This window comes from Arvicola amphibius, chromosome 1 (genome assembly GCF_903992535.2).
Source record: "Arvicola amphibius chromosome 1, mArvAmp1.2, whole genome shotgun sequence".
Classification (NCBI taxonomy): Eukaryota; Metazoa; Chordata; class Mammalia; order Rodentia; family Cricetidae; genus Arvicola; species Arvicola amphibius.
In genome coordinates, this window is record NC_052047.1 from 4831298 (window position 1) to 5119655 (window position 288358).

Genomic DNA, 288358 nt, shown 5'->3' on the forward strand with positions numbered 1-288358 from the left:
AATTAAGATATAAAAGGAGCATCACTGAGAGGTTTGGAAGAAGGACGAGAAAGAAGTTTCTGGATGTTTCTCTTATGTGAACACCGATGGAGAAAGTAGAACTCAACACTCTGCTCTGAGTTAGCAATAGGGTCAGAATTAGCCACTTAGGACATCCCCAGGAAGGAGACACGTAGTGAAAGGCTGTTTTGTTAAGGACAGAAACACCAGTCACTGCTGCTGACTCTGAGCCACAGCAGTCTGCTTGCAGGGACGGTCATGGTTCCTAGAACAGTGGGTAAAGCCTGGAGGACTGCTCAGCTTTGTTTGACTTCCCAACTTGAAATAAGAGTCATCTGGAAAGAGGAAAGATCAGCTGAGAAAATGACTCCCTTAGACTGGCTTGTAGGCAAGTCGGGGGCGGGGGGGCGGTGTTTTCTTGATTTAGTGACTGATATGGGAGGGCCTAGCTGACTCTGGGGGCCATGCTAGAGTGGTATTGAAGCAAATTGTGTAGACAACGGGGGGAGCAGGTAGTAAGCAGTGTTCCTCCAGGGTCTCTGCTTCAGTTCCTGCCTTGGCTTTCCTCAGTGATAGAGTGTGACCTGGGTACATGTAAGCCAAATAAGCCCTTTCCCCAAGTTGCTTTTGGTCATGGTCTTTTTCATGGCAATAGAAAACAAATGACCCTTCAAAAGTGTGACTAAGCCGGGTGGTGGTGGCTCACACCTCTAATCCCAGCATTTGTGAGGCAGAGGCCGGAGAATCTCTGTGAGTTCAAAGCCAGTCTTGTCTACAAAGTGAGTTCCAGGACAGTCACAGAAAAACTCTGTCTCAAAACAAACAACAAACAAAAAAACCAAAAACCAAAAGAAAAAAAAAGCTTAACGAAACGCATTGCATTTATAGTTGATGCAGTGAATTACAAGCTATTAAAAGCTGGCCCTCGCACGACTCTCTTCAGAAGTGGGGCCAATGGGCTGCTGTTGCACAGCGTGGATGTGTTATACTGCATGGATGAGGTACTGCATGGTCCAGGCAGCGGGTGGGAAGAACATGGCTTTCCCAGCAGTGGTGGTTTCCCATGCTGATGAAGGATACTGTGAGCCGGGATTTCCAGGTCATGGAAGCAGTTATGGTAATTATAAAGCTGCTGGCATTCCTGAGCTATAGAGACAATCCTAGAGAAGGCCTATGAGAGCCTGTTGGAGATTCTGGAAAGGCAGCTCATCTCCCCATACCTGCTTGACCTCTATCAGCCGAGGTCATTCTCTTTGACCAACCAAGCAGGCAGCTTCCAAAGGGACATAGATGGAGCAGCAAGGGAGGAAGGGGACATGCGTCTAGTCAGTTAAATCACCCATGGTTTTTATATGAACCCCCACAGCTTTTATATGAACATAAACTAGGGGAGCAGGTAACAACAGGCTTCTTTAACATTCTGTTGCCTAGGTAACTGTATGACTCAAGTCACATCCACTTGGTCACATAGGCAGAAACACCTCCTCTCCAGGTGACCTCATAGTTAACAATGGATGGCGCAGAATCACATTAGCAAATCCTGACTGCCTGTCAGGATGGCACCTAATTTACCCAACTTTGAGAGCCAGGCAACCACCTCCTGTGTGGAAGGTGCAAATTGTACTTGTTAGTCTCTCAGATTCTCTGACTGACAGTCAGTGTAGGAAAATGGGCCTGCATTTCTCAGCCCCCCACACCTCGCTCAGTTCTAGATCCATCCATTTGCCCACGAATTTCAAGTTTTTCCTGCTGTGTAGTACTCGATTGTGTAAATGTACCGTATCTTTTTTATCCATTCTTTGATCAAGAGGCATTTAGTTTGTTTCCAGGTTCTGGCTATGACAAATAATGTTGCTCTAAACATAGTTGAGCTTCTGGAGGTTGCTCTGCAATCCTGGAGGTTATTCAGGCCTGCTACCATTGAAGTTACTTGTTTGGGCCTGCTCCCACAAAGGTCACTGGTTTGGGCCTGCTCCTGTGGTGGTTGCTGCCTCAGATCTCGTCCCACAAACATGGCTGGCTCAGGACTGCTCCCATGGAGGTTGCTGGCTCAGGCCTGCTTTGATTGAGGTCGCTGGCTTGGGCCTACTCCGGCAGAGGTCACTCATTCAGACCTGCTCCCTCAGAGATTGCTGGACTGGACCTGGTCCCATGGAGGTTGCTAGCTTGCTGGCTCAGGCCTGCTCTTGTGGAAGTTGCTGTCTCGAGCCTGGTCCCATGGAGGATGCTGGCTCAGGCTTGCTCTGGTGGAGGTCACTGGCTCAGGCGTTCTCTGGCAGAGGTAGCTGGCTTGAGTCTGCTCCTGCAGCTGTCCCTGTCACTGGCCTGGGCCTGCTCCCAAAGAGGATGCCGGCTCAGACTGGTAACACATTTTCTTTATCCGTTCTTTGGTTGATAGACATCTAGGTTGTTTCCTGTAGGCAGAGTTTGGCCAACTCCCAAATAACCACATGGAGACTTCTTATTAATTATAAATGCTCAAACGTAGCTTAGGTTTGATACTAGCTAGCTCTTATAACTTAAATTACCCATTTTTATTCATCTGTGCTGTCCCAAGGCTTGCTTACCTCACGTCCTGCTCACTCTGCATCTCATGGCGTCTCCTCAGACTCCTCAGACTTTGCCGTTTTTCTTCTCAGTGTTGTCCTACTACTCTGGCTCTCCCGCTGGTCAGAAAGAGACATAAAGCAAACAAAAGCCAGCCTACAATTCATAATCCCACTAAACCTAGACAATAACGAGGACACGAAGAGAGACATGCATGGTTCTTAACTACATGGGAAGTAAAAAAAGTTGAAGTCTCCTGAGTAAATTGGGAGCGTGAGGACCTTGGGAGAGGGTTCAAGGGGAGGAAGGGAGGGGAGCAGAAAATATATATAGCTCAATAAAAACAATTTTAAAGGGGAAAAAAGAAAGACATTTAAAAAATGTGTTACCTTTATACAATGGAGTATTACTTATTTGTTAAAAACAATTATCATAATAAAATTTGCCAGCAAATGGTTAGAAGTAGAAAAGATCATTCTGAGTGCAGTAACCCAGACCCAGAAAAACAAATACAGTATGTATTCTCTTGTACATGGATATTAACCATAAAGTAAAGGATAACTATGCTACAATCTGCAGATCCAAAGAAGCTAAGTAACAAGGAGGGCTCAAGGGAGCACATGAGAGGAAATATAATAGATATCATAAGTAAATGGGGGAGAGGGGTTGGGCATGGGACAGGAGTGATCAGGTAATGGGGGATGGAGGGAGAGAGTCCGGGAAAAACAAGTGGAATAGGGGCTTCTCTCGGATGAGCTAGAAACCTACTGTAGTGGAATCTCCCAGAAATCTATGAGGGTGAGCCTGGCTAAGACTCCAACAATGGGGAATAGGGAACCTGAACCAGCCTGTACTTGGAATTTTCTTAGGGCTGCCAACCAGCTCCCAAATAAAGACCCAGAGACTTATTATTACGAATGCTCAACTTTAGCTTAGGCTTGTCCCACTAGCTCTTTTAACTCAATTTAACCTGTTTCTATTCATCTACATTTTGTCTGATGTCTTTTTATCTTTCTTTCATTCTGTATGTTCTACTTTCCTACTTCCTCTGTGCCTGCCTGTCTGGCCCCTGGCATCTCCCTGATGTCTCTTTTTCTTTCTTCCTTCTTCCTTGAGCCTAAATTCCTCCTCCTCCTTACTCTCCATGCCCAGAAGCCCTGTCTATACCTCCCTCGCTATTGGCCATTCAGGTTTTTTTTCTATATGGTTTATTTATTTTATTTTTTTTGGTTTTTCGAGACAGGGTTTCTCTGTGGCTTTGGAGCCTGTCCTGGAACTAGCTCTTGTAAAGACCAGGCTGGTCTCGAACTCACAGAGATCCGCCTGCCTCTGCCTCCTGAGTGCTGGGATTAAAGGCGTGCGCCACCACCGCCCGGCATGGTTTATTTTTTTATATTTAAAAATTTCCATCTCTTCCCCTCTTCCTCCCCTTCCCTCCTCTCCTTGGCCATTCAGGTTTTTATTAGATCAGTCAGGTACCTCAAGCAGGCAAGGTAAAACAGCAACACACCTTTACATAGTTAAACATATTCTGTACCACTGGTCATCTCCTGCAACAGGCAAGACCTCCAGTGGGGTGACCCCAACCAAGCCCAGTAACCTCTGATGTACAGTTTGCCCTGCCTACAAGATAAGCTGGGACAAAGGTGGCACAGAAATTATGGGAGTGGCTAACCAATGACTGGTCCAGCTTGAGACCCATGCTATGAGAGGGGAACCCACCCTCGACCATGCCTTGAGTGTCAGGACCCAGAGGCTGGACAGCCCAGAGACCTAGGATAGAACCAAACACGATGGCAAAAAAGGAAAACGTCATTGAAATGATTTCTAATGATATTTTGCTATACTCAAGGGTCATTGCCTAGTCCAATGGTCATCAGAGAGGCTCCACCTGGCAACTGATGGAAACAAATCCTGAGACAGACCCACAGCCAAATTTTAGGTTGACCTTGGGAAATCCCATGGAAGAGGAAGAGTGATGGGGAACCTCCTTCAGCCAACGGCCTTTAAGAGTCTGGACCAGGTTGTGGCATGACTTAGGGTACCAAAAAGCCACGGTCCCGCCCAGCTCTCTCTCTTCTTCCCCCGTTTCTGTTTCCTTAGTTTTCTCTTTTAATAAAGAAAAACCTTAGAATACTCTATTCAGAGTTAGTTTGGGATTATTTGACTTGCATTCCCCCCCCCCCCCCCCATTTGATGTGTTCAGCATCAGAAGAGGAAGAGGAAGAATTATGGGAGCCAGAGAGGCGGAAGACGCCACAGAAAACCACACAGAGTCAACTGACCTGGGCTCACAGGGGCTCACGAAGACTTAAGCACCGACCAGAGAACTTGCATGGGACTGACCTGGGCCCTCTGCACATGTTGCTGTTGTGTGGCTTGGTCTTCTTGTGGGACTCCTGGCAGAAGTAGCAGTGCTGTTTCTAACTCTGGTGCCTGCTCTTGGGACCCTTTCTTCCTGCTGAGTTGCCTCTTCTAGCCTTAATAGAGGAAGTGAGTATCTTGCTGTAACATGATCTCCTATGGCTGGCTGATATCTGTGGAAGCCTGCATTTTTCTGAAGGGAAAGGAGAGAAAGTAGATGGAAAGAAAGGGGAAGATTGTAGGGAGGGACTTGGAGGAGAGGAGGCAAGGGAACCCGACTGGGCCGGGAAAAATTAATAAAAAAGAGGGTGGAAGCAAACAAATACACACATATAAAAAGAAGGTACCTTGAATATTTCTGAATTAAGAAAACCATGAACATTTTCTCCCATAGCCAAGCATCTGCGATTGGAGCAGCTGCTGCAAGCTGCTCTTCAAGTTTCTTGGCTTTGCACCACCACATTCTAATAACCAGTCATCTCTTAACCAAAAGACGGGGCAGCCTCTCTGCAAACAAAGCCGAAAAATGCCTTCCCCCAATGTCCACTTCTCCCTAACTTATCATGAGAATTTAGAAATATCTCTACTGGGCACAGCTACCAAAGTTAGATGCAGGCTAACTTGTCTTTTGAGACAGGTTTCAGCTAGCTGCCTTGGAACTATGTAGCCTAGTTTGGCTTTGAACCCAGGGCAATCTTTACTTGGTGCTGGGATTACGGACATTGAGCCCCCATGGCTGGTTCTAAATCGATGTTTCTCATTCTGCAGTGCTCATGACTGTATACAGTGTGATTCTGTTAAATGAACACATTAACCATACACACCACTGGAATCCACAATGGTGTTTGCACACGTGTGACAAGCATTGGTCATACCTAGGCATTCCTCTCCCACCCTTACCAGTGTCCCCCCAAACTCCTCCCTATTCACTCCACCCCTCCCCTCCCCCTCAGTGAGTACCTACCAATGAGTATCTTTTGAGTTTTTCCTTTATAGTTCCACGTATAAGGGAGAACTTGTTTTTGTGGTTTTGCGTACCATGGTATCTCTTCCTGATTTGTGGCAGATTCCAGTCCTCTGGATAGCTGAATCCACCATGTATCTGCACACAGGCACTGGGACTGGCTCTGCAGCAGTTATTACGGATATCAAGAACTATAGTAAACACTAACAGGCATTTCTTTTTGCCTGTGGAGACTGGTACAGCTGGACCACAAGTGAGCTCAAGTTCTAGGTTTTTGAGGAAGCGCCCTACTTCCTCATAATGGCCACACTATTTCTACTCCTCCCACAGAGTCTTTTGTTTTCTCCACGAGTTCCATCCTCTTTAGCATTTATCTTTAAACATAATCTAGTTCAGTTCATTAGAAACTTTCATTGTCACGGGGCCTCCCCTCTATAGCAGAGTTGTCTCAGGGAGCAGGCTGCCTTGCATGCAAGCTGTCCTCTGTCCTGTTCTTACTGACGGACCACGTGGCAGTGACGTGACGCATGGCCCACGCATGACTGGATACCTTCATCTACTACACACGTGGCCATCGGTACCCTTCTGTTTCTGAGGACGACCTGGAGAGCTACCTGTGGCCACAGTGCAGCCATCAACCTGGGTTCTTAGAAGAGGGAAAACAGAGAGGGGCAGGGAGACAGAGACTGCTGGGCTGGTGGCCTCCCAGAACTATTAGTAAAGCAGAATCAATCATTGTTTGAGCCACTGTATGCTTTGGCTGATGTTCCCAGCACACTGCATGTACAGGTCTGTCTTTAGTCACGGATTTAACATCTGGGATCCCCAACACGTCCGCTGGCACTGCGGCCTTCTTTACCCGGCACTTCCACCGTAGTGGCTCTGTCATCTCATGGGGTGGAACTGAGACCCAGATGAGGGCAGACACAGTTATAATCAGTCTTCCACTCAGACACCAGAAACCTCAACCTGCTTTCCAGTTTCCCTTTCTCAGCTAGTCTTTCCAGAAACTCTCCTCCAATGCTGTCCTCACCCAGCTATGCTGGCTTCAGATGGCAGCCAGTGACCCCCAGCTATGCTGGCTTCAGATGGCAGCCAGTGACCCCCAGCTATGCTGGCTTCAGATGGCAGCCAGAGACCCCCAGATGTGCTGGCTTCAGACAGCAGCCAGTGACCCCCAGCTGGGCTAGCTCCTAGCCCTGTGGCCTGGCAGCCTGTGATAACAATAGAATTCCCTTTCCTCTCTCCCTTTCCTCTCTCCTTCCCCCAACCACAATGACAGTGTTGGTTATAACTTAACCTGTGAACACACTTCTGATTAGGGCAGCAAAGTTGAGGTGGGAGAGGGAGGGGCCTGCCAATGCAGAGACAGGATGCATATGCAAACCTGTTACCCGGGAGGAAGTCAAAGGTGCCACCACGCCCCCGGAGCCTCCTCAACTTAGGTGGGCGTAGCAGCAACTGCTGTACTTAGCAAAAACCAGAAGGCTCAGAAGTAGAACATGCTGGGAGAAGTGGGGAGACCTGTGTGCTAGAATGGGGGTGACAGTCAGGATTTGGTGAAGTAAACCAGGATGGTGCTCAGAGAAGCCCTGGGTACCTTCTTGGAGCATGAGTCCAGTCCTTCCTGCTAGGCAAAACCAAGCACAAGCCCCGCCCCCCAGGGGAGCTGTTGGTATTATTTTAAGGTGTGTGACTTTTGTCCATACTGCAGTTGTTCAACTCTGCGAAGCTGTGTTACTGTGCCTGTCTAAAACACCTGATGGTTCTAATTAAGACACGAATGGCCAATAGTGAGGCAGGAGCAAGGATAGGTGGGGCTGGCAGGCAGAGTATAAATAGAAGAGCTGAGGAAGAGGAGTAAGGAGCAAAAGAGAGAACAAGGGGAGGAGGACACCAGGGGCCAGCCACCCAGCCACCCAGCTATACAGCAAGCCGGGAAGAAGGAAGTAAAGAAAGGTATGCAGGAATAGAGAAAGATAAAAGTCCAGAGGTAAAATGTAGTTGGGTTAATTTAGGTTAAGAAAAACTGGTAAAACCTACAACTCACAATCCTAGAGAACCAAGACAACAATGAAGACACTAAGAAAGACATACAAGGATCTAATCTACATGCGAAGTAGAAAAAGACAAGATCTCCTGAGTAAATTGGGAGCATGGGGACCATGAGAGGGTAGAAGGGTGATGTGGGACTCCCCTCTGTATGCTGTGAATACCACTGGTTAATAAAGAACTGTCTAGGGCCTGCACAGGGCAGAACAGAGGTAGGTGGGGGTGGGGTGGGGTGGGGTGGGGGAAGAAACTAAACTGAATGCTGGGAGGAAGGCAGTCAGGAGAAGCCATGTAGCCCCGGAACTTTATGGTAGGCCACAGCCTCGTGGCAATACACAGATTAATAGAGATGGGTTAGTTTAGATATGAGGTAGCCAGAAATACGCTTAAGCTATTGGCCAAACAGTACTGCATATAATATGGTTTCTGTGTGATTATTTCGGTTCTGGAGAGTTGGGAACAAACAAGTGGCCCTCCTACAACAGAAGGGGAAGGGAGAGAAAGGAAGAGGAATGGAGAAAAATATATAGCTCAATAAAAATAATTTATTTTGGTAAGAAACAAGCCAAGCTAAGGCCAGGAACTCATAACGAAGAATAAGCTTCCATATATAATTTATTTGGGATAAATCTGGGGTGGTGGGCCCCTCAAAAACAGAGAGTCACACAATAGGGAGTTGATTGCTCCTCTCACTACGCCTTGGTCAGCTGTGTATTCTGAACATTACTGTAGTGGAGACTTTACAGCTTCTGTCTTAGCGCTCAGAGAGGCAGAGAGGCTGGGAGTGTGGCGTGGTGTCGCTCAAAGGCAGGGAAGAGCAAGCAAAATCATGGCCCTTACGCCAGCAGGGCTTTTGACATACCTCATGCCTGGTGGCTGGTGTGACTGGACCCACAGGGAAAAGGCTGAGTTAGGGTGCGGATGTCCCCAGCTCCCAGAGGCCTGCATATTGTTAAGGACACGGAAGACGCCTGAACTGGCTGTCCAAGTTTAAAGTGTAGTTTTATTTACAAAGTGAGAGGACGCATTAGGAACAGATGACACAGGGACAGATGGGTATCTGAGAACCCTATCTTCATGAAAAGTATATAAATATATTACAGGACACTATATATAGTAAACATTAGAAACCGATACAGTAAACATTGCTAGTTTCTTCTCTATGCCAATATTACTGTCATTAAAAGCTTAAATACTGGCTTCAAGTATCCTCTATAAAATAAATCTACTTTATTAAAATACTGGAAAAATTTCCTATAAACAAGATTTGATACATTAAAAATAAACTCATTGTCTTTGTAACAAAGTCCACTATGATCAAATGCTGCCTCCAGCTGAAGACCTGCCGTGTTAAATGAGTTTTGATAACCATCAGAGGTTAAAGTGGCTGTAAAACACCACATCCCTTGGCTTTCTGGCAGAAGCACCCTCCTCTAAGGGTGAGGACTGTGAATGCTTGGCCTGGCTGCTCTTGTCTGAGTGGAGCAGGAGTCAGGTGGAGGCAAGGAGGGAGGGAGGCTGCTCTCGGTCACTGTGGGAGCCATGGCTGTGCCTTCTGCTCCTCAGCCTGCAGGTGAGTCAGGACGTGGAGGATGACTTGATAGCAGAAAACGTACTGACCCTGTGGGGGTGGGAAAGGCGGAGACGAGGAGGCTTCATTTGCACAAGTTTATACACACTAAGGTTTGAGAAGGTTGGAAACAGGAACTTTGTTTAAACACGAGTGTAAGAGTCAGGGCACAGAACTGTATAGTACCACAAAGATTACAAACAACAAACTGATAAAAAAGAGAAGGGAGGGTGGGTGCCAATGGGCTATGTGCAGAATGATCCTGCATCGCATAACTATCCTAAGAAGTCCTGCCCTCTGTGATTTTGTCTCATTGCTTGGTGCTGGGGACCAAAGCCAAGGCTGGGCTCGCTAGGCAAGTGCTCCTCTACTGAGCTATCTCCCCAACCTCTAAAACCTAGATTTTCTAGGTCTACTGAACTCATGTTCTTGCTTTAAAATGCCAATAAATTAGTAGCCAAGACTCTATTAAAACAAACTTCTTTAAATATTTCAGAGCAAAAATATAGAAATAAAATTTATTTAGTTTTTTTTTTTTTTGAGACATGGTTTTCTCTATGTAGCTCTGACTGTCTGCTCAGTAGACCAGGCTGAACTCAAACTCAGAGATCTGCCTGCCTCCCAAGTGCCACCACCACTTGGTTTAATTTTTAGAAGTAAAAATTAAAATATAGTATAATTTTAATACATAATAAAATAACACAATATTTAAGTAATAAATATAAAATAATTTTTCTTTCAATATTTTTGGTCAAAAGAGTAAAGAAATCGATGAGCTTTGATAAATGAGTCCTTATGGTGAAATTAATGCCTAAGCTGATGATACTGATATCTGAGGTTTTCTTGTTATCTGGCAAAGAATTAATGACAGAAAATAAATGGAAAGGAATCACAATGAACTGGAAAGATGACCAGCAATTCAGAGCACTGCTGCTCTGCAGAGGAGTTTGGCTCCCCACATCCCTGGACGGCTCACAGCTGCCCGCAACTACAGACCTAGCAGAGCTGAAGATAAAGTCTTAGCAAATAAAACAAAGCCCACAGCATATTAAATGGAGAGCAATAAAACAATAACCACAGCGGGAGCTCAGCTGTAACTTGCCCACATGTGAACAAGAATTCTACGCAGACCTGAGACATCAGAACTTAGCAGAGAGGGAGCGTTAGCCATCTTCAGCCTCCCTGATTTTCACCTGCGTTCTAGCTTCTGTGTGCTCACTCCCATGCTCACTGTGACTCCTCATTGTGGCCATCACCAAGTCCCTGTCACACAAGTCTTTCTGGCCACAGAATACTTTGTAGCCAATTGTCTTGCTCACCTTGTAACTGATTCTCTAGCCCTGTCCCTGCCCCGCACAGCTCATGTTCTAATGCAGGGCTCCAGCCGTCACTCACTATGAGCCCAGTCACTCCAGGAGACAGGCCTGTGGCAGCTTGCCTATCCGGCTGGACAGGCGCCTTCGTGAACGCACAGACCCACTCCCTGCAAGCAGGACACTGCCCGAGAACTCACCAGCTCTTGGCTTAAATGTTCTCTCTCTCTCTCTCTCTCTCTCTCTCTCTCTCTCTTATAACTTTACTAGATTTGTTCTTTTACAAATTCAACATGCATATAACACATTCTAATTCTTTCTCTCTGGAATAACACCACCTTTTTATTCATTCTCTACCATGGTTACCACCCTCCCTGCTTGCTACAGGTCCCTTTTCCTCATTCGTTTGTTTTTTTAATTTGTGATCAGGGTCATCTATACGATCATGAGTTTGGGGGGTCTATCGACTTTAATCAGAGTCATCTATATGATCATAAGTTTGGGGTGTCTATCAACTTTAACCAGGGTCATCTATACGATCACGAGTTTGGGGTGTCTATCCACTGGAACCCACAGGGCTCATGTAGGCAAACAACTGAAGGAGGGGTTACTTTTTAAAATTTTGGACAGGGTCTCACCATGTAGCTTTGGTTGGCCTGGAACTCACTATATAGAGCAAGCTGTTCTCAAAGTCAGAGGCATGGGGCACCAAGCTTGGAGGGTGCTACTTTCTTAATGATGTCACTCTGTTTAAAATTGTGTCCCCAGACACAGTCTTGGCTAAAGTGCTTGTCACTTTCAGAGCTATGTGATGGCCCGCCACACTCACCACCCACCCCACGCATTGTCTCTGGTCCTGTAGCAGCCTGTGTCTGACTCAACAATAGGCTCTGGGAGACGCTGCTGGTGCACAGATCTCAACAGCCTGGAGTGAACGAACACGTAGGCAAAAGAACACTGCTCATGCCAATCAGTGTGTTCTCCTGAGCTCCGACGGCAGGGCTAGAAATCAGTTGTTGAGCCTCAGTCTGAGTCAAAACTGTCTACAACTAGAAAGGTGCGCAAGCTAAGGACAGCAGTGCCTGTGCTTTTAAGAGGCAGACAAATGTGACTCTGTGGACATGTTAAGAACCATTTCTGTGTTTTAAATCTACCACACAGTCTCCATATAGAAGAAAGGGAGGGTGGAGAGATTGAGCAATGTTAAGCTCAAGGTTAGAAGAGTGTACTTTCTGTACCAGGTGGGATCAGTTGGGAGTCACTGGGTGATTCCATCCACAGTCAGTTTCAGGTAGGGAAAAACAACACAACACTAACAGCCTGAGGGAGCCGCCTGGCCAGCACCCTGCACAGAAGATGGCAGAGCCATCTTCACAGTGCTGCTGTGGCAGCTCTGCCCGTCCACTCCCTCATGGCAGAGCAGAGGGCAGCAGCCTTTGTCTTTTAAAGCCCGGGGGTGGGGAAGGATGCCCTCAATACGTCTCTAGCACATCCACTCTCTGTGACCACTGCATTTCTTCTTCCTCCCTCTCCTTCCTTCCTCTCTTGTCTGCGTGTGTGTGTGTGTGTGTGTGTATGTATATGCTGTGTGTGTGTGTGTGTGTATGTATATGCTGTGTGTGTGTGTGTGTATGTATATGCTGTGTGTGTGTGTATGTATATGCTGTGTGTGTGTGTGCTGTGTGTGCACATGTGTGAGGCCAGAGCTCACAGATCTAGCCAACCTGGCTGCCTACTGAACCCCAGGAATGTTCCACCTTCCCAGATGTTTTGTGGTTTTTGAGGATCAAACCCAGGACCTCACACTTCACTGAAGAGGCTATTGCTCCTGCTCCCTTTCTCCATTTTTTTTAAATTAAAAATAATATCTAAAAAGATAATCTAAAATACTTAATTATTTTCTGAATTAATACTCATGCTGAAAGAAAAAGCTCTTTATGACAAGAGATGTTTGTTTACACTGCAATATGGAAGGAAATCTTAAAAAGATCACTGGGCAAAGCGTCAGACCTTTCCTGATCTTCCAGCTGCCTGAGAAGCTGCGGCAGGAAGAGTGAGCCCTACAGTTCCAGGTCAGCCTAGACAACACAGCAAGACCATCCCCCAAAGAAAACTATAACAGAGAACAAACGTTTAAGAGCACTTTTAAAACATGAGAGTCTTAAAAATGGATCTTCATTAGCATATGGGGACTCACCTCTGTCTGCACCATGCCATGTCTTTGTAGTCTCATGCAGCGCACTAAATCAGAGATGTCGAACTGTGGGGACACAGAGCAGCGTGTTAGACACAGAGCCCGGAAGATGCTCAGCTGACCCAATGTAGAATTCTTTTTTTTTTCTTTTAAATAAATCATCCCAGCAACAGTTTCCCCTTCTTCCCACAATCCTTTCTCCTCCACCCCCGTTTTGGTTTAAGAAAGGGCAGGTCTCCCATGATTATCAACAAAACATGGCATATCAAGTTGCAGTAAGACTAAGCACCTCCTCATGTGTTAAGGCCGGGCAAGGTGACCCAGTATGAGGAGCAGAGTTCCGAAAGCCAGTAAAAGAGTCAGAGACAGCCCCTGCTCCCACTGTTAGGGGTCCCACAAGAGGACCAATCTACACAACTGTCAGTTAGGGGTCCCACAAGAGGACCAATCTACACAACTGTCACACAAGAAGACCAAGCTATACAACTGTCACATATGTCCAGAGAGCCTAGGTCAGTCCCATGCAGGCTCCCTGGTTGTTGGCTCAGTCTCTGTGAGCCCCTAAGAGCCCAGATAGTTGATTCTGTGCATTTTCTTGTGGTGTCCATGACCCCTCGGGATCCTACAATCCTTTCTCCCCCTCTTCCACAGGATTCCTCAAAGCTCAGTGTTATGTTTGGCTGTGGCTCTGCATCTGTTCCCATAAGTTGCTAGATGAAGCCTCTCTGTTGACAACGGGCTAGGCACCAATCTGGTGCCCTCCTTACCACTGTCTGAACTCTTCTGCATGTAATGACCTAATGAACTGACTTCTTATGATATCATTTATGGTGTTTCTAAGTGTTGGGAGCAGTGAGACCCCAGATCCTGAATTTCTTGTAATCCCCTGATCTGAGTGCCTACAGCTGCTCTGAGCACGAGACCTTCAGGAGTTCCTGATGGTAGGAGAGTGGTTTCTGGTGGGTTTGGCTGGAGCATGGCTATCTCTATATAATCTGCCCCTGAACAAAATAAAGGGGGCATTCTTGGGGAATTCAAGGATGACCCGTGTCTTTGTCTCTCCTGCCCTTGCCCGAATCTCGCGAACTGGGTAAAAGCGCACTGAACGCAGACAAGGGGGCGCGGTGCGTGGCAATTGGTGGTCCCAGCAGAGATATCGGGAACTAGGGAACGCTGAGAGGTCGCCCTCAGAAGGTGAGGGTAGATTGGGGTATATGTGTTAATCCTGACGTCCTTCGCTCGGTTTGACAGCAAGCGGAAGTCAACCGAGAAAGAGGGGTAAACGAACAGGGTTGTCCCCGGCCAGAGGGGACGTATGTATTGAGAAAAGATAGAAAGAATGTATATAGCTTAAAAAGATAAATGTGTACAGATGTATGATATGTTGACTGTGTTGTCTTTTGTGTTCTGGACTGGAGAAAGACATTTGATTCTAGGAACTGCTAAGAAAGGTATCTTTCTTAAAATATGGGTTTAAGAATTTGATGTTTTGGAAAGGAGGTTCTGTTTTTGTCTCCACAGATGATGAGAGTCTAAGGATTTATTCGATATTCATGTGGCTTGAATCCCCGAGACCTCCTGAAATGTTGGCAGTGGAGTGTGAGCGGCGGTGGCTCCAGGAGGTGGGCGCTGAGGGCTGCGACATGCAAACCCCGGGACCTGCCTCGAGGATCGAAGAAGCAAGAACGCTAGGCCCACTCCAGCGCGGGCCTCAGGGCGCAGAAGCGCAGCACAACCTCTACCCGTGTCTGAACGCTACTGGAAAATGGCAGTAAATTGCAGTAAATATCCCTAAAAATGCAGCGTCCCCACTCAGCAGGAAGTAGCCAGACAGATTGACAACGCCCAAATTCCCTAAGTGGGGCCCCTTCAGTGGTTGCAGAGCAGCCTGCTTCCCTGAGTTCCACTCCACTCCATTCACCAGTTTGGACCCAGAAGGAATGCAGCTGGGGCTAGAAGGCAGCTGGAGCAGAGCTTTGCTAAGTGGCTGTGGTGGAAGGCACATTGCCTCAGCCCAGTCGGTGCCTAGCCTGGCGGATGCCACAGCAGCGCCTGAAGTACATGTTACCTGAAGATACTGACCCCTCATCCCCCCGAATACTTAAGATCAGGCACTGTTTTATAAAAAACTTAGGGGGGAGATGTTGGGAGCAGTGAGACCCCAGATCCTGAATTTCTTGTAATCCCCTGATCTGAGTGCCTACAGCTGTTCTGAGCACGAGCCCTTCAGGAGTTCCTGATGGCAGGAGAGTGGTTTCTGGTGGGTTTGGCTGGAGCATGGCTATCTCTATATAATCTGCCCCTGAACAAAATAAAGGGGGCATTCTTGGGGAATTCAAGGATGGCCCGTGTCGCTGTCTGTCTATGTGTGTTTGTGTATTTTAACCTCCTGCCCCTTGCCCGAATCTCGGTAACAGGGTGCCAGCGCATCAAACGCTGTTTGAAAACCTTCAACAAAAGTTCCTTCCTCTGAAATTTAGTTCATTTCTTAAACTGTAAGTGCTGGGCAGTAGCGGTGCACGACTTTAATTCCAGAACTTGGGAGGCAGAGGCAGGTGGATCTCTTGTGAGTTTGAAGCTGGCCTGGTCTACAGAGCGAGTTCCAGGACAGACTCCAGAGATACACAGAGAAACCCTGTCTCAAAAAACAAAACAAAAACATAAGCAATATTTCTCACATACTGCTGTTTTGAGTAAAATTCCAAATCTTTTAAATTTAGCTGACACTGAGCAGTCTGAAGCAAGGGCAGGTGGACTTCTGGGTTCGCCTCAGCTTCAGTTATCATGGTTTATAATGGAATCAAGCACGAGACAGAACAGCTCCATCCAAAATCCTTTAGGAGACATGGTTTTAATCAGAGTATATATATAGTTAAATACAAGGTAGATTTTGACAAGTAGGTTTTATACTAACTTATGATCCAGAAGTACAATCATATTGTTATTTGCTATAAAATGTGTGTGTGTGTGCATTGTTTTGAGACAAGGTTTCTCTGTGTTGCTCCAGCTGTCCTGGAATGTGCTCTGTAGCCCAGCCTGGCCTCCAAGTCAGAGATCCACCCACCTTTGCCACCCAAGTCCTGGGATTAAAGGCATACACTGCCACTGCCTAGCTTTTACTTTTTAAAAATAAGAATAACTATTTTTAAATATATTTAAAAATATATTAACATTAATTAATAGAGCAATAGATTAACATTAATTTTCAGACAAAAACATTATTTACAGGTAACAACAATAACAAAACCCAGTATTTTCCTCTTCAAAGTGGACTGTCTTTTGGACTTGGGTATTTCCTGTAAGCATGGCAACACTGACGTTATCTTACAGAGAAACTGAAGGGACTGCAAGGGGTAAGGAAGGACAGCGCCCACAGAGCTTATACGCTTTTAAATACCCACAGTATTAAATGGTAGATTCAACAATATCTTTACTCACGTCAAGATCTTGGCTGATTAGTCCGAGGACCACGTCTATGCATATGAGGGTTCCTGAACGTCCAATGCCAGCGCTGCAGTGTGTGATGACTGGACCTGACCTGTGGACGTGTCTCATGTAGGAGATGAACGTGAGCAGGTCGTCTGGCTGGGACGGTGTGTCGTGGTCGGGCCAGGCAGTGAAATTCAGATGAGAAATATGGCGCACCTCTCCTGTCTGAAAGTGTGAACAGAGTGAGCTGGTTAGGATGTCACACCGTTCCTAAGCCAGGGCCTCAATGTTAGTGTCACACTGTTCCTAAGCCAGGGCCTCACTGTTACAGTCACACCGTTCCTAAGCCAGGGCCTCACTGTTACAGTGTCACACCGTTCCTAAGCCAGGGCCTCACTGTTACAGTCACACCGTTCCTAAGCCAGGGCCTCACTGTTACAGTCACACTGTTCCTAAGCCAGGGCCTCACTGTTACAGTGTCACACCGTTCCTAAGCCAGGGCCTCACTGTTACAGTGTCACACTGTTCCTAAGCCAGTGCCTCACTGTATTGCTCTTTCAAATCTTTTCAAACATACAAAGAGTATATTGATCAGAGCGATAGGAAAACTGGAAGGAATGAAAAGGCTTCATAAATACATAAAGCTGGGCATGATAAAATATACCTAATTTCCAGGGTTCAGACTAAGAGAGAAGGGCCACTTAGAGATACATAACAAGATGTCACCGTGACCCAAAACAGAACCGACTGAAAGGAAATGCACAGAAAACCTTATCAAGAGGGCTTCTAGTTTTACACCACCACATAGTCCTAGAAGGCTGGGATGGTATTCAGGCTCTTGTATAGACTAGGCAAAAGCCATACCTAGTTATTGTGGGCTCATTTAAATTAATACACTGATAATATTCAACATTAGAACTGTTCTTTTTTTTTTTTATTTTCCAGTTAGGCCCCCCTTCCCCAGGATCCTCTGTGGCCGGATTATTTCCTTCAGTTTTCCTCAACTGCCACCTCAGCCCCCACTGACCCACCACTGCACCTACAACCCACATCTCACTGTGTGTCAATTGTTTTTTTCCCTGCTTGATTTTCCCACAGCGCTATACCGCCATCTTCTCCTACTCAGGAACCGAGCTTCATGAGGTATGGAATAGCTTTTGACTGTTAAAACTGCTGAACCCCTGGGATTCACTTTGGGGTGTGAGTTCTATAACCACATGTATAATATATGGTCAAATCACTTGAGGAATAACGGACAGCTAAAGTCATCTGAGCAAGGGTGACAGGTTTATCAACCTGAGCAAGGCTAACAGGTTTATTAAAACATCTCAGTGTACCTAAGAGAATGTGCACTTTTTATATGCCAATTAAAAATGTCTAGGTTTCATAAAAGAGTAAAACCTTGACCACTTTGCTAAATAATAAAACAACGGAAATTCTCACATAACATTGACATGCCAATAGAAGAGAATCAACATACCTTCTTCTTTTCCCTAGAAAATAAGAAAGGGACAGCTCAGTTTGTCACACAGGCACAGGAACCTGAGTTTGGATCCTAGCACCCACAGAAAGTGATGGGCATGGCTATGTCCCTTCAATCCCAGTGCTGGGGAGACACAGGATCTCTGGGGCTGACTGGCAGCAGCCGGCTAGCCAGTGCAGCTCAATCTGTGGGCTCACATTTAGTGAGTCCCTTTCTCAAGACGGAAGGTGGAGAGCCATAGAGGCAGATTTGAACATCAACCTCCAGCCTCCTCATGTGCTTGCACATAAGTGTACTTATACACATCTATGCACACTCACAGGCACAATATACATAAAGAAAGAAAGAAAACGGCAAACATGGCGGCACAAAACTCCTATTTCTGGGAAAGGTAGGACCAGCAAGGGGTGCAGTGCTGAAGGAACGAACAGGGTGGCTTTGTATGAGAGACGGACACTTAGCTAACCTGCACTAACTTCATCCTCCGTGTTTGTATGAGGGACAGTCACTTAGCTAACCTGCACTAAATTCATCTTCCGTGTTTGACAACTGTAGCTGGAAGCATCTAAATGACAGTCATTATGGCACAACTGTCCAGACTAAATACGGTGGCTGCTTTCACAAGGCATGATTGAGAATCAGAGTTTTAAAAACAGTTTGGATTAGTCTACTTAGATACTAGACCTTAGGGGAAGAAAAAAAAAAAGCAAGTTTCTATGTATGTTACTGCTTCTGAACCAATACGCACCATTTATTCCTAAGCAAGGAATCCACTGAATTCCTTTCACCCCAGCAGCCAGGAGGTAGAAGCTGGAGGATCAGAACTTTCGGGCTGTCTGTAGCTCTATAGTGATTCTGAGGCCAGCCTAGGCTATGTGAGATTGTCTCAAAAACAAAATCACAGCAGATGACCTGCTTCCATGGCAACAATCCCAGTAAACGTGCAGGCCTTTCTGAGGAGGCAAGGACTAGGAAAAGCAAAGATGACTCACCTGAATATCCTCCAGGGTTATCACCCTGACAACGAACCCCTTCAGCTGCTGCATCCTCAGGAGGGCCAGGCGCAGCCTCTCATTGGCCATGGTGGTCGTGCCGAGGATGTTCGGCCAGTAGCGCTGGCATTTGACCTTTTCTCCTTCCACCTCTTGTGTCATCATTGCTATCACGGTGGAGCTCTGCTCCCAAACCATCTGCCAGAAATCCCCCACGGTAGTGGGCAAAGGCCCCTGGCAGGCGATGTAGACGAATTCCTGTGTCCCCACTGGGATCCTGATGAAACTGGCGTTGATGTAGCCACCTTCATCTCCAAGAGGCACTCTTGTGGTGTCATCTGTGAATGTCCACAGCGAAAGGTCCATGTCATGATCATGCACGGGCACCGTGAGTTTCACAAATAAGCAGTCCAAGGCCACGATAGCTCCTGGAGCCCTCTATGGACTTGCCGCCACACGAAAACACACAGCAGCGGCCCACGTTACATTTATGTTTTTGTTTCATGTATCTAAGATGTTAGCTTGGTGGCGTTCTATGAACCCTGGGATTTGCTAACATACATTTTACATTATATATAATAGAGTAAAAATGTATACTTAATGTGATAACATATGCAACTGAAATTAAACTTAACACATATAAGTAGAACGTCATAGTAAGGAATCAGAGAAGCAAACACAAACATCTTTGCTACTTCCTTGTCAGTATCTCCATGCCAATGATCATAGACTCAAATGATGGGACAAACGCTTTCACGGAATAAAGTTAGCATAGAAATGATACTATCCAAGCGTGACTGACATATCCGACTCCCACGCAGACCTGAGACACACTTTTTATTTTGTCATTTTGTATTACGTGTGTGTGTGTTTTGGGGGGAAGCATGTCACACAGCACATGTGTGGAGGTCAGAAGACAACATGACAAGGTTCTCTTCCCTTTCACCATGTGGTCACCAGGGTTGGTATCCTTCCCTGTTGCGCTGGCCTCATTTTTATTTTAAATATTTATAAATTTAACAAGTAATTTGGTGGCAATCAAGGTAAAAACCTCTAAAAATAGATTTCAAATTTATTGCTTGCCCTTCATCTCTCAGTTCACAATTTACTTCCTAACAATAAATTAATTACTTTTGTACTTATAGTTTGTCACATTCTGACTTCAAAATACAAATCTGAATGTATCTTCGTCTCATAGCGACAGCAACAGCTAAGTACCTAATGCTCCATTTATTAAACTGTCTTAGAGTCTTTAAAGACAGGGCCTCTCTGTGTAGCCCTGGCTGTACTGGAACTCACTATGCAGATCACCTTGAATCTAGAGATCAACCTGCCTCTGCCTCTTGGGTGCCAGGATTAAAGGCATGTACTACCATGCCAGTCTCAGTTTTCACAGAGAGCTTTCAGAATGAATTTTATGTTTTCCATCTTGACTGAAAAACTCAGTTGCATATTCTATACGACAAGATTGCCATTTCTGGGCTGCAGGGATGAAAGGATCAGTGTCACACCCTACAACACAAAGTGCTAATATGGAAGAAGATGTCAAGTTAAAATTTGGGGACACACACACACACACGCACTGAAAAGAAAATCACATAGTTGGCTAAAACGATGGGTTGAAAGCATTCCTTTTATTTCCTTCTAGACTCCAAAACAAATGAAAGGTTCACACAGCATGGCAGGTCATCAGACACACGCATGCACATGGCTGCTCTTTACATGTCTGTCAACTTAAAGTAGAATAAGCTAATGGTGAGGATACACATAAATCCAAGGATGATCATTAGGAAGCAATTAATATGTATTTAAACATGAATAATATACACACACTTTGTGTGTAAGAATAGATATACATGTGTTTACATGCACATGTGTGTGCAGAGCCAACTTCAAGTGTCATTCCTCAGGAGCCTTTACCATCTTCCTGAGACAGGGCGGCTTGCTGGGACCCGAGTCTTGCTGATTAGGTCGAGCAGGCTGGAGAGCAAGCTTCAAGTAGCTGTTTGTCTCCACTTCTAAAACGCTCTACCAACTGAACTCTCTCACGCTTGCCAATCAACTTTGGAATTACTGATTATGCATCACCAACTGACTTTTTAAAAAAATATTTATTTATTATGTATACAATAATCTGTCTGTGTGTATGTCTGCAGACCAGAAGAAGGTACCAGACCTCATTACAGATGGTTGTGAACTACCATGTGGTTGCTGGGAATTGAACTCAGGACCTTTGGAAGAACAGGCAATGCTCATAACCACTGAGCCATCTCTTCAGCCCCACCAACTGACTTCTAATTAAGAAATGGTTTTGAAAACGTCAGGAGTACCGCAACGAATGTCCAAGATGGCCACGCTGAGCTCCAGAGTCTCAGAGCACGGGAAAGGGCATTTGCTCTGTAATCTACAGACTTGTTACCAGTGAAACGCTCTGCCTCTGTGTGCACGCATGTACTTATGTGTGAGGTACAACGGGTCAGGCTAGCAGACTAACAGTTCACACTGCACATACACTCAATAAGAGTCACACAGGAACTCACAGGGAACACACACTCAGAGCCACACTGGAACTCACAGGGAAGGATATTTTTGTATCTGTTCTTCCTTCGGTTTTCCTTGGTCTGTCCAATCAGGCACTGATCCAATGGTTTTAATTCTTGAAGATTCTACAATTAACAAAATGGACATAAGGTTAAATTTGTGACTAACGCCATAATTTGTGTCTGTCATACTGATCAGGGCTAACTGTGAGTGCCCGAGACTTCAGGGTGGATTTGGTGAGCTGCTGCTGAGCCTATTAACTGCACTACCTTGACCGGACAGAGGAACTTTGGGTGACTGTCTAGGCAGCGAGTTGTCTCTGTCATTTCTAGAGTTTTATAAGTTACTTATTTCTTGTTTACTTAGGTAGCATTATATCCTTCTGGAGTCTTTGATGGAGTTGAAGAATAAATAGATAGTTATAGATTTCCTTAGTTATGATAAAAGATAAAATAGATTTAAATATTGTAACTGTAATACTTGCTTGATAACTGTTTTGTTATATGTAATTTTGCTATGTTAAAGTTGAAGCCTTTCTTTTTTGTTTAAACAGAAAAAGGGGAAATGATGGAGGAGAGTTATCTGTCTATGTTTCTTTCATTGGTTAATTAATAAAGAAAACTGCCTTGGCCCTTTAAGAGACAGAAAATTAGGTAGGTGGAGTAGACAGAACAGAATTGTGGGAACAAGGAAGTAGAGTTGGGGAGACGCTTCAGGCAGTCTCCATAGGGAGTCTCCATGCTGCTCCTCTCCGAGATGGACGCAGGTTAAGATCTCTCCTGGTAAGCCACACCTTGTGGTGCTACCCAGATTACTAAATATGGGTTAAAGGAAGATGTGAGAATTAACCAATAAGAGGCTGAAACTATGGGCCAGGCAGTGTTTTAAAAGAATACAGTTTCCGTGTAATTATTTCGGGTGTAAAGCTAGCCGGTGGCCGGGTGGCAGGACGCAGCCCTGCCGCTTCACACTACAGATTCCAGCTCACTTAACGGACAGCATTTTTGATGCTAAGTTTTAACTTCAGTTTAAAAATGTCTGTATATACATTTAAAAAAACCCTACAGAAGCACGTTTCTCTTAAGCCAATATCTGGAGTATCATCTGTCACAGGGTCACAGGACACGGTGCGTAGTATTGCTGTAGACAGAGTAATCTGTAGGGTCACTGGCCATGGTGTGTGGCATTGCTGTTGTCAGACAGTCCACTGTGCAATGGTCAGTTCTTCCTCATTTTCATCTATCTTCTCACTCAAAAAAGACATGATGACTGCCTCTTCTGTAGACATGCAAGGCTCTGTGACAAGTAAAGGGACAGCTATAGCTCTCAGGGAACTTACAGCTCCAAGGGCAAAATGGAAATAGCAAGTGTGGCGACATGCCTGTTAGAAGTCAGCAAGGTGCTGGGGAGGGGAACAAAGCTCTTTGTTAGAGAGGATGTGCTGGAGCTTCTGTGACAGTGTTCAACCCCAGCCTTAAAGAAGACAATCTCATCTCTACAAGATGAGATTAGAGAGAAGGAATATACACCCTAGCTCCCAAGTGGTCCCGAGGGGTACACCCTAGCTCCCGAGTGGTCCCGGGGGGTACACCCTAGCTCCTGAGTGGTCCCGGGGGGTACACCCTAGCTCCCGAGTGGTCCAGGGGGGTACACCCAGCTCCCGAGTGGTCCCGGGGGGTACACCCGAGCAGGCTCATACACAGCAGCAGCTCTCGGTCCAGTGCCTCCTTCCAGGGACAAGAAGGGGTGAGCCATGAAACCAATGGTTTGAGGGACAGGGACAAGGTTACCACAAACCACAGTGGGGTTGCATTTTTCCTGCCGTAAGATTGCAGGAGCAAGGGCTGCAAACTGGCATGCATACCCCAGAGGGGCCATGTCTAGCTGCAGCAACTCCTTGTACCAACACACCCCCTGCAGAAACCAGGATGACTTTGAACTCCTGAACCTTCTGCCTTCAACTAGCAAGAGCTGAGAACACAGGCATATGTTATCATAACCAGATTGTTTTTATTAAAAAGACTTTATATTTGAGGAATGGAGGGTATCATTAGAAAAATCTATCTAGTCACGAGCAGTTAATATGATCCTGCTTAGTCATCATTAGATATGAAAAGGTGATGTGTCTAGAGGTGGAAGTCAGCCGTACAGGGTAGTGCTGGAAAGCGATCGGTATTTCCAAAGACATGGAAGTTTTTCCAACCCTTGGGCTAGCAAGGACACATTCTCCATCAAATAAATGTACATGCCACTTACCTGTAGCTCCTGAGCGGGGATCCCTTGATCAAGCAAGCCTTGAAGTGTGCGGATGGTGGCCTGCAACTGAGTGCCGGTGTACTTGCCCGACGGAGGGACTCTGACCACTGGCAGGGCAGCCAGCTCCTCATTTGTCAGAAAGGGGCGATCTACCAGAGAGGACCAGAGGACTCTTCAGTTCTCCCCAGAGCAGGCTCAAGGAATAGGAGAGCTCCCTGTGCCTGTTCTCATTCGCCATCGTCCCACACAAAGGGCGTCTCTATAAAGCAGCGTGGCTGACTGGCGGACGACCACAGTCCACCCAGTCTCTGTGACCACACCAGCTGCTTTACCCAGCACTGAAGAGCTACGGCGTCCCTGCTCACAAGCCTGCGAGGCTTGCGACTCCCAGCTATTCATATTTTTTGGAAGGAGCACATGTTCTTTTCTGCTTGACTTTAATGGCACTATTTATATTAGGAAAACTGTCAGGATCGTTTATCATGAGCTACAGTGGGAGCATGACGCAATTACAGCTCATAGCAACTGATAATGCGGATGTCAACCCACCCGAGAAATTATTCTCAGATGGAGGAGCCCTGCCTGGCAAAGCCAGCAGTACCACTGACTCCAAAAACTGTTGCTTTCATCTGTAATTTTGCTTGTGCAATAAGAGCTATGGTATCTCCCTGTTACTGTGTATTTTCATGTAATATGAACATGTATCTCATGATTACATCTCAGTCTTACGGGCACACATATTGTGGATGGTCAAAAGGATGACGTTCTCTCTATACTATGTTCTCCACATTAGGGTAGGAAACTTAGAAGCATGTTCTCTATCATTAGCCTTACTGATGGAGCAAGTGATCCAGACATGCGTCCTTGTGGACGGGTCACAAATGGAACTTTCACAAATTTTACTTATGAAATTGCAGGTGTCTGGCCTTGTAGGACCTAAGCCCTTCAGAGGATTTATGATGAATTAGAATGGTGTTACAGGCGTCTGTCCTTGTTCTATCTTAGCCCTTCAAGAGATCAACAGCACTTAGCTGACTAAGCATGTCCAGATATTATTAATCACACTTAAGAAATGTAAAATAAGGGCTGGAGAGATGGCTCAGAGGTTAAGAGCATTGCCTGCTCTTCCAAAGGTTCTGAGTTCAATTCCCAGCAACCACATGGTGGCTCACAACCATCTGTAATGGGGTCTGGTGCCCTCTTCTGGCCTGCAGGCATACACACAGACAGGATATTGTATACAAAAAAAAAAAAAATTTAAAAAAAAAAAAAAAAAAAAAAAAAAAGAAATGTAAAATAATACATGTATTTTGTCTTTTCCTTAGATCTCTATGGTTTAGTTTTCTCCCTGTAAACTGTAAGCAGCCCTCTTAAAAGACGGCTGGGGACCCCTCACAGCCGCAGCCGTGGTTCGCTACAAACTAGCAGTGAGCATTGCTACTATCTTCAGAGAATGCCTGTGTCCCGAGAATTTCAGTGAACATTGCTACTATCTTCAGAGAATGCCTGTGTCCCGAGAATTTTCCTTGTAGTTTTTTTTTTATTATTACTAACCAGTTGCTAATGAATAGATGTATTTATGCTTGGGAATTTAAAACAGCAGAAGTAGAATAAGAATGTAGAGATAGAAATAAGAATGTAGAAGAAATAAGACAGAGAAGTAGAAGAAAAAGGAAACAATGTAAAATAATTAGAACAAGAATGAACTGGAACAGAGTATTGTAACAGAGAACTGGAATTAGAATTGAGACAGAGAAGTCCCTGTCTTTGCTCTAATTAGAGCAACAAAATTATAGACAATTAAGACAGAAGAAATAGGGTAGAGGCAGCAGAATAAAGAGAGTAACGGCACAAGAATAGAAAGAATGTGTGAGAGAAGAATTTTTTCCTACAGCCACCAGACTTTTTAGTTCCTACACTTATTCGGCTTCTTTTTTTGAACCCTGAGTAAAAACCTTTAAGGCAGGCCCTTGAAGGTTTCCGATAGAAACCCCACCTAGTTCCCGTTACTTCTCTTTAGAATCTAGGCTGGGGAAGAAGGAGACTGCTCAGAATACAGGCTTCCTTCTCAACCCACTCTTGGCATTCAGGGCTGAAGCCCTGGCCTGTGGCGCTCTCCTCCCTGCAGAAGAGTACTTTTCTTGGGCTATTCAGGGGCTGAATTAAACAAAGACCCTGGCAGAGACTGGCCCGAGTGAGCCTGCCGTATGGACTATTCATAACAGCAGTCAAACTACTATCCCAGGCAGAGGAAGACTCCACAACTCACTGACTGGTCAGGACGCAGACATAGTGCAGCTACTGTGCAGGTTGCAGAGGTGCTGAGCACCACAGGGAACACAGGGCTGGGCAGGACCCCAAAGCTCAGCTTCTAGCTGGGGCATGGTTAGCGGTAATGCGCTCTCTATAACCGGGTGTGAATACAACTGGGGCGGAGCAGCTCGGTGAACGAGCATGGGTTGCCGGAGCCCGTGGGAGCACTGTGCACAAGTCTACCTAAGCAGAAAAAGGGTTCAAGCCACGAATTCCTTCTAAAACATTAAGAAGTCATTTAATCCAGCATGCAAAAAGCAGAGGCGAGCTGATCTCTGTGAGTTCAAAGTCAGCTTGGTTAATGTTACAAATTCCAGGTTAGGCAGGGGAATGTAGTGAGACTGTTTCAAAAATCAAAAGCAAACCAAACCAAACCAACAAAAATACCAGGACTCTGTGCTTGGTGTTTGCTGCCGTTTGTCTTTTTCAACTTGACACAAGTCAGAGTTATCTGGGAAGAGGGAAATTCAGCTGAGAAAACGCCTCCATCAGACAGACATGTAGGCAAGTCTGCGTGTGTGTAGCATGTTTTCTTGATTGACACACGAGGGCTCAGCTTACTGTGGGCAGTGCTGCTGCCGGGCAGGTGCTCCTGGGTTCTCTAAGAAAGCAGGGTGAGGAAGCCTTGGGGAGAAGGCTGTAAGCAGCTCCTCTGTGGCCTCTGCTTGGGATCCTTCCTGGAATTCCTGCACTGACCCCCTCAGTGATGGACCGTGATCAGAATGTCTAAGGCAGATAAACCATTCTCAAGTTGCTTTTGGTCAAGGTGTTTTATTACAGTAATAGAAACTAAGTAGAATAGACTTCAAATAATAGAACTCCACCCTTCATGACAGCAATATAGCATGAAGAGAGAAGTGAAGCCCTGGTGTCTCTCCACTGGTCCCGAGAGGACAGAGCACTGGCACCCGGAGAGGCTGACCATCAAGGGTAACTGGAGTGCCTGCACGTCATATATTCCTCCAGTTTTACTGCAAATAAGATGAGCCCTTTGGTTTCTCAATATACTTTGTGATTTACCCTTAGCCACTGAAGCTTTAGGATCCAACTATGCAAACAACTTGGTTCTGATAACCACAGTTGATGTCTATGTGATTTAGTTTCACGTGATTTGGTTTCATAAAACCAAAGAGCACATACATATGACCAAATAACATTCGTATATTGTGGAAAGCATCTTTTAATAAGTTTCCCTACCTACTGTTTTTAATGAAAAAAAAAGGTAATGAAATTCTTGCCTTTGCTGGAGTCTCCATGGTCTGCTGTCTCTGTTGGGAATTCGCTGCTTCCTCGTGCTACTCCGTCTTCAGCAGACGTCCCCTCCTCTGATGCCTCAGGTAAGCTATGCCAACAAACACATTTGAAATATTTTTGTCTCCAAGATAATTTTAAATGTCACGATTCAAGTCACTTATTTTCTTTATAACAGCTACAATACTGCGACACTTCCTGAGCTCGTGAGATGGCTCAGTGGGCCATCGGGCCTGGTGACCCAGGTTTGCCCCTGGGACCCACATGGAAGGACGCGAGCTGTGGGATGTGCGCAGCACACACACGGGCACACACACGATAAACAGATACATATAAAAATTAAACTTTCTGATTTAAAAAAAAAATCCAGACTGGGTATGGTAGTACTCTCTGTGCCATCAGCTCCTCTGGGGGCTGAGGCAGGAGGATCACTTGAACCTTGTAGTTAGAGATCAGCCTGAACAACAAAGCAAGACCTTGTCTAAAATACAAACAAAATTAAACATGAGAACCTCTAACTAAATAAGGTCCTCCAGTGCACAATGTTTGAGACATATGGTAGATATGGAATTAAACATGAGAACCTCTAACTAAATAAGGTCCTCCAGTGCACAATGTTTGAGACATATGGTAGATATGGAATTAAACATGAGAACCTCTAACTAAATAAGGTCCTCCAGTGCACAATGTTTGAGACATATGGTAGATATGGAATTAAACATGAGACCCTCTAACTAAGTAAGGTCCTCCAGTGCACAGTGTTTGAGACATATGGTAGATATGGAATTAAACATGAGACCCTCTAACTAAGTAAGGTCCTCCAGTGCACAGTGTTTGAGACATATGGTAGATATGGAATTAAACATGAGACCCTCTAACTAAGTAAGGTCCTCCAGTGCACAATGTTTGAGACATATGGTAGATATGGAATTAAACATGAGACCCTCTAACTAAGTAAGGTCCTCCAGTGCACAGTGTTTGAGACATATGGTAGATATGGAATGAGCTGAAGTGCACCTGTAGTTTTAGTTGCAGACAGACTCCAGGTCTCTTGACTCAGGCAAGGAGTCCCTTTGGGGATGGTTTCATTTGTGTCAACATGGATGGCATTATTTTTATCAACATGTGACTCCTCTTTCATACGTGTGCATACATGTGCGAGGGTAAGCACGTACTTCGTGTGTAGGAGCAGAAGTCTAGCCTTGGGCATTGCTTCTCAGGTATAGTACACCTGGCAGGATATTTCAAGTGCTTGAACCTTGCCAGCCAGCCAGCTCTAGATCTGCCTGTTCCTACTTCCCCAGGGCTTAACTACAGCAGACAGCACCACACTCAGTGAGGTCTAAGGCTCAAACTCAGGCTCTCAAACAAAGCACCTTACTGACTGGGCCATCTCTCCAGCCCTCCTTCTCACGACTGCATCATGTGGGTGTGTCTGAGGTTATTTAAAGGATCTCTGTGAAGGAAACATGATCCTTAGCTGCGGCTATGGGTGAAGACGGTCTTGGCTTCACTCAATGTGATGAAACTCAGCACAAGTTCTCATTATTCTGGGGGTACACAGACAATGCCGTCTTCTATTATTCCCATGGGCTGAAGACCTGGTTCACAGCTAACAGTATATGGGGAGCCACTCGGCCTTCAAGAGACAGGAGGACCTAAGTGGGGCTTCTGGAACGTGCTCCTGAGGGGGCTCTGGAGTAGCAGCTCCCCGTCTCTTCCCGTCACAGATCCGGAGCAACAGGACCAAGCAGTATCAATTGAACCCTATGAAATGGAGGCTCCAGGGAACCTTTCTTCCCGCAGTGTGGTTTACTCCAGGTGACTCTGTCGCGGCTATGGAAAGCTAGCTCCCAGATCATCCTTGGTGAGGTGATCAGAGAAAGGAAACCAGGCAGAAAATTAGTGTTTGGGTGTAGGTAGGGTAAAATCTCAGGGTTTTCACTTTCTGATGGTCAGGAGAAGTAAGTGGGGGTCTCTGTCTGAGAATACCAGTACATACCATTAAAGCAGGGCATAGACGGATCTCCCAAAAGGTCAAATGGAAGCAGCAATTATCCTGTTGGGTTTTTTCTGATTTATTTATGTGTATGACGCATGTGCCTGCTGCTCCTGGAGGTCAGAGGATGGCAGCAGCTAACGCAGAAAGGGAATCACAGGTGGTTGTGACCTGACGTGGGTGCCAAACTCCAGTCTACAGCTGCACCAATATTCTATTTTTTTTTTTCTGCTCCAACTCATTGTGGGCTGCACTTCGCACTTATCTGAGAGTTCTGCACCCATGGGGTTAATGTATTTTCATGTGTCTCGTGCGTCTGTCTACCCTGGTGCTGCGAACTGAACTGGGCCTTCTGGAAGAACAGTGTAGTCTTAACTGCTGAGCCACTTTGATTCCAGGGCGTACGCCTTGTCTACAAGGACATATTTAAGTCAGCTCCTCATAAGGCATTTTTTTCTTTTCTTATTCTTTTGACCACCTGCGTGGAATCACAGTCCCCTCCCCCAGTTTATCATATTTTAAATGGTGTTTTCTACATAAACAAGGCCACCATTATTTGTCATCATGAGAATATTGTCTTAAAGGAATTGGAATAAATTTTTTAAAATCAAATTGCTAGCTTATAGTGTACTATATTTCTTCACGGTTTCAGTAACATAAAATAACAAAAAGTAAATTTAAGAATCAGTAATGTGAAAAAGACCTATATTTTAATGGTATTTTTTAATTGTCTTCCCATGAGAACAAACTAATTTGCTATCCTTTCTTCCTTATTGTCCTATTAAGAGTACTCTACTTTTTGGACGTCTGCCGATGATTAGGTACAAAGCTGTTTCATTATTTTTTTTAAGAAGATTGTGTGCATCCTAGGAGGCAGGAAGAGAGGGTTGCAAACACACATTAACTCCGAATCTGGAGTTACAGCAGTTGAGCGCTGATGGAAATGGTTGTTAAGAACCACGTTCAGGCTCTCTGGGAAAGCCCAAGTGCTCTTGACTGCTGAGCCATCCCTCTAACCCCTCATGATTTATCAATAATTATCTTCCTTCTTTACCAACTTAGTCAAAATTTTAATGTCATCCTGTATTTCTAGAAAAATGCACATACCATCATTGTCTGATTATTGTCAAATATAAAACAGAATTTGTTTAATCATTCTGTTATTAGATTATATGTATACACACATATAAAATATTTCTTTTTGAAAAATATTTCTTAGACATACAATATTACAAAAAATTTATTTATGTTAGAAACTATTTTCAAAGAGAGAATTTTTGTGGGATTCAACGTACTAGAATGTCTTAGATCCAGTGTGGTGGCGAGTGCCTTTCATCCCAACACTTGGGAAGCAGAGAAAGGCAGATCTCCATGAGTTTAAGTCCAGTCTGGCCTACACAGCTGGAACAGGCCCGCTGGGGCAACACAGTGAGACCCTTCTCTCAAGAACAAGACAAAAAATAAAAAAGAATTACCTAACATCCTTGGTTTCACATTATTTGAAATATTTTTATTATATTTTATTTAATATTAATGTGTGTTTGCACACATGCCACAGGGCACAGTGGGGGCCATCTTAGGGAGTTGGCTCTCTCCTTCTAACATGTGGGTCCCAGGGACTGAAGTCAGGTCACCAGCTTTGTAGCAAGCACCTTTAGCTGCTGAGCCATCTTGCTGACCCTGGTTTCATTTTCTCATTAATGAAAACTTAAAAATTTCAAAGTACAGAAAAACAGACAAAAATTAAAAAAATAAATCACCCATAATCTTAGCAGGAGTCAACATTTCTGGCATGTTTTCTTTTGAACCCCCCTTTTAAAAAAAACAAAACACCATGGTTAAGAGTATATTACTCTTTTTTCTTTTTTTGAGCAATAGGTAGACATTTTCTTAAATCAAGAAAGTCTACTTGTAACAAATCTTGAAGAGTAATATTCATGCTGGATGTGGTGGTGCCTGTCTTTAATTCCAGCACTCAGGTGGATCTCTGTAGGTGTGAGGCCAGCCTGGTCTACAGAGTTCCAATCAGAATTGTGTTAAAATCTTGTCTCAAAAAAAAAAAGGAGACATATGTATATTTAACCATGGCTCCATAATTTAATCAACATTTTTATTGGAAAACAAAAAAATTCATTTCACTGAAATAAAAGAACGAAGAACTTCACACACTGAAAATATTACCTTTCACTGCTTGGGTTTCCTCTGCGCTCTTCACAGCCATTCAGCAACTACAGTGGAGAGAGATAAAAGTCAGACTAGTTCCCTGTAACAAAACCAATCTCATAATGCTTGCTGTGGGACATTGGTCTGTATCTTGTCAATTATATCTTAAATAAACGCTGACTGGCCAGTAGCCAGGCAGGAAGTATAGGCGGGACAACCAGACAGGAAGTAGAGGCAGGTCAATGAGAACAGGAGAATTCTGGGAAGAAGGAAGCCCATTCCTCTGCAGTCCTGGCCCAGCCACAGAGCAAGCAAGATGTGACTGCTCGCTGAAAAAGGTACTGAGCCATGTGGCTAACATAGACAAGAATAACTAACTAATATAAGTTATAAGAGTTAATAAGAAGCCTGAGCTAATGGGCCAATCAGTTTAAAGTTAATGTAGACCTCTGTGATTTCTTTGAGACTTAACAACTGTGGGAACAGGGCAGGACAGAAACCTCAGTCAACAAACGCTTAATAATTTTTCTTCAGATTTATTCACTTTATGCTACATGTGAGTGTTTTGCTTGTGGTGTGTGTATGTCTGATGCCCTTGAGGCCAGATCCCCTGGATCTGGAGTTACAGATGGTCATGAGCCTCCCAGCTTGTGGGTGCTGGGAATCAGACTGAGCCGTCTCGCAGTGGTTAACTTTATGCCGTTAGCGTTGTTCTTCTCCTATCACAAAGACACACACCACTCTCAGAAGCAACCGAGGCATTGCCAGTGCCCATACAGTTCTGTTGGTTAATAGTGATTACTTTCTTTGCTCAAGAAATTCTTTTTAAGACAAGATTTACTTTAATTATGTGTGTGCATGCTGAGTGCAGGTACTCCCGGGGGCCAGAAGAAGATGTCAGAATCCCTGGAACTAGAGTAACAGAGGCTGAGAGTTTCCCCCAATAGGTTCTGAGGACGGAGTTTGGGTCTTAACCTCTGAGCCATCTTGTAGCTTAGGCTGAAAATGATTCCAAAGTACACTTACACAGGAAGTGCTAATTTATTACTACAGACAGTCTGGCCCCACGTATCTGGTTTTAAGCATTATGTATTTGTGTGTGTGCATTGCATCCTGGTGTTTGTGTGGGTGTGTGAATGTGTGCAAATCTGTGGATTGTATGTGGGTATATGTAAGTGGGTGAATGTGTAATGTACATAAGTGTTTGTATGAATGTGTGCACATGTGTACATTGTGTGGTGGTATATGTGTGGGTGGCTGAATGTACATTTTATGTAAGTGTTTGTATGTGTGCACATGTGTGCATTATATGTGGGTATATGTGTGAGTGGGTGAATGTGCACTGTGTGTAGGTGTGTGTGAGCATGCATGTGGAAGCTAGAGGCTGATGCCCAGTGTCTTCCATGGTCGCTTTCCATTTCGTGTTTTGAGACAGGGGTTCACAGAATCTGGAGTTCATAAATTCAGCTAGGCTGGCAGTCCACTGAGCTCCAGGGATATGGTGATGAGCCCCTATAGAGTTTGGGCTCTCTCTGTCCCCAGCACTGGGCTACAGGTGTGTGCTGTGTACTCTGGTGCTTATGCAGGTACTGGGGGTCTGAACGCAGGCTCTTGCACATGCTTTATAGACACTACAGGAACATCTCCCCAGCCCTGAGCATCATTCTCAGAGTACAACTCCCAGGATTCACCGGCACTTTGGGAAAATGATTACAAAACATTTTTGTGATAATTAGTAGAAATATTCTCCTCCTATGAATGTTAATTTTTTGACTCGTCCCTGATAATTTCACATGCCCATTTCCTGGATCATTATAATCATTTTTATCAGATACCTTCTCTCCCATTAAAAACAGTTAAAAACTTAATTTATGGATGATTCTGGAGAGAATTTTAATTTTAGAGTTTGCTATTAGAGAGCAAGAAATGAACTTTCCATGCCCTTTGTGTAGTTTCAGTGTATATAATACAGGTCCTGGACATGTCTGCCTAGACACCCACCTGGCTGAATCCGCAGATGGTGCCTTAAAGAGATAATTAATTATGGTAGGGTCACAGGTGTGATAAGGCCGCAGGTGTAAGGCCAGACGTGGTAAGGTCACGGGTGTGGTAAGGTCACGGGTGTGGTAAGGTCACGGGTGTGGTAAGGTCACAGGCGTGGTAAGGTCACAGGCATGGTAAGTTCACAGGTACGGTAAGGTCACAGGTGTGGTAAGGTCACAGGTGTGGTAAGGTCACAGTTGTGGTAAGGTCACAGGTGTGGTAAGGTCACAGGTGTGGTAAGGTCACAGGTATGGTAAGGTCACAGTTGTGGTAAGGTCACAGGTACGGTAAGGTCACAGGTGTGGTAAGGTCACAGGTGTGGTAAGGTCACAGGCATGAGCCTGCAGATCAATAAACTGTCATTTTACAAGAGGAAGAACAGATGCTAGACAAGAGCTGAAACAGAGGGAAGGATGCAGCTAAGAATGTTGTTCATTTGCAAGTCAAAGGGAGGCTTAGTGAGAACCCTTCAGACTGTGAGAAAACAGATAACAGACAGGCCACAACTCAAGCGCCTGCTCCTGGGAAATGCTTAGGTAGCGAGCACACAAGGAAAATGGTGGGACTTGTGATGTGGTCACACCAGATGAACAATCTGAATTTTAAAAATTGTCTTAGCTGGGCAGTGGTGGCACATGTCCTTAATCCCAGCATTTGGGAGGCAGAGGCAGGAGGATCTCTGTGAGTTCAAGACCAGCCTGGTCTACGAGAGCTAGTTTCAGGATAGGCTCCAAAGCTACAGAGAAACCTTGTCGTGATTAAAAAAAAAAAAAAAAGGAAAAACAAAACAAAACAAAACCAAAACCAAACAAACAAACAGAAACACTGCCCTATGAGAGTTATGATTTCATAGTACAGACATGGGAACCTTTGCTACACTGTTACTCAACAAACACAACTTCCAGGAAGATAGCTGACTTAATCCATATAATAGAACACAGAATATTAGAAGGAATGAGGAAAATGTGTGTGCACTCATGTGGAAGAGGGCATCAGCAACTGTTAAATGAAAATGTGGTTTCTGACAATGTGATGAGACATGATGTGTGTCATAATAAAACGACAGATGGCCTGTTCCAGCCACCGTGCGATCAGGATGAAAGATTAGGTAGAAATCCAAGTTTTATTAATAACTGGTAGTTCAAATGAGATGTCCCCACAATCTTGGATGGTTAGATACCTGGTAACCAGTTGGGGTGCTGTTTGGGGAGACGTAGGAGGCGTGGCCTTGCCGGAGAAAGTGTGTCACTGGAGGTGGCTTCCAGAGTTTAAAGATTGTCATTTTTAGCTTGTTCTACTTCTGCTTGAGGCTTAAAATGGGCGCCCTCAAGCTTCGCGCTCCAGGTACCCTGCCTGCTGCCAGGCACCAGGATCCCCCCCTCCACGACTTCGCTGACCTCCGGCGCGGAGCCCACACGAACCCTCTGTAAGTTGCCTTGGCCATGGTCATGGTGCTCTTTTCACAGCAGTGGACTATGTCAAAACTTCTTTATCCTGTATATCGATGACGCACTTTACATCATCGGTACCACAGCCGAGAATAGAACTCTAAATCTTGGGCAGAGCAGTCGGAGCTCTTAACCTCTGAGCCATTCTATCTGGCTGTTAAAGTTTTTTTTTTCCCCATATTAGGCTACAAGAGGGCGCCAGACCTCAGGACAGAAGGCTGAAAGCCACTGTTTCGCAGCCGGGAATCGAACTCAGGACCTCTGGACACGCAGGCACTGCTCTTAGTCGCTGAGCCATCTCTCAGCTTGGTTTTCACAGCAGTGGAAAAGATGAGTATGGAGAGGAGGTTAGGAGGGAGTTTTACACTAATGAACTGTCACATTTAAAGTAATTTTTACAATGAAAATATATCCTAAAAATCCATATAATAAAGTTTTCTAACATAAACATTTGTTATTATAGGTCATTATAATGAAAAATATAAATAATATACTTTTTCTCCTTTTTAAGAGAAAAGAAATTTTAGATTACAATTTTTAAATGGCAGGAAAAACTTTATTTCTTAATTTTTATTTCTTAACTTTATTTCTTAAGAAAAAAATTTATTCTTATGTAAAAGAGAAGTCAGTTTTAAAATATTGAAGTAGAAATTTAATTACATTGTTATGACTTATAAGTGTCATGAAACCTTTCAAAAAGCCTATAGTATAACTTTATATAATATTATGATAGTATAAAACTTAAATAAACCCAACTTAAATAAACCCTCTAGAGAATAGAATATTGAGACAGTCAATGTTTATATGATTTTTATGCATTAAGAAATACCCAGAAGCCACAAGCTTCTTGGTATTTGTACAGATTTTTAAGTCAATAGTGAACGCACCCTTGTGTGTTTGACTGGCATGTGTAACATGAGCGGGGCCTGCTTGTTGGGGTTTTCTGCCCTGCCAGGTACCTCACAGCTGGCAAGTCCCAAAGAAAATCACACAGAGATCTCCATAAGTAATAAAACTGATTGGTTCATTAGCTCAGGCTACTTATTAGCTCTTGTAGCTCATATTAACCCATTGTTCTTATCTATGCTAGCCACATGGCTCAGTACCTTTCTCAGCTGGGTAGTTTACATGTTGCTCCTTCGGTGGTCTGGGCTGGACTGAATGGGCTTCCTCCTTCCTAGCATTCTCCTGTTCTTATTGCCCCGCCTCTACTTCCTGTCTGGTTGACTCACCTATACTTCCTGCCTGGCCAATCAGTGTTTATTCAAAATATGATTGACAGAATACAGACAATTCTCCCGCACCAGGCGTGTAAGCATACAGACGGATGGTTGACAGCTCTAAGAGGCTAAGCCAGCACAGTTCTGACTCCCTCTCCTCCCCTTTCCTATTCCTTCCTTCTTCCAATTGAGAAATGATTCTGAGTTTGCTGGGTACAGATGACAGGGCGATGTAATAAATTAATGCTACCTTCCTCCACCTCCAAGCAATAACCTGTCAGTAACAGAAGTGACATCGCCATCGTTTGTCCTCTGGGCTAAAACAAGGTTCCAGTAAGTGCAGGACCCTCGGCTATTCCCGTAGGTACAACTCTCACCTCAGGGCCGTCCTCAGGTAATGGAGAACCATCACAGTCTGTATCTGTGCTTCCTTCTCCTGGTGCCTCCCCATTTGTCCTCAATGGATCTGGGGGAGAAACATTCAGGCCAAGAGAAACTAAGAGATATACTGAGGCAGCAGAAAACTTTATTTCCTCAAAAAGAAGGCAGTAAGTAGACCACAGCAACGGCCCAACAGGGAAAGCAAAGAGGAAGTGATACGATACACAGTGTAGAATATTAGTGAAGTTTAGCTATGAAGTGGCCATGCTTTACACTGACTTACTGACAATTGGAGGGGAAATGTGTATAAGACTAATATGCTTATAAATAGAAGCTATGGCATACATGATAGAGTCTCATGTATCCAGGCTGGCCTTGAACTTGCCATGTAGCTGAGGTGATAATGAACTTCCAATGCCCCTGCCTCCACACCCCACGTGCTGGGACTGTAAGTGTGCATCACCATGCATGGTTTATATGGTGCTGGGCACTGAACCTGGGCTTCATGCATCCTGGGCAAGCACTCTACCTCCAGCTACATGGACTAACGCTAATGATGAATTCGACAGCTCATTAGTGAGCTAACTCACCCACAACATGGGAAAGACAATTTTATTTTATTTCTGAAAACAATGTCTAAAAACTGATGATGGTATTGCTAATATATTTCAGTTTTACTGAATAACTTTCTCGCACGCATGTGCTTGAATTCCTGGGTTCACTGACCTGGAGAATAGGCCCTTCTGGTGGCCTTAGTCTGGTTTAAGAGGTTCTGGGCTTCTTCATCCACAACGTCCAGCAAGGACTGGATAACCTCAGCTTCTTGTGGATCATCATAGATGTCACCGTCCTGCGAGTCAGGGTCTTGAAAAACAGAGATTTATTTTTAAAGGACTGGGAAAGGGACAGTCTCAGTGCTAAGATGCCAGATACTCTGCAGTTTTAAGAGTCTCCTTTGAAGGACAGATATGGTGACCTAGCCCTGCCAGCTATGTGTGCTGGCTGCTGTCACCAACAAGCACACAGATGCAGCTTAGAAACAAATAATGAAAATCAATACTGGATATACCTTTTCATGAAATATTAACAATCTGATGCTTATTTCATAAAACTAACATCAAATTATTCACTAACAAAAAATAAAGATGTTATCTTCTAAAGCTTAAGGATATAACAGGCCCAATAAAATATCCTCAATACAAAATCTGTAACTATAAAGCACCTGGTAGTCTATGCAGGCTGCTTTATAGCACGCAGGAAACATCAAAGGCATGAATTATCTTCTGAAGCTCCTAAGTCACGTTAGCCTTAGAGATGAGGGAGGATACTGGACATCTGCACACTACGTAATCAACAAACTTCCCTTTGGAAGCTGTGCTAGCATGGGAGGTAACAGGAGGGAAAACTGGCCTGCTTTTGTTACTGAACTTTTAGATCCTTTACAGTAACAGGAGGGCTAATTTGAAAACTACCTTTGGTTTCAGTCTGGTCTGTTGACTCCACCACCTGAGAAGATGAGCCTTTTCCTCCGGAGTATACAGCTTCAACTACTTCTTCTCCATTAACCTGAAGTGCAAGACCACAGCACACACCAGGTTACTATTTAGTGAACTTCTGGGGTTGGAGAAGGTCCGAGCATGGCTTCTCCCCGCTTCCTGTTCAGTACATTCACAGCTTTGCCCTGTGTATCTGTGTCAGCAAGAAACATCACTAGAGGGAGCGAGCAAAGCGCATGGGGTTCCTGTCACCCAACACATTGGGAACTGTGCTACTTCTTAAATTCGTTAGATCATACAAGGATCTACTTGAGACGTATTTTATGAGATTTTTCTTCTAAAGAACATTTTAGAAAAGTTAAACAGGATTACAATAGCCTAGAAGTTGAGAGAAAGGAATAAAATCTTTTGGTTCCTCCCTTTCTTTCTTCTTCCTTCCCTTTTCTCTTTTCCTTCCTTCCTTCCTTCCTTCCTTCCTTCCTTCCTTCTTTCCTTCCTCCCTCCCTCCCTCCCTCCCATCCTCCCACCCTCTTGCCCTCCTAGCTAGGGTCTTGCTACACAGCACAGGAAGGCTTAAAACTCATGTTCCTATTGCTTCAGCCTTTTTAACGCTGGGATTATATGGATGCACTACTATTCTCAGACAAAAGACAAATCAACATTTTAATGACTTATGAGTGTGTTACATGGATGCATGCTCCAATTTAGTGGCTTGATCATCTGTTAGGTGCAAATATTTTGCAGTGTAGGTTAACTGTCTTGTGAGTTTAAGGATATAACAATGTGTTGTAACTATGTATCTACTGAAATGATACCACTCCAGTGCGGCTGACCAGAAGCACAGCCTAGCAGGACAATGTAGCAGTCATGCAGTTCAGTACTGGATCACTTTTGCATATCTGGGTTCAATCCCCAGCACAATTAAAAAAAAAAAAAAGACATTGCTTCTGGGTTAGGGATGGGGCAGAAGTGTTGACTTCTCTCATGCTGGGACCATGTACATGACCAGAGTCTCTGTGAGTTTATGTGTGTCGGTCCTGCTGTGGTTTAGAGGACTTGTTTCCTTAGTGACATCCCCCCTCCTCCCGGGCTCTTAGAATCTTTCCACCTCCTCTTCATGGGACTCCCTGAGCCCTGAGGGGAAGGATTTGATAGAGACTTAGGACTGAATGTTCTCAGGGTTCTCATTTTCCTCACACGGTCCAGCTGTGGGTCTCTGTTCTCATCTGCTGCAGGAGAAGGTTTCTCTGAGGATCTATGAGTACTACAGAATGATGCCAGGAGTTACTGCATGGTGATGTTCCTTTAGCAGAATAATGTGGTTGTCCCCTAAGCCCCTGGCTTATCTGAGGTTCACTCTGACAGCTTCTCACTCAAGGCCAGGCTCAATGCCTGGAAGTAGATGCCAACACAAAAGGAAATCGATGGCATCGCTGGAGGATCCTTGTATCATAAGGTTGGGACAGGGCTTTTTAAATCTTTCTTTTTTGATCTTACGGGTCCTTTTTGTATACATTATGGCTTCTAGCTTCATGTCTGTAAAGGATTCCTATGTGTGCCAACATGTTTCTCTGCATGTACACGTGCATAGGTGCTTTTTCTTTGGCTCTGTCTTTGGTTTGTTTGTTTTGTCCTAGTTTGGCTTGGTTTTGCTTTATATTATTTTATTGTTATTCATTAGATGCCTGTTTGGTTTCCAGTGAGAGATGGTTAGATTCTGATAGGAGAGAAGGTGGTGTTAATCTCTATTTGGGGGAGAGGAACTATGAACAGAATATACTGTATAGAAAATAATCTTTGTTCAATAAAAGGAAGAAAAATTAAAAATTAAAAAAGACAGAAAATTAAAAAAGGTAGGTTTGGATAAACTATAGAATTAACTGACTAAATCACAGTGTGCACTGTGGCTAACTCAGGAGGCCTAACTCTTCTTGCGAGGGGTTAGACATGTCAGAACTACATCTCATAAACTGGCCATGTAGCGCCCTCAACATCACTAGCTGCGAAATCCCATTTTCCATTAGAAATCATGGTCTATCTGGGCATTAGTGCCACATTACAGAATGTTGTCAAGGAGATTTCTGGACGATTTGAATTCCGACAGAAATGTTGGCTCCCAGAATAATGAAAGCCCTGAGTTTCTAGGGTTTGATGTTAATTCAAGAGAACTGCTATTCTTGTTTCTTTCAACATGCTGATACTCGAAAGAAAGCAAACACTACCCAGCATGAGTAGCAGTAGAAACCCGAGAAAATTCAGCTGCTCCAGCTTTGTGAGTCAAAGATGGGGACCAGCAGGAAAGCAAGCACTACTACAGGGCAAGGCATGCAAGGCCGGGACACAGACAGCACTACTTCTGTGTTACGGTTGTTTCTGCCTTGACGTGGCTCCTGCTGCTGCGTGGCTCAGGCCTCAGTATGAAAACGGTACATGGCATGATGATGTGGTATCGAAAGGAATAGAACGGGCTTCTGTTCACTATGACATTTTCTCCTCTAAAACCCAGATCCTGTCCAGGATTACATTGAGATGGCATTTTTTTTTCTTTCAGATTACTAAAGAGAAGAGTGTTTTAAATGGGAAGACATGTCTTTTCTACCACACAGCCGACACTGAATGGTGCGGTGTGACTCACGGGGTGTGAGTGTGGTTTAAAACAGTCCATTCCATAAACAACCCAGCTGCGAACCTTTCAGAAATCACCTAACATGGACCGAGGGCAACAGTAAGAAAAAAGGTTACCCAAACTAACGCGTAAACGAGTGCACTCAGAGAGCACAAAGTGGAGCCCACACAGAGTTTAAAGCACGCCAGGTGACTCCATTCCCTGTGCTGACCCTAAGTGCTTCAGGCTCTCAGTTTATGATGTGGAAAACACTACTCAAGCCTTGTCAAGAAGCAGGTCTACGTCTTTGGCTAGTACTGCTGCTACTTACCAGGGCCATGGGGTTAGCCTTCTCAGGCCACTGGCGGTCAACAATATGGAAAGGACAGGCAACTTTGCTGTTAATTATACACTTTTCTTCCTATAATCTAAGAGACAATGGAAGGACTGTGCACATTATTCACACATCCTGATGCTAATAATTACAGAGTTAAACCATTAGCCATGAAAGCCCATGTACCACAGGGCACAGGTCTGAAGGTGCTGTGTTGTGTGTAGATCATCACAACAGATGCTTACTGTTAGCATATTAAGAACATTTAATTACAAAATCAATTTGCTATGGAATATATGTAAATTAAAAGCAAATACGACATGAAAAAAGTCTTTTGTCTTGCCTTGGAGATCGAGTTCTTAGGCGTGAGGGCAGGCTGACCACACGGCTCCGTGCTGGTGTGGCCTGGAAGAAACAGCGGAGTGGTAAGTGAGACAACTTCAATTCCAAGAGAGACATAGCCACTGCTCAAGACACATAAAGGAGGAACTCAATTAAAAACACTGGCGCAGGAGTCAGGAAGATGGACCAAAGGGTAAGTGCTAGTCACCAAGAATGATAACATCTGGGCTGATGAGATCCGACCCGTTCATGTGCTGTGGCATGGGAGGGTGTGTGCGCAGACACTATACACAATAAATAAATGCGAAAAAAACTTAGAAGAATTTTGATCTGTATTAAAATAAAGAAACCCTATATTTCAAAGGATGTTATTTTGAACTGTATATGGAAAGAAGTCAGAATATGTGTGATATAAACCAAGTAAGTAGAATAAAATATAGGATGGTTTAACTTAAAATAAAATCAAACAAACAAAAAAAAAACCCCACATTCTTTTTATGTTTTGAGACAGGGTTTCACATGGCACAGGCTGGCCTCCAACTTCGTACATACTGGAATGCCCCTGAGTTCTTCATCCTCTTGGCTCCATCTCCTAAGTACTGGACTTACAGGTGTGTATACCACACCAAGGGTAGGGGAACCAAAACCTTAAGAGAAAATAGCATATATAAAAGCTGACTTAGGAGGCAGGTATATTACTTGTATCTGCAATTCTAGTGCTTGGGAAGCAGAGGCAGGAGGATTGTAACAAATTTGAAACCAGTCTGGGCTACAGAGGGAGACCCTGCACCAACTCCCACAAAACAAAACAAGCTGTTTGGGACTAATTCAAGTAGGAGACACGGAATGGAAATTATCCCACCAGAATGGGAGCAACGTCACAGCGTCCCAGTGTGGGAAAGGACGCTTGCTTGGTTCATTTCACAAATGCTTTAGCACAGGTACCTCATGTGGGTGTAAAGTACTTTCCGTGTATTTCTAGATCAACGGCTGACCTAGAGATAATGCTGGTAGGAGGGTGACGCTGGGGTGGAATTCTGTGAAGACACTTCTCTAACTCTGGGCCTGGGGTTGTGCAGACCCCGGGAACTGTCCTACAACTCCAGGAAAAGTCACTTTAGTAGCCTATCAGTAACAAGTGCTAGATCTGCAAGTCCTGCCGGTATACGTAAAACATCACAGCAAGTCATTACAGCCTCCCCTCTTGGTCCCACAGAAGTTAAGTTCCACGAGTCAAGCCAGACAGCAGACAGAGGTGCTTTCCACAGGGTACGGGCCTGGTCAGACAGAGAGGCCCTGGATAGACAAACAGGCCAGGACAGACAGGCAGGCAGGAAGTGTTTTGTGAGCTCATCTGCTTGAAATAAATTGATGGAGAACAGGGAACAAACCTTTGGCTCTAGGAGACAAAATACTATGTCATGGTTTCAGGTAGCTGCCACTGGCATTCAGATGTTACTCTCTGAACGGGAACGGCTCTGTACAAAGTACACCATGCATAGTTCACTCCTGTTCCTCTGTGCCTAGTATCTCTCTTAGCATTAGCAATGAAAGCTACAGTTGTAGGTTCTGATTATATAACTAACTGGTGATGTGGATGCCCCTCTGTATGCTATGAATACCATTGGTTAATAAAGAACTGCTTTGGGCCTATTGCAGTGCAGAACAGGGCAAGGCAGGAATTCCAGGCAGATAGAGGAGGAAAGAAGGCAGAGTCAGGAGAAGCCATGGAACCGCTGGAGGAGACAGATGTGTTGTGGAACCTTGCCGGTAGGTTAATAGAGATAGGTGAATATAAGATGTAAGAGCTAGCTAGAAATATGCATAAGCTAATAAGGCCAAGCAGTGTTTTAATTAATACAGTCTGTGTCATTATTTCGGGTCTGGGTGGCTGGGAACGAACAGGCAGTCTCCCTCAACAAAGTGAGAATCAGATTTTTCTGAGTTTAAATTTTGAACTTTTCATTAACTTTGTGTGTATGGTGGTTTGAAAGAAAACGGCCCCCAAAGGGAGTGGCACCGTTAGGAGGTGTGGCCTTGCTGGAGGAAGTGTGTCATTGTGGAGGCGGGTTTTGAAGTCTCATATATGTTCAAGACACCACCCAGTGTCTCAGACCACTTCCTGTTGCCTGCAGATGTTAAAGACTCTCACCTACTGTTCCAGCACCATGTCTGCTTGCACACTGTCATGTTCCACCATGGTGACATTGGACTGAACCTCTGAAATGTAAGCAAGCCACCCCAACTAAATGTTTTCCTTTATAACAGTTGCTATGGTCATGGTGTCTCTTCACAGCAGTAGAAATCTTAAGACAGCGGGCTTAGGCAAAGTTGTGAAGCTTCTCAGTTCCTCTTTCACTGTGCATTGCTATGAAGGATGCTCAGTCTAAATGAGCGCTAAGGTAACTGCCGCCACAGTGCTCCCCGTGCTCCTGTCCCTGTGCTGCCATGTGAGAGAGGTACTTGCCTGCACACTGAGAAACTCGCAATGCCCCATGGGTCCCCAGCCCAGAGGAGACTCTCTGTTGATGTCTGCATAAATCACCTAGTGGTTTACATGCCTCATTAGAACCTCAGTAGGCCGACACTAGTAACGCTTTACTGATAGGAAAGGGAGGCTTATAGAAGCATCAGGGGGCTTTCTGAGGACACACGGGCTTACACCTTCAAGTCCACTGGATATATATTTATGCTCTGCTATTTTCTAATACAGATTGAGTTTCAGAGATGTTATCATTTAAATAGAATATTTTCACTTAGATCCTGCAAAACATTCTAGGAAGTTAAGAAAAAGTTTAGTGACAGTATCCAACTTGCTGTCCAGGGACAAAGCCACCTCTCCATAAGCTCTGTCAAAGTAAATGTGTCATACCATTGGTTTTGGTGACTCTGGATGCTGAGATGGCAGATCTTGTTGAATTAGGCACTACCGGACAACCATCTCTGTAGGACACACAAAGAAAGAACAATTACAAAGGTTTTGAACAGCTTAAACACCCTTTGGACCACTGTTAGTCATTTCAGAAGCTTCACTTTAGGGGCTTAGTCCAGGCACCCCCAAAGTGTTGACAGGATTTAATGGAATTCTTCAAGTGTGTCTATAACTCTAGTGCTCCCACAGTGGGATAGAAGTCAGATAAAGGACAATCCAACCATCCTGGAAACTTGCAGGCCAGCCTAAAACATGGAATAATGGACAAGAAGCCCTCTTTCAAACAAAGAGTGAGATCTACGCCATGTGTCTTAGGGTTTCTACTGCTGTGACCACCCCATGACCATGACAACTCTTATAGGGAAAACATTTAATTGGGGCTGGCCAACAGTTTCAGAGGCTCAGTCCATTATCTCCACGGTGGGACATGGCAGTGTGGTGCTGGAGAGGTACCTGAGAGTTCTATATCTTGCAGGCAACAGGAAATAGCCTGTCTCACTTCAAGTGTCTTGAGCATAGGAAACCTCAAAGCCCACTCCCACAATGAGACACTTCCTGCAACAAGACCACACCTTCTAATAGTGGCACTCCCTTTGGGGGCCATTTACCTTTAAACCACCACACCATGTACCCACACCTCCCTCACCCTGTCCTCCTAAAGGTTAAAACATATAGGGGAAAAATGAAGGATGGCCTTTTATTTTTCTTCTCCTTTCTCCATTTTCTTCTCACTTAGTCCAGGCTGGCCTCAAGCTTGCTCTATAGTGAGGGTATGTGAACTACAGATCTTCTGGCTTCTGGTTCCCAAGTACAGGGATCATAGGCATGTACATAGTACCATGCTCAGCAGGTACTGCTGTCCTTATTATTACTATTGTTATTGACAGAGCTGAATAATAAGTACTGCTGTCATTATTACTACTATTGCTATTGACTAGAGACTGAACTAAAAGCCTCAACCACTGAACTGTATCTCCACTGAGAATTAGCTTTTATGCATAATCTTTCTGCAGGTTTCAGTTCAGCCATTCATCCTTGTGTTCATCCCACTTAGGAACATGGTAACAGAGATGACTGGACTCCATCCGCGTGCTCATCCCTCTTAGGAACATGGTAACAGATGACTGGACTCCATCTGCGTGCTCATCCCTCTTAGGAACATGGTAACAGAGATGACTGGACTCCATCAATGTGCTCATCCCTCTTAGGAACATGGTAACAGAGATGACTGGACTCCATCCGCGTGCTCATCCAACTTAGGAACATGGTAACATAGATGAATGGACTCCATCCGCGTGTTCATCCCACTTAGGAACATGGTAACAGAGATGGCTGGACAACTTAACTCAGAGGTGCTTGCTGTGCCATTAGCAATAAAAGTCCTTTTATTTCTTGAAATACATCTTATTCTGAAACCCATGAAGTAGTACCAGGCTAAAGTCACTAGCTTGCAGCTAACAGGGGTAAATTCTACCCCAAGTGTAGCTTCTGACATATACACAGTCACTGTGTCCTTTCATTGCTGTTTCTGTAGTTTATCATGGACTACAAAGAGGGCGAGGGTGGAGAGAATTGATGGAAGAAAATGGAGGACACGACATCTACAGAGACAGCAGCTAAGACAGTGGAGGGGACAGAACGTCACTCCAGGACTGATGAAGAGTCCGCTCCCGATTGTGACATGAAATTCCACAAAATGTTTTCTTTTTCCCATTGATTCCCCTTCACCAAGGAAAACAACTGTGTATCAATCCAACTTTTAGACACACAGAGAGTCAGGTCAGGGACTAGGGAAACGGCCACAGTCTAAAAAGATGCCTGTACTCTGAGGACCGTGCTGTAGTGGACATGACCAGAACAGTCACCCGACCACCAGAGAAAACGGGTACAAGCGGGGTAATAGGGAAGAGCAAAAGGGAGCCCGATGACGACCTTATTACTTTGGAAATTATGCAAAACAATAAATTCCCTTTCTTGGTCAAACAGAATTGAGCTATATTTCTGTTACTTGCAACTGAAGACACTCTGGTATGTGCTAATTGTCTGTTAACTGGAATCATGCTGCAACTCTTATATGCTTGGATTTTAGACTCTATCTACAGGAACGCTGTTCTAATGTTACTTTTTTAATATTTATTTAGTATACAATATTCTGTATGTGTGTATGCCTGCAGGCCAGAAGAGGGCACCAGACCCCAATACAGATGGTTGTGAGTCACCATGTGGTTGCTGGGAATTGAACTCAGGACCTTTGGAAGAGCAGGCAATGCTCTTAATCTCTGAGCCATCTCTCCAGCCCCTTTAATGTTACTCTTTTGATGGCTGTGAATTAGGAACTCTGGAAAGCCCAGTACCTTGTTGCTTTTAGCACCACAGAAGGAAGGGACAGGTCCAGTGCTCTGTTGGCTTCTTCCAAGGTCATCCCTTGTGTGCTGACTCCGTTCACATAGTGGATGATATCCAATAGCTGCAGACCTCCTTCAGCAGCTGCAACCGACTGCGGGTTGATATCACTGATATATACCACTTCATGTGCACTGCCGTGACCTCCAGACAGAGAAAATCCTTCAGAGAACAGAAAACCATTATTTCTCAGTCACAGGATGCCAAGAAAACCATACTGAACAAAGCCTGCGCTCTTCCTACCTAACTCCTCTCCGTGGCATGTTATTGTAATATCAGGCAGCAGATGGGGCAACACTGGCATCCTGGGTAACTCTAGAATCCGCCCAAGGACTAATCTGACTGTCTTGGGTGCAGCTCGCAGCAGATTCACGGCATCAGTGTGGGTCATGTTTGTGACGTCTGTATCATTAACCTACAAACGAGACAGAGGCAAACCAGTGCTGATTTTCAGAATGGGAAATCTGATGAAAACCTGTATTAGCCAGTAAGAGATGTAAGGTGACATAGTCTCTATCAGAATCCACTTCCCTGCAGAAATCAAAGGGACAAAGATCAAGCCATTATAAACAACATAAAGTCGCTAACAAATGAACGCATACCTTGCTGTTTTGTTAATATAGGAATCTTATCCTCCAGAATTTAAGAAACTTGCTGTCTCATGGACTTAAGAGACCCTGAAGAGATTAAAAGTACTTGCAGTTGAAGCAATTCCCAAACAGCTATGTATAAAGGCTGTCATGGAGAATGATCTTCCCATCTCTCTGCCTCTACATTCTAAGGGCTATGATTACAGGTTTGTGCCACCGAGCTGGGTTTAGGTAGTGCTGGGGCTTGAACTCAAGGCTTCATGCAAGCTACACATGCATGCTACCAACTGGGCTACCCCAGTTCTGTCTGCCCTCCCCACCCCTACTTTTTTGGAGACAGGGTCTCATGTTAACCTCATTATGCAGTCAAGAGTGACCTTGAATTATTTCCTGGTCCTAATGTTTTTCCTTCCCAAGAGCTGGGATTACAGGCGTATGGCACTCTGCCTTGTGGAAGCTTCTCACGTTTAAAGTGGTGGGCAATGAAAACATATACCAGAGAAACCATCATATTAACTCAGCTTCCTTCCTTCTCCAGTGCCAACTTGCTTTCGGTCACTGATGGTCTGTATGTGGCTCAGATTTGTTCCCCTAAGAATTCATATTAGTTAGGACACTGGTCTTCAGTGGTGGGACCTGTTAGTGGTGAAATCTGTTCAGAGGGTCAGAGGGTGTGCCTGTAGAAAGCAAGGGGACCCCAGTAAAAAGCACTGGGACACCAGATACTCAGGCATCCTTTTGATATGTGGTCTCTTTTCTCACACAGGTAAGTGGCCCCCAAAAGCTCACGGGGAGGATTACTATTAGGAGGTGTGGCCTTGTTGGACAAAGCATGTCACGGTAAGGTTGGGCTTTGAGGCCTCCTTTACTCAAGCTATGCCTAGTTCAGTTCATATCCTGTGGCCTTGGGATCAAAATGCACAATTCTCAACTCCTTTTCCACCACCATTTTTGCCTGCCTGCCACCATGTCACCTGCATGGCGACAATGGACTGAACTTTTAAACTGGAAAAGTTTTTCTTTCTAAGAGTTGCACAACTCTGGTCATGGTGGTGTCTCTTCCCAGCAATAGAAACCCTAAATAAGGCAGGTCTGATGCCTTCACTGGGGCTGAGAGGCTGGCGCCATGTCCTTAAAGTTCCCACAGTGTAAGCTAACTAAACATCTTTTCTTTTAAAAGTGTGCTTGTGTAGGAAATTTCATAGTAGTAACAGAAACTGGATTAAGGCAGCCATATTTGTACACATATGTCCATTTACTTTAAATGTCTCATTTAAAAATGTATTTTATTTTATGCATGAGTGTTTTGCTTGCATCTATGTCTGGACTACTTGGTGCCTGCCGCCTGCAGAGGCCACAAGAGGGCACTGAGGTTCCTGGAAGTGGAATTACAGAAAGCTGTAAACCAACATGCTGGTGCTGGGAATCAAACCCAGGTACTCTAGAAGAGCACCCTGTGCTCCTACCCCACTGAGTGGTCCCTCCACACTCAATGTCTCACCTTTATAAGGCGGTCTCCAGGCTTCAGCCTGCCATCACCTTTGGCTGGATCCTGTATGACGTCATGGACATAACAACCAATACTCTGGTTGCCTTTGGTTACTGTAAAACCCAGACTTCCTTTTTCTGATTTAATTAGGGTGATGGGAAGCTCGACTTCCTAGAGAAAGAACAGATTGATTTAAGGGGTCTACTTTGTCCTATAGACACGAATACTGTTGTCCTTGGTTAAGAGAGGAGAAACCCAAATTTTATGTTTACTTAATTTAGCCACGAGAAGTCTCCATTCTAGATAGAATGCTCCTCTTTCCAAGCATGTAACATTTTTAAGTATGAAGATGTGTGTTTGTCTCAAGACTCTTTCCCTCCCTCCTTCCTATTCTTCTTCAGCTTTTATTTTTTTTTCTATCACGAGGAGCTAGGATTGAATCCAGAGCCTTACACATGCCAGGCAAGGCTTTCCCCAGAGCTGCACCTCAGCCCTGCCTTTGTTCTTGTATGTACAAGATACACAAGGAGCCAAGCGAAAGTACTGGTAATCAAGACTAGGTTTTAGAGGGGATCCACATTTTTAACAACAAAGACAGAAGGCAGGAGACACCAAAGGAAGCTGTTGTTTGCTGTTGTTTTTGTTGAAGTATCTGGATGATTGTGTGCTGCAGCTGCTTTGAACAAAGACGCACAGCAAACTCAAAGATTTTAGCTGGGAGGGGAGGATGCTTATATGGCCAATGACAGACTTTATTACTAAGAATGAAACCGAAATATTGATATACACTCACCCATCCTCCCTGTGACACACAGACAGACAGATACACACATACACACACACCCTACCACACAATTATATGAAAATGACAATTATGGAAAGACTATTTTGATTTAAAATCTTTATGGTTTGAAGATGGTGAGATTATATGTGCCTTTCCTCTTCTTTTTACTTATTTTATGATGTTTTTACATAAACATCTATTTTTGGACTAATAAATAGTGGGAAAAGTCTGACTTTAAATTCATGTGAAAGAATTATCATTCTTGGAAATTTTTTCTAATCTTGATTTGCAGGCTTAGAAACTCATGTTTTAAGTGGGGGTGGGGGTAAGAACTGGGGAAAGGGAAAGGGGGGGTGAGGCTGAAGAGGGTTAACCAACACTGAGAATGTTGAAAAAGTCATATGGAAATCCAGTTTTATAAGGTTCCTATGTCCATGCTATGCTTTTCATAAGAAAGTTTAGTTGGAATTGCTGAGGATAATATCTCTTCCAGAATCCATAAGCTGTCAAATAAAAAGCTCAGTGCCAAGTGTGGGGTACTTCCCCAGAAGCTGTTTGCAGGTCACAGACACCCCCAAAACAACGTGAGCTATTGCCATGGCTCTGGGTTATTCAGCAGAAACTGATGGTAAGATCCAGATGTTGGAGACACCACACATCTCAGTCCCCAGACACGGAAACATCAAGCTGGTACTGAAACGGAAGCTTCCTGCCTGATGGCTAGCTGGTGCTGGAAGGTGCTGTGCAGGCTCTAGGGTGGAAAGTCACCAACAGTCTTACTAGCAGAGAATGTGTAAGCTTCATAACTATTATTGGTGACTAGCAAGGCAAGATAAGCCCTGGTACAATGGTGGTACAAACAGGGTAACCAAATGCTCTCTGACTGGATTTAATGGGAGATACACACTGTGGGATTCAAAAGAAAATAGCCCCCAAAGGGAGTGGCACTATTAGGAGGTATGGCCTTGTTGGGGGGAAGTGTGTCACCGTGGGGGTGGGCTTTGAGGTCTCATTTGCTCAAGCCTCCCTCAGTGTGACAGTCAGTCAACTTCCTGTTGCTTGCAAGATGTAACACTCTCAGCTCCAGCACCACATCTGCCTGCATTCTGCCATGCTCCCCGCCATGATGAAAATGGACTGAACCTCTGAACTGTAAGCCAGCCCCGAATTAAATGTTTTCCTTGTGAGAGTCGCCCAGATTGCCATGTCTTTTCACAGCAATAGAAACCCTAATGAAGACACATACCCAGCAGTGCAAATCGTGACAAGAACACGTGGTTGGAGTGTTTACAGGCTCCAGGTACCAATATGACTATCATTTTGGTGAACAGACAATCTTCCCTCTAGTCTGTCAATTCTATGCCTAAACATCTGTGCATCTCACTCCTTATCAAGAAATTTCTTTGTACAGTGAGAAAGTTAACACAGCTACAACTGGCCAGAGCTCAGGGACTATGTGTATGGAGTGTTCAGACATAAATGGGGCACCGATATTATATCACTTTCCTACGTTCAGGAACACTGTGGAAGGAAGAGTGGGGTGGGAGGACTTTAAGAGCCAAAGGTCAGGAAGGACTGGAGGGAAACTGTTTTCTGGATGTGACACCATGGTACTCGTGAATTCATGGTAGCTGTGGTTGCCTGCCCACCACCTGCACAAGACTAAGCCAGTCAGCACACAGCAGCATAGAAGAGAGAGGGACCCACGAGCCCCCACCCCCAGCTGAGGAGCCATTGACAAGTTGATGGGATAGGAGAGACTGTTTTCTTTAAGAGTGTGGCCACTGGTAGGTCAACCATGCTCCAGTCCATTGCCCCACATCCAGGAGTATATGGCCAGCACAAACTGGATTTGGTGGGCTATTTAAAAAAAACAAAAAAAGAGGGGGACCTGAGCTTGGGTGGAGATGAGGGATGGGACTGGATCTAGGAGGAGTGCGTGGGAAAGAATAGGGGGTGGGGAATGTGATCAACACACATTTTATCCATGTATGAAAATCTCAAAGTGAATCCATATCTATCTCTATCTATCTCTCTCTATGTAAAGTTTTAAGGCTACACTACAGTGTAAAGACTCCACTCATACACACAAAAATTTAAAGACAAATTATATTCAAGGACTAGAATCTCACTAACTCACGAAGCGGAGAGTTTAGTCAGTAAAGTGTTTGCTACATAGCAAGAGGGCCTGAGATGGTCCACATAAAAGCTGGCTGTGGTGGCAAGCACCTGTAGTCTCAGTACTGAGGAGAGCTCTGGGGCTGACTGGCTGGCCAGACTAACCCAATTTGTGAGTTCTGGGACAGTGGAGAACCTATTTCAAAGGAAGTGAACAGCACTTATGAGTAACAGCACTCAAGGCTGCCCTCTGCTTTTCACATGCATGTGTCTACACATATGTGAACCCTCCATACGTAAATATGTTTGTGTACATGCATGAACAGGCACGCATGTGTACACACACTCAGTAGGTATAAGTCAGGTATGATGGTGTATGCTTATAAATTCCAGCTTTAAAGAAGCAGCGACAAGCAGATCCCTGGAGCCCTCTGGCCAACTTGCTTAGCCCATTTGCTGAGCTCCAGACAAATGGGAGATTCGGTCTCACAAAAATCAAAATGGATGACTCCAGAGAAACAGTATCCGAGGTTGCCCTCTGGTCTCCACATGCACGAGCACACGCATACACCCATGTAAACACACATCCACATGTATGTGCACACAAACAGGCGCGCGTGCGCGCGCGCACACACACACACACACACACACACACAGTCAGTAGGTAATTCACAGAGATTCAGGAATAGAAGCAGTGATGAGCACCTGTCCATAGCAGGGTCTGAATGAATGCTAGGAGTCTTACATGCAGTATCTCATTCCGTCGTTTCCAGCCCTCTGAAGTCAGAAGACTGCAGAGCCAAAGCTGCTGGACTCTGGAGTTAGGGGACTGGTCTGCAGGTGTCTGCCAAGATGGCAGCAAGGCCGTGAGAAAGGCAGGGACAATATACAGCATTCTCATCCTCCCCTAATTTCTCACCAGGGAAATGTCAGAAAGGGCTGTTATTCATTTGTAAACATAATATGAGCTACTCTACAACACAGTTTTTTTCTACAGCTAACAGAAAATGCATGCATCTATACCTTCATTGAGAAAAATGACAACTGTTTTCGTGCTTGTAACAGAGAAGGATGCTCACCAGCTCAGAGTCCTCAAGGTGGTTTCCCAAGTCATTTTTCCAAGTTGTCAAGTTTTCTGGTTTGTTCAGCTCAGAAGCGAGATGTGTATAGTATTTCCCAACCGAGTCAGAAGCACCAAATTCTGACTGGGGCTGACAGGTCTGTTCAGGACTGACATCCAGCGGTGGAGGAGGAGGATGGCTGCGGAGATAAAGGAAGCAGTGCTGTCTGTGGGCACATTTCAGAGCCAAATTTCAGTTGGATGTTTCTGCCTGGATCTGAGTGAGAGCCTCACGAGCTTTTAGACTATGGGTTTATTCAATGTCTACTACATGTTGGTATTACCATTCACTGATTCTCAGTGCAGGTTCAACTTCGAATAAGCTCTTTAAGCTGCAAAATGACAGTAGGACAAGCTAGATAAGTATACCTTCTATTCCTCGTTGTCATTCAAGATGGAAGCTAATGTTATCAGGGGTCTAATTTGGATTTCAACTCAGTAAGAAAAAGAGAAATAAGAACAGCTTACTCTTGTGGTCATTTACCCGTTTACTGAAATATTTATTTTCCAAAAGCAGGGATTCAACTTAGAGTTTTATTCATGCTAAATAAGCATTCTGTTCTTATCTCCTACTCTTTACAATTTTTTTTTTTTTAATTTGAGGGAAGGCCTTACAGGTTGTCTGTGCTGGCCTTTAAATCTTCCCCCCCACCCCTGAGTCTTCCAAGTACCTGGGATGATACACCTGGCTCCTGTGGTCACTTTGGAACAAGTGCAGGAACAAAGGCAGTAGGGACAAGATGGGAGGAGGGAGGGGAAATGTAGGCAACTGTGGTTGGACATAAACACACAGACACCAACAGCTAAGGTGGCTGCATCTTTATCCTGCAGGCTCTTATGCTTTCAAACATGTCCTTTTCCCGTCTCCTGATCTTGTCATCTGCAAATCTTCCTTGCCTCCCTCTGTAATTCTAACCTCTCTTAGTACCACTACCTAAATACATCTCTTTTCTTTCTGCTTAAATTGTATTGGGGAACCACTTTCTTAATTACTAACAAATATGCTCAAGAGGGAAGCAAGGATCACACTGGCTGTCTGGAGAACTTACATCTGCTGGCTCTTGAGAGCTAACTAAAACTGTTAGACACATCAACAAGACCTCTAATAAGCCACCGCTTGCTAACCATGCTGAATCCACAGGCATTCCATCTGCTAAAAAACCTGTGTTTATCATGTTACACGTATGTGCGTGGGTATGAGGCTGCCCTATCCCCTGGAGCTGGAATTCTGTGAGGCTATGAGCTGCCTGGTATGGGTGCTGGGAACTGAGCCACATCTCCAGCCCACCAGATGTCACGTTCTTGGAACAATTCGTATGGCTGCTGTCGTTGCTACACCACCGGGTGGTCTGGACACCATGCATCCCTGGCAATACCTGTTCTCAAATTCTGGTTTGCTGGGCACTTTCCGAGGGAGGTAAAACATGGCACATGTGGGTTCTTCCTGCTGACTGTGCTCCTGGGACACCTTGTTATTCAGAGTTTGAGTCAGCGCTGAAGACAAGGTGACATGTGGTCTCTTGGCTGGAGCGCTCGCAGAGCAGTCCTCTCCACTCATGCTGCTGTCACTGGAGCTCTCTCTCCTGGAGGGACACTTCCCAGACAGCTCGTTCTCGTCCGAGCTGGCACCCGGCTCCACGGAGAAGGGCGACGGCTGAGAAGCCTCTTTACTATTGTTGAGAAACGCTTGTGCTGGAGAGTGGAGCGCGGTCTGAGAGGGACACATGGAAGGACATCAGAGCGTGACAATATACATTACCTTGAGAAACGGTCCATTGACGATGGACCTGCTAAGCAGCGGTCCTTTCTACAAACTGTGAGTATTCTGACAGTGCGCACAGCTCATGCTCTTCAAGAAGAGCACTCTAAGATGACAACTGCTGGAGCTGGACGACTACTGCGCACAGCTGTGCAGTGCAGAGATGCCACAGTACGGAGTGAAGGTCAGAGCACAGCTGGGGATCGGTTCTCTCTTCACCCCAAGAGAGGTTCCAAAGTCCTTGGGCTTGGCAGCAAGTGCCCTTTCCTGCTGAGCCATCTCACCAGTCTGATTTATATTTTATTTTCAAAATTTAGTTATTTCCTTTGTGTGTGGGGTATGTGTGTGTGCGGTGTGGGTACCATGACAAGTGTGTGTGCATGTGTGCCCACACTACGGCATGTGTCCTTGTGCATGTGTATATGTGTGTGACCATGCCATGGTATGTATGTGTTTGCATGTGTGTGTCCGTGTTGTGGTATTTGTATGTGTGCATGTGTGTATGTGTGTGCCTGTGCCATAGCATGTGTGTGGAGTGGAGAGGAAAGTTCTATAAACTCAGGTCTCTCTTTCCACCTTCACATGAAATCCAGGGATCCCACTGATGACAGGCTATTAGAGCAAGTACCTTTCCTCTCTGAGCCATCTTGCCAACCTTGACTTATATTTTAAAATTAGAATTATATGTTGTACTTTGCATCCCATTTTCAAAATTTAGGATTCTATCATGAATATTTTCTATGTTAAAAAAATTTGGTATGTTCTTTGACGCTTTATGACTTTATATGTGCCTGAGTGCATGCATTGTGCATGCACCACATGCATGCAGGTCCCAGAGGCCAGAAGACGGCAAAGGGTCCTCTGGAAATGGAGTTACCGCAAGTTGTGAGCTGCCTGATGTGGGTGCTAGGAGTTAAACCTGGGTCTTAGGATCTGAACTGGCATCCTCTGGACGAACAGCAAATGTTTTAAACTATTAAGCCTTCTCTCCTGCTCTGTTCTGAAGTTTTAAAACGTGCTTTGGAAGCACCATGAGTTTATCATAGTTTTATGGAGGGCTGCATTTATTTCAGCCTCCATTCCTGGATATACAGTTGTTTGCACTATCAGAAATCTCGGCGAGCCTCTTTGCATGCATGAAAACTCCCCCGTGACTTGCCTTCTCCACAGCTGTCTAGGTTGTCGTGCATAGGATGTTTTCAAAGGCCTTTTAAAATATTTCTAAATTGGTTTCTAGAAATACTTGATCACTTGATGTACTCAAGTGTACTATATTCAACCCATCCTATCTGATGCTTCAAATCAATGTAGTCTTTGTTGAGTGTGTCTAAGTGTGTGTGTGCATATGTGTGCGTGTATGCACCTGTCTGGGGAGTACAGAGATGGCGTGTGGTCCCCTGGCGTTGGGAGTTTCAGGCAGCTGGCAGCAGACTCTGCAAGAGTGGTCTGTGCCCTTTCCAGTCCCTTCAGTGTGGCTCCTTCAAATGCTACTTCTAATGGAAAGCTCCAGAAACACTGCTGTTATGGCCTCTTCACAGGCCTCATCCCTGGCTCAGTCTCCTCTTCCTCCAGACCCAGAACACACCACTGGGAGCAGAGCCCCCTTTAAGCTGACAGACCAAAGGCAGATTTTCTTGTAAAATGCCATCAGAACACATTTTTAGATTCTTTTTTTTTTTTTTTTTTTTTTTGGTTTTTCGAGACAGGGTTTCTCTGCAGCTTTTTTTTTAGAGCCTCTCCTGGAACTAGCTCTTGTAGACCAGGCTGGCCTCGAACTCACAGAGATCCGCCTGCCTCTGCCTCCCGAGTGCTGGGATTAAAGGCGTGCGCCACCACCGCCCGGCACATTTTTAGATTCTTAAATTACTGTGACATAGAAGAAATAAATATAGCCCTTTTTCTAGCTTCTGAGTCTTTTTAAGGGACACAAATATTCTCATTGACTTCTTTAATGAGCTTTTCTCAGTTCTATCCGATTCCCATCTCTCATTCCCCCTCCCCTGCTTGAACCCTTTTCTCAACAAGTCCCCTTTTTAGTTTGGTGCCATCTTTGTGTGTGTGTGACCCATGGAGTTTAAATAGTTTCTTGTCCAAGTACGAGTGGGAAGTCACTCACTGGGGCATGGATGACTTTTCCAGGGCTGGCTACACCACTGAAGAAACAACACCCACCAAACAACCAGTCCCTCAGGGAGGGCTGGAACCTCATAAGTCCCTCCCATCTATGACTGACTGTTGGCTGGTCCAGTCTTGTGCACCGTTTCCCAGCCATGGCTTCCCCACTGTTTCCTGAGCTGCAGAGGGGATATAGAGAAGGCCGTTCAGGGCCAAATCCTCTACCACTACTCGGTCTACACTGTGACAAGCCACGGCTTCGGCACTAAGGGAGGCTCATAGCAGCAAGGTTCCTGAGAAACCTGGGCAGGGCACAAACCTCAGGTGCTGCTCAACTCTCATTTTTACCCACGTCCAAATGAGAAGGACTGTTCTCTGTTTAACTCAGTGAACGACGGACACAACACTTTGTAACTCACTGTCTGCAAGTCCGCTACACTTAGAAAGCAAATCCCTGAAACTCCAGCTCTCTAGAAGTTCAGAACTGAAGAGTGGAGAGAGGAGGGATGACATGGCAAAGACGGAGTGTGCAGGGAGAGTCTGACCGCGATGGCAGCTCCTCGTTCAGTATGGGGGTGTGAAACCCAGTGCACCAACCCATGAGGAAACGACGGCAGCAGCTAGCAAATGCTGCTTAGCACACCACTCGACCCATAATCTGCAACAGAAGCTAGTATCCCACAGCCTTACCGAAAACACAGTATCGATTTCAGGTAGCACGCCGGGCGGGGGTCTGCAGAGGAGCAAGGACACCTCAGGAGCCGTTCCCCTGAGAGCAGATATGACCTCCTGGAGGGTGTGAGGAAAGATGGCAAAGGAAGGTGGAGATAAACAGGCAGGAAGTAGACAGCTCACCCACTGGCCCATCCTCAGAGCACTGAAATACCTGCTCCCGTCCAAGACCACGGCTCACCTGCTGAGACAGTCCCTTCAACGGGGCTCCGTTCACTTTCAATATAACATCCCCAACATCAATTTTTCCACTTTCTGCAGCTGGCTGTCCAGGGAAGAGCTTTTTAACTCTCACTATGCTGGCGTTGATTTGTTTTGGTATAAGATTATCTTCTCGAGAAAAACTGAATCCTAGGCCCGAGCTGTTTTTCAATAGTTTGACCTCAAATGTATTATCTAGGGAAGAAAGTTAAACATTAATAAGTGTGTGTACATATAGACAGAAAAACATCATCGGAAAAACTTTCATCGGAACTTTCTGCACAGTCATACACTCTTCCTATCATTAGGAAACCTTTTTAATTTGTTGGTATGTGTGCAATGTGTGCATGTGTGTGCATTGTGTGTGTGAATGGATGCATATGTGTGATCTGTGTGTGATGCGTGCATGTGTGTGGAGTGTGGGTGTGTATGGATGCATGTGTGTGACGCATGCATGTATGTGATCTGTGTGTAATGTGTGCATGTGTGTGGAGTGTGGGTGAGAATGCATGCATGTGTGTGATCTGGCGTGATGTGTGCATGCGTGTGGAGTGTGGGTGAGAATGCATGCATGTGTGTGATCTGGCGTGATGTGTGCATGCGTGTGGAGTGTGGGTGTGAATGCATGTACGAAAGCAAGAGGTGGGCGCCGAGTGCTCTTCTCTGCCGCTCTCTACCTGCTGTTTCGTTTCTTGAGACAGGGTCTTTCACTGGCCCTGGAGTTCACGGATATGGTACTGGTGCCAGTTAATATTACAGATATATCCACCATGCCCAGTTTTCACATGTGGTGCTGGTGTGGTGTGATCTAACAAATGAAGCTTGCCTGGATATCAGAGTATGGAACGAGGCACTAGTTAGCCATAGAGCCAGGCAGTGGCAGTGCACACCTTTAATCCCAGCACTTGGGAGGCAGAGGCAGGCGGATCTCTGTGAATTCAAGGTTACTCTGGGCTATGTGAAATTGATCCAGTCTAAAGAGAAACAGAGCCAGGCGGTGGTGGCTCACACCTTTCATTCCCATATTTGGGATCCCATGCCTTTAATCCCAGCACTAGGGAGGTGAAGACAGGAAGGGATATGGTTGGGCGGAGAGAGGAATATAAGGTGGGAGAGACAGGAGCTCAAGCATTGAGTCTGAGCATTCATGGAGCCAGGATCTGGCCCCTCGTTCTAAGGATCCAGTAGAGGTGAGACGTCTAACGCTGGCTGCTCCTTTACTTCTCTCATCTTTCAGCGTTCACCCTGATATCTGACTCCGGGTTTTTATTATTAAGACCAATTAGAATTCGTGCTACAAACTCAGAATTTCATGCTTGCTTTGTAGACAATGACAGACTGAGCAGTTTCCCCAACCCATTCATAAAACTCGAATTGACTGTTTAAATGGGAAGCGTTTGTAAACCAAGGTTCTCTAAGTGGAGTGGTATTTCAATGTCATGTGTTTCAAGAGGGTACACTAAGCTAAAAAAGGGGAGGGGGGATCACAAGAAATTCAGGTATGAAGAGAGACATTAAGAATACTAAAACAGTTGGGCATAGTGGCGCATGCCTTTAATCCCAGGATTTAGGAGGCAGGGGCAGGTGGATCTCTGTGAATGTGAGGTCAGCCTGGTCCACAGAGTGAGTTCTAGGACAGCCAAGATACACAGAGAAACCTCATCTTGAAAAACAAAAAATAAACAACAACAATAACAACAACAACAAAAAGAACACCAGAACAAATGCCAGCTTGGGGTGAGGAGAGTAAGCTGACGCCGCCATGCTTCTGTGGAGCCTATATTAACCTGAATACGTTATAATGACATTCCAGAAAACCCTCACACGTAAGATACATGAACAGAGTTCAAAGCAGAAGAAAACGACCCAGAGGGGGTGAGAGTGTTGTGACGCGGGGACAGCACCTCCGGCTCAGGTCAGACAGATCTGGGCTGCCCTAGGCTTCACACTCATTCAGGGTCTAAGAGAAGACATTTCTGCATATGACCACCACCAATTCTAGAGTAAGAATGCATGAATCGCTTGAAGGATTTCAGAGCAGAGGGCACACCAGCCTCATGAAAACTCATTAGGCATCAGCCTTCTTTTCTTGGCATATTACTAATTATTATTATGGCTATAAAGGCTGGCACACTGTTAAGAAGAACAGCAATTGGAAGATCTAAACAGATTCCTGTGCAGGGTAACCCTAAAGAGAAACATAAAAAAATTAAAGGTAGGTGTGGTGGCATACGCCTGTAACCCTCACACTTGGGAAATGAGGCCGACATGGGTTATCCATGAACAAGGCCAACTTGAGTTATGGAGTGAGATCCTCTCTCAAAATCAAAACCTGAAACAAACAAACAAAACCTTAAGGTGCAGTTGGGTTTGAAGTCATTCTCATCAATTATTAATACTTAATTTTTCCTTACTGAATTTCATTTAAAATTTGACAACTATATATACACATCCTGCTCTCTGCAGTGAGAAGGCTGCTCTTTTATGAATGAGACATGAATCATGCCTCAACAAACCAGATGAACATTTCAGGATAGATTACTGCTGTGTGTAACAATACTGACAGCTATTTAAGGTATTATTAGTGACCACATTCAGGCATGACTTCATCGCCCTAAACACTCAAGTGTGTTTTGGTCAGGCTGGTGCTGCCTGAGCTCTACAAGTCTGACAAGAACAGAGACTCAAGTATGCACTAGGCAGACTGAGAGCTGCAGTCACAGGACCGGAACGGCGAGGCCTGACCTTCAGTCATGAAGCTGTAGTCTTTGCCAGGAGCTGTTTTCTGCACGGTCTTCTCTGGGCATTGGCCTGGGGCATCCTGGTCGGGAGAGACGCACTGTGGGTTTGTAGGATCATGTTCTTTAGATGTCGATATCTGCCCCTTTTCTAACAATAGATGGACCACCTGAGAAAACGGAACAGGGCACTGTCACCTGAGAAGACCAGTAAGCTGGACTAAGTTCCAGCACTTTGTGTAGTTGGAGATTATAATAAAGGAACCAACTGTACACCAAAATACAGGCCCAGACAAAAAAGCATAGTAACAGAAAAAAGGAACTGAAAGTCTCAAAATAAAGATTATTTTCTGCATGAGAATAAGAGGAAAAACTATTATAAAACATGTCAAATATACACATATATGTTATATGCACGTGTATATATACTATAATATATAATAATATGTGTGTGTGTATTATAGATAATTTGGGTACTAGGCCAAAGTCACTGGGCAGTAATTATAAATACCATTATAAATAATTTGCTCAACTCCTGATTGAAAAGATATTTAAACACAATGAAACCAGCTTTTAGGTTGAAAAATGATTATAGACACTTGTAGATGTTTGTGAAAGATCTGAAAATACAGTCTCCACACCTTCCCACCAGCTACTGGCTAAAGCAGCAGTAAACACTGCCCAGAATCGGCTTCTTGGTGGAGACGCTCATGGGAATCTGTGCTTCCCAACTGGTGGGACAACAGCAAGAGCAACACAGTGGTGCGCTGCCTGCCTTGGTTTCCTGACAGGTCTCAACGAGATTGATATTATCTCCACACTGCTGTGGGCTGTTCTCTTAGTAGGTAGCTACAATGATCTCTTACCTGCCCTGTGTTTCGTAGTGTTTCCACAGCCTGCTTGTGGGTGGCTCCTTCTAGACTGACTCCATTAACGGCGAGCACACGATCACCTGTAAGTTAGGAAGTTGTTTCAAAAGAAGTGAATTGTTAAAAAAAAAATCTATAGGGTTTTTAATATCCAGTGTTTCTTCACTGGGAGAAATGTAGTGGCATTTCAATTGTATTTTAATAAAGCTTGCCTGAAGATCTGAGAGTAAAACAGCCCCACTGGTCAGCCTTACAGACCAGGTAATGGTAACACACACCTTTAATCCCAGTAGCCACACTAGTTTGTCATAGAAAACAGGCAGTGCATGCCTTTAATCCAAGCCCTAGAGAGGATTAGGGAACGGGAGGAACAGCTCTCAAACAGTCTCATTCTGAGATTCCTGGAGGCAGGACCACCATTTCGGACTGAGGTCGAGGTAAGAACCAGTGGCTGGTTGTTTTGCTTTTTGGATCTTTAGACTGAACCCCAATTTCTGTCTCTGAGTTTTTATAAGTCATGCTTCAGAGAGACTCAGACAAATGTGGAGAGAACCGTACATTGTTAAGTACTCCTGATAATGGGAAAGAACGTGGGAAGGAACCGCTATGACAGTGCGGCCTGCTCCGTCCAGGCTGGCCATATCGTGTGACGACCCCTGCTGCAGCTTCCCAAGTGCAGGACTGTAGGTATGCATCACTGCCTGGCTAGAATAACGCAGATTTATAGCAGCGCCCTTAAGTCATGAAGAAAGAAGTGGAAGTATAAGCGCACAGACAAGAAGCGCGTTTCCAGCAGGCCCTTCGAGACAGTCACATACATGCCACACTTGCTGTCAGCCGTCCTGTCTGCATTGTGCTGCCGAGGGGGAAGAAGTCATGGCTGCCGCTGCGGAGCAGGCTGGAGGATGACCTGCTGCTGCGGCACCAGGCGCTTTCTAAACGTCTGTACGCGAGCCCAGGTTCTCATCACTGTAATGTCATCTTTCTTCCTTCCTGGCTGTTTTGGAGACAGGGTCTCTCTATGCAGCCCTGGATGACCTGAAATTCACTATGCAGAGGGCTGAAAACTCAGAGATCTGCCTGCTCCTGCCTCCCAAGTGCTGGGATTAAAAGTGTGCAGCACCACCTTGGCCTTAATTTCTATTTATTGTTATACTTGTGCTGCAATTCCTGTGTCCATATAAACATCATACCTTTGTGAATTCTGCCATCTGACTCTGCTGCTCCTTTAGGAATAATGGCTTTCACGTAAATACCACCATGGCGGACACTGGTATTCACACCTCCCTACACGGAAAAGACAAAGGAGCACGTGTTAACATGAAAACATGTGCATGCTTTCACAGGTGAGCCCTAGAAAGGGTTCCAGTCATCAGAGAAAGCTGTAACATTGTATCACTATGTTCAGTTATTCAAATACCCAGCAACACTGTTAGCTAAAGTGCTCCAATAGCAAAGTCTGTTTGTTCCTTTGTTCTCTTTCTCCTCCCCAATTCCCAACTCTTTACTGAATTCAGAAAGTGTGAATATGCTACATATTGACTAGGTAAGGATCTGTCCCTCCTTTCTAAGTCACGCATTATGAGCAAGCAGAAAACAAAGTCCATCTATGGAAGATCAGTGTAAAAACAAAATTATCAAGAAATGCCCAGTGTATATTGTATTTGTGAATCTGAGAGCAAACCCCTTGAGATAAGGAAAAAGAGGCTTTTCTTTTATCTTAAAGGAGGCTGGGAGTGGTGGTGCACACCTTAATCCCAGACAGACGCAGGTGTATTTCTGTGAGTTCCAGGCCAGCCTAGTCTTCACTGTTGAGTTACAGATCAGGCAAGGCCACATGACAGATTCTGTCTCAAATAAACAAAACAAAACAAAAAAAACCTAAAGCAAACAAACAGAAAAGGCTTTCTTAGAAAAGATTATGTGTGCGCACACATGAGTGTGTGTGCATGTGTGCAAGCACACACACACACGCGTTGTGTGTGTGTGTGTGTGTGCATGTTAGGCTAGAGGTGTCTTTATTAACTGCTTTCTCTAATTTTTGAGGTAGGGTCCCTCTCTGGAACCCACTGCCTGGATGGATAGATAGATAGATCAGTAAGCCCTGGATTCCACCTCTTGTTCCCAGTGCTAGGCTATAGTTGGGAGCCAGTTTTTCTTGTTGTTTTGTCTTTTGAGACAGGGTTTCTCTGTGTATTTGACTGTCCTGGAACTCACTCTTAGATGAGACTGATAGATGACCTCACAGAGCTCCGTCTGCCTCTGTCTCCTGAGTGCTGGGATGAAAGGTGAGCACCACCACCACCTGGCTAAGTAATTTGTGTTGTTGTTTTGTACTCTATGTGTGTAAGTGTTCTGGCTCGTGTACGGTGCCCAAGGAGGCCAGAAGAGGGTGCTGGATCTTCTGGAACTGGAGTTAGAGATGGTTGTGAGCTACTATGAAGGTGCTAGGGTCAGCCTGCGTCCTCTGGAAGAACAGCCAGTAGTCTGGGCCACTGGGCCACATCTCCAGATCCTGAGACGCTTTTTAAAAATGCTACAAGTAAAGTCTAGTAGATTGTTTTCTACTTTTCATGAAAACATATTATTCTTTCATCATAAAACAATGATGTAATTCATAAAGAACGCAGAGGGGAGAGGGAAGCTCTGGAGTCTAAATGCAGGAACTAGGCTTTGCTCTGAGGAGGTCACAATCCTGATTAGAATGTGATTAATGATAAAGCTGCAATTCAGGAATAACATAGAATTCCAAAGTAATTTTATCAAATAGCTTATGTACATAGTTCCATTATATTAAAGATATATTCACAGTTCTGAACCCTCTCATTTTCAGGTTTTCAATGTGTTGATGAAAGTTTTAAATAAGGCAGTATGTGTTTTGGAGAGAATTATCATATAAATATCCTGATCTTTAGTCATTCATGGGATAAAGAGACAGCAGCTCCCAATTTCACACTCACGCAGCAGCTGTGAGTAGCACAAGAAACATGCTCAAGTATGAGACGAATGGAGAATAGGTGACTGCAGGTGTTTTCAACCACGAGGATAGAAAACAGTGCACAAATTTTATAAAAAGCTTTAAGACAGTCAATTTTTCAATTTTGGAAACATTTGACAAATGTCCTATCTGAAGCAAAATAATTCAACTTTCAAGTTGGGCTACAACAGACTTCTGGAAGTGAAGAAGAGAAAATGTGAAAACCTTGGCAAACAGTACCGTGACACTTATTCCCAAGCTGTTATCATTTTTAGCCAGTTCAACCTCAAAGATTTCTCCAGGCTTAGGAGGTAACGCAGAGCAGGTTCTAAAGCTCATTTTGTTGGATGTATTCATGGAGGAGGTAGGTTCCTTAACAAAGAAACACAAAAGAAGATTTCTAATTAGAGCCAAAATGAACTCTAAGTGGAAACAAATATTTTCGGGGGAAATTTTTCTTTTAAAGCAAAGCACTAAGGAACAGAATGTATCAAACATATCAAACAGAGCCCAAGAATCTTTCTGGACACTACCAGTTCAGGGCAGTCTGATTCTATTCTTCAGAGAACTCACACCCGAAAGTGGAGCTCGACAAGGCAGAGGGGCACCTAAAACCACACAGCTGTGTACCTGGCCTCTTCTGTTCCTGAGTTTGTGAAGCACACCCATGCTCCTTAAAGTCGGTACTGACCAGTGGACTAAACCTACCTTACTTTGTTATGTCTGAAGATTCAGTCCAGACAAGGGAGCATTGGCTCAGCTTGATTTCTGAGGGCAGGAGGCTCGTGAGGGTACTGTATTTCTGTGAAACAAAGCTGACTTCCCCTCTGAGCCTTCCTGTAATGTGAGTTTATATTTCTATCATTCCTAGAATGAGCTGTTTCCTCTGCTGTTACTGTCACCTTAGAACTTCAGAAGAACTTAGTCTCCACGGCAACCCACCTGCCCATCCCATGAACTAGTCACAAGCAGTTTTTAGGAGTTCCCTATTGACATGTGTTAAATACGTAAGCGATGACTAATTTATAGGAGTTGCATCCTAATCTGAGCAGAACTCTTTCAGGGTTAGTGTTCAAAGCCTCTGCTTCTCTGCAGGTTAGCATCAAGGCAGCAGTGAAGCCAAGCTCACACTGACAGCAATCCACTCATGGGGGTGAAGCTGCATGGTCTTAACACCCCATTGTAAATTGCTCCTCCTTTCCAGAGTCACTCAAACATTTAGTAGGTTATATGACTCTCTAATACATTTACCACTTTTCTGCACTGTTAAATGAAAAAAGTGACCCCACCCAGCATTAACGTCAAACCATGCCTTTTTCGGTGTTTGATGATCCTGGTTGCTGGAGTAAGTGGCATCGTCTATGTCAGAATCTCCATGGTCAGAGAGCTCAGTTGTGTCAGAAAGGCCTGGCCTTTTAGCTTTGCTCCGGTTACTGTCGGAGAAAATCTTCTCTGCAACCTTGGACATTACGGACGGGGATGGGCTGCCGTGCTGTGACTCCTGCCAGCCTCGGTCACCTAAGTGGCTAGCCAAGAAGCCATTGACGTGGCTCTGGGACAAGCTGGCACTTTCGGTCCTAGAGTCCTGGGAGCTGAGGCTTCCTTCCCGCAGGCCCCCGGAGAGCCCAAAAGGACTCTCTGTGATGTGCCTGAGGGTGCCTCGTGGCCAGGGCTGGTCCTCTGCAGGGTCCGCAGCACTGTCCAGAACATAGAAAGGTTTCTTCATGTAGTTTTTCATCCCATTGGCAAAATGCACAGGAGTAGAAGGCACTAAAAGTTAAGATCCAACAATAAGAAGACACAATAATTCAAGTGACACAATTCTCATATACAGACAAACACACAAGCACAAAAATTCACACATGCACATAACCATGCATACACATACACACATGGCTTATGGGCATACACACATGCATGTACACACACACGCACACACACACACACATTTCTTTGAGACAGTGTCTCACTATGTTTACCAGGCCTGGTATTTGCTATGTTGGCCAGGTTGGCGCCAAACTCAAGAGATATTTTTCCTGCTTCTGCCTACTGAGTGTTGAAATTAAAGGCATAGGCCCCAATGCCCAGAAAATAAAATGAATTGTTATATTTCTTAAAATATAAAATATAATGTCACATTGGAAGATGGATACATTCATGAAGTTCAAAATTGATAAATTTTCTGCAAGGTAAATCTGTAACACCTGTCAAAACCTGAATGCATGTACGAATATGCAAGAGACAGAATCATGGACTAGTGTTAGAATGCTTTGTTTCTAGCGAGAATGCTTCTGTGTGTCTTCTACAGACATCTATGAACCACACGAACACCAATAGCAGAGAAGACAGCATATACATCAGACAGTCTCCTTTAGGAAATGGAGTGGAGTTTTAGTACAAATTTTGTGTTTTACACAAGTTAAGCTCAGTTTAATATGTCACTTTAAAGAAATTGGCAGAGAACTGCAATAACACAAATGTGCCCATGAGGTGCACATGTTTTACATTAATTAAGCTCATAGTAACAGGTCACTTTAAAGAACTTGGCAGAGAGGGAGAGAGAACCACAATAACACGGATGTGCACTTGCATGCATGTGCTGGAGACTGGGGCAGTTTACGGTGGGGTGATAAGACCATGTGGCTCCACCCCCACGAGTGGGTTACTGCCACTGTGAGCATGGCTTCCCGGCGACTCCAACATCTCTGTGCGAAAGCTCTACCATGAGATCACTTAGCAAGCTGTTCCCGCTCCCATGCAGGGCCTTGGGCTTCAGCTTCCAGTGTCCACAGACGTTGGAAACAGATATGTGCCCAGCATGGTGGTACCTGCCTTTAATGCCAGAATCTGGGGGTGAGGGCAGGATGATGCTGTTTTAGGACAGCCTGTTACATACTCAATTCCAGGCAAACCTGAGCTACAAAGTGAGACTGTCTTACAAAACTATCCCCACAGAAATACCTGGGCGAGGGTACTTATTATAGCAGCACCAAACGGACCGAGACAAAACCCTCTCTTTGGTGACATAACTGGGACAGACAGCCTGGAGGACACACTGGTAAGCGTCTGGCCTGTTTAAGGTTCGTCTTGGTGGAAGTGACACTAGTGGCACCATGTCACAGTGACACACCATGATAAAATTAATGTAGCTGCCTAGAGACAAACGCTACATAGTCACTCTTCAATTTGAATAAAACAAACAAACAAGCAAGCAAGCAAACAGAAAAGTCTTCTTTGGCTTCCACACTAGGTAAGGCTCCCGTCAAGTGCTGTTTTATCAACTTGACTTCCTGAAGCACAGATAAACATCTGTCCATCTGGGTACTCATCTGCCTGATAAAAGTTTAATTTCCACGAAGGCAGGGTTTGTACCTTGGACTTTCTACACACTCAATAAATATCTGAACAAACGAACACCTTTCCTATAAAGCATCTGTTATAAGAAAATTAAACTCCTGTGGAGGTGGAGTTAGGGGAGAGGATGTACTCTGAGTTCACACATTCCCTCGTCTAAAGCGTTGGAGAAAGATGGGACTCAAAGCTCTGCTTTGGGAAGATCTTGGCTGTTTTCTCTATCAGTTTCCATCTGCAGCTGCTCCGTCATGTACAACAAGGCGGCTTAGGAGTAGCGGTTCTTGCCTATGCTATGTTGGAGTGTGCAGTATTTACAGTATACAAATGCTTATATAATGTTTACAAATGCGCATGACATATATATCCACACATATGTAACAGTTACTGAATACAAGAGGAAACCGCAGACCGAGCTACACTTTTGTACGCAGTGGCTCAGCACACGACAGTTTCGTTTTCCATTTTTCAGCCCAGTGTCTAAATTATACCTAGCATTTACCTGAACTATTTTCAATTCTTTTTTCTTTCCAGTTTGTTGGGATAGGGTCTTGCAATGAAGCCCAAGCTGGCCACAAACCTGTGGCAATCTCCTGCCTCAGCTTCACAAGTGCTGGGTTCACGGGCACGTGCCACAATACCAGGCTAATTTTAAATTCTTTAACATATTCGTAAGGCATCTCAAGGACGAAGGTAACTTATACCTAGCATTTTGCTATTTTTGAAAAATATAATTAATAATAACAGTCAAAACAGACATTTACGTTCTTAATATGTACCTGAAATGTACTAATTTTCACCATTTGCTCTCTGTTCAGGGCATTTGGTCAAAGGGAAAATCTGGACAGCAGAGATTGTGGACTGGCTGGCTATTGCCCATGGCACTGTTTACCACACACAGGCTGAGAGCTTCACGATGTGCCGGCCTCACCAACCTTCTTAGCAATTCTGTGTGATGAAGGGAGCATGGGGGGGCAGGCAGGTCGAGGGGAGCAGGATGAGGGGCACTATTGTGTAGTCTTTAAGCGGCAGCAAGAATATGGTCTTTTTGTTTTTACCAAATGTCTGGCTTATCATTTTCCTTTTCATTTTCAAGTTGACGTTTGCACAGGACTTTATAGGAAAGTATTAGGTAACTACAACAATCACATAATGACAGCAAGGCTCATTCTCACGGGACTAAGAGGAGAGGAACACACCAAGATACGGGAATGGAAGTGGCAATTTTACATGATTGAATTCAGTTTTGTTCATATTACTGAAGATGAGTGATACAGAAAAAAATTCAAAAAGAAAAAATGATACAGGTGTATGCATTACAACAATTAGACAAGCATGTGTCAAACTGCCAGAAGGGAAATAAACGGCTTAGATCCAGCTAACTGGGCCAAGGCATTGAGGAACTTAGAACGGACTGCCACGGTATTACCTTTGGTTGGCTTTTCTTTCGGCTGGGAGATGACGAGAGTCACATCTTCAGGTGCATTCTGCAGAATGTCAACTGCAGCATGGTGACTGACACCTTCCAGGCTCACACTGTTCACAGATATCAAGCGATCCCCTGGAAAACGTACAGTCACGTATGTTCAACCACAAAACAAGACTCACAGCAAACCTTAGAACTCCATCCTTTCTTATCCAAATTCATGTATTAGAAAGAGCACAGGAAATATCAAAATATGAAGTACCAGGCTTTAAGCATCCATCCAAGTCAGCTGGTCCTCCAGGGGTAACTGAACTGATGAACACACCTAGGTCCAGCCTTCCCATCTTTTCCCCTCCAATAATTTGAAATCCTGTAAAACAGAACAGTAAGAAAAAGTGTTTTTATGATATTGGTTCTTTTAATGACTCATTATTTGTCCATTTGAAATAAATGTAGATACTTAGATAAAATGATAAAGTGAAGTATTTGATGCACATTATCTTTGGCATTTGATGACCAGGGGTGGAGGATGGTGGATGGAAGTGGGCAGGCAGCATCTTGGTGATGCCCAGGAGTCAGAGAGAGAGTCTTCGTGTGTGAGTGTGTGTGTCTGTAGGTTAAGGGCTGGGAAGGGGCAAGAATGAACACATTATAATGGTCCATGTTTGAAAACATCACAATGATACCCACTTGTTTGTGTGCTAACCAGGAAGTAAATAAACAAAAACAAGAAAAGGTGCCAGAGCTGCTCCCTTCTCTCCCCGGATGCTCATGGTGGCTCACCTAAGCCATGCTTTGAATCTTTCTTCAGGTTCACCAGTGTGATCTCCCGTTCTGGTGAAGATACGACACTCCATCTTTTGTGCAGTGTATCTATTAAGGGTTTGCAATTTACAAAGAAAATAAACACAATAAACAGAGGCATTAATATCTTCGGCTTGTTCTAATTTAAAAAGTAACAAATATTAATAGATTTCCTTGGTCACTTAAAAATAAAACTTCAGGTCATTGTAGTCACTAGCATTTTACTGTGATTCATCACTTATAAGCACATTGCATAACATCTATTCCTTCTAATCCGCTCCTCTTTAAACAGTGTGTCCCAGTTACAAGCGAGTCTGTGACTCAGGGGATAGAGGCTTTGAGTAGAGCTGACCGTCAGCCACTGCTGCAAAGGCACAGAACCAGCCATGTTAGCTTTTCTGAGTCATCTGTCTACTGCACCACAGTAGACTCTTTGACAATTATCGAATTAAAATTTTCTCTCAGGGCTTGAGGAGTTGAAACAGCAAAAAGCAAATGTTGTTCTTCCAGAGGACCTGGGTTTGGCTCCTCCCACCCATGTGGTAGCTGCTGGGGGCACTGCATACATGTACTGTACTGACATACATGCAGGTGAAATACTCATATGAACAAAAAAAATGAAATCTGTAAAAAATAAAAATTTCAGGAGGCAGAGGCAGGCCAATCTCTGTGAGTTCGAGGCCTAGTCTATAGAGTGAGTTCTAGGACAGCCAGGGCTACACAGAAAAACCCTGTCTCAAAACAAAAAACAAAAAACAAAAAAACAAAAAAAATTCCCTTCAATATGCTGACATATTATTTATAAATTAGTGAGCTACTATTAGTGAGCAGAGGAATAAAACAGTAATAAAAAGGAACTGGATCTAGTTTTAAAAACCCATTTCCTGTGGGGGTTTTATATAAAATAACAACTCGTCTATCATATCTACACTCAAAAGATTTCCGACAGCGTTCGCAGATCAGGGATAAACAGCTAACTTTATCTTCTAGCTGGTGTCACACCCAGAATAATGACTTAGTATGTACACAAGCTTTCGTTAACTCTGTTATCTACATGAACTTCAACATCGCAACTGCAATTTGCCGCTTCTAATTTCTTCTTACTTTTTTCTTATCATTCGCAAACATCTTAATTAAATCACTAAATACAACACTTTAATTGCCATATTAGCCAAGTATATTAAAAAATTCAAGCACATAGACAAACACACAAACACACATGCATGCACACAGTGAGCTTCTAATGCTGACTGCAGAGTGAACTGGCCTGGCTACTAAGGTGGTCATGGTGCTGGGCGTTAACACAGAGAAAATAGTTTTATTAGCTGAATTTTAAAATTTAAGCCTACATTGTTCTTAAGCATACTGATGCTTTTTTGTAAAAACCAAAACCAAAACACAGAGATTACGTCTCCACTGAGAGATAAACCAGAGATTCCTTACAGCTCTACACACATTTTCCTAATGACTGAAACCACTCACAGTGCGGATCTTCTTTGCTGTATGTTCCAACATTTAAGGCCAGGAATGAATTTAAATTAGTGTTAATAGTATAGGAATTAACATGCAATAGGTATTGATGCCTAAGTAATAAAAAGCGGTACTTCAAAGTCAAGAAATAAATCCTTTACTCCAAGGAAACCTGAACCATCATTCCTGTCAGCAGGGACTTGAGCCTCGTGTCTTAAGGGCCACCTTAACACATCTGATCTGTCTGTAGCTCGCATGCCCCTTCAGAACGAGAACCTATTGGTGATCAGTAATCACGGTAGCAGTGTACTATTTCTGGTGACTTTCTGATGGAATTACACAGAACATCCCTGAATGCTGCTGCAGGGAGCCATCCCCACCAGACAGTGCCGAGAAAAGCTCACCAGCGGTCTCTCGAGCAGCTTCTGCAACACCCTCTGACCCCCTCAACAAGCTTTAGTTCTCAGTTGTAACAAGCATAAAATGATATAGAGCAAGAACAAAAACACAAAATAAAGCAAACAAGAGTAAGGCCACCGTGATAACTGAAATAAAAAGTACTTAAATGAAGAATTTAGAAAAAAACCCAGACATAATCAAAGTATACTGCAAAGCAACTAGACGGTAACAGTTGCTCTGAATTTTGCATCCCCCTCTTTATGCCCCCCCCCCATCCAATTTTCAGATTTAAACTCTTGGTGCATAGGAATTTGGAGATTTAGAAGCTGGTGAATTAATTATTGTATGGTACTTGTTAAGTCCAAATGCATGTGCTTAGTAGAAAAGCAAACTCCCTGGCAGGTAGACAGGAGAAAACAAAGACTGGGCGAGGGAGAAATGACAGCTTCCAGGTTACTCTCCTGCTACTGTAGCTAAGGACAGGAAGGCATGCGGCCCTGCTAGGTTTTAGATGGCAACTTTACTCACAGCTGTGAAGAAAAGTCCGCCTGGCTTACACAGAGGATCCCTGCCTTGTGTCAGTTTCATGAATGGCCTTAGGGTGAGTCTGTGAGCATCGCTAAGTGCTCTTTCAAAGAGGGGCAGTTTCCTCACTTCTGCCTCTAACAGGTCGTTACAGGATTAGTTATTCATAAGGCTCATCTGTTTAATAGTATATGTGTGTGTACATGACTGCACGCATGTGTGCAAGCATGTCTGTGTTTGCGCGTGTGTGTGCACATGCACATGTGCATGCCTAATTACAAGCAACAGAGCTTGCTTATTCAAAGATTCTTGACTGTGACTTCAGCACGTATTCATTTATTTTGGTTATTCTACTAGCCTTCAAATATTTCCTGAGAAACTTTCCTATCAGTATCTATCACTAGGCATCGTGGGGAAATAAAGCAAGGGTATGAAACCTGCGAGTCAGAAGAGCAAGTGTGACGAGGCCAAGCTTGAGCTTCAGCATGAAACAGACTGCTAATAGTAATGTCAGAAAAAACCCACATTTAAAATAAAAGGGGAAATAATGCCAATCAAATGGCTGCATTTCAGAAGCAGGGGTCAGGCCTACAGAGTGGTCCTGGGGAGTGCAGCAGCAGTGACAGCCTTGGCACCTCCTCCCTGCTGGGTATAAAGGAGGTGACATCAAGGAAGCAGGGTATGATGTTCCTGAGTAGCATCCACATGACATCTGCCCCAAGCCAGAGGTTCACAGAGACAGGGAGCAGAGTTCAGACTGGTGCAGCAGGAGTCAAAGGAACACCTGAATAGAAACGGAGGGAACTCCGCTACCCTCCCCCTTCGCAGGCTCTCTGCTCAGCCATGTGGTGTCTGCAGGGACAGATCAGTAGGACTGCAGGATCACCTGTGCAGGTGTGGACACTTCAGCAGACACTTAAGCTGAGTGTGGTTTCCTTTGGTTCTCTGTACACAGAAGACACTGACAATACCTTTTCATTTTTGTTTCTCCTTATCCGGGAGGAGTTTCTGAGGGTGTCTACAAAAGCAAAGTTATTGGCCTACAGGTCTATGCAACGAACAGGGCTGGCGAGTCTCTAGGAGGAAGAGATTTCTGGGTTTTAACTATATGAAAACAAGCATGAATGAATGCATGAATATAAGGAGGACCTATGAAGGCCTCAAAATAATTCTCTTTTCCTACTAACATGTATTACAAATACAGCATTTTTCAACTATTTGAAAGTAAAGAATCCTAACTTGAAATTTCCCGTTCTTTAGGTGAAACATGCCTGTGCTCTACCCAGTGACGTCTCCGAGAAACAGTAATGGGACTGTGTGTGAGCCCTGGCACTAGGGCCTGCCCATCTCTCAGTTCCTGGGAACCTACCTAGTCTTCAGTTAGAATAGCACAGCCACGAGCTTGGTTACTAGGAAGAGCATGACTTTCTTTTGACAAAGCTAAACGCTATGCTGGGATTAAATCTTCAAGAAACAATAGGACTTAGTAAGGGGAATGGTGTTTCAACTACGTTTTTTTTTTTTTGTTTGTTTGTTTTGTTTTTGTTTTTGTTTTTTTTTTCCCCGAGACAGGGTTTCTCTGTAGCTTTGGAGCCTGTCCTGGAACTAGCTCTTGTAGACCAGGCTGGCCTCGAACTCACAGAGATCCGCCTGCCTCTGCCTCCCAAGTGCTGGGATTAAAGGCATGCGCCACCACTGCCCGGCCTTCAACTACGTTTTAAGCACGGAAAACAGTGTCTCTGAGTTACAGACTATGCCCTGCCCACATCAGGCAGCCTCAGGAAGAGTCAAGGAGAAGACACTTTGGGTAATGCCTCTCCAAGAAGAGACATATTTTAAATCTTGGGGCTAATGGGCCAGTGGCACCATATTGGTATAAAAACAGGTTCTTTTCATTCTGCTGTTTTTGTTTGTTTTGAGACAGGGTCTTATTATGTAGCCCTGGTTGGACTGGAACTAGATCCGTCTGCTTTTGCCTCCCAAGTACTGGGCTTGGTGCGTAACACTACTGCTCAGCTGAAAACTTAACTCTCAACACAGTTCCAGTCCCATTCAGTTGGGCATGTTCAAAAGGAATCCTAAAAAAACAAAACCAAAGACTGACTGGCTCCCCCTGCAGGCAGGCTACTGGCTTTTCTGCTCAGGCTAGCTGGTGAGATGAGGCTTCTGAAAATTTAAAGAGAAAAAAATTCTTAAGTCTGTATATGCTCATGGATAGTTGGTACAGATTCATATTCTTGTCTATCAGAATTTAAATCAAAACATGTGTGTGCTATCATCACAGAGCAATTGTTAGCTATCACCTTCCTGAAGCTTAGCAGGGAGGTGTTTATTACTAACAGGCGGTGTGCCAAGAGAGGTCTGCAGAGTGGATTGGACCTTGGTCCCTGGAAACAAACCTTCTGCATTCAGATCAGGACTCACTGTTCTCCAGCTCTGCAGAGCGGATCTCTGGCTTCTCATTTGTGGAGAGGAAGCAACATTAGCACCCGCCAGATAGGGAGGGGTATTGTGGGGACTAAATGAGAGGTAATATAAGGTCTTAGTAACCGTTAATGCACATTATTACCACCACAGTCAGGTTAATAGCACAGCATGTGAGCTATGCAGGTCCACGTAAGAAGTCTGTGCCCTCATCCTGATGGCGGAGGCCTGTGTACATGGTCACTGAGTTTGACTCCTATGTCACTCTTTCAGCTTTTCTGAGAATTTCTAATGGAGATGAAAAAAAAAATCCCTCACCCTTTCTTCATTTCCTCTGAGTATTTAGGACAGCATATAGATTTATAATTTTTGAAACAATTTTACCACCAACACAAACTCATTCTCTTGAATAACTGGTACGCCTATTTCTATTGGAGAATGAGTCCTTAACATGTTGGTACATGAAGTTTTGGCCTACAAAACGCTTTGACCTTATTTCAGGATTCACTTTTTTGTCGTTACTATCAGGAAAATTAGAACTAAACTTAGAGGCATCAAATTTAGCTGCTTCATTATTTATTATTTGAAGTTATGTGCATGTGTGCCTATCTGCCTGTGGTATTTGTGTGGGAGTGCAGTTGCCCGAGGAGACCTGGAGTTGGAGTTACAGGCCTTTGTGAGCCGCGGTGTGGGTGCTGGGCAGCAAACCCAGGTCCTCTGCAAGACCAAGTCTAACGGATGAGCTGTCTCTCCAGCCTCAACGACATCATTAATTTTCATTGCAAACACGCTTGTTTCTCACAGGTTTTTAATAATTCAGCTTTCAGGATTTAAGGGTAAGAGTTGGTGCCAAGTAATACATACATACATACATACATACATACACACATACATATACATATATAGCAGATAAGAATGGAATATTGTTTCCCACGCATAAACCTGTTAGAAAGATCAAATAAGATACAAACATTTTCACAATAAATCATAAAAAGTTTGAATACAGACTTGAGTCACTGCCCACACGGGTCATACTCCTACAGCTTTCTTAGTGGCCAAGCAGGGAAGGTTCACATCTAAAGTCTTCAGTTCTGCTTCTAATACTCAGGAAGAGACTCAGAACTGGTCCCACTTAACGCTGACCTCACGTGTTTCTTTACCAACACCCCTGCTATTGTTTTTGAATGTTTCCATGCCTCTAATCAGACTGTGCCCTTGATCTGAAATGCTTATCTCCACTCCTGTGAGGTCTGGAGAACAGGCCAGCCCTCAGTATTTAAAAAACCATGACAGAAGGACTGCACTCAAGCATCCCCTTCAAGTCACCTCAAAACCACCTCTGCCCTGGGCCACGGTCTTAGCCTCCCAAGCAGTGACCTTTCCTAGTGCCCTTTCCCCCATCCCTTCCCTTTACAGCCAAAACCACTGCCCACCACTGCCCCGGTGCTGGGGGCACCGCCCTTCTTCAGTTGTGACAAAGGGCTAAATTGTTGGCATGGAATAAGGAGTCTCCACACTTGTGTCCAGATCACGATGTAAGGTACAAGAAAGAAAAAGAATACAATAAAATTAGGGAAAACATTTGCAAACCTACCATTGTCTTTATAGGGTACTTGGGATGAAGAGTTTCCAGAACTAGGCAAAGTCATTCCTGTGGTATAAATTAAATTATTAGACATTTTATAAAATGGCCAGAACCTGTAGAAGTAAATTTTTTCCTGAAAACTTCACACACAGACACACACACACACACACACACACGCACGCACACACACGCACACACACACACACACACACACACACACGCGCGCGCGCACACACAGATCAATGAAGCATTAAGGCAGCAATGTTTTCTGTGATTTACACTGAGAGAAATGTCTTATCCACAAAGGGCATACTTACTATTTCTAAATAATAATAAGTATATTTACTTGTTTGGGACCACATATTTAACTCAAATGTGTTGTTTCTGACATGATAGTTAGATATATCAAATGTGAAATACTTATAATGCAATGAGTTTAAAAAACACTTGTCCAAATATTAAAAGAAAATGTAATATTCAATGAGAATGGATAAAATAAAAAATTCAGAAAACAAATAGATCTTAATAGGTTTGTTTTCTTTCTGACCCTGTATCGCCTAAGCTAGCCCCACACTTGCTACAATGGGTGGAGGTGGTTTTAAGTTGTAAACCCTCTGGCTTCGCCTTATAGGTGCCGGGTGTGTGTGTGCCGCACCCTACAGCAGCCTAGTCAGGCTTGAAGGTGGGCAGCTATGGCCCTGTTGATATGGGGATGATCTTACAGCTCGTGAGATCTCATCATATGTAAACATACTTTACATATCATTTCCTAAGGTGCTCACTCGGTCTCTCTTCCCTAATTTTACTACAGGTTCACCCTATAGGATGACATCCTGCCTTTCGCCCGCTCGTCTTTCCACTGGCTCAACTTCAATTGATGGTGGCATGATCTCTGAAAGACACGATGCCGCCACACACACAGCCATGCTGCTTGCCAGGAATATCTATCAACTACAATGTAGAGTTCTCCGGTGATTTCATTTATTTTACATGTCCCCAATCCAATTACAAAATGAAAAACTAAGTTTTCACGTTAGGTGATTAGGAATAAACTCAGGGTCCAAGGGAGAAATACACAGACTCTGAGGGCTGACAGGAGGGGATCCTGCTCTCCAGTCGCTCACATTCTGAGCAGCAGCCTAGCTTTCTGTGCTCCAACAGCTGCTCTTCTTCACTGGATTTCCTGTGTAAGATGCGCAAGGTAAAGAACTCTTGAACATACGGTGATGTTCAGGTATACACACACACGTTCAGGTATATACACACATGTTCAGGTATACGTACACACATGTTCAGGTATACGTGCACATATGGTCAGGCATGCACCCATGTTCAGGCATACACACATGTTCAGGTACACACACATGGGTGCAGGTACACTTTCATGCACCCCTTTAATGGGGACTGGGTCCTGCTATGTTGGTCCTGAACTCACAGTCTTAGGACCTTAGTCTCTTCCACGCTGGGATACAGGCGTACACCACGACACCCAGAGCCACTCAATTTCAAGACCTAGGTAATTAACAGGCCCCAAGAAACAAGCTGGTAAAAATCTGAAAAAAAAAAATTAACTAATAATTGCCATTTACCAATCATAGTGGTTTTCATAAAGTAATCTAAGGCTCTGGAGGCTATTCTAATCCCTTCTAAACTAAAAGAAACGTAAGTTTATCCTTCAAAGAGCAAGCACAGCACTGAGAGCCAGCTAGCACAGGCTTGCAGGAAGAAGGCATGGAGGCAATGCAGAGCTGTGTGCCAGGCCCAGGTGCTCTCTAGGACGCCCAGGGCCACGTGACCAAGAGGGAGAAAAGCAGTACTGGCGTGAAGCAGTACCACGTTGGATCAGGGACTGACTTTTACTTGAGGCATTTTAATCTTCGCAGTCTGAGAACTAGAATCCACAGCAACAGGCTGGCAACGAGCAAGGTTCTGTTCAGTTCCCTACGGGAGAAAGCAGGAGAGCTTGGTAGTGCTGACCTATGACATACGCTTGGCCAGGGTCTTCACTGGATGATTCTGATTCCTGTTTCCTCCTCTCGGGGCTTCTATTTAAACTGGCAACAGACTTTGAACTAAAGAGGGAAGAGGAAGGCAGGAGGGGAAGTGTCAGTGTGAAAAGAATACGGTGAAAATGACAAAAGTCTAAACAAAAACAAAGGCACAGACGTGGGACTCCCAGTCTCGGCTGTGGGTTAGTCAAGCATGCTCTTACTTATTAAGCTTTGTGACTCCTGCCAGGGACTCTGTGTCAGGTCTCGCCATCGGGTACAGTGGTTTTCCCACCAGCTCCACAAAGGCTGGCGGTAGGGACTCCACATTAACAGCCTGTTTCCGATGAGGATAGAGAGAGGCCTGACTGAGGTCATGGTAGGATTTACTCATCCCTCTAGGCTTTTCCTCCCATGAAGATCTGCCATTCTTCTCTTTGGAACTGTTCTGCAGTGGCTGGTAAAGCGACAGCTCTGAGCAGGAGAGCCTCTTCAGAATCTCAGCTTGAACTGACAGGGGTCGGACGGCAAGCTTGTTGAGGGTGCTGCTGGCCAGACTGCCAGTGCTGATTGCGCGGCACATATTAAATCCTCTAACAGATTCTGCTTGCAGGCTCAGGCTCCTAAACGAAGCTCTCTCTACAAGGAAATAGGATTGCTTTACACGATGGAAACACTGCAGTCAGTACCTTTATGAGAAGAGTCGATTTAACAGGCAACATAGGGTGTGCACGTTTTAATCATCTCGACTGCCAGCACTAGCTGGGCACTTTCAAAGTTGGCAACTGAGGGTTTTAAAAAGGAGTTAGAGGGTCCTGGCTTCCGTACAACACTCCATCCTTTTTGCTTTCACCAGTCTTGGACTAAGCATTTCTTATCTCACCTACCAACTCTCTTTCATCCTGTGATGTTCGTGACTTAGGCCGGTACACCCCAGACTCCTTGTGGCTTTTCACGCTGAAAACAAATTTCTAACCCTCATAGAGTTTCTGCTGAAATACCAGCAAACTATGAATGGGAGAAGGGCTGATGGAAGCAGGATGGATTGTGAGTCTGACAAAGCAGCTCTGCAGAGAGCTTTGCCTAGAGAAGGAATCCTTGATTATAATTTCATTTTTACGAAACAGACTGCAGATGGAGAAGATGGCATTCCACTCTGGATACACAAAACCCAGTGAGATGAACAACCACAACTGAAAGCTACACACACTGTAGCTCGGCAGTGCTGTGATAAGCCAGACGCCCTCAGGGCGGGTTTTCATGCTCTTACACCACTGTGCCAACCCCACCTTCCCATCTCCACTTCACGATGAAGGAGGCACCGGAGCCAGGGACAGTCAACAGCCCTGGTCTTCTTCCCTCTGTGTCTATAAGCATGGGACTGTCCAGGCTGAGATTTTGTTTGCTAATAAATGAAGGCCAAAAGCCTGCTTTTAGAAGCTAAATTTAGAAATACTTCAGGTCAAGCCCTTGGTTATTCTACATCACTTCAGTATTCTGACATTTGAAGCTATTAGCAAAACTACTGCTTTACACGCAAACAAGACCTAGGAACAAAGCTTTAAATGATGTTGTTGTTTGTGAGTTAGGCAAACCGTATCATAAACCACGCTCTGGGTCCCGCTCTACCTGGCATATCAGGGTATACTCTATCCGTATTAAAGAGTGACAAGCATGTCAAATAGCTGGGAAAATGTTGTGATTCACTTATTTCAATTTCCAAGATAATATTCATGCATCAGAATGAAACTTGAATTAACACACCTCATTATCACCAGGGAACAGTAGTTGCTTTCTATGATGGAAGTGGAATTCAAGATCTTTGTGTGTACCGAGGAATTCCAAGAATCATCTTAATCTATGGGGTTTTTATTGGAGTGGGTAACAGTATTTCTATTCTCTTTCATCTAAAAAGGAAACACCAACTCAATGGTAGCAAACACCTCCACACCCAAAACTGGCACAATAATGGCGATCAGTTCCTAGGTTCTGTCTGCTGAGCATGTCAAGGACTGGTCCTTTCAATCCACCCACAGCTCACTGCCTCACGGAGCCATGGGCCATGAGTATAACCATGGCTGATCTCATCAGTACCACTGCCTTTACTGGAACACACTCCAGCATGCACCAACAGCTACAGAAAGACAGCAGGAGCTGCCTTTACTAGAACACACTCCAGCATGCACCAACAGCTACGGAAAGACAACGGAGCTGTAGTCTAACACCACTGCTGTGTTTCCGATGGAAGTTTACAGCCTTGCTGGCTTCACACACAGCCTGTGGGAGGACCTTCTAAACGGCTTCTGCTCCTGCTCATTCTCCTCAGCATTCTGTACTTCCTCATGCTGTTGACTTTCCCGTAGGCTCTTTGGGAGATAGACTTCATATATTGTTATCCTTAGTACTTACTGTTTAACGTAAGAGCTAAGTTTGTGATTTATTTCTTCGTTCTATGAAAGAAAGCTATATGTAAACTCTTGCTAGGGGCAAGGAGACCAATACTGCACCCACAGTGGGTTCTCACCATCATCTAATTAGGAAAGACACTCTCTACTCTCCAACCATTTCCTTCTTTGGAAAATCGGGACTTAATGACCTCTAGGGATTTCTATAGAACCAGCATTCTCTAGTATGAATGTCCACCGATCTCCTGTGGATTACGGCAGGAATTTCCACTTGTTTAGTCCAGACAGGTAAATAAGAACATGGCTACTTCTAACACAACTCAAAGTGGAGCATAATTCCTCTGAAGGTTTTATAAGATATGGGAATGCATACAGACAATACCACCCTGGAGTGTTTTCTCCACGAGTATTTTGCTATTTGAAATCTGGAACTGAGTTTGTGAAATATTCAGAGTGCTCGCTCTTATGGAGAAAGAAAATGAGACTCTGAAAACTCAGTTCTTTCCTAAGGTCATACACACACGACCACACTACTGCTGCATGGTACATGGCATGTGGTCCAGAAGCACACAGCAGAGCAGCAGTGTAGTGCCTGCTGCTACTGACACTGCCAGTCTCACTATACATACCAGCGGCATCACTGCTGCTGAGTAGTGGGAGAGAGAACTGACCCAGGCCTCGTGTATGCTAGGCAAGCACATTCCCACTCAACTCCATGTCCTCAACCCTGTCTTTCCGGACACCTTAATCCATACAGGTATGGACTCATCTGTACTTTGCAATGACCTTTTGATATAGATGATGGCTGTGACAATAACATTACAGATGGAGGAACTGAGCCAGATTTTGTAGTGTGCCTGAGCCTTCCGAGTCTGTAGCAGTCTGGTTTGAGCATCAGCTGCTTTACTCGAGGTGAGAATCATGCGTGACTAAGGCTCAACCATTCCCTTAATGTGAAAACCCAAAATCCAAAATGCTCTAAGAGCTGAGACTGCGTGTGCACAGACATTTCAGGAAGAGACTCGGTGCTCGGCTTCATTTGATGTCTCAGTCAGAACACTGAGAAGCATAAAATCACCTGCGGGTCCACGTGTGTGAGGACAAGACATAAGAGGCCCTGCTTAAAGTTAGGTTCCGTCCCTCGCAGGCGTCTCCTTATGTGTTTGCAGATATTCCACACTCTTAAAGCTTCAAAATTAGAAACGTTTCTGGTGCCCCAAAAATTTGGATGTGGGATTTCACGTGAGACACCAAGGAAAGGACCAGCTTCACGCTCTCGTCTTCTGATTCCCCCTGCTCTGTCACATATAAAAAGATATGCTCTCTCACTGTTCAATTCCAGTTTGTATGGAACATTGATCCAGTGCTGATAATAAACATTGATAATGCTGATACCTTTAATCAGTGGTACTTGTTGTACTTTAAAAAAATATAAAAGCATATACAAGTTCTAGCAAAGCAAAGTAGAAAATAAAAGGTAATGTGATAATAGCCATGGCTGTCATATTTTAAAACTTATATATGAGGAAATTCAATGAAAATGCAGATTCAGGGATCCAATTTCCAAAGACTGTGATTCTGCAGGTTCACATCAGCTCCTAGAACCTTACGTAAGGGGAACACATGGTTTCCCCTTTGATCCTGAGAGGCGAGAAACATTTACCTAGAGCTGGCATCCCACTCTATGCTATAGGAAAACTTTTATAAGATTTCAGAATAAAAGCTCCAGAAGAATTCAGAAACATGAGTTACCAGTGTGTGCTATTAACCCTTCACTCAGACACTTCAGAGCGATCCACTTAAGCCTGTAGAGGTTTACCAGAAAGAAGTGATTTCAAATCACCTTAACTGCAACATGTGGTTATGCAGGGTTAGCGTCCAGTATTTCAGCTCTGATAGATTTCTGTACAGAGCTGGATTGTGTTTGCAGCTGGTTGCTATGGTTATTTATCAACGCCACCAGATAGGGATGATCTCAAATATGACAAGCAGGTACTAGATCTGCCGTTCAAATGCCTGACTTCACTGCAGGGCGGCCACTTCACCTGCCTGTATCCTGCTCCTTGTTCTTTCCCACACGGACCTCCAAACCCAAGTCAGCTATCACCCACCTCTCCAGAGCTCAGAGCTGAGACCTTCCTCATGTAGATGTGTATCCTAGAGCCCACATGGTATACCCTGTTCAGATCTTAGCGATAGCTCAGCAGTTAGGAGCATTAGCTGCCCTTCCATGAGACCCAGTTTGAGTCTCAGCACACAGTATGGTTTAAAACCATCTGTAACTACAGTTCCAGAGAACCCGATACCCTCTCTGGGCTTCTGTGGGCCCTGAACACAGGAGGTATACAGATATACATTCAGGAAAAACACAAATATATATGAAATAAAAAAGTTAAAAAACCTCGTGTATAATCATTTCATAGTTATAAACTAAGACACGTTTACATCTTTTATACAGTTTTTTAAAGTCTATGCTCATCTGCAGTGTTGTCTTCCAAGTGCACAGACAGCTGATCTGACAACAGACTTAATTTAGACATTTAACAAAGAGGTACCCTTGCGTTTTCACACTAAACAGTTTCTGAGTTTGTTTTAGAAATTGTGGCAAAAATCATGCCTGTATCCTGGAGTCACATGATGCAGCCCACTCTACTTACCAATGTCTTGGGCATCTTGGTTGCTCTGCCGCGCCCGCATCTGCAGCTGGAACTTGTGCTGGGAAGAGCAGAGGTGCAGCAGGTACTGGCAAGCCTTACTGCTGTCCGTTTGGAACGCATGCTTGATTCCATCTGATGTGTTCTGTAGGGTGATTTTCTTTTTCTGTAAGATTAATCAGAGGTCTCTGTAACCAGGAAGCTTTCCTGGGACTTTACATGACCAAATATTCTAACCTACAAACAATAAGTAGAGACATTTATATTTTCAATTATTATGTGTAATAATGTAATTATGTGCTTTAACTGATACCACATACAAATACAAATATAGGAACTATAATTCTATATCCAAACAAATTTTAGTAACCATCAGTTTCAGCAACTGTAGCTTCTATGTGTTCCATTCATCATCAAAGGAAATTTTAAAAATTACTTGGGAGTGGGAGCTGGAGAAGGCTGCTCTCCCAGAGGCCCAGGTTTTACCACCTAGTACTCAGCTATAGCCCACATTAGAGGATCTGATGCCTCCGCTGGTGCCAGGCACTGCACAGGCTAGCAGTCGCTCATGCAGGCCAACACTCACACACAACAGAAGTGAACAGCTAGTGGTCGTGCAGGCCAACACTCACACACACAACAGAAGTGAACAGCTAGCGGTCGCTCATGCAGGCCAACACTCACACACACAACAGAAGTGAACACATCTTTTTAAAAAAAAAGTATTCAGGGTTATATAAGACAGTATTCAGGGAGGTATATATTTGAACATGTTCCTCCCAGATTGAAATAACTTTTAAAGATAACAATGTTTATATCTGACTTGATAGGAATGTTTACAAATGTCAATAAAAACGGTAAGAAAGGAAGAAGACGTTTTCAGATGAACAGTAATGGTGAGAGCTACGACTCAGTTAAGGAGAATCTGGGTGATATGAAGGCCAGGATGGTGGATATGGGAAGTTAAGGAAAATGTAGGGGTGGTAGCCCCTGTATGCCCAAGTACAGGGTGTGATGCAGCAAGAGATGACCTGAGTCTAGAAACTCAAGACCAGTCTTGGCAGTGTGACCACACAGTATTTCAGACAAAGAGCCAGAAGGGGATTGGAAAAAAAGCAAGTATGTGAACAGAGACTAGACGGCAGAACCTGAGACACCAAGTTCTTTAGCACTTAGAGATGATAGTTTTGCAAAAGTCAAGAAAAGTAGGAAAATTAAAAAAAAAAATCAATTTCATCTGGTTGCTGTTTACTGAAAGATATATCTTACAGAAGAGAGCTTCCCAGAACCCATGGCCTGTGCTGAGGCTTGCAGACAATCCCTGAGGCATCATCAGGCCAGAGGTCATGGCAAATGACAGGTCTTATATGCCATTAGATTGCACTCTATTACCCATCATGCAAATTGCCTCTTTTAGCTTTACTTCAAAACGTAGAAATAGGCACAGACAAGTCAAACTTAATAAATAGGAGCCCAAAGTTATAAGAGTGTCACATAGATTTATATTAAAGACCTGTATAATGAAAAAACAATGTACAAATACTGTAAATAGAATGCTGCAATAGAAATAAATTAGAATAAATGCGATAAAACAGAGAAACCTTCTTAAATTTGAGGTAGAAACAGCTACTAATGAGCCTCTGGGACTGAACCCAATTTCACTCTGTTAAAAAGGAAACCCCTCAAGTTTTAGAATGGGCTAAAAGAATAGTACCATCAAGCCAGAATCTTGACTATGGGCACACCGAGGAACTGTTCAGGGAGTTGGATGCTTTTCCCCTAACAAACGCACCACGCAACCACTGTCCAGTAGTTCTGAAAGTGCACAGCCGCAAATCTACTGCTCAGACGATCCTGAAAGAGCTGCAGGATCAATAGCCAAAGGCAAAGAGGAGAGAGGACACAGAAGGCTGCTCGAGGTGAGTTACAGGTCCAGAGTGATTAGGAAAAAGGATATTATAGACAGCGTGCTGGCTTGAGAATGCCTATCTTGAAAAACAACAACAATAAAAACAGAGCAAAAATTACTTTTCTAATTTCATCACCATGGAGTAGATATTAAACTCTAAAGCTGCAGGAAGCCATGGGCTGAGCTCGTAAAATTCAGAGGTGTCTGAACGTCTGCAACTCGTGTAAGAGGCGCGATGAGAGATCACTCTTGAGTGTGACATGGTTTATTAGAAGGAAGATCATTAACCTGAAAACATTAGGGGGATGGCTCCAGGTGAGGGATATGGCTGTAGAGTGAGTTTTCATGAGCAGAAAGTTCACCTTGGTTGCAATTTAACTCAAGTTAAGTGAGCATATAACTAGTTAGGAATGCATCCTATGCTTTGGGAAAAACAGAAACAAATAAAACCTCAGGAAGACAACCTATAACTAAAAAGAAAAAAGAGCTTTAAGTCGTACTAAAGTTTACTAAGGAAAATTAGTAACTATGTCATAATTGAAATTGACTACACTAACTGAAAATATAAGGGAGGAAGTTAAAATGGACATACTGAAAAGGAAATCTTCTTTGTTTCTCTCCATGGGAAGCGAAGAACCAAGGTACGCACTCCATTGTGGACTTCAAACACGAGCACACCTTTGGAACAGACTCCAAGCAGGATTCCTGTCTGTGACTTCTTCTCAGGGTGCACTCGGTGGAGGTGAACTCCGTACTCTATCAGCCTTTGGCAGACCTGTTGGAACACACAGACAGTACGTCCATACACAGTGCTATACGGGGAGGAGGTCAATTGCTCAGCAGGACCCACATTTCAAAAGAATATTCGCAATACTAACTTTACTACGTGGTGTGTGAAAACAAGCCCACAATACAGCACTGGCTAAATACAGGGATGCAGTGCTAACACCTGAAAAGCTTTGTGAGCTTAGGTCAGGCCGAGGGTACTTAGATGGGCCATGAGAAACATTACAAGAACCAGCAAGCAACAGTAAGTCATGGCAGGAACTACTGAAAACATGGTCACGAGAAGTCAATGGCAAGGTGGAAAGACAAATCCAACTGAGAAGTAAGTATATGTAAGGCATGCATTCAACAAAGGATCGGTACCTGTAATACGTAATGAAAACATATTCTGTTGACAGTCAGGTGTGAACGAGGTTGAAAAGATTTATGAATACACAACAAAAAAGTTGTATGAATGGAAAATAAAACATGAGAAAATGGTCAGTAAAAAACATAATTAGGAAAGAAAAATTAAAATTATAATGCTGGGGCTGGAAAGACGTCAGTGGTTAAGATCACACACTGTCTTGCAGAAGACTGGAGTTTGGTTCCCAGCACCCATGGGTGACTCATGATGGCTTTTACTCCAGCTCCAGAGGTTCTGACATCTGCTGTTTCTATGGACACCTGCACTCATGCAAGTATGCACACACATGCATGAATGTACACACAGAAAATAGTAAAAATAAATAGTCTAACAGCATCTTTAAAGAGCCCAGTGCGGCACCATTTCTCACCTATCCTAAGGGATACGGAGACACGGGCAGAGAAGAACAAGTGGTGAGATGGAGCAAGATGTGCGCTGCCGCGGGAGCTGGAAAAGCCATATCCCTCTTCCTTTAAAGATGCATGCTGCTATTTATATTTAGCTCTTGCAAGTACTGAACACAATGGCTACAAAAAATTGAGCTCACGGCTTGACTTTAAATGAGACTCAAACAAAACAACCCGTTCTGGCCTTCTTACCATACATCTGTGTTAAGGATGCTATAAATCAGTGGATCAAGTTTCTTCCTGGGTCTCCGTGGAGCTGAGGTGCATGGCTCTCTGCACCACGGACCAGCGAACAGGTGCATTCTTCCTGAGCTGCTGCACTGGGGCATGTTCTCAAAGCTTCTTTCAATAGAGATGTTTCCTACTCTGGAACTTAGCGCTATCATTTCTACCACAAATCACTTCACATGCAGGCTCGCAAGGAGCTGATGACAAGCTCAAACTGAGAGCCAATGTTTCTGCACCTCTGTGCCTACATTAATGAGCTTTCATTTAGAACAAGAACTAATTCACACCTTAAAAACAAGAGCAAGGAGTTCCAGAATGAGCGTGAACTCAATCTCACAACTACTCAGTAACCAAAGTCAGTCTTCCTTCTTTATGATGCCAGCTTGATTCTTGAGTGTGGACTAGGATAAAGATGTGGAATTAACAGCCAGATAGATACGGGTTCAGGTGAGAGTTCTGTCCCTCACAGTGCTACTGCCCTTGGAACACCAGGTTTTCTTTGAGCCCCATCTTCTCCCTCAGAGAACGACACTGCCACAGCTTTAGGAAGGAATCAGCCAGGGGCTACAAAGGGTCAGATATTGCACCCTAACTTTTAGATGTGTCCTCCAACTCTTGCTCATTTTGACCATGTGGTGATGTGGGATTGCCCTCTGCATGCCGTGAATTGTTTTATTACTATTGGTTAATAAAGGAGCTCCTTCGGCCTACAGTAGGGCAGAATAGAGGTAGGTGGGAAAAACTAAACTGAATGCTGGGAGAAAGAAGAGTCAAAGAGACACCATGTAGCTGGCAAGGGAGAAGGACGCTGAACTCTTGGCAGTAGGTCACAGCCTCATGGAGATACACAAATTAATAGAAATGGGTTGTTTTAATACAGAAGAGTTAGCTAGAAATACGCCTGACATCGGCCAAACAGTGTTGTAATTGATATGGTTTCTGTGTGATTATTCAGGTCTGGGTGGCCAGGAACGAAAGCACAGTCTCTGTTTACAATGTGGCACTGCTTAGAACTGCTCACCTCGCATGCTTACCTTTAAGAACTCTAGCTCTGTCTCCTTTTCGGAGGCTCCTGCATAGGTGTTATGCAGTTTGGGCAACTCTTCTTTGATGTAGGATACATCAAGCTTCTCCATCACTCTGGCAGGCAAATAGTGCTCCAGGCGAAAGTAGGACATGCCGTGAACCTAGGAGGAAGAACGCCATGGTGAGCAGCTCCATTTGCCTATCTTTGCGTGAAGCCTCTTCCTCCTGCCTCTGCCAAGAGACAAGATTCTTCTACTTCTCCCTGCAGACCACATCCCTCTCTTCCTCGGTGAGACAGAACAGCTGCACTGATGGGCAAGTTTGGGGAGACGGTCAAGGGTCTTTTTTCAAGGCGGCTAAGGGGTAGTGTGGTGATGAAGGGCACTGCTAAGTTGGCCAGTCTCTCGTTTCCTGATTTCTCTTAGGTCTCTTTCATTTAAGAACATGAAACTTTGAATAGAGTTTTTCATAGTGACCTCTGCTAGGTTCCCAGCCTGTCACTGTGTAGATCTGTGTGGCAGGCGGAGTCCTCCAGCCTGTTTGGCCAATATCTCCTCTATTCAGTCTCTTTCTTTATTGCCAAGAACACAGGAGGCAGAGGGCTTGAAGCTAGACAGCCCTGAACTCCAACACAAGACAATTTTAAACATAAAAACAAACCTCACACTATGTGATCCCACTGAGTCAACATATGCAGTGGGTGTGTGTAGTGAGCCAGTGCACTTTGAGGAACGAAATGACTTTTAAAAAAATCATGACATCAACCATGATTTTGCAAAAAATAAGAGGAAGAAAACAAAAGCTGCAGATGTGACTTGGTGGGAAATGCTTGTCTAGTATGCTCTGGCTTTGATTCCCAACAACAAAGCAAAACAAAACAAGATATAGAGAAAAGAAACAAATCTACCAACACAACATCTATCTCAGAAGAGAAAACCACTCCCACCTCTGGCTGGTAATCTCCATATTCCGCCTGCAGCGCCAGGGAAGCAAGCAGCAGGGCCGCCTCATCGTCACAGTGCACCCTCTCCTCCAGGAGGTCTCTCCGCAGCTGCAGGTAATACTGATGGCAGGTGAGGCTGTGTCTGTGGAAACACGGGTGCACAGACACACCTTGTCATGTTGAACCCTGGGATGATCTTGATTACAGACACAGTTTCCAATGGTTCTAATTAATATTGTCATTAAGCTTTTCTAAGGCATTCAAGGAACTATGAGATAAACCTGTGCCTTGCTTGTCTATCATCGGAGAAGCTTCTTCTCAGAGTAGATGGGAACTAACATGGAGACCCACAGATGGACAACCTGTAAGGAGTGAAAGACTCTGGAGCACTCAGTCCTAAATGGAATGTTTAGAGCAAACCCTCCCCTCGGGGCTCAGGGAGCTATGTGGAAAGGGGGTGGAAAGATCCTAAGATGGATGATTCCAAGGAAAGTGTCAAACATACACAACAGGACGAGTGTACACGTGAGCCCACAGACACTGGAGCATGTACTAGGTCTATACACACACAACAGGACTGGTGTACATGTGAACCTACAGACACTGGAGCATGTACAAGACTTGCACAGGTTCAAACCAGGTAGCATCCAAGAGCTGAGAGGGGGGAATAGACACAGGTTCCCACCTCTAGCTAAGGAGCTATGTGCAATTGATACCAGCCTGCACAGGATAAACCGGCTTTCTTCAATGGAGTCTCACTGGGTACAGCAAGCATACTTTTGGTTAATTTTAAGTCAGGATCAGAGTAGGCCCTACCCCAGAGTAGATGGCCATCACAAAACCAACTCAATGGTATTTTTGTAGCTTTTTGTTCTCATTCTGCTTCGTTTGGGCTTTTTTTCTTACTGATTATTTGCTTGTATACTTTGTATTCTGTTTTCATGGATCTGTGTGTTTTTTTCGTTTGCTTCCATTTTTAAAGAGAGAAAGGGTGTGGAGTTGAGTTGCTGGGGAAGGGAAAAGTGTGATTGGAATTTATCATTATGTTTTTTCAATAAAAAATAGAAAAGAAAGAATTTAAGGACAATAATGACATCACCTTTCATTTGTAGAGAATACATTCCATAAGCTGTATTGAGGTCAGAAGTCATGAAAAGTACCAAACCCCATACACTGTATTTTCCTTAGTGTATATACATACAGGATAAAGGCTAATTTACAATTAGATGCAGTAAGAGAATAATCACAGATGACAGAGAATTTAACAGTATGTTTTGTTTCCTTATAAAGTCAAGAACTTTTACCTGCTCACTTAAAAGAAGCACTGTACAACTCCCTTGGTCTGCCAGGGCTGCCAGTCCCCACTCCTGAGCCCCTTGGCCTGCCAGGGCTGCCAGGGCAGCCATTCCCCACTCCTGAGCCCCTTGGCCTGCCAGGGCTGCAGTCCCCACTCTTATGCTTCGAAATCAACAGTAAGTAGTGGTTACACGAACACAAGCACGGCTATTCCACCACAGCGGATCTGCTAACATGATGCCGTTGACCAACTAATAGGCAGAAGGTGTACATGACATGGGTACACAGGACGAAGGGACAACTCGTGCCCTAGGCAGGTGTAAAAGGGTGACTCAAGATTTCATCACAACACTCAAAACTGCACATAACCTATAATGAATGGAAACGGATGAAATTTTCCACAGAGTGTTTTCTGATCATGAAGGAACACTAGTAACTGAAACAGTAGCAGCAAAATCATGGATAAAGAGGGGCTAGTGTGTTTCTTTTAAACGAAGAAGAAACTGTCGTGAATCCATATCAAGCGGTTCAATGCCAGCAGGTCAAAGAGGTCAACAGGGTGGGGGCAGAAAGAGAATAAAGAAAAGCTTGTGCACTCACTGTATCAAACTAACATCATCCATGAAAAATTTAATTCGGAAAAACAAAGTAAAATCAACAGCGGCTTTGCCCTTTTTCTTTGGTTCTTCTTTCCATCCCTCCGGGGCCACTTTGGTTAATTTTAAGTCAGGATCAACAAAGAAATATTCATTCTCTGAAACAGAATGAGAAAGGCATTCAGAAAGCATCAATTTTCTTTCCTTTGATGTCCTTTTCTGTTTAATTTTCTGTCAGAAGCACAGTGGGTCTCTGAGTGCTGTGTATGGCTGGATTCAGTGAGCATCGGTCTTTTCAAAACCAGACAGGTTTGGACTTCACTCCTGGCCACGTCAGTCACTGCCTGTGTGAAATGGTGGGTCCTGCACTATGGGTCTGTAGTAAAAATCTAATGACAAAATGGATCTGGAACAGACTGGAAGGCAAGAATTAAAGCCCAGTGTGCCTATAAATATTAGGTATGGTTTACTAATAGAATGGTTATTCCACAAATCTCATTTGTACACAATGTTTAAGAAATAAATAGAAACTCTGTCTCAAAAATATCTTTTGGTAGACAATATTACCTAGGTAGTTCAGCAGAAGGGCAAGCAAGTCCGAGGACTCAGGGCAGCTCTTTCCACCCACTGGGTCACCCTGCTTAATTATGAGCCAGGATCAAAAAAGTACTTAATGGGTGACTCTACAGAATGAGTTGTCTAATTTATTTATTTGTTTGCTTGCTTATTTATTTATTTATTTAGGCTTTTCAAGATAGGGATTCTCTGTGTAACAGTCCTGCTGTCCTGGAAGAACTGCTCATTTTTAAAGTACAAGCATTAAAAGCAATCTCCACAGACACAGGAGTAGCCGCACAAACACAATGAAGGAACTTGGGGACGTTCCTAACTCCCTTCTGCTTCTCAGTGCTGACCTGCCTATTTAATTACTCTTTCCCCAAATGATGCCCAGCACAACAAGGTGCAGGAGGTCATCTTGATGCCAGCTTTCCACTCTGAGCTCTGAGTCAGACAGGCAGCTACCTTTGAGGGTAGCCAGAGCAAACAAATGGTGCTCCACTAAGCCAATGTGAGCCACCACCATGTCGAAGACATCTTTGCATATGGTCTTGGTGTCACAGGTGAGCTCAAGTCTCTGCCCACTCAGAAGCATTATGTTCACTTTCCTCCGGTGCTCCTCATTCTTCCCCTTCTTGTTCTACCATTGGGAAAAAAGACGATATTTGTTAAAAAGAAGCATTGTAACATTTATACTTGCTTTTAGAGAACCAGTCAACTTATTTTCTAAGAGGGAAAGAAGTGGCTTAATACTTACAAGGATAGACCGTGGCAAATCCAAAGAAATAAATGGCTCAATTGTCATCTTCACAAACTCAGGGCCAAAGAAATTCTGCAAGTCACATAAATAGAACAAATTATTTTTTCTATTTATCCTAGGTCTTATTTTAAGAGGACAATAGTACAAGGATGAAGAAAATCGTACATCAGAATGAGGCGCTCCACGAAAATGTAGAAACGTTCAGTGAAGCACACTGTACTTTGCTTACAACAGAAATAGAGCACGCGTTACACATTTTTCTGTGCACAGCTGTGTGTGTACATACTCATGTGGGTGTGCAAGACTATAAAGAGAACCACAAGAGGGCTGGAGAGACGGGCCAGCAGTTGCAAGTTCAGGCTGCTCTTTGAGAGGATTGCAGCTCAGCGCCCTGCACCAACACAGCAGCTCGTGGCCTCTGTAACTCCAGTTCCAGGGAATCAGTGTGCTATTTTTGTCCTCTACTGGCACCCAGCTCCATGCAGTGAACAGGCACACAGGCAAGCAAAACACCCATATATAAGATGATGATAATGATAACAGAATTTTACAGAGAGAGAGAGAGAGAGAGAGAGAGAGAGAGAGAGAGAGAGAGAGAGAGAGAGAGAGAGAGAATCAGTGTCAACAGTCTGAGAACAACTGCACAGAGAGATGCAATGTACTCAGAAACATTCCTGCACTTTTGAACTAACCTTGAACTCTGTAACTCATCTCTTAATTTATGGGTTAATGAATTTCTTACTATTAAAAAGTAACTACCCGTTATATTGAATAAAGTCAGTTATTCTCAAGGATCATGCATATGTTATTCATGTTTTTGTTTTTTAAAAATATTTCTCCTGAGATGGGTTTGCTATGCTACCCAGACTGGATTTAAACTGCTAGACAATGAGCTTCTTCAGCCTCCTAAGTAGCTGAGACTATAAGGACACTATACCATGCCTGGCAATACATGTACATTTTATATGATCTTGTTATGTAGACCAGGCTGACCATGGAATTGCTATGTCATTCAAGCAAACCTCAAAGTCATGATCCTTCTGTCTCTTAAGTGTAGAGATTATAGGCATGTACCACCATGTGTAGGTATACATATAAGTCATAAAGTACAGTTAAGACTCTCTAAATCTACCTGGTGAAATAATGTAAGCAGCTAAATATTGATTCTAATATTAAACAAGATGCTTGATCTCAATGAGAACTAGTGTGGAATCTCAATTTCATCTACAGGCATCTTTAGGGTATCCACCACAACTTACTATTAGCATATACTAATGATAAACAACAATGGGTTTCATCATGACATCTCTATATATGTATATAATGTAGTTTGGCCCAAAAGCACACCTTATTACCCTCTTTTGTCCCCCTTCCCCAAACCCTTTCTTCTTCCCAACTAGTGTTCTTTCTATTTTCAGATCTTTTATGAAAATCTGTTCTTTGTGACCTACTGAGTCTAGCTAGTGTTTTACACAGGCGCACTCACTGAGTCTAGCTAGGATGCACACAGGAGCACTCACTGAGTCTAGCTAGGACTGCACACAGGAGCACTCACTGAGTCTAGCTAGGATTGTACACAGGAGCACTCACTGAGTCTAGCTAGGACTGCACACAGGAGCACTCACTGGGTCTAGCTAGGACTGCACACAGGAGCACTCACTGGGTCTAGCTAGGACTGCACACAGGAGCACTCACTGAGTCTAGCTAGGATTGTACACAGGAGCACCCATTGAGTCTAGCTAGGACTGCACACAGGAGTACTCACTGGGTCTAGCTAGGACTGCACACAGGAGAACCCACTGAGTCTAGCTAGTGTTTCACACAGGAGCACCCATTGGGTCTAGCTAAGATTGTACACAGGAGCACCCACTGAGTCTAGCTACAACTATACACAGGAGCACCCACTGAGTCTAGCTATGACTGTACACAGGAGCACCCACTGAGTCTAGCTAGGATGCATAAAGGAGCACCCACTGAGTCTAGCTAGGATTGTAACAGGAGCACCAAGTCTAGCTATGGTTTTGCACAGGAGCACATGTGAGAGGTTATTTACATCACAGACATCTTACCTGCAGCTACACCACTGAAGAAAACCTACTGCCTGTTATCTAGGTGTTCTGGCTAATAGTCCACAAAGAGCAAGTCTGAACACTGGCCTGAGAACAGCCTTACCCTCAATTTTCTCTGGGTCATGGCTGTCTCCAGGGCAATTTCTCTTAGTGGATCTCTGGAGATGTCAAGCATGGAAGCTTTGATCGTGTCCCCTGGATACAGGCTCAACCGAGACTGCCGGAGAGCCATCCTGGCTTGCAGCTGCATCATTTCTTCTTCTTGCCGCTTCAGCATCATCTCTTGATTGATTAAGCTGCCTTCAAGGGATGCTTCGTACTGTCTAATACAGAGAAAAGAGACGGGCAGTACAGGCTGTTAGGAAAATGTGGTTCAAGGCTAATATGGAAAACTTCATATCAAGTAAGGTATTAAGAATGTAAACATTTACTTATTTTTAAAGACTTATTATTAATTAATGTATATATTTGTATGCCTGTGTGAGTTTATGTACACGTGTGCAAATGCCTGCGGGGACCAAGAGTTCTATCTGTCCTGGAACTGGAATTACAGGTACTTATGAACTACCTAATGTGTGTGAGTATGTGTGCGCATCCAGTTCCTAATAAAATTATTATAATTTTTGTAATTTCCTGAAAGAGTGATCAGATAGTCTTTGTTCTAATGTTTGGTCTTTGAATGTGCTTCCTGTTACATCTCCTTAAAAAGAAAACAAGTAAGCACTTAAGATTTCTGGGCTGAGTCTCTTGCTCCTGACATAGCGCTCTTAAATTCCTTGGCATCTTCTGGAAAACACGGTACTCTACTGTAGCAAAGAAAGGTTGGTGGTTTCTAGGGGAGGTAGTTTCTAGTGGGGGTAGTTCTAGCAGAGGCTGACCCAGAAAGAGAAGCCCATCTTACAACGTTCACCCTACACTTGACTGGAGACAGTTAGTAATCAGTCACCCTCATGGAATGACGCTTCCATTAAAGCCCTAATCCACTTAACACACTGCTCAACTATGTTCATTGCAGCATTGTTTGTCATAGCCAGAACCTGGAAACAACCTAAATGCCCCTTGACCAAAGAATGGATTAGGAAAATGTGGCACATTTATACAATGGAGTATTACACAGCAGAAAATGACATTGTAAAATTTACAGGCAAATGGATGGATCTAGAAAACATCATATTGAGTGAGGTAACCCAGACCCAGAAAGACAATTATCACATGTACTCATAAGTGAGTTTTAGACATAAAGCAAAGAAAACCAGCCTTAATTCACAACCCTAGAGAACCTAGACAATCAAGAGAGATATGCATAGATCTAATCTACATGGGAAGTAGAAAAAGACAAGATCTCTTGAGTAAATTGGGAGCATAGGAACTATAGGAGGGTTGAAGGGGAGGGGAGAGGACGAGAGGGGAGCAGAAGAAAATATGTAGTTCAATAAAAACAATTTTAAAAAATAGTAGCATCCTAGTCTACATCCTGTTCTGTTGTATTTTCATGTACTGCTCTAATGTGTCCCACAGGGTGGACCGGTACCTGACCATTCTGGGGATATTCCAGCATCCTCTGATGATCTGCTTTCCCTGTAGTTCCCTCAAACAGGGGCTGTGTTATTCCTATGGACTTATACCTTGAAGGTCAATGAAATTCTGCGTAGTTCTTATGTGAGCACATGTGAAGACCGAAGGTCAACCTCGGGTATCATTCCTTAGATGCTGCCTATTTAGGTGGGGATAAAGCTGGCCTGAAGATCAGAGTGCAGAGCTAACCACTAGTTAGCCATAGAGCCAGGCAGTGGTGACACACACCTTTAATCCCAGCACTAGGGAGGTGGAGACAGGAAGAGATACGGCTGGGCGGAGAGAGGAATCTAAGGCAGGAGACAGGAGCTCAACACATTCAGTCTGAGAACTTGTAGAGACAAGATACCCCACTCGGTCTGAGGCTTTCATAGATGGAAGAACTAATGGCTTGCTGCTCTGTTCTCTGATCTTTCAGCTTTCACCCCCTAACATCTGACTCAGGGTTTTTATGCTTAAGACCAATTAGATTTGTGCTACACCTATCTTGTTTTTTGAGACAAGGTCTCTCAACAGGACCTAGGCTTGGCTGATCTATCAAGGCTGGCTGACCAGTGAGTCCTATGGATCTACCTGTACATGCCTCCCCAGAGCTGAGAGCCAACTATGTACCACACCAGGCTTTAGTCAGAGGTTCTTGGCATCAAACTTAGGCCCCTGTGTTTGCACCGTGGATGCCTTGCTCACTGATTAATCGCTTAAACCCCTCTGCTTAATTCAGCTTCAGCTTCCAGACCTACTGACTCCTTGGCGAACCCCAGCTCCCTTTCAGTTCAGGCCGTGGAGTAACGCCTGCTAGTGTGCTTTATTGTAGGCGTGTACCGTTCTGTGGGCTGCTTCCCTCCATCAAAGACGTAAGCGTCTCACCTCGTTTCTTCTTGGAACTGTTCTTGTCACTGTTCATGGTTATGGTCCGTGTACTTGGGAGTCTTCTGACACTCTGAGCCCTCTCTTTGCTGCCAGAACTCACTGCCTCTGTTCTCCTCTATTTATCTACCCTGATTCTGCCGACCGTGCTCTCATCTCCTTGGTCAGTCAACCCACTGACTCTGCTACCGGCTCCAGCACTGTCATTTCTGTCATTCTGTCCTCTTGCCCTGCCTGGCTTGGAATCTGAGGTCCATCCACCAGTGTGATTACTCCTTTGCATATGACCTCATCACCCATGAGACTGCAGCCACTGCTGTGGGGACCCTCCTTCTGCACTGCCTCTCTTGTCTTTTTAAAAGCTCCAATACGCTCTCCTCCTCCTCTCCATGGGGGACTTTCCCTTACTTTTGTCACTGAAACAGAAAGCAATGCAAGTGCCCTCCCTGGATATTAATGCATACCTTTACCTTGGCTTTCTAAACCAAAACCATTTTACTTCCTTCCCGTGTCTGATCTTGAACCGCTTGTTCAGGAGACAGCCTAGGAGTTGGTCTTATTTTTTCTTCCTTACTAACTGCGAATCTAATTACACATCAAGTGCTGAAGGCACCTGCAGACAGTCACATCCGACTTTCCCCCGACACTAGCCTTCAAGCCTGCACTGTCTGCATCATCTGCTTTCTGAACAGGTCATTGTTATGTTAAATTTCATCTTGACTTTTTATGCTTCTAGTCATACATGGCTTCCCTTATAGCTAAAGTCCTTACCTTAGCATCTGTGACCTCACCCAGTTGGGGCCCTGACTACCTGGTTACCACTCCTAGTGCACAACATTCTTCACTCATTCTGTTGTGGCCATACTGCTCTTTACTATTACAGTAAATGTGACAATGTCTCCCAGTCATAGTTAGGGCTAGGACTGCTGTGCTGACACTATGACCAAAGGCAAGCCGGGGAACAAAGGGTCTGCTTGACTGACACTTTTACATCATAGTCCATTGATGAAGGAAGGTCAGGACGGGAACTCACACAGGGCAAGAACCTGGAGCTAATGCATGCAAGGGGTCCTGGCTTGGCTTGCTCACTCTTTGTTACAGAACAAGGACTACAAGTCCAGGGATGGCATCACCCACAATTGGTTGGGCCCTTCTCTATCAATCACTAACTAAGAAAATGCCTTGCAGGCTTGGCTGCAGCCCAATCTTAAAGAGACATTTTCCTTTCCTTTCCTTTTCTGAAACAGGGTTTCTCTGTATAACACAGCCGTGGTTGTCCTAGAACTTGCTTTGCAGACTAGACTGGCCTTGAACTCACAGAGATCCACCTGCATCTCCCTCCTGAGTACCGGGATTAAAGACATGTACCACCATTCCCCAGCTGGAGGCGTTAGGTTCCCGCCTCTCAGACGACTTTGGTTTGTGCCAAGTTGACACAGAACTACACCTGCTCAGATCACACTGCCCACAAGAGGCAGGACTGAGAAACCACATTCTGACCCGCCTGCTGCATCAGCCTGCTGTAGTGTGCTTCAGAGCACAACTACCTAGCAGTGTGTTGCTTCCCTTCTTTCTTGGTCTGCTGGCTAGATCTCATCGCTAGGTAATCTGTGTGTGCTCTTCACAGTAACTGAAAGGATCTAGTGTGTGGTGAGTGCCCAGCAGGCACTGAGCGAGTAGGATCCTAAGGCTTACCTTCACCTGGTGTCTAAAGTAGTAAGGACTTGAGTCTATGCACTTCAACTCCACATGAAGTCTCATTAACTAGAACTAATCTTAGCAGCAAGGAAGACATCAGCTTATCTCTTTCAATACACATGTAAAACATTTCACTAAGAACTGAAGCATGTCAGATGTAAAAAGAACAAAGAGAGGTTCCAAATCTAGAAAAACCCTGTGTTGCTGGAGAGGAGCATATGCGCTGCCCGCGAGTGTACTCGGGGAAACTGTCACAGACGCAGAAAGAGAGGCTGCCAGCGCAGAGAGGCCCAGAAGCAGTGTGAGGACACCGTTTGCATCGTCACTTCAAAAGCCAGCGCATGAAAAGGCTAGGAGACACTCTTCGGCACAGCTCTGAACGTCTTTTTTAGTCATTAAAAGGCACTTTGATAGCCCAGAATCCAGAAATTGCTCATTCTGCTACGGCTGACTCACTGTTTCCTGTCAGTGTCTCCCCCCACCCTGGAGCAGAAACCAACAGTGCTCTGGGTTTGTTTCTCCGTTTCATTCTCGCTGAAAGGAATGGAAACTTTCTTGTGAGGAAGCATGCAACATGCATAAATGCAGTGCTGCCTCAGGAACAGAGCAGGCGCTCCCCATCTCATGCAGACGCAGGGAGGGTGTTGGCAGAAACTCTGGCCCACACCCAGGAAGCCCGTGCATCAGAGGAATTCTGACAGGGTTTAGTCAGTGTGTGCTCCCGTGGGCAGGAAAGGATGGAAGAAGTGAAAAGGAAGTGAAGAGAAGAGAAGTTCAGCGGTGTCCATGCGACATCACACGCACACGGCGCACTCAATGCGCCCTGCACTTCGCTCTCGCATTTTTCCATCAGACTCAGTTGCTGTGAACTCTACAGAGCCCTTGTGCTCCCAAAGACACTTTACCCTTGAAGCACGGACTGGCAGGTTTAGGTGGCCTTAATGCTAACCTTTCCTTACTGAACCTAGAGGGTCAGAATTAAGTCTCTCCTAACTCATGCTTTGGAGATTCCTTATTAAGAAAACTGATAAAGTTCCCAAGATGCCTTAGTTCTTTTGAAGAAATGCATCCTTAAGTAACATACAGAAATCACTGTTAACAGACAACCCCAATGGTTTTCTAGTTATTTCTATTTCTTCTTTCACTGAGGCTAAAAAGGGATATGAACCATTCATAATTTGTCTCACTCAGACACATAGAGGAGGAAACCCTAAAATAAAAATTCTCCCTCAATTCAACACTGATTTCTTACTGTTCAACCCCAAAGTTTTAGCTTCATTGAGAAAGCAGGAGTCGCTGGGTACAGAGCTAACTGTGAGAAAGCAGGGGTCGCTGGGTACAGAGGTAACTGTGAGAAAGAAGGGGATGCTGAGTACAGAGCTAACTGTGAGAAAGCAGGGGACGCTGGGTACAGAGCTAACTGTGAGAAAGCAGGGGATGCTGGGTACAGAGCTAACTGTGAGAAAGCAGGAGATGCTGGGTACAGAGCTAGCTTTGCCTTCTACTTGTTTCAAAATAATCAAAAAGTTTACATCATAAGAAAGTAGTAATTAAAATGCCATTATGTTAACTAGAAAATTATTTTTATAAAGAAAAAATTATAAGAAGTGAAGGAAAAAACTCGGGACATTATTTAAGGAGTAATTTTTTAGTACATGAGTTTAATTACCTGAAGTCTAAACCATGAATAACTTTTAATCACACAGCTAGAATTACATGGTCTATTAATAGTTTACAGGTGAGCACGTTGTCGGGCATATCCACTAGCTAAGGGCAAATGTCTGAAATTTTCCAGATGGCCTTCTCAGCACCATATGAAGTGAGCAATGAGTCTGTGGAGTCTTCATGCTTTGGAAATACGCTTTCAATGCAACCTTGACCCTCAAGTGCCGTACTACAGCCTTGAAGTTATCATTCTGTGTCCATGCAAGGCAAGTGTGTGCATACGACAGTGATACACACCAACACACTAACTACTTGTCTGAAGAGTCTTTCAGTTTAATCAAAGCAAAAAGTATACACAACTATAACACAATTGCCCCAGACCCGACACACATAAACACTAACAACACATGACAAATTTGCTAAGTATTTCAGTATGAAGCTGACACCACACAGCCTCAAACTGGCCTTAGAAATATGCCAGGGAACCTCTTTAAGCCAACCAGTGAGTAAATAATTAACTTTTTACATAATAGCTTACATAGTGGTAATCTAATTACCCATTCAACCAATTCACACTGAATACCTGAGCTGCCCCAGTCTTTCAGAGTACAGATAACTGCTATTTACATTTTACAAATAAAGGTTCACTATGTTTTCAGACCTTTAATGCCATGCCTTAACCTTCGTGATTGTTGTATATATTTGTACTGGCAATTTAAAAGTCAGGTGCCAACTGTAATTAAAGAGAACCAAACCAAACCGAACCACAACCTGTGACTGGAAATGAGAGCTTCCCAGTGCCATACCGTGGTCTCTGTGACGGGCCCTGGCCAGCTTCTTCTACTCCAGGAAGACCGCTGCTAGACTCCAACCTCTTCGAAGCTTCACTTCTTCTCACTACTCGTAAATAAAAGAGAATGGTGGATGTGATAAAAATAGGAAAGCAATCTTGTCTAAAAGTCAAGCACTTAGCAGAAATAAGGTGATGTGTGTGACTCACAATCATGCAATCAGGGACAGGCTATGAATTCTGCTGAGGTTAAGTCATGCCAGTCTTGTCATTGTTCGTTTTCCTGTCTCTCTGTGTAACAGCCCTGGATGTCCTGGAACTCGCTCTGTTGATCAGACTGGCCTTGAACTCACAGAGAACCACCAGCTTCTGCCTCCCAAGTGTTGACATTAAAGGTGTTTGTCACCATGCCTGGCTAAGTTTTAAAGACAATGACTTCTGATGTGGGATTCCCCTCTGTATGCTGTGACTATGTTTTATTACTACTGGTTAATAAAGAAGCTGCTTTGCCCTATGGCAGGGCAGAATATATGTAGGTAAGAAAACTAAACTGAATGCAGAGAGAAAGAAGGCAGAGTCAGAGATGCCATGTAGCTGCCAAAGAGAAAGATGCCGGAACCTTACTGGTAGGCCATAGCCTGTGGTGATACATAGATTGATAGAAATGGGTTAATTTAAGATGTAAGAGCTAGCTAGGAATACACCTGAGCTGTTGGCCAAGCAGTGCTGTAACTGATATGGTTTCTGTGTGATTATTCGGGTCTGGTGGCCAGGAAATGTAAGCACAGCCTCTGGTTACAGACTTCCTTCTTTTCTGATGAGATGATTATGTCACTGCTTGGTGAAACTGCTACTATTTGATAAACAATTTTTAAAAGTAAACATCTTACAATCTTAACCTTTTGACAAGTTTTGTTTAAAAAATATTAAAAAAATAGTGACAGTTGCTTTTTAGAAAAGATACTTTGCTTGGTTTAGGTGACGCTTACCTTGTCTGAAATCTGACTCCGAGGAGATAATAGACGGGCTTTCACTGGAGGTACTAAAGAGATCACTGTGGTAAGGTTTGTATCTTGGAGCTGGTTCTAAAAAAATTTTTAAAATTTAGAAAGTTTATAGCAATGCCACACAAATTTTAAAAAAAGAACACACTCAATCTTGATTAGAAAATTTTATACATCACTTTAAAATTGAAAAATTAGGCTCTATTGTAGGGATACTTTGCACACAGGCTGAAAGTGTGGATTCTGGAAACAGACTGCTTGGATTTTGCTATTGTTGCTGTTTGCCAAAAAAGGGGTTATAGTAACTGCACATCTCATAAGGCTGCTGATAGAATCAAAAGCTCTTAGGACAGTATGGATGTTATAGAAGCAACATTCATTATCAGTTTTAGGATGCTATGTGTAGTTTTCTGTCAGGTACTTACTACAAGGGATCAAACCCCCAAGAGCACAATCCAAGAGACTTCACAACATGGAAGGTAAGTACACCAACACACAATGCAAGAGAGGACATTCAGTTCTACCAGAATGGGAAGGGCGGAGTCAGGAAGGGCTCGGGTAGAGATCTGCTCAGACAGTGCCTTCTGCAAGGGGCTAAAGCAGGGACAGGCATGGACTATAACAGAAATACCATGCAAAAAGTATTTGTATCTTTTAAAGTTTATTTTATGTGCTGGAGGCTCTGTCCATCCATGTTTTGACCCCCCTTCTCCATCCCCATGGTCCTGTGGGGCTCTGTCCATCCATGTTCTGAACCCCCTCTTCTCCATCCCCACGGTCCTGTGGGGCTCTGTCCATCCATGTTCTGACCTCCCTCTTCTCCATCCCCATAGTCCTGTAGGGCTCTGTCCATTCATGTTCTGACCCACCCCCTCTTCTCCATCCCCACGGTCCTGTGGGGCTCTGTCCATCCATGTTCTGACCCCACCGTCTCCATCCCCATGGTCCCCGTGGGGCACTCTCCATCCATATCTGGATTCTCTATTCTCTCTAGCTTCCTTTCTGTAGTCTTGCTCTCCATATAACCCAGCATATAGAAAGTGGGCTTGCCAGATTGGAAATCTGGGCACAGCACTGTAGTTTTCAAATGCTTTTGAACCAGAGTCCTTCGGAGGACAATTTATAAACTCCTTAGGTTGCTATTCAAGGACTGTCATCCTCAGGTCCACATTAAGATTTGTAACATATTTTGAAAGCTGCAGATTCAGTGGTGAGAATCTGCTCGAAAGCACAAAACTTTACTCACAGCCCAAGTTTATCATACAAATATTTAAATAAAAATTTAAAAACTAAATTCATGTAGAAGTCTCATCACTGTGTTTTTCCTCAAACAAATTCTCCCCCTGCATCAGCACCCCGCTGGTGACCAGCACAGCAGCTCTTAGTTACTCCCTGGAAACGCGTGCTGAGGACCGCCATCGTTTCTCTCGTCTATATAACTCTGTAAGGTAAGCACTGAACTGGACATCTCTTCTCGTACTTCCCATTCCTTACGCTTCACTAGCTGCTGCCTCTCTCGCTAAATGATGAAGTCTTTCACAGGAAGATGAGCTGCTTCTCACATCCGGCACATGCCCAGTGTGCAGCAAGTACACGGTTCCTGCGTCAGTGGATGGAATCAAGGGTTACACGAGGGGACTTCAGGTGACCTTGCAGAGAATGACTTTCACAGAACCAGCAGAACACAACGGTCAAAGGAGGGCAGGTGGGAAGAACTGGGGAGATGCACACGCGCTATTGTTTGTTTCTGTTAGCTGGCGGTTTGGAGGGGAGAGCTATTGGCCCAGGGAACAGACTGCTCGTGTTTTCTGGTGGTTGACAAAAAGCCTGTTTTTGAAGTTGCAGATGATAGTCGGAAAAACTGATGGAAAATGTGCTGATGGAAATGGAGATGGAAAAACACGAGGGAGGCTTCACCAAGAGGAGAAACAGCAGGCAAGAAAGAAGGTCAAAACAAAGATTTGAAATCTCAACACAGCAACGTCAGAAGGTCATTTGGCAATAATGGCTGAGGCACGGTGAGGGAGCCCTGTGGCTAGAACCCCGACACCAGGAGAGACAGCACCCTGGGAAACTATGAGGAGGGTCAGCGAAACCCACAGGAATCCATCATGTGGGCCTCGGGCTAAGGATGCATGAATTTTAGTGACTTATCCAAACTGTTTTGTGGCTTTTTGTGGATTTTTGGAGAGAGCAGCCCATGGGAAATGCCCTGAAGTGAGGTGGAGATGCCAGATGTCAGGTCACTGGAAGAAGTGAAGAATGTTTCTGTTCCCAAGCAGTCTGCAGATTCAAGGCTAGGAACATCACACAACCAAGTGTTGGTGCTAGGTGTCAACAGAGACTGTACAAGAGGACAAAGCTAACGAATAACAAAGAGGTTAGTTAAATGGCATCACAAGAGCCAGGTCGGTGGAGCCAGGAACTATGTGCTGGGAGAATCCTGGCAGAGGCAGGAGTCTTGCTGAGAAAGAGACTTTAAACAAACGCGAGCCAAGTAAATGCCTGGCCATGAACTCATGGGAAGGAAGTTTCTATGATAACATTCATCTGAAGAACAAGGCATACTGTTGCTGATGAGCAGACCGCCCAGCCTGTGTGTAGTCAACACAAGTATACTTTCATCAATGAGAAAGGTTTCAGAATTGAGAAGTATTTCCTAGTCCTCTGTGAATGACCGTGTCCTACCACAGAGAAATCTCGTGGTGAGCAGGTCTCACGTCCACTGGCGAATGTGTGATCGAAAGGGCCGTGGAAGACGCAGAGCAACAGGCAGCCCCGTAGTGTCCGTGAGAATAGTAACGTTACCGAATGCTGCTTCATTGCTAAGAACACAATAATTATGCACACATTAAAAAGTTACTTAGGAAGAACTGTTTCAACTGAAGGCACCAAAGCACTTTGGTTTTTTTGTTGCCAACCTCTCCTGCAAATACCATGTGGGATTTTCCAGGGAACCAGCACCAAATCACAAATCCAGAACTGCAAGTTTCAGGACAGCTAGACCAGCAAGACCCGGGAGAGGACCTGGCCGTAGACACAACACGCTCTGCTGATTCACTAAGCTAAGTATGAAGGAGCAGTGAACCGGCTCTATAAACCGACCAGAGAGTTTTCCTGCGCTCGGATGCTGGGCCTCAGGAAGAAAGCACAAAGAACCAGCGAGGAGCAGTCTTATGCTGAAGTGAACCGTGAAACTGGGGACTGGAGAGACAGCTCAGCAGTGCAGAGCACAGCTCTGGCAGAGACAATGCGTGCAGCTCACGGCCACCTGCAACCTCAGGTGCAAGAGACCCAACAGCCTCCTGACCTCAGCAGGCACTGCGCACACGTGGTACACATACATACTGCTGGGAAACACTCAAACGTAAAATAAAGATTAATAAATCTTTTAAAAAGTGCTTTATTTCTGTTTTATGTGTTCTACCCGCATGTGTGTCTGTGCACCATGTGCATTCATATCCGCCAAGTCTACAAGACAAAGTTGGATCCCCTGGAACTGGAGGTGCATTTGTACATCACCATGTGGGGTCTGGAACTGAACCTCAGTCCTCTGGAGGAGCAAGTGCTTGTACCTACTGAGCCATCTTTGTAGCCCCTCCCCCCTTTTAAAAAGTAAAATTAAGAGGAAAGAATAAAAGAGACATCAAATTCTAAAACTGGTTTTTAACATAGAGAACTCTTGTGCCTTCTGCCCAGCTTTCTATAGAGAATTATCTGAACACTAAATTGTCAACTTCAACAGTATAGTAATAATTTAGAATTTTTAAGCTTTAACTATCACTTCTTTCATAGGATCTTTGTTGATTCTTTCTCATTCTGTTCCCAGGGAGGTTGGAATACTCACTGCCACTGCTGTGATTTCTAGCTGCAGGACGAGCCCCAGTGGCCCCCAGTGGTGGCGTCTCATTGGAATACCATCCCAGTAAAGCTGCTGTCTTAACCTAGCACAGTCTCTCCCAATGCTATCCTGCTTCATTAGATCAAAATTATGTAACTTTGGTAAGGAGAAATTGGGGCTTGTTAGGTGGTGAGTTCAATGTCCAAGTTCCCAGGCAGAAACACCCACCAGTGTTATCTGGTCTCTTCTGAAATCTGGATGGCCAACAGAAAAACCATAGCACAGAGTTCAAAGCACAGGCTGATCGGGAAAAATGGATCATGGACCTCTTTTGACAAATCAGTTTACTTTTCTGAGCCTTGGGCAAAGAGACCCGGATTCTTTCATGCAAACTCGTGACCTTCAGGTATGTTCTCCATAGGGCTGGCTGGGTGGCTGACGTCAGGTGGGTGAGACAGGGGTGGCTAAGGGAAAGGCTCCTTTCAAGAGGACAGGTCTGTTCCAGAGAAACGCTGCGTTTGAAGGAGACTACTGTGTTCACTGTCAGTGCAACGATCCTCTTTGCACATCCAAAAACACAAATGAAATGTGGCAATTTCATTTTTTAGTTGTTTTAAATACTGAAACAAATTGCTTTTCCTTTTGGGGTGCTGGGGATCAAACGTGAGGTTGGTGTGGTATGCCACTGAGTTAAATCCCAGCACTGAACATTTTTTTTAAAAGTAAAGTAACAACAGGAACTCTCCAGCTGCAACTGTGAAAATCCATGATGGAAATGACCATCCTCTGATTGACAGAAACTCAACCTTCAACCAGTTCAGGGATAGTGAGTATGCTATTAAAGTCCAAGGCAGTGTTTGGATAAAGATGTACTCGAAGACGTCATCTAATCCTAAAATTACGGAAACCCATTAACAGTTATCAGGATCAAGATCACAGAAGACTGTAGAGCACTTCAAAGTATGAATATTTGGAAAAAATATATAAATATGAATGGTGTGTACATTAGGAGGTGGACTGTTCTGCTTGGTTTATCACACATAAAGACCTCGATTTCCATGAGAATTCAAGGAGACAAATAGCATTTATTTTCTATTCTCGTCTTTCTCTGTGTACAAGTTAAGACCTTTGCTGCGCTTGTTTGCACAGCTTGTGTAAATTACACGCGCAGAGATACAACACAGTTGAAAACCAGTCTGCCCCAAACTAAAAATCACACTGGAATTGATGTTTCTGAATTCCATACCTCAACTGCCCCCACAGATAATGTGCTATGTAATGATGCTAGGAAGGCAAGCGTAAGTTAGTGCTACTGACAAATATAATAATGGAGGCTTATTTAAGGTGATGTAAGTATTTGCACAATAAATCTATATTTTCAGGTTTTGTCTATTAGGTTTTAAAACACCTAAAAAAATACAGTCAGGTTTTATTGATAGCAAATGCTTTTGATTCACACTAAAAAGATTCAGAACAGAAAATGTCTGGTTATTAAATAGTTCAAAGCAAACTATTTTTTAAAAGCTTTTCATTTGTGTATATATCCTTTAACAAACATAAAATTTCAAAATCTGGAAATATTGTGTTATCATAACTACTTAAGTGAACAAATAAACTTAGAACTATTACGTGTTATCTTTACAGAGAAACTTGTGTGGGCTCACACTGGGTAGTGAACACACTGACTGCCTTGTGAGATACACGGACTACATGCTAAATGTATTTTGTTAGGACTACATGCTAAATGTATTTTGTTACAGGCAGTCCAATGAAAAGTTACTTATTTAAACAAAATACATTAAACTGACAATCATAGAACAATTTACAGATTTTCATTCCACTAATATCTGATCTCCGTAACGCAAACCTAGGCTCCACTATAAAAATTCAGTTTTACTAAGCCATACTAATAACTTTAAAAACACTAAGGCAAAGAGTCTTTTGTAGCCAATACATAGGAATGCCAGACAATGCTAATTTCTTTTTTTTGTGTGTGTGTGTGTGTGTGTGTGTAGTGTGTGCAGAGCATGCATGGATGTATGTGAGGGTGTGCGCCTGCATGTGTGTACATGCGGGTCAAAAGATAACAGGTACTCCAGCTGTTACCTTATGTAAGGCAGCGTCTCTGACCACAGGGAACTTGCTGTTTTAGCGACACTAGCTGGCCAGCATGCTCCCGGGACCTGCAGGATTCTGCACTCCCACAGTGCGGTTACAGGCACGCAAGTCCACGCCCAGACCCACACAGTGCTTGGGTTCTTATGAGATCTGGTCACTACGTCGACAGAGTAAAGGTTCCTACACAATGAGCCATCTCTTCAGATCCATGGCTTTACTGTTTAGTATCATCATCTTGATTGAGTCTCTCACTAGGTAGCTCTGGCTGGCCTGGACCTTACTAAGTAGACCAGGCTGGCCTCAAACTCACAGAGATCCGCCTGCCTCTGCCTCCCGCGGGCTGGGACTGAAAATGTGAGTCATCATGACCAGTTCTATGGTTTATTCACATGAAGAAAAAAAAGATATTGTTCATTCTAAATGTCAGAAATACTCATCTCGTTTGCACGTATCTCCATTATTCAAAGATTAACTATAATGTTTTTTCTATTTGATCCACAGACATTATTCAGAGGTTAACTATAACAGTTTTTCCCATCTGATCCACAGACAGCTGTCTTTTCCCACAATGGAAATATTTCTTTATGCGTGTCTTCAAGAGCACACAGTCTTAGGTGCAGACAAACTACAGTTTACATGTAAGCTGCCGCTGGCTAACACTGAGGGCGACCTGACTTCACAAGTGCAGTCCTTTCTCTTCAGCTACGGGAAGGGCCTGCTGCTGCCCTCACAAAGGCTAAAACTGATACAGAGAATAAACTTGTAATTTTATTTCCCATCTTACAAAGATTCAAAACCATTTTATTTCAAGAATACATAGTAACAGGCCTGGAGAGATGGCCCGGCAGGTAAGAGCAATTGCTGGTCTTACAGAGGACCTGGGTTCAGTTCCATGTAACAGCATGATGGTTCACAATTATCAGTAACTCCAGTTCCAGGGGATCCATGTCCTCTTCTGGCCTTCACAAACACTAGCCACATACACACTGCACAAACATACATGAAGCACTCACACAAACATGTAAAGAACATATTGAATTACTTCAAAAGACACTAATACTTTATAAGATGTATATTATATACAAACCCACAATATCAATTAAATACCCATTATTTCCTCCATAATTCTCGATTCTTTAATCATTTGTAATCCACGTTGAAGGAAACACTGCAATATGTCTTTTACTAGGACAGAACAGGCTTAGCAGAAGGAAGGACATCTATGGACAGACTAAACAACCACCTAAGATGGTTATGGGCTTAGGGCTGGGGGTATGTGAACAGTTCTTTGCTGTGCACACAGGAGGACCTGATTTTGATCTAACCCACATAAAAGCCAGGCTTGGTGAGGAGACTTGTAGTTGTAGCTCTGTGGTGACTAGGGCTAGGGGAGGGGCAGTGGTGTGAGGTGAGGTGGGGATAAGCAGATTCCTGGGGCTTGCTCTTTAGTCAGAGTTTTGGGTCCAATGGAAGCCCTGTCTCAGAAAACAAGGTGGTGGTTGGAGAGATGCCTCAGCAGCTAATGGTACATACTTCTTACAGGTTAGGTTCTGAGCCACTACGTAATGGCTCCTAACTCTAGGGGATCTGATGTCTTTGTCTGGCCTCAGAGTACTGTATTCAAATTCACAACATCATACTCCGCATCAATACACACAGTTAAAAATAAAAATAATAAAAAAAAGGTGGATGGCTCCTGAGGAACAACACCCAAGATTGATCCCTGGCTCCAGACACACACAGAGGCACATGTAACCGCACACATACGAACAAGCATTTCCTGCACACACATGAAGGCCAATCTCTGGCCTCCAGATAAACACAGAGGCACATGCGTCTGCACACATATGAACAAGCATTTCCTGGACACACATGAAGGCCAATCTCTGGCCTCCAGATAAACACAGAGGCACATGCGTCTTTATACACATGAACAAGCATTCTTTGCACACACAAAAGACAGCATTTCCTCAATTCTGTTACTCTTTACTCTAAATAGAAAGCATTATAAAGTTCTTTTCAAATAGCTATGACAAAGGACAATACAATTATAACAAAGAAATGGGAAATTATAAAGCTTTCATCCTAAAATAGTTCAGGATTTGGCTAGTTTGGTCTACACATAAGTTCCAAGGAAGCTGCATCCATGTCCATATGTGTGATTTAGCTAAAAATCCATTTTTCCTCTTGCATGCATTTATGCTAAAATAGTTACTATCCTTATGTTGCAAACATAACTTTATTCAATTTCAATGTTTTGATTTTTTTTTCTGTGCGTGACTCAGATATTTTGGAGACAGCTTAAACTCAGAATAAGAATTTACCACGTGCTGGGTATAGTGCGCACCTTTAATGCCAGCACTGGTGAGACAGTTCAAGGCTAACCAATATGACACAGTAAGAGCATGCTATATATAACCTATAAAGTTGATTTTATGCTTTTCAAATTAAAAATGTAATAAGTGCTTGTTTAATCACTTCACACTCATTATCTGATTCATCTATTTTTTCTAGGTCCATTTTATAGATGGCATAACTCAGACTAGGGACGATGTCTCAACTCACAGACACAAAATGGTGACTTTAAATCTGTACACCTACATACCATACTTTTAGAAATGCAGATCTCAACTATTTCAAACCAACGATGCCTGTCATGTACTCTGAAACCTGTTTTGGAAGCTGGTGGTCTGAGTTCACCTGGTACCAAGCAAGGTTACCTCCCTGAGCTTGGTGTGACCCACTGCTTCTGAGACCCACGAGCCAGCCATTCCCTGAGGCCTCCACTGAGACAGCACACATCACCTAACACTGCCTGACCCTGAGGGTTAGAGTTAATACATGCACTGTGGAGTGCTCGTGTGGGGGGTACTTGGGCGTGCTGTAGGGAGGAGGATTGGGCATGCTGTAGGGAGGACTTGGGCGTGCTGTAGGGAGGAGGATTGGGCATGCTGCAGGGAGGACTTAGGTGTGCTGCAGGGAAGACTTGAGCATGCTTTAGGGAGGACTTAGGTGTGCTGCAGGGAGGACTTAGGCGTGTTATAGGGAGGACATAGACGTGCTGTAGGGAGGACTTAGGCGTGCTGCAGGGACGACCTAGGCATGCTGCAGGGAGGACATAGACGTGCTGTAGGGAGGACTTAGGTGTGCTGCAGGGAGGACTTAGGCGTGCTATAAGGAGGACATAGGCATGCTGTAGGGAGGATCTAGGCGTGCTGCAGGGAGGATTTTGCAGCACACTCCTATTAGAGTTTTGATAGAAGACTGAACAGAAACTGACAGAGGAGCTAATGTGGCCTAGATGCAAACGCTTTGCAGTGGAAATCAGACTTGTAGAACGGTTTAATAGCCCTTCTTTATTTTAAGACACAACCTTAGGTATTTTAATTCATTTATTCTCTCAGACACACACAGATTTACTAACCTTCCACATTCATGGCTTCTCTCAGAACCTGAAGCTTCTTTTGTCTCTCTCGAATTCGGTCCAAGGCACTTGATACTGCAGAGGAGGTTGGTGTGTCTCGAGTGTGATATGCTGGCTCCGCTCTCTGAGGCCCAAAGACATCCAAGGCAATGCTTCCATCAGAGTACCTGGCCTCCTTCTTTCTAGGAGTGCTTGAAGTCCGTCCTGTTACCGCCTCAGGGTCACAGTGCTGGGACCTGCCAGTCTCTCCAGAAAAGTCCCTGTCAGCCGTACAAAGCAAGTCCATGGACGAAGCCCAGACCTTTTTCTTAGAGAATGTGTCGACTCCAGGGAAAGCCCTTTTTTGTGGACTGCTAGTTTTGAACTGGTAAGGGGAACAGACAGTCTCAGAATCTTGATGCCTGGAATTATTATCAGATGGGATATCCTTGAAATAATCTTCCTCATCTTGTGTGTCTCTGATGGACAGAAATCCCATAGACTTACTAAGCCCTTTGTTAAGAAAAGTCTGATGAGAGAATGGAGCCTTGTGTATGTCTAGTACATCAGAAGTGGAGCTTCTTCCTGGAATGATAAGAATCTATCATGTATGCGCAGAATCTTTAGAAAGTCAGCAAGAATGTAACCCACCACTGATAAAGCACAGCAGTTCCCTAAATTATCCACGTGGAGGATCAGAGATGAAATGACGATGGTAATCGTGAGTGTGGAACACGTGGAAACAGAGTGTATAAATCATTGAGGCCAATGTCTCTTTGCTCTGCTTTGGCATGATGGGGCCCTTGTGCATGCAAGAACTGCACCACTGAGGGATGACTGCCTCACAAGGCCTCTCAGGGAACAAGAACTGCACCACTGAGCGATGCCGGCATCACAAGGCCTCTCAGGGAACAAGAACTGCACCACTGAGGGATGACTGCCTCACAAGGCCTCTCAGGGAACAAGAACTGCACCACTGAGTGATGCCTGTCTCATAATGCCTTTTAGGGAACAACATAAATAGCTTATTGAACCTATGCTTCCAAGTAGTACTATTTCCATCAGCAGAAGAAAACTATTTGGCTTACAAACAAAGATAAAAGCTGTTAATAACATCTACTTTTGTAGAACAGTAATTGTCCATGAAATTATGGGGATAATATAACGCATAACATACTCTTTTAACTTGTAAAAATATAACTTAAAATATGTTTCAGGTAAAAAGTCCTGGTATTTCTGATCCTTTAAATAAATGTTTGATTGACGAATATAGAATTCTTTCTATTCTGCATAGGAAGAAAACTGCAATACATGGAATTATCAAGTTCAAGAAAACTTTACCATATCTGAAACTAAGATAACTTCCATCTAAATTGTTAAAGTCATCCAATTTGTCATGACAGACTAGAGACTGAAGTTCCTCCCTTAGAATGGAAAGCACACTATTTGCTAGCTGCAGCACCAGTGCTAGCTTTGTCTCTAGGGGTCAATAGAGTTAAAACCAGGTATATATCCTGTGGGTTATAAAGGTCAATGGAGACATACCAGAAATATCCATTCAGCTACATTAATTCTATGAATCAACAGACTCAACAACCAAAATGGCCGGTTGTGGTGGCGCACGCCGGTAGGATTTGCTGAAGGAGGCAGAGGCAGGAGGATCACGAGTTCGAGGCCAGCCTGGGCTACTCGTTTTGCCGGGCGATGGTGGCGCACGCCTTTAATCCCAGCACTTGGGAGGCAGAGGCAGGCGGATCTCTGTGAGTTCGAGACCAGCCTGGTCTACAAGAGCTAGTTCCAGGACAGGCTCTAAAGCCACAGAGAAACCCTGTCTCGAAAAACCAAAAAAAAAAAAAAAAAACAACCAAAATGGTATTTGTCCAGTATTGAAAAAAAAAGTGGAAATATTTTGAGGTTACTACCTCAATAGCCCTAAATACTGACAACTTTCTCTGATATATTCGGTGATTTCTCCTTGAAAATAAACATGCTGTATAATATGACTAGATCCTTCTTAGTAACAAGGAATGGCTTTCGAATTCATTTGAATCTACCAGTTGTCACTTCAAAGGAATAACTATAAGCTTTAATTCCTTGATAACAAATGTACCTTAAAAATATGAGGAAAAGTATATTTAAATCAGTTGATGCAATAAGTAACAATACAAATGCTATGTTGTTTGTATTTCATATCCCTGTAAACATGGATCTAATTCTGCATAACTACAGACGGCTTCCATACTTGAGGTACTGGATCTCGTGGACACTAGAAAACACACTCCCCGCACCCAGGCAGATTACTACAAAACCTCTCTTCTAGCTGAGACATGGCAGAGCCACAGTCCTTCAGGGTAAGTAACATTGTTACACAAACTACATTTGGAAGCTAGCAAATTTAAAACTGTATGGACTTCAAAGCATACTCTTGTAAGCTGACAGAATACATAAGCTAAAAAGTAAAAGAACTGAGGATTCGAGGGTCAAGAGCCACACGCAAATGCAGCATCCTCAGTGGCCGAAGTTGGAAAACTCAAGCGGGGTAGCTGACACACCACAAGCTCACCCACAGCCACTGTTACCTTGATAGGGTGTCACTGTGAGTGCACTCTCCATTCCCGCTTCTCCTCATTCTCCAGATCCCCCACCTTCACTGGCATCCAGCCTTCTCGCCTTCCCTGGCTCATGCCACCCACCCCAGGGTCTCTGCTATGGGCCCTTACAGCGCCAGTGTTTCTCCCTTTACATTGAGCTGTTCCATTAGTACACAAATGCCATCTTTCTCAAAAGACAGACAAAACCAAGACAAACTCCTCCCGTTCCCTCACCCCCTGCAGCTGCTGTCTCTCCAGTCCCTCGCTCTTTATTCACTAGGTCCCTACTGGTCAGGCCTCTGCTACTCTGCATCTGGGTGGCCCATCACACACCACTGGTGGCCTCCACATTGCCTAGCTCAGCTGCTCCAGGTGAAGGCCTTTTTCTTTCCAGCCTGGCTCCCCTGCTGAGGCTGCTTGTCCCTCTCCAAATCCTTTAATGTATATTCAAATGTTGGGTTTCCTCAAGTATCAGGTTCAGAACTCCTTTATATTTTTTGTCTTTTCCTTATAAAATTTTATTAATATTAATAAAAATAAAAAATGTGGCCTGGATTTGAAAAACTCCCACGTTTTCTTTCTTAATATGGATCTTTTTGGGGGAAGCTCCAGTCTTACACAACTGGAGCTCCTGTTACCGTGTCTGAGGAGTACCTCAAACTGTCCAAGGTTCCAACTCGTCTTGTTTTCTGCTTCCAGTCTTTCCTAACATTGGTTACTCAAAACGGAAACACGGGCACTCTCCTTAAATGACTCATCCTCCTTAGCTTCCTCAGCAATTCTGTTCAGAATTTTCAAAGACACCTTACTTCATGTGTTAATTTCCAATTCCATCATATCAAACCCAATTAATGATGCTGAGTGGCAAGTTCACTGTTGTGCCCTTAGATTAGCTGCTTCTATGAACTCCATCCAACCACCAGAATTATCTTTTGCCAATGTCAATTCCACCACGTCACTGACCTGCTCAACAAATCAGACAGCCTATCACTCACGAAATGGAGACCTCCCAGCCTGCACTGGGTATCTCCGTCCTCACTTTAGCCAAGCTGCGGGCTCTCTGTTGACCTCTTATAAATAAAATATACTTTTCTGCCTTTTCTTTTCCAGATGTTTCTCGTGTCCAGTTTCTTTGCATTTAATTGTTTTATTTTAATCTTTTCAAAAAAGCTGATTAACTTACTTATCTTTATGTGTATGGGTGCTTTGCCTGTATGTATTTAAGTGTATGATATGTGTGCAGTGCCTCCAGAAGCCAGAGGAGGGTGTTGGATCACCTGAGACTTGAGTTACAAAAGGTTGTAAGCCACTTTGGGATGCTAGGAACTTAAATCAGGTCCTCTGGAAGAAGCCAGTACTTGTAACTGCTGAGCCATCTCTCCGGGCTCCCCACAGTTTTATTTTAAATGGGACTTCCTAAAAGCAGCCAACCCTAACGTCACTGTAATATAAACAAAATACTTACCGAATAGATTGCAAGTCTCTTCGACTTGTAAGAGCTAAGAACATGTCTGCGTTAGACTGTTAGTGTTTACTAACAATATATTAGTTGGTCATGGTTTCTCCAGGAAGCATGTCTTCTCCCTGGCCACACAGGCCTAAAGGAGATGCTGACTACACACCTTTCAGGAGACAGGGTCCTATGGTTGTGACGAAAATAAATCAGATACAGAAATATTTCAGTATATATCTATTGAAAGTCCAAATGGCTAAGGCCAACATGGGTTATATATTAAGACCCTATCTCAAAGAAATCCAAAGTGGGGCTGGGGAGACGGCTTAATGGTTAAGAGCACTTGCTGCTCTTACGGAGGACCTGGGTTCAGTTTGCAGTCACTACATGGTGGCTCACACTGTCACTCAGTTCCTGGAACCCTCTTCTGGCCTCTGTAGGCACTATAAACATGTGGTATACATATAAGGAGAACATTCACACACATAAGAGGAGAACAGTAGAAGAAATGAGCTATAAGGGTGGCAACGAGAAGGTGGCATTGACTGGGGATGGAGGGGATGACTGACAGAAAAGAGGAAAGGAAAGATAAAAATATTATGAGGATTTTAAAAAACACAGAAAGGGGCTGGAGAGATGGCTCAGTGGTTAAAAGCACTGCTTGCTCTTCCAAAGGTCCTGAGTTTAATTCCCAGCAACCACATGGTGGCTCACAACCATCTGTAATGGGGTCTGGTGCCCTCTTCTGGCCTGCAGGCATACACACAGACAGAATATTGTATACATAATAAATAAATAAATATTTTTAAAAACACACAGAAAAACATACTGTAAAGGCTACTTAAATGTGTGTACATGCATACATTTGTGTATACACATACACACATACATACATTTTTAATAGAGTTATGTCACATGGTGCCCCCTCCCAAGAGCTATGTAACATCTAACAAAAATTCCAGCATCAGGCATGGGAACCCCCATACCTCCTGAATTGCTATTTGAGGGAATACATGAATCTCCCAAAACAATACAGGCTATTGACACTTCCCTCTGTTACCTTCCCCAGAAACTTAAAAGACCCTCCTACTGAGGACACCACACACTTCAGACACAGGACTGGGAGAAATAAAGCTGAATCTGACCCAGGAAGTCCTTCTGATGACTGGCTTTTTCAGCATGGGAAGGCACTATGAAGCTTGCCTAGTTCAAGGAGCAAAACCTTCAAACAAAAGGCTAGTGTGAACTCTATGAACCACAATGACTGGCCCATCGGTTTATCTCCAAAGGTGCAACAGTGATTATTTCACTGGGGGCAGCCAACAGGGAGGGATTCATGCCCGGTGCTATAGACACAGCCAACCACAGGTGACTGGAGAGCTCAGAAACCCTAGAGGAAAGCTTGCTACTGCCATCTCCCTAAGCGTATGTAATTGCAAACTACACTTATTCTCACGTTCAAAGATAAGCATAGTAGCCCTAATCCCTCACCAGAGGAGCTTCTTTTTATCACAAACTGAGACCACTACAGGGATCCCCAGCTGGTCAAATGTAGAGATTGTGTCTTCGAGGTACCTAACCCTAAGAGAGCTGTCGGCAATACAACCCTTGAGCCTAAACCAAAGGCTCAGGGAACATCACAGAAGAGGGGCAGAAATGTTGTAAGAGCTGGGGAATAGGATGCCTACTGCTAGCCTAGATAGTATCCACTAGACATCATAAGAAAATGCATGTGTGAACTCCCAACTATATACTTGCTTGAACAATAATGGCATAATGGCATCGCCAGGTGACACGCCAACACAGACAGTAGAAATTTCACAAATCCTGTCCCTAGATGAAATATAAGTGTCATCAATAGCTGATGACAGGGGGGAAATCAATTTCCTCCAGAGACAGGATCCAATCATAAGTGGTCTGTTCTGGAAACATTTGAAATGGTCAATGCTACCGGCACTCAACAGATTGTATGTGAGCACATACGCACACAGCTGTATATATGTAACAATAATTAGAAGTGGTCATAAATTTGGGAGGGAAAGACAGGAGTGAAATAAATGCAATATTCATGCATAAAGTTCTCAAATTAAATTAAAAACACATTCATACAAATAAAACAAAAATAAATCCAAAAATAACAAGAAAATACATAGTGAAAATAAAACAATCTACTTAAAAGTTTCCCACAACTTTGTTTTGATCCTCCAAATATGTCAACTATAACTATGGTGGAATTTGTTGTTGAAGTTTTCAAATCATATCTGTTAACATTATAATCACAAACCTAAGGTTTTATGACAATTACTTATAAAAGCTTGAATGATAATCGAAGCCTATTTTGGTGGCCAAAGAGACCACAAAAAAGATGGTGAAACAGAAAGATCTGAAACAACGAAAGATGGGAGGAGGAAATGAGCAAAAAATGGCAGTGTGAGACAAGTTTAAAGCCAGAGGAGTGCACACTTGTCATGAAGGATCCAATGGAAAGTATGAGCGTCGTAAAGTTATAAGTCACAAAAAATGTTAAAGAACACTGTGGGTAAGAGAAGAATAACAAACACTAATGGCGCCTTCACTTCAGCTGTACAACCAGACACATAGCTGCTGACTTACACATTGTAGGATGAAAAACTGTGTTTTATAAAAGAGGGTTGTTTATGTACAATAAAATATACAGTATAAAATAATAGTAAGAATTCTGAAAATCACAAATCTTACGAAATAAAGTAAGGGTACACTATAGTAGTGTAGTTACTTTATGTTGCTAAGGCACTAAGGAACATTCACCAATCCAGTAACTTAAAATACGAGTTCAAATACAGAACCTCTCCATATTGGTGAGAAGAAACACTGTGCCCTAGGCTAGGCTGACTGATGCCCAAGTCTGCAGACAAAAGAGCACGTGCTGATGACAGCACTGCCATTCAATCATTTGTACTGGAGACAAAGCAAAGTGTACACCACTGCTTTCCCTACAGCTCTAAACATGTGTGCAAGCCACTTGTGCAGTAAATACCATTGCAATCATTGGTAAAGCACAGCAGCTGCAGCCACTGCCAGGCAGTGAGGTCAACACCTGTGGTGACAGCATCGCCACTGGGGCTGCTCGAGCTTTTGAAGAGGAAGAAACAATGAAAGTTCCTCATCCTGACACACTAACTCCTTCTGCTATATGACCCTGACACACTTACCCCTTCTGCTGTATTACTCACCCTGACACACTTACTCCTTCCACTGTACAACCCTGACACACTTACCCCTTCTGCTGTACTATTCATCCTGACACACTTACCCCTTCCGCTGTACTACTCATCCTGACACACTCCTTCCACTGTACAACCCTGACACACTTACCCCTTCCGCTGTACTACCCACCCTGACACAATTACTCCTTCCGCTGTATGACCATGACACACTTACCCCTTCCGCTGTACTGCTCATCCTGACACACTCCTTCCACTGTACAACCCTGACACACTTACCCCTTCCGCTGTACTACCCACCCTGACACAATTACTCCTTCCGCTGTATGACCATGACACACTTACCCCTTCCGCTGCACTGCTCATCCTGACACACTTACCCCTTCCGCTGTACTGCTCATCCTGACACACTTATCCCTTCTGCTGCACTAGCAGAGCACACTGGACTGACTGGTCTACTGTGAAACTCATATATGACTTTATTATTTAATCACTTCCATTAGCTTTCTATACCCTTTCCCCAAGCAGAACAGTAAGAGATTCGGCCTCACTTGTTTTACAGCTATGATGTCTTACAACACAGCTTCCAAGAGAATGATGGTTGAGTGACTTGATTATAAAACTTTTAAAAACCAGTTTAGGCAGCATCATTTAGCAGAAAGACTCTTATCAAGAGACTGTGGTTTTAATGTTTTCTTCCCAATCAACCCACAAGCTTGTGCAAGCCGGTCAATCTCCATGTTTCTCATTTCCTCCAACTACAGCATGTGGGATGATTTAACGTTCCCTCTTTTTGAGATGAGAGAAGTGAGATAACCCACCTGAACTATTCTGAGTTCTTCGGAACAAAGGAATATATATCAAATTTTGTCTCTTTTCTATCTAATTTGTTTTTCTAGGCATATAATTATCTACCAAGAGGGGATTTACAAGTTCTTTTGAGGGAAAATAATGAAACCAGAGATCAGAAGGTTTCCATAAGTCTTCGATCTGTTGTTGAATAGAGGAGGACATGTTCCACCAAGGATAAAGAAGTCTTTGCTATCTCTTAGGAGGATCTAAGCTCAATTTACAGACACAGATTACCACCAATTATAAGCATCCAACTTTAAAATGAAGCCATAAACAATCTCCTGGAGAGGGTATATTTTGCTAAAATCCAAAAAGGGAGCAATAAATAGAGCGAACAGTTACAAACAGAAGATTTAAGAAAATTGGGACAAAGTGGCACACACATTTAACCCAGCACTTGAGAGCCAGAGGCAGGTGGAGCTCTGATTTTGGAGCCAGCCTGGCCTACAAAGTGACTTCCAGGGCAGATACGGCTATACAGAGAAAACTTGTCTTGGAAAAGAAACAAACAAAAATAGATGTAAGACTATAAAAAGTCTTCATGGAGTATATTCCCAACTGTTTCAATTCAACTTGTATCCTATCATCCCCTCTTCCCTCTTACGCAGAGACTCAAGAAGTCAGAGCATCTCTGGGAAGGGAACTTCAGTATTAAAGGAGACTGCTGAGTTCCCCGCTGTCCTTAAAAATGAGCTGAAATTCACAGAAAACAGAAGCCAATCGTCTACATACTCCTGGGGTTCTGAAGCCATCACCACTTATTTGACAGTGGTGTGGGTTTCCCCTAACACTTGGCAGGAAATGCCTGTGTTTTGTGTGTGCGGCTATTGAAGCCATACTATCAGGACCAGCAGTGGTAAGTAACAAAGGACGGGCAGACAGCCCACAAGTTTAGGACTTGACTCTTGTGACAGATTTCAGAAGCAAGATTCAAGGTCATTCACTCACACACAAAGTAGTTAAGCGGTATTAAATTAGCAATCAAACAACAGATACAGATTATCCATGAACTGACTTGCTTCTTTCAACCAGATTCTGTATCTCACTGCCCAGCCTACTGCTTTCTTTACGGAACACTTTGATCAGGATCCCAGCACACTGAAGCTACGGTCCATGGACACTTCTAACTGGTGAATACTGAGGAGACTCTTCACTAGCAACATAGGCTTACAGGCTACGTGGCTACCGGTGGCCAGGAATTGAACAAGCGTGTCCAGGGGACATCAGCATCCTAGAAGAGGATCTGTTCTTTGACAGCTAATTATTTTCCCAGTTTTAAACCTCTGAAATTAATGTATGCTACGACACCTGCCTGCTAATCGCCTCTGACTGTGGGCATGTAGTCAGCACGCTTTCAGTGCTTCAGCTCTGCTGCGGTGTTGAAGAGCAAAAAAGACTTAAAATGGCTCTGGCACAATATTCCTACTACCATGCAAGTGCTGGCCAAGAACACCAGAAGATTCCTCCTCCACTATCTCCAACCAAAACAACGGTGCAATTTCTAATGTAATCGAGAGAAATGCTTGATTCTTATTTTTACTCCAAAATGGAAGTAGAAAAACATCTGGTTTACGCTGAGTGACAAATTGTAATTCTTTACAAACTCTCTTCAGTTTGGACAGAGGAAGAACTTGTTCTGATCTTACTCTCACAGAATATAATCAATATTAATGATTTCTACTAGTTTGTAAAAATTACCTGCACTGAAACAGCCCATGAATCGAAATCCTAAAGATCTATTAAACAACGCCACTAAGCAATTTTTAGTATAAAATCAGTTATAAATAAAAGGGATTAAAACTTATTTTCAAACTTGTAATGTTTTGTTACAGTAAGAAAATGGTCAAATAATACAAGCCGAGACGGTGAGATGTCTTCTTTTTTTTTTTACCTACGGCTCACCCAAAGTATGAGACCAGTGAAATAATAGAAGTCTAACATATTTCCTTATGAAAACACTAAAAGTCGAACTATGAAAACAGGATTCTACTACATTTTACTGTCTAACATTTTAATAAAATTCTTTCTCATGCTTGAACAATCAACACATACTCATTGAACATTTACAAAATAAACTGAATATATCAGCAGGTTTTTCTTTATGTTCAGGAAGCTAAACTTACATTTCTTACTTAAAAGCAATAAATAAACCACTAGTTAGGCTTTGCCACAGAGCAGATACAGATTCAATTAAGTCTCTGATGTGGGATTCCCCTCCATATGCTGTGAATGTGTTTTATTACCATTGGTTAATGAATAAAGCTGTTTCAGCCAATTGCTTAGCAGAACAAAGCTGGGTGGGGAAATCCAAACAGTAATATAGAGAAAGTAAGCAGAGTCAAGGAAACACTATGCAGCTATCTAAGGAGAAAGACGCCAGCCAGAAGCTTACCTGGTAAGCCACAGCCTCATGACCGTATGTAGGTTAATAGAAATGGGTTAATTTAAGATGTAAGAGCTAGCTAGAAATATGTTTGAGTCATTTGCTGAACAGTATCGTAATGAATACAATTTCTGTGTGATTATTAGGGTCCGAGTGGCTGGGAAATGAATGAGCAGTCTCTGCCTACAAGTCTCTAGTTGCTACCCTTGAAATATCATATGACAATTAGTGTCTGGAATATTAAACTGTGAAACTCAGATGGTAATAAAACATGCTGTGTTAACATTTCACAGCCTTTAAAATTTCCTAAGCTAAGCACGGCAGGGCAATTTTCCCCCAGTAGACCCTTGATGGACATGGAACAGACAAAAAGCTATCACACCATTTTTGGGAAGTCTTGAAAGAACATAAAACATCTAAAAGAATTAATCATAAATAAATAAAATTATATTTATTAAATCAGCAGGTAACATAAATAACATTAACTGTACAACATGGCCACGTAACTGGCAGCAGGAGCGGACAGAGGGAAACTCCAGGAAGACGGGAGATTGAACAGGAAAGAGAAGGGCAGGGGTATAGAAGGTAGGAGGCGAGGGAGGAGGGGCACAGATGGAAGAAATGCAGGGAGGAGGGGGAAAGAGAGGAAGTGGGGAGACAGAGAGAAAGGCAAGCCTTGCTAGTCTAATGTCTCGCTTGCGTGCTCAGGATGAGACCTTAGAAAACACTGCTGTAGCTTGCTGCTGACATGCATAAATAATTCTCCATTATTCTTCTGTTCTAAAGAGGAGAGTAACTAAAACTGATGACTCTCTGCACCAACGTCCACATTATATTTTAGTTTAAATCCTAGTACAACACACAGCCTCTTTCCCATAGAGCATGTGTCCACATAGCCGAGGAAATGAGGACAGCAAAGGAAACACTGGCAAAAAGGACTAAAAATATCTAAACTGCTATCAGGACATTCTAAAAGATACGTCAGACAAAACTCGCTTTGTACTTTTTACCCACACATAAATATAAATATTAGAAAAGAACCTTGATCTAACTAAAAATGAAAGCTAAGATACTTCAGAAACAGTACAACACTCACTCACTACAAAGGAACAATAATAACCCTCACTTATGACAAGGGAGACACAGCTTTGTGCGCTAGCCAACTGGAGCTCCACACAGAACCCCGCAGACACACATGGACTGCTCCTCTTGACTTCAGGAGACGCACAGCCCTGGTTTAGAGCACACTCTTCATGCTTAAGAGGCTTCTGGACTCTGCAAAGAGTCCAGATAATCAAGGGCTATACCTTAATTTTACAAGAAAGCTTTTTCACAAGGTTGTTTTGTTTTTGTTTTTAAAATAAGCTGGTTTTTAAATATGCTGGTTGTCTGGTTAAAGTAAAAATCAGGAATGTAAATTTTCTAACTTATTTTATTAAAGTGCATACATTAGAACATGTTTTATTTGAATATACTTGTTATTTTTACTTTTTTCTTTGAACAAAAATTCTTGCTAATATTTACGTTACCATGACTTTCAATAATTTTCTATCAGAAGTAAAAAGAAAGTAACAAAAATAATCTACAAAATCAAAATTTATCTTAAAAAAAGCCAAGCCTGGTTCTTAGCACTTAAAAAAAAAATCACATTTTTGCCAGGAAGTGGTGGTACATGTCTTTAATCCCAGCACTCAAGGCTACACAGAGAAACTCAGGGGAAAAAAAAGAATTTTAAAATCCTATTTTTATATCTACTTTTTATCTCGAATATTTAGACTATCCATGCATATTTTAAAAAGCCTATTACATAATTATTATAGATCCATTATATGTTACCACCAAATAACCAACACTGTTCATTTTCATTCAGCAGGCATCCTATAACCGGTGGCAACGTTTGACAAAAGCAAGCTACGACAAACTTCCTCGTGAAGTATCTTTGGTGACTGGCCCTGAGAGAGAACTAGAAGAGACGACAGCCGCATGCAGTCAGTGAGGAGCTGCTCTCAGGAGCTCTGGCTTCAGGGGTGTCACTGTCTGTTCCTAAACACACGCCTGTGCTCGGGTCATGCTTTATAGCCTTACTTTAATATTAAATACCTTGATAATGTAAGCAAATGATGGTACTGATGGAAAAACACTGGGAAGGCAAGGGTATGTGTGGCAGTTCTGAGCGTTAATCTTTTTACATAACTGTAATGCTTATTTAGTATTGTGCCTGGTTTTGTCTCTGTTCCCTGGCTTCTATTCTGCATCCTTACATTCATACGAGTCACAGGCATGACTGACTGGATTTCTAAGCCAGAAATCACATTTCACAGACAAGAGAGTAGCATTAAGGTCTAGAAAGTTCCTATTAGCACACTCTTACCTGGGGGTAATCCTTTTCCTCTCAGTCGGTCTCGAATAGCCTGGCTTCGATCAGGCTTTTGTTCACTGCTACGGGAAAGCTGATCCGTCTGTACACAGGTAATCAAAAATCAAGTTTGATAAAATAATCTCCCCTCCTGTCAGTGACTGTCCACAGAACAGCACACTAGCCAATCTTGAGGGTTTAGCACCAAGCACATAAACTCCACAGCTGACTGTCATTTCATGGTCTGGTAAGACCCGCATGGACTGGGACTGGCCATTCCATCTTTGGAGAGAAGCAACAAACAGAATGCTCCACACCTGGGGACTTGGGCTAAAATTAGCTCCTTCTGAAGGCAGTATTTTGAGGTATTCTGTTTTTCTCTTCCCAATAACTATTCTCATGTCTCAAATAAGATTTATAGTTTTAAAGCTATCTTAATTTTGTATTAGAAAACTTCTGGTTGCACTTATATATTGAGAATACCATTTTAAATTATTTCAGAAGTAATTTCCTTGATACTTTCTGCCAGAATTACATAGTTTGTTAAATTTTTTTAACTGGATATGCTGGCCACTGACATTTAAACTGATGTTCCATGGAATCCTCTCTGTAACAAAATACTTCAGCACTCAAATTTCAATGGCACCAATCATAGATACTTATGTAAAATAAGCACAAATTGGGTCAAACTATGTTACATAGGATAAAGGTTAAGAGAGTATCAGTTTATTTGGATAATCAAAAGCAGGACAAGTCCAGATTCTAACTGAAAACAGAACAGTGGTGCTCTGTTCAGTGTCATGTCCACACTTGTACCTACGCACACACATTGTTCTCCACTACAGAAGTCAGTGTGTGCATCACAACTCTGTCTCAGGTAGCACGGTCATGATTCCTACCTAAAGGAGATTTAGATGGGAGTGCTGGTGAAATGGCGCAGTCCTCGAGTTACATAGATGCTTTCAGTCTGACCGCCCCGACTGCGGGGGACAGGAAATGGTGAGTATTATGCATAGTTGTGATTGCCTGCTTTGAGGGAGTTATTAATAACAACTGCCATTTAGTGAACAGTGTATGCTCGGCATGGTGCAGTGCACTACACATGTTATACCTGATCTTCATTACGATTACAGATGCTCCGAAAGATCAGCACCACAGTTACAAGTGCTGGGGCAGCTCGGCTACCTTCACAACTGTCTCAGGTAACAGGGATGGTAATTGTTAGTCAAAATTAAGGTAAATATATTGGGTTTTTTTTTTGGGGGGGGGGGTTGTTCAACAACCATCTTGTATTTATGACGAAAAGGTTCTCCAATGGGATCTATGCGAAGTCTGGTACTGACATTTTTTTACATTGTTTTAATGGTTGACAAAAATAAAGAAGACATCAAAAGAAATGTTTGCATGGATTCTGTGGAGCTGGGGAGGGTAGACGGACATCTCTCTAGAAAAATGACAACAGCCTGAAGGTAAATACATCGTAATATTAGAAGAACCAAGGCACTGGAGTGCTACCACAACAGCCCCTTGTGGAAGGGAAAGGCAAGGTTTTGGAGTCAGAGATGTGCTTCCAACTGTGTCTTTGTCATGTGTCACCCATGTTGTAGCAGCGTCTAACCGTGTCTCTATCATGTGTCACCCATGTTGTAGCAGCGTCTAACCGTGTCTCTATCATGTGTCACCCATGTTGTAGCAGCGTCTAACCGTGTCTCTGTCATGTGTCACCCATGCTTTAGCAGCTTTAGTTGTGTTTTGTAAATGAGCATACAGAACTGAAACAAACTAAAATGGGAGCAGCCACAGCAAGAGAATTGCACCCATCAGCCCTTCCCAGCACAGATTCTAAGGTTCAGTGGAGACAGCTCACATCTGTTTAGGAGATCTGAGTCTGTTTCTCACCAACTGGCAAAGTGTGTGGAATATGTATATATTCCGTTTGCCTGACAGTATCCTGGTTAAGATGGAGGAACTAAACCTCCTAAGAATGAGGAATTAAGAGGAAGCCAGAGAGGACATGTGACAGCACAAATCTGGGGCCCACCCAGCAAAGGGAGGAGCACCGATGGACACCACAGAGCAAGAGTGGGTAAGTACACACGCCGGTCAGAAAGCCAGACACCAGTGACAGCCCCGACAGAGAGAACAGGACAGAACAGCTTAAGGGACGAAGAGCAGAGATGCAATTATTATACACAGGTTTTACTCCTTAGTTCTTTACATCCTGGATGAGAGAAAAGGGAGGCACCCAAGTCTCAAGCAGCAAGAGAACCACAGACTCCTTCCCACCCAAGAATGGGGAGAAGGTTGAGGATTACAGAGGGATCCTGACAAGTGAGGAGCAAGAAAGAGGTCTAGAAATAGGAAGCACAGTAAGAATTCTGACACTCATTTTGTGTATCAGTGTGTTTCCTCAAGGCAATCGATTACAATGATCTGCTAAGCTCTGCAGAAGAGACCAGAGGGGGAAACTAGGGAAGGGCAGAGGACTCCCAGGGTGACAACTCCGTAGTTGTTCTACAATCTGTCCTCCAGCAAAGTTCTTTAAAAATGGATGGATTTCATAAAATGTGGGAAACTGCATAGAATTCTAATTTCAAAGTACCATTTGGAGTAAACAATGAATATTAAAACTATTATAAATTCCTTTTCATCCTTAATTTTTAAAAACTGCTATTGTACATTTCAAGAAAACTCGGTTATTGAATTTCAAAATATGACTATGTTTTCAACTGTAGCTTACCCCAGAAATATTTCCCAGAACCAGCTTTACCAACTGTTTCACGTAGGAAAACGAAGGCGCACAGTTGCTGTTCCTAATGTGGGCGCTGCAGGCATCCAGGACAGTCCGCACGGACACTCGAGCATAGATGACATCCTCACACATGCCTAGCAGGATGCTGTTGAGATGGTCTCCCAGCCTGATGGGCTGAAAGGAAAGGAAAGGCCACATTAACAAGCATAAGAAAATCTACCACAAGGAAAGCCATTATAGGAATTTTAGGAACCACAGCACATGTTTGGAGGAAATGAATTCTTTTCTATTGGCACTTATGCCTGGCTGACCCATGTGACCCCAAAACCTTCTATATTAATAGAAGTCAACATGTCTTCCTAAATATAAAGTGTAATTTTTTTAAAAAGCTGTTAATTTTGTAATAAATGGCATGCTCTGTTTTTTGTTTTTATTTGACAGAGTCTCACTGCACAACCCTGACTGACCTGGTACTCTATATATACTAGGCTGGTATTGAACTCGCAGAGACTCCTGCCTTATCTTCCAAATACTGGGATTAAAGGGGTACTCCACCATGCCTGGCAGAAGTGAACTTCTTTGATTAGTTAAATATATTGAGAAATAGGCACAGTGCTTCAATATTCGGTGTTCATAAATATATTTTTCTATATAATTTGATATTTTTATGATAAGATGAAAGAGTCTAGATATTAAAATGACTCAAGAGCAGCTAAATGAAATGTGGTTCTCATTTATCCAATCAAACAGAAACCAGAATGTGAAAATATTTTTGTATATTAATTTTTAAGTTTCTATATCCAAATGGCCAATAAGCACATAAAAAGATGGTTAGCATCACTATTCACCAGGAAGTAAAAAGAGAAAATATAAAAGCATACTGCTGGGCTGGGGGTGTGGCTCACTGTGAAACACCTGCCTGGCAGGTGTGAGGTCCTAGGTTCAATCTCCAATACCTCCAAAAATATATTTAACAGACTAAAAGTCTAATAACAGTACACACTAGACAGCCACTGCTGTCCATGTCTAAACTTTAGCAAAGGCTTCTGGGTAACTGGCATCTCATCCATTCAAGTATGACTTTATCCCTTACGTCGCAGCTTAGATGAAATTTCCTTTAAAAACCAATTCTCACCCTGGGATCTAACCGGAAGACCCAGCCTTTTCTTCTGTTTCTACTAATGGAGCATTCATTTTGTTATGTTCTAATTATCTGTTTAGCTATCTGTACCTTCTAGTAGATTACACAGGTACGGCCAAGAGCAAGCCTGAATTCTAGTGTTTTGTCTGATGGTACAAGATATACACATTAAATACTTGCATTTCTAAAATGGTAATGATTTATGATCATTTCTAAAAGTATGACTTTATATTATTTTGTATCATTGATATTGACTTTATTTCCAATTATTAGAAAATAATACAAAATGCTAACTGTAGATGACTACATTTTATATGACAGTTATATTACATGACAAATGACATCAGTATCTCCAGTAACAACTTTCTCATATGTATTTACAGAATCGAAACTAAGGAGAGAAAGAAAATAAACAAAAATTTCCAAAGAGGAAAATTAGATTGAGCTAAGTTGAACTAAGCTTGAGATTCTTGACAATCAACAACAACAACAAAAATCTGCTTTTGTATTTCTAAATGACTAAATAAACCCAGCTTTTCCTTCCTCCTCTTTGTCCTCCCCTTCTTCCTTTTACTTGGTACGTGTGTGTAGCTGTGTGTGTGGTCTTTGTGCTATGCGAGTGCTCTCACAGATATGTGTGTGCATGTGTATATTAGGTGTCTATGTGTGTGTGGTCTTTGTGCTATGTGAGTGCTCTCACAGATGTGTGTGCATGTGTATATTAGGTGTCTATGTGTGTGGTCTTTGTGCTATGTGAGTGCTCTCACAGATGTGTGTGTGCATGTGTATATTAGGTGTCTGTGTGTGTGTGTGGTCTTTGTGCTATGTGAGTGCTCTCACAGATGTGTATGTGCATGTGTATATTAGGTGTCTGTGTGTGTGGTCTTTGTGCTATGCGAGTGCTCTCACAGATGTGTGTGCATGTGTATATTAGGTGTCTATGTGTGTGTGGTCTTTGTGCTATGCGAGTGCTCTCACAGATGTGTGTGCATGTGTATATTAGGTGTCTATGTGTGTGTGGTCTTTGTGCTATGCGAGTGCTCTCACAGATGTGTGTGCATGTGTATATTAGGTGTCTTGTACTATCCACTTCCACAGTGTCATTTGAGGAAGACTCTCCCACTAAAATTGTAGCCACCCATCAGTCCCATGGCTGACCAGTGAACGTCAGGAGTCTGCCTATTCCCATCCCCCAGGAACAAGGGCTACAAATATGCTTGGCCATATCCTGCTTTCCTGTATGTGACAGAGATCCAAACACAGGTTGCCATGCTTGTGAGGCAAGCAATTTCCTGTCTGAGCCTTCTCCCTAGCCCTAAATGAAATTTTAATCGTTACAAGTTAGCTTGGATAAACAGAGATTTTAAAAATAAGGAAGAAATATTAAAACTGGCCCAATGATCTGAATCCAAGACCTGAAAGTTAACCTCACATGTGTTTCTGCTACAACCGAAGCCATGAAGTGGAATTATGACATGCCAAGAGCCCAAGACTAACAAAAGTTCCCCACTACCTCAAAGGAAATGATAGAGCCCCTGCCTTCCCTACCACAAACTGACTGGGCCAGAGGCACCATCTCTGCTAACACAGGTGACAGGGACAGATCTGCTGATCTGTTACGGTCAGTGCAAGACTGACTCACCAGACATTTACACCCTGACCCTAAACCAGCGGCTGACAAGAAATATTCACCTATTCACCGAGCTATACTGGGAGAGTCTGGCTCCATCACTGAATCTTGGCAGTGACTGCTACAATCCTTAGGATATCTTCAGTGTGTTCACCGCTCTTAGTGTTAGTCCATTCTGACACGTTGACCGTGCACACGTGAACAACACAGAACTCACTGTTAGTCCATTCTGACACGTTGATCGTGCACACATGAACAACACGGCACTCACTGTTAGCCCATTCTGACACGCTGACCGTGCACACGTGAACAACACGGCACTCACTGTTAGCCCATTCTGACACACTGACTGTGCACATGTGAACAACACACAGTGTAAAACACTTGTGGCCTGGCAGCACGCTGGAGAACACACACAACCACATGAAAGGGGTCTGTAAAAAAGTGTAAATATGTTATCAATATGAAAATATCACAAATGTGAAAGTTCACTTACTTGGCTTTGAGGTACTTCATGATCAGCCCCCCAATACAACGTCATTCCAAGAGAATAAATATGGATCTAGGAATAGAATTTTTTTACAAAAATTACCTTATAGTAAAATAAAAAATTTAACAAATAGTATACTTCCTTTGCTCCCAAGAAAGCTTAACACATAATTTGAGAAAAATCATTTTACATCTTACATAAAAGCATAGGAATTTAAAAATAAAAAAATTGAAGTAAACACACAATCCCTGCCACCAATTCAGAGTCCACTTTTAATGAATCATCATTTTGTTAGCTTTTACTTAGTCTCTTCACACAAACTTAAGCAAATGTGAGTATATATTCTTCATCCTCTTTTAAAAACATAACATTTAAAATGTACTTTACACCTTGCTTCCCCCCACCCCCACAACCACTCCACTCCCACCCGAGACAGGGTTTCTCTGTGCAGCCCGGACTGTCCTGGAACTCAGCCTCCCTAGTCCTGGGGTTATGGGTGTGCACCACCTTGCCAGGCAGCTTTGCCTTTGAATTTACCAGCAGAGATGTGTCTGTTAATTGTTGGAGAGCATGTCCCCCTTTTCACTGCTACAGAGTTTTGTTGTCTATTGCAGTACTATTTACTAAGACTTTTCCAAACTTTATGCGACATGTTTCAGGAAACATAAAATGAAGATATTTCTCTTGAATTGGTTTTGCAATTATGTGAAAGCTATCCTGTATACAACCCCCAGCATGCACAAGTGTTCGTGTGCAGCGTACACACACACACACACACACACACACACACACACACACGTGAGAGAATCATATATCCATATAGAAAAGTTTTATGATTTTCATTCAACTAGTAGCACAGAAGAGTTTCCCACATAAGATTTAGATATTTGCCAGTCTGAAAAGTAAGGGGGGAATCTAACTGGAGTTTTGATTAGCATATCTGTGGGTTTGGGAGAGGAGGAGAGTAGGAGAGGAGGAGTAGTAGGAGGAGGAGCAGGAGGAGGAGGAGCAGGAGCAGCAGGAGGAGATGCAGGAGGAGGAGGAGCAGGAGCAGGAGGAGCAGGAAGAGGAGGAGCAGGAGGAGCAGGAGGAGGAACAGGAGAAGGAGGAGGAGCAGGAGGAGGAGGAAGAGCAGGAGGAGGAGAGGAGGAGAGGAGGAGGGGAGAAGGAGCAGGAGCAGGAGGAGGAGCAGGAGGAGGAGCAGGAGAAGAGGAGAGGAGGAGCATGAGGAGGAGGAACAGGAGGAGGAGGAGCAGGAGGAGGAGGAGGAGAGGAGGAGGAGCAGGAGGAGAAGCAGGAGGAGGAGCAGGAGGAGGAGAGGAGAGGAGAAGAGGAGCATGAGGAGGAGGAGCAGGAGGAACAGCAGGAGGAGGAGGAGCAGGAGAAGCAGGAGGAGGAGCAGGAGGAGGAGGAACAGGAGGAGGAGCAGGAGGAAGAGGATCAAAGGACTTTTCTGTCATTTGCTAGAAAATAACCTAGTGTGATGCTGACAGGTTGCTTCTAGGAAGACTGGAGAGATAGGGCTGATAGGCAGGAGATGGGCGTGTGCGGTCAGCAGGAGGCAGAGACCAGAGGTTTACATCAGTGTACTAGTAAAGGATCCTAGAAAAGCCTGCCTGCACATTCAGCAGCTGCTGCCCTTGCTGCCACCAGACTCTGTCAGTGGTTCTCAACCCTCCTAATGCTGCGACCCTTTAACATAGTTCCTCATGCTGTAGTGACCTCAACCATAAGTTTATTTCTGTTGCTATTTCAAAACTGTAATTTTGCAACAGTTATGAATCATGTTGTAAATATCTGATATGCAGGAGATCTGCTGAGAACCCCAAAGGGGTTCAGATCCACAGGTTGATAAACACTGCTCAAGATGCTTCCAGCATACACTACATACCACTGATGTCCAGGAAATTTCCAGGCTTTAACCCTGGACTGAGGACGCTGAGGCAACCAGATCTGCGACTGAGCGACCACGAGGTTCTGGGCATCTCCAGTGTGCAGATGCCCCTTGCTGATTTCCCAGCCCTTACTGCATTTAGACCAGTCTGTAAGTAAGTCCCCTTTCTGATAAGTACACAGCCTACGGGTTCAGCTCTCCAGAGAGCCCTGCCTAATATCATGGGAGGGTTTTCATTTCTATGGGGGAGTTGGGGTGGAGGAGACCTTACTTCAGGTTTTTCTTATTTTACTGTCCATATTTTAGGTGGTTCCTATCTTCTAAACTTTGTTTTTAAATTCTGTAAGCTGTTTCCAGTTCTCTTTTTAGAAAATGATAGAAAAAATCTATGTGCAAATAAAATGCTGACACTATTCTTACAATGTGACAGTACTTTAATATAGTTCTTATACTGCCACCTAAATTTGTTCCCAGTTTACAGATTAGAAAAACTGCTCCACTTTCAAATATTTTCAGTACTTCCAACTTTTCTTTATTCTAAATTCTTCCTAATGACTTTTACGTTCATCCTGACTCACCTCTCCCTCAATTCTACAGACTCCTAGGTCTCCTGTGTGCAGGGATGATGCCCACTACAACTTAACATTTCAGCACCTAGCCTAGCCTGCCCCCCCCCCCTCTCTCTCTCTCTCTCTCTCTCTGTGTGTGTGTGTGTGTGTGTGTGTATGAGACCAAAATTTTCTTAAGCATTATTCATTTCACCAAGAATGTGTTATCTTTTCCAATAAAAATGCCCACTAGCGCTAAGCCAGAGATGATTTTTAAATGGCATATATCATATGAATAATGACATATATCATATAAACTCTTTTACACAGGATGACACAGTCTTTCTTAGATGACACAGGTAATTTCATTTGTATCTCAAGTGAAGCAGTTAGTTAATACTTCCTGGTACCACAGAGGGCCTGTCTTACAAGTCTGACTGTACATCTCAGCAACTAGCAGAGGGTATTTACTGCATGTCTTCTGAGTTCAGTGTTGACAGGGATAAGATCACACAGCATCGGGCGGCCTGATCACACAGCATCTCTCTGTTCAGTGTTGACGGCACAAAGACTCACACAGCATCGGGCAGCCTGATCACACAGCGTCTCTTAAGCCGCATTTCAAGAGGCTGTGCACAAGGAACTTTTCAAAAGCTTCACATAAAATATTTGTTCATATATTCGGTATAAAAGATTAATTGTAAACTCACTGTTTTCTCTGTATAGCCCTGGCTGTCCTGGAACTCCCTTTGTAGACCAGGCTGGCCTTGAACTCACGGATCTGCCTGCCTCTGCCTCCCAAGTGCTAGGGTTAAAGGTATGTGCCATCGCTGGCTGGCAATACTTTTTAAATATGTCAAATGACTTGTTTTTCTTTTTCATAGTTTTTAATTTTTTTTTAATTTTTGAGGTTGTAATATAATTCCACTTCTCCCTCCTCTTTTGTCCCCTCCAAAGTCTCTCTCTCATGTGTTCCTCCTCAGTTTCCGTCACATCCATGGCCTCTGTTGTCATAGCTGATTATCACATACATATTCCTGAACACAGCCTGCTCGGGCTATAGAATGTTACTATTCTCAGGGATGACCAGCTGGCACTGGACAGTCAGCTGGTGTGCTCTTCCCTGGGGACGGCCACCTCTCCCTCTCCCATCTCTCCTTGATTGCCTGCAGTTCTTTGTGTAGGGTTGAGGCCTATTCCATCCACTTTAGCCTAGTGTCTGAGTAAGACAAAAATGCTCAGGCTGGCCTGAAACTCACCAGGTAGCCCAGGCTGGCCTCAAACTTAGAGCAATTCTCCTGCCTCTGCCTCCTTAATGCTAAGAGTACAGGTAACAATTTCACTAGCAGCAAATTCCCAGGTGGTGGTGATGTGTGTGTCATGGGTGAGGGATCACTGGGACAGAACACAGGGACTCAGTATCAAATTGGACAAACAGGTCTTTTCGTAAATCTCCACTAAGAAAACAAGGCCCATGAAGCAAGTGCATGAGGGTGCACAGCGGATGCTGTGTAAGAAGGGGCTTGGGGTGCAGTGATCAGTAATGCCCGCTGGACTGTGAGCAGAGGTGGCCTGTGTGGAAGGCTCACTGGCTGATGAAGGCAATGAGCAGAGAGGGGCATGAAGGTGCGGAGAGTCTCTCTACCCTTGTGTGCTTCCTACAGAGAACAGACCACAAGGGAAAGAAAAATCGATGTTGTCCTGGGAAGCTTTCATTCACCTCAGACATTTCCCAAGTGCTGTGGGCAGTTAATTCGGTGCTTTGTATCTGTCTGCCTTTGCTGGTTTCCACCATGTCTGCTTCCAGTCAGCACATCAGTCTTCAATGTTCCCCGTCTTCAGCCTTGTTCCTGGCCACTCCATTCCCTAACCTTTAGTTGGCATTTTGAAAACGTGTATGATCTTGTCCCTTCCCTGTTTAAAGTCATGTGGCTTCCGCATTCTCCTTGCATGAACTGCAGACCCTCACACAGCCTTTGGGGACTCACGTCCACCTTATCTCTGGGCAGTCTACCTCACAGTGCACACTTCAGCCATCAGAATTTATTTATGATTCACCTTTTAAAACATTTTTCCCAAGTCAAAATCTTTTCCTGAATAGTATATATACATATGAATTATATATATTACACACACACACACACACACTAAAGCATACGATTATTTTAAACTCAAAGGATTTTTCCATGGACGGAATAAGGGGAGTCCATTGTTTTGACCTGCCCTACTTCTATCAAAATAACACCACCACAATAAATGAAGAGTTAATATTCACCTTTTCGACGTCTGAGAGGGACGTCAGCGCATGGCTCTGAAGCACGTCTGGAGCAGTGAACGCACGAAGGTCCTGGTTGGAGATGCTCTCATCTGTGAAGGACACACTGCCAGACGGCAGCAACAGCAGCGACCACGGCGAGATGATGAAGCCAAGGGCGGCAGGGTCAGCAATGCTCACTGGTTGGTGTAAGCCACAAATGAAAAGAGAAGAAATGACAACTGTTTAAAATCAGAATTAGAAGATACTATATATAAGACCTCAATAGATGTCCCAGTTTAACTGCACAGACACTAATGTGCAGTTTCATCACGAAATGAATATGGTATGACAGCAGTGTCTCCTAGACAGCCCTATCACTGTTCACAGTAATGCCTTTAATCTGGCATCATACTTAACATCTAGAAGGCAGGTCATAGAGTCTGGTCATAAAAGTTAAACCCAGTTCAACTGTCTTATACTGATACACAGAAATGGAGAAGGGTCAGTACTTCTCCATTTTTGATTAGGATTCTTTTGAGTCCTCAGTGAAAACTGTAAAGTGGAGGGGGGTGGCATGATCTCGCTCTTTTAAAAACGCACAGAAAAACCACAAATGTTTCCGAAGTGATTTTACAAGGCCGTGTGATAAACCTGGGGCAGGGGGACCACAGAACACATTGCTGTCGGTTTCTACAACATATATGTGACATTTAAGTGCTAGATTCCCGAGGTAATGTAATCAAATCACAAACTGTAGTCTTAAATAACTATAAAAGCTTCTGTGAACCTACATGTGAGGGAGTTTAGGAGCTGTGGCTAGGACCACTCTTTAATTCCTACTTCCGGACAACCAAAAGGAAAGAATCTAAAACCAATGTTTTCAAGATCCTTCAAAGAATGTTTGCAAAATAATATTTAAAAAGTAGATTCCAGAAGCTTATAGTGTTATGTCCCGTGTTTTAGCTGTGTGCTGACTGTACTCCAAGAATGCTATTATTATGAAAAAGTAAATCTGATATAACATTTCCAGCAGCCAGTGTGGTTCTATTTGGAGACTTTCACTAACATTCCACAGGAGGAGCTGCTGGGACAGAGTTTCAAGCAGCCGCAGGTGAAGTTAGAAAAACACAGAAATTTGATATATAAAGAAACAATTTAGAGAATATTTCAGTGTTCTGTTTGGGAAAAAAACCCACACACCACTTAACAGTCATGCTTTATTCTTGGGTGCTTGCACCTCCTTTAGATTTCCACCTTAAACTACGCCTGTAATCCTGGCACTCCAGAGGCTGAGGCTGGAGGCAGGGAGGTTGGAGTCTGAGAACAGCCTTTAGTAGTTTAGGGACATCTTGGGGTCATAGCAAGAGTCTTGTTTCAAAAAGAAAACCAGGCAAATTATTATAATTAGGTTATAAACATGGTATAAGGGAACAAAGGCAAAAGCAACAGAGACTAATTTTAAGATCAGAATAAAGCCACTTCATGTATGAGCTCCTGTCTGAACTCTAGTAGTTCAAGTGGAGAATTTACAAAACCCCTGTCCTGTGTCGTGGCAGGGTCACTAACACAACTCTATGCAGAAGTAACTGTCCAAAATGCTGAGGGATTTGATAGAGTTACTCTAGGATATAGCGTTCTCTAAAAATTCAGTTCTTTTCTTAGAATTAATATATTGTTAAATCAATCACCTGATATAAATTAGTATTAAACAAAAATTTCTTACAACAGTTACTCTTCATTTGGCCTTTCCACATCATCATCATCGTCCTTCTCCACTGCCTCTCCCCTCCTCCTGAATTTTTTTTTTAACAAAGACTGTCAGGCTTACATGACAAGTGTCTTTATCTGCTGAGCCATGTCACTGGCTCGCCATTTTCTCATAGTAGCATTTTGTGGTAGACTATGATCTACTGAAATTACAGTATATACAATAGGGTGATTAATTATAAATTGAGAAAACTTATTTATTCCTAAGTTTTTTTTACCACTATTAAATGTCACTTACTCCACTATGAAACAGGACAGAAAAACAATCACTTTCTGAAAATAAAACTGTCCTCATGCTTTTGAGTGTCCCTGTAACAGGCACTCAAAATAACCTCAAAGGCATTTGATGTCACTGACGTTTTCTGATTCAACCAGTTGCTGAAAAGCATTTCGTATAAGCTATCACCAGCCTGTGAGTCTCCAGCACTTAGATTATGCTGTATTGAGTCTCAGGTCAGATATCATCCAAAGCCACAAGTTAACGCACACAAGAGGTTACAGAGTGTCAGAGAATGTTCACTTCACGCAGTTAGACAAGAGTAGAAAACAGTTAAGAGTCAGACCAAACCAGAAGACACCCAAGTCCAAGCCCTCGGCTTGATGTTCAGAACTCAGAACTGTAATTTTAAGAGCAACTTAGTCCCTGCCCTCACTTCCCACATCTGTAAGGCAGTCTGTCCCCTTCCCTCACCTCCCACATCTGTAAGGCAGCTCTGAGCCCACAAAGCTGCTGTAGAACAGCTCCATCAGTACCAAGTAATAAAACTTCTCAAAGACAGAGTGTGCACATCACTCCCAGAGGACGACAGTGAGCACACCACAGACAAGTCCCAGAGTTTCCAAAGCTGGATCACACCGATGCGTTCTCCATGTCTCGGAAGAGTTCTGAGTTTCTTTCTTTTATCTTTGTATCTTTTATCTACAAGTCATATTAGAAATATAAAACATTTGAAGAACGAAGTATTGTGAGATGTGAATTAAATTCCTCAGAGAATGTCCCTTCCCTCAGTAGTCTATTAAAGGCACAGCACACACAGTTAGCAAAGTCCTCAAGTTTAAATGCTTGGTTTAAAGGTTGACAGTCCAGTCAATTAGTACAAGAGTAGCTAATATACAACTTGCCAAATTGATGTTTTACTGAAGCTAACAATTACCTTGAACTACAACATGATTTCATTAATGAAAGTATTTATTTCAATATAAATCACCATAGTATCAGCATTAGAATTTGTTTTATTTATAATAGAAGAAGAAGAAGTCTGGTAACAAAAATTACAGAAAACTGTCAACCAATCTAATCAATCTACTTACGAGCTTTGTAAAATTTTCACTAAACTAGAATAAAATATCTTATTTCTTAACAGTGACAGTCATACAAATGTCTCTCTCCCTTCCCCCCTCCTTTTCCTTTGTTCCCATCACTCAGATTCAAGCTGTATGCCTAAGCACCTACTACTGAGATCTCGGCATGGCTTTTCATAATTAGTCATTTCGTAGTTTAAGTATTTACAAGATTCTTTAGAACCTAGAATCATGCAACTTGGTAATATAGAACTAGTGAGATCTTAGCTATTACAATTTAAACTAATAGGGCTTAACTGTCTGGTCATGAGAAGAGGAAGCTGGTCCTAACATTTACTTTCTTCCTCCACAGACTCATTTGGCCACCTAACTCAATCATCTTAAGAAGGAAGCTCCAATTTCCTTCTTCTTTTCCATCACATCCCAGGACTACTTCAGTTTTTTTTTGTTTGTTTTTTTGTTTTTTGACACACTAAGACATAAGACAGTCCTATCTAATTTTCCTTTAGCTTCCCGTGACTTCTGGTTAGTTTTTTGTTGTGTTTTTCAACTTGACATCAGCTACAGTCATCTGAGAAGAGGGAACCACAACTGAAAAAATGTCTCCATAAGATTAGATTGTAGGTAAGCCCGTGGCGTATCTCTTGATTGATGTGGGCCACCCTAGGCAGGTGATCTCCATTATATAACAAAGCAGGCAGAGGAAGTGTTAGAGAGAAGCCTGTACGCAGAGTTCCTCCATAGTGGTGTCTGCTTCAGTGCCTATCTCCAGGTTCCTGCCCTGCCTGAGTGCCTGTCTCCAGGTTCCTGTCCTGCCTGAGTTCCTGTCTCTCGGTTCCTGCTCTGCTTCAATTCTTGTCTCTAGTTTCCTGCCCTGACAGCTCAGCGACAGACTGCTACTTGAAAGTATAAGATGAAATAAATGCCTTTCATTCCCAGGTTACTTTTGATCATGGTGTTTTAACAGCAACAGAAATCAAACAAAGACAACAATCTTCACTACCAATAAAATTAAACCTCCAAAAATTATGACAAATTGCTGTGGGACAATAGTCTTGTACCCTGTAAAGATTTATCACTTGTATTGGTTTAATAAAATGCTGATTGGCCAGTAGCCAGCCAGGAAGTATAGGCAGGGCAACCACAACAAGAGAATTGTGGGAAGAGGAAAGGCTAGGTCTACAGTTGTCATCCAGACCCAGAGGAAGCAAGACGAGAATGCCTCACTGATAAAAAGTATCAAGCCTTGTGGTTAACAAAGTAAAATGTAAAATTTACTTAATAAGAAAGCCTCAGTTAATAGGCCCACCAGTTTATAATTAGTGCAGACCTCTGTGTACTTCTTTGGGTCTGAATGGGTGGGACAGAAACCTGTCAACAAATGGCGCCAATGTGGACAACTACATCCACATAAAACCTGAGAGAGCTTGGGAAGTAATTCTAGACACAAAAGAACAGCTTCTTGGTAGCAGCATTTTCTCAGGTGGGTTCTGTTTGTTAGACGCAAGTTTGTCTCATTTAAGAGAGGTTTCCTGATTCGGCTTAAACTGCAAAAACCTTGTATCCCTTTTAAGAGGCCCTGCTACAAAACACTTAATTGGTGTTTATGAATATCTGACAGCATGCTTCTTGGTGGTGGCAGGAACCCTGAAACTCCATAGAGTTCTGCCAGTAAATATGGTTCTGGCCAGTACCTCCACCATGAAGACAGACTCTCAGAAAGCTAATAAATGGGATGGATCCAGCTGTCAAAGCAAAGGCTTTAATTCTAGCCATATTGCGTAGCAAATTAAAGACTCATGTGGTCAGAAAAAAGAGATATACAATAAAGATAGATTCAGATGAAGAAAACCTCTAAACAGTTTACAGCATGTTTAAAAATATATGTAGGCTTGGGAGAAAAAAGAAAAAGGATAAAGTCCTTAAAAAAAAAAAGAGAGAGACTAGTTGGGTGTTGTGGCATACACCTTTAATCCCAGCACTTGGGAGCCACAGGCAGGTGGATCTCTGAATTCAAGGACAGTCTGATCTACAGAGTGAGTTCTAGGATATCCAAAGATATACAGAGAAACCCTGTCTCAAAAAAAAAAAAAAACCCAAAAATTAAAAATAAAAATAAAAGAAATAAAGTTTAAAATAAAGCCACATAAAGATGGAAAATACACAAAGAATCTGGATACTGTATGTTATTATTTGTCTTTGAAATTGTTTGATGGCTGAGGAATGAGCAACAGCTGCTAAAAGACATTTGATTATATATGATGCTGGATTAATCCAACATATATATTTTGAAAATGCCTTGACTTCAAATTTTAAGTCAAAAGATATGTTACTTTGGAGAAGAGGTTTTGCTTTTGTTTCCACAGGAAATGAGAGGCTGTGGATTCATTCTGGGTTAATAAAAAAACAGGTTTGATCAAGGAAGATCCCCCCTGAGAAATCTCCAATAGGAGCGGATGGTACAGATAATCCAACATTTCAAAGGACCTCTGTTTGAGTTTCCTCTGAGTTCTACATCCAGAACAGCCTTAAGATTGCTGGCTGAGATATCAAGCCTCACAGAATATTCCAGTCAGGAACTGACCATAATCCTAGGTTTTCTTTAGGTCCCCATAAGATTACCAGAGCAACAATCAGCAGGAAGTAGCCTAGAAAACTATGCCCACATCCCAAAATATGGATTATGGATGTTTGTCTTTGTTTAGAGTGTTTTTGTTTCAAATTGTTATAGATAATGGTCAGGAAGAAAGCTAAACAAAAGAGATTAGATTCCTTATTTCAGTGTTATGCCAATTGACAAGTCCATCACAGAATGGGGTATATATGACCTAATTTACTTCCGTAATGCTTTGTGGATTCTTTGTTGCGTCTTATAAAGCTACAAGGGAAACAAACACAAGAGCAATAACAAGCCAGAAAGTGTAACGAGTTAACTATTTTACCCAAATTATATTTAAGTTATTGTATAAGAAATAATTTTAGGTGAGAAATGAGACCTAAATTGTTCTCCTTTAGGTAGTACAATCAAGAACAATACAATTTACTGTACATATTATACCAACATTTAAAAAAAATCTTCTAAGTGTAAAAATGAAAACAACCCAGTAGGTGAAGTTACATTTCTCACCAAGGATGGGACTTTTTAGTAAGAGAATAGATGCTATGGCAATCTCCCCTCTAAGCTCTTTAATAGATATTAAACTGCCTAAATTTTTCTTAAAAAGTCAATACCAGCAGTGTACTGCCGGTGTGTTACCAGAGTAGGAGTTGTTCTCTACAGATGCTTCATACACTTGGCAGACCTACAATCTTCATTTTAAGAATGCCAAATGTTAAAGTTAATTTCATGTTTTATAGTTTGTTTCCAGGAAACAAACAGGGCCATTTCATCTAGTTCAAACACATTTAACTTGAAGGACCTGTTAACTCTGGCCTTACAAATATAAGGCAAGACACAGCATGTCAAAGACAACTGAGGCACCCTCTTGATCAACTCAACTGTGACAGCAGATGATAAACAGGAACGCAGTGAAGGCCCTAGTCTTTTAAACTCAACTGTGACAGCAGATAGACAGGAGCGCAGTGAGGCCCTAGTCTTTTAAAGGGTGAACATGCTAGAGATTTGCTTCAAATTTTTCAGTCATAAAAACCTTCTTATATTTTGCTATAAAGGCACTAAAAAGTCCCAGGAAGCCAAGTTGCAGTTCATTATCAATGAAGATTTATTTCTGGACTCTATTATGTTTGTTAATTAGTTTGTCTATTTTGGTTACTATAACTTCATAGTAAATCTTGAAATTAGACAGTGTGAGTCTTCAGCATTTGCTTTTTTCTTTTCAAAGATTTTTTGGCGACTTTTAGTTCTAGTAAACTTCTGTTAAATCTTAGGAGGCTCTCATTTGTGTAGAGTGACAGCCCGTGGGGACTATATTCTGTCACTTTTTAGAGAAGACTGCCATCCCTTTAGTAAGAAGCCTTCGCACCAGGACCAAACAGAGCTCTCCATTTATTTTGGTCTCTAATTTCATTATATAGGTCTTCACTTATTTTTCCTCAGATTTAATTATAATTTAATTCCTCAGATTTATTTTCCTCCTATTTATTAATATATTTTTCATTTTCAATTTTCATATTTTAATTTCTACGTTTTGACAGAATGGTTAACTGAAATTTTAATTTCCAATTGCTGTTCTATAGAGATACTATTGTTTTTTGCATATCAGTGTATGGGAGATATAGAAGGGATTTCGATTTTTTTTAAAAAAAATTTATATAATCCCCTGCCCATATAGTTCTACTTCCCAATTACTGAATAAGATCGAATAAGACACCAGGTGTGGTGGTACAGTCCTTTAATCCCAACACTCAGGGGGCAGAGGCAGGTAGATCTCAATGAGGCCAGAGTACTCTACAAAGAGTTCCAGGGCAGCCAGGGCAACACGGAGAAACCCTGTCTCAAACACCCCCCCCAAACAAAACAAAACAAAAACCCAAAAAGTTAAATAATTTCAAAATCCTATTTTATATCTACTTTTATCTCAAATATTTAGAATATCCATGCATTTTTAAAAGTCCATTACATACAAACATTACAATAATAATAATAAAGACAGACCAAGAAGCATATAATGAAGATATAATTTGTTGAGACCCCAGATGAAATTCCTCCAGAAATTTCATTTCAATTACCACATTCAAGTTAAAGAATAATAACTACTCATCCTGGCAAAAATGTAAAACTATGTCTCCTGCTACTTATTAAAAAAAATATCAAAGTTACAGTGTGAGCAGGTGAAGACAGCGGAAGAAACACTGCAGCAAACCACAAAGCAAGGGTCACAGGGCAGCAATGGTGAGGGCGGATTAGGGAGGACTAATGGCAATGGTCAGGGCGGATTAGGGAGGACTAATGGCAGTGGTGAGGGCGGATTAGGGAGGACAGGTGGCAATGGTGAGGGCGGATTGGAAGGGAAGACTGAGTGCAGAGTAGTTAAGAAGAAAGCTCCAGGCCATCAATAGAATCCACTCTCCCTAAACATTATTATAGTTCTCCTACTCAAAGTAGAAGGATGACAAACAATCTTTAATCAATATTAACAGACCTGAGTGACAGCTCCAGACTGGGCCTTCGTGCTCTTCTCAGGTCACCACGGACTCTGTAGTTATTCAAAGTCAGACCACATGTGCAACCACAGGTCATCCTACTGTGATCAGTAATCATGGGGGGTATACTCAGACCATATGTGCAGCCACAGGTCATCCTACTGTGATCAGTAATCATGGGGCTATACTCAGAACACATGTGCAGCCACAGGTCATCCTACTGTGATCAGTAATCATGGGGGGGGGATTCTCAGACCATATATGCAACCACAGGTCATCCTAACTGTGATCAGTAATCACGGGGGGGGGGGGGAGATATACTCAGAACACAGCAAAGGACAACTACCACCATCGTCACTGCTAGTTAGTGACTGTCAGGGTTCCTAGTTTCCTTTCTCCCAAGGAGAAAAATACTTCAAAGGCCAAGGGGTACCTTCCAATGAGGCCATGTTTCCTCATCATTATCCTATGAATAATAGGAATAAAGATCTCAGTTTTAAAAACTGCTACAAGCTTTCAATTGCTAGAAAGGAAGCTGGAAAGGAAGCACTGGGCTATTTTCTTGCCCAGCAATCTCCCAGGAGTGCGGCTTCCACCTCTGATCACAGGAATTCTAGCTGTAAGCGCGTACATTGACAAGACACAGGCCAACAGAAGGCTCAAGACGACAGTGGGAAAGCCACCAACAAGAACAGAGAAAGGTTTATACAAACGACACAGAAAGATGAAGATGGCCAAGATCGGAATACACATTTCAGAAAAATAAACTGTTCAGAAAAATAAAATAAGCTATGCATTCTATCTGCTTTCCCCCTAACGTCCCAGGGTTACTCATAAACGTATCTAAAGCATCAAGATAACCACAGTCTGTCAGCGACTAATTAACTAGTGGCCATTTCATCTGCTGTATCAGAGTCAGGGGGAAAACTCATAGGAAAATGGCAATGCATTATCAAATGTAAAGATTTCCTGTAAAACAAACAAACCCTTGCTTTTTCCTAACAAATGGAAATGGCCAATTGGCAATCATAATGATTGGTGATTTCCAACTGTCAAAGGAGTCAAATTTAATTTGTTCTTATTACTGATATTATTCTGCTAGCTACTTACACTGAGGGCCATCCAGCAAGCAACTCCCACTGAACAGTGTATGAGACACACACAGCTGCCTCACAGTGAATTTTACAACACAGCTCATGAGTCTTTATTGTAAAGTGCCAATGTATTAGGCAACAACCGCCGCTCAGTGACGAGGGCTGTAAATACAGCTTGCAGTCTCTAGCAGCATTATGAGATGTAAAGAGAGAAAAGCCCTCAGGGTACTAAGAGAAGTGAGATGCTTCCCATGCTGTGAGTCATGGCAGTTGGTGCAATGAAGCTGCTCTCACTCCCTCGCTGCACATCTGCAGTGCTCGCTGTCTCTGTCATCCTTCTGGCACACTTTTGGAAGTGGTTTCTTCTCACACGCAGTCCTCTGATCCAAATCAATGCCCAAAGGGCAACAATGACACCTTCCATCCATTGGCCCCTCCCACAGCACCTCACAAGGAGATGTTTCTAACATAACTGGATATTGTTAATTGTCAATTGAGTATGACACCTTTGAAGCATGCCATTACGATCTATACTTTGGCTATAGACTGCCACACTTTGGACGGCCTGTAAGTCTGAATTTTCTGAGAAAGTTGAGTGTTTATTTAATGATGTGGGAGAGTCTTCTGTTTGTGCTGATTTCAATAAAGAAACTGCCTTGGCCCATTTGATAGACCGCCCCTTAGGTGGGTGGAGTAGACAGAACAGGAAGAGGAAGTGAGGTAGAAGGCTCAGTAAGATGCGACGCCTCTCCTAAGTTAGACAGACTGCCGTGCCTCTCCTCAGAGAGATGCCAGATGCAATGAAGCTCCAGCCCAAGATGGACGTACGCTAGAATCTTTCCGGTAAGACACCACTTCTTGGTGCTACACAGATTAACAGATTATTAGAAATGGGTTAAAGCAAGATGTGAGTAAGAGGCTGAAAATAATGGGCCAGGCAGTATTTAAAAGAATACAATTTGTGTGTTGTTATTTCGGGTTTTAAGCTAACCATGTGGGATCCAGGCAGGACGAAAAGCCGGCCCGCAGCTCCTCACTACAATTTAAAATAAACAAGATTTTGTAAATGATTTTAGGTGAAAATTATTCTGTTACCTAGACTAGTCCCAGCTATAAACTGAGGTCTTCATACATCTCAGTAACAGTCTTTCAAGTCCGGGTAACAAGAGGTCCCCCATGGTAACAAGCAGTCCCCAGGTAACAAGAAGATCCCCCTGGGTAACACGGCCCACCTAAGAAAGAAGCAGTCCCCCTGGGTAACAAGAAGGTCCCCCTGGGTAACAAGCAGCAGTCCCCTGGGTAACAAGCGGTGGCCCCCTGGGTAACAAGTGGTCCCCTGGGTAATGAGCAGTCATCCTCAGTACTTGGGCCCTGGTACTTTTAGTTCAAGTTCCTCCTTGGACTCAAAATCGGCAGTATCAGCAACCAAGCTCCAGCCAACTCCCGATCCCTGGTTTCCTGTGCTCTTCCCTAACCCTCCTCTAAGGGTTCTTGTGACACATGGCAGTTGGCAATTCTGTCCTAAGACATTTCTCAAACTGCAGTGTGCATCATAACGTCCTCAAGGACAAACTCCTGAGATCCTGAGTGGCTCTACCTTCGGGGCTCTGTGGTGTGGGAATGATCATTTGCATTCTGACAAGGTCTCGTTGAGGCTCTGCCATTGGTCCAGAGCCTCACTGGAAAGACTTATTTACTTATTCACGTCTTTCTTTCTTTCTTTCTTTCTTTCTTTTCTTCTTCTCTTATCTTTTCTTTCTTTCTTTCTTATCTTCTTTCTTGCTCTCTTTCTCTCTCTCTCTCCCCTCTCTCCTTCTCTCTTCTTCTTCTCTTTCTTTCTTTCTTTCTTTCTTCCTTCCTTCCTTCCTTCCTTCCTTTCTTTCTTTTCTTTCTTTCTTTTTTAAGGCAGGGTTTCTCTGTTTAACAGCCCTGGCTGTCTTGGAACGCACTCTGTAGACCAGGCTGACTTTGAACTCACAGAGATCCGCCTGCCTCTGCTTCCCGAGTGCTGAGATTAAAGGCATGTGCTACCACACCTAGACACCCAACCAAAGTTTTAAAGACTGGTTCTTCCATTAGATAAAGCCTTTGTCCACACAGGTGGTATCCACGTGACATGAACCACACCACAGCAAATAGTTTTGAACAACCAAAGTCCTACTAACTTCCAGCTCCCAGATGCAAGTCAACCTCCTGGATCAAGTAACCACCTACAAGAGAGATACCAGACTCCTTATTCAGTCCGCACTGCCTCGGTGCAGCAGCAGGAACGCAGCCCCTGCTCGCTCAGCCAGGAGTGTTTTCTCACTCCTTCCTCTCAAAAGACCAACTCCCACTTTTCTTTGAGGAGTGAGCTCTGGAGCCCTTCTTCTCTTCCTTTCTCCCCGGGCGAATCTTCCTCCTGGGTGATCTTACAGAGCCACTGAAGGCCCCAGCTTTGTGACCCTTGTCACAGTTACATTTGCTTATATCAGGCTTTTATTAATAGTTACATTCTACACTGGAACATGAGCTCCCAGCAAACAGGAAGTGCTTTGGAGAATCACTCTGTTTTTGGTGGCTGTTGCTATAGCCAGCATATGAAGTGTGTTCAAATTAATACAAGCAAACTAGACTTTTCCAGTCCTGAGATGCCTAAGATGAAGTATTTCTTTCTTTCTACACTCAACCAAAACTAGGATTACTGAAACAGAAACTAATTCACTACTGGCTACCTGTTTTTTAACTACTCAACCTGCAAAATAGAATGTTTAAGACATGACTTACCTCTTCTGAATAGTTCTTGGAGACTTTCAGCACTTTGGTTTAATACAGCCCATATCTCCTCCTCCTGCAGTGGTCCACCCCGAACCTCCAGGGCCTCTGCTAGTGACACATGCATATTACCTAGGAAACAGATGAGAAAGCGTCTTTGTGAGCAACGTTAAGTGCCCTTCCATCAGTGAAAGCCCTGTACCAGGGGCAAGCTATGCACATCCACCTAAGCTTCCGGTGTGGCCTTCGATCTAAATACACCTTACAGAGTAATACGTGGGAAAAGTGAGGAGACCAGAAGAAAGACCCTCAAAACAGCTTCTTGATCTGCCTAACAGTGCTTGCAGAGACTTCTCAGACTTGTGGTTCCCCAAACCTGCTTAACCAAGATGCTAAGGCAGATGAGCAATGGCTGGAAGACAGGCCAGCAGGGTCAGAAGCAGAGTGGACAAACTGCATGTGATAAGCTCTGTAGTCATCTTCTAACTACACTTGTTACGTTTGTAAAAATTGGCCTTGTTTTAGTGTTGGTCAGGGTTGTCCAAGAGACGCCCCAAACACAGGCTATTGCTGTTGTTATTGGGTTTCTAGCAGGGGTGGAAGGCAAGTTCCTGTTGTTGAAGATATTGTGCACTTTGAACACAGGGCCCAGAAATCCTGAGATGGGTCTGACATGAATGCCTCCTCCCTGGTAACTAACGTTCACAGTACCAGAAGGTGCCATGCAAGCTTCCCGAGGAGGGAAGAAACCCACAGTCCTACCCAGCTATGGTGCCTATGATCCACACAATGGCCGGCACAGCAGGATAACCTACGGGTGCAGTGGTGACACACACACCTCACAGACAACCAGCAGCTCTCTATTTGAACTAAGGCCCATTTGACAAGAGGGCAGCCATGCTGGGACTGGAAACCTCACCAACTACTACTAGGAAACTTGTCTTTGCAACGAATAGAAATCATTACATAAAACCACAATTGATAAAAATGCAGATTTGTGGAGCCCAGACCCAAATGATGCATCAACAATACAGCTCCTGCCTCAAAGGAGTTGAAAGGCCACTGTGGAAGAAGGGTGAAAGGATCGTAAGAAACAGAGAAAAGCAGAGGTTGCTGTGGAACTGTCTCCTATAAATGTCAAGAAGGAACACCCAGAAAGACTCACCAACATGGCTGCTAAAACAAGAGCTGAGCAAGGCAACACCCACAGACGCGCTAACATGAAAGGGGAAGGCTCAAGGGGCCTCAGGCCTAGACAAAGAACTACAGCAAGGAAGGAACGCTAAGGTCAGGAGAAAAAGTCTTCTCCAGAAAAAAAGCACACCCTTTGGTTATCCAACACCAACTGGTCAGCCCAGAAAACAGACACATACAAGTAACATACAGACTGAGCAGGTTCTTCTTATATCTTTAGGAATACACACACACACACACACACACACACACACACACAGAGAGAGAGAGAGAGAGAGAGAGAGAGAGAGAGAGAGAGAGAGAGAAGCAATTCCAGCAACAAGTGAGGCTAGCCTTGTCTTTTAACCTGTTTGTCTTTATGTATAGTGAAAAAAACATAAAACCATTTTATTTAAGAAAGCCAGAGTTTCAATTTAGCTTCTATAAGAAATGAGGTTATTTACTCACACCTCTGCCCACACCAAATGTTTCTAAGTTTTCATGTGCTTCATTATAACAACAGCGTATCATTATACTAGGAGATGCACTGCTAAGAGATATGTGGGTTATTATCTTCCTCATGAACTGTTTTAATAGACTGAAGTTTCAACAGAGGCATCAAGATACTGCAGCAATCAGATACTAGCAGGGCTTCTGAGAAGGAGTATTCTGTAGCGAGTTTCCAGAGAGTCTGAGAACCGGTTAGATGGCTCCTCAGCCTACACACCCCACAGAGAAAAATTGCACAAGCAGGACTTCTTTGAAGAGAGTTGTGCTGGTTCTCATGTCTCCCCTAAAGCTGAAGGGGTGTGGGAAGGGGCCTTGCTCTCACCTCAAGGGAGTGACAGAGGCTGCGCTGGGACCACGTGACATGCTTGATGCGTTCTCTGGAGTTAGGCCTGTATCTGTTACCACTCTACGGTCCCACAAGAGTGAGGGGGCACATGGTATCAAAAGGCAGCCATGGTTTCATGGGTGGGGGAGGACAGAAGGCAGGCTCTACAGTGGAAACCCTTCCTGTAGGACAAGAAAGTCCCAAAATGTAGGCAGTAATGGCTGCTGTGCAGTGCTGTGCGGACACTAAAGCCACAGCAGGAATACGTTTAAAACAGGTGACTAGCAGGTGAAAATCTGTTTAAAAAACAGGATCCTCCTCACCAGGAGAACATGGCCCACATAACCAACTAAACAGGGCTCCTGGGAGCTTGCAGATACTAAGGGGAAGCTCTAGGGGAGAGGGAAGGTAGAAGGTACTGGGAGCAGTGTGCAGGAGAATTGTCTGTAATCTGTCAGTCATGTTTTAAATAAAACGCTGATTGGCCAGGCAGAAAGTATAGGCAGGAAAACCAGACAGGAAGTAGAAATGATGTAATAAGAACAGGAGAATTCTGGGAAGGAGGAAGTTGATTCCTCCCACTCCTGCCCAGACCACCAAAGCAACAGGATGTGATCTGCCCCACTGAAAAAAGGTACTGAGCCACATGGCTAACATAGATCAGAAAAATGGGTTAAACAAGATGTGAGAGTTAGCCAGTGAGAGGCTAGAGCTAATGGGCCAATCAGCTTATAACTTATAGAGATTTCTGTGTTATTTCTTTGGGGCTTGCCGGCTGTGGGGTACTGGGTGGGACAGAAACCCAAACAAGCAGGCCAGGCCCCTTCATGTTACAGCAGTGAAATGAGGGGAAGCTAGGGTCAAGATGAGAGAAGAAGAATTTAAAAATTAAAATAAAACAAGAAACAGATTCCTCAACAGCACTAGGGGGTGGGGTGGCTAGATATGAGTGAGGGGTGAGGGGCTAACCCAAAGTATTCACGTAAGTACAACATCTAATAGGAGAAGCAAGAAGAATAAAGGAGGGGAGAGAGGAGGAAGAGCAAGAACTACAGTTACTGCTTTAATCTAGAGGAGCCTCAGAGAAAAGCAGGCTGAGACCCCGGTGTTGGGCTGGCTGGCTGGGGGAATACCTTTCCGGGGCTGTCACAGGATGTGTGGTTCCAATGAATACTCTTACGAACTAAGGTGAAACAGTCATCCTTTACCACACACTCGGTTCAAGTGGGGGAGGGCGCTGCCCAGCTTTCTACTCTATTTGTTCTCAGTTTTAAGTGTGATGTGGACAGATAGCGCAACTTGACAGGGCGGGGCACTGTATCCTCCTCCCTCCCCCAGACACTGTATCCCTCCGCTGGCAGCTAACTAGCGAGAGACACTAAAGATTTAGGCTGAAAAGAGGGCCTCTGATACGCAGAGAAGGCGCTTTAGTTATGCACTCCACAGTGTCTTTTAGCTTAAGTGGCTGTAATTATTTCCGCTATCAAAGAGTAATAAGAGGCCTGCGCATGGTGGCACACTCCTTTAATCCCAGGATTTGGGAGGCAGAGGCAGGCGGATCTCTGAGTTTAAGGCCAGCCTGATTGATCTACAAATCCCAGGTCAGCAAGGGAAACAGGAAAAGGAGAGAGGGAGGGAGGGAGGGAAGAAAGAGTAATGAAAAGAAAGGTGGAGAAATAAAGACAAAGAGAAGTGGCATCATGGAAAGTAACTTGTTTATGATTATGCCTTAAGTACATCATTGCAGCAGCAATGTATTTGCGGTATAAATGTATATGCACACATGCATTGCACTAAAATTAAAATTTTTAAGTTTTTGTTTATGCTTTTAAATAAGCTGGTTTTTAAAACATAATTATTCCTTATATAAGAAAGAATTTAAAACCCAAAATAAATTTTTATGCAATAAAACTTTTCCATTGCTTGCCTTTTTTTACCCACAATGACATTTTTGATGCTGATGCACTGGGTTCTGAATTACAATATATTTTTAATTTGAAGTATTATTATTGTGGAGTATTATACAGTGTGTGAAGATGTATTGCTGTGATTGGTGTAATAAAAAGTTGAATGGCCAATAGCTAGGCAGGAGAATACAGGTGGGACTTCCAGGCAGAGAGGACTTTGGGAAAAAAGGCAGAGACACCAGTGAGACATGGAGCAAGTTAAACACATACTAAGGAGAGTTAAGAAAGTCACATGGCAAAATGTAGATTAACAGTAACAGAGTAATTTAGGTTATGAAGCAGTCTGGAAAAAAGCCTAAGCTAAGGCCAAGCTTTCATAATTAATAGCAAATCTCCATGTAGTTATTTGTGAACTGATGGTCCAAAGGAAAGTCTGACTACATATGGCACCAAAACGTCCACTGTAAATTCACATAGGGCCCGAGAAAGCCAATAACAGCAACAACAAAAATCAGACTGGGCTTCCTGGTGGATCCATTGCTTGCAGCATACAGAGTCACAGCTCTTTAAGAGGCCCTGCTGTACAGCCAAGCACTCCTCAGCATTAGGTGCAAATGCCTGCCTAGCATGGACACAGCAACTTCCCCCGAGCTGGGACGGGTGGTACTGCTGGGACAGAACCAGCCACCAGTGCACCATGTGCTAAGTTCGCTGAGCGGCATCTGGCGTGACAATTTAAGATTTGGCTCATGTGGTCAGAGGAGTGTGTGGGCACACAGAGAGCCCAGTCCAGACAAAAAAGCGTCTAAATAGGTTCATTATGTTTTAAATGTGCTTAAGTGTAAAGGAAAGAAAATGAGTACAGTCATAAAAATATAGGTAAAAGAATAAAGTCTTAAGGAAAGAGTTAAGTAATTAAAACAGTGGGGCACATAAACTTGGGAAATGCACATGGTATCTAGATCCTATATGGTGCTTTGTTGACTTTGAATTTTTAAATGCTTAAGAACAAGAAACAATAGCGCTGAGAGACATTGGATTATGGAAACTGCTAAATTAAACCAACCTATGTATTTTAAGGATGTCATAACTTCAGAATGGAAGTCAGAAAATGTGTCATGTTGTGAAAAAAGATGTGCTTGTTTCCACAAGAAATGAAAAGCCATGGATTCATTTAAAATTAATAAAGACCAGATTTGATTGGAGGAGACCTCCTGAAAACCATGGCTGCCAACATGAGGAAAGAAACCAAGATGACGGGACAGGTGACGTACAGGCCAATCCCTGTCCTACGAGAACAGTTCTGAGACTGGATGGCACATGAAAAGTCTTGCTAGCTACTGAGTCCTCATGACTTATTATTACATGGCATCCTTTCATATGAAATGAGTAGAGGTTTGGTAATACAGTCCAAACAGACTTATAAAGTTAAAAGATGCCTTTTGCCTGCTCAATCATAAAACAAAACATCATTTTTAGCTGACTTATGCACACTGCACATTCCATACTTGTGTTAATGCACATATACATGTTAACTTTAAAAGTTTGTGTGTGTGTGTGTGTTGTTTTTTTTTTCTTTAAAAGAAAAAAAAGATCAGTGAAGACAAGCAACCCAGGTGATCCAGGTTTTCAGAATGCCTCTGTTGTGGTTTCCTCAAAATTCTGCATCCAGAACAACTTCAAGGCTGATAGCTGAGATGGTCCAACCTCACAGACAATTACAGCCAAGACTTCAGATAAGCTCTACACCTTCCAATCACAAACACTGATGACAACTTATGCTGGAGAGGTTGTGGGGAAAAGGGAACACTTGTGCATTGCTGGTGGGAGTGCAAGCTGGTACAGTCCCTTTGGATGTCAGTGTGGCGATTTCTCAGAAAATTAGGAAACAACCTTCCTCAAGACCCAGTAATACCACTTTTGGGTATATATCCAAAGGATGCTCAATCGTGTCACAAGGACATATGCTTAACTAAATTCATAGCAGCATTGTTTGTCATAGCCAGAACCTGGAAACAACCTAAATGCCCCTCAAGTGAAGAATGGGTAAGGACAATGGAGTACTACAGCAGGAAAAAAATGACGACATCTTGAATTTTGCAGGCAAATGGGTGGAGCTAGAAAACATTATTTTGAGTGAGGTAACCCAGACCCAGAAAGACAATTATCACATGTACTCACTCATAGGTGGTTTTTAAACATAAAGCAAAGAAAGCTAGCCTACAAACCACAATCCCAGAGAATTTAGACAACAATGAGGACCCTAAGAGAGACTTACATAAATCTAATCTACATGGGAACTAGAAAAAGACAAGGTATCCTGAGTAAATTGGGAGTAGGGGGACCTTGGGAAAGGGTTGAAGGGGGGAAGGGAGAGACAGGAAGGGGAGCAGAGAAAAATGTAGAGCTTAATAAAAAAAAGAAGAAGAAAAAAGAAAGACTATTTACCAAGAAAAACCTCATGAAAACTCTGAAGTCTAGTCTAACTCAACAACTGCAGACGCCAATACCAGAAACACAAAATACATGAATAATCGAGGCAATGGGACTTCTCCAAAAGTCCTAATTCTTTAACACCTGAATACAAGGACAAAGCAATGGTGGAAATTCCAAAGAATCCGAATCTGTCTAGTCTTAAAATTACCAATGACCTCACAGAGGCTCTGTGAAGATCTGTGAGGTCATTCCAAGAATAAATAAATTAATGAATAAAGAAATGTGATTCAAAATAATAAGGTATTTTCTTGAAGACACTGCCAAAAAAATTAACAAAGAGAGATTCGACAATAACAAAATATCTATAAAAATCTGAACAAAAAGTTCAATAAACCAACACTGTGAAAAAGCACTCAACAGGAGGCTAGAGGAGAATGACAGAGGGATCCCAGGAAGGGAAGACAAAGCTGGAGAACATTAAGATAACAGCATAAGCATGACCTCAAGACCCCCCCCCCATGGAGCTGGCAGTGTAGCTCAGTTTGTAGAATGTTTTTCTGATATATGTAAAGTCCTGAATTTGATCTGTTTATCACATAAAAGCCAGACCTACTGGCAAATGCCTGTAATCCTGCATTTGGAACACAAAAGCAGAAAGATCAGAAATTCAAGTTCACCCTCAGTCATGTAACAAATTGAAGCAAAAACTGATACTAGAAACCTTGTCTCAAAAAAAAATTAAGAAACTAAACATATCAGTTTGTGTTATAACGGAGGGAACTAAGATACAGACTAAAGGCACAGGAAACCTGTTCACAGAAACTACAGCAGGAAAGTCACCAAATCTAGAAAAAGGAATGGATCTAAGTACATTATGCATTTAGCATGTCCAGAAAATCCATGTGATACTATAGATGAAATGTCAAGAGTAAGGATGTAAATGAAAACTACAGAAGGCAGGAGAGCACCGACGTGATTGGCCCATCAGGAGAGCCCCGCCATGGCACTGGCCCCTCAGAGGAACAGCATAAGCATCAAGCCCAGGAGAACCCAGACATATATATTTCAAGCCCAGAAACAAAATAAGGTTTAATTTTATAACTAAGATCATTATAGCTAACAAAATTATTGTTTAAAATTAAAGGAGAAGCAGAGATCTCCGATGACAAGCATAACTAAAGCAATGTGTGGCCATTGGCTGAGGACAGCAAAGAATAAAGGAAAAACTACAGAGAGGCCGAAGAAAGACTCGGGATCACAAGTTCATGAAGAGCAAATCTCACAAAAGGAAACAAATGAAAAAGAATTAAGAAGGAACTAGACAGATTAACTCAATAAAGCAAAATGAAGAAGAGAGAAATGAGTACAGACTTCCAGTAACCACGTGTAAGCAGTCTTTAACTTCCCAGTTAAAAGACAGAAACTGAACAGATCAAAGCACAAGATCCAACCGTTTGCTGTTCGCAAGAAGCTCACCTCCTGGGTAAATGCTCATACAGACTGAAAATGAAAAGATGGAAAATTATTTGTGTTTAATTTTTGTGTGTGTGTGTGTGTGTGTGTGTGTATATGTGTGTGTGTATGTTTGCTGTTTTACTTTTTGAGACGGGGCTTCTATGTGTAGCCCTGGATGTCCTAGAACTCACTCCATAGACCAGGCTAGCCTCAAACTCACAGAGATCCACCTGCCTCGCCTCTTGAGTGCTAGGGTTAAATGTGTGTGCCACCACTGCACAAGAAAATTACATTCTAAATAAATGGAATCATAAAGCGTAGTGTGACTGCATTAATAAACAACAATGTATATTTATTTACACACATGCATGCACACATACATACACACACATACACACATGACTTAAAAAGAAGAAACTGGGCTTTGGCTAATCTTACTTTGTCAATTAGTTTACCTAGGATCACGGACAGAATTACGAAGATTGTCTTTTGAAAATATATACTGATGTTAACTGTTAAGTCTGGAGTGCAGTCACCAGCCCCTGGCATCCATCCCAGCCTGGGGGTTGCACTGACTCCAAATCCCAGCATGCCAGGTTCTGACCCCTCCCCGGGGGAGAGTCAGGACCATTCCCACAGGGTATTTAAGTGGGCTCCCAAAAGAGAAACACATAGTTCCAGGTTTGCATGTGCTCCCCGCTTTTCTGTCTCCCTGCCATGTGCTTGACCACCTGAGAACGCTGTACTTAATAAAGCGATGGGCATTTTGATTTGGTTTGATTTGACCTAATTGGACTTCTTTGCACCAGCAGAGCTGCCCTTCTTAGGATTTTTTTTAACATTAATATTATACACTCACAGGAAAGCCATCACCAGACTCTCTGTCTCTCCACGCATACTTCAGTGGTGGTAGTGGTAGTGGTAGTGGTATTGGTAGTGGTAGTGGTAGGTAGTGGTAGTTAGTGGTAGTGGTGGTGGTAGTTAGTGGTAGTGGTAGTGGTGGTGGTAGTGGTAGTTAGTGGTAGTGGTAGTTAGTGGTGGTGGTGGTAGTTAGTGGTAGTGGTAGTGGTGGTGGTAGTGGTAGTTAGTGGTAGTGGTGGTAGTGGTAGTGGTAGTTAGTGGTGGTGGTAGTGGTGGTGGTAACAAAAAGGAGGATGAGGGGGAGGAAGAAGACAACAACACAACTATGACAAAAAGGGCTATGAGGAGTTTGTTTGTTTCCAGTATCTCCAAAAACAGGGAAAGGAAGTAATTCCTCTGTCCTGTCCTAAGAACTTATGTTACTTTTTGTTTTTTCCCTCTCTAATGCCAAACTGCAAGCAAGCCCCCAATTTAGTGCTTTCTCTTATAATAGTTGCCTTGCTCATGGAGTCTCGTCACAGCAACAGAACAGTGGTGAAAACACCATCAAAGTCAACTTGGTAAAACTCGAGGGTTCTCGTTTAGGGGTGCCACTTACAGGAATATGGGTGAGAGGCTACATACAGGAGCAGAAATGACTCAGACAGCTGAACCACCATAGCCCACCCCAGCATGGGTGACAGTTAACAAAAGCTTGAAACCTGGAGCACACTGCACAGCATGCAGGCAGCTTGACAGTTGGGGAGTGTCCTTTCCAGGTGGCCTTGGTCTAAACCTCTTCCAGGCAGCTCTCCTGGTTTCTGCTTCTTCCAGGCAGCTGGTCTGCTCTCAGGATTTTTACAACTTGACTTGTCTGAGTGGGAGTCTGGGCTTTTACTGCTTATTCTGCAGGGAGGGGCCCAGGGAATCTGCTCAGCTTCAGGGACTTCCTGAAGCTATTTTGAGTTGTTTACCTTTCTGCTTAAGGAGCTTCCTTGGAGGAAACTATCACACAGCAGAATGGAAAGTACTGAGGAAAGGAGATTTGAAAGAAAACGACCCCCTCTTGGTTAGGGTTTCTACCCTGTGAAAAGAACCACGACCATGACAACTCTTCCAAAGGAAACATTCGCTTACAGTTTCAGATGTTCTGTCTATCATCAACATGAATGGCCATCATCATGGCTCTCTGTCTCTCTCTGTCTCTGTCTCTCTCTCCCTCTCCTTTCTCTTCTCTCCCTCTCCTCTAAGTAATAAATATCCACTTCTAAAAAAAAAAAAAACCCAGTAAGCTAGTGAAGATGTAACTTCAAGCACCAGAACGCTATGGCCATATGGTCTGGTTTCAGAGTCAAAGACAGAAGAAAGGCATTCTGGAATCTCCCTCTGTGATTAAAGATAGTCGCTAAGGGAAGGCATGTGTCAGAGGTGTCTCTGAGTGGAGGCATAGAGAGGCCACTGAATGAAGTCGTGATGTTGACGCCTGGATTGCCTTGGAGATCCCAAAAAGCTGGAGATGCCAGAGCTGTGGGATACCTGAAGAAGAAAGCTGAAAACAGGGAATAGAAACAGCCCAAGAGAAAGAAGTGTGTTGCAGTCAACAAAACTGAATGGAGTTTAAGGTCTGAAGAGGGTTTTAGCATCAAACATGAAGATGCAGAGTTTGGAGTTTGCCCAGCTGGTTTTTGGTCTTGCTCTGGTCCAGTATTTCCTCCCTATGATCCCTTCCCTACATTTTGGAATAGTAATATATATCCTATGTCACTGTATGTTGGAAGTATGTGATCTGCTTTTTTTTTGCATTTACAGGGAGTTACAGTTAAGATATTGCATGAATCTCAGAAGAGAGACTTTGGACTTTAGTCTTTTAAGTAAGTTTGAGACTATGGGTACTCTTGAAGTTGGACTGACTGTATTTTTACATTATGATATGGCTACAAGTCTTTCGAGCCCAGGGAGTGGAATGTGGTGGCTTGGAAGAAAATGGCCCTCAAAGAAAGTGGTACTATTAGGAGGTGTGGCCTTTTTTGGAGGAAGTGTATCACTGTGGAGGTGGGCTCTGAAGTATCATATATGTTCAAGCCATGCCCACACCTGCATAAGATGTAGAACTCTCAGCTCCTTCTCTAGCACCATGTCTACCTGCACACTGCCATGTCCCACCATGATGATGATGGACTGAACCACTGAACTGTAAGTCAGCCCCCAATTAAGTGTTTCCTTTATAAGAGGTTCTGTGGTCATGGTGTCTCTTCACAGCAGCAGAAACTCTAAGACACATTGTTATATCACCATGCTACATTTCTCTAGCGTGTATGATTATCACCTTTGGCTTAAACCACAGCTTTTCTGAGAGTGATGCTAATGATAAGAGATATTGTTTCTCAAACTAAATTCCAGGAAAGTTTGCCAACAACAAGCAAACCACTCTCTTAATTTGGTCCCCAGGTTTTCTGATTGCACAATGGAGGAACTCCCCATTTGTAGCTCTTGCTGCTAATCTCCCCTTTGGACAAATAGAAACACATCCCAGATTGGAGTGTGGCTGCACAGGCAGGCCACCCACCCATTGCTCACATCCAACTACAGAACTGTATTTTCATGGACCACACTGTTAATGACTTTGTAATTACCTTCCATTTACAGAACATTTTACTTTTTTTTCCATTCAAGGTAATAATATAAAATGTATGACTTCTTTTTATTGAAATAATTTCAAATGTATAAATGACTCATCTCAAAAATACTGAGTAAATGGTATTTGTACATGAAATATAGCTTAAGAAAGCCCTATTCTTAAAACAAAGGCTGTGACAGGATGGCTCGTTAACACAGTGCTATGTTCACGTAGAGAAATACAGTGACACCCTACACTGCTGACATATTGAACATACACCCTGTACCTCAGCTCCAGCTGGACAGCGATCTCCTTCACAATGTCTGCTTATTCCTGCATGTTTCCTACTCCTTACTTAACAAAAGAAATAGTACACTCAGATGTGTTTTTCTCCAAGTCCATGCTCAAGTCTCCCTACTTTCTAATGGTCCTAAGGGGTTAAATTTTAGGCTATCCCACTTTATCACTGAGAATTACAGAAAGAAGAAAAAAGATATGATGGATTATAATGAAGTTATCATATGGCATATAAAAGGTAATTCCTTAAGAAGTAGAAGAGGAAGATCTTGGAAATGACTTTGATATTTAATATTTCATTACAATTCCCTCTACCATAATTCTCTCCAACTTTGTGTTCTAGTTTGGTTTTCTTTTGCTGTGCTAAACACTGTGGTCGAAAACCACTTGGGGAGGAGAGGGTTTCCTTGGCTTACATTTTATCTGCTCACAGTCAGTCATTGAGGGAAGCCAGAGCAGTGACTCACAACAGAACCTGGAGGCTGGAAATGAAGCAGAGGCCATAGAGTGAGAGCTGCTGACCAGTCACTCCTTGTGGCTTGTGCAGTCTGCTTTCTTAGATCTTCCAGGACCCCTGCCCAGGGTGGCACCACCCCACTCAATCACTCATCAAGAAAATGCCCCCAAACACGACCACACAACAATCTTACTAAAGCAGTTCTTCAGTTGAGATGCCCTTTTCCCAGATACATAAAGGTTTGGGTCAAGCTGACAAAACTAAGCAACACAGACTGGGTCTCAGTGTGTGACTCTGGCTGGTTTGAGCCTCCCTCCAGGCACCAGGCTGGCCTCAGCCTCCCTCTAGGGACCAGGCTGGCCTCAGCCTCCCTCCAGGGACCAGGCTGGCCTCGGCCTCCCTCCAGGGACCAGGCTGGCCTCAGCCTCAACAGTTGTCCTCCAGCTGACACACCTCCAAAGCTGGATTACGGGTATTACTGCCATGCCAGGCTCATATGAAGTCTGTCAGCAAACTTTCACCCTCATTTCCAATAACATTACCACTCCTGGAGCCCTCCTGCCTGACACTTCCCATGACACACCTCTCTAGGGTTTGTGGGCAACATGCTCTGTTCCTCTCCCACCCTCTCACTCCTTATGCATTAAGAATCTCACTCTACGCATTTTCTTCACTTGATTTCCTCCACTTTGCTTCTCTTGTTCCCTATGCCCACTTGGCAGCTTTTGAAATTTCTAGGTATAGCAGAGTTACTTCACTTTTTATTTATGGGTTTCTATATGATCATGTAATTGGGCTCAGACAAATGGGTTCATATACCTGCCCAACCTTAAGTCAGAAGTCTAGGGACTTTTCTGATATATTTACAGAATAGTTGTATCCTCAGTGATCGGGTAAGTCTGTAATATATAGACCTGGCATGTTATAGCATGATGATTAATGCAAAACTCGCTACAGGAAAAGTTTTCTAGCACTAAATTCCAAGTAGCTAAACCTAAGGACAATAATCTAAACCTAAGGATAATAATCTAAACCTAAGGATAATCAATCTAACAAATGTCATCCATCAAACCCAAATTGAGTTCTTACAGTTGGAAACTTAACTCAGTGGCAAAGCATCTGCCTCATATGCAAAAGTCCCTAGGGTCATTCTCCAGCACCACAAAAAACCAAAACAAAATAAAACTCAATCTAGTCCCAACTACTAACCTTTTCCTCCACTTTTAATAGAATTTAAGTCATTTATTTGGCACCCATCAACTGTTAATTTCCCTTGCACTCCATAAGCATTCTGTTAGAAATTTCTTTTGGTCCTACTTTCAAATTATGTCTTAAATATAGCTATCAGCTCAATGCCTCTATTGCTCCCTACAAAGTAAATTGCTCTCAACTGGCTAGCACAGTGCTACCTGACACATACCTCACGGAGTCACGGAGCACTTGAGGCTCCCTGCACTGCTCATGGAGTCACGGAGCATGAGAGGCTCCCTGCACTGTTCGCAGAGTCACGGAGCACATGAGGCTCCCTGCACTGCTGACAGAGTCACGGAGCACATAAGGCTCAGGAGTTTTTGAAATATGACTATGGCAACTAATGAACTTCAGAATTTGATTGACTTTTAACTACTGTACATGTCAATAACATGTACATGTTGAGTAACATACCATATGGAGGTCTAGATGTGTAGTGATGTGACGAGCAGGCCTGCTTTTCATCCTGCCGGCTCCCAGCCACTGGCTAGTTTATGCCCCGAAATAACAACACACAAACTGTATTTATTTAAACACTGCCTGGCCCATTAGTTCCAGCCTCTTATTGTCTAATTCTCACATCTTGATTAACCCATTTCTAATAATCTGTGTAGCACCACAAAGTGGTGTCTTACCGGGAAAGATTCAGCATGTCTGACCTGGTGGCTGGCTTCATGGCGACTGTCCCAGAGAGGAGAGGCAGGGCAATTGCCCAAGGCATCTGCCTACTCCACCCACCTATGTTTTGACCTATCAGGCCAAGCAGTTTCTTTATTAATCAACCAATGAAATCATCAGATAGAAGACACACTTACAGCACAGATGTTATGGGACAGGACTCCACCGCTGCTCTCACTACCTGGAGTCTCTCCGGCTGCAGGGATCCTTTCTCAGTGTTGGCCCTACCATACTACTTCTCAGCCTCACGACATCTTATCACACTTAATAAAAGTCTACAGCCCACTTCAGTTTACAGCTCCCTGCATGGTTCTGTGCCAGGCTTCTCTCCACTTCAACTACTGACTCTCTGTTTCCGTCTTGACAGGCTCAGCTCCAGCCACGGAGACTGGCTGGGGCTCGCTGCTTTCTTCAGTGATGGGATCAACTGCTAGTTCACAAAGAGACTTTTCAGTCTAAAGCAGCAGCGCCATCCAGTCCCTCACCCCGGTCTCGCTCACATCGTTATCCAATCACACGTTACTTCGCAGCATCTTCAAGACCTGACAGTGTGTCACAGAACCTTCGCTGAAGGCTTCTCCCACCAAGATGGAGAGCACCTTGAGTACAGTTTGTCTCATTAGCTGGTGACTCCATGTGCCTAGGACAGTTTGGTACAGATTCTCAGTAAGTATACATTAAATGGTAATAAATTCAAATATCAGGAATTGCCTACTCTCCCATTCACATTAACACATATTTAGTTGGTGCTAATGATCTACAAGTGCCCGACTTAGACAACGTGTGGGGCTCAGGCTGAAAGTAGCGTAGATCGTATAAAGCAGATCTACAGTGAAATCAGCCTGAAAGTTCTTTAAGGCCACGAATTTAGCTGAAAACAATATAGTAGCCTTGATAATTGACAGAGGAGGGTCATCTGTATATCTGTCATTTCATTGGTTAATTAATAAAGAAAACTGCTTGGCCTGATAGGTCAGAACATAGGTAGGCGGAGTAAACAGAACAGAATTGTGGGAGAAAGAAAGCAGAGTCAGGCAGATGCTTCAGGCAGTCGCCATAGGCAGTCGCCATGCCTCTCCTCTCTGAGTCGGACACAGGTTAAGATCTCTCCTGGTAAGCCACCACCTTGTGGTGCTACACAGATTACTAAATATGGGTTAGTCAAGATGTGAGAATTAGCCAATAAGAGGCTGAAACTAATGGGCCAAGCAGTGTTTAAATGAATACAGTTTCCATGTAATTATTTCAGGTGTAAAGCTAGCCCGGTGGCGGGACGCAGCCCCGCCGATCCATCTACAGATAATAATTGCCACACTGATACATAAGCCCAGGCTAGTCTCTTGCTTCAGCCTCTGGAGTTTTATGATCATGGGTGTGAGGCACCGTGGCAAAGCACCTGCCATTTGGAAAGCGTTTTCCATGGTACCCCTGACAGACAGACTGCAGAACAGAGCTGAGCTGGCTGTTCTCAGTGCACTACATCTTCGCATGATAAAGGGCAGACAGGCATGATGTCCTGTGGAGAAGCTGCGAAGGGAGGAAACAACCTGTAGGGACTGGCAGAGTTCTTCCTGTCTTTCTAGGAGCCTGCCAGGATCTCTACCACGTTTTTTAAGGCAATGCTATACTGTCTATAAAATGGTCATCTTCTGGCCTGTTGTTTCCAGAGTGCTGTAAGTAGAAATTCTTAAGATTGTCAGAAAAAGATTAAAATGGGAATCCAAACAGTTAAACGATTAAACACAGGCTGTATCTGTACTTGTAGAAACATCCATATAAAACAGACTAACCCTAGGAAGCTGCCAATACTTGCCTATATTCATGGTTCAATTTAAAAATGAACTGTGGCGGGGCTGGAGAGATGGCTCAGAAGTTAAGAGCATTGCCTGCTCTTCCAAAGGTCCTGAGTTCAATTCCCAGCAACCACATGGTGGCTCACAACCATCTGTAATGAGATCTGGTGCCCCCTTCTGGCCTGCAGGAATACATGTAGACAAAAATACTGTATCCATAATAAATAAATAAACAAACAAATAAATATTAAAAAAAAATGAACTGTGGCTTCATCTAGCCCAGCACTTGTATTCCTTCCTCTGCCTGGCGAGAGTCATCACTCCTAAGTGTTTGGTTAAATAAGGTAATATCAAATCAGAAATAAGCCTTCAACAGTTTCACTAGGACCTGAACAACATGGTGAGTGCTTACTCAACCCTAAGAGTCACTCTTAAATGCTCCAATAGGTCAACTACACGAGATCTTGACAAATGAGCTAACGTATTAAAATCCACAGCAGTACCAGACACGCAGTTCAGCAGCCTATTCACACCCTCCAGGGAACAGAGTCCAGGGTGACCGCTAACTCCCAAGTCGTCCTGTTTACACAGCACGTGCGGTTGTACTCCTGCCAGTTCTGCTTGGTTTTTAATTCAAACTTCAAACATATCCAGCTTGAGCGTGACTCTGGCTTTGTTCCCAGGGTTGATGGGAGTGAGCACGAATCTTCTATGTGCTATTAACGAAGAGTGTTTCATCTGTGCTGTCTACACATCTGCAGCCAATATCACAGGTGTCTGCTAACATCACTATGTCTTACTAGGATTAGCAGTGTTTCTTCAGTCCTGACGCTTCTGGGTAAGCGAATTGTGCACTTCTTACAGAACTGTTCTGCTCCAACCCATGTCCAAATGGATTCTGATCACTTCCATTTCACTGTAAATATCCATTTTACATGTACCTGACAATCACACCCAGTTTTTAGCTTAATTTAAACTGACTACTTGTTTAATTGACCACAACAAAAGTTGAAACAAGAAGTAGTGACTTGGAAACTATGAAGGTCCACATGTTACAAAAGGTGATCACTTTAAAAACAGCACAGACAACGCCCTCTGCATGGAAAATTACAGCACTGTGGCTTTAATAAAAGCGAAGTCTTTAAGGAATTGACTACAAGCAATTCTGAGTGTGGTTCTTGGCTTGGTTTGTAAGTGGGACTTTGATTTCCTGTTTGGTTTACTGGTAGAGAGTTTGTCTGCAGTGGACTGAAACTAAGCTCAGTTGGTAGAATGCTTGCCTGGCACACACCAGGCCTGAGGCTCAATCCCCAGCACTGGTGTGGGAGGTCCTTCTTTCTGTATGTTGCTTGTGTTGGTTAATGAGTAAAGAAACTGTCTTGGCTTGATAGGTCAGAACTTAGGTAAGCGGAGAAGACAGAACTGAATTCTGGGAGGAAGAAAGCAGAATCAGAGAGAAGCCATGGATCCTCGGCCTGAGACGGTCACTGGTTAGAATCTTTCCTGGTAAGCCATGGCAATATAGAGATTAATAGAAATGGGTTAAATCAAGATGTGAGAGTTAGCCAATAAGAGGCTAGAGATAACGGGCCAAGCAATGATTTAATTTAATACAATTTCTGTGTGATTATTTTGGGGCTAAGGTAGCCGGATGGCCGGGACAAACAAGTGGAGTCCTCCTTACAAGACAGCACCTGGTAACCAGGTGTGCCTGCTCAAGCACACACCAGCAACATCAATATAATACAGCCAAGTAGACCAGTAGTTCAAGGTCATTCTCAGCTAAAACCTCCTCTTGCTGGTCATGTTTATCTTCAGAAAGTCAGTCCCAGAGGGAGGCGCTGAACAGATAACAGTCACTTACTGCTCCTCCACTGGCCTGACTTCAGGTCCCAGGACCCTCGGTACCCCTCTGGCCTCATCTGGCACCTGTACTCACATGCATATACCCACACAGACACACACACAGAATCAGTTCACACACATACAAACTAAAAATAATAAAAATAAGCCTGGAACACATGTTTAATCCCAACATTCAGGAGACAGAGGCAGGCGGATCTCTTAGTTTGAGGGCAGCATGGTTACAGAGTGAGTTCCAGGATAGCCAAGACTACAGAGAAATCCTGTCTTGAAAAAACAGAAACCAACCAACCAACCAACCAAATAAATAAAATAAAAAGAATAAGAATAAATTTAAAAGGGGGTAAGGACCAATATTCTTGGAACCCCTGCAGTTAGAATGCAAGCAACCTATATCCACTACCTCTAGCTGACGGTAGGGAGACAGACTCTAGAAAAGGAAAACCTTCCTACCAGTCAGACACGTGAGAGGAAAAGACACGATGTGGGAAGAGATAAAGCAGCAAGCTAGCTTCAGGGTTGACTTCTGGCTGACATCTGGGAACTCATACTGCAGGAAGGTTCCCACCACTTCCAGAACACAATGCCAGATTGCTTCAGAGTGGTTCACTGTGTCTAAACGGTTTGTGCAAACACGGAGGTTTATGATGAATACCTGCATTCCTTCTGGGAAGCTGGAACAAAAACACATATAGCCCAAGTGCACCCACAGAGCCACTACCAGTAAAAACCTCGGGTTGCGGTTCTGTAAAGCTACCCAGAAGAGCACATTTCACAGGCACTGTGTCCCAACCCCTGCTGACAGTGAAAGGCACCCGCTGAGACCCCAGTGGGAGAGGGCGTTAGAGGACTGTGACTGCCTTCTCTAGACTTTGCCCACCTTTTCTCTTTGTGACTGTACTGTGTGGTTTGTCATCTAAACATCTGTACTGAATCCTCTTAGCAAACCATGGAAAAACACAAGCTTAACCTTGGGGTCATTTAAGGTTAGCTACAATGGTGTTTACAGGCAACAACTGATAAGTGGCTGCTATATTTATTGCAACTACCAGATGATAAAACTTAACAAATTCAGGATAACTATTTCAGAGCAACAGTAGGGATAGGGAAATAAGCAATATTATATTTATAATTGTTTTTTACTCTTAAAATGTCATTATCTGTTTCTCCCCTTCTCTTGTTAAGTGTGAGTGTGTGTGTGTGTGTGTGTGTGTGAGTGTGTGTGTGAGTGTAAGTAATCAATGGAGTCATCTCCAGTTCGTTTTGTTGTGTAGATCCACTTGGTTTCATTCTTACCATGCTAACTGAACAATTTGCTCGTGGTCTATTCTTTTAAGGTATTGTATCTCCAAAAACTTTTCTTATAGCTTTGCTTATGGTAGCTACTTACTTCTCCAGCACTTTACAATGGCTTTACTGTGGCCACCCTTCTCAGATCCTCAGAAACCAGCCTGTCTCATCCCTTTGGTGACTTCTTTTTATCACAGACTTAGGACACTGCATTTAAGGATATACCTCTGTGATATGTTCTTTGATATGTTTGAGGTCCGTGAAGTGTGATGGCTGTCTTGTCAATTTAACTACATCTGGGATTAACTAAAACCCAAATGACTGGGCACACCTGTGAGGGCGTTTTTGTTTTTGTTTTTGTTTTTTTTTTTTTTTTTTTTTGGTTTTTCGAGACAGGGTTTCTCTGCAGCTTTTTTAGAGCCTGTCCTGGAACTAGCTCTTGTAGGCCAGGCTGGCCTCGAACTCACAGAGATCCGCCTGCCTCTGCCTCCCGAGTGCTGGGATTAAAGGCGTGCGCCACCACCGCCCGGCTCTGTGAAGGCGTTTTAATTACATCATTTGGAGTGGAAAGGTCCACTCCTAATCCAGACCTTTTAAGGTGGGAAAATCCACCTTCAATCTGAGCCACTCCTTCTGCTGGCAGACGATTACATAAAGAACAAGGAAGAAGGGAGGTTTTACTCTTTGCCTGCTTGCTCTCACCGTGCAAGCAAGTACATTCTGTCACTAGTATTAAAGCCTGCTTCTTAGGGATTCCAGAGTATACTAAAGACCAGCTGAGACACTCAGCCTCATAGACTGAACTGGATTTTTGTGGACTTCCGGTTGGTAGACAACCATTGTTCATTGTTGGACTAGCTGAACCACAGTCTGTAAGCCATTCCAATAAACCCCTTTCTCAACCCTCACCCTCTCTCTCTCTCTCTCTCTCCTCTCTCTCTCTCTCTCTCTCTTCTCTCTTCTCTCTCTCTCTCTCTCTCTATATATATATATATGTCCATTCTATAGTGTGTGTGTGTGTCTCTCTCTCTCACACACACACTCATTCTATAAGTTCTGTTCCTCTAGAGAACATTAATACATGGAGATTCTGAATCTATAGGTTAACAGCTTTTAATAATACTTAGAAAATTTTAGCCAATATTTTTTTCAAATTTTTATTTATGCCTCTGTTGTCTTCGAGGATTCAAATTTCACATGAATTACTAGGTCACAACTGACTGATGCTCTGTGCATTTCAACCTCAGTAAGTTTATTGCTGCATTAATCTTTTGTTGCTATGACAAAAATACCAAAGAAAAATCAATTTAGAGGAGAAAATGATGAAGTGTGGCTCATGATTTCAGCCTATGGCCATATGGTTCACTAACGGTAAACTATGGTCAGGAGCACTATTCCTGTAAAGAGCCTATGCTGGGGCAAAGCTATTCATCTCAGAGCAGATGGGAGGGGAAGACGGAGAGGGGAGGGAAGATGATGAAGAGGGGAAGGAAGATGGAGAGGGGAGGGAAGATGGAGAGGAGAGGGAAGACGGAGAGGGGAAGGAAGACGGAGAGGGAAAGGGAAGAGAAAGGGCAGGGGGTGAATGGAAGAGGGGAAGGGGGACTAGGAATGGGGAAGGAATATGGGCAGAGGGAGAAGGGAGAAGTCCATCTATGCTCCCAGAGGCCCACTTTCCCCAACTAGGACACACCTAATAGCTCATTCAGCTAAGAATTTTTCCGGGAATTAACTCATCACTGATGTTAGTGCCCTCAAAATCTATTCACCTCATCAGCTGGGGAACCAAGACTTCAGTTGGGGACATTTTATGATATAACCTTAATTTCCCTAACAGAGGGATCTCTAAACTTTCAAACATAGCTAGTATACAATATAAAAATTATTTTAATGTATCTACAAATTTTAACTTCTTTGTGACTTAGGAGTCCATCTTGGTTACTGATTTATCTCCTCATTATTTCTCTGCTTATTTACATGCACAGACATTTTTTATTAGATGCAACATATGCTGAATTTTATGTTGCTGAAATCATCATTTATTCCAAGTCAGTGAACTTATTTGAGGAATTGAAGTTTGTTTCTCTCAGGTCTTGTTTTAAGGATGTCTTAGGCGTATCCAGGCCAACGCTCAGTCTGGGCTAACGGCTGCTTCCCACTAGGCAACTTGCTACTTCTTGGGAACAGGTGCTAGCCTTGGTTTAAGTACTGTAGCAAATGTTTCTTCTAATTCTTTTTTCGCTCCTTTTTGACCTTAGGCAGTTTCCTCACACATAAGTGATTCTGGAAACTCAACAACTCAGCACCTCCAGTGGTCTCCATGACTCTCATCATCCATCTGCACACAGCTGGACAGACAGTCATTTCTCTACCAGCCTCCCCTGTCCAGAGCCACGGCCTGGAAACTCAGTGTAGGAAGCTGGGAAATCACACAGCCCAAGCCATGCCCACCTGACGTTCGGTGCACTGAACACTCTCCCAGTTAGTTTGTCTGTATTCCAGTTGTTGAAGGACGCGGAGTAAATTTCATTCCTATTCCATCTTTGCTAGAAGCAGAACTCTCACTACATTATTGTATGCTTCTCTAAACTAAGCCACGGCAAATGGCAGCTCAGCCCCATCTCCCTGACGGACTGGGGTCAGATCTCACATGGTTAAGAGGCTGGCCCTCCAGATTTTTTCTGTGGGTCTTTTCATCAACAGTTTTAAAGCCAGCCATTCTTCTGCTTAAGAAACATGTTTGAAAGGAAATGTATTAAGGCAAAGGAATTTTAATGCTGTGAGGAAGAATGTCTGGAAGTTTGTGCAGCGAAAGTCAGATAAAACGAGACGCTCCTTCTTCAGTTTCTCTAAGAAGGATTTTTCTTTTACAGTTCTTGCCAATGAAAAGAAATTCATAAAAACAGCACAGAGATACTAAATGTGAAGGCAGGAAAAGAATGGCTGATCCCGAGAAAGACCAACAGTAAAATGTTCCTAAGAAGAACCATGGAGACCAACTACTTGAGACATCGGAACAGCTTCCTTTCCTGATACATCGGGACGGCGTGTACACAGGGACAGCGTGTACACCGGGGCGGCGTGTACATAGGGACGGCGTGTACATAGGGATAGCACACTTAGTCCCCAGTATTTTTGTTTCATGCTTAAACCAACAAAAAGTAGCAAAACAAACATGGTTTTAGAAATTGCAGGGCTGGTGTGATGGTTCAGCTTGTGAACGTGTGTGTGCTGTGCGAGCTTCACGGCCTGAGAGTGAGCCCCAGAATACACTGTGGAAGGGGAGAATCAACTTCCCTGGGCTGTCTTCTGACTTCAACATGCACACACACATTTCATAAACACATTCTAAATAGATTTTTAATTTTTAATTAAAACATGTAAAGGATGGGCGTGGAATATATGCCTTAATCCCAGCACACCAGCAGAGGTGGGTAGATCTCTGTAAATTTGGGGCCAGCCTGGCCTACATAGCGAGACACTGTCTTATAAATCAACAACTGAGAATTGCTGTGCACATAGCTTCTAAGGAAACTGAAATGCATGAAAGTTCCTCCTCCCACCATAAAATGACACAGCTACAGTTTTACCCGGTACTTAGCAACTCCATTAAGAGGAAATTTCCAACTTAAATGTTATTACTGGGGATGGTGGTAATAGTTCAAAAAGTGTTAGAAATTTTGACAAATTAGTAACGTGAGAAAAAAGAAAAATATGTGATACTCTATTGGGGAAAAAAAGGAAGACTTCTATGCAGAAATTCTTCTCAGCAGCCACGTATTATACTGTACTAGGGGAGTCTGTGCACCTCCACGTTAAGGAAGGCGTGCAGACAGGGTGGCATCAACAAGGCTTCCTCCTGGCTTTGGACAACGAGCAAAAGGAAGGATGCAGTCAGTCACTCAGGAAGGTGACAGATTCTATCTCTCAGGGTGGTACAGTATACAAGGTTTATCTATTCTAAAGATACCCACAGGTTAGACAGTGCAGAAGAAACATCTGTCACAGTTACTAAAGTCCGCACAGCTCCTGCCTTTCTGTGGACAGCAGAAACATTTGCTTTACCAAATAGCATGGTCGTGGGAACTACCTGCCTGTGGGTAGAAGGTAATTCCCAAGAATAAAAAAGAAAAGGTGTGAAGAGAGTGGAGGGAAGTGGCTTATGGAGATTTAAATTCCTGTCTACGAGAACTTTAGGGTGCAAACCCCACCCCTCAATGAAGACCAAAGAAAGAATCCACGCTCCGTGGAAGAACTGACTTAAAAGAGAGGAAAACTAAGCAGTAGTTTTGAGTTCTATAAAGAACCGCGCCAACAATTTTACAGCAGGGAGCACACAGCATGGAGCTGCTCGAAGCTGTCTCCCTGCGTGTCGGAGTCACGTCCATCGCTCCCAGTCTCTCACGGGCAAGTCCTAGTTAAGTTCATCACTCCCAGTCCCAGCCAAAAGTGAGGAATAGTTCTCACTTGAAATATTTAGTGTTACATTAACTGTGCAGGCTTGGAACCAGACTGCATAGATGCAAAATGTGGACTTTTCAACTTCTTATCCTTGCATAAATTATTTAATCTGGTGTCATCTCAATCTCCATACTTACAAGAAGAAAGACAAGGGAATGTACCATATATTGCTTTGAGGGGTCAGATTTTTACATTAAAGTAGTATATCTTGAAACTGATATTTTACCTAAACATCTTTGTAAAGCAGCCACCCAGCATCAAGCGCTGCTTGTTTCTGTAACAAAACACTAAATTATACGATGCATGAGACTCAATTAGCCACTCCACATTTAAAAAGAATCTTCAGGCAGGTCAGATATCATAATTCTCAATTCAATAGATTCATCACAAGCTAATGCACTACTCCGAAAACAAGTTGGTTTCTTCTTACATATTACCATTTGGGGCATCTTTCTGCTTTCTAACTTTTATGTGAAATTCTTCATTAAAAAAACAAAACAAAAACAGGGACTCTGATAGTTTAAATGTAATTGGCTCAGAGGGCATGGCACTATGAGGAGGTACGGCTTTGTTGGAGGACGTGTGTCACTGGGTAGGCGGGCTTTGAGATCTCATATATGCTGAAGCCACACCCAGTGAGACAGACCACCTCCTGTTGCCTAGACAAGATGTATTCCTCTCAGCTACCTCTCCAGCACCATGTCGACCTACAAACTGACATGTCCTGCCATGATGATAATAAACTGAACCTCTGAACTGCAAGCCAGCCAATTAAATGTTTTCCTTTGTAAGAGTTTTACATTTCCTTTGTAATGTTTTGCTCTTCACAGCAAAAGAAACCCTAACTATGACAGGGACTATGCTTATAATCATGGCTTATTTACTAAGTTTTATCTTCCTCTTTGGACATTATATCTCTGTTTTACAAAACGTCCCTAATTACTAATTCTTGCTGATCACAAAATTCACGTTAGCTTTAGAGAATCGTCCATCATTTCTTTTCTGTAAGCACACTTTGTTGTTCCTAATTTTATACCACTTATAGTCATATAAAAATGCTGTGATAATTGCATAGATAGCTACAAATTTCTTCAGTGTCTTCCCTAGCTTACTAGGCACTCAATGTTGAGAGCATACGTGAAGTATTAGTGGGTCAAGACCTTGACACAGACACAGAAAGCTGAAGCGTGAGGAACATTCTTAAGCTGTTTAAAGGCTGGTGGACCATTTTATAAACTTGGGTTCCAAGCTGGAGTGCCCAAATCCCCTCCATGTCTACATATTTTTTTTTTTCTAGACAGGGTTTCTCTGTGGCTTTGGAGCCTGTCCTGGAACTAGCTCTTGTAGACCAGGCTGGCCTCAAACTCACAGAGATCGGCCTGCCTCTGCCTCCCGAGTGCTGGGATTAACATGTCTACACAATTTTGAGACCATTTCCTTACCCTATCTTATCACACTACTCAAGACAGTAATTACATGAGAAGTTATAGTAAAGACATTTGGCTATAATCAGAGACCTGGATTCAAATCCTTATCAATGAGTAGAGTGACCTCTGGGGCCAATTAAGTATTTCTGAGACTCTGTTCTCATCTATAAAATAGGATTAATGGTAGTATCCTGGTTTGATTTCTATTGCTGTGATAAAATGTCATGACCAAAAGCAACTTGGTTGGGGGAGGAGGGACAGTTTGTAGAATACAGGAGAAGCCCAGTGAGGAACTCTGGGAAGAAACCTGGAGGCAGGAACTGAGGCAGAGCCCACAGGGAGCATCCTATGGCTTTCTCTCCGTGGCTTACTCAGCCTTTCCTATACCACCAAGGACCACCTGCTCAGGGGTGGCACCCCCACAGGCTGTGCCCGGCCGCACTGATGATTACTCAAGAAAACGTCCAACAGACTTGCTTATAGGCAATACAACAAAGACATTTTCTAAATTGAGGTCTCTATTCCTAGATTACTCTAACTTGTGTCAAGACTGACCAAAAAAAAAAAAAAAAAAACAACACCTAACCAGGTCAAAGGGTCACCTCACAAGATGGGGATTAAGCCTGGGCTTTTTGGAGCCGCGTGGTGGCTCATTGTGTAAGGCGCACTCGCGTGAGTGCGTGTGTTCCCGAGTTCGAATCCCGTGTGCTTCTGTCACGTGTGTCGTGTCTGTGCGTGTGCTGCTTGTGCGAACGGTCTCTCCCACAGCTTCTTGTGGGGAAAAAAAAAAAGCCGGGCGGTGGTGGCGCACGCCTTTAATCCCAGCACTCGGGAGGCAGAGGCAGGCGGATCTCTGTGAGTTCGAGACCAGCCTGGTCTACAAGAGCTAGTTCCAGGACAGGCTCCAAAGCCACAGAGAAACCCTGTCTCGAAAAAAAAAAAAATAAATAAAATAAAATAAAATAATAAAATAAAGTAAAGCCTGGGTTTTTTGTTTTCTGGTTTTTTTTTTTTTTTTTTAAACAGGGTATATAGCCTAGACTGTCCTCAAAACCCCATGTAACTTGGGTGGAAGATGGCTTCAAAGCTGCTGCAATTCTGTCTTTGCTTCTTCTCAAGTGCTAGAAATACAGCCCTGGGCCAGCATGCTTAGCTCAGAGTTTCAGTGACTACCCAAAGTGGTCATAACTTTACTATAACCTTTTCTGTATCCGCTTCAACAGCAGTGATTTGAAAGGCAATGAACATCCATACATACATACACATATTCATACCTGTTTAATATACAAATTATGATGATACCAAATGGTATTTAGAGACTGTTGAATCTTGAGGACAGTCTTAAAGATGGTGAAACAGTAACATGCTAGCTGGGGATATCATTTAACGGGACAGCTTACAGATTAGGACTAGCTCAAGCATTATACATGTCTAATCTTCACTAGCACGCATAAGGCCCAGGCTTCTATTCCTAGCACTGCAAACCTTAAAATAGTAAACAAATCATATAGATAGGTTTATTCCTTCTAACACATAGCATGGCACATTTTTTTTCTTGGAACAGATTAAGAAATCTTGGTTATTTACTCTGAGATGTAAATGCAGCTGCCACACAAGCCAGGTAACTTGAGTGGATCCCCAGAACCCACAAAAAAGTGAAGGCTCAAACTCTACAATGTTACCTTTTGCCCCTAAACACGAGTAGTTATGTAAAGGCCCCCTTCCCCAGTAATAATAAGTGAAACTTTTTCTCAAATATATTCTTGGTCGAATTTTTCTTATATAGTCAAGAAGTAATATATTTTCAAGTCAGTAAGTATACCAGGAGTTGATTTATTGGTAGACTAACATTATTCCCTCTGGGGACTTTCTTAAAAATACTTCCTTTCTGAAAAATTTCTTGAGTTGGAAAGATGGTTCAGATAGTAGAGGCATGTGCCACCACGTCAGATGACCTGCAATCAACACCTAAGTCCCATGCAAGGACAGACATACCCAGCTTCCACAAATGTTAATGGTCTTTGACTTTCACATAAAGAGGAAGCACAGGGTGCATGAGCATGCATGCACACATAAAATCAATAAATGTAATTATTTAAAGTCTTAGAAAAGGACTTGGTTTGAAAAGGAGCAGCAAAAGGAAAGCACACTAGAACTCTCGGGTACATCGTACTAACCAAGTCAAAGCATGTAGACCCTTCATGACCTGGCTAGTTAGGGTGACCTTTGAGAATCTTGTACCAAATCTCAGAAGTTACAAGAGTGAGTCAAGCAGGTGACTATAACAAATCAATAAGTATTTGTAGATAATGAAAAAATTTAGTGTGGTTTTTTTGGAAATGGAAAGTGTACATCAGGGCCTCTAAGAGGACTCAACACAACAGAGTTCAATTCCCAGAACTTGTATAAAGGTGAAGTAAAGAATCAGTCCCATAAAGTTGTCCTGACTCCCACACATGTGCTATGTCACACACACTCACAAATACACACTCATGCAGACTCACCCTCATACACACACACATTCACATACACAAACAAAAACTTTTAAAGGTTAACATCAAGTGGTCAAATCCTTGCCATGTCTATCGAGCTGAATCACATCTGATGGTACACCAGATAAAACACTGACCTGGACTAAGATCCAAAGTTAAGATTCATTTCAAAACTTGTATGTAGTCGACACATGCCAAGTTCTACGTTAATCTCCAAGAGGACGGAAAGTTCTTTTGTAGTCAAAACAATTTTCAGAAAGCATTACCAATTATTTTAAAGATTTGAATCCTAGCGATTACCACCATCAATAAATAAGCATAAAGGCTGACAGTAAAATTGCCCTAATGGCAAGTTAAACCCAGCTACAACAGCAGAGCGCTGGACAACAGAAAGGATTTGTGTTCATTTAAACCTTCTGAATTTACAGCTTGTCTGGCTCATCTTAAACACAAGCTCCAGGCCTAGATTAAGTGATTAAGCAGCCAATTTCTGACAAGGCATCTTCAATGAAACAAATACCTCACACATTTTATCAAGAGCCAAGATCCTCCACCGGCCTGCTCTAAGGACAGGAAGATAAAGAACACAGTAAATAAATTTAATTCAGCCAATAGCTGGCTTCTCTGTAAGTTCACAAAGAGCTGGCTAAAGCTTTTTCCACTTTGCTCAAAACACCTACGCAACCGTCCCTTCGTTTTACAGAGGAAAGCTTCTCTGATTATAGGAGCACCTCTACCTAAATCTCACTTCTTTCCTTCCAGACAGAGCCTACCAAAGAAGACAGAAGTCTTTCTTACTTTTCCTGCCACGCGCAATCTCACAGGATCTGTCCAGAACTCCAGCACTAAGAAGGAACGCCATTCTGATGCTTTCCCTGAACCCTCCCTGGCCCCCAGCTCTCCTCTCCAGCAAAGCACACTCAGTTGTGACTGTCTTCCTCCCCTTCCCGCATCAGCACAGGGACAGACCTCCCTGCTGCAGACCCTCCTCCTGGCTGCCCAGGCTTGGCATCACTGTGCTCTGACTGGATTACACTTCCCTGGGTCATGACTCCACAGTCTGCCCTTCTCTGTCCTCTCCCTTTCCCCGTTTTTCCAGCCGTCTTTAGCACTCTGGCCTGACACTTCCTTTCTCTGCATTCACTTGTTCTGCTCTAGGATGCCACGCTCGTTCCCAGGCAGCCAGTATTTCCAAGTTCAGCTCAACAAGGTCTGCTTCTCAAGAGTCCTCACTTCTCATCTGTCCACACTTTCTTAGTGAAGACTTTTATTGTGCTTATACAATGGTTTCCTCTTTTTCTTATGCAAAAAAAAAAAAAAAAAAAAAACCTATAGACTTTGAGTTGGGAAATGGAAACCAGGCTCCCCCTACCCCCAGTATTTCTCCAAGCTAAGCAATCCTGAGGACAACGTGGCTAGAGAAGACTTCAGTGTCTAAACTGTTTACGGCGGGAACGCCATTTGCAGAAACATTTACAACCGTTGTTGCTGTCTTAGCCACAGTCAAATAGTACGGTGAACAAATGTTCTCCCTATGTCACATTCTCAAAGGCACAAGACTGGTTTCCCCATCTTGTTTCCTGTTTAATCCTGAAGTAGCTCAGCCACAGCATTGCTACATTTAAAACCCTCACATGAAAAGACCAATCTGGTAACCAAAGCACAGGCCTCCTCCTCCAGTGTGAGCCATGGGGGAGCTGAGCCCTGAGTGATAAGGGGACAGACAACTGGGCTGCAGGCTCAGCACTACCACAGCACAGGCCTTCTCCTCCAGTGTGAGCTGGGGGTGGGGGAGCTGAGCCCTCAGTGATAAGGGGACAGACAACTCGGCTGCAGGCTCAGCACTACCACAGCACTTCTTAGGCGTCTATTTCCTCCAACAGAGCAGAGTGATAAACTCAAATTGTTTATATATTTACCATTCAAAATAAAGCTTACAAAACCTTATCAAGCAGATATTATTTTTTCCATTTTACAAAACAAACTCAGAAAAAATTATCCAAAATCACTCTGTTAAGTAAAACTTACACTGAGGACTACCTAAACTCAAAACTCTGAACTCTGCTGTGTTGTGCATCCTAACTACCTCCCGAATGTGAGTAAACAAAGCATGACACTCTGAATTCTGTTTTCACAAAACTAAACATTTATGAATGGCTATGAACAGACACTGATCTGCTTTGCTGAAATGCTAGCATTAACTCATCTGAGTGGGTCAACAGTAGACCATGTGCTGACAGACCGACTGCATCAATGAATAATATACTACCAAGAATAAAGTACCAAATAATGCCAACAATAAAGGTACCAAATGGTCGTACTGCCCTAAGCCAGCCTCTCCAAGGAACATGTGCAGTGTTCCAGGTCCCCACTGGAAGCCCTACGTGGTCACACCAGTGTAATCCTAGCTGTGGGGAGAGTGAGAATGGAGGGCCAAAAGTTCAAGGCCAGCCTGAGCTACATAGCAGGACGCTGTCTCAAAATCAAAACACAGACACACACTCACAGACAGACAGACACACACACACACACTATGTTGAATTCAGAGAGAATAATAATTGGATCTCCAATATCTATTATGTTTTAGGACAACCAAATATCCAAAAAATTAAAACTTTCAGCTTTCCCAAAGAGTCGGGGTTGCCAAAAGAAATGGAAGCCACTGGTGAGAAAAGACATACAATGTAAAATTTCCCACTTCATTTATATCATATCTGCCTGCAAGAATAACATTTCAAATAGAATGCTGGCGCCATTTTGCAATCATAAAGCCATTTTGAGGATGAAAACTATGCAATACAGAAATGGAGAAGGAAAACAGATGTCTAGGGAATTAATGATATAGTCAGAAGCTGCCGAACGAGCTCCAAAGGAAATTCTGTGATATCGGAAAGAAAAATCCAGCTTCCACAGCCCATGATTACATTAGGTTTCTTGCATTCACCACTACTGAAGGAGCACAAGTAGTTCACTGAAAACAGTCTTGAAAAAAGTGAACACAGCCAGGTGGTTCTTTAATGGTGAATCTCTGTGAGTTCAAGGCCAGCTTGTTCTACAAAGCAAGTTCCAGGACAGGCACCAAAGCTACAGAGAAACCCTGTCTGGGGGGGGGGGGGGGGGGGGGACAAAGGGAGGGACGGAGGGAGAGAAAGAAGGAGGGAGGGAGGGAAGGGAGCACAGTGAGAAACTGGAGAAGCAAATCCATCCTCCATTCTTGTGTATCTCCAGTGACTAGCAGGAACAGCAGTTCATGAACAAGGGGCCATTTTTTAAAAGCTAAGCAGTGTGAGAATGCTGCCATGGTTTAGCCCAGGTTCACCTTAAACAACAACAGGATCACTCTAGAAAACACTGAACAGAGTCGCTCATCACAGTGAGATTATCTAGCACCCTCTCTAGCGTGTCTTCATGAATTATATCTGCACTATATCATAATCCTAGAATCCCCTTGAAGTAAAAGGCTTGGTGTGCTAAAGTAAACATCAGGAAAGATTTAGAGAAAATGCTATTTAAAATAGCTCCATTTGGTTCTCAGGTGTGCACTGAGTGTGAAACATTATGGAACAACATTAAAATACTTCGTCTAAAAGTTTAAGTAGCTGGGTGTGGTGGAACACACGCCTTTAATCCCAGCACTCTGGAGACAGAGTAGGATGGTCTCAGTGAGTTCAAGACCAGCCTGGTCTTCCTATCTAGTTCCAGGATAGCCAGCTCTATAAAGAGACCCAGTCTCAAAATAGATATAGATAGATAGATAGATAGATAGATAGATAGATAGATAGATAGATAGATAGATAGATAGATGATAGATAGATAGACAGACTATATCTTAATATTGGAGAATGTATCCTAAATCCCTAGATACTCACTGTGACTCTAAGAATCTGGTGCTATGAATATGCGCACAGGAGAACATGCTGGCCTGAGCTATAGCCAGCATTACTGGGAACCATGCAGTAACACCTGTCGCCTTACATGCAGAGCTCAACACTGCAGGGCTCCAGTGCAGTTTGTTCCACGTAGATCCGAATTCCTGCACTAAGGCTTCTACTGCATCTATTGAATTGTTTTCTATTTTCTATTTTTTTTTTAGATTTAGGCTACAATTCCATCATTTTAGATGAGTTACAACTAACGGGCTATTTTAAAGGTTTTGATAAATTTTTACACAGTCTAATAACAGATATATTACATATGGATCCTTGCCATAAATTCTTTTCTTAAGCTGAACAAAGAATACAGCATAAAATAGAACAGCCTGTCTAAGAAATGAGTTTAATCGCTACTATGCTCAAGTGATTCTATAAAATTACAATCAGCTCACATGAGGAACAGGAAAGGCACTGAGAGGAACCTCATGGATTACCCAAAGCTGAAATTCCTCTTGTAAGATACTGATTATTCTCTTCCTTTAAAAGTTGAATTACATTAGATTTTTCAGGTGAATATTTTAAATGCCAAATATTTACTTCAGTTGGATATACTGAAATGTTCACAAGTTGTACTTTTCTCGACAAGAAAATAACAAGGAAAATTAAGTTTCTTAAGAGGATTCTTACTTTAAATGATTCTCAGGGCATCTTTTTTCAAAATGCAAAGCAAAATGCAACTTTAAGTTGCCTTTGTTATCATCCCACGGGCACAACTATTCTAACCTAGGTATTCTCAGAAGGATTCTGTTTGATTCCATGAACCATACTCCGTGTGGTGGGACACATAGTAATCTATCACTGAGACAGGTGGATCATGAGTTCAGGGTCAACACAGGCTATATACTGAATTTGCAGCCATCATGGGCTATGCTATAAACAACAATAAGGCTACCCTTAGGACACAGTAGTCTGTGTGCAACACTGTATCATCTGAGCAGGGAAAGAGTATATGAAAGAACCTGGTAGTGGTGGTGAGACCTTTAATTCCAGCACTCGGGAGGCAGAAGCAGGAAGATGTTTGTGAGTTCAAGGCCAGCCTGGTCTACAAGAGCTAGTTCCAGGACAGGCGCCAAAGCTACAGAAAAATCCTGTCTTGAAAAACAAACAAACAAACAAACAAACAAACAAAAACCAAAGAAAGAATTGGCTACCAAGAAAGCAGAGTCTTAATTGAAATTAACATTTCTTTTCATAAGAGCACAATAAAAACTTGACAACAGACATCCTCTTGGGTGTTCTTCACAGGCCTGGGTGAGCGGGAAGGCGAATGACAGTTTCTTTCAAGATGACAACAGCAGGGGACACAAGGCAGTCACCATTAAACTCAATGGTTCAAGGGCAGCTTCCAATTTTCTAAAAGTCTTTGGGATTTTTTTCTCTACGGGGAAGTCTTTCACCATGGGAAAAAACCAAGTCACTGTCTGTGCTCAGTTTAACACCAGATAAGAAGTTCCTTTTGAAAATCTGATCATGTCATTTGATAACTAGGAGTCTTCCTAGGCAGAAGAATAAAAATGATATTCCTTCAAAAGTAAAAGCTCTCATGTGTTCCCAATACTGGAGGCAGAATGACAACTGCTTCTATTTTTAGTGTTTGGGACATGACATTTCCACATGTGAATTAAGCTGGACTTGGAGCACTCTGAAAATAAAGTTAGAACGGGGTACCACACAAAGAGAGAACTCAGGCCTCCATCACGCCTGCAGTGAAGAGTTGCCTCAGGTAAGATGAGGGGCGTGGGGAAATGCTGGAGGCAGAAAGGGTCAAAAGGAGGGACTGGAATGGGGAACACTGGAGGGTGATGATTGGGAGGGTTAATCAAAACAAGGGGCATGAAAAGCCATTCAGTAACCTGCTGTCAGGAATTCAATTAAAAAAAAAAAAACATAAAAGAGTTCGAAGGCAGAGACCCAGAAAGGACAGTCACCACTGGTCCTGGGTCACTAAAATTACCCCTGTGCCAGATGTGAGTGGGATAGGTCCCAAAGGCTCCCAAAGCTATACAGGCTCTTGCCGTTCCTCTTGGTTAGCATGCTGGCTAAATTCTTGTCAACTTAACAGAAGTTGGAGTCACCTGGAAAGAGGGCATCTCTAAGGAGGATCTGACCTGTGGACATGCCTGTGGAGGCATTTCTTCATTCATGACTTCTGCAGGAGGACCCACTGCAGGTGCACACCCCTGCAGGAGGACACACTGCAGGTGGCACACCCCTGCAGGAGGACACACTGCAGGTGGCACACCCCTGCAGGAGGACCCACTGTAGGTGGCACACCCCTGCAGAAGGACCCACTGTAAGAGGTACACCCCTGGGCAAGTAGCCCTGAGTTGTAATAAGAAGGTTGCTAAAAAAGCAGATAAGCTGCATTCCTCTGTGTTTCTGCTTTGGTCCTGCTTCAACTTTCCTCATGAGCTATGGAAGTATAAGTTAAAGATGCCCTTTCATCCCAAGTGGCTTTTGGTCAGTGTGTTAAAGCAGCTAAAAGCTAAGTAGGAAGTTATTCTCCTGAACTAGTTCATAAGAATGTATTGCTGGAAAGACCACACACCTTGGATCCAAGATAGAGAAAGCAGGCTGGAACTGAGCTGGAGCTTCCTCCCTGCTGGCTGGTTCTCATGGTCTGCACAGTGCTTGAGGCTACCAGCAGTAAGAACACCAATGACCTCATCCAGTAGGAACCTTAGGTAGCACAACACCAACCTTCCAGGCAAGATGTACTCGTTTCTGCCATAGTGGCACAGCTGTGATGGGTAACCAATGGCTTGGTGACTGCACTTGAGGCCTGCTCCACAAAAAAGGGGTCCAGGCTTAGCACTTTAAACCCAGTCCAAAACCAGTGATGGAGGAGGTCTTAGGCTCTAGGTGGGAACCTAATACTGCTTCTTGGATAAATTAAAACCATCAAATCACATTCTCAATATTAATGTTACACACAAATGAGGGCTACTTAGTTTTAATCAGAAAAGCTGCTTGTATTAATGACTCTTCTGTGGATGGAGAAAAACACTATGACCACAGCAACTTAAAGAGTTTATTTTGGCTTAAGGTTTCAAGAGGAGGGGAGTTCCTTACACCAAGGAGGCAGTCGGGAACCATGGTGGCTGGTGCAGCAAGCTGAGGGCTCACATCTTGAACCATAAGCAGGAAGCAGAGAGCAAGAACTGGGAAAGGCACATAGCTTTGAAGCCTCAAAGCCCACCCAGTGACATACTTCCTCCAGCAAGGCCACATCTCCCAAACCTACCCAAACAGATGCATGTATTCAAGCATCTGGCATCTGGGCACATTCTGATTCAAATGTCCACACATCTTGTAATGAAAAGAGGGGATACAGACACTTCATGGCTGCACAAGATGCTTATAATAAAGGACACCGGAGGACTCAGCCTAAACGGTCATACCGCCTTCCTAAGGCTCAATGGAGGATTCAGCCTAAACGGTCATACCGCCTTTCTAAGGCTCAATGGAGGACTCAGCCTGAACAGTCATACCTCCTTCCTAAGGCTCAATGGAGGACTCAGCCTGAACGGTCATACCGCCTTTCTAAGGCTCAATGGAGGACTCAGCCTGAACGGTCAGACCTCCTTCCTAAGGCTCAATGGAGGACTCAGCCTGAACGGTCATACCTCCTTCCTAAGGCTCAATGGAGGACTCAGCCTGAACGGTCATACCGCCTTCCTAAGGCTCAATGGACACGGCATGAGAGAGGACAGAGAGAATATAAGGGCCGCTGGATAAGGCGAGGGCTACACAGTGCGATTTCTAACCATGACACGGCAGCTGCAGCAGCTGGCACCAGGCCTATACAAACTGCATCCACCAGCAGTCGGTTGTGGATGAGGAAGGGGTAACACGCCCTGTCACTGTGAAACTATTGCAACTGTATTAGTCAGGATTCTCTAGAGGACCAGAACTTAGAGAACATATACACCTATATTTAGGGGATTTATTAGAACGGCTTACATTCTAGTGGTCCAACTGTCTACCAAAATAGGTCTAAAATCCCAATAACTATTCAGTTCATGAGGCTGGATTGTCACAGCTGATCTTTTCTGTACATCAGAATTCATGGAAGTAGGCTCTATGCCGGTGAAGGAGTAGACTTGACAGTGAGAGCAGGCAGGCAAGGAGCAACAGCTTCCTTATCCCATGTTCCATGCCAGCAGGAGGTGTGGCCCAAATTAAAGGTGGATCTTCCCACTTCAAATAGCTGGATTAGGAGTGGGTCTTCCCACTTCAAATGATTTAATTAAGAAACAAAGCAAACACCTCACAGGTGTACCCAACCATTTGGGTTTTTGTTAATTCCAGAGGTAGTCACGCCGACAGCCTAGAACAGCCAGTACAGCAACATCTGGGGATACAGGAAGGCAGAGAATCTAGTTGCATCCCACTAGTGAGCACGCCAGGCTCTAATGGGTAGTTTAAAATCTGTGGTCACACAGGCAACCCTGGTTAAACTCTGTGAGAACAAAACAAAGAGTCATGAACATGGGAAGGAGATTTGTAAGGAGAGGGGGACCAGCACAGCTGGGCGGGAAACAGAAGAGGACCAGAGAAGCCTAACTGGGGTGCACTGTCATCACAAATGTAAGTGTCAAAGAACAGAATTTATTACTAAAACAACAACAACAACAACAACAAAAACTCAAAAAAATACGGTATTTATTTTTTCTTAAAAGAGCAATTTTGGAGGGCTGGAGAGATGGTTCAGCAGTTACAGCACTTGGTGCTCTCGCAGAGGACCCAGGTTCAGTTCCCAGAACTCACAAGTGTCTGGAATTCCAGTTCCAGGGTATTCAATGCCTTCTCCTGGACTCCTTGGACCAGACACAAACACAGTGCACATATACACATGCAGGCAAAACACTCGTAAACACAAATAAATCTTAGAATACAGCAACTTCAAGGCTGAAAATGGAGTTAATGGATAAATGCAAGCCTCCAAGTTGAACCCCAGAGCCGGAGAAGACAAATAGACAACACACAGTTTAAATTACAGGCTTGAAGAAAATGACTCAGGAGATACACGCACATGGGTGTGCAAATGCTCCCATGTACATGCATATATACACACAGAAATATAACGACATAAAAGTATTATCTATACTATTTGAGTCCAGAGCATTGCTTCCCAAGGTACTTCTATGGTGTAACCTCTTGAGTAGCTTCCAGAACTTCATATGCCTGGATCTGAAAGTAAGGACTATTTTATGAGCTGATGTCTGAGCATACAAAGTATTTAAATCTAGCTAAGGTACAATGTAACTGGGTACCACTAAGCTAGAAAGAAGGTTAGGAAAGAAGCAGGGATGCTAAATGAGGTAGACATTTCTTTTCTGGCCTTTTGACAACCCAGATTCAAGCAAGAAACAGCCAAACAAAAGAATTCTAAGGCTAAATGTGAGCACCACAGTCTAGACCAGTGGTCCTCAGCTTGTGGGCTGCAATCCCACCAGGGGTAACAATCAAATATCCTGCAGATCAGATATTTATACTGTGATTCAGAACAGCGCAAAATTATACTTATGAGGCAGCATAGACAAATAAATGGTTGGCGGTCACCACAGCACGAGGAGAGCGTTAAAGGGTCACAGCGTTGGGAAGGCTGGGAACCACCACCATTCTAGACGTTCAGACATGACCTGAGGATACAGCCACAGGCTTCCATAGTTAAGAATGCTACTTCATTCTATAAGAGGTTAGCAAGGAGGGCGGACAGGCTAAACAAGACTATGTGAATTTGCACTAAACCATGTCTACACACACTTAATCTCGTCTCAGACTGTCCTGGATGAGACACTGTTGAATTATTTACAAAGGACACAGGGACTTCAGCAGGTCTCTGGGATTTGGGGACCTCTGCCAGACAGTTGGGCCCCTGGAACTCCTCAGCTCAGGTTCTGCCCCAGGCAGTTGGTTTGAAGACATTTTCACACTTTTCCTTTGTGAAAATAAACAATAGAAAAGCAAGTTTCACTGGTCAAACATGGGATAATCAAACACTTAAGCAAGTATCAGACCAGCCCCTGCTCCAAGTTCCTAGCATCACACAGCAAACTAGGTAGGGAACGCAGTGAGTTTAAGGTCCTAGCTGCACCAGCGACTATATGTGATCTTAGGAGTTATAGCTTTGTTGTGTTGAGCTTTGTAAACAATTAAACAATTGGTTTCCTACTGCTTTACAAGCTATTAATAATGGCCACACATTTGGGAATGCAGTTTGGTAGGAACAGGATAGTTCCTCATGACACCAGAAGGATTTAGAGCATGTTTTTAATCCTAGCACTCAGGAGGAAGGGCAGGCAGAGCTCTGTGAATTCCAGGCCAGCCTGGTCTATTTAGGGAATTCCACAACAACCAGGGCTCTGTAGAGACCCTGTCTCAAAACAAAAAAGAAAACAAAATAGAAGGATCTTTTTAAAATGTTTCCACTTTTCCCTAGACGTCCTCTCTCAATGCAGCTAGCATGCCTGTTCTGGTATGGCATCAAATTTGTAACTTTAACTTAGCTCATTAAAAGTCATACATTAATTCACTGATGAAAAGCTATCTTTATAGCTCCTGTGTGCTGGACCTGCTTTATTTTTTAAATGGAGTAAAACTTTCAGAAAGGGGCCGGAGGGTTGGGGAGAATCCAGAGTTGTAAATGCCTCACCTTTCTCATCACAGAAGCCTTTTCTATCCTAAGCTGCAGTATCTTTTCTCCTGACAAAGTGATGGGAGCTCAAAGGCGTCAGCCGACTCTATCAGAGGCCTAATAACAATACTTTAAACACCCTATTCCGACTTCCCCAAACCCATCCCAATCAGAATAAAATGACAAAGAAATGTACTGGCTTGGAGTGTGGCTGTGTTTCTTTTCCATTTTAAACAGCACAAATTATAATTTGATTACACTATAAAAGTGATTCACATTTTTTTAAAGGGGAAGAAAAGGAGGAAAAATAAGCCTCAGTTTTCCCAGATACTCTTTTTCTACAATAAATTTGGGACTGGGAAAGAAGATGAAATAGAAAAGCAGTCAACTGTTGATGGTCCCAATCTGTTAAGAGCGAAACACAGCTAGACTCCTGTCTCTTAAATAAAAGATAAGCTCCGTAAGATAAAGACCTAGGTGGGGGTGTGCAGCTCAGTCGTGGAGCACCCACCTAGCTGTGCAAGGGCTTGGGCGTTACCCCCACCCCACCCACCCCCATCTGAAGAGTGAACACCTAATATCTACCCTAAAACAAAAGGCTAGCCAATTCTGCTGAAATCCTGCATTTAAGAGTCATCTTAAAAACAAACAAAAAGATAAAACAAGTTTTACAACTTTTGACACCCTATTGTGGTATTCAAATCTGCCCTTTAAACTGACCCTGTGTGTGCGTGTGTGTGTGTGTGTGTGTGTGTGTGTGTGTGTGCTCGCAACATGAAAACTCAAACATATTTTTGGATGTTGATAATCATCCTCAAAAAGACGAAGACTTGGCATAGGAAAGTGTTGGGACAATGTAAATCCAAAGATAAATCTATGTGATGGTAAAGGAGGTCACAGTTCCCTGATGTAGAAAGTGAAAGACGCTATAGAATGCATCCTTCTTCCTAACTAATCTTGAATGGTTCCTATTTTAAATTCTAATAGCCTCTCCTTTCTCACTACAGGTTCTCCCTGGAAACCTGGAGAACACTGACTTTAGAATACAATGCTATGAAAAACACTGCGAAACACAGGTAGGACTGGCTGACATGGTATTTTATCTGTATGAATTTATGAATTTATTGAGTCATTATCTTCATGAACGTGGTAAAAAAAAAATACTTCAAGTGAAGAAAGAATTTGTACCTCGTCATCACTACTAAGCAGACAATGAGAAAGAAGCTGGTTTTCACCCCGACCCTGCTAACCCAGTTCAAGAATTTGGGAAAATACCAACGCCTGTTTCATAACACAGGTACTTTTTACTCCCTTCCCATCCTTTAATAAACTCTCTAGATATGCCTTTTTAAATCTTTCTAATTAGTTAGCAGCGTCCTTCAACCCACAGATCAGGTGTCCCACATTTTATGTAGGATCCGCCTTGAAAACAAACCCGATTGCCCCATTTTCGGAGAGGTAAACTCAGCTCCAGGCAGCTCCCTATGAAGTCACCGCGTTTGTTATTTCAAAGATGCAATTAAGCGAAAATAACAGAAGGTTGTCGAAAAGATTAGTCGCAAATGTGTGGAGGTGTCGGTCTTAACTCCGGTAAGGCCAAAGAAACCTGCACTGTCTTAACACGTTCCTGTGTCTCCCGGTCCTCCCTCCTCTAACACACACAGAAGGAAATTAAATTTCCAAAGTTCCGTGACTTTGGCTTAACTTTTAACTCTGCAGCCCTCCGCGCTCACGTGAAGAGCAAAAAGAAAAACTGGAAGACTGACCTGGAGCAAAGAGGAGCAAACTCATAAAAGGGCTGGGTCAGGGCAGCCTCTCCTGGTCGCCCCCCTCCCGTCCCCACCCCCTTCTCCGATCCCTTACACAGACACATTCTTCTGGGCGGCCTCTCACCACACCATCTTCACAATCATTTACAGAAATTAGAAACAGACTCCGGGAGCCCTTCCCTCCGCGCTCCGGGCAGGGCAGTCGGCACCAGCTCCACGGGGCCGTGTTACTCTCTGTGACCCACTCACGTAGCCCGTCGCGCCCACTCGGGGAGGGTGAGACTGCAGGTCGTGGCTTCCCACCTCGGCGCACCAGGAACCCCAGGACCCGAACCGACGGGACCGAGAGGACCGAGGGGACGTCCCGCCGACCCGGCCTGGCCGCGCGGGCTTCTTACCGGCGCGTGGGGAGTCGCGGTGCGGCCACCGGAGCGCAGCGCGCGGGCGCCGAGAGCCGCCGCCTCTTCTTCCCGGAGCTGCTTCGGGCGTGCGCGGAGAGGGACGGCGACAGGAGAAGCAGCAGCATCGCCGGGCGGCGACCCCCGCCGAGCTCCCGCCGGCCCGCGGCGACTTCGCAGCGCCTCAACGACGGCCGCCCGCCCGCGGCGCTGCCCAGGCGGCTGAGGAGCACGGAAGAGCCGGGGAGTGCAACTCGGTGGCGGTAGCGGCGGCGGCGGCGGAGGCGCGGAGACCTCCGGGGACTGGGACCATGGTGTGTCACCCTCGCCGCGGCGAGTTCCTCGCGCCGCGCAGCTCCTCCTCGGCCCGACGCGCCGGCCCCGCCCCCGGCCTGTCACTCAACCCCGTCCGCTCCCGGACAGGCCCGCGGGACTCAGACCCTGATCTCCGCTCCTCCTCATTGGTCCGCCTGGCGAGCCCCTCCCCCCGCCCCGGGGACTGAATCGCGGGGGGGGGGGGGAAGACCGGCGCCCCTGTTGCCTTGACAACCGGTGCCTTGGGCCTGGGCGCCAGGCTCATCTTTTAACTGTGTTCAGGTTGATGGCGCCGTAGCCAAGTTCTGCTTCTGCGGCTGCACGCGCTCCTGCGTTGTCCGGACCGAGGGGAAATCCTCATAGTTACTCCTCCAACTTCAGAAACTATGTCCGAGGCGCGCGGCGGGGAAAGTGACCAACGCGCAGCGGCCAACTCCTTGCCTGAGCGATCTAGGTGACCCCTCCCCCTCCGTGCTGCCTGGCTTCCAGATCCTCTCGGCGCGACCCCGGGCTTTGAAAGGCCGGCCGAGGAGAAAGCGGAGTGAGCCAGCGTCGCAGTGCCAGCTCCCCCAGCTACACAGCAACCCAGACGTGGGGTGAGCGAGCGGTGGAAACAGCTCCGCCAGGTTCCCACAGCTGCGGGGAGACTTCATGGGTGCGCAGTGGCAGCACAGTCCCCAAAGCCCCCCTCCCCCCCCCGAAAACTCAGACGCTCCTGTTGCCCTCAAAACCAAGGCAACTCTTGTCCTGTTATTTTGTGAAGTTGGTAATCCCAACGTTTACATTTTCCCAGGAAAAGAACGTGATCAATAAACTATTTTCTAGACGCACTCCAGCGTGGCGAAGGCGTATCCTTATAGTGGCTTCTTTCCTGCAAACTAAAGCATTTTAAAATTTCAACTATTGGCGAGGAAGTCATGAACAGAATAGCATCTTGTGGTCTGGGTTTTCAAAGTTTTTGTTGTTATTCTGGAAAGTACTGCATAACATTCTATTACATTAACGCATACGCGGTTAATTTTATCTAAGACCCCACCACACCCACACACACACACACACACGGATCTTTATTTACTTAATGGATCTTCTCAAAATGGAGACATGAGACTCATGTGGCTTCTCCAGGCGAGCTGCAATCCCAGGTTCCCTAGCCCTGAGGGTTTGGTACAGGTGTGATGAATGAGGGAATTAATTAATGATTTACCTTTGGCTACTATTTGAGTTTTCATTATCTCATTTAGCAAATGAATAACTGTGATGGATGTCTTCAAATATGCCTTGCAAGCATGCACTGAATATGATCCCTCTAACTCCATGGACCATGCACCGCCTGAGTCTAAGGTCTCTGTCCTCGAGGAGCTAAACATGAAACCCGAGGGAGAAAGCTAGCACCCTAGAAACAATTTGAAAGCTAGAGCCAAAAGGTTTAGCCAGCCCTGAGTAAGGCAGCAAAAGAAACGTTATGAAGGAAGGAATTTAATCTGGGCTCTGAAGGCTAAGTACCGGGATGAAGGCAGCTCAGTGAAACCACATAAACTAGGGAGCAGCGGGAGGAAAGAGTCTGGTCAGTAAATAACAGAGAGCAAGGCCAGCCTGCGGGAGTGGAGACAGAATACTCAGAGCCCTTCCCCCAGTTTTGAATGTTTCGGTTCATTTATCAGGGAGGTAAGATAGGGAGAGGCTGGTCTGGAGGAACAAAAACAGAACACTTGCCTATGTTTGCCATTGAAAGAAAATTGATACATTTATTGGAAAGAAAAGAACCATCCATAAAGCTCGCGATAACTTGTGACCTGTCAGAAAGAAGGGTCAACAGAAGAGAGAAAATAGTGGCTGTAAACTTCCACAAAAATGGACAGACATCAGTGTTGTGAGCATTTATTTTTCCTTTTGCATGAAGCCATTTCAGGTGTCTGCCCTCAAGGCGTCTTACTACAGTAATCCCCTCTGTTTGGGAGAAACTGAAAGGCTGGTTTAAAAATAAAACCAGAAACACAAAAGGGAAAGCTACAGGTTAATCTTTCTGAATACACCATGCTTTTATTTAAAAAAAAAAAAAAAAAAAGACAGAAAATACTAAAACAAATAAGACCTAGTGCCAAATTTAAGGAGACTTATTTCAGGAATATAGGAAGGGTCTAGCAATAGAAAAAAATGTATACAGTGGACTATGTTTCTAGATCAAAAGGAAAAAACAGTATGCTGTTTCAAGTGATGCTGATAATTTTTGTAAATCCTGCACCTCCAGTAATAAAATATTTAATTTGGAAAATAAGTTTTAAAATAGATGTTTTACAGCAAAGTCAGCCATATGCATTATAATGAAACACGGTATTTATTCCCATTGAGGTCAGGAACAAGGCAGGAACGCTTTCTGTCAGGCCATGCCACAAGGAACTGATATGCAGTAACTAAGAAATTAAACGTGAGTGCAGTTAGTCAGAAAGACTTTCATTTCTTTAATGAGCATCTTTGTGTGCTTACAAACTATTTTATTTCCTATTACCAAAAATAGCCTCCCATGTTCTCCTCTAGAACTTCTGTGGGTTTAGCGTACTTTATATTTTGCAATTTAAAAGCTTTTATTTTACTTTCTTCTTCATCACGTGTGCATATATAATGTGCACATGTGCACAGGCACGTGGAAGTCAAAGGACAGCTTTGTGGCGTGAGTTCTGTTTCCACCGGTCACATACTTGGAATGTATATTGGAGTCTGCTGTAGGATGGCCTTACCATGCCACACACACTATTCTGAACTTCCTGTGTCCCAAGGATGGTTTCTGCGTGATCAACAACCCAAGGCCCATAGAACACTTTGCACCTAGTTAAATTTTGTTTCTAAGGAAATCAGCTCTGTGTTCCAACAAAGCCTTAAAGGAGGGCACAGTCTCTCTACAGTGTTAAGATTGCATGGTTTAAATATCAGCCACTTTAAAAACACTCCTTTTTCCTTACTGGCTGGAATTTATTCTGAGTCCATCCACATCTGTAAACAGCGCTGTTTTCCCAGCTGCTTTCTGAGCTCCTCTCAGTGTGAAACATGCGCACCCTGGCTTGGACAGGCCATGTTAGTGTTTTTCTCCTTGTTAAGCCCTGAAACATATTGTTCCTTCTTGCTAAACAGTCTGAGAGCTGTGCTGGGAACTCTGCCCAGGTGAGAAGCAGGAGCACGATAAGGAATCCACCCTAACGTGAGCAGGTAATTGGAGCGCCAGCTCCAGCGCTCCAGAAAGACTTTGTGAGGCGTGGGCACTCACACTTCCAAGGGAATGAAGAATTGCCTTGGGGGAGGGGGTTTAGTGGTTCAAATCAGATAGGAATACAGTTACCCTCAGGGCCACCGAATACAGGGGTTATTTTCTTTTTGGGGAGTAACTGAAGTCTTTAAAACACAAGACTCCCTCTAGGACATAGCTACATGACAACAAGGGCACAGATAAGTCTAAATGTTGAGAGCAGAGGCTTGCCCTGCGCCCAAACACCTAAATTCCTTGGCTGGAAATTCTCACTGCAGGTTGCTAATGAGTTAAACTGTAAAGGTGGTATCTTTAGAAAATCATGGTTAAAAATTGCTTTACCTTCTCGCTTTCTCTCCACCCGTGAATGTGGGTTTTCTCTCCATGCATGAATGTGGATGGCATTATCAGATTAGGCAGTTGTCACTTTAAATCCAGAGGGAGACAGAAACTGCAGCAGTAAAAGTTAATTAGTGAAGAGGCAAAGGGGTAGTGAGTTTCAGTGAGGTTAAGGGGAGAGGCCCTTGGTATGCCGTGACCCCTCGGGGCTAGTGATACCAAGGGAGGAGATCAGGAAGCCGTGTGCAGTGCTGTAGGTGTGGCACTCAAGCCAAACTGCCTAATTCACCATTTTTCCTGGGGTTGCTCCCATCTTGACTCATTCTCATACTTGTCCTGGCAAGTTATGCAACCGCCTATTCAACTTGGTGGAAGGAAACATGGCGAATGAGCACAGTCCTTCTGCGTTTGTTTTCAACACAGCCAGGCTGGAACAGACACCAAGTAGCGTGATGTGAACATACTGTCATCTATGTGTGACCCCTGGAGCAAAGCTGTATGGTTCACGGCTGCTAATCTTGAATGTAGGTGTTCCCTCAAGTGGAGACCCAGGCAAAGGGAAGCTTTTCTAGTTTCTGATCTATTTTAAAGCAGACACTAAGATGGGAGTGAGACCTGGGTAAGAGTGTATCATTAAAGGCTTTGTTCGATGAAGTTGAATAAACCAAGGCATCTCTTTGTTAAAAAAATAAAGTTGGTTGCCTTGGTTTTTATATTTCCCTTATAATAACGTCTTATGGAAAACTCAAAATGAAACTTGTCTCATACAGAGATGAGTTCTCATTTCAGGGCCAAATCAAGCCTTATGATAGTCACCTAGAAGGAGAAAATGATCTGAGTTCTAGGCCAGTCTGGTTTACACACTGAGTGCCAGAGCAGTCAGGACTACACAGAGAAAGGCTGGGGTGTGGTGGATATGAATGGTTGTTGTGTGGCACAACTTTTTCTGGTGAGAGGCGACACATGCCTCCTCACCCCAGACAGGAAGCCCAAGACAGACCTAACCCTAACCCAGCCTTTCATGCCAGCAAAGCACAAGCTGGTAAACTCTGAGTTTTGGGGGTTACTTACAAGAATATGGGTGAAGGTTACTTACATTCGCAGAAATGACTCAAAAGCAACTGAATGACCAAGGCTCACCCCAGCATTGATGACAGCTCATAAAAGCTGGGCAAACTGGAACACACACCACACAACCTGCAGGCCGCTCAACAGGTGGAGAGTGTCCTCTCTGAGCGAATCTAACCTAAACCTATTCCAGGCAGCTGCTCTGGTCTCACAGTCTTTCTTTTTGGTTTTATCTAGAGTCTTCTTTGCATCCTGGCTCCTCTGAGACGTAAGGACAGGGATTCTGTCTTTTCATTGGTTGTTGTATACTCAACTCCCAGGAAGGTGCTTATGGTGGGCACTGAACATTACTAAGGAAATAAATGAAGGGCCCTTGGCAGCTGTGACTGAACTGGAGGGAGCATGATGTGCACTGTCCTACACATGGTGATTTGCCAACATGCCTAGGCCGTAGCAATAGTCTGGGTACTTTTAGAGAGAAGGGGTGCATGGGCTCAGCTAATGGTTTGAGATGACGTCCCTTAGAGACGACATCCCTTACTAAAGCTTTCTTTTTGTCTTGGGAAAACTCTGCCTCTACCGCTGAGCACATGTAAAGACACGGAACACTGAATGCTTAGCTGAGTCTATACACTGATGTGGAAGTCATCCACATCATGTATGAAAACAGAATTCAGTAAAGAGAATTAATTACTGAAGAAAAGCCAAATTGAAATAATACCAGATATAAAAGACTCAATAAACCAAATACAAACCCTAGTGTTGCCTCATCAATAGGAACGATCATGGGAAAAACAGAGTTGGGGATGGAGGACAAAGGTTAATGAGAAAGTTATTTTAAACACATAAAGAAAATGCTGTCTTTGGGATACCATATGTATAACAATAGCACTGTGAAAGAACAGAGTATCTTCAACAAATTCGTAGAAGAAAATGTACAAAACCTGGCGTCTTAGTTTCTGTGGTCATGCCAAACACCGACCAAAAGCAACAGGAGAAGGAAAGGGTTCATTTTAGGCTACAGTCAATCATGAAGGGAAGTCAGGATAGGAACTTGAGGCAGGAGCTGAAGCAGAGATCATGGAAGAAGGGGCTTACTCCCCATGACTTTCTTAGTTGACTTTCTCAAACTACTCACAACCACCTGAGCAGGGGTGGCACCGCCAACAGTGGGTTGGTCCTTTCCACATCAGTCATCAGTTAAGAAAGAAATGTTGGCTTGCACCTGTTTCTGATGATGCCGCAACTCAGCTCGTCAGAGCCAGGACCTCTGCAGTCCTTGACTCTCGCGATCGTGAGGAATACCATGGTTCCAAAGAGCAGAAATGTGCAGCCAGCATCAGATCTGCCTTTTGAATACAGAAAACTTAAAGCTTTATTCCTGAACTTTTCTCTAGAATGCTCGCCTATATGTTGTAAGCATTGTGTCCTGTGGCCACCTCTGTCTGCAAGGAAATCAAAGAAGGAAGCGCTTAACCCTTCCCCAAACCTCCAATGAAGACAGGCATGGGGGCGGGGCCTGGAATAGACACTGGCCACCTTAGCATGTGGTACTTCATGTTAAGGTAGCTTTTTAGGGGTGAGAAAAGCATGAACAGTTTAGGTCACTTAGACAATAAGCTTTCCCATCAAGGTCTAAATAAACAAGTAAGTAAGTCTTCTGTGTAACTTCAATTTACAACAGATTTTAAAGGAACTATTTGACTCTTTAGAAACACAATAATATTTTCACAAGATAATTGCTAATTTTTATCATGTCACCTCAGTTATATATTCCCATTGTAACCCCAGTAATAATGTAAAATACAAATGTAGTTTAAAGTGCAAAAATTTATTAAATTATTAAATTTTTGTAAGGTATTTGTTTCCCAACATCTATCGAAAGTTTCCCATCTTATCAAATTACTAATCTCTCAGGGTCTGTCAAGTTTGGTCTCACTGTTGATTGGTTACCAATGTCAAATCCTGGAGTCTTCTTACCATGGCGACTCCTGATGAGAGCGGGGATTTGACCTTATTTTTAAAGATGGCACAGATGACTATTTTCTTCTTCTTTTAGCTGTACAATATGCTAAGTAAGGCATAATTGTCCTAAGACACAGGTGGCCTGCTTGGGAAATGAAAATAGAGCCCCCACAAATGTAGCCCCGTGGTAGTCATGGCTGAAGTTAAGGTTGTTTTGGCAAAACCAAAATCTAGATTTTTTTTTAAATCTGCATGGCATGTACAAAATCCCTTGCCTTGTTTCATGCTGCTGGTATCATCGTTCCATGAGACGTGTGTGTTGAAAGGGGCAGTGTCTACCCAGTCCTTGAAGATGGTATTTGCTTTATGCTGTGCTTCTGAGAAAGCAGGCACATGGCACGAGCTAAGTTGGCTTAAACTTTACACTACTGCCTCTCCAAAGGGACTTTTTTTTTTTTTACATTAAAGTACCTAGATGCTATTTTGGCTTAACTTTTCTTTCTTAAGTGGATTATATAATTTTTATTGCTTTCATTTTTAGAAATAATGAAATATTACATTTTGAAAAGATATTTAGATTTATTTTTTGACAGTTAAGTTATTCGTTGAAATATGGGCAACTTAACAGTGCTCTCCTGTTGGAGAAAATGACTCTTTTCCAGTACCCATTCTTTGCCAGGAGCTCCTGGGGGAGAGGCGGGGCTTCGTGAGACCTTGCCTAACCCGTGGTGGAATGTTGAAGGCTGACTGGCCCAGTCTTGCGCAGGTAACCACAGAAGCTGAGGGTTCAAGAGTGCAGCGGCCATATTGTGTCCACTACCTCGTACCCCCCAGCTTCCTCCCCATCCTCTGGTTCTTAAGGATCTTCTCGGCCTCTCTTCTGCAGTATTACCTGAACCCTGGAGAGGGTGACCTAGGTGTCTCATTTAGGCTGCTCTGATCCAGGCTGATAGCAATACTCAACTAATCTGTGAGTATAAACAAAAGTATTTAGAAAGCTTGGTTAGAAACTTGTCCACCTAGCAAAATAACAGTAGGTTCTCCACCCCTCCTAGGGCCTACGACATCCCTACCAATGGACTTTTGGCTAGGTTATAGTACCTGATATGAACTATCTCCATGGAGAGCTCAGATCCCATCAGAAAGCAGTTGGCTACTCTCACAATGGAATGCCGCTATCGCAACATGAACACAGGTGCCTGGCAGACTGGTTGTATGGCATACAGGGTCTTCACCAGAGTGAGGGAGGCTAATGACGGATTTTCTCCCACGGCTGCCTGCGGAGCACTTTCTGGCACCGTGAAGACTAGCCGGCAGGGAGGAAGCTGCCTGCTCAGCTCCTGCTCAATTTCTCGATGCCCCGCACCCAGAGTGTGTGATGTCCTTGGAAATAGTGACTTCTTGTCTAGTTCTGTTGAACAACTAAGACCAATGACAGCAGCCTGTATCGTCGCGGGGGCTTTCCAGGCCTCCCTGGCCAACAACTCGTAGGACGGTAGCCCACGCCAGCACAGGATTTATGGATTAATAATCTCCAACTTCTGGAAGCAGCAGTACCCACCCATGCAGGATACTTACATTCAAACTCTTTTTTAAAAGTTGTATTTCAAAATTAGCTTATGAAATAGTAGCTTTCCATACGCCCTTTTCATAATCCTTAGATCCAATGAGCTCTCCGGTACTGAGCCTTCTCTTCCCCTTGTCTCTGTCCCTTCTCGGATATTTCCATCTCCAGCACTCATCCCCAGTGCTTCTGTAGTCTTGCGCTTTTCAAGACACTGGAAGTGCCAGAAAATTCCTAACACACCTGAAATGTAAATGGTGTTACTTATTTAATTATTCTAATGTTTTGAGAGCAAGCCTCATCACACCTGCCCTGAAACTCACTATATAGCCCGGGCTAGTTGTGGACTTGAAGCAATCCTCCTGCATCAGCCTCCCCCAGTGCTAAGCCACTGTGCCCAGCTGAATAAGTTATGTTTTAACAGCAAACTGATCCCTGCTTTGGTGCGTATGCGCGTGTGTGTTTGTGTGTACGTGTGTGTGATGACTCAAGTGGGAGACTGCATGTGTAGCATAGATTAAGTCAACGATTTGATCCTCAACATTGCTGTGGGTAAATGACTTCAATTCTGAACACCCGCTGTCAGATCACATAATTCACATGTCTCCCAAGTGCCTGGTGATACATCTAAATAACTGACAGTCAGTCAGAAATTCCCAAAACGTATCAATGCTAGCTAGCACGTTAGGGACTATTTAAAAATTTATAGTGTGAAAAAAAATTTATAGTGTGTTGGCTGGGAGGTGGTAGCACATGCCTTTAATCCCAGCACTAGGGAGGCAAAGCCCGGCAGATCTCTGTGAGTTCGAGGCCAGCCTGGTCTACAAGAGCTATTTCCAGGACAGGCTCCAAAGCTGCAAAGAAACCCTGTCTCAAAATAGCAAAAACAAAAACACAAACACAAATATTACAGTGTGTTCAAAGCTGCACACCGTTAATCCCAGCATTTGGGAGGCAGAGGCAGGTGGATCTCAGTGAGTTCGAGGTGAGTCTGTCTATAAAGTGAGTTTCTGGACAGCCAGGACAGTTGAACAGAGAAACGCTGTCTCAAAAAAAAAAAAAAAAAAAAAAAAAAAAAAAAAAAAAAAAAAAGAAGAAAAGAAAAGAAAAAAAAAAAAGCCAAACCCAACAACAATAACAAAACTGAGCAAGAATGAGCACAGCAAGTTTGCTCTGACCAAGCATCCTGGGAAGATTTAGTGAGGCAGAAGTTCTGCTGAGTAAGTTCTAAGAACGTGCTTATCTTTTTGTTTGTATTTTTAAACTTGTGAACATACATGATATTCACAAAGCAGTCTTTACTTAATGTCCTTAATTTGAGAGCTGACACTTGCTTACTTCTCATATGTTTATCAAGGAGGGTATTTTGTTGATTATTATTATTGTGTATGTGTGCATGCGCACACAGAAGTCAAATTTTAGGAGCTGGTCCTCTCCTTCCACATTTATGAGTTCTGCACATAAAGTTCAGCTCACCAGGCTGTGTGACCAGGGTGCTCTTGCTCACTGAGCAACCTTGACCACCCCCTCTTAATCTTATCCCCAATAGTACTTTATTATTTTCCAAGCTGTAGAAGACTAGAGGTAGCATTCTTCATCCTCCTTTGATTATAATAATTTTTAATGGATATTACTTCACATATGTGGAAATCGTTTCTCGCTGTGTCTTCCCTTGTAGATCTGATCCTTCCATTTCTTTCTATGTTTTTTTTTTCCTTTCTAGACAGGAGCATGATCATAAGCTTTAAGAAATTAAAACAGGTAAGCCAGGCATGGTGGCACACACCTTTAATCCCAGCACTCAGAAGGCAGAGGCAGGCAGATGTCTGTGAGTTTGAGACCAGCCTGAAATACAGAGTGAGTTCTAGGATAGTCAGTACTGCATAGTGAAACTCTGTCTTGAAAAAAAAAAAAACGAAAGAAAGATATTAAAACAGGCATGGTGCCTCTTCATCTGCTAAGTCTTCTCTTGGTGGCCCAGGAAATAAGTTGAGTCTGTAAGGGACAGAATGAGGGGGACATTCATGGGCCAGCTTGGTGTGTGGCTGTCACACATGGGAACTTCCTTTCTCTCCTTTTCAAATGCTCTTTTGAACTACACACAAAGAAACTTATTCCAGTGCTGCTATCTGTGTAATAGGGGAAAGGAGAAGTTTAATAATCCATACAATCTCAAGCCCACAGTTCTTGTTAAAGCATCATTTATAACGGTCTGGTGAGAGGACTCAGTGGATTTAATCCCCAGAGCCCATATGGTAGAGAGAGAAAAATGACTCCCCTTAGGTTTTCCATTGACTCCCTGCATACCCCGTGTGCATGTGCTTCTCACCCCCATATAAATAAATAAGTACAATTTTTTTGAAGGTTGGTGAGTGAATGATAATTTCTATTTTGGATGCTTTTTGTTTTGCTATGGTTTGCTTCAAACTCCTGCCCTCTATGTGTCTAAACCCCAAATGCTAGGATCAGAGGTATATACTTTCATGACTGGTTTCCCTTTCATATCTCGTTGAAATAAACTGATTTGCTTTATGATCTTGATAATATCAGGAGCGTGTGTGTCTGTGTGCATGTGTGCAGAGGACAGAGGACATAGCAGGTGATGTTGCTGAGGTATCATCTACTGTTTTATTGGGATGGAATCTCCCATTAGCCCTTCCAAGTAGGTTAGGTTAGCTGTCCAGTGAGCCCCAGAGATCGGCTTGTCTCTGCCTCCCCAGTACTAACTTCCATGCACACACTGACACACAGCTTTTCTTTATATGGATTTGGGGATCAAACTCGGGTCTCTCCTGCTTACAATACAAGCACTTTACTGACTGAGCCATTTGATCAGCCTCAATAACATGTTTATAATATGAAAAATTAAAATCTAGGCAATCATTAAGTTGATGTTACAATTTTAAATTTTAGGCACTTACTATTTAGAAATAAAGAAAACAATGTAAAACCAAGCCAAAGAAAGACTTGGATTTATTTTATATAAATGGTATCTTGTGGTCCTGTTTTGAGTTTGTTTCCAAATGTACTAGTTGGAAAAGTGTGAATCAATTTAGCTTTGCCTTGATTAGTAACTTCTTAAAATCCTAGTATGTGTTCCATTGTTTCTCAGTGGAGAAATGCAGCCCAGACTGGACTTGAACATGCCATGTAAGTGAGCATGACCTTGGCCCCCGACCCTCTGCCTGGGTGCTGGGATAGCAGACATGTGCTTTTATGCCTAGCAATTTGATTTTAAAAGCATTTTCTCTCAGGGTATCTAAAAAACAAAACAACAATAAAAAAGACTCTTAAAATGTTAATAAAACTACATAATTATTATTTTAATAAAGATATAATCTCTCTGGACATAAATAAAAAGTATTTCTAAAGTGACCAGACTTCAACTAATATTAAAATTCATGCTAAAACATTATGTGAAAGATGTTGAATAGTTTTGTGGGAAATATATGAAAAACACACACCTATATGAATATCTGTATTTTTATTTTTTTTGATTGTTTGTTTTTTGAGAGAGGGTTTCTCTGTATAGTTTTGGAGCCTGCCCTGGTGCTAGTTCTGTAGACCAGGCTGGCCTCGAACTCACAGAGATCTGCCTGCCTCTGCCTCTCAAATGCTGGGATTAAAGGCATGTGCCACCACCACCCGACTGTATTTCAATTTTAATATAAGAAAACAGAAGAGGATTCCCAGTGTTTTCCTGACCACTGGGGGTGCTGCTCCATTGGTGCAGTACTTGCTTGGCGTGGGTGACACTGATGTGGGATGCCCATCTGTATATGTGTTGCTTTCATTGGTTGATGAATAAATCTGTTTCAGCCAATGGCTTAACCGAGTAAAGCCAGGCAGGAAATCCAAACAGAGATATATAGAGAGAGTAGATAGAGTCAGGGAGACACCATGTAGCTGCCCAAGGAGCAAGAGTTAACAAACCACAACTTCGTGGTAAAATGTAAAATAATAGAAATGGATTAATTTAAAACATGAGCTAGCTAGAAATACGCCTCAGCTGTTGCCCAAACAATGTTGTAATTAGTAGAGATTCTGTGTGATTGTTCAGGTCTGGGTGGCCGGGAAATGAAGGTGCAGTTTCTGTTTACATGAGAACCTGGGTTTGACCACCCAGAACTGCAGTGGGGGTGACAGCAAAGGCTACCTGTGAGTGACAAGGAGGAAGGCAGAGAATGGGGACAGTTGCAATCGTGATTTCCTACTGATGCACATGGTATCTTCGGAGCCTGTGGAATTATCATGTCTTTAAAAAAAAAAAAAAAGAAAAAGAAAAAGAGGATACATACTGTGCCTTAAACCGTAAAAGACACCCGAGGCAAAAACACTGAAGCAGGGAAGGAAATAACAGCGGGGGATTCTAGCAGCTGGCTTTGCTTTTCAGAGGGTGAGACTGAGACACTGGGCTGCGGAGGGCTGCACAGAGCTGGCGTCTGTCTTGCTGTTGGACGTGAAGTCTCCTGTTACATTATGGATACAATCGCAGGTAGGAAATACTGGGTTTGAATAAGAGTCTCTTAGCTTTGTATTTCCCTGTAGACTTTTAGAGGTTATATTTCCATGGTTAAAAGTAGTTATTAAGAATAAAGGTTTAGCTTGTTTGCAAGGTTGTCTTTTTTTAGAAACAATGTCCCTGTCCCGGCAGTGTGAGTGCTCCCAGCCCTGTAATGATAGAGCCCATAACCTGTCATTACCTCAGAGCCCGGGTTTTCTTTGCTTAGGTTTGAGCAGCTCCCGACAAGGCTGGATTTTCAGACTTTTTGTCTGAAAAGCTTCATTATGTTTCAAGTTGGAACTTGGTGTGTAGGACGTCAATCAAGACAAGGATTTCCTTTCGGTATACTCTCTCATTCATGGACATTTCCCCCTTTTCTGCATTTATCACCAATGTTTGCAGAGGTAAAATGCTTATAAACTGTACTTTAATAAGCACTCTTAAGTGTGGGAACTGATAAGCCCAAAATGGTTTGGGACCTGAATGTTCACAATTCTATTAATGTCTTATAGCAGCAGGGTACAATTATGAGGATATTATATAATACAAATAGTTCCTAGGGTCTTTTACGAGAATAACTGAAAACAGCAGTAAAGCCCCATAAACACAGCAACAGTGGGGGCCTGGAATTTTCCTCCCCAGCCCAGGTTATCTGTCCATGGAGGTAGCCACTCTGAACTTCTCAGCTCTCTTTTCTGGTATTTTCTTCCCTGTTTCTAACGTCCTTAAGTGACCACGGAAGGAGAAGAAAGCAAGGCAGCTGAGAGTGTTTAAGGCTTGAATGTCCTCACTCACCCACCATTTCTGTCAGGTTTACTCATTTTTAAAAATCGTAATTATTCAGTTTTATGAATTACGCTGTGTTCCTTGCCGCTGCGAGATGCTCATTTGATATCTCCTTGCTTGCAGCTATCAGTAAAGCTTTGCTTTCACCCCATTTGCCCTGAAGTCCTCCCCAATCCTCCACCCGCCATCTCCTTTCTCAACCTCTATCTTCCCTAGGTCTGAGAACTGAGCATAGACGTTCACACTCAGACTAGCAACTTTACCGATGAGCTATCCCAAGCCCATGCTTTATATTTTACTTTGAGCTGGGCTTGTAGCTAAGTTCTTGGGGCTGCCCAAGGAGGGCCTTGAACTTTGAGTCTTCCTACCTCTGCCTCAGAGTAACTTCAGTTACAGGCCTGTACTACAGAACGGACAGACAGATGGATTCACAGTCTCTCCAAGGTTTTTACGGTATGAGGGTAGATATGAGACTCTGGTTTTTTTCAGACCAGGTCTCAAATGCAGCCTGGCTTTCCTGAAACTCTTCATGTGGATGAAGCTGGCCTCAAACTCACAGAAGAGTTGCCTGCTTCTGCCTCCCTTAAGATTTCTCTTTTAAAGCCTGGCTTGTTTGGTTCAACATGATGGTCTCCAGTTCCATCCATTTTCCCACGAGTGACACAGTTATACTCTCCTTTGTGGCTGAATACACTTCTTTTGTGTGTGTACAAATCTTCTGTGTCCACTCGTCTGCTTCTGTCCACGTCTGTCCACGTCAGCTGATTTCATAATTCAGCTTCCGTGAACAGCACCCCAGTGCATATGGGTACAAGTATGTCCTTCATGGGCAATTTTGTTTTCTTCGTTATATTTCCAGAAGTGATACAGCTTGTATTTTAAATTACAGCAGCTCTAATGATTCTTTGATTGAGCCTCTGAAAATATATGTCACTCTGTTTTCCAGCATGTGATATCTGTCTCGCCTCTCTGAAGGAAACAGTGACTTTTGTCACTTTTTTTTTTTTTTTGAGACAGGGTTTCTCTGTAGCTTTGGAACCTGTTCTGGAACTCACTCTGCAGACCAGGCTGGCCTCGAACTCACAGAGATCTGCCTGCCTCTGCTCCCCGAGTGCTCGGATTAAAGGTGTGCACCACCACCACCCAGCATCAATATTTTTTCCTGGTTGTTATGTTCGCTTTGCTCTATGTGCCCATCTTCCTATTTATTTTGATCTGTGTTTCATTATACAGGTTTCCCTCCTATTTCTTATTATTCTTGTCCGCCTTTCTGTGTTTGAGTGAGTTACTTCCAGTACAACCAAGTGAGGTCTATTCCAAGAATGCAAAGTTAGTCACTTGAAAAAAAAAACAACACAATTCACATTAGCAGGCAAAATAATAATGCAAGATCATGTACATAAAACAAATTTTAAAAAGTTTAATACCTATTCATGATTTTTAAAAGATTTACTTTTATGCTTTAAATTATGTGTGGGTATAGTGTCTGTGTGTGGCTATACACCCCAGAAGAGAGTGTTGGATGTCAGGAAGCTGGAGTTACAGGCTCCTGTGAGCTGCACACTGTGAGAGCTGGGAACTGAACTTGGGTTCTCTGGAAAACTAGCAAGTGCTTTTCACGCTGAGCCGTTTCTCCAGTTTTCCACTTTATAGTCGTTGTAGAATACAACACGGTCTCTCTGATCAGAGGCATTGCTACTGTGTGAATGGTGAATGCTCTCCACCTCTCCTACAGTTCCGTGTGTTGTGCTGCTTAATGTAGTCAGGTTGAGAAACCGTGTGTACCCGTAAGAAGTAGGGCATGATCTTTAAGTCAGGCTGGCTCAGGGCCTTGGCTAACTTCCTGTTTTGGAAAGGGATCGTCCTTGCCTTTAATTTCTCTCTCTGTCTCTCTGTCTTTCTCTCTGTCTCTCTCTGTCTCTCTCTCTCTGTCTCTCTGTCTCTGTCTCTGTCTCTGTCTCCCCCCCACCTCGTGTCTCAGTCTGTCCTGTCTCTCTCTCTCTCTCTTATGCTTTCTTCTCACGATGCCTCCCGTCCCACCAGAGGCTGAGATACAAGGCCACCCATGTGCGGAGTATGTTCTCTATCAGAAAGCTCCACCCTGAGCTGCAACAGAACTCTTTTTTTCTACAAGAAGACCCTTTGATTGTCTTGCTATAGTAATGGAAAATGAACTGGTTCTGATAACTAGGAAAATACTACAGCTAAAGTCCTGCCTAATTATGAAAGATGTCTACTTTCTTCCTTCGATCAAGAACAACAAAAAAAAAAACCCTCACCCTGCATACAGTCAAGGTTCTGCATAGAAACAGAGCTAACAGGACAGATGCTTTTCCTGCTGCATTGGTGAGGGAATCATTATTTTGGACACTGAAAAGTGCCGCAGTGTGCATCTCTACACTGGAGAGTTGTTCAAACAACAGTGCTATCATTCCTGTTCTAATCCAAGGGTCCCTCAACAAGGGAGTCAAGACCGTAAGTCATGGTCTGAAGCAGAGGCCTAACGCCTCACTGAGGGCCACTGGGAGGGGAAAGAGGCAATCCCTTCTCCGCCTTTCCCCTCTATTCATCTCTCAACAGTTTGAATGACGTCATGTTGAGGAGAGCAATGAACTGAGTCCACTGATTCAAATGTTGATCTCATTCAGATTCACCCTGACAGACACACGGAGAAACATTGTTGATTGATGTTCCTGTTGCACAATCAAACTGATACATAAAATTAATGGTGGCACTTAAAACAATGCGGTATCTTGAATGAGTCCCCTAGAGATGCTCGTCCAGGGACTTAAGTCCTTAGTGTGACAGACGGCAATGGGAGTTGGGGCCCACTGGGAAATGTCCCTGTCATGAGCAGATCCAACATAAATGGGTTCATCCCTTCCTCCCTCAGTGGGCTCTAGGCCTCATGGGATTGGAGTGGTTGTTTTAGAGGAAGGCAATCTACCTTGTGTTTTCTCCTTAGCGCCTCCCTTCCTTACTGTTCCACACGAGGCCTCACTGGAAGACAAGCACATGGTAGCACCTTGCTCTTCCCGTGAGCCAAAATAAGACTCTTTCCTCTACAGTTCACCCACTTTTATCCTGACATAGCAGCACAAAATAAAATGAGACAAATATTTCACTGAACACCCTGCTCAGCAACAAAGCAAGAAAAAGAAGTAAAAGGCATGCAGATTATAGAGGAAGAAAACAGGCTCTCATGTACTTAGATGTATGCAGCTTTCCTAGTCCTCCCATAATCCATAAAATACCACTAAACTACTTTAGTTGTAACAGGTTGCAGGCTAGAAGATTATTGTGTAAAATTCAATTATATCTTTATGTGTTTGTAAGAGATAATTAGAAATTGAAATTTCAAATAGAAAACAACAAGTACCCGGAATATTATAGGGCCAATCTAAGCCACGTGGAAGGTGTCTACGGTGAGAACTGCCAGGTGCTGGTGAGATACATGAGAAATTAAACAGAGATGTACCACACTCATGAATTGAGTTCTTCTTCAGAAGGTGTCAGTTTAACCCACATTTATCTGGAGTCGGTGTAGTCCAGTCAAAGCCTAACCAGATTTGGTTGTAGCCATCAACAACATACTTCCAATTTTATTTGGGAAGGTGAAGAATGCTATGGGATGCCTTTCTGTACACTGTGAATGTGTGTTGCTCTCATTGGTTGATAAGCAAAGCTTCTTTAACCTGTGCCAAGGCAGGATAGAGCCAAGTGGGAAATTCAAGCAGAGATACAGGAGAAGGGCAGAGTTGGGGAGATGTCAGCCAACCACTGAGGAAGTAAGATGTGTAGTAAATGAGATAATGCCACGGCTACATGGCAATACATAGATCAATAAAAATGGGTTAATTAAAACGTAAGAGCTAGCAAATAATAAGCCTGAGCCATCAGCCAAATAGTTATAATTCTTATTATGCCTCAGAATGGTATTTGGGAACCTGCAGGCAGGAAAGAAACCTCCAGTTACAGAAGGATCCAGTATCTGCAAAATCACTTTCAAATAAGAAGAAAGCAGAAGGTCCTCACAGTGCCCTATTTCAAGATTCACAAAGCTGTAGAGTTTAAGGCAGTGTGATCCTGGAGGAAGAAGACCATATATATGGAGAGCAAAGAAACAGGGCCACCACATGCCTGTGTGTGTGCTTGTGTGGTGTGACCGGCACCTCCTCCTCAGTCAGAGAGGTGGGACCAGAGAACGCTTCCAACTGGAGTCTGCTCAGGTGTTTGCTTGTTGTGTATGCTGAGATTTCGTCCTGTCTTGGTTCTTCATGGTTCCCTCCAGTACTGCCATCACTCCAACACTACTTATGGCCAACAACAATCGCTACCGAGTACTTTCTGGTTCTAGTTTCCAGGGATAGAAATAGTAGACCTCATTCTTGACTCAGGCTGGAAGAAGACAGTAGACATCCACAGCCCAGCAAAGAAAGGACAAAGGATGAAAGCCACTAGCAGGGGCCAGCGCAGACAGCGAAGCTGCCGCTGCCTGTCCAGGAAGTGGAGTCGGAGAATACTTTACTGAGATGGGAACGTGTGTGGATGTTTTGGCTAACAAGGCCTCCTAGAAGCAGAAGTAGTTATGCTACATATTCAAGAAGGATCCTGTCTAGACAAACACTTGGAAAAGGGTTTGGACTCGACTAGAAAGGTCCAATGATGTGGAGCTGTGTTTGCCGTAGATTGGCTTTTTCACCTGTAGCAGAAATGTATGGAAGGAAGGAGTTGAAGAAAGGTTTGGAGCTTTGTGAGGAGCATGATAAAGAACAAGAGGAAGAGTTTGACTTGGAAGCAGGAGCAATAGGCTTTCAGCTTTACACGGAAGTTGTGATGGGAAGCGACATCCAGGTGCGCTAAAACGTCTGTCCCCAGGCCAAAGCTCTGAGAACCCCTAACCATTTCTGGCTGCGGGAAACAGCCATACGTGTCACTGTCATTTAGTTTCCCTACCGCTGGTTTTCAGAGAGTCGTGCGAAGTGAGCGCTAGCAATTCTTACAGACCCTCTTCCTACAGCTCAACCATTTGTCTCCCCCCCACACCTTTTAAAGTCAGCTATCACATGTTCTCTTAGAGAAGAATTTGCTTGAGAACGTTTTCAAGCTCCACCACTATTAGGAAACAATATCTTAGACGTTTAAGATTTGTATAATGTCTATACTTCTAAAATCAATACAGATGGAAGTGGTGACTCAAGCCTGAGATTCCAGCATGCCTGAGGCTGAAGCAGGAGGATTGTAAATTTGGAGTCAGACTTAAATACTAAGACTGTTTCAAAAACAAATGACAAAACAGTAAGAATGTCAGAACTGAAAACTTCTGGTTCATTGAACAGAGATTTATTTTGACCAAAATGAGAAATGTGGGTATGTGTGCTCTGAAAATATTCATTAAACATGTTGCTCTGCGCTATCAAAATCAAATTCACACACACAGAAGTTGGCTTCACTAACATGTCAGTGCATGAAGCCGACCTTGGCCCCACCTCTTCATGTTGAGTGAGCACAGGGTGTCCCGTACATGTACCAGCTGCACTCAGCAGCCGTGGAGGGTGGAAAAGTTCTCAGAGAAGTACATTCTGCGTTTAGCCTTCTTCAGATCTTCTGGGTAGGATTTCAGGATGGCCACTCTGAAACCAGAGTTTCCAGTGAGGGAGACCCTCCCCCATCAGCGCCGGTATGAATGAATACAGACTGTTCCACAAGCTTAGGCAAATGCTCTATTGTTTGCTCTCCGGAGAGTCGGCTGACCTTGCTCACTGGAAGAATTCTTCCCCAAGACTATCGTGCCCCACCCACATTTTGAAGCCTCCAAAAAACCTAAATAGTATTTGCTTATAATGATGAAGGAAGAGGGAAAGGGAACTCTGCATGGCTCTATCCCAGCACGGGATCAGATGTATTTCTCTTCACTGTAGAGCAGGGGGCTGTAAAAGGGGGTCCATTTGGTAGCCTTTTGCATGGCTTTATTCGCAGGCAAGGCAAACAAATGCTTCACACAACCGCTCCTTATTCTCTGTGCTGGAGTTACATTCCTTTCATCCTCTGGCTGAATCTTAAAGTGGAAGGGGGAGGAAGATGGCAAAGGAAACCAAAGAGCTGGTAGTCCAGGCCTCCAGGGGTCCTTTTGAAGGACCAGCAGCAGGTGTCCTTGGCCTCTTCTTCCTTTGTTCTTCTCTTTGAAAACAATGGACATGCAGCCCTGTTAAGTGGACAGGAGACTGCTTGTCTCAACCCTGTGCAAATGAGAAATATGTGGGTTCACTGTATCAAGCAATCAGGGAAGGGACCCCAGTCCTCAGATGGGCCCAGATGTTGTAATGTAAAAGACATAAACTGAATAGTAAGTTCAACACAGAAATCCGGAGGGCTAACTGTCCAGGTGCAAAATAAAACTTTTCTTTAAAAACATGTATCACACTTTTATTTATTTGTGTGCTTGTATGTGTGCATGCCATGCACATTTGTTGAGATCAGAGGATAACATCTACAGATTGCTTCTCTCTTTCCACGCTATGGGTTCTGGGGATGGAATTTAGGTTGGTAGATTTGTGGCAGGTGCCTTTGAACCATGTTGCTGGTTCAAAAAACTTTAAAAAGATAAATAAAGGCATAGAAATTGTTCTTTTTCATTTCTTCTGATTTTGTTTCCTTCCTAGAATTTTCACAATGTTTTACCCATTGACCTCAACATATTTTTGGCATTGCCTCATCTTATAAATAAATTAAATGTTAGTGTGAGACAGTGAATGCTTCCTTTAAGGAAACTATAAATCTAGATGTTAGTATGAAAGGAATACAATTTCTTTCTCAACACGAAATATCAGCTCTCTCCGTTTAAGAAGCTCTCTATGTCTTCTGGTGCCACCCACAGTTCCTTTCATTCTCTGTACACTTGCTCACTCCTGTCATTCTGTTCACTCAACACCTCGTAAACAGCAACTGGATGCTCAGTATCTATAAAACAAATGCCAAGGGCTATGGAGTGGATGGGGCTATACATCTGTCAGAAAGAAAACAATCAGCATAACAATGTAAGGTAGTATTCTGCATCCTATGAATAACACCAGATGGAACCTAAAGCATTTAGAGGGAGCAGTCTCAGTCAAAGGAATTCTGGGTAGGCATCTGCTTCATGAAAGAAGTGATGTATGGACTTGTTCTTATAGGGGTAAAATTTCAACAGAGGAAAATCTAATGCAGGGAGCCGTGCTACCCCGGGGGAAGTGTGTGACTGATGTATCGTAGACTCTAACTTAGAGTGTCTGTGTGGCTGTCGAAGCAGGTGAATTGATAAGTAGATGGGCATCTGATTTTAGAAACTTTGAGGCTGAAGTTAATAATTAAAATTTGTGCCAAAGGTGTTAATTGCTGAACTTTTTGAAATGGTAATTGTACTATCAAAGATGAAGAGTCAATCCAGAAAGGATCACATCCAGGGGAGGGAATTTCTCACATTCTGAGACCTTACAGGCAAAGGTTGCAGCAATCCAAATATGAAGCATTGAATGCCCAAACAAATACAGTAAAGAAGAATGGGCTGAGCAAATGAAAGATATGGCAGAAATTGCAAAGGAAGAAACAGCTGTCATTTCTTCCAAGTAGAATGTCAGTTTTCTGAGACAGCAGCTAAGCGCCTTCTCTTGCCAGTAGAGACCACATCGCTTGACATAAGGAAGTGTTTTATGATAAAAACATTTGCTCCTTTATTATGTATATCATCTGCCTTTGAATTGTCTGGTTTAAAATACTCTTGCCTTGCATAGACTATTAGCCACTGTAGCATCTTTCCCCATCCTCCCTGCTATCTAGGCAGCCAACCCAGCTAGTTTTCCGTGAAGAAAGCAGATCCCAATAACATCAAGGCATGTTCAGTTCACTGTAAATCAGCAAGCAAAGCAACAAATGTTAGGAGCTGCTAGTGAATAGAGAGAGGAGGTTTCGGTGAGTTGCTCTCAGTGACAGAAATGAAAGAGCTTTTGAAGCAGAGTTCAAATATGCCCGAAGCACACCAGAGCCTGAACTGCTAAGGCATGCTAGAACGGTCATTAGGAAGGTCACCACAACTGCTAACAGGTCTCACGGTATTCACATTGCGTCATAAAAACTCACGGCACACAGCAACCGACCCAGTTATTCAGGAACTCCAACAAGTCTTGTACTTCACGTGAGCAGACTGCAGGTGCCTTGCTCTTCTGGCACAGGCTCGAGAAGCAGCCAGAAGGCTGCATTCCTTCCACAGCCCACTGTATCTGCTCTATTCCCTCCTGAGACTGAGTGCACAGGGAAGCAGGTCCTAACTGCAGGAAAGCCACTGTAAGGCTCTTCATCTTCAACTGAGACTAAACCTCTAAGATGTCTACCTCAGAGTCAGTCAGGCTCATTCAGTTCCCCCTGTTTTTGCAACACTGTTTATAGTTTGTGAGATCAGCTAAAAGCAGGGAATGCAAATCTCTTACTGCTCAAGCTGTTCAGATTAGCTGTTAGAGAGATAAGGGTGATGAATGGTGCTTAGCCCCAAATGGTAAAACTGGCCTAGTTTTAAGATTCCAGATAGAGCTGGCAGGTTTATCAACTACTCCCTTAAATAAATATTTGGGAGTATGTAACAAATGAATATATGTAACTATGTAACAGATGAAGGCATGTAACAGAATGTAACAGATGAATGTATGGAACTATGTAACAGATGAAAGTATGTAACAGAATGTAGCAAATGAATGTATGGAACCATGTAACAGATGAATGTATGGAACTGTGTAACAGACAAAAGCATGTAACAGGATGTATGTAACTATGTAACAGATAAAAGCATGCAACAGAATGTAACAAATGAATTATGTAACTATGTAATAGATGAAAGCATGTAACAGAATGTAACAAATTAATGTAACAGTATATAACGAATGTATGTAACAGTATGTAACAAATGAATGTATCTAACAGTATATAGCAAATGTATGTACCAATATGTGACAGATGAATACATGTAACAATATATAGCAAATTTATATATATATTTAACAGTATGTAACAAATCAATGCATGTAGCAGTATGTAATGGATGAACACATGTAACAGAATGTAACAAATGAATACAAGTGATTTGATCCAAATCTTCTAACAGTAATTCCAATGTATAAAGGATGAATATTGAAAGAAGATGGATCTTTCTTTTGCAAACTCTCTGGAGAAAAGCAAAACTCCTTTTTATTGCTGAAGGAAAGGCTTATTTTGTGACGTGTAAGGTACACAGCGGGGGACTTTGCAAAGTCTTTAAAAACTGATGACAATTGAGATTTGATAACAGTAGATCTCAGTTCCTCTGACTCTGAAACGTTGAGTAAGTTACTTTAAAAAGTCTTGTTATGTTCGTTAAGGTATGCAATGTGCTTTTATATGAAAGGTTTTATGTTCACCATGAATTGATTTAGCAGAATTAAAAAAAAATGTTTTCTCCTGAAGTCATGTATTAATGGTTTTTTATCTAAAAGTCGGATGGTTTTATGTAAGGAAGGGGAATGGGTATAAAGAATAAAAAAGGCGGTGGTGATGCACACTTCCAATCCCAGCACTGGGGAGGCAGAGGCAGGCAGATCTTCGTGAGTTTGAGGTCAGCCTTGTCTACAAGAGCTAGTTCCAAAATAGCTAGGGCTGTTACAAGAAACCCTGTCTCAAAAAACAAAACAAAGCAAAACAACAACAACAACAAACCAAAAGAAAAGAATGAAAAAAATATTTGACTAGTGAGGTTTCAAAACAAAAATGGTGTGTTTTCAAACTTCCCTCTCCAGTGGTTCCTCCAGGTAAACTTTGCTTTATATTCTATATAATTCATTCAAAGTAGACTTAAGGAACAGAAGTAAGGAGGGAGGGATTTAAATACTTATTGATATCCCAATTGGATATAATTTAAATATATGGATAAGAAAAGTCAAAGAGCCAGTAAGGGGGCTCAGTGGGGAAGGGTTTCTGCTGTGTAAACCTGATGACCTAAATTTAACCCCCCAAACTCAACAAAGGGTGAGAAGGAAAGAACCAACGGCACATCCACAGGCACACTCACACATGTGCACAAACACCCATGTGCACATTCACACGATGCAAGAGTAAAAAAAAAATAAAATTTACAACAAGAAAGTTAAGGCACATAAGGGATTTAAGCTTGATGTAGACCCACCCCCTCACAGGGATCTTTTCTAACAGATATTTCTAACTAGACAGGTAATAGGAAATGGGTTTCAGTTCTGGATACAGAGCCCTGGTGCTGTATGCATTAGTGTGCATGGTACTACAGTTCTGCCCCCTGCCCACTGTGTTTTAACTCATGTGGCTTTTGATCACTTTGGAAAGATACCATTCACTGTCTTTGAAAAAGATGCTAGACATCTGGGAGATGAAGCAGTGAAGACATTGGATCCAGTGAAGCTTAAGATGAAACTTTTGGGTATATTTCAACAACAACAACAAAATGGAAAAGGGGGCAGGAAAACCAGCACGATGAGGCTGAGCGTGTAGCTCTTTGTGTGGATATGCTTGGTATTTAGCTCAACTAAAATGGTAAAAAAAGGAGAATTACAAAAATAATCTCTATTTCTTCCATTTTGCCTCAGCAGCAGACACTTCCAACTGCACTGTAGCAGTAAAAGGGTGTGCAGGTTTGTTTTAGACTTATTCAGTGTGAGGCATCAAGGCAAAAGCAGGGAAACTGGTTGGAACTGGGTTTATGGCAGTTCACAGAGATCGCAGGCCTGAACAAGCCAACATGAGTCACTGCCCAAGGTTGAATCATAATAATATTACCACAGGATTTCTAGGCTGTGTGTGTAGACTCTAGAATAGCCCTATAAGTGATTTGAAATTACATGCTGAATCTTATAAGCTTTATTTCCATTCATAAGTATGTATATTCTAATTTTCTCTCAATGCCAACCTGTACATCTAATGTCAGAAACCCGTTCTGGAGCAAAGAACAGCAAAATCTTCAAAGAGGAGATGGAAACTTTTCAGAGTGGCAAAAGCAGTTCAGGAACTAAACTATATTACTAAGTGAGACAGATTTTCTGTTGAGGATGGTAAGACATTGAACAAAGAGAGGAATGAAGAGGCCTACAGCCTGTTTAACCATGACCAGTTTGTAGCTCATACCACATTTGGTTTATTTTATGTCTTTGGGTAAAACTCATGTTAAATTTCTTAAATCTATGTCTCTTCATAATACAGAGAGGAGAACATTACTAAATTGTCTCAAAGGGGTGTGCTTAGAAGAATTAAGACCAGCTGGCGATGGTAGCTCATGCCTTTAATCCCAGCTCTCAGCAAGCAGAGACAGGCGGATCTCTGTGAGTCTGAGGCCAGCCTGGTTTACATAGCAAGTTCTAGGACAGCCAAGGGTACGCAGAAAAACCTTGTCTTGGGGTGGGGAGACAATAATTAAGATCTATAAATGTTTCAAAGGCTACAGTAGGAGACATCTTACATATAAGGTCTCACCATTTGTGCTCCATGTGGTGGGCTGTAAGAATTTGCTTCTCCGTGGAGCCTGAAGCACCGAATAGAAATACTCTCTTCATGGATTTGGTGACAAATATGTAATTGATTCAGAGTGGACTTCAGCTAAGTGTTCAATAGCTAAAATTTCAACATTGGGTCGTAAAAGAAATGAACACTTGGAAATGAAGGGGTCATCTGGAAATATAAATGGTAGCCAGTGAGCCTGGAGTGTAGCTATGTCATAGAAGGTTTGCCGAGCGTGTGTGGGGAGCTAGGTTTGTTTCTCAGTGCACGCGCACACACACACTGACAGCTAGTTATAATTCAAAATACACAATATTAGCTTACTTGCCTGTCCTCTGTATGTACCAGTGAGATAATCAGGTGTTTAACACAAAGAATGATGGATTGTAGAGTTTCTTGGGAACACATGAGTTGTAGCAACCACTAGGCATTGAGCCACCCATGATCCACCTTGGGTAAAGATGTTGCCAAACTACTGAAGTCAGGACACCGAATCAAGGGACTCATTCTTTTTTAAAGTCTCTGAATTTGCAGTTTGCAAAACCAGACATTTCGTTTTCAGAAATATGATTTCTGTAGTCCCACCTGCCCCCTCGTGACACATGGCATGTCTTGGAGTATGACCGACGAGTGTGAGAAACCTGTTCTGATGAATTGGTCATTTCCAGGTCAGCACTTGAGTCTTGTTAACAAATACAACTGGTGCTCTGTATATGCAGCTTTGCCTTTGAAATGTCAAAGCCATCAGTAGTTTCTGAATGACTGCAGCGAGAGCCCGTGGCCCTCTTGAGATGTTTCCCATGAAGCAATCCCTCTGCTGAGCAGTCCCAGATGCTGTAACTAGCAGTGAGAGTCTCACATCTCAGCTCCGCCTTCCAATGCTAGCTAGCTCTTTGTGGCAGGTCATGGGAACAATTCATTGCTGGTGTTTATTTTGCATTGGGTTGGGCTATAAAACTAGTCCACAATAACATAACTTGGAAGGCTGTTATTTCAGAATTATTATGTCCTATGCTGGTTGTGGTTAAAAAAAAAAAAGGCAGACTGGAAAACATGCAGCAAGGCATCTTTGAAACATTTACTGTTGCTATCAAAAAGGAGAGAAAGAATAAGAGAGAGAAGAGAGAGAGAGAGAGAAAGAAAGAGAGAAAGAGAGAGAGAGAGAGAGAGAGAGAGAGAGAGAGAGAGAGAGAGAGAGAGAGAGAGAGAGGAGTTTTTCACTTTAGTTTGCTTCCCTTAATGGTCCATTTCATATTTCTTTTGTTAAAACCCATTTCTTTTTTATTCCAAATTTTGAGGGCAAACATTAACTGACGAGGTTGATAGCCAGGCAATTAAGCAGCTTAATTTTTGGTCAGGAGAAATGAGTCACATCTTCCTTGTGTCTGATGAGTAGGAGGGGCTGCTGTATTTAAAATGGCTCAGTCCCAGAGGGCGAATCTTACAGGTTTCACTGCCCAGCCTACTCAGAAGAATCAAAGCCAGGGAGGTTACAGCAGAGTTCAGGCGGAGCGTGGCATTTTAAAGACAGCTCATAACCCGACCTTCTTGCCAGGGATACATAAAAGTGGTTCTGATTTTTCCTCATTCCTTTTAAGTTTTAAGGAGTTTTAAGACTCTGGGAGATATTTTTTAAGTTATCTCTTTGCTTAGTTATTCTTTTTTCTTTTTAGACTGGAAAGGGCTCCATGAGTAGATAAACATGTTTTTGCTTTGCTCAGCATCTAGTTCTTTTCCATCATTGGTCTGTATTCTGTGAAACAAAACACCTCTCCTTTCTCTAGCATCTGCTTCACGGATTATCTTTGCAGTTGACATAAATAAGCCTATTTTCGTCCCAGTGGTGGAACCAGTGGTTACTCTGCAGGTTTTTCTGTCCCACGATTGTCCAGGAATTTCTCTGTGTTTATTTTTGATAAATATTGCATAAGAGTAAAAGTAAACATTTTTATTTTTTAGGCTACTAGGTGTTACATTTCACCATAGACTGTAAAAGGTTAGTCGATTTTATTAATCATCCAACATTTTGTAAAGGGAAGACAAAGAATTCCACTAATTGCCATTCTACAAAGGTATATTCAGAGCATAGTGGCTCAAGAGAAAGGGAGTTGAATAGAGAAGCCCCTCCATCCAGAAGGAACTTAGGGTACTAGAGTAGCTAAAGTAAATAATTCAGATTTCCTGTAATTCCATGCATCAATGGTAATGTAATGTTACATTTAATAAAAAAATATATTTTAATCATTTATGAAAGATGTATAAAATAGATTATTACATTAAAAGGAAAATAAATGAAACATAAAAAAGATAGCTAGAGAGTGATCTCACTCATGTGTGCAACACACAAAGTTGATCTTTGGAGAATTAAGAGTAGAATGGCCATTGGCAGAGGCTGGGGAGAAGACGTGGGGAGGGCAGAATGGTTGGGCAATGGATGTACTATCATTAGGAGTGCAGTGTTCTGGTGTGTGATTCCATTGTGACTATAGATAGCAATACTGTGTTGTGCATAGTTCAAAAGTCCAGAAGAATTTTGATGTTCTCACCATAAAGAAGTGAAAAGTGTTTGAGGATAAAGACATGTTTGCTTTTAATTGAGCAGTCCCTAGTATGTACATGTATCGGCACATCACATGGCAAGGCTTCACCTCATAAGTACTTACGAGTTTTAGAAACGTTGTATCAGTTAGTAAGAAATTTTAATAGCCAAGTATGGTGGTGCCATGCCTCTGATCCCAGCACTCAGAAAACAGAGGCAGGTGGATCCCTGGGAGTACAAGTGCAGCCTGGTCTACAGAGCAAGTTCCAGGACAGCCAGGGCTACACAGGGAAACTCTCTCGAAAAACAAATGAAGAAACAAAACAGAAAAAATTTAAATGAAACAACCGAAGTAAAAACCAGGGTAACAATACTGCCCGTTCCTGTTCTCTTTGTGTCTTTCATTCCCAGTTGTTTCTTGACCTGCAGTCCCCACAGAGCTGTCACCACACAGGAGATACTTTGGCTTGAGAAAATGACCAATAAAATGCAGCGGGCTATAAAAAGATGTGGCTCAGATCGCTGGAACCTGCACTTTGCACAGAAGCCAAGCTTGATGGCTGGGCTAACCTCTTGGAATCTTCAAGTTAACATCATTTAGTTTGCCATAATTCCAGCCGACGTTGGAGCAATGCCCAATACTGAAAAATAAAACCAAAACCAAAAAAATTCTCCTTATCCAAACATCTTTATTGTATTAAGAGTTCTGGATGCAGTAGGGATGATGTTGATGCGATCATGCCTAGTTAAACAATCAGAATCTTAATTTCTTATGACTATGGATTATGTAAGGGTCAGTCATAGGTGTTCTTCAAGCTTAAGTGAGTTAATAGTTTTGCTGTTGCTCTTTATCAGTTGCTGACAATTTTAACACAGGATAAAATTTCAACTTGATTTCCTTCCCATATGTTTGTTCATTATGCTCAATTATTTTAGTTTATGTCTCTGTGTGTGTGCGCGTGCGTGCACGTGCATTTGTGTGTGCTCATGTGTGGTGTATGTGCATGTGGAGACTCAAGGTTTCTGTCAGATGTCTTCAATCATTCTCTACTTTTGTTTTTGCGACACAGTCTCTCACTAATCTGAAGCTCGTGGATTTGGCTAGGCCAACCAATGACTTTTCAGGGGTTAGCCTGTCAAGGTTGAGTTTATAAATGTGTGCTTCTTCTATGTCCAGATTTAAAATCTTTCCAATTACACTGTGTGTGTGTGTGTGTAACAGAGAGAGAGAGAGAGAGAGAGAGAGAGAGAGAGAGAGAGAAAGAGAGAGAGAGAAAATGTATGTATGCTCGTATATAGAGAACAAAGAACAACTTGCAGGGATAGGTTTTTTTCCCTCCACCATATAGGCCCGAGTCACCAGGCTTGGTGGCAGGCACTCCTTTATTCATGGAGCCGTCTCTGTGGTCCCATGTCTTACTTCAGGGATCCAAACTCAGGCCCCGTGTTGGTGACATAAACACAATACTCATTGAGCCATCTTCCCAGCTCCTCATTATGAGTGGCGTTTAAATAATCGCAATGGAAATACACCAGGAATGATTGAAAGATACAAAGATTAAATTGATATAATATAGAGCATGAAAGTGTATAAAATATTAAAATCATTTAGTTGTTCGAAATTTGGTTTCGGAGTAAAGGATTCATTGATACTTGACTTGGTACAGGAAATAAAGTTATTAAAGTAATCAGCATTTATTCAGCCATATTTAAAATATTTCTGCTTCGACGCTCAGGATAGAAGGATGAAAGCCCCACTCAATTTAGCCTAGTGGAAGAGGCGAGCACAGGAGCAGACATACAGAAATAAAGGTAGAGTATAGCAAGTGGGATGGCCCGACTTCGACAAGGCCTGAAACCAGTCGGGAATTTGCCAAGCACAGCGAGGAAGAAAGGGCATTTCAGGCAAGGAGAACAAAATGTGCAGAGGCTGGGAGATTTAGAAAGATATGTGAGAGGTTCCCTGTGGTTTGCGTTTAGGGCTGTGGTGGGAAGTAGAAGGGAACGGAATGGGAACAGGCTGCTACCACGAGGGGAACGGCACCCAACAAAAGAGCTCGGCAGCTAGAGGGAAACCAGAGACAAAGGGAAGGGTGCAATCATATCTGTTTGGGAAGAAAGGAAACTATAACAGGAATGTTAGAAGATGGGGTGCAGGGGACCGATAGGAAAGAGTCCACGTAGGATGGTGTGGCATCAGTATGGGGTGAACTCATCAAGGTCCTTTTGAGTTAGCAACTGCAGGATGGGGAGGAGGTAAGATTTTAGATGTGAATTGGAAATGAAATTGAGGATTTAGATGTAGATGCATAAGAAGGGGAAAATTTCTCTATGACCCCTCCCTCCCTCTCTCCCTTCCTCTACCTCCCTCCCCTTCTGTTCTGTCCTTCTTGTTGTTCTTTCTTCCTTAGAGGATCTTATTACAAAACTCATGCTGGTCTTGTGATGTCCCAGTTGAAAATATATTCTCAGGATGAGTTCCCTCCTTGGGAAGGTTCGATTCCTTTAACTATGGTGGCACTATTTAGGGAAATAATGATCACATCGATATTTTTGAAAAGCATATTTCATGAAGACTTGTGTTTTCTACTCATCAATGATCACATGACACAGGCAGAATGAAATAATTTTAATTTCTTAATTTTTTGTTTCCTCTTGTCCATGAAGCAAGCTTCCCGCTCCCTTGCAACACCTTGTTGTCATGACAGGTGGAGACAGCGTTTTTGTGTTTATCGGTTTAAAAGTAAAAATCTGTCATTAAGGAATATTAATTTATTAAAAATAATGTGAGTGGAGTAAGGTAATCTCAAAAAAGGAACAAAGTGTGTAAAAGAAGAAATAAAAGGAGTTTCAGAGAGGGAGCAGGAAAGCTCGCCTGAGCCTAGTTCCTGGGAGGCAGTGCTCTGTGGAGCTCACACCGCAGGGCACAGCTCAGGGGAGGCTGACTCTGCCCTTGGGAGTCTCTTTTCATGGCTGTTTCTATAGAGAACAACCTTGGAAGAGGAGAGTGTCTGTCGCCAGAGCAGAGGGCAGGCTTGTTTGCTCCCTTTCACAGAGATGAGCTTCCTCTCAGAACAAAGGTCCGCAGGGCCGGCAGTCGCTCTGGGTGGCTGCCCTCTGAGTCTCCCAGTGCCAAAGTCCCCCTGCCTGCTGTACACCTCACTCACCAGACCTGTGGGGACACAAATGGCGGGAACAGGGGGCCCACGCTGCTTGCTGTACCGTGCAGGAGTCTCATCTTTGGCCAGCATTTGAAAACTGTAGCAAGCTAGCTTGACAGCTTTGGGATGATGACAGACAAGGGATCTGGAGAAGCTAATGACTCCCCTGGACTCAGCCGTGAATGCTCAGGGGTAGTAGTTACCTGTAGGTGGGAAGGGCAAGGATCTCCCAGGGATGCTTTTGTGAATGTCTTGTCTGAGTGCTAAGAGCTAAGATTGGAAAAGGACACATAGAGGTATTGGAGTCACCGTTCACTCCCTGCTGGGAAGAAGACAGGACCCAGGAGCCTCTGAGTTGGTGAGGATTTGAGTGGCTCAAAAAGACCAGAACTTGGTTTGGGTTGAGCCATGAGTAGCTGCAGGGTCACTAATAGTACAGCTGATGCGCTCTGCTTATTGGCACACAGCGAAAGTCTCCCTGAGCACTCCAGGGCCCTTCCTCCATCTCCTGTGCTCAGAACTCAGTTGTTTAAAAGGGGAAGGTAATTAGAAGCATGGTCAAGGTCTTCCTGTAGCCATAGGGACATAAAGACCTCAGACTCACCTCTACGCTGGGGAGTTTAAGGTAAGCTATAGGCTCAAATCCCAGTGCTTGTTTGTTAGATAAAGTTACTTGCTGGGTCTTAAATCCAGAGAAACTCTGTCTTAAAAAACAAACAAACAAAACAAAACAAAAAACAAACAAAAAAAAACCAAACCCAAGACACTGAAGTGGTCTACTCTTCCTGGTTTCTTGCCATTCAGCCAGGGCTTGCAATAGGGATGCCATCCTAACATTATCTTGTGTTCTGGATGCCCCTCACTCTTAATTTCCCTCCTCAGGTCTCGCCTTCCATGCTCTATTCCTTCTGCAATTTTAGAGATATAATTGTGTTCCCATATGCAGGGTCTGAGTGAGAATGTCATTCATACACTTATATATTTGCATGCTCGGTCCCCAGGTGATGAAGGGTTGGGAGGTGTGTCCTTGTTGAAAGATGTGTGTCATGTTGGAGAGAGTGTCACTGAGGTGGGCTTTGCGGTTTCAAAAGCCCATGCCAGGCTCAGTCTCCCCCCACCTCTCTCCCTCTCTCTCTGCTGTTTGTGGTTCAGCCCCCTGATACTGCTCCAGCACCATACCTGACTGCTTCCCACATGATGATAATGGACTAATCCTCTAAAACTGTCAGCCAGCCCACAATTAAATGCTTCCTTTTGTAAGACTCGCTTTACTTGGCAGTTTCTCTTCCTGGTGATGGAGCAGTAACTAAGACACCCTAGAACTTATTTATATGTTTCTCAAATTTCTCTCCATTTCCAATTTATCATTTCTAGTTCCAGATCCATCTTTTCAAGTGAGTATGGCCTTGGCTATCTCATAGGCATAGGCATGCCAACCAAATTCATTTTTCTCCAAGTTTTATCTAATTGTGTGTGCGTTTGTGTTTGAGAATTGATTCTGGGGCCTTGTGCATGCTAAGTTAGCATCCTGCCATGGCCTGACAACACCAGCCCCTAACATACATAAACATCTGTGCATACTAGGTTAGCACCTTACCATTGCCTGACAACACCAGCCCCTAACATACATAAACATCTGTGCATGCTAGGTTAGCATTCTGCCATCGCCTGACAACACCAGCCCATAACATGCATAAGCTGCTGTGCATGCTAGGTTAGCACCCTACCATTGCCTGACAACACCAGCTCATAACATGCATAAACTGTGAGCCAAGAGAAACATTCTGCCTTAAGTTGATTTGTCATGCATTTTGTCACAGTTGCGAGAACAGTAATAGATACATTTCTTTCATTTTGATGTGTGCGCTATCACACATATTTGTACAGCTCAGCTGGGGTTAGCCTCATTTCAAATGGTCAAGTCTAGATGTTCAGGACTGATTTATGTAGCACTCTAGAATAAGAACCCAGGCTTTTGCTGTGGTCTCGACTTAAAAGTGCTCTTCTCATATGGAATATCTGAGTCGGTTCCATGCATTGCATTTGCAGGCCAGTGACCATGACGAAGGCATGGACAGAGAAAAGTGTGTCTTGTTCCTCTGGGGCGACTTCCACAAATGTCTGCATTCTTCTTGTTGACATCTCACCCCAGGATGGAAGGTAATGTTGCCTAATTCAAAGGCATTGGGGAAAGGTGGCTTTCATCTCACATGGCCACAACCTAGATAAACACGAAAATTTTCATTGCAAAGACCCTGGGAAATCCTGAGAAAAGAGAGCGATGCTAGGGGATTACATTCTAGGTCCTAAATATATTGCAGAGCCATAGTAATAAAAACAATATGGTGTTGACACAAAAACAGATGTGTAGACCAATGGAATAAAATCAGAGACCCAAGTGTGCGTGCACACAACTTTAGTCACTTGATATTTTATAAAGATGCTAAAACATGTGCTTTAAAAAGAAAATATTTTCAATAAGTGGTGCTGGGAATACTCTATGTCTACATGTGGAGGAGTAAAACTAGATGAGCATCTATCTCCTTGTATAGAAACTGACTCCACATAGATCAAAGACCTTACAAGATGAAGGTGTAGGAAAGGGCTCAATTTGCCCAAGAATTAAGGACAATTGACAAGTGGGACTTTAGAAATTTTTTTTTTTAAAGTTTCTGCACAACTAGAGAGTCAGCTGGGTGAAGAGGAAGCCCACGGAATGAGAGAGAATTTTTATCAGCTATACATCTGACAGAGCTTTAATATCTAGATACACAAAGAACTCAAAATACAAAGAGCCAAAAAAAAAAAAAAAAGCCACAAATGACCCATTTGAATAATGGGCCTGGTACCTGATTGGAGAATTCTCCAAAGAAGAAAAAAAAATGGCTAAGAAATATTAAAAAAAAAAAGTTCCTAGAAATTAGAGAAATGCAAATCAAAACACCTTTGAGATGTCAGTCGATCCCAGTCAGAGTGACAAACATGAGTGAAGTAGTGGAAGATGCAGGGAAAAGGGAACCCACATTCGCGTTGCTGGGGGTGCAAACTGATGCACCACCGTGGAAATTAGTGTGGGGAATTCTCAAAAAGCTAAAACGAAATCTACATATGACCCAGCTGTACCACTCCTTGGCATGTGTCCAAAGGACTCGGCTTCATATGGAACAGGTCCTTGCTCAGTCATGTTTGTTGCTGCCCTGCTCACAATAGCTAGGAAAGGGGAACAACCCAAATGTCCTACAACCGACACATGAACAATGAATACATGGTGCATACACACAATGGAATACGACTCAGTGGTTAAAAGCATGAAATCATGAAGTTTGCAGATCATAAAGCATGAGATAACCCAGACCAGGAAGACAAATGTTGAGTGTCCTCTGTTATTGGAAGCCCTTGCTCCTAATCTCCAGATGTGAGTACATGGCCTGCAGAAAGTCCATAAACCAGGAAAGTAAAACAGGGCCATTGCCAAGATAGGGGAGTTGGGGAGCAATAGAGAGATTAGTGGGGTACAGGGGATCTGATCATGGAAATGGGAAAAGGTGGGACTCCTTAGGGAGAGAAGGAGGAGGTAGGTAAATACAGAAGAAAGTGGGAGGGCGGTATGGGGACATAGCAGGATACTAGTGATCTGATGGGGAAATGGGAAGGGGTACTTCCTAGGGAAGGGAGAAGGGGGCAAATATAGGAGAAGGACGGAGGTGGGTAAAATAATATGTTGGCTGGAAAAGCCACAGGAATCATACCATTAACTAGTTGCCTTTACAAAAAGTATAATGCACATAATTCAGGTATAAATGCACAGATATAGTCTTAATGCACCTCTCTCATCTTGGCTGATGGTGCTCCCTTCAAGAGCCAAAGACCACCAAGCAAACACACAAACAACAGCCACATGAGAACACAAACTACCATACGTGAGAAGCCCTCTTTTGAGTTGCTGGCCAGGGCTAAGAGACTCCCAGAACATATATCCTACTGTTTTTACCCTTAGTTGTCCCCAGGGGTGGAAGGTAAATCCCTGTTGCTGAAGACACCATGCATTTCAGACAGAGGGCTCAGAGGCCCGTGAGCTGTAACTCATCTGAATGCTCCCTCCGTGAGGGCTAGCTTTTATAGTACAAGGAGATGTCGCGCAAACTTCCAAAGGAGGGAGGCCACCAATAGTCCAACTGGCTTTGATGCCTATGGATGACAGGGCACAATAACCCTCTGGGTAGAGTAGTGGCACACATACCTTAGTGGTAACCAACGACTCTCTCACGGGACTTACCCACTCAGCAAGAGGGAAATCATGCCTAGTATCAGAAATCTAGCTAAGGACTAAATGATTGCGAAGTCATGGTTACTGGAGGAGAACCTACAAGCACTAATTTGCTAACCCAACACAATCCCTAACAACAACCTAGAAACATTTTCCCTTATACCCACCGAGAAGTGCTGTGTTCACCTTTCATCAAGAAACCTTTGGAATAAATGGAGACACCTGCCACTCGTCTTCTGACCTGCAAGTGTGCTATGGTGTAACCCTGCCTGTACACCCCCCCCCCACACACACACAAGAAAAATAAAGAGATTTTTTTTAAAAAAAATTAAGAAGGAAACTCTTAATTCTGATTTTAAAAACTCTGTATTTTCCACTTTGTACTGATCGCTGAATTGATATCACCGCTAAATTACAGCGGTTTGCCCACAGGAAGATTACAGAAACATTCTAATGCACATCTAACATGGAACGACATTCTCTTGGAATTTGTTGAGATTCTAAATGTCCCTGACCAGAATGGAGGGCAGATGACCCTCTGAAGCGCTGACTCGTCTTTGTACTGTGCTCTTTACTCTCTTGTCCCCCCGTGCTGCTCCAACAACTTCCCACAGCCCTGCTCTCTGAGGTGCCACATGTGCCCACCATAGAAATGCAGCTGGCGGGACCAATTTGCACTGTGCTGGGGTAGAGTCCGGCATGATGCAATTTGAGATGCTATTTTCGTAATTCCTTGAGATCTTAGTATTTGACCTTGTGCTGGATAGTTTTATGTCAATTTGACACAAGCTGAACTCATTTGAAAGGAGGGAACCTCAGTTAAGAAAATGCTGCGTAAGATCGGGCTGTAGGCAAGTCTGTAAGGCATTTTTTACATTAATGATTGATGAGGGAGGGCCCAGTCCATTGTGGGTGGTGACATTCCTGGGCTGGAGCCTGGGTTCTCTGAGAAAGTGGACTGAACAAGCCATAGAGAACAAGCCAGTAAGCAACACTGCTCCATGGTCTCTGCATCATTTCCTGCCTCCAGGGTCCTGCCCTGTTTGAGTTCTTACTCTGACTTCCCTCGATGATGAACTGATGCAGAAGGGTAAGCCCAGTAAACCTTTTCCTCCCCAGCGTTTGCTCGACGTGTTTCATCGCAGTGAGAGCAACCCTAGCTAGGACAGGCCTCCCTCACCGTGGAAAATGTGTGCGATTTTAGAGATGGTGCCCATAAGAAAGCACATCTTCACCAGACAGTCCTCCTATAGGTGAGGACGGGACGTGAGAAAGGATTGACAGGAAGGAGAAGTGCCTCATCTTTCCACACACTCTTCCTTGGAACTTGGCCCTTTCAGCTGGTACCGCCCTCTCCTTTGAGTCCAGGTGGGCTGCTGTGCAGCTCAGTGGTAGGCTGCTGGCCCCCACATCCCCTCCACCGCCTCCCCGTTCATTCTTCAGCACTGCAGAAGAAAAGCGGTCAGGTAAATGAGTTCCTGCACATAGCGTACTCTTATCTGCGTTAGGATACATCCGTGGGTCTGGTAGCTCTTCCTGGTTCACCTACTGACCAGTGTCTCTGGTGAGAGAACAACAATAACAACAAGGAGAACCAGCCCAACCCTCAGAATCTTGCTCTTTCTTTGCTTGCTTGCCTTTCCTGGCCTTTTCTCTTCCCTTTTAGTCCCCCCTGCCCCCCAGGAAGCAGGTTTAAAGATTCCATCTCTTGAAATGGGGGAACTTGTGCCATGACCTCTTCTCCTCAACCACTCAGGATTCTTTTTTTTTTTTCCTTCGGAAGGAAGTGGGGTATTTTGGCCTTGTGTCTGTAACTATGAAGCTGCTTTGTGAGGAAAAGGTCTCTCTGTTCACAGGAAGCAATTGGGTCAGAACAACTTCCTCTCAGCAGTTCAAGGGAGCTATTGTCTCCCGAGGTTATCACATAGCCCCATTGCCAGAAATCCCCACTGGCATCAGAGTATAAACGACCATTTTTAAAAAACAGTCAGCACAGTCTACCCATCTCACAGTAGTTCTGCTGAGCTTTGCTGGTTTATTAAACGGGCTTGAAGTTTCTACTGATCTGAAAGTTGAGCATGCAAATAGGGGATTCTTGGAGTCACGGAATTAAAATGGCTTTGTAGCTTGAAGCAACTGGAGAGAGGCGATGTTTGTGGTGAGAATAGCTGCCCGGCAGTGACCCAAGACAGCAGGAGCCTCACCAAAGGTTTCCATCCTCCTCAGGAGACCCTTGTCTCCCACCCTGCAGGACCATTAGAGCCACCATCCTCTGCTTTGTTTAAAAAATGAGGGACCTTTATTTTTCCTGTTTCACCTCCTGCTTCCCTACTGCATGTTAGAAAACTTTTTCCTGCTCAGGGGTCAAAATCCTAAGCACCAGAAAGATGATGCAAATGCTATTGGGTTAAGAATCTCCCATGTGGACAAACCCTTCTGAAGCATTCTTTGGCAACGTCCTCAATCCCGCCATATCTTCCCTTCTTTAGTATTAAACTGGGAAAGGAGCCATATCTCAGTTTCTCTCTCTCTGCTCAACAGCCTCACCTTCCCCGACATGTCTGCTGAGGTTGGTGGAAGAGAACCCTTCATTTTCTTCTTGAAATGTCTTTGCATCTATTCTCAGGTTTGTTTTTATTTATCTCTTTTTTTCCCCAAATTAATTGTCATTTATCTTTGGTGGCATGGCCATTTCTCGGGTTCTTTTCTGTCCTGGCTTCCCTGTCACCGGTGACTCACTTGGTCTCTTCAGATCTCATCCTTCAGCCTGTGTTCCTGTTTTCTTTGGCCTGGACTTGACTCCCACACAGTTGGGTCCCTTCACTCCCCTTGCTGTGCTCGCCAGAGTTGCCAGTGTGCTTAATTGTTTTTTTTCTTTGTATGTTCAAATTTTAATTTGGATCCTCTCTCTCTATGTTAGTGTTTAAAAAGTGCAGTTTTGTTGGAACCGAGTTCCCCAGTTCATTCCCATTCTGTTTCTCCCTTTCTGGAAATCAGGGTAAACAGAATAAACGGCAGTGGATTCTCACAGCACGGACTGAAAGGCCTGAGAGTTTCTGTTTTCTTTAGATGATGAGTTGGGTGTCTCTACAGAAATGAGCTCGAGTTTCACATGGCACATCCCTCTGATACATGGGGTGCTTGTATTTAAGAAGCCAGGGGAAACCTTCAGACAGGATTACAGGCAGAGGCCACAGTTCCCAGAGGAAGTGGTGAGGAGTGGATACAAGAATAGAAAAGAAAGAGCATAGCAGTGTGTCTGGGAAATTACTCTGATGAGACCGTAGATAAACAGATGGAAATGTCGCTTGTTTAGTCATCAGTAGCCCTGCGGTGTCCTTTCTCTGTGCACCGGCTTCCCCAGCCTCCACAGACAGCACTTGTGTGGGGGGATATCAGTGTCTGGGTGCCTTCAGGAGCCTTCTCTGTCTGAGGTGCTAGGGACTGAACCCAGAGCCTCATGCATGCTGGGTAAGTTCTTCATCAGCCCCAGCCTCCACTTCACTTCCCACTTGTATGGAGAAGGTTTTGTTTTTAAGCCATCAATCCCTTGAAATAAAGCATGAAGGGTCTTTCTCTTTCCTGGTCCCTGCTGCTAGGACACCATCCCATCACTGCCTGAGCCCCTGCTCCAGAGCGCAGTGGTCCATATTGCCTCTCCTCTTTTCTTTGGTGTCAAGCCATGCTGGATTTTAACGTGTTCCTTTCGACAGAGATGGTTTGAGAGCAAGATGGAAAACATCAAAGTGATGTTAAATATTGCTCCGAAGCAAAACAAGCAGCACCTGTCGCGTTTGCTTGAACGTTTTCTGAAGTGAAGAGTTCTGCTGGGATAATTGGAGCATGTCCAGTCCTGCATGAATCTGAGAGCTGTTGCGAGGTGGAATTTGAGCTGGGGTGTGGCTTCAGTTGGTGATATCATGGGGGAATTTAGCTTTTTATTTCATAGATGAAGAAACAAGAGGCTGAGAGCCTTATAGAAGGCTGAACAGCCTGTCCAGCATAGAGTTAGAGGTCCTTATGTCCTCGGAGTTGCCATCATTTGCTAGACTCAAAAAACAAAGTCCTATGGCATGTTATTTTAAGGTAATTTGCCCTCAAGTATTATTTTTCTATATATTCTATTCCAAACAAAAATATAAACTATGAAGACTAGAACACATATAAACACAGGCTGGGGTGTGACTCGTGGTATAGTACTTGTCTACCAGTGTGAAGCCCTGGGTTTGATCCTCAACATCGTAAAGAAATGGGGAGGAGAGAAAAATCTCAGTGTTTTGCAATCTTATTTCCTCTGTTTACTGTTAATGTCTCTCTCTCTCTCTCTCTCTCTCTCTCTCTCTCTCTCTCTGTGTGTGTGTGTGTGTGTGTGTGTTTGTGTGTGTGTGTGCTGGTATTCTTACATGCTTTTTATAAAAGCAGAATTATAGTTTTGTATCAGCTTTGTTGGTTCAAAGCTCAGCAACTTACCCAGTTTCAGACTTATAGAGGAAGACTCTTTCTTGGCAGACCGCGGGATGAAACACCCCGGCCTTGGGATAATGGGACCCTGGAAACTTCAGGACTGTGCTGGATCAGGGATCCCAGCCACCTTCTTCAGGAAAAGACAGCGCCACATCGGCCTTAGAAGCAAACAGATGTCCTCTTGCAGCTCAATGGGTGTGCTGAGTAACTTCAGATGTTCCTTAGCTGACGTCCTTAGTCCCCAGTGCAGGGCTAACACTGTCCTCCTAGGTTGTGCTCAAAGCTCAAGCTCCCTCTTAAGGTCTTTCCCAGCATCCTCCTTCCTGCTATTTTAGTGCCCTAACATTAGGGAGGGGAATCTGGTTTCCCTTAAATGGTCTTGCCTTCCTTGGGTTTTGCCTATGGGTTTGTTCTGTGCTAAGCGGAATGATTAAGTACAGGTTTGATGACCTCTCCGTGCTGCTGAGAACCGATCACATGTGGTTTTAGCCTGTCTTCTGTCTTCTGTGGCCTTCCTGTCTTCTGCTGCCACCTGTAGCCTTCCCATCATGTTTTCTGCTGCCTTCTGTGACCTTCCCATGTTCTGTGTTCCTTCCTAGCAAGCTGGATGCTACTTTAGGCTCCTTTCACACCCACCCATTTCAATGACCCATGAAGACTCTGTTTGTGTGTGTGTATGTGTGTGTGTGTGTGTGTGTGTGTGTGTGTGTGTGTGTGACTGGTCCCATCTCTATAGACCTGGTTCACAGCCTATGGCTAAATTAACAATTGACCAGAGGCATTCTGGATCTATACCATTATACCTGGGATTGCTCTTTTTCAATTTTGTGGCAGAAGGTTTAAAGGAAAAAAACAAAACAAAAGCAAAACAGCAAGGTACCCCAACAAGTTCTTTTTTCATACCATGACACTTGGAAAGTGTGCCTGAGTCTTTCCAGACAGCAAGGGGACATAGAAGGACAGTCCCCCAGACTTTTCCTACCTCTGGCTTCTTTTCTTCTCTTCCCAGGTGATTTCCTGCACCAAAGAAGGGAGTGTGCCTTCTTCCTTCTTTCCAGGCATGTTGACCTTGTCACATTATTTTACTCTGAAGTTACTTCCCTGCACTCTCCCTATGCCTGTCTTCTTGTTTCCAGCTAAGCATGGTAGAGAAGGTCCCTAATCCCAGCACTGGGAGGCTCTAAGTGGATCTCTGAGTTCCAGGACAGCCTGGTCTACAGAGTGAGTTCCAGGACAGCCAGAGCTGCACAGAGAAACCATGTCTTGAAAAACTAACAAACAAATAAAATCTTAAAAGTTTCTTATAAAATTTACACAAAAGAGAAAAGGGTTAAAACATGCATTTGAAGAGCCAAACATGGGCGCCTTCCCAAGCAGATGTTTTGGACTAATGATAAAGTTAAAGTAATGGGATGCTGTGGGGTCGCTCTTGGGATGAACTGCCCTGGAGGAGAAGAAGGTGCCCAGTAAGTGATGCTGGGTCAACCGCTTATTGGCGTGCAAACGAGGGGATGTGCCCCTAGTACAAGAAGAAGAAGACACTGTGTGAGCGCATGTACTCATGTCTTTACTCGTGTGTGTGTGTGTGTGTGTGTGTGTGTGTGTTCATGCTCACACGTGTATGCACTCACTGTGTATGGGACAGTCAGAGGACAATTTGTAAGCATAGGTCTCCTCTTTCCACAACATGTGTTCTGAGATTAGACTCAGTCCTCCAGACTTGGGAGCAAGCACTGTCCCTTGCTGAGTCATCTCAATGGCCTGAGCGCTCACACTTTTAGGAGACATTCCAGAGCTCTCTCTTTCTGAGTGAGGGAGGAGTAAAGATCAGTTAATAAACAAGACCGTGAAGGGGCTGGAGAGACGGCTCAGTGGCTAAGAGCGCTTACTGTTCAATCAGAGGAGCAGGATTCGAATCCTATTTGGATTCCAGCACCTGTGTGAGGCAGCTGGCAAACGCTTGTAACTGGAGCTCCAAGGGACCAATGTCCCTTTCTGGTCTCCATGGCACTTGTATATACCCATGCAGACACACACATATATCTCTAAATGAGGTAAAGTAGATCTTTATTTTTTAAAAATTAAAATATAATTACATCATTTCCTTCCCACCCTCTATGCCCATTATATATCTTTTCTTTTATTATTATTGTCACCTTCTACATTTAAATGTATAAAATGTAAATACAATTTGCTAAGTCTATTTAGTGTTGCTTGTATGTATATGATTTCCCTTGGTATTGAATAAACCATCTAGGGTGCTGATCTCTGGGGAAGACTATGTCTCCCTTTCTGGGACTTCCAAATTGCCTGTAGTTCTTTCTTTAGCCCTCACCCCTTGTAAGAAAGAATTTTTCATTCTTCTTTCTACATTAGCATGTGTAATAGGGTGTTTCGTTTAGGTCTTGCTTAGCAGCCTTATTGTTGACAGGTCACGGGTGTAGCTTCCCTGTCATTTCTCAGAGACGCAATCAGGCTTCCCATTCCTCCTCTGTCTCTCACAGTCTTTTCAACCCCTCCCCTGCAATGTTCCCTGAGCTTTGAGTGCAGGACTTGTGTTGTACATGTGCCCATCGGAAGTATTTAAAAGAATAAATCTTTTAAAAACAGTCATAGAACATAAACTATACAGTAAGAACATCAGTTATAATCCATAATGGCTAAACAATCTCTTTATGTTTACATATAAATATCTATTGATAGTAACGTGTGACGCTGAAATAAATGTTAGTTTTAACTTTTGAAACAAATGGGAGAAAGCACCAGTAGGAAAAGTAATGCTGGGAAAGTATGGTGGCCAAAGAAGTCATGGTTGTAGACGATGCTTGCCACCTAGAGAAGACAGTTTCGCCTTCCAGTACAACCTAATGGGAAAATAGGCAGGAGATGGAAACTCTAAACGTTTCTGTGGGGGAAGTAATTTGATTCTTGAATCCTATTGGTCAGCTTCTCCATCATATTACCAATGATTTGTGTTGAGAGATTTATTTTCAATTGTGTGTGTGCGTGTGCACGTGTGCACACACACATGCATATGTGCACATGGGTAGTGTAGGTGACTCTGGAGTCCAGAAGAAGGCGTTGGATTCCCTGAGGTGGAATTATAAGTGGTTGTGAGACCTAAGACATGGATGCTGGGAATGGCACTCCAATCCTCTGGAAGTGCTTAACCATTCAGCCATCCTTTGGGCCCACTGATGATTGCCTGTGTATTTATTTAAGACCTTCTTCCCTGACTGCCACAATTAGATGCTGATGTTTTTGAAATAAGATCTGTGTAGCTCTGGCTGGTAGCTCACTATGTAGATCAGACTGACCTCAAACACAGAGATTGCTTGCCACTGCCTCCCAAGTTCTGATATTAAAGACATTCACCACCATGACAGCTTACAATTAGATGCTTTATGTTCAGCATTTTCTTTTTTTAATTAATAAAAAAAACTTTCAAAAGTTCTTTTTAATAATAAAAAACCTTTCAGAAGTTTGCCTATATCTGTGCCTATGTGCCACGTGTGTGAAATGCCTATGAAGGCCAGGCAAGGACTCTGGGTCCCCTGGAAGTTGAGTTTAGTCAGTTGTGAGCGGCCATGTAGGTCTTAGAAATTGAACCAAGGTCCACTGAAAGAGCAGCCAGTGCTCTTAACCTCACAACTACCTCTCTAGACCCTGCTCAGCATTTTCTATAGAAGCAGTCATGTCTCCAAGAAACCCTGGTTTCTTTAGGGAAGAATGAAATGTAGAAACCAACATCTGCTTGTTAGGGACATTATTGCTATTGGAACATTCTTCTCCTGCCCTTTTTCTTTTCTAGGCTCTCATTGAAACTAGGTTGGCCTCAAATTCACTGTGTGGCCAAGTGTGAATGACCTCCCCCTCCCAAATGCTAGGTTTACAGGTCTGTGCCACCAGGTCTGGCCTATATCACTATTCCTACTTCCTATGTGTGGATAAAGCCTAGGGAATATTTATATACACATATTTGTTTTCATATATATCAATAATATTGAAGATCATTATGTTCACACACCACCTTCATTTCCAACATATTATCATAAAATCCAATTTTACTTTCTTTCTGGATCTCATTAGTCTTGATACATTAATTTAATTGATCAATTTCCTTATATGAACTAGTCTGTTTACACCTTTGAGGTCCAGGATATTTCTTAGGGCTTCTGTTATTAGATGCTCATGTGGACTCCCTTTTCATCCTACGTAGGGTGCAACATCCTGACTTTGGCCATCCCTGTACCTTTCTCCTGCTTTCCAGCTAGTGACATTATGCTGTGCTTTTCTCTCTGGAGGATGTTCATCTCACCTCCATCTGGGCTACCATGGCACTTCCTCTTCAGATGGAAATGCCTCATCTTCTAATCTCTACCAAAGACTGTTCTAGAAAAGGAGAGAAGAGGAAGGAGGAGAAAAAGGGCTGCCTCTGTTTCTGAACCATTTCCACTTTATTATCATCTATGGACATATATCATGATTCAAAGATACTTTTATTGAGTCTGTTGAGTCTGGGTGTGTTGTTGAGTGGCAGAGTTCCTTGCCTAGCACACAGCAGACTCCAGATTTGACTTTAGCACTTACATTACCTGTATCAAACCATCCATTACTACATAATTTTTTTTTTGATTTTTTGAGATAGGGTTTCTCTGTGTAGTCCTGGCTGTCCTGGAATTTTCTTTGTAGACCATGCTAGCCTCCAACTCACAGAGATCCATCTGCCTCTACCTCTAGGGTTAAAGGCATCACTACCACCACATAGCTATAGTTCTGATGGCATTTTTATGTAAACAGTTTCTTGATAATAATATGCAACCTTGAAATAGACATCATGTTCACTTTTGAATAATGGTGGGAAGATAACCCTAAGAAAAAGAAAATAAAATTTTTTTATTTATCCGTAGCTAAGAAAACCTTGATTTTAATTAGGCTGAAATTTTCTTTTAAGAAGACAGTATATAATGTTCAACTTAGGAGTGTCTAAAGTTAAATAAAAAATTCTCCTCACTAGGAGGCTTCAGAATGACTCAGTGTAACGGTGTCTGAGCCACGACTGCAGAGTCTAAGCGTAGAGAAGTGATTGTTCTCGTGAGTGCATCTGTTTATATCTAGAAAAATAAACTAAAAAGCTGCTTTCTCACCCTTGGCTCCACTTCTTTGGAGTGTGTCAAGTGAAATTAAACTTTGGATACCAGAAACTGTCCAAAGAAAGCAAGGTTTTACACAAGCATATTGGCTGTTGTAGGCATTACATAAGAATCTGTCTGCAGAGATTTGAAGTAGTTGACTAGTGTGTATTCTGTTTCTATGTATGAGTGAGATATTTGGTAGATGGTGCTGTCATTTCCTAAGCTTGGGCCCAGGATATCTCTTCATTCCTGTATTGGTTTTTAATATAATAATAATAATAGTAATAATAATAATAATAATCCCTTCTCTGGGAACATAAAGAAATATAATATTCCTACATCTCTTCCTTGGTGCATTACTGTTGAGTCTGTGAACTTGGTGGCACTTCTCAAGGTTCTCTTGGATCCTCCTTTTCACCCTGAGAGGATAGTGAGTGAAGACTCCATGGAAATCTTATGGGACTGTCTCTAGCACATTTAACAAAATGTTCTCAAATATCTTTCACTATACTGAAGTAGGTTGACTCCCAATTTCCTGAGAAACTGCCACACTGATTTCCAAAGTGGCTGTACAAGTTTGCATTCCCACCAGCAATGGATGAGTGTTCCCCTTACTCCACATCCTCTCCAGCATAGACTATCATTAGTGTTTTTGATTTTAGCCATTCTGACAGGTGTAAAATGGTATCTCAAAGTTGTTTTGATTTGCATTTCCCTGATAGCTAAGGAAGTTGAACATGACCTTAAGTATCTTTTGGCCATTTGAAATTCTTCTGTTGAGAATTTTCTGTTCAGTTCAGCACCCCATTTTTTAATTGGGTTATTTAGAATTTTAATGTCTAATTTCTTGAGTTCTTTATATATTTTGGCGATCAGATCTTTGTCTGATGTGGGGTTGGTGAAGATCATCTCCCATTCTGCAAGTTGCCTTTTTGTCTTAATGACTGTGTCCTTTGCTTTACAGAAGCTTCTTAGTTTCAGAAGGTCCCATTTATTCATTGTTGCTCTTATTGTCTGTGCTACTGGGGTTATACATAGGAAGCGGTCTCTTGTACCCATGTATTGCAGGCTACTTCACAATTTCTCTTCTATCAGGTTCAATGTGGTGAGATTTATATTGAGGTCTTTAATCCATTTGGACTTGACTCCCTTGCTGGCTCTCCGGACCCCTCAGCCCTGAAGCAGGCTGTGTTGGCGGATCCAAGGACCTTGCAGATCCCAGTTTAAAATTAATATAAGTTTCTGTGTGATTATTTGGGATCACCTGGTTGGGTAATGAAAGTGCTGCCTCCGTTTACATCTGTCTTTTTTGCTAGTCTTATTTTCTAGTAAATTGCTAGTGTTATTTTCTAGTAAATATTAGGATGAAAAGAGAAAAAAATAAACTTTTTTGGTACTTGCTGGCTTTGGCACTAGATTCTATGATGGCCTTCCTCAGAAGTAAATTACAAGTGTCTTTTCCACCCTGACTCACCCACAAAGCTCTAGTAAATAAGGGCCTAACATTCCCATTGTGAGGGCATGCCACCTGAGGTTCTGTACTTCCAGGTCATAAACTCTACCATCAAGTTATACCTCAACCCTGAAGAGCATGGGGCCCCATATCTGGGTGGACATGAGTCTGGTTTGGGTTTATAAATTTCAGGGTAGAAAAGTACCTTTTCTAGCAGTAGGGCCATCTTTGACACCTAATGTTAATTAGAGATGGCATGAAACATTTTCTTAAAAACCATTTTTTTTAAATTTTGAATTACTTTAGATTCACAGAAAGATCACGATAGTAGTAGAGATCCCATCCTCCCCCACAGAGTTACACTGCAGCAGGACGATTCTCTGTGGACAATGGCTTCAGAGGCCAAGGGTGCAGCTTAGAGTAGATCACTTTCCTCTCGTCAGAGATCTCTGGATTCAGCCTCTCACAACATAACTCGAACAAACATCCCAGGGAGCTGACCATGGAAACATCACCATTAACTAAATTTCAGACTCTAGACTTCACTAGTTTTTTTCAGCAATGCCCATTTTCTGTCCCAAGACTCAAGCTGGGACACGGTCTTATGCTAAACTGTCGCATCAATTTGTCTGTCCTGGCTGTAATATTGAGTTGGAAGTGCCACCCCAGCCTGCCAAGCGCTTGGACTCCAACTCCCAGCCTGCCAGGTGCTGATCCCTCCCACAGGGTATTTAGACTTGCTCTTGGAAAAGAAACAGTGGTTTTTGGTTTGTGTGTGTGCTTCCTCAGTCTTCCCCCTGCCATGCTCCCGGCCACCTAGGAGTGTGCTGTTTATTAAACACAGGCATTTAATTTGGTCTAATCTGGTTTAATTAGGTGGAGCGGCTCGTATTAAGATTTTTCTGAACACTGGTTTCTATGACTTGGTTGTTGTGCATTGAGCTGGGTAGGTCTTCTTTAGAAATATCCCCTGATTTGGGGATATCTGATCTTCTTCCTGTGATTAGAAAGTTCTAGAAAGAAGCATCTCCTCTCACAGGGTATAGGCACCTGGCATGCTTGTGTGATAATACGAATCCCCCCTGTTGTTTGCCAGATTTCTTCATTGTGAAGTCCCGATTACATTCTTTGGAAACAGGCCACCACTATCCCTAATTCCTACGAAGTGGGAGAAGGGAATTAACCTGGAAGAGCAAGTATTTACTAAGTAGAATTCACCTTCTTTCTTTCCTTCCCTATTTATCTACAACAGTATGAGCTCATGGGTAATTATGTAAATGCTGGGTGATAATCCAGTGTTTGGTTGTTTCTGTTACTGCTCTAATTAACCCAGCCTTGCCCTCTGGAACCCCTTTTAGATGGACTTCTCTGCTCCTCTCATGTGTTCCCATCTGACTAAACATTTTTTTTAGATCTATTTATTTTATCTGTTTGCATGTGTGCCTGCAGGCCAGAAGAGAGCACCAGACCCCATTACAGATGGTTGTGAGCCACCATGAGGTTGCTGGGAATTGAACTCAGGACCTCTGGAAGAGCAGCCAGTGCTCTTAACCTCTGAGCTATCTCCTCACTCTCCACCCCCAAACACACACTGTTGTTCTTCTTTTCGGCGTGGGGTGTATCGCGGAGCGGGAGGAAGGGAGACCCAGGACGCGACCACGTGCGTGGGAGGATTATTTATTAAGGAAGGGGGTGCTCGACAGTGCGGGTCAAGGGAGGGAGGAAAAGAAAGAGGGGATAGAGAGAAAGAGAGAGAGAGAGCAAGAGAGAGAGAGGGAGGGACGGTGAGAGAGAGAGAGAGAGAGAGAGAGAGAGAGAGAGAGAGAGAGAGAGAGAGAGGGAGGGCGCGTGTGCACACGCAAAAGGGGGCAGTGAGAAGAGAGAGAGGGAAGAGATTCAGGATGACTCCAAGAGACCAGAGGTCGCTGGGAGTGGGCGTGGAAAGGGGCGGGGACCAAAAGAATAACATTCCCGGGTATTTCTTACAATAAAAAGCAAAAAATTAGACATCACAGTTTGAAGGAATTGGGGCGGCGAATTCTCAAGACGAATTCTCAAGACTGCTTCCGGCTGATTGTGGGCGTCGTCTTTGGGGGGGGAACCCGAGAGAAGGCTGGGTGCCGGTCACATCCTGGCATAGCTGGTCTCTTTGCTTCTGACTGGTGTCTGTGGCATGGAAATGTCTGGTGTCTCTAAGGTATTGGCAGAACAAAGAACAAAGTTAAATGAAGGAAAAAAAATTTTTTTGGACCAGGGAATTGAGTGGGTATCTGACCTGTTTAAGATGTATTCCTTAATTTGGCTCTCTGGAACTCACAAGAACTCCTTGAATTTGTGAAAACAGAAGTTTTAAGAGATAAATTTGTTTTGAAATTTGTTTGGTGAGGTGACCTGGTAAAACCTCAACCTGGTAAAAACCTCTCAGCTGTCAAACTGTCAGAGATCTTTGAGAAGGATAAGATTTTACTTAAGTTACCCATTAAAAAATGACAGAGAACTTACTTGGTTGGCACCCAGAGCTACTCTTTTGGGCCACAGGAAGCACTGGGTTTGAATCACATTCATCCTGCTCCGGCTCAGAGAAGTTTCTCTGAGGAAGCGTCATCACTTCCTTTACTTGGACAATGGCATTCCAATGAGTTATCAGAATGGATTTCAGTTGGGGAGATTTGGGCAGGTGGAGGGCGCTCCATTTTTTTCATAACAGGGATCAGCAGCATGAGCCAACATCTAGGGATTTCACAGTGCACTAACTTGGGGAGGAGATTCGTGGACTCTCCTCAGGGGCACGTATGTGAATCATAGGATTAAAGAATGATACTCGGGATTCGGTCTGTCGGAGATAGGCTGTTCTCGACCCTCGGCGAGGCCGGCGCACCGCAGCCATGACAGAGGCTGATGTGAACCCGAAGGCCTATCCCCTCGCAGATGCCCATCTCACCAAGAAGCTGCGGGACCTTGTTCAGCAGTCGTGCAACTACAAGCAGCTTCGGAAAGGAGCCAATGAAGCCACCAAAACCCCCAACAGAGGCATCTCTGAGTTCATCGTGATGGCAGCAGATGCTGAGCCCTTAGAGATCATCCTGCACCTCCCACTGCTGTGTGAAGACAAGAATGTCCCCTATGTATTTGTGCGCTCCAAGCAGGCCCTAGGACGGGCCTGTGGGGTCTCCAGACCTGTCATCGCCTGTTCTGTTACCATCAAAGAAGGCTCTCAGCTAAAGCAGCAGATCCAGTCCATCCAGCAGTCTATTGAAAGGCTCCTGGTGTAGGCCTGTGGCTCTGCCCTTCCTGTCTGTTCCCACCCTACTCTGTATCATACGGTCTATTAGCATGTAGTGTTTTCAGCCAGTTTCTATTATAAATATTGTACTACATCTGGTTTTTGTATTTTTTTATAGTCTTACAGGGTTGTTCTGTCCCATCTCTCCATCTTCTACTACCATTTTTTAATCTGTTTCACTTAATCTAAGTGAAATGATATCTGAGGCAGGTGAGAGGCAGAACGTCACAATTTAACAGTGGAAAGAACCAGGAAAAACCTAAGCCAAGGATAGTGTCTACTTTCATCTGCAAACTCATTCCTCTGTGCAGGACAAGATGACAGTAACACCGGTCCCTCATGCCTTTGCATATGAGATCTCCATATATGCTACCATGACTGAAGATCTTTCTTTGGGAAACAGTCCCTCCCGCCCACCATCATTTGAAGAGAAAGCGATAATGTTAAACCTGCGTCCAAGTGCCATTTATTAATGTTGTGTTTTTGATATGTGTAACCTTCTATTCTCACCCCACTCCCTACTGAGGGTATCAAGGCAGGAACCATTCAAAGGGATGGTCTGCAGACTCAGAGGCGGCCTGAGTCTGACTGCCTGGATCCTGAAGATTGACAAGGACAGAATAGTTGGAATAAAGAATACCGGGGCTGGAGCTTAGACCAGAGACAATGCTATCAGGGACATCCTGCCCTTCATTGAATGGGGATTTCTTGTGAGGCTGTTTGACACCCACTTTGGGAGCCCTACCCCTTTCCTCCCTCAACATGGGTCAAATGTATTCTCTATCACATGAAGAGAGTGAGAATAATGTTCATTCTTGAGCATCCTAATAAATACGTTCATATTACATTTTAAATAAAAAAAAAAGAATGATACTTGGGAGATATCATTGTGGACGTTTTTATTAGAGTGAGCAGGCATGAAGTCTCTGTGTCACACACATGAAAGCTTCTGCCATGGTACTCTGGATTCTCAAAACAGCATATATACAATTTGTTAGAACACGGGTAAACAGAAAAAAAAAGCAAGACATTTGTGTTTAAAGAGGTTTTGTGATTAGTTTATAAACAAAGCCCCCTCCCCATTGGTAATGATTCCTAAAATATCTCAGTGACTGTATCTAAACAAGTGTGGGGCACAGAGTCAAAGACACTGGAAAGACTAGAAAGATATAACAGTGTCTATGCCTTAGGGAGGCTAGGTAACCAAGGAAGCCTTATTCCATGGGAGAAGGCCTTGGGAGCTATACAGTAAATAAACCCAGTGGCCATGGCAACAGGATCCCTGGGGAGGCATTACAGGGCTCTACTTTTGTAGGTACCAAGGACCGCTGCTTCAGAGCTCCTGATGGTGCCTCCGCAACACCAGGACAGGTGATGGAGAAGATGCCTTTGCACTCTTTTCAAAGGAGGAACAAGCTCTCTGGCCAGAGAGAGCATGAGGTTGAGTCTATGGGCATGAAGTCCACAGAGGTGGGAAAATCAAACAGCAGGACTTTGAGTAGGAAGCAAACTTGGGTGAAATATGTTTGTTTAGCAACCACTGCTTAAATACTTGATTTTAAAGAAACATTCACAGCCAGGCCACAGAGTAGCTTAGAATAAACTGGAGCCAAGAATGAGAAAAAACAAAGGTACCTGCAGAGCAAACACTCCGGGTTGGGAAGTCACGGGGGCAGAGGTAGTTAGCCCACTGGAGGGGCATCTAGGAAAAGATGCTGGCTGCTGGCGATCACCATGCTAGCTCTGCACAAGCTCTCTGCACTGTGTCACGGAATCACTCACTTACATTTATTTTTGTGATAAAATGCTCACAATGAAGCTTGGCACTTTATGTTTGTGCACACAGTTAGGTAGCATTAGGACATTTATTGTGTCATCTTTGTTACTGTTTCCCAAACTCTGTCCTCCTGTGGTGAAACTGTACCCATTAAACAATTCCCCATTCACCTCCCCAGCAGCCTCAGGTGACCCCTGGTGCACTTTCTCCATCCCTGACTAACTATACATGGAATTACAGCAAACCTCTTCCTTTTTTGTTGAGCTTATTTCCGTTAGTGAAACCTCTTTCAAGGACCACTAAGGTCAGAGTATCTTGCTTAACTTTTCAAAGTAGTCATAGCCAAATCACACTGATTCCTCCTGGACCCGTACAAGGTAATTCCACAGGCTGAGTTAAAGGGAGGAACGAGTAGGGACCCTGAGTTCTTCCAGCTGCTCAGTCACTAAAGGTAGGGATGGAGATGGGGGGGACAAGAAGTGAGGATGTGAGGGAGGCCATGAGGATGCCAAGCAATTTCATGAGTGCAAGCACGTAATGGGGGTTATGGTAGACCGAGGAAAGAATCTGGGTGCTGAGTGACTCAGCTGGGGGGAATCAACACATTGCTTCATACGGGAGGGTTTCAAAGAAAAGGCACTAGGTAAGCGAACAGGCATCTGGGCAGGACTCAGGTAATGATTTACTCAAGGTAGTTGGCATTAGGAAGGATAAGGGGGCGGAAGCCACAAATGCTTTCAGGGCTAATCAGGTTAATTTGGCAGGGATGGAGGGGAGGGTTTGTTGGAATGCAGAGAGGGATAGAAGGAGATTGATGTAGCCAGTTTACAAAGCACAGCTGTGGACAGATGGTTCATCCTGACTCTTTTCTCAGCAATGGGCATCAGCAGAAAACTAACAACTCCATCCTTCATCTCAAACCTTCAACTGTTCATTTTGACCTTAGGACAATTAGCGTACTGCTATTTAGTGAACTAAGTCTGTAGCTGACTGAGGGCAGAGCCTCCTCACTAGTTAGTGGCCCTGACAGCCTGAAACTCACACCTCTGAACTTCCAGGTTCCTTCTGGAGCATCCCGTGAATTGAATGGGAGGAGGTTAAAAGCTTCTGATGGGGTGGGGGGGGGGGGCGGCAAGGAATAAAAATTATAGCCAAGGCTATAATTTAGAAGGTTAATCTGATGAGACTGTGGGGAAATGGAGTCAGGCTGAGCAGGAGGGAAGGCATTTGAGCAATGCACCTCGGGAGTAGCTCTGCTGGTCTACTGGGCTTCAGCAGGAAGGGGAGGGTTTGAAGAGAAATCCGATGGGCTTACTCAGTCTTCAGTGGCAGCTGAAAGCCGAGGAAGAAGTGCGGGAGGAAGCACCCATCACCGCTGCACTTTTTCTCCCATGGAATCCTGACCACATGTTTTGGCACGAGAAAAAATACCGTTTCATTTTTAAAATTGTGTGAACTTTGACTTGAAGCCTTCTCACCGGTGTTGAGATATAAAAGCATCCATTATTTATTTATTTATCTTGGGATTTTGAAGACAGGGTTTCTCTGTGTAACAGTGGTGGCTACCCTAGAACTCACTTTGTAGAAAATGTCAATTACTTTTTTTTCCAGTCTAAAAAAGTTTATTTAAACAACAAGATGCTTGGCTTTAGAGGGAAATTAAGATTTTTTTTTTAAAGAGCAATTTACCCTTACTTAAGGACAAATTCTACATGTAACATCTACATATGAAAACACTGTAAGCTTGTCTTTGTTTTCTACAATGAATGATAAATGGAAAACATTAAAATTATCCAACTGAACAAGGTATGCAAGGAGTTAGCTTAATGTCATTGGGTTTCTTTGTTGGAACAAGAACGAAATGACTTACTAGAAGCACTAAGTGATGGGGACACTAGGAAAGGGGGATGTTTTCATGGAAATATCTGCCCCCCACCACCTGATGTCACCCAAAGCAAAATACTGGTTATCCAGATTAAAAAAGACAAAGGGGGAAAGCTCAATCTGGGGAAATGAAGGAACAGAGAAAATGCAGTATGGTGGTACGAGCCGGAGCCAAGGTGCGTCTTCCTAACCGAGGATGTATCCTTGGTTTATAACCACGTTCTGGAGCAGAGCAATAGGCTCCTTGTTTAGCCGGCACCTCTGTCCGCTGCTAGCACACATCAGCCAATCTTCAGCCTCCATTTCCAGCTGGGCAGGTGCATCTAGTTCACTGATTGGTTGCCGGTCAGACCAGACTCTGATCTGCCCCACAGACAGATCCTGTTGTTCACAACAGGCTTTCCTTGGCTCCTAAGTGGTGTCTGTCTCTTCATCTTAAACTGCAGCACAGGGGCTTCCTGTCCACCACCTTCGAACTGATATGATCATTGTCCCAGTCCTGACTCCTTCCTTGGGTTTTTTGGTGACCAAGGCCAGCCTGGGGTCTTCTCAGATGCTGATTCGCAGGAGAAGCACCAGGTCCACAGTGGGGCTGTGGTAGGAGCCACGGAAGCAGCAAATGTCAATCATTACTAAGGGCTCCACCTTCCTTGGCTCTTGTAACTGCTTCTGCTTTGGCTGAAGCCCATGGATGGATGGCTGACAAGTAGGTCCTCTTGCGCTTCCCTATTGGCTGGTAGGATTTCCTCCTGGCCTGATGCCCAGCCTCCTTCTCATGCTTTGCAGCTGACCACTCCCCTAACGCTGGAAGTTTTGTGCCAGGAGCCAGGAGTCCACAGCTTGCCATCAGTGATGGCTCTAAATTCTGTTCCCATTCCACACTGGGGATGGTCTCTCTGTCTCTCTGTCTCTGTCTCTCTCTCTGTCTCTGTCTCCTCTGTCTCTCTTTCTGTCTCTCTCTCTCCCCTCCCCTGGAGTCTCCACCACCACTCACTTCTGTCTGGGAACCAATGCTTTACAGTCTACCTCAAACATAAGCGCCTCCAGCAGGGAGAGAGGAAACTTGCCTTTGATGACCAGTGCTTCCTCATCCCCAGTGTCCTGTGGGGTAAAAGATTCTTCATTGGAAGCAACAATGTCAAAAATAGCACAATACCTTATTATGTAATGCCTCTACTCTCTTTAGTCAACTCTAATGTACCACGGAGGTATATTTTAAAAAGTTAATCTGCTGGGTGGTGGTGGGGCACACCTTTAATCCTGGCACTCCCTGAGTTAAAGGCCAACCTGGTCTACAGAGCAAGTTCCAGGACAGTCAGGGCTAAACAGAGAAACCCTCACTTGAAACAAACAAACAAACAAACAAACAAACAAATAAACAAAAATCCACCCCCCTCCAAAAAAAAACTATATCCAATTAAGAGATTCTGGGTGAATAACCCTTAACCTTAGGCTTTTATTTTTTATTGTGTGTGGGTGCTGTCCATGGGCACCTGTGCAAGTATGTGTGTACAAATGTGGGCATGGAGGTCACTCTGGGTGGCATCTTCGAAGCAGCTCACTTGTTTTCCTGAGACAGGATCTCCCACCGAGACCTGGCCTCCCTGATTTCACTCAGCTTGCAGGCCAGTGAATCCCTTTCTTCTCAGCCCTGGGATCATCTGTGCCCGCCACCATGCCTGACTTGTGGTGCCAAGCCTTGAACACAATCCTTCAAAGCGTGTGTGACCAGCACTACACCAGGTGAACTATCTCCACAGGCCCTAATACAGAGTTTGACAGGCAGAATGATACTGTGGCAGAGGTCGCCAGTGAGAAACATGTTTTATGAACTTCCAGCCCTTTCTGCTGTAAACTGCCTATTGACACAGTCTGGTTTGCCCTTACCGTGGACAGGGACTCACACCCTGAAGTGGCTCAGTGGGTGATGGGGTTTGCTGCTGTAACCGATGACCTGAATTCAACCCCTGAATTCAAGCACTTGATAGAAACAAACTGACTCCCACAAGTTATCCACTGTCCCTTCCTCACCCCGAAAAAAGCAAAGATAATTTTAGAAAGAGAGATGGCTCAGTGACCGTTCAATTTGTGGACTTGGTGATGACTCTCCTGTCAGCTCCAGATCCCCTGTGCTGGAGACACAGTGCCCTTCTCCAGGTGGTGCTTGCCTCTCACCTGATGTTCTGGAAAGACCCGCTCTATGAGGAGATGCCCTGGTCTTGATGCTCAGTGCTTGCTGTTCCTCCTCCCGTTCTGAAGTTGAGACTTAATCATCACTGTGATGGTCTTGGGAGGTAATTAGGCCACTGGGAGGGGGTTAATGAGGAGGATTAATTTCTGTAATAAAGAGGCCACAGAGAAGTGCTTTGCCCCATATGCTCGGGCTCTCGTGAGACTGCGAATCTACTGACACCTTGACCTTCATATTCTTAGCCTCTGGAATGGTGAAAATAAATTTGTATTTTTTTAAGGCACTGATTCTGAGATTTTCTCCTATGAACCACAAAGGCTAAGACAGTTAACTCTGGCTTTCATGCCATATGCTATGGAGCATGCTGGTGAGTGGGGTAGTTAATTTACCCAAGAGCTGGAAGCGTTCTAGTCATCCATCCATCCATGTAACAAACTATTTATTGAACGTCTACTGTGTGCTGGGTACAGTCTCAGCGTCAGAACCACATACATGGGCAGATAAGTGCCCCATCTGTTCTTTGGGCTCAAGAGCAACCCAAATCATTTCATGAACTTTCATTTAAAAATCTCAAATCCCCCCCCCCGTGTGTGTTTATACGTGTATGTGTGTGCACGTGCATCTTCTTTCTTTCTGATTTATCTAGTTCTCCTGAAAATACTCCTAAGCACCCAGTAGCTCCTATCTCTCTTCCCTAGCATCAGGGATTAACCTGGTGCCAGCATTCTTTAAGTAGCAAAATGTTTTCTGCCCCGAGCCTAACTTCTAACCAAGCTGTTCTTGATTGATTGTGGGCTCCTTGGGCCTCCTCTTGGAGATTCTAATAATGTGCATTTGGGGTGGAGCTATGAACTTTATGGTTTTTAAAAAAATAATAACAATAAAGTATTAAAAATCTAGATGTGGTGGCATCTAGTTATAATCCAAATACTTGGGAAGCTGAGGCAGGAGGATTAAGCCTTGGAGGGCAGCCTAGGGCTATACAGCAAAGCCCTGTCTCACTTCTCCCTCAGAAACAAAAACTAAGACTAAACCACCCAACCCAACAAAACCAAACCCTCCTGGATGGTTTAAAGTTCTTAGGATTGAGGGCTGGAGAGATGGCTCAGTGGTTAAGAGCATTGCCTGCTCTTCCAAAGGTCATGAGTTCAATTCCCGGCAACCACATGGTGGCTCAGAACCATCTGTAATGAGGTCTGCTGCCCTCTTCTGGTCTGCAGACACACACAGACAGAATAATGTATACATAATAAATATTAAAAAAAAAGTTCTTAGGATTGAGAACATCAATCCCCCCCCCCACCACCACCACACACACACAATATTCTGAGGACAATATTCTGAGGCGTGGGGCCTTCGGGGTCCCAAGCGGATGGCAGGGACGAAGGACAGGGACAAGTCTTATAAGGTGTCAAACAGGAACTTTCTCTTTACCGTGCCACTGGTAGGATGGGAGCTGGGACATAGGGCACAGGTTGTTCCCCGGGCTCCACTTTATAGTGTCACCTGGAAAGCTGAGCTCCTCCATCCTCCTGCAGGGCTCAGTCACAGGCCCCGGTCAGGGGGGTAGCGGCGCCATCTCCCAGAGGAGGGTGGGAGAGAGTGGGCGTACAGTCTCTTCCTCTCTTAAAATCAAGTATGTGGGCGAGGCAAGCTCGTCAGGCCACTCAAACAGAGAGTAAACAGTGGACGCTGTGTTCCTTGGCCGTGAGTCTCTCAGCAGCAGATTTCTGGAGTGCCTCTTGTGTTCCCGGGGTGTGGGCAGAGAGGAATGTGGCAGCGGCCGGAGTGATGCTGGGGTGGGGAAGGGGTGCGGAGAGGTGGGTCTTCTTCAGGGTACAGGTGTGTCTACACCTCTGGTTCTCGTCTGTCTACACCCCTGAAATGGTCCCTAGACCATGGGATTGGTCGCTTTAGTTGGTGATTGTGACAGGCGCAGTGTAGAGGGCTTCACGGGTGGACACAGGTGGACAAATCTCTTGTGGAAAGGGAGCTGTGGAGTCGTCCACCCCGTCCCGCAGGCAGAGGCTCCACTGTAGTTTCCGTCACCATGAGAGGATACTGCGACTCCCCCACACAGGATGCTTGAGTTTCTTCTCGCATTCCTTCCTATCCAGGCCTAGAAGCCAGAGAGCTGGGGAGATGAGGAGGCCGAGTGTGTGTGTGTGTGTGTGTGTGTGTGTGTGTGCTTACGTGAGTGTCCCCTCCCCCACCTCCACTCAGCTGCTCATCTCTGCCAAACTCCTGCAGCTTCTGGTCTAAACCCAGAGGTCTAACACCTTCTGGATCCTGAGAGGAGGAGAGTTTTGATTGGGTAGGAAGCTGTGGTGGTCACGGGAATGGGACGGGAGTAACTACCACACAATGTTCTCTCCCTGCGCGCAGCCAGCTTGGTCTGAAGTTGGCCATGTTTGGGGCAGGTGCTGTTAGCAAGAAGGTGGTGTTCGAGCTCTTGTGAGGCGGGGTGGGGGATCCCATCACATGTCTACAGTGACTTGAGATTCCTTGACATACTTAACGTTTTTACTGTAGCTTTGCAGTGCTCTGGGTAGAAGGAAGGGCCTCACTCACACCCAGCCAGGGTTAATTCTTTTTTGCTGTGGTGCTGGTGATTGAACCACGTGCCTCGGAATGTCTTTACAGCTAGGTGAGTCCCACCAGGGAGCTGTATCTCTAGTCTTTCATTTGCTCTAGTCTTTCATTCGTCTCGTTTATTTTTATTGTTTTGAGACAGTTTCACTATGCAGCCTAGGCTGGCCTGAAACTCTCAAGTTCTGCCACAGCCTGCCAAGAGCTAGGTCGTATAGGCAGATCACAGAGTTCAAAAGACTAAACGATCAAATCAGAAACATTTCTCTTCCTTCTCCTCTCCCTCAGTCACACAATTGTCATGGAATCGCATCTTAAATCAGATGCTTCCAAATACTCACATGATTCCATGCTAGTTTATGACATTGATAAGCTTGCAAAGGAAAAATACGAGTTAGACACATTCCAGGATCATTTTTTAAAAGACTCATTTTGTTTATAATTCAGCTATGTGTACGTGTTGTCTGCATGAGTGTGTGAAGATGTTTGTGGGGACCGGAAGTGGGAGCCGGATCTCCTGAAATTGGAGTCACAGGCTGTTGGGAGTGGGAAGGTGAAGAGCAGAGCCACTTCCGCTTCCTGGGATCAGCCTTTGGACGCTAAGCCCCTCATCCTCATTTTCTCCTAGAATTCCACAGGGGCCAAGGTGTCGTCCTGGCAGAGCGCCCCATTATCAAGTTTAAGGCCAAAGTTTGACCCGTGGGACTATTTCTAAACATATCTTATATTTTTGCCCATCCGGTACATTTTGCCTTTATCTTTTGAAGGCCCAGGCGTCCGTTTGGAGATGGTTTTCTCCTGAGGAACCGTGGGGTGCCGTCCTCACTCTGAAGCTGCCTGTGGCTCCGTGACAGCCGCGCCAGCTCTACACTCCTGCTCCTCACCCGTGAACTTTGGCGCAGGCTAGGGTGGAGATGCAGGAGCTGACTCATTTTTGTGACTGCTTTTGGGGACTAGATGGGTTTAAAAACAAAAAGTTTTCCGGGGCCTCAGGCCGAATTCCTGTCTAAGTTCCCACACCTGGGAACCTCTTTGGCGCGTTACTCAATACTTACTGTGTGTCTTCACCACAGCCGTCCTTTCTGGCCTGTGAGCTTTCTCAGGACACACATTCCACAACCCCAGTCAGAAGGCTCTTGTACAATGCAGATGACAGACAAGGCCTCCGCCGACTGACAGGCCAAGGATTATAGGATCGATTCAGTGATGGCTGGGAAACTCAAACGACGTGAAAATAAAAACCTGATCAAGTCTGCAAAGGGAGAGCGAGTGGCGCAGAGGAGATGCTGACCAACGCGGGCGCCCTGCCGTTCGCTGGCGGCGACTGTGGTGTGGTGGGAATGTGTGCTGTGCCAGAGACTGGAGGGAGTAGGAACAGCCAGGGGATTGGCGATGCTGTCGGAGAACCGGAGAGTTCCTGACAGAGGGAGATGCCGGAACCAGTCTGGGGAACACGGCAGAAAGCATTCGGGTAATGCTGCAACCATTCCGTGGGAGGTGAAGTGCGTGTGAGATGCAAAGGAATTCCTGCCAGGCCAGAGAACTCACGTTGCTGAGTCTCCAGACACCTGAAGAGAGAAGGCAAAAACAGCGGTGTGAGGAGACAGAGAAGTAAATTCAGATCAGAAGCTCTTGAATTCAGCCGTGGAGATACCCAGTAGAGATCAATATTTTTCAGCAAGGTTTAGAGCCCGGGGGTGGGGCGCTGGGGAGGACTTGGTAGACAGAGGCCTAGGGGAGTCTCAGCCCTCGAAAGAGGAGAGATTCGTAGCATACTCCTGTAAACCCAGCACTCTGAGACTGAGGCAGATGAATCATGGTTAAAGACAACAGGGGTCACAAAGTAATCTCCAGGCCAGCCTGGGGTACAGAACGAGGCCCTGGGGAGCATGGGAGAGCCTGAGGGGAGAACAGGAGCGCAGAGAGTAGTACCTGGTGGATGAAGCCGGGGGAAGCCCTGACCTGTTTCTAGATACTGAATTTGGATCAAGAAACCAAATCCGTAAATCCCTGTTTTGCACACGTGTAGCATGGATTTGGAGATAAGAGCCGGAGCAGGAGGATGAACTTGCAGTCAGGTGCATGACGTCCCATGGGTGTGTGCGCAGAGCAGTAAATACTGAACATCTTGAAAAGCTGGGAGACAGGATTTTGAATGCTTTCCATAAAAAAAAAAAAAATGACAGTTTTGTTTTGTTTTTGTGGATGGAGACGAGATCCAGCACTCAAGGTCTTACACCACCTCTGAGCTGTATTCTCAACCCCAGCATGATCTGAAGGCATCTGTGTTTATTCTGATTCGAACATGACACACTATAGTCATGTGTCAACACATTACCCATTAAGTGTGTAATTACTAATGCTGCTATTTTTCGGTTGTAAAGTAGCCTTCATTTTAAAAAGCCAACAGACAAACAAAGAAAGAAATTGTAAAGCAAGAAAAATCCCTAGTTAGCATCCGCAGCACCAGAGCCCTGTGGGCCCTGCCCCTGGGGCGGAGACCAGAGCAGGGAGAGGAAAGGCCCCACAGTCTGCGTGGTTAGCTGGGTGTCAGGTGGATGTGTGTAGGCGAGAGTGTGTGCCCGCCAAACGCATAACCTTCCTGCATTGGTGAAAAGGCACCCAATAAATAGTTAATGAAAAAAGTGAATAAATTAATATTAAATAATTATTAATAGTAATAACATGAACTTAGCAGCCCGGTTTGGAAATTCAGAAAGGTCATTATTCCCTCTCAGTCATTACAAGTAAGAAGAAAATTATTTATTTATTTATTTATTTATTTATTTATTTATTTATTTATTATACAATGTTCTGTCTGTATGCCTGAAGGCCAGAAGAGGGCACCAGACCTCATTACAGATGGTTGTGAGCCACCATGTGGTTGCTGGGAATTGAACTCAGGACCTTTAGAAGAGCAGGCAATGTTCTTGACCTCTGAGCCATCTCTCCAGCCCCCGAAGAAAAATTTTTAAAATTGTTAGGAGCTGACATTGGGAAAATATATAAACTGGAGAATATAGTGCTAAGTCTGTAATCTGGCTTTGTGACATCCTCTTCTCTCAAGGAGTGCTTTTGTTCCTATGAAGACAAAATCTGTGTAGTAGGGTTGGAATTTTCCCATCTGTGAGGATACATGGGATGTTAGTTGACAAGGAGTATTCATTTGCAAATTATTAATAAAGTCATTATATGTCCATAATGAGCTGAGATTCTTTAATATTAACATTAAAAAAAATTAATTAAAGATTAGGCTCAGAGGTTAAGAGCACTGGCAGCTCTTCTGGAGGTCCTGAGTTCAATTCCCAGCTATCACATGGTGGCTCACAGCCATGTGTAATGAGATCTGGTGCCCAGAGCACTGTATACATAATATGCCTTTAATCCCAGCACTTAGGAGGCAGAGGTTTGAGGACCTCTGTGAGTTCAAGGCCAGCCTGACCTATGTTCCAGGACAGGCTCCAAAGCTACGTAAAGAAGCCCTGCCTTGAAAGAACAACAAACAAACAAACAAAAAAGAAAGATATGTGCACATATATAATTTGAAAGATACATTTTTTTGTTAAAGTTTTTTTTTTTTCTGTTTGTCTTACAAAGGGACTTTCATTGTGGGAAAGAGCAAAATGGGGAGACTTGCCTAAAAATCAGTATAAACTAGGGTGTATGATAAGTCCCTAAGGTTCCCTTGTCCTGCCTGCCAGCAACTGAGCTTTGACTGGCTGGGAACTAAATGTGATGGAAGGGTTTAGACTGGGAAGGGGAATAATGAACTAAAGAATCAAAGCCACAGCTTCTAAAAATCTCTATGAAAAACAAGTAAGCAAAACAACACACAAACACACAACCCAAAACAACAAAAATCCAAACCACGCAAAACCACACACACACAAAACAACAAAATTCCAAACCATACAAAGCAAAGCCGGTTTACATGTTTAGAGCGCCATCTTCTGGCCATGAGATAGGATGGCTCCAAACAGTGATAGGACTCTGGCCCCGAAATGGCTACCGATCCGCCTTGATAAAGTATTCCTCCTCTTGCTGCTGTGACAGATTACCCGAAAAAAAGAATCCTAAGGGAGAACAGATTCATTTCTGGCTCCAGGGCCGGCGACTGTAGTCTATCTGGCAGGGAAGCCATGGACGCCGGGATGGTCCTTTCAGTTGGGGTGGGAGCTTGCTGTGGTGTCTTCTCACTGCCTCAATCAGACCTGTTCCAGGGACTCCTCAGCCAGGCTCTACACCCACAGCCTCCCCAACAGGACTCTTAGCTGGGGACCAAGTGTTCAAAGACATGAGCCTGGGGGGGTGGGGGGGTGGTCACATAAAATCAAAGCATCTGCTCCCTCCCCACCCCACCCCACCCCACCCCACACTCAGAACCTGTACTGTTAACCATGAGGTAGAGAAACCTCTGTCTTCCCAGAGTTTTTTCCATGATGGTTCTGTTCTCCACTCCCAAAGATGGCTTCTCAATACAGAATTCCAGTTCAGAATCTTTTCCCTCGTCTCCGGATTGCCACGAAACTGAAAGATTTCTTGGGGGATTTACTAACTTTGCCTTTTGTTTGCTCATGGGCCATTTTTGAGCTGATTAGGGCACTCTAGCCTGAGGCCTACCAGGTGCCTCTGCCTGCCTCTTTCTCCCACTTCCTCTCTGGTCTCCATCTCCTCCTTTGTATTTTTGTGGTGTTGTGCTCAATCCCAGGGTCGTGACAGTAGCAGTGAGAATTCTTAGCCCCGGCTGTTTCAGAAGGGATATGTGAGTTCCTCACTGACCAGGATGGAGTCTCATGTTGCTTGGTTCATGCATTACATTGAGGAGGAGTTCGTTGAGTGCTCAATGAATTCAATTTTAGGAAGAAAAACAGACGATAGAATAGATAGGCTTGAAAAAGGACAGGGGAATGAGTTGAATAAATAATTGTGATGTTTCTAAATAGTAAATAGACTGATGATCTGAAGAGATCTGAAAACCAACGTGTCTGGATAGCTCGACAGATGCGTGAGCTGAACAGTCGGTGATTAGGAAGAGCCTCAGGACCTTTCTTATTTCTTCTCTACCTCACCTAGTTCTAAGCATCATTGTAGGGTGGAAAGACGCCTGTGAGACATCTGGACTCTCCTATCTTTGGCAAGAACGTGTGTTTAGGAGAAAGAAAAATAACCAAAGAATGCTGGAAGAGTATCAAAGAGTAGAGAATCTGAGCAGTTCTTATTAAATTGTTGAAGGGCTGTAAAGCATGAAAAACAGCTGGTTATCAGAGGAAATGGAAGTACTGGGTGCTGTTTGCGAGAGGGCAGTGGGCAGAGCATTTTTGGTAGTGTGAGAAAATAATCTGGGATTATTATTAGCTGCCAGGTCAGAACTGATGGCATACTTGGTACTTCCAGCATGGGGTCCTGAAGCAGGGGAGTCGAGTTTGAGAGTAGCTTGGGCTATGCAGCCAGATTGTGTCTTTAAAACGAATGCTGTGTTTGGTGCCTGTTGGGGGTTCACAGTGGGTTATCTTCGCGGCTGGGGAGGGCTCTCTCCTGGGAGAACTGGGAGGCCATGAGCTTGACTGGGGAGTTCCACCTGCTGCCTAGCAGCCTGTCCTCTCCTCCTTGGCACTTCCTCCTGTACCTCACCCCAGGCAGGGTCCCGTGTCCCAGTGCCAGCCCCGGCTTAGAGATGTGTTCACTCATGCGTAGATGATGGCAGTTTTGGATGTGGAAAACCAGAAATCGGAGGGTGGGGCGGAAAGAGGAGGAGACGGCCAGGTGTGAGCGTGTATAGACAGCCTGGTGACAAGGTGGTGGCTTCAGCTGGCTGGCATAGCATGGTTTCTAAAGTTCTGTGTTAATCAAAAAATGATAAGGACTCTTAGCATCCCCTGACTGAAAGCGTGCGTGCTGATAAATTATACTTTCAATTAATAAATATTTCTAAGTAATATTTCTAATATTTCATGTATGGAAAGCTATAGATTCACTGATATTTTCGGTGCCCAGGGAGGTTCCTTCTGTATGACTGACTCTTCCGTTCCTTCAGCAAACATTGAGCACCTACTAAGTACAAGTCATCCTTTTAGACTCTAAGGAAACAGCCAGAGAAGAGACAAACACACCTGCCAGTGAGCTTGTGTTCTAGTGGAGGCAACATCTACTAGAAGATGCTGAGATACAGTATCAGTACTGAGACAGAGGTGGTGTTTCACACGGTGTTGTTCTGTGGAGAACAGGCACTGCCTGTGGGGTGTAACCGACGTAGACTGGAGAGACAGCTTTCTAGAACAGTGACACTTGACACTTGAGTAAGACTAGCCGCTCTCAGAGTCACGGCAGCTGTTGTGAAAACCAGGAAGGAGGCAGGATGATTGTGTAGCTAGAGCAGGAATGAGGACACTAGGAGATGAAGTCAGGGTGCGCAGAGAACCTTCCATAGAATGTCTTGTCAGCCGTTGTGAGATGCTGCGGTCTTGTCGGCCACTGTAAGACACACTTTGAATTCTACCTTAAGTGAGATGGGAAGAAGGCATTGAAAGATTTTAGTGAGCACAGGGACCAATCACCACGACTGTCTGTGGCAGAGATGACTGGGTAAGGGTCGAAGTAGGAGATTTCTAATGGCAGAAATCCAGGCTGGAGACCAGTTGTCAAGAGCTGCTGATGACAGCTGAGACTGCTTTTGGCTTTCATGATGGTGGAGATACATACGGAGGGGTAATAAAGAGGCATTAAAGACATTGAGAGGAAGTGATGTCATCAGCGGTGTGTTGTATGGAAACCACCTATTGGTGGAGGTAGACGGGGAGAGTTAGACTATGTGGAAATAGCCCCAAGAGTAGTAGCTGCCCGTCCAACCATCTCATTGGAAGATTCCAGGAACTGGAATCAAGGGAACAAAGGTGGAATGGAAAGCTATTTAAGACTCTGAATTGGAAGCCGGGCGGTGGTGGCGCCGCCTTTAATCCCAGCACTCAGGAGGCAGAGGCAGGCAGATCTCTGACTTCGAGGCCAGCCTGGTCTACAAGAGCTAGTTCCAGGACAGGCTCTAGAAACTACAGGGAAACCCTGTCTCAAAAAAACAAAACAAAACAAAACAAAAAGACTCTGAATTGGAGCGGCTAGAGCTCAAGGAACGTCAGTCAAGAGATACAGCAGAGTCCAAGCAAGTTTCTGAAACTGTGTGGCTAGGAAAAGTGTGGGTCTGTCGGTCGGCAGAGCTGGGACCATCAGGAGTGCAGTGGGTTTGGGGAGGATGAAGTGATGTGGGAGAGTCTTCTGTTTGTGTTGATTTCATTCGTTAATACAGAAACTGCCTGGCTCATTTGATTGGCCAGCTCTTAGGTAGGCGGAATAGACAGAACAGAATGCTGGGAAGGGAAGTTAATAAATCGCCATGCCTCAGCTCTCTGAGCTAGACTGCCGAGCCTCTCCTCAGTGAGACAGATGCGATGGAGCCAGCCGTTCAAACATGCTGAATCTTTCCCGGTAAGACACCATTCGTGGTGTTACAAAGATTATTAGATATGGGTTAGTCAAGATGTGAGTAAGAGGCTGGAACTAATGAGCCAGGCAGTATTTTAAATGAATACAGTTTCCGTGTAATTATTTTGGGGCATAAGCTAGCCGGTGGCCGGGAGCCAGGCGGTGGGAAGCCGGCCCACAGCTCCATACTACAGAATGAAGCCTTTAGTTTTAGATGTTATGAGAAAGATTAGATATCTTAAAACTCACCTTCAGACTGTTGATCCCCGTTCTCTACCAGAGGTCTCCGTTTTGAGACTCCCAAGCACCTGGGGACCCATGACCTCTGCTTGTGTCCTCGACACCCATGTCCCCGTCTTCCCAAAATAAGCCTGTTTTATTTTACTCTGTCGTATATGCTGATACTCCACACAAAACACGAGCCTCACACAAGTCCTGTATTGTTATGTTTAATGTGATAAGTGCTAGTAAAAATACCTCTTGGAATAGACATGTAAAATTCAGAACAGTAGAGACAAAAATCGGAAACGGGAACGTAAGAGTCATTTAATATTAAATTGAGAGGGATGTATAAAGAGAAATGGACCACAAGCTTTGGAGAATTCCACACACTAAAGTTAAGATAAAGAAGAAACTGGGAGTGGGTGAAATGGGCTGGTGGGGGAGGAGGGACAGGAGGGCCACCAAATAAGGGGACCCTGCCCTGTTCCTGGCGGTGGGTGTGGCTTGTGGGAGCTTTTTAGAAACCTGTGTGATACTAGGGTATAATGGGCAATAGTGGATGTCCCTGGGGAAACTGAGATTTCTTTTTGGGTTTTTAGTCTTGTAAATAAAATAATTTTAAAAACTCGGAAGGAAGCTCAAGGATCATTTTATTAGGATTTGAGAGAAAAACAGCAGGGTAAGCTAGCGGAGACTCTTGGCGACTGCCTGGAGGAGGAAGATGTTGAAGACGGAAAGACAGGCCTTTGCAATGGAGGTTGGCGATCACCCACGTGGTAGAAAGGGGGCAGTAGGGTGGGGGGAAGGAACTAGGGGCTCAGAGAAAGAATAAGAAAGTTGCGCATGCTTCCTGGCGGGATCTGAAGGAGAAAAACGCTAGGAAGTAGGAAAAGGAAGTTATTTATGATTTTTTTGAGTTAGGACTCACAACGCAGACACCCAGCCAATCCGGCAGCTCTGCAGTGTTGCCAGGCAGGAGCAGGTGAGGTGCCCGCACAGAGGGAAGTCTGTGAAAGCTGAGCCAGAGGCATCTAGTCCTCCAGAGTCTTCGGGAGAATGGGACCGTGGACTCCCCGCCTGGTGATTGACAGGCTGCTGGATTAGCTCTTAAAAGAGGACAATAGCGTGTAATGTTTGGGATTTCTACCAGGATTAGAGGTGGAATTTGGCTTCTCCTCTTTTGACCAGGAAGAGGGAGCCTTCCTGGAGTGGGCCTCCATTATCCCATTACCGCCACGTTTTCATATGATAATCTAAATGCAAGGAAGGGACTTCTTTCCTTTCTAGTGTAATGAGGGCAGCAGGGACCTGGGACCCTGTCTCCATGAGGGAGGGGCTCATCTAACATTTTATACCAGTTTGATTACTTCTCAGGATGATGTGTTAATGTGCAGATTGTATGTAAGACATAAACCTTCCAAAATCATTGAATTGGGGAGAATATATTCTCAAATAGCAGAAATATACCTAATTTGTTTCTAAACCACTTATTTTATTTATTTATTTGGTGTGTGTGTGTGTGTGCGCGCGCGCGCGTGCACGCTCATTCTCTCCTTCCACCCTGTTTTGGAGCTGGTCTATAAAGTCCAGGCCAGCTGGTTCCTGAGCTCTCAGTGACTCCTGTGTCTGCCTCCATCCCCCAGCACTACCACGGGAGACCCATGAGTACAGATTTATGCCAATCTGTTGGGCTTTTCACATGGGTCCTGGGGATCAAATGGGGGCAGCAAAGGCTTTTACCCACTGAGCCGTCTCCTGGCCCTCATTTCTAAGTCTTATGGAATGCTATCGTTGAAACTTCCATAAACATTAGGACCACATTTACCCAGTGATTAGACGTTATGAGACCAGTGTTTGCAAGGAAATGCCTGAGATGTAAAGTCAATATTCAGTAAAGCTAAGAGGACATGCCATTGGAGAATCGAACAAAGGCAAGGGATTTCAGGAAGAAAAGACTTGGAGTGTAAGGGAGGTCTCTTTAGAATTCTAAAGCAATTGGGGGAGGGGTGGGACACGCTGGCTTCCCTTACCAGCTGGGGATTCTTCCCATTGTCAGTCACATGACCTAAAAAATTAAATGTGATGACGGAAGAAGGGAGGTGACTAGTTCAGGAACACCCCAGTCATCAGTCAGTTCGTGGTCAGCTGATAATCATACCACAGTGTGTGTTCATCATGGGCGCAAAGAAGCCAGGCCACCTCAGAAGGACCAGATCCTTTTTGGTACCAAGCTTACCATTTAGCTGTTTTAATTTCATGTCGCTTTGGTAGTTTCAATAATCAGAGAGTAAAGTAAGATTTCTGTGTTTCAGTTGTATAGAGTTTCCTAGGCGAAGAACTCTTCACCAGCGTGTTTAGTGAAAAGAACTTCATGTGTACACAGAAGATACGATGTTTTTGACTATGACCATGATTTTCCAGTCAGCTTGTATTTTTAATGTTAAGGGATTTCAAATGCTTATTTCACTAAGAGAGCCTGCTGTCCTGATAAGGAGATTCAAGAACTGGATTGGTAAATATGGCATACATATTTTATGAGGTCCATGGGTGTATGTTTGAGCGAGTGTACATCCCTAGCTATTCTGGTTGTGGCTGCACGCTTTTCATTTTTGCATAACTAATAAGGGCAGCTGATGAGTCAGAGGGATGGACCACCTTGCTCTCCTTCTGCATCTTTCATCTTCAGCTCATTAAGTTCTTTATAAGCATCAATTAAACAGCTCATCACAACACAGCTTAGGAAAAATGTTAAATATTAGTTTCCTTGTATGGGTTGAACAAGCACAGAGGGCTTAGGCAAGGCCGAAATTAAATACAGAGACCCAAAGATAGATTGAAGGTGCTTAAGGCTTCCTGGGTGACAGAGGAGGAGAACCGGGGTAATTACGGAACATCTGAGTCTGCGGAGGAATTCATCTGGACTTCAGGAACCATGGGGCCTTTTGTGCAATTAGCATTGGAGATTAGGCCCCAGCTGGCGATCCTCCTGGCAAGAGCGGGTCAGCCCTCACCTGCCTTCACCTGTGTTCTGACGAAGTGGAAAATCAGGTCATGCTCACACTCATCCAGCCCGAGTGTTCCGGCACAGCCCTGATTTCAAGTAAGATGTCCTACTTCTCCCCCGAGTGGGTTCAAACTGGGCTTATAGTGACCTAATTTTGGGCTTGTGAAAGTCTTTGGTAGTCATTCTGATGCCGCAGAAATACAAAGGGTCTTTGGGTCCAAGCCACGGTGAAACACCAAGACCAGGGCAGCCGGAGGAGGAAGGGTTCATTTGGCTTCGTCAGGAATGATGGCCATGACCGTTGAGAGCTCACGTCTTGGATTTCTGAAGCAGCTGAGTGCACACATCTTGAACCTCATGTGGGAAGCAAAACAAAGCAAAGTGGAAATGGTACATGATTAGAAACCTCGGAATTCACCTCCAGTGACATTTTTCCTCCAGCAAAGCCTTCTAGACTCTTCAAATACCAATACCAACAGGGACCAAGTAATCAAACATCTGAGCCAAGGCGGGACATTCTCATCCAAACCAGCACAGAGGCTAAGGCAGGAAGATAGGGTTCAAGGCCAGCCTGAGCTACCTAGTGACACTTGGTCTCAAAAACATTTTTTTTTTAAATTAAGAATGACTACTATCCCTTCAAACCATGTCAAGACAATGAAATGGATTGAATGCTGTGTAGTAGTCAAAAGTTCTCTAGAGGAACAATGTTCCTGGTTAAGGTGGAAATCCACCCCCGCTGATGTAATAAGCCAATCTAACCAAATCAATAAATTCAGGTTTATTCTGAGCACAACATTCCTGGGTGGTCCCAGGGAAGTTGAGGAGACCACATGTTTGTTCTCTGGGGGGTAGTTTAAATACCCTGTGGGAGTGGTCTTGAGCATCTCTGGGTAAGGGTCATTGTTTGGTGGTCTTTCTGAGGGGTGGAGTCTGGACTAAGGCAACTGGGAGTGGGAAGGAAACTTGGGGTGGAACCTCCACCTAAACATTCCAGACTCTTTGGATATATGGATGCCAGGGGCTGAGGTGGAGCCTCTACCTGAACATTCCAGACTCTTTGGGTATATGGATGCCAGGAGCTAGGGTGATGCTTTCACCCAAACAAACAGGATGTTAAAATGTATTAAATCAGCTTAAGTCAAAGTATTAGTAGCAGGCCTCTGCTCTGTCCTTGAGGGTGGTGCCTCAACAACCAGATGAGTCCCACAGTGGTTGTCTCCAACTGCAGAGGCCAAGAACTCAGGGGGCTGCCTGAGCAGTCTCAGCACAGCATCAGAGGTCCTGAGTGTTCCTGGAGAGACCCTGATGCACAGTCAACTTTGGGATCCTGGTAACACAGATTCTGCTTCCTACGAAGAAATCAGTGGCCACGGCAACAAGGTAAATCAACTGAGCAGCAGGAGTGGTGCGGGACAGTTCTGTATTCTGTCAATTATGTTTTGAATAAACGCTGATTGGCCAGTAGCCAGGCAGGAACTATAGGCGGACAACCAGACAGGAAGTAGAGGCAGGGCAATGAGAACAGGAGTATTCTTGGAAGAAGGAAGTTCTTTTCTGAGTCCTGTCCAGACCCCAAAGAAGCAGGATGTGACCTGCCCCACAGAAAAAGGTACTGAGCCATGTGGCTAACATAGATAAGAATAATGGGTTAATGTAAGTTATAAGAGTTAATACGAAGCCTGAGCTAATGAGCCAATCAGTTTATAATTAACATAGACCTCGGTGTAATTTCTGGGACCTGGTGGGAGGACAGAAACCAAGCAGGCCCTCATGCTACACAGAAAAAAAGCCCAAGTAAGTGACTGCTGGACCAGCTTCCTTCCTCCTTCCATGACGCCCAGAAGGAAAGGAGTGGCTCCCTCCTCACCACAGGACACAATGCTGTGTCACCTCATCCAGTCAGGATGAGTGTTATCAAAACAGCAAATAACAATAATAAATGCTGAGAATGTGGGAGAACTGGGACTTCTTAGATGCTGCTGGCTAGACAATAAATTAGCCTATTCATCATGAAGAGCAAGGGAGGGCTAGAGTGTTGGCTCAGCAGTTAAGAGCTTTAATTGTCCTAGTAGAGGCCCAGGATTCCAGCATCCACATGACATCCCAGAACCCTGGCCCCTGGGGATCTAAAGCTTTCTTCTGACCATTGAGAGGGCACCAGGCATGCATATGGTGTGCATATACACATTATGCAAGTACTCAGACACATGAAATAATAAGATTAACAAATCTAAAAACAACAGAACAGAACAACCAAAACCAAACCAAAAGTGAGAGTTTCCTTTAAAAACTGAAGAGGGAATTATGATATGACCCTGCAATTCTGCTTCTGGATGTGTATCTCAAGGTATCAAAGAGATACACACCCATCTGTGTTCACTGCAGCAGCATTCGTGATACTAAGACATAAACAGCCAACATATTCACAGATAGAGGAATGTCTGAAAAACAATGTGGTGCATATAGATGGAAGAATATTATTTGGCTATAAAATAAAGGTGAAATCCTGTCATTTGTGTCAATTATGAAGTGAAGGACATTACATAAAATGACATAAACTAGGTTCAGAAAAAGAATACTGTGTGTTTTTGTTCATTTGTGGGAGCTAAAAATGTTAGTCACATGGAAGTAGAGAGTAGAGAAGAGGTCGGTAGAGGACAAGGAAGAGGGAAGGGGGTAACGTGTTGATAGGTATCAGGATGCAGTTAGACAGGGAAGTCATTTTAAGATTATAAAGTGCAGTGGAGTAACCAGAAACAATTATGCACCAAAGTAAACAGAGAGGATTTGAACGCTACTGTCATCAAAAAGTGATGTTTCAGAAATGGAAATGCTGGTTAATGGAATTTTTAATCATTGTATGTCCTATACACATTGAATTAAAACTCTGTACTCCATAAATAAGTGCAAACATGTCACTTAAAAATAATTTTAAATGAAATGCCAGTTCCAAGCTAAGAAATGCTATCTATGTTTCAGACTTCTCATGTTAAAGTCTTAGGGTTGAAGAGTAGGAACGTGTTAGGAAAAACCCACTGACCCAGAGCAAAGGTCCACTGTACCATGGAGAGCAGCTCCCTCCCCCTGGTTATGATGAACACTGCAGAGGTTTGTCTAAGCTGGTGCTGAAGTACCAACTGAGGGCGGCTCTGGGACAAACACATCAAGAACCTTGACTCAAGACAAGATCCGCACCTTGTCCAGTCATCACCAGAGAGGCTTTCTCTGGCCGCAGATGGGGATGGAGAAGAGACCCCCAGCCAGGCATTCGCAAAGATTCTAAACTGGAAGTCTCCCTCAATCCCTCCCCTCTGAGCTCCGGGAACCCCTTGGAAGAGGAGGCAGGAAGGCTGAAAGAGTCGGAGTAGGTGGAGGACAAGGCCCTCTGAGTCCCCTAGAGAGTGAGGCAGCAGCACATGGCTGGCACAGGTCAGCACCGGGTCCTCTGCATGTATATTATAGCTGTTAGGTTAGTGTTTTCATGGAACTCCTGACCATGCGAGCAAATGGGACCCTGACTCTTGTGCCTGCTCTTGGGACTCTTTTCCTCTTCCTGAATTGCTATGTTTAACTTCGATATGGAAGTTTTTGCTCCACTTTATTATATTTTACTTTGTCGTGTTTGGTCGTTATCTCTTACAGGCCTGATCTTTTCTAATGAGAGACAGAAAGGAACTGGAACTGGAGGGAAAGGGAGTAAAGGAAGAACTAGGAGGAGTGGAGGGAGGTGAAACTATAATCAGGGTATATTGTATGAGAAAATAATAATCTATTTCTAACATATATATATATATATATATATATATATATATATAGAGAGAGAGAGAGAGAGAGAGAGAGAGAGAAAGGAAGGAAGGAGAGGAAGAGCAAAGCAAGAAAGCAGGCTTTGAACGACCCAAAAAGAAAAGAAAAGGAAAAGAACCTTGACTCAAGTTCCTGACCAAAAGGAGGATGACAAGGTGGAACTTGGCAGAGGCACTGGCAGTGGATTCTGCTGATGTGCTTGTTGCTCTGAGTATTTTCTAGCCAGGACCACACACACACACACCCATGGGTGGTGACTCTAGAACATGAAACACCATGCGAGTGTTGTCAGTTGCTCCGTAATATCAGTGGAACCAAAGCCAAACCGTATACATCATTTTCTAAAGAGGTCGGCTTCTTTTTTAGATTTTTTTCTTTCTGATTTTGATTGCGTGCTGTAGCCAGAACCAATTAGTTACCTATCCATCATTCGTTCTCATCTTTTTCCTGACTAATGCGACTTTGATTTTATTCCAAGTGGTGATGAATGTACCTCTCCTGTGACTATGGATTGTTGACCTTTAAAGACAGCCCCTTGGGACTGATAGTTGGCGTGGACATTAGTGAACTTCATTCTTTCTTGCTGGAATCAGACATACAGATACACACGCACACAGATAATGCATGGAACCATAGACATTCCTGGGGATGAAGTTTGCTTATGCTGTGGACAATGTGGAAGGGAAGGGAAAGAGGGTGTGTCTTGGCTGTCAATTTACAGCTGCCAACCCAGCCCGACGTGTCACTCCTCAGTCAACTCTGTCTGGATTCTGATCTGTGTTCCCATTAGGTGACTTAAGTGTACAGTGGACGTGCTAGCTATCTCAACTGCCAAGCTGTCTGATTATTGCTCAATACTTGCTTCATCTGGGTGTACAAAAACAAGCCTTTAAGCCTTTAAGAATAGCCATGACAGCTTCTCGCATCTGATTTTATTTGGATCTTACCTTTTTCTTCTTTGTTAGCCTGGCTAAGGTTGTTGTTGCTTATCTTTCGGGCTGGGAGCATGGCTCAGAGGGTAGAATGCTTGCCAGTGAAGCATGAGCCTGAGTTCAGATCTCCGGCACCCACATAAACAACTGGCTACAGTAACGTGTGCCTGTAACCTCAGTCCTGAGGTCTTGGGGTAGCTGTTAGGGTGGATTCTAATAGCTTGCTGGGGAGCCATTCTAGTCCATCAGTGAGTTCCAAGTTGAGTGAAGAGACCCTGCCTCAAATATTAAGGTGAAGGGGCCTGGAGAGATGGTTCAGCAGTTAAGAGCACTTGTTCTTGCTGAGGACCCAAGTTTGATTACAAGTCCCCACAGTGCTCGCAACTACAGTTCCAGGGGATCTGGTGTTCACTTCTAGCCTCCACAGGCACCAGGCATGTGCACGGTGTGCGTCTATACATGTCTCTACATGCGTGCACAACACTTACACACGTTCACTATATCAAGAGAATAGAAAAGATGCACAAAAGAGGAAGACTCTCAAAGTTAAACTCTAGTTTTCACGTGTGTGCACATATATGCATGCATACACACACGTCTGTGCACACGCATGCACTCACACACATGCACACACCCCCATGCACACACCCACAGGCAAACACATGCATGCACATATTATGTACATATGCACACACATAAACATTTACACACATGCATGCACATAGTACCTTTAATTAATATTTTATTCTGTTTTTATTTACTTTGTTTATTTTTGCTACAGTTCTTGCTATTTCTCTTACTGTTAATTTTGGGTTTCCTTCTTTTCTTGTTTTGTTGGCTCATGAAGCTGCAGAATTGTGCTATTTACTTGAATTTTTCTCTCTTTTTGACATAGGCCTCAGCTGACTTGCCTGTATTGCTTTTTTTTCTTTCTGTGGCTTTTATTGTACCATGTTTCCCTTTGTGTTTGTTTCCAGACATTTGACAAACTTCCTTTTTTGTTTTTCTCATTGACCTGATTGTAACCATAGAGTATGTTGTGCGGTTTTCATGTATTTGTAGATTTTTTTTTAACTTTCTGTTGTTACTGATTCCTAGTTTTATTCCATATAGTCAGGAAAAACATATGGTATGATTTTGAGTTTCTCTTTTCTTTTTTCTATTTTTAAAGTTTATTTATTTATTTTTTTGTGATTTAACATGTGGCAAATTCCAGAGAATGTTCTGAGTGAGAAGACTGAATTTTGTGGATGCCAGGTCAGGGTTTCTGCAGATGTCTATTAGGTCCGGGCGATCTGTGTTCTTCTTCCTTGTTCGTCTTCTGTCTGGATGATTTGTCCACTCATGGATAAAAGTGTGCTGTTGGGACCTCCAGAGTGACTCACTTCATTTAACAAAATTGTAAATGCAAGAGAAATCAAGCACATACACATAGAACAGTAAAATAAATACATATTTAGAAAAGAAGAAAAAACAAGTTGGTCATCGACGTAGAAATTATGTAATAAAAATGCAAAAGCGATTTTAAAAAAGTGAGAGATGCTTCTTGCTTTTGTTTTCTTTGGGTGTTATCTGGGTGATGTGTCTTTTCCCAGATGGACACACTGAAGAGGGACCGAATGAGAGAAGTGTGACTTTTATTTATAGGACAAAAGAGAGCTAAGTCTGGCTCAGACAGCTGTCTGCACAGCACAGAGCCCTCTACTGGAGACGAGAATAAACGCAGGTACAGCCGCTCTCGGGGATTTGTGTTGATTAAGCTGGCAGTTTGAAAAGTCCTTGCCTTTCAAAGACACACTTCTTAGAAGTTAAGTCCGTTGATGGGCTAGTTTGCGACTACCTTCACACGGTCTTTTGTCTGCTCAAGACATGCTTGGAGCTATGCCATGTCTGAGTAAACCCGATCTTCTTTGAATGTGGGCATGCACCCCTTCCAGAAGCCGCCGCGGTCAACCTTTGGGGCTCCCAGCCTGGCACAGGTCTTAAGGGTCTGTTGAAGCAAGGCAGTCAAGCAGGTGGAGCTTTGTAACCGGTAAAAGCGGCAGTGAAGGTCTTGAAAGTAGTGACTCAGATTTGTGCTGACAGTGGATTTCCTAGGATCGTATCTAGAAATAGCCAGCCATCCACCCGCAGGCCTGTTCTGAGAGTCAGCTTTCCCCTCTAACACTCGGGTCACATCCGATTTGCTACCCAAACCCAATGACTATTTTCCCCATCAAAACATGAAAGTCTAGGGGGCTGGAGAGTTGGCTCAGCGGTTAAGAGCATTGCCTGATCTTCCAAAGGTCCTGAGTTCAATTCCCAGCAACCACATGGTGGCTCACAACCATCTGTAATGAGGTGCCCTCTCCTGGCTTGCAGACATACACACAGACAGGATATTGTATACATAATAAATAAATAAATAAATAATAAATACTTAAAAAACATGAAAGTCTAATGTTTGCAAAATTGTTGCTTGTAAGCACATCTGCCAATTCTTTTTCTAGTTAAAAATTTTCCTTGATTATATTAATTGCATATGGTTCTGTGTTATACAAGGATATTTTATATGAGAACATATTGTATACTGAGCTATTTCTTCCATATTCCTCCCTCTTCCTCCTCTCTCCCCACCCCCTCCTGTGAGTCCCCTTGGTTCCCTTAAATAGTTGAGCTTCTACTTCATGCCATGTATACATACATGAGTCTATGTAGCTGTACAAAATGGAATCACAAGTGGATAAAACGTATAATATTTGTCCTTCTGGGAGAAGCTTAATTTGCTCAATATGATTATCTCCAGTTGCATCAATTTTCTACACATGATTTAACTTTGTTTATCTTTTTAGCTGAAAAAAATTCTCCTGTATATATGCAAACCACATTTTAAAAATCCACGCCCCTGTTGTTGGACACCTCGCTTGATGGTGTAACTTAGCTATTGTGAATAGAGCAGCGATGGACATGGATGTGCAGGGGCCTGTGTAGTAGGGATAGCATCTTTCAGGGCAATGCCTCGGGCGGTATGACCGCGTCATACTGCAGATTCGCTCTTAGGTTTTTAAGGAAACTGCTATATTGCTTCCATTGTGGCTGTAAGACCACAAAAATATTGAGTTTTAGAAGTCAGAAGCTCTAGACTTGAGTCCTATTTCTGTGGGCTGTAACTGCACATATGGGAGCATCATTCTCCCATAAAACAAATAAATGAGGATGTAATGAAAAGTTCTGAGAACATGAGTTGTAAATTGTAGGGAGCTTCCTGGATGTGCACCATAAACACAGGGAAGACAGTGTGTGTTTCCTTCCTGCTGGGGACCAGCCATGATAAAGATACTTCTTGCCAGCGTAAGGGCATGGGGTTTAGAAATATAGTGAAGAATGTATAGACACGAATGAAAATAATGAAATGGAGAAACATATAGGATAGTATCAGGAGGGAATTCCAGTGAGTACTGAAAATTCGCCCGTGTTTAATTTCCAACTGCTTAAAATACCCTGGACCATAAAAAGTAGGAGTAAGACAAAAGACTGCATTAACATGATACAAGGAAATGAACATACAATTGAAAGTTACAGGCTCCATTCCTAGTTAAACACTCTGTTGCTAGAACAAAACAAGTCACCAAGTCACACTCACGCCCCAGACCAAAACATTCTGTAGGCAAACCACTCCCTAGTGAATCAGTTATCTCCTTAAAGGGAACTGGAACTTAGTCAGATCTTTAGACTCTTGTTTGAGGTGGGAACAGACCTACCTCTCTATTCCCAGAGCACAAGCCTGGCAATTAGCCACACCTGTTGACAACGACCCTGAGAGCAGAACTTTCTGCTTAACTCTCTGTTTTTTTTTTTTTTTTTTTTTTTTTTTTTTTTTTTTTCTGGACTTTTGTTTGAGGTAGAAGCACAATAACCTTGTAAGTGCCAACTCTCTGACCTTTGGTCAATGTGGAAATAGGCTCACAATTTCGGGCCTCCACACCTTAGTTCTGACGTATAGCTAGCTAATGACTTTCCAGATGGAAGCTTACAGGATTACCCACTGGCTGACAGATTCTGGAAACACATGCTCTAATCTCCAGCAGAGGAGTAATCACTGTGGAAGAGGAAGAGTGAGAAGAATAAAAAATATTCCTAATGGAATAATTTAATAGTCTTCAGAAAGATAGAAGTCTATAAGATTTCTTTATGCTTATCACACAGTTAAAGTTTTCAGAAGTTTCTAGAAATCCATGCTTACACCCCAGACAAACACTACCCTCAGCCTTAGCCATAGTCCAAGAGGCTTCTCTCTGCAATGAGCAACAGCAGCGTGTGCAGAGACTCCGAGCTGCCGGGCTGCTGAGGACTAAGCGGTGTTCTAGTACTTACTCCAAATAGGACATTCAGACCAGCTTCTCCAAGGCTAGTCCCGGACTCATGGTCACACTGACAGTCCTCGTCAGATTTTTCTGTTCTCTCCTGTCCTGCACAGAGAAGGCACAGGGTGGCATTTGCTTCTCTATTTCAGGCAGGTGGAGACGTAAAAATCCCTTGCTTGTAATGTGGAAGACACATGACTTTATATATATGTGTACACACACACACACACACATGCACGCACACAAGTATACTTGATAGTCACAACTACAAATTAAAATTAAAGTCTTTCAGGTTGGAAGCCCATTTTTGGGGGAACTCTAGGTTTTTAGATGTATCTTGGTTTCCCTCTAGTGGTAACTGAGAGAAATTGAATCAAAACCTGGTATGAAATGTTCTCTTTCTCTCTCTCTCTCTCTTTTTAAAATATACTTCTCTCTCTCTCTTTTTAATAAAATAAGCATCGAGTCAGGATACAAAGTACGGGTTCATTCTAAAATTCGCGCACATATGTCGTCATACTTTATTCTTATTTGTCTTCCCCCTCTGTTGCCCTTGCTCTCCCCTCTGCAGAGGGTCCCCTGCCCTCAGTAAAGCTTATTTATTTAAACAAGAAAGAGGTTTTGAAAACTTAGATATTAGTAACAATGGCTGGGAAATACGCAGTCACAGCAGAGGTTTTGGAATCTCTTAAATACTCAGACTATTTTGTATTTGTTCTTCCAATATCTTTCAAAATGTTTTTTATTGTTATTTGGACTTTTCTTGCATATATATTTTTGGTGATGGAAGTGTGTGAACTTACATACGTTTATTCCCACAAAAATCAGTCCTATGTTCAGATACAGGTGTCAAAATTTTGATGCTTTATGTAAGATATAATAAATAAATGTTATACATAGTTTATTTAAAAAGTTAAGTTTAGGGGAAGAAACTATATTTATCTGTTTTTTGGGGGGTGAAAATTAATATATTACACAAAAGCATTAAATCTGAACCATATCAACATTTTGGGTTTAACTATGAATTCGCAGAGAGTTCAGAAGAAAGAACAATGTTAGCGTCTTAGGGTTTTGAGTGCTGTGAGGAAACACCACGACCAAAAGCAACTTGGGGAGGAAAGGGTTAATTTTGTTTCTACTTCCACCTTGCAGAAAATCAGGGTTGGAATCTGAATCAAAGGATCAACTGCTGCAGCCCAGGAGGAGTGAGGCTGCTTGTCTGGCTCCTCAAGACCCTGGGGTGTGGCTCCACCCACAGTTGGCTGGGCCCTCCCGCAGCAAACACTATTAAGAAAAGGCCCTTAAACCCTGTTTACAGTCTTGTCTATCTACAGCCCTGTCTGTCTACATCCCTGTCTACAGCCTTGTCTGTCTACAGACCTGTCTACAACCCTGACTACAGCCTTGTCTGTCTATAGTCCTGTCTATCTATAATCCTGTCTACAGCCCTGTTTATAGCCCTGGCTACAGCCCTGCCTGTCTACAGCCCTGCCTGTCTATAGCTCTATCTACAGCCCTGTCTGTCTACATCCCTGTCTACAGCCTTGTCTGTCTACATCCCTGTCTACAACCCTGACTACAGCCTTGCCTACAGCCCTGCCTGTCTACAGTCCTGCCTGTCTATAGCCCTATCTACAGCCCTGTTTATAGCCCTGGCTACAGCCCTGCCTGTCTACAGCCCTGTCTGTCTACAGCCCTGCCTGTCTACAGCCCTGCCTGGCTACAGCCCTGCCTGGCTACAGCCCTGCCTGGCTACAGCCCTGCCTGGCTACTGCCCTGCCTGGCTACTGCCCTGGCTACTGCCCTGGCTACAGCCCTGTCTATAGCCCTGGCTACAGCCCTGGCTACTGCCCTGGCTACAGCCCTGGCTACTGCCCTGGCTACTGCCCTGGCTACAGTACCCATTTCTTTAGGAAGGATGGTTTCTCTGAGCCATGCTTTTGCTTTGCTTCTTTTTTTTTTTTTTGGTTTTTCGAGACAGGGTTTCTCTGCAGCTTTAGAGCCTGACCTGGAGCTAGCTCTTGTAGACCAGGCTGGTCTCGAACTCACAGAGATCCGCCTGCCTCTGCCTCCCGAGTGCTGGGATTAAAGGCGTGCGCCACCACTGCCCGGCCTTTGCTTTGCTTCTTTTGCTTCAGGATGCATCTTTCAGGATGCAAATATTTCAAAAATTCTGCTGTTTCTGCACCTAAATCTGAGGGAAAATGGTAAAATGAAGCCATGCAGCAATCTGTGTGTTTGCTATTTGCTTCTGTCAGCTTTGTGTTATTCTTCGATGTAGCTTTTTAGTAAAACTCTAGGGCATAATGTAGGCAAGCTCCTTGCTGCTTCAGGACAAGGATAACTTTACTGTGGTTTAGGATAGGATCTGCGCGTCTACGTGAGACCTTCCCTAGTGTCCTTGCCTTCCAAGCTCTCACCAGAATCGCCCTTAATGCATCTCATAGAATTTTAGATGTTTTTTAGCTCGATCCTCCAAATTCTTCCTACCTCTGCCCATAACCCAGTTCTAAAACCATGGCCACAATGTCAGAATAGTTATTGATAAAATAATTTTATGTTTTGGTACCAATTTTCTCTATTAGCTATTTTTAGTTACTAGAAGAAAATACCTCTGTAAAGAGAAAAGTTTGGGAACCAAGGAGAGAAGAATGGGTTAACTAAAACTAAGGACATATAAACAGCCTTTATGGAAAGCCAGTACTTTGTAAGCTAATTAAAAGATAGTTTATCTAATTAAAAGATAGAGTTTAGGGCAGTGGTGGCGCACACCTTTAATCCCAGCACTCAGGAGGCAGAGGCAGGCTGGTCCCTGAGTTCAAGGCCTAGCCTGGTCTACAGAGCTAGTTTCAGGACAGGCTAAGCCACAGAGAAACCCTGTCTCAAAAAACAAAACAAAATAAAACAAAAAAAAAAGAGATAGCGTTTAAACATAGAGGTACTCAGAATGAGTTTATGTTGGGGAAGATTATTTTCAGGTGTGTGACTTTTGTTTACATTGCATTTCTTTAGCTCTGTGAAGCTGTGTTACTGTGCTTGCCTAAAACACCTGATGGTCCTAATAATGAGATGACCAGCCACTAGCAAGGCAGGAGACTCGTGGTTTGTTACCTCACATTGGGCAGCTAGATGGTGTCTGCCGGACTCCTTCTTCTTTCTCCCTGCATTCAGTTTAGTGTTCCTGCCTAGCTATATTCTGCCCTGCCATTGGCCACAGTAGCATCTTTATTAACCAATGGTAATAAAACATATTCATAGCATACAGAGGGGAATCCCACATCACGAACTGCCTTTCTTTCTCCTCCCTGTATAATCTGCTGGCTAAAGCAGAGATGGAAGGCAGATCTTTAGGATGCTAATCCACTGTCTTCTCAGATTGATGCCTCCCCAGATGGTTTACAGATCCAATTCCTGGTTTCATGCATGACTAGCAGAATGGACTTCTGCTTACAAAGCTGTCAAGAGTTAGAGCGCTCATTTCTGACCTTGAGACCATTGGAATATATCGGGGACCTCTGAATGCCAGCCTGAGTGTCCCCTTCGGTGCTCAGAAGACCTACAGCAAGCGCAGGACTTAGAGCTGAGAGCGAAAATAAACTCTCCCCTATCTACTTTTCTGTGTCCGTTTCTTTATTCTCCTTCTGCTCTCCTGTTCTATAAAGCTTCCAGTTTATATACACAAACAGCACAAAGGCAGTTCTCCGAGCTTGGACGTCCCTGTATCTTTGAAGGTCCCAATGTGGTCTATATGAGAGACTCCTTTTCTGACTGCATGCCCTGCCAAATGGAAGATAGCTGCAGGGAGGGGTGACTTCTGATGTATCTCAGGGAACGGAGCGGAGATCAGATTGTGGGAAACAGGGTTATTGACTGCGTGACTGGATTTCCCACTGGAAGTCCCACGGAGTAGTGGGGGTGACTCGATATACCAGCACATGGGAAAGAATTGTGCTCGATAATCCATACTCCGCTGAATCTTTTGCCAAGGAAGAGTGCTTTTGGTTTCACGAGAAATCTACAGTAAGAATCAGCTGATACACAAAAGGTGGTGGGCCCAGCGCCTTGCGAACTGGGTTTACCTCCATCAGAATGCGTTTGTCTGGTGCATCAGCCTTTTGCTCTATCAGCTGAAACCTCACTGCATGATTCCTGTGGACCACAGCAGGAATAGATTCTGTTTCCAGAATCACAATAATTATGTTTATTCATTCTTTGGAGAAAAAAGGAGTAAGTCCACCTGAAAATGCTACTTCATGTTTTCTTTTTAGTACCAGCCAGAATGTTATGCTGGATAAAGAACAATAGAAGAAGTGAGGAGGCTTGGTTTGCGCACGTGTGTGTGTGTGTGTGTGTGTGTGTGTGTGTGTGTGTGTGTGACTCTGTGTGTATGTGGTCTCATTCATTACACTTTAATTAAACACAGCACTGATTTATATAATTCATATTTATTTATCAGCTCAGACTTTAAATTTCCTAAAGCATGTGTCACTTTTTATTTTAAATGTAAGGTGTTACTATGTATTACGGGCTGGCTTCACACTCATGTTCCTTCAGTCTGTCCAGTGCTGGTATGACAGGCATGTGTCACCGCATCTGGATAACAAATGAGTTCTCTTTAACAGATGGGAGAGAAAAAATAAGACATCAGCTGGTCCATTCACGAGTGACAGTGGGGATGAAGATGTGAAACTGGGAGGCAGGATGAGAGTGACACCTCTCTTGAGGTACCCGAGTCCGTGCCAGCATCTCTTGCTGTGTGAACAGTAAGATTTAAAAACCAGCTACTCTTTTCATGTTTCTTTATAGAACCTTTAGGCCAAAGATGAGACGGAAGACAATGCTAATCCATTGTCTTCTCAGATTGATGGGCCCAACCCATTGTCTTCTCAGATTGATGGGCCCAACCCATTGTCTTCTCAGATTGATGGGCCCAACCCATTGTCTTCTCAGATTGATGGGCCCAACCCATTGTCTTCTCAGATTGATGGGCCCAACCCATTGTCTTCTCAGATTGATGGGCCTGTCTGTTTCTGGCTGGTCCTCCTCAGAAGTCTCTTTGGGATATGCTGTAATCCATTGTCTTCTCAGATTGATGGGCCCGTCTGTTTCTGGCTGATCCTCCTCAGAAGTCTCTTTGGGATATGCTGATGGGTCTAGCTGGGGTTAGTAATAGGGGTTTTCTAGAGTAACAGAACTTATAGAATGAATCTCTCCATATATCTAGAAAGGGAATTTATTAGAATGACTTACAGGCTGAGGTCCAGCTAATCCAACAATGGCTGCCTCTGAACAAAAGGCCCAAGAATACACTATGTTTATTCTACAAGGTTGGATATTTCAGCTGGTCTTCAGTGTATGCTGGAATCCCAAGGAAGTCAGCTGTTGTCAGAATATGGCCCATGGATAAAACTATGTGATGAAAATTCAGAGAGCTTGCAAGAAAACACCAAGAAAACAAGAGTCTGGTAACCTCTATTCCTCCATAACATCGGTTGTTCTTGGACTGTTCTTTCCTGCTCCTCCCAGGTGTGGTAAATAGGAATGGGTTTTCTTTGTTATTATTCAAATGGTGTTTCCAGACACAGGTTGCTCTCATGACTGTATCCAGCTTAAACTCATGTGAGCTTTGCTTATATGACCTTTTTCAGCCTTCAGAATATAAATTGTCTGATTCTTTGAATAAAGTTGGCTATAGCATGAGACTTCAGGTGGTCTCATTTCTTAGGCTCCGCTCTCCCACAAACTAGAGCAGCAGCAAACGGTAAGGCCAGCGAAGGGATGGACTTGCTAGTGAGACACGAGCAAAACCTCCTTCTTTCATGTCTGCATATAGGTTTCCAGTGGAAGGCATGGCCTGGATTAGAGGTGGGCCTTCCCACCTCAAAGATCTGCATTAGATTAAGTGGATCTTTTCACTTCAAATTAAGCAAAAAAGGCAAAACAACAATAAAACCCTTCCATTTTTGGGTTTTCATTAATTCCAGATGTAATCAAGTTGACAACCAAGAATAGCCACCACACCTGTGGGAGGTGGGAAGGGGGCTGGCTGGTCCCAGTTGGCTTCCTTCACCTTTCTGGCAGTTGATGAGAGGTTGCCTAGAGTTTCTTGGCTCTGTTCCAGGGACCTACCATTCAGCAGCTTTGAGTGGATTAATGCTGGTCCCAGAGGTGCTTGTCTTAACTTTGTGGATACAGCAGGAAAGCAAGTCCTGATGCACAGGTGCTTGTGTGCGTGTGTGCGCGCGCGTGCATGTACACATAGGTGCATGTATGTGTGCACGTCTCTGTGTGTGTGTAAGTGTCTTTCCGTATTTGTTTGCTAATGTCCCATTTTGGCAGGTCACATGGCCAAACTCAGCTGCAGAAGGGAGAGCAATAGAATCCCTCTTTGGGAGGGAAGAGTAGCAACACCAGGAAGAAAGGAAGAATGGAGGACGTTTTGTCTGTTGGCGGTAAGAGTCTAGGCTGAGCTTAGACTATAGGTGAGAGGGGATGCCAGGGAAACATGTGGAGAAGGGGAAGGGTAGGGAGTGAGGTCATCTTTGTCCTGGTCGCGGCTCTTCCTGGGCATGTCCCTTTATTGGTATAAGTGCATCGTGTAGTATGAAAATCCCTGGGGAGAAGGTTGGTTTTGGATCACACAGAAACCAAAGTTAGCTCCAGAGACCACTGGGAAAACTCGTTTAAGAAAAGAGCATATAGACGGGCGGGTGGCACACACCTTTAATCCCAGCACTCGGGAGGCAGAGGCCGGTGGATCTGTGTGAGTTCGAGGCCAGCCTGGTCTTCCAGAGACAGTTCCAGGACAGGCTCCAAAGCTACAGAGAAACCCTGTCTCAAACAAAACAAAATAAAACAAAAACAACAACAAAAAAGAGGTAGTTCCAGAACAGTCTCCAAAGTAAAACCCTGTCACGAAAAACGAGAGAGAGAGAGAGAGAGAGAGAGAGAGAGAGAGAGAGAGAGAATACATGTGAAGAAGATGGCTCTAAGGATATATCAGAGCGTTGTGTTACATAGCTTTATCTCAGTCCAAGAGTTGAGACCTAACACTGCACTCCACCGCCTGGAAACAAAAGCTCAAACAATTGTGAAAAGCAGGGATGGTGCTTATCAAAGCCACAACTCGCCACTGACGAAAGGCGCCAGGACCCTGGATAGACACTGCGGTGGAAACCGACATCTTCCCCAAGTTCATTTTCATCAGTTGTGACCAGAGAATAAAGGGACAATGACTGTGGCCTTTCTATTACATTTGTGACTGAATTGTGCTGGCGGGGACTTTAATGAGATGATTAATGACCTGAGCAGGGCATTATTTCAGACATGGGAGCAGGGGAGGCTGGCGCAAAGCTGCTACTTCCAGTGAGCTCATCTCTCCAGAGACTGACGGAAGACAGCAAGCAGAGCCAAGGGAAATGTGCTTCCATCTCTCATCTCCCTCTCCTCTTCCCGTCCTCCCCCACCCTCCTCTGTCTCCCTTTTCCTCTCCTCTTCTTGGCTTCAGATCCCAAGACCCCAGTTTCCTCCAGAAAAGTGAGGTCAGTAGCCTCTCTACCTTTCAGACTACCGAGCAGCCTGCCTGAGAACCGTCATCCAGACTTAACTGCTCTCAGGCGCGTTTACCTTTCATACCTGGTTTGCTTGTTTGACTTTGAAAACAAATTTAGTTTTAAAGAATACTTAACTTCGGGGGCTGGAGAGATGGCTCAGAGGTTAAGAGCACTGGCTGGTCTTCCAGAGGTCCTGAGTTCAATTCCAGCAACCATAAGTGGCTCACAACCATCTGTAATGGGATTAGATTCCTTCTTCTGGTGTGCATGAAGATGGAGCTCTCATATACATAAAATACATGAATAAAAAAAAGAATACTTAACTTCGATAAAGTTGAAAGACTAGAAGACTCCAATATTCTTTACCTTAGCAGTTTTTAACACACTTGCTACACTGTATTTTCTTTTTTGACATAAATGTAAATACATGCACACCCACTCCCACCCACTCACAAACACACACATACACACCCACTCCCACACACTCACAAACACACACATAAACATACACTTTCACTTCCACACACTCACAAACACACGCATCCACTCCCACATACTCACAAACACACACATACACACCCACTCCCACACACTCACAAACACACACATACACTCCTACACACTCACAAACACACACATAAACATACACTTTCACTCCTACACACTCACAAACACACGCATCCACTCCCACACACTCACAAATACACGCATACACACCCACTCCCACATACAAACACATGCATATACATCCACTCCCAAAAACTCACAAACACACACAAACACATGCACTTTCATTCCTACACACTCACAAACACACACATAAACACCCACTCCCACACACTCACGAACACACGCATACACACCCACTCCCACACATGCACAAACACACGCATTCACATCCACTCCTACACACTTACAAACATGAACACACATGCACGCATGCTTACACTCTTTCACAATTCTATTCCTGTAAGGAACTGCTTTCGAATACATTTCTGTATCAACCCTGTTATCTCTTTGTACTCCATTGGATGTTTCCTAAAAAGCAGGTATTCCTTTGTATGTTTCTGGTGTGTAGTTGTCAAGTGTGGACAATATAAACAACACTTCTGACCTATCTGTACTCCCCTGCCCAGCTGGCCAGTCATGATGCTAAGATGGGTCATAGCTCTTCCCTTCCAATGCAAGATCCAGGCTAGGATCTTACACTGCAATTTGTTGTCTTTTGTCTCCAGTATCCAAATCTGGAAAGTTTTTACTCTATTGTCTCTTTATCTGTTATGACACGTTCAGAAGACATAAGATGGCTGCTTTATGCACTGCTTGTCACTTTGTCTGATGTTTCCCAGTGACTAGAGTCAGCCTTTGCCTGCCTTCCTACACCTGACATCAGTAACACACGCTTTGCAGAGTGTCTCAGGCACAGTGTCTGTTCTTTGATGGGGATGCTGCCTCTTGCAGTAGAAAGCAATTAATACAGAAACCCACAGGAAGTCAAAGCGCTGAGAACCAGAGACTGTGGTGCCATGCTTAGTTCTAAGTGGGATGTCTATACCACTCCCTCTCCTCCAGAGGCTCAGAGCTCATCAGGGAAGAAAGGCTGAAAAGACTGTCAGATCAAGACATACTGGTCATCTGTAGTGCAACATTTGCTGGATCTTACTGGGACCCTGTGTACGTAAACTCACAATGTGTTCCGTGACTTCACGCACAAGATCAACCAGCCCAAATCCCAGCATGCTTTCCCAGGATAAGACAGCAAGGACAGCTCACCCCACACTTGAACCAGATGCAGACTCAACTCTTGATCTCCTTTGGGGGGAGCCATCATTGGGGACTCGCCTGTTGGCTGTCTCCACTTATTCCTGTGTCTTCCTGGGAACCTCCCCCCTTGTTTAAAAACAGCTGGGGAAGATTGCTTCTCCCACCTCCAGTGTCTGGCGCACAGTGGAATAATTCCTTCAGATCCATGATGAAGCCTTCTGGTGAACAACCCCAGGGATTGAAATTGATGATTTATTTGAACTTATAACTGACTATTGATAAAGGGCCCTCATAAACTTTATCTAGTCTTATCTTAGCCTGGACTAGAACCCTTCACCTTTATTCTGATTCTAGCTTTGATTGATTGCATGCATAACTAATTTTCTTTTTTTGAGGCAGGGTTTCTCTGTTGCTTTGGAACCTATCCTAGAACTCGCTCTGTAGACCAGGCTGGCCTCAGACTCACAGAGATCTGCCTACCTCTGCCTCTGGAGTGCTGGGATTAAAGGCTTGAGCCACCACCACCCGGCTATGTGCATAACTAATTGATATCATGCTTAACTCCAACAATGCTTCTCTCTTTCCACTGAAGGACAGAGGGCTATTCTGTCTATCTCCATCATCTTGGACAAATTAACATTCACTCTTTTCTAGTTCATTTGCTAACTTGATTCACCAGACCACTGTTTAGCATGCAGGATGGACTCTTTAGAGCATTAGATGGCTGTCCCTGACTCAAGGATCACATCTCACTAGCTGTCACAGGGTGAAGCGGGAGGGAAACTTCACCTTAACTTCTTCAATGCCCCAATATTAGCAGGAATAACCCAGAACTGATCTCCACATCCATGAGCCCTTGAGCCCCACTTGCTTCTGTTTCAGAAAGTTGTTTCCTTTATACATAACCAAGGTTGACATTTTAGAGCACGTAACCCTGGATTGCAGATCAATCACGGCCTGCATGCTATTTCCTGTCTTCCCTAATCTGTTTAAGTAGCAGGTAGCAGCCCAGGTAGGGTGGGACAATAAGATTAACCTTCTATAAAACCTAGCTAGGACCTTTGCTAACCTGCTAAACTCAGAGATCCCCCACCCCACCCAAGTTTGTACTCATAATGGATTCCCTGTGTTCAGGGGCTTGCTACTGGAGATTTATCTAACATTTGTCTCGGCATTTCTCTATGAACCTGGAAAGACTCTTTTATCATTTGGAGATGTCGGAGGGTTGAACTCAGGTCATCAGTCTTACACAGCAAATGCTTTACCCACAGACTCATCTCCTTAACCAACTTCTGCTTTGAAAAATTGTTCCCCAAACAACTGCTGTTAACCACAAAGCCACTGCTGTAAGAGACAGGATGGGGAAGCAAGAACGTTGTTCAGTTCTTAACTGCTGGATGAGGTAGGGCAGAGGGACTTGATATTTCCTGAGTGTTGATTGCACGGAGAGGAGGCTAGTGACCCCTTAGAACATGCCTGGAGAGTGAAAGAGGAATTTCTATAACAATAGTGCACTGCAGTTATCCATGTTGGATGCCAATGATTATTGTAGTTTCTAGGCCAAACCATAATTGAAACCATGACACAGAAGCTCTGGGTGAAGAGGATAAACTCCTCACTTGGGTCCCAGGGCAACCAAAAGCTGGATGAAAGTCTCACAGTTCACATTCATTTTGCTTTGGCTGAAGGCACAAAGGTAAGTCACTGTTCTTAACCTTTTCTCTCGAGCCACCTTGTATCCCAGGAACATCAGGGCCTCAAGGGATAGACTCCCCTATGAGAGTACTTATCCAAGAGTACAAGGTCACAACCTGGAGTGAGCTAAGTGACTGGTAGGAACCATATTGGTTCCTGTAAGCAATGGCAAATACAGAAGTCCTTGGATTTCCTTCCAGAACCAGAACTGAGCAAACCACACTTGGATAAAGAGTGTTTATGCAGATCCCTATAGCCCCCTTCTAAGTCTTACTGTACGTAAACTTTATGTCAGCACCCCAAGGATAAACTCGGAGGTCACTGGACCATTTGTGTGTTCTTCTTCCCAGTGTGATCACAACGCAGCAATCTCATGTTTCTGCTTCACACTTCTCCGTTTCTCTGTCTCTGTCAGTTGCGTGGAGAAGGCAGGTTTCAGGGCTTTGCATGTTGGGACTGTAGGATCTTATTTACACCGTGAAAACATCCTTTCCAGTAGCTGTTCCAGCGCTCCAGAAACCTGTGACATGGGCGGTGACATCCATTTGAATCACAGAGAACTGGATTCCTGCCTAGACTTCAGTGAGTCCTTACCAATATACAAAATAAGGTTTGTATGGGATGGTGTTATTATAGAATACTTTCTATTGTAATCACTTTAAGAACTGTTAATTACTTCTAATATTAGAGTGGTGTTTGTGGCTTGCATTTTTATGACACCCTTTGTCTCTTGTGCACAGCCAAAGCATCAGCAGCATGCTGAGCATGGCCTGCTCCAGCTCATTCCATGGTCTTGCTCATCTACCACCTGCTTGTGTTCCCTATTGTTCAAACAAATGAATAATCCGTTTATTGAAAAAAATTAAAAAAGAGTCATAACCAAATGTAATATCTCTCTAAAAACTGTCAACTGACCTAAAAATGTGCCACATTCACAAAACGGAGGTGAAAAGAGTCATCAAGGATTCTGAAAAAAAAAAAAAAAAAAAAAAAGGACATAAAGAAATAAACATGACAATCTACACAAAGGAGGCTGAGATGCTTTGGAAAGGTACAGTTTCTGTCTGACAAAATCTTCCCTTTTACCAAAGAAAGGATGCTAGGAGAACTGTGGTGGGGAGGGGACGGCTGGGGTAGGGAGTGGAGGTGGGGGTGGGGAGTGGAGATGGGGGTGGGGTGGAGAAGGTCTGACAGGGACACAATTTAAATGTTTTGACAGCTTAGTCAAAGAAATGCCTTCAGTCATTTGCACGTTTTAACCCTGCAGTAACTGTTACAATTCTGGCACTGCTGAAATCCAAGAGTCAGGCCTTTGTATCTCTGAGCATCACAGCTTTGTTGGGTAATTGTGATTTGTTTTCATATTCCTGCTTTCATTTTTCATTAGGGATAAGCTAGAGCCCTGTGCTGGATTCCTGTGGCCTGTGGATACATTTCAACACCTTCTGGCTGGCCCCATGATTTAATGGTGAGGGATGATTGCGATAGGCAATATTCAGACTAAAATTATCCCGCGTGAGGAGTTCATACCCCATAGGTGCTTCTGGCCATCCCGTTTAATCAAAACACTGCTTGTTAGGAGAGGTAAGCGAACCAACTGTAGATTTCACATTGCTGCCACAGGGCATGGAGTATTTGAAGAAGAGTAGGAGGAGTTCCATTGCCTCCTCCTGTCTGTTCTTCCCTCTGTACCCGCCCCTTTGTCTGCACCCCTCATAGACGGTCATCACTAGAAGGGGTGGACGAGGAAAGGAGAGAGAGGATTGGGCCCCGGCTGCTGAATACAACATTTCTTCCTGCAGCCAGGATTTATGTTGTGTTGATGACTGTTTGAAATGAAATCCATAGCACTAGCTTTTAATCGGCATTAATTAATGTCAACCCGTAACTCATAATCACACCACTGTGCTAGGTCCTTAAGACGTGAAGTGATGCCTATGGGCTCTGTCACCCTCCACATGAATTGGACAAATGTCGATCCCTTGGAAAAGAAAAAGTCTGCATTGTAACATATTAAATCACTAGAATAGTATTTATGTGTAAACAATTTCAGCATTACATCATTGAAAACAAATTTTGTCCTTATTTTACTGCGAAAGAAAATGAAAACGTCACCTAGAGTTTGGTTTTGAAGGAACCGAAATGTCTGATCCTTCTGGGGGCTTTTCCTTCAGAATTAGTAAAACACCATGATTGATCTGCACTTGACTTTAAATATCAGGGAGAAATGGCTCAGTGCTGCCAAGTTAGGGAAATCAAACAACCAGCACCGAGCCCAGGGTACCCACTGCTTCTCTGTCACCTCTCTGTCACATTGGCTGTTCAGACAGATGGCTACATGGGGCTCATTTGAATTTCTTTCCGTCTAAAAATCCTAAGGCAACTGCTCTCTTAGGCGCCTGTTTCTAGCGTTAAATCTTTCTCTCCAGTGAAACAGACAAAGTGGCTGCTCGGTCTTAAAAGCCAGTAAATCTCCCTGAGCACTTCTTACCAGCAGAGACTGCGGGAGCTTCATTATGCAGCACAGCCAGGGTCAGAACCCATACAATGGGAGAGGACAACGCCAGCATCTTCCAGTGCAGACTAATTAGGAGGTAGGCCAGGAGGAATTAAGGGGCTAGATAGAGTGAAAACAGACATTTAGAGAGTGGGAACAATTGCTCTAAACAAATAACTATTAAAAGGCTAGATTTTTTTCACTTTCATGGTTAAAAGAAGATATTTGAATTAAAACCTATCTCTGGAAAATGAAACCCCTAAAGGCACTAAAGTCCCATTTCCTCCTGGAGCAGTTGTCTTCATTTTGTGTCTGAGTGGAAGGGGGGACTCACAAAGACTCTCACAAAGATTGTCTCAAAGCCCGAGCTAACCACACGTTATTCACCTCTTGCTTAGAGTGGCCAGTCAGGCCATTGGTGTGGGTGCTGTGCTGGTCAATAATTTGCCAAGCAGAATATTTTCTAGTTTCATAAATTGAACTGGTAGTAGTGTGGCGAGTTGGTCAAGAAAACAAAGAAGAAAGAAAAATAAATCTTCTTAGAAACCAGTGAAGTGTCTGATCCATGCACTTTTTTCCAGTGTGTTTTCCCAGAGATAATCTATATGGGAAATTGCTGGGTAAGGTTGGACATCCCCATGCGTTTGGAAGACAGCTACTGAGTTTGCAGTTATGTGACTAACTCCAGGATTTCCTCCTGCTAGCATTGGCAAATTCATATGTTTTGTAGTTAACAATAGTATTTCAGTGTCAACATTATGGAGTTAGCCTGAAGAACTGCGCTTATATGTACAAGCTAGTGTAATACTAACTCATTGTCACAGATCGCTCTCAACAATCTTCGAAATTCTCCTTATTAACTAAAAACACAACCAAGCATGGGTGTATAGATGTTTTATTCATCTAAAATAACCGAGAGCCTATGATATGCCAAACATATTCAAAGATGAACTAAACTGAAGTCTGGATCGAAATACATATGTGATTTACTGTAAAGTTAAGAAAACAAGGTGAGTAAACACTAAGTGCTGTGTTATTCCTTTTGTATATAATAAAGCACCATATGTATGCATAGAAACAAGACCAAGTCTTTTGCTTTTGTTTTGAATTTGTAGCAATTCTCCCGTGTCAGCCTCCCAGGCACTAGATTACAGGTGTGCGCCTTCACACCTGGCTGGGGACAAGTTAACTATTGATATATCCAAATCACTCGAGTTCCCTAGGAACGCCCTTTAAAAACAACACTATTATTTTTTGACGTGTATGGGTGCTTTGCCTGTATGTATGTTTATGTACCACATGTATGCTTAGTGCTGTGGAGGTGAGAAGAGGGTGTTCGATTCCCTGGGAGTTGAAGTTACAGGTGGTTATAAACCACCACATGGGTGTTGGGAATCAAACTTGTATGCTTGGGAAGAGGAGCCAGTGCTCTGAGGCACTGGGCCATCTCACCAGGCCTTCTGTTGTCGTAGACACAAGTCCTTACCCTCTCCGAAAGTGGCAACAGAGGGAAACAGAACCTAGAGAAGTACTGAATTTCCAGGATGACTGCACTTAGTCTTCTTCACCGGTGATCTAAAGTTGGAATAAGCAACACCAATGGGCTGAGTAGTTTGCTGGAGGTGGGAGACCTGGGGTCTGGGATGGGGACCTCTATGAGAAAACCAGACAAGGGATGGAGGATGAGTTATAATCTCATTTCAGTTCTAAGACACAGCTGTGCGAATCAAAATGTCCCATTTGTCCTGAAGAAGACCTTTGATACACATTTATTAAAACAAACAAATTTGGCATATGCTCATTTCAGTATGAATGCAGTTCTCAGTAACTCAGACATTTTCACTGCGGGTCAAGCATTTCTTCTTTTTGAGATCTTAGCTCTCTCAAATTCATGACCTTCAGCCTCTTTTTCTTGAACTGTACACACACTCCTCTCTCTCTTTCTCTTTCTTTTTGTCTCTTTCTCTCTCTCTCTCTCACACACACACATGCAGTCAATATAATGCATAAAATAATATATAAGTGCAATCTGCCTAGTCTGTCTAATGTTACTTGTATGTAAACTTTGTACTATATTTCTAGTATTTGGCTTTATCTTTTTTTTTAATTTAAAATTTTAAAGAACTTATTTATTGAATAAAATGTCACTCATCCTGGATGTTCACAGATGGCTAACTGAGTACACTATTAATAATCAATCACCATATGTATGTGAAGACCTCATAATAAGAACCATAAATATCACATCTGATTAATTTTGTTAGCTTACAATCGTTGTAAAAAAGACATAACCTTAGCCTATGAAAGAGATATTTAAGGGAACTAAAGTAGCAAGCTCCTATAGTCAAGATGTTCATGTTCTTCGAAGTGGATTGTTTAAAACAGGAAACTTCTTCAGCTTGGAGTGTACATTAATTTAAAGACTAGACAATCTGGAATAATGTTAGAATTTGATGTGTGATATACTCAGTCTCCTGTCCTGTAACTCGGTTTGGGATACATAATATGCTTATTGTGACAATCGGCTTATCCCTGACAAATGTAGGGATGCTGCCCTGGCATTTCCTCAACAGCCACAACAGACGTCTAAACCCCAGCAAACAAATGTCCATCATTTTAGCCAAAGCCTAAGTTCTTGAATTATTTTTTTGTCTCTATATATTCTATTTACAATTTTAGTTCTATAATTGTCTTTCTTGACTTCATATTAGAGAGGGACTCAAATCACCTGGATTCGTCTTTGTTAAAAATGAAAACAAAGCATAACAGATGTATTATAGTAATTATATAATAATTTCCCCTGCAGCCATTGTAATCAAGCCAGCCGCATCCTCAGCATGCCAACAAATGTTCTCTGCCTTATCTCCAGAGACTCTGTATTATAGTATGTATGATAAGAAGGATCACATGATGAAAGGTGCTGTATAAGGGACATAAACATTTTCATGTAATCAACGTCATCTTAAATTATCAATCTATGTCTACTTTTCAAATGTTAGCCCAGGAATAACGCATGATTCATCCATATAGTTACAGATAACATGAGAGGTCCTTTATTTTCAGAAGGGCGACTTTGGCAGGCAGGTTTCACTAAATTCAGTCGTTGTGAGTTTCTTATTTTAAGAGAGAAACGAGATCTGTGGAATACTTAAAAAATAATCTTCTTGATGACAGTTTCTCTCCAGTATCACGTCTTATTGGCTTTATAAATGCTAAGCGTTTTAATCACTGATCTGTAATAAGATGAAGTAAGTGTGTAAGTGAGACTGGGACTTGGGACTGGCTTTGTGTCATTAAATGCTGTAAACACTGAATCTAAGTTCTCGATTCTGATGAGCCTCATGTTTATTTCTCACTGTGGTGCTGGAGACTGAGTCCAAGCCCTGTCTTCACAGACCATGGGCTCTACTTCTGTGCCATCCCCAGCCCCGTGTAGCCTGATGCTTGGTTTGTTTTGGCATTCTTTTGTAATGGTTTCCATATTACCTTTAAAGCCACTTGGATGATTATGTTTTAAAATAGAAAACGCTTCCTAGGAGAACGTTACCCCTTCTATATGCAAAGCATGCAAAGCAATTCCTTTATCTAAATTCGCTATTCTCCTTTTGTATAAGACAATCCTTTTGGTTGCAAAGGTAGAATAAAGAAGGAAGAAGATAAAGGATGAGAGAAAAGGAAGGGAAGAAAAACTAGGAAGCAAAACGGTGTAAGGCCAAGACGTTTTCGTGGAGCCCAGTCAGCAAAGGGTCTAAAGATAAGGAAATAGACAGCAGTCAAAAAGACAGTCTAAAATAAACATCCCGCCACTCATTCTAGTTAAACCAAACAGTCTCATGCATAAGAAGTGAAATTCTCATAGAAAATGGTAATGCTGATTGTCTATTCAGGCTTGTCACACTTGAGACAAAGGCAAGACCTGGTGCCATAGAAAGATTCTAACATTCTCATTTTCTCTCTAAGCATAATTTTATGAGACAGGAAGCTACAAATGACATCAACGTTGTGTTTCAATAACAAACCCAATTAAAATTATTTTGGAATAAAAATAGGATGCGTCTTCATTTAGAAGCCAGATGCCTTATTAAATAGAATTTCCTCGGCTGCCTGCCTTATATTCAGGGCAGATTTAGAACAAGAACAGCCTCTGTGAAATGTGATTATGCTCCTCGTGTGACTTTCACAGTCACAGAGGCTGGAGCGGGGGAAGCGAGGGAGCGACTTCACCTGCAGCACGGTGTTTTGTGTGGAGGCTGCACAAGGCTCAGCTCTACTGTCTGCTTCTTTGGGTTTTCCAGAGCTTTGAGAAGCTGAGATCACAGTGGACTAACTGGTGAATGCACTCCATCCCTGCTTTTAGAAACCCCCTCCTTGCCTTAGCCAGAGTCACCAAAGACTTCTTTGGTGGAGAATTTACTTTTTTTAAATTTACAAATTTCCTTTCTTTCTCCCTCTCCCTTCTCCTCCCTCCCTTCTCTCTCTCCTCCTCCTGCTTTTTTTTTTTTTTTTTTTTTTTGATTTTTTGAGACAGGGTTTCTCTGTGTAGTCCTGGCTGTCCTGGAACTAGCTCTTGTAGACCAGGCTGGCCTCAAACTCAGAGATCCCTCTGCCTCTGCCTCCTGAATGCCGGGATTAAAGGTGTGTGCCACCATGCCTGATTTTGCTCCTTGGGTCCACAGAAAGCTCCAAATGGACCCAACAGCATCACATAAAGAATAGTCGTACCCGAGATTTGAGCATCACTTTCCCCTGTCTCTTTCTGGGTGCCTCTGGTGAAGGGAGGCATTTAATATCAACCCTCTGCCTCAGATGCTGAATCATGTTGGAAATGATTGGTTATTGGACGTTTGGCAATAAAGGATTGCTGGGTAGGGTCAAGTGAGGGGCTCTGTGCATTAGTTAACCCCAGGGAGAGGCAGATGATGCTGGCCCATCACCCTTATCTCACGGGCGGCTGCGTCCTGTCTGGGTACCGACACTGGTGAGGAGTTCCTGACTTTCCTGGTTGTGCATGCCGCCTTGTCGGACTTGTTGGGCTGTTCTTTATTAGATTGCCCTGTTGTCCCCCCACCACTGCTTCCATTATTGATTGCAGCTCTAATGGTAACACACAGAAACTTCCTCTTCTGTCTCCTCTCCAACGAGCTGTTTGTATCTGGAGGCAGCAGCTGGCCCCTGCCAGTCTTTTCCCCCAGTTCCTTCAACTGTGCTTCACACAGAGTCCTCCGACCAACACGAGCAATAGGAAATTCTGATTTTCTTACAGTCAGACAGCGGCCGTGATTAAAGTTCTCATTTTGACTTTTTTACCTCATTTCATCAGGACATTCTGAAAGTCAGGTTCTCTTTCAAGTGTGGTCAAAATGTCCATTCACTGAGGAGCCTTCCGAAGTTTATTTTGTATTTGAAAGATTTCAGATTGCAAACAAGTATGGATGTCTCCACTGTGGACTGAAACTCTAAATCCAGATTTAATAAAGACAAAGTGAAAGGAAGGCTGGGAAAATGGGATTTGCAATGGGGAGAAGGTGATTTCCATCAGGTTTGCAAGCCTCGATCTTCCTGTCTAGACGGGTGAAAATTCTGTCAGGAGGAATAGCCAGGTGTGGAGAGGGGGCTGAAGGCTAGATGTAGGTTAGGGGACATTCCCCCCCTCCCCCCTTCAGATTATAATTGGGAAACTGTTTTCTCTGGCTGGTAGAGTTTAATGTCTCTGCCAACTTTTTCTAGTTATGCTCAATAAACATCAGGAATAAATTTAAAGACACTCCCATGCTGCGAACCCCCCTAACCAGCAGGGAAGAACAACCACCAGTCGAGGATTCTTCTCAAATCACGCTTTATTGGAGCCTCTTGGTTGAAGGGAGAGCAGGAAGCGAGGGGACCCGAGGACTAAACGGCAGCCGCTTATATAGGGAGAGCGGACACGGGTCGTGCCTGGATTGGCTACTCGCTCGTCTTTCGATGCCCCCCCGGCCACGGGATTGGCCATGATTCCACCTTCCTATTGCTATCTGTTTGCCTGTAGTAATTTCCTTCCCCTGCAAAATCAGAGTGAACAAAAATAGGGTCTGTGACCGAGAGTCTAACGACTAGATGAACGCTGGCCACCTCACAGAAAGGTTCAGTGACAGGCCGGTCCTCACCAGGGATCTGGCCGGTCTGTTTGCTGCACTTTGGGCCATTCCCATCTCTGAGCAGTTGTGTGTATACTTCCTGTCCTTGGCCTCCTCTCGTGACTGCTTTGTCACTTGGTTTAATCACAGTGGATGAATGTGCAGACCTGAAGCTGGATTGCCTGTTTCCCATCTTGTCTCTGGTGCTCACCCTCTTCTCATTCAGTCTTTCTGTACAACACGTTCATCACCTGAAAAGGGTGAGATCGATAGTTTTGTCCTGGGCTATTGCAATTCTGTCCGTGCCTCCTCAGATTTCTTTTCTATTCTTCGGCATACAGGCTCCTGAGAAATTGTCATCCCTATGTCACCAGCTTGTGTTACTTCGGTCTGATGTGGGAAGTCCTTCTGTATATGTGTGGCTTTTATTGGATAATGAATAAAGCTGTGTTGGTCAATGGCTTAGTAAAGCCAGGTGGGAATTCTGAACGGAGATAGAGAGAGAGTAGGCCTAGTCAAGGAGCTGCCGTGTAGTTGCTAAAGGAGAAGGATGCTTGAACCTTACTGGTAGGCCACAGCCTCGTGGTGATACATAGATTAACAGAAATAATTAATAGAAATTAATTTAAGATGTAAGAGGTAGCTAGAAATATGTCTGAGCCATTGGCCAAACAGTGTTGTAATTAATATAGTTTCTGTGAGATTATTTGGGTCTCTGTGGCTGGGAAACAAACGAGCAGGCTCTGTTTACATTGGTCGGCTCTCCTTGGTTCTAAAATCTGTTTTTCACTGAGGACCCCAATGATCCGTGATCGTTGTCTAGTGATCAATGGGTGCTACCAGCCCATAAGCCCCAATCCTCCTGAGGCATGAGGTATCTCAATCTTTGAGGTTTGCCTCCTGGGAAGTCTTGCTACCTTCCCTCTGATGAAGCCCCCATGACTCCTCCGGTCCCTCTTCACCCTCCCCACTTTCATCTTGGAAATACTTTTCCTTGAATCATTTTCATTTGATCCCTGTGGCAGAATCTGGTCCTCAGTGAGACAACTTGCGCCTTGCGCCGTTTGTTTGAGTTACTGGTTCTATAGGGGCTTTGTGTGTGCTGTTGTTTATGTAAGGGTGGCAGTTATCACTCATGCTCTTCCTACATTGGTCCAAGGCAAGGAGGTCTGGTGACTCAGCTCTAGAATACAGAGTGCATGTATTTAATAATCCAGAACTGAGTTGACAATGGAAAGCTCTCACACTGCCTTTCGGGAAGGTTTGGGGATAAGAAAGCAACACTGAAACTTAGAAACCAGGAGATGAAGATAATTATGTGTAGGTCTCGCCTCTTTTGTCTGTGGCTTATACTTCCCATACTTAGTGGGAGAAGTGCTATTAACTCTTGGTGACCCTGCAGGTCCTTAATCGTGGCAGGAAATCCTTTGTTTCCTCCTACAGAGTCCTTCTGAGACTTGGCTTTGGATAGATTCCATTCTTTGAGTGACTGAGGTTCTGGGTTTGTATCCAGATAGCATGTCAGACATTGATTTCAAAGTATTTTACAAAAATGGAAGAAGACAAAAGGAATAAAAAAACCCCATTCACCCACCTTGAGAATTTGGTACGGGTGTACGATGTACTTTGTTCATTTCCACTCCCAGGTCCTCTTAGATGTCCTTCGTGTTCACCTTCCAACTCCATGTCATCTTTTTTCCCTCTATAATCCAGAGTCCAGCTTGTGCTTCCTGTATGCACATGGCTATAGGGCTATCTACTGAAGCATGGGCAACAAGAAACCAGACTCCTGAAGGAAACTGACCATCTCTAGCAGCCATCAACTGCCAATAGCTCGGTGAGGGTGGAGCCTTGTGAGTCTCTGCCCAGAAACTGCTGGAATTTGATGACTGGGTCTTGTGCCAGCAACTACAGCCACTGTGTGTTCATAGGTGGAATGACCTCATCATGTCTAGAAGATTCTGTTTTTCAAGAGTCCCCAGACCTTTGGCTTCTAATTCTTTGCCCCTCTTTCTGTGACATTCCCAGAGTCTTATGGGTATGTGTGTATGTGAAATAGATTTCCTTTTTGGGGATGAGCATCCTACAGTCATTTACTTCCTAGACTTTGACTAATTGTGAGCCTCTGTGTCAACCATTGTCTGGCCACAATAAGAAGCATCACACAGGTGGTGAGAGCTGTATTGACCTATGGGAATAAGGATGTATTTAGAAGGCAGCGTGATGCTATGCTACACACCTTTAATACATTAGCAGCTGTGGGGTATAGGACCACCCCAGGTACAGGTTTTGGCCATGTTTAATACCAGGTGTGCATTCCTTCCTGTGGGAGGGGCCTTAAATACGACCAGAAATCTGTTTCTTTTTTTTTTTTTCTTTTTTCTTTTTTGGTTTTTCGAGACAGGGTTTCACTGTAGTTTTAGAGCTTGTCCTGGAACTAGCTCTTGTAGACCAGGCTGGCCTTGAACTCACAGAGATCTGTCTGCCTCTGTCTTCCGAGTGCTGGGATTGTGGTGGTGCATACCTTTAATCCCAGAAATCTGTTTCTGACCCCTATAAAATTCTTGCCACAATTGTACCAATGGGAATATCTTGCCAGATGGGCTCTTATTGTAGTTGGGAGAATTGACAGGCAGGTAAGGTTGCTGGTGACTGTTCTCCTCCCATCAGCTTACATAGAACCTCTGGCACTAAGAAAGCTAGCTATCGAGGAAAGTGCATTCTGCTCGGTTCCAGCTTGATGTTTGCATGTTCTGCCCCCAGATGTGTGGTAACCTCAGCAAAAGGAAACCTCCAAAACAAAGCAGGCTGTCGCTATTGCTCTTAGTTGACAACAAGATTAAGACCACATTGTGGGAGAGAAAGAAGCTTTTGAACATGTTTAATAAACTCTATTATATGTAAGAAAACCTGTATATAAATAACAACATCTCAGACCCAAATTAACCAGACTCAAAGGAAGAAAAAGGGAGAAGATTTTAATGGAAATAATACTTTTGAATTTTGAATCTCAGAGTACGAAAAGGATTTGATCAATCAACATTTTAGTTGGTAAGCCTACTGCTTTTAGAATTCTTTTCGAAAGGAAATCGGATAGTTTGCTTTAGGACAAAGACAATTAATGCCAAGTTGGAATTTATACACCTGGCTGTGTGTGTTCACTTTACTACAATGTGAAATTCTAGAACCCTGGGTTTGCCACGGGAGGAGTTTTCAGGGCTACAGCTGCGAGCAGGTTTCGTGATTGCCTTTCTAACAATAAAAAGAGGAATTCCCTGAGATTCAAACCCCAGGGGTACCCAAAGAGCAGAGGCAGAGATCAATGAAAAATTTCAATTATTCTGAAACAACTCTTCTCACCTAGGGATATAAATTATACCACTTTTATCAGATTGACTCGGCACTGTCAGAAGATTTCAATTTAGACACATTCTGAATGCTAATAAACAATACTTAGCTCAGGCTCTGACACTGGTGATTGGAAAGAGCTGTGTAAAAGTTTTGAACTCTGGAGTGTTGGGAGGCAGTGTGGAATTCTTGGCTCACAGCACGGTAAACTTAGGGACAGAATTAAAAGCAATGTGCAGCTCTTTCCTTCACTTCCGCCTCTGCCGTGTTTACATGCTGTGAGATATTTGCTATTTGTGCTTGTAATGTGCCGGGACTGGATGGGACATGTTGCTCTTACAGATTACTCCGAACTCCGAGAACTCAGATAACACACTGGTCACCTCACAGTCTCAATGGGTTAGGGGTCCAGGCGCCACTCAGGTGCTGTTCTGCTCCAGGTTTTGGGAGACGCTGGATAAAGGACTCCTGGGTTTCACTGTCTTCAAAGTCTTCCTTCAAGTGTGACCGTCCTGAATTCAGTGGGCAAGTCACCAAGGCAAGTCTCAGCTTCCAGAGGACGCCAGAGCGCAGCTCTTCGGTGGCTTCTTGGAAAAAGAAACTCAGTGCGGACTGTCTCTCTCCCAAAACAAATCCAGATAAACAAAAGGCATAAACATCAGCATGCAGCTCCAGAAAGAATAATGAAAGAATGTTCTAGAATCTTGGTTCTTGTAAAGTCTTCCTAGTGCGTCAGCGGTGCTGGAATGTTCAGGTCTTGCTTGTTGTAGAACCACTGGTCCTGGGGCTGCCATATTGTCCTTTCTGTTGTTGAATGTGCCCTTACGCTGGCGTTTCCTCATCTGTTCTTCCCACGGGTGTGGGTTGCACCTGTGCCTGTG

At 43.6% G+C, this 288358-nt stretch overlaps 2 protein-coding genes across 6 annotated transcripts; one reads left to right on the forward strand and one right to left on the reverse strand.

Annotated features, from left to right (window-relative positions):
- Nucleotides 1–8912: 8912 nt before the first annotated feature.
- On the reverse strand, nt 8913–186982 carry Ptpn13 (protein tyrosine phosphatase non-receptor type 13). Of its 5 annotated transcripts, none has more exons than XM_038346696.2 (48): nt 186685–186982; nt 146686–146805; nt 134672–134850; nt 129961–130026; nt 126712–126867; nt 123957–124044; nt 111125–111688; nt 101727–101822; nt 100754–100844; nt 94246–94465; nt 92071–92145; nt 91779–91953; nt 90760–90913; nt 88867–89005; nt 87929–88081; nt 85660–85842; nt 83162–83324; nt 78324–78738; nt 78089–78183; nt 76121–76177; nt 69688–69777; nt 69167–69274; nt 68908–69039; nt 65440–65897; nt 64353–64499; nt 62344–62437; nt 61148–61233; nt 60289–60451; nt 57524–57738; nt 57301–57399; nt 54113–54447; nt 52696–52876; nt 48727–48885; nt 46879–47050; nt 46587–46797; nt 44173–44243; nt 41302–41363; nt 37996–38089; nt 37250–37387; nt 36520–36608; nt 31450–31496; nt 27257–27360; nt 23706–23854; nt 21484–21574; nt 18909–19246; nt 16443–16658; nt 13008–13070; nt 8913–9548 (listed from the first exon to the last, which is right to left on the reverse strand). In XM_038346696.2, exons 2-48 carry the CDS (start codon nt 146798–146800, stop codon nt 9456–9458), a joined length of 7389 nt encoding a protein of 2462 aa, XP_038202624.1. In that variant the 5' UTR covers nt 146801–146805; nt 186685–186982; the 3' UTR covers nt 8913–9455. The 5 variants fall into 5 exon arrangements, with proteins under 5 accessions (XP_038202624.1, XP_038202616.1, XP_038202609.1 ...); XM_038346688.2 differs by having other exon boundaries at nt 64368–64499; nt 126682–126867; nt 186685–186981; XM_038346681.2 differs by having other exon boundaries at nt 126682–126867; nt 186685–186981.
- A 48895-nt stretch (nt 186983–235877) lies between these two features.
- On the forward strand, nt 235878–236321 carry LOC119805939 (NHP2-like protein 1). The gene has a single exon (XM_038317712.2). It carries the CDS (start codon nt 235888–235890, stop codon nt 236272–236274), a length of 387 nt encoding a protein of 128 aa, XP_038173640.1. The 5' UTR covers nt 235878–235887; the 3' UTR covers nt 236275–236321.
- Nucleotides 236322–288358: the final 52037 nt, after the last annotated feature.

Excerpts from the sequence above, each read along its gene's own strand:
- Ptpn13 (XM_038346681.2), bottom strand. The coding sequence starts at position 146,800 with ATGCATGTGTCACTAGCAGAGGCCCTGGAGGTTCGGGGTGGACCACTG. Across the intron at positions 134,851-146,685 it reads CCAAGAACTATTCAGAAGAG|TGAGCATTGCTGACCCTGCC; the intron begins GTAAGTCATGTC and ends TACACCAACCAG. Across the intron at positions 19,247-21,483 it reads ATACAAAAATATCCTTCCCT|ATGACACCACAAGAGTGCCT; the intron begins GTGAGTTCCAGT and ends GGACATTCACAG.
- LOC119805939 (XM_038317712.2), top strand. The coding sequence starts at position 235,888 with ATGACAGAGGCTGATGTGAACCCGAAGGCCTATCCCCTCGCAGATGCC.